We start from the raw sequence: 288,358 nt of genomic DNA on the forward strand, positions 1-288,358 counted from the left end.
TTTATAGTAAAAATGCATGGACAAGTAACAATCAGCAGTGTATTCTAATAAAATGAAATTTAATGACTGCATCATGGGAATCTTCTTTCCCTGTATTCTTGTAGAAAATAATGTTTCAATATAAATCATCCAATAGAATCGCACTGTCTATGGGAGGTCCTTTCCAAGCTGATGTTAATGCATGTGCCCATGTGTGCTGGCAATTTTTAAGGTACTTTTCTTATGGTACATGTACATGCAGGCTTGCTTCAACTACGTCAGAATACGTCACAATCTGCAATGATATGCATGCTCACTATTCACTGGAAATAAAAAAAATCTCTCGAAATCATTGCCCATTGCGTCTACGTGTAATGTACATTAGCTTTGAATTTTGAAGAAGAAAAAAATGTAAAATATTACCCTTAGATAAAATCAAGCATGTTTGCTCAGTGAATTTGTCCGGATAATCTTTCCCATTATATTAGGAGTGGGCTATACATGGGTCAAAAATATTTTTTTGTAATTTCAGTATGGGAACAGTTTTTTTTTATTCCTTGTAATGTATCTCAACATGAAATGACAATATTTTTTGTCTTGGGTCCGAGAAAAAAGTGTGCCGGGCCAAAATCCAAATGGCCGCCAAAACCACCCAAAATGACAGTTTTGGCCACAACTTCTTTATTTGGTGGTCTTTTTTCTTGGTTTTGGTGTCTATTCATATGTATTTTGGGTAAGGCAATTTGTTTTTCCTATATTTAGTACTTTTAAACCATTATTTGTAGAGTTAAAAGGTAATTATACCTAAATTTTTCAATTTTTATAGCCTTTTTTCAGCCAAAAAGTAGATTTTATCATCCTGGGGTTCTTGGATATTAGATGATACGAAGTCAACAATAGCAAGCAGCTTCATAGTGCTATATGGCTTTTATTCCTCTACTATGGGTTTTTGGGTATTTTTGCAATATATCTCAAATAAAAAAAATGTTAATTATCCATAGGGGCTATTCAGTATACAATGTACTGTACATACTGCACTGCATAAATGCATTGGCCACCATGACAAGCCATGTAAAAACTATAGTGTTATACATGTAGAAATGAGCTCTTAGGTTTAGAATTAGATGCCTCAGAAATTGAAGATATTTTTTGTCTCAAAATCTGAGGACATGTTTTGTCAAATATGCTAATTCAGGGGGCGGAGAAAGGTAATTAATCCCACATCATGGCATTTACACTGTAGATATTCTGGGCCCCATTGCATAAAAATTTACCATTATGTTAACTTAATGGTAACTTACATGGAATCCTTGGTTCTGATTGGCTGTTGATCAACGTTAACATGATTATATAGTTACCTGACCCCATAAACATAGGCCAGTTTAATAGACACCACAACCAGGTAAAAAAAGCCTCCAAATGAAGAAGATATGGCTACATGTAGATATGTGATGTACGCATATGATATGTGATATTTTATGTGCAATTTACGTTGCTAGTTTCATCATGTACATCAGTTGACAAGCAATCAAATTCACAATTCACAATCTAATTTTAAACCTTAGGAGCTTACATGTATTTCTATGACACTATAGTTTATACACAGGCCTTGTCATATGTCATGGTGGTCAATGCATGGAAATATGCAGTGTAGTATGTACAGTAACAGTACATTGTATACTGCATTGCCCCTATGGATAATGAACATTTTTTTTTATTTCATAAGATATATTTCACAAATATCCGTAAAACTCATAGTAGAGGAATAAAAGCAATATAGCTCTATGAAGCTGCTTGCTATTGTTGACCTCGTACCATCTAATATCCAAGAACTCCAGGACAATAAAACCTACATTTGGCTGAAAAAAGGCTATAAAAATTGGAAAATTTAGGTATAATTACCTTTTAAACTATACAAATAATGGTTTAAAAGTGCTCATTATAGGAAAAACAGATTGCCTGCCCCCTAAAACATATGAATAGACACCAAAACCAGAGAAAAAGACCACCAAATAAAGAAGTTGTGGCCAAAACTGTGATTTTGGGGGGTTTTGGCGGCCATTTTGGATTTTGGCCCGGCACACTTTTTTCTCGGACCCGAGACAAAAAATATTGTCATTTCATGTTGAGATAAGGTAAAAGGAACACAAAAAAACTGTTCCAACAGCAAAACCCCAAATCACCCATTTATAGCCCACTCCTAATTATATTTCAATTAATTTTCAAGCTCCGTAGCAGTCTAGCCAGATTGACGATCAAAATATTGAACAATTAACATTCATGTACACAAGAAGGTTTTAAAAAACTAATACTTTTATTAGGTTCAGTTAAAAAACATGTTTCACATTGAATCCCCCTCCCCCCAAAAAAAAAGAAGGGAAAGAAAAGAAAAAAGGAGCTCTTAATATCAGCATCACTTGGTTATTTCAACCGTGGTATTAGCGCTGTCAGCAATAATACAACTCTAACACCTGAAAACTGCCAACTTACAAACTTGATCCAAATCCCATCGAAAGCTTTACGCCTATGTCCTCTTCAGACCGGCTTATTCAATTGGGGTGGTGTGCTGATTTTGAAAATCAACCTAACACCAACCCCAAAAGGTGTCAACACTGAACTTTAAAGAACCAAATGATCAGAGAACGAATAAAACTTACAGGGTGCACTGATATGTGAATCCCAGTACCATTACCAACCTTGTTTAGAGTTAAGGTGCCCCCCCCTCACCCCCCCACACACCAGCTAGTGCTCAACACTGAAATTGATTGGAGATTTCCCTTCTGTCTATTGTTATTGTTCTGTTGATTGTTTTGATGTATTAAAATGAGCGTTATTGTTTCTTGCTCTGCATGTTTCATGTTCTTGTTCATTACAGTTTCTGCCACAGTCACTCCAATGAAACTTAAGTCCTGACTAATATTAAAAGCTATGGTGCTATTTCTAATGGCGTACCATTGTTGATTGGAGTTGTTTTTCATTGGGGTGACTTTAGTAGCACAAGCTTGTGTTTAATTGTGAGATTGGTTCCACGACATTTGCTCTGGCAACAATTACTCCATTGTAAATTCCACACACTAATAGAATGACCAACTTCAACCCAGGATTTAACACTATACCCTATCCTAAACCTAATTTAAAACCCTATTGCAACTCTAACCCTATATCTACAAAATAAAGCCCAGAGCAGTTGTTGTAGGAGCAAATGTCGTGTCACCGTGAGATTATATGACTGTGTGTTGCATGCTATGTTTGCTTGTCGCATTTCTTGCAACTTTTTTTCTTGTATTGTAGCTGAATAGTGTCAACTTTGTCCTGCTTCATGGTTGTTTGGGATGTTTTTATTTATTTTTTTTTCTTTTCTCAGTGAATAATTCTTGATTCTTTCATTCATTTTGTAATGTTTATAATTGTATAAATTGGCACATATATGTGATGTATGTATTTATATATATTTGTTTTTTGTCTGTTTTTCCTTTCAATATTTTGATATTCGATGTAGAAATTATTATGTATTTTTGTCATTGGTTTTATTATTTTTTTCTTGTACACAATTGTAAATCATCTGATGGACATGAAATCTGATAGAAATGTTTTCATATTGTTTGTATAGATAAAACATTTGAGAGTCAATATTACATTGCCCCACCCTTCTCTCCCCCTCCCTTCACACTTAAGCATCATGGTTTACACTGTTACAGCTGTTTGATCTGCAGTTTAAGTACTGAATTTTAAGTCTTGCAAGGTGTCATGGAACCAAATGGAACCTGTTCTAGGTGCTATAATGTCAGCTAAAAGGGATATGTCAATATAGAGTCAACAGCTTTTTGAACGAACAGCTTCATATGAAATCCATGACCACAATGCACTTGCAATTTTCATTGTACCCTCTATGACGTCTTGCAAAACAATTTCTTAAAACAAAATTCAGTTGTGTTCAGGAACGATCATCAAGTATTTTAGGAGATATTCATGAAGATGTTAATAATAGATGAATGAATCCACACATGTAGACTGTGCAGCCTTTTAAAATACCATTACATATACATGTAGTATGTTTAGTTATTCGGTGACATGACATTATTTCAGAGACAATTGCTTCTGGCTTTATTTCGTCTATATGGTTAACCGTTAGGTTTCAGGTTGCACAAGGGTTTTATGTTAGGTTTAGGCCCTAGGGTTTAGGGTAGGATAGGGTAATTGTTATAATAATAATGAAAATAATAATGATATATTTACCCAGGGTAGCCACATCAGTTCCGAAATCTGTTCTGCCAGCAGGCTCTGCTATTATCACCCAGCTAAGCTTGACTACTTATTCAGGTGCACACATCGTTTGGTATAGTGTTAAATCCAGGTTTGAAGTCGGTCATTCGATTAATGTATGGAATTTGCAGTGGAGCAATTGTCCCTGGAGCAAATGTCATAGACCATTTCTTCATTACTGAAAATATATGTGCTTGTTGTCCATGCAATACTGTCGTGGGATTTTTGAGGCTATCCTCTGCTTCTCTTCCCATTCTCATCATGAAGCATCTACCATTTCATGTTTTCCTTGATGTGATATTTTCATGGTGGTGGTGAAACACAAGTTTCCATAGACAGCATGGTTTTCAGGAATAGATATTCGGTAAAAAGGCATTCATAAGTGGGTGACCAGTCTGATCCTGAATCCATGGAAACCGTAATCAGGGCCTCGCAACACAATTGCTACATCGATTGCAGGCTTGACTTTCACCATTGATTGTACATTGCGGTCAATGGAATCAATCGAAAAGATATTTTTCTACGATGATTGCTGATCTTTGTGTTTGAGGGTCCCTGATTTCTTTTTAGAAAATGAGTATATTAATGATAATAATTGCAAATTGAATTGAAATAGTGTAGATTATTACTGCACACACCAATCAGATGCATTACTGGCCTTGATTGAGAAAGTACCTGTCTAAAATTTAATCTCTTTGGACCACAGAAATTTGTTGGACTTTGGCAAAATTTGACTCTACATGTATGTATATATTAAACACATGTTTGCATGTGCTAGGGGCCATTTCATAAAGTTGTTTGTAAGTTAAGAACGATTTAAAAAGCGACTGGTGATCCTTTCTTATGCTCTAGGCCATTGCCAATGAATATACCATTTACCACAATAAAGGATCACCAGTCGTTTTTAAAGTCGCTCTTATGAACAGCTTTATGGAACACCCACCGCGTCTGAAAAGACGTTTGACTTTAACAAGCAATTATTAGACCTAGGAAAAATTGACTTCAGCAGAGTTTCCTCTATTATAAGATGCTATGCCAATGTAGATCATAATTCTCTCTCTTTTCCTCTGAATTTTTCTGTAGGTCCAAGCACAAATGCAGAACATGAGGGTGGGCGGGGCTCCAGGAACAATGCCTCAGCAGCAGCAGCAGCCCGGTGGATGGGGCATGCCCAGCAATAACCCTCCCCAGCCAGCTACGGGAGGAATGCATGGTGGCTTCGCCGGTGCACAGCAACCCATGGTCGGAGCGGGCGGAGCGGGGCTGGATGGGGCGCCACCGGCATGTCATCAGGACAGACGCTGAGCAGTAACTTATGGAAATGATGATAGCGGGTGTGCGCTTGGTCAGCGACATAGTGTGTGTATGTATGTAGGTTTTACGATAGAGCTTGGATACGCCCCCTGCTGCTCTGTTGTATGAGCATGTTGAGAGTGGAAACTCTGTCTACCATCGCCCTTGTGACCATCAAATTAACCTTGCCCTATATGGATACAGTAGGCAGCAAAGAATGAGTTAAACCGTTTACTACTTTATCCTGCATTTTTATAAGCTTTGTAGAGGGACCATCCTGTTCTGGTAGAAGACAGGTTAACCTGTTGACTACTGATTCCTACATTTCCTGTAAGCTTTGTTCAGGTACCATCTGATTCCAGTAAAAAACTACTGAATCCTGTGTTTCCTATAAGCTTTGTAAAGGAACCATCTGGTTCCAGTTGAAAACAGGTTAACCTGGTAACTACTGATTCCTGCTTTTCCTAAAAGCTTTGTACAGGAACCACCTGGTCCAGTAGAAAACAGGTTGACTTGCTGACTACTGATTCCTGCCTTTCCTATAAGCTTTGTACAGGAACCACCTGGTTCCAGTTGAAAACAGGTTAACCTGGTAACTACTGAATCCTGCTTTTCCTAAAAGCTTTGTACAGGAACCACCTGGTCCAGTAGAAAACAGGTTGACTTGCTGACTACTGATTCCTGCCTTTCCTATAAGCTTTGTACAGGAACCACCTGGTTCCAGTTTAAAACAGGTTAACCTGGTAACTACTGAATCCTGTGTTTCATATAAGCTTTTTACAGGAACCGTCTGGTTCCAGTAGACCATAGGTGAACATATCCTCATAGTTGCATGTTCTTGGGCAGGTTTGATTGCGATGTCGTAGAGAACACATGTTTACACATTCCTTTGATAGTAAACTACTTTGAAATACCAAATGCCATGACAAACAGCATAATTCATTTTTATTCCTACTCAGAAGTCGGTCATACGCAGCTACCCAAAGCCAATTTAATGCGCTATCATTTTACTGCATAATCCTGATTTACAGTGTAGGGTAAAAATAAATTATTGGGGTTTACCATGACCTAGCTTTTTTAATGCAGTTTACCTCGTCATGATCGGGTAAGGCGGAAAGCTTTGCATGTTTGGATGAACACCAAGACACTTTTGAGGCCATTTTACGAATATTATATGAGTACTATAACTGCTGGAAAGAACAGTGTGACACAGTGTGTTCATAAAGTGCACATAAAGATGCACATACGGCCAGAAGGCGGGTTGACGTGTTTGCATATGCTCACAATTTTTTATTGTCAGACCGGATTGAGTAAAAAATGACAGCTTGACCACTGAACTAGAAATCGGTATAATAGCAAACAATAGCTATTGCTAAACAGACAATAGAAAATGTTGATTTGAAAAGACAGGCACACGTGTCTCTTAAAAAGTTGTCATGGATAAAGAATCTCAAAACGGGTTTCAGTTTACTTCTGGTGTGTGTGTATACGCACCAAATTGCAGGCTTGAGGCCGGTGTCGGAGGCGGTTTCCAACCCAACGCATATGTATCTTGGGCCTATGTGAAGATGTGATACACATGGGGCTCGGAAACGGGGCTGCCTGCACTTTTTCCCAAAACCGAGTACAAAAAACGTTAAAATGACCATCAGGGGACAGTTTCATCATCATTTTTGTCTGACAAGATGTCAGATCTGACATCTTTCCTTGATTCTGATTGGCTGAGAGGCACTGTTACTATAGAACTGTCGGATAAAATGGACTTGTCGGATAAAACGTCCTACAAGTCTTTTCATGAAACGCTCCCTTGATTATGATTATTTTTTGCGCGGTCAGCCCCTGTACTTTCGGCACAGCCCCACCCCCCACTTTCAAAACCATTCTGTGGCCCGTGATACACACTGTGGATACGCTGTGGGACACAGTGTTCTTTCCACCAAGGACGAGACCTGACAAACGCATGCCATTGGACATTGGGTGTGCAGAAGTGTGTATCTTGTCTCTCATGTAGTAAACTGTATGTAATAGCTCTACTCAATTTTCCAAAAGTGCAAAGCCTTCCACCTCTCCCCCCCCAATATTCATATTATGAGAGTCTATTATATATTGTACAGCATATCTAAGACAAGTGTGTCAGATAGAGTGTGAAAGAGGAGAGAGTGTCTTTTTGTGTGTGTGCGTGAGTGGAAGAGGGCAATGTTTTTGTGCATAGAGATGTTTATACAAAAAAATAGAGTACAGAGTCAACCTGTTGAATTTTGATTGTATCTGTGGATAGGCAATATGTTACATGTATCTATTTAAAAATTTGGTTGGTTAGATTACCATGTATGTCCTTTTTTAATAATAGATTGGACATCCGATTGCAAATTATACACGTTTCTTCATAGGTGTTAACTGACAGTTTCTATAGAAAGCAAGCTGATGTATTGAAACGAAAGCTTTTTTTAATAAATCATTAAAAGAGCTGGTGGGTTATGTAGATGAAATACAAAACAAACGCTTGTCAAGTGATTTTTATGTTCCTCAGCTACAGAGAGGCCAATTGGTCTTTCCATTTCCTCCCCCTCTATTCCGGGAAGTATTTCAGCCCTAACCCCCCCCCTCTAGAATATGATGATACAGGTGATGTACAGGCTTAATTAGATATACCCCCCCCCCCGAATATGATGAAACGGGTGATATACAGGCCTGAATAAGACATACTCACCCCCCCCCCCTCCCCCATCTGATGTATAACAGTAATGCTTTCAATATAATGTTCAGTAACATTCCAACATACTATGTATTAAATGTACATGCATATAATATGTAGATTAGACTGAGCAGAGTTTTGAGAATTCTTTCTGTTCCACAAATGTTCGGTATAGTGGTTCAGACCATCTAGTTTTATTCAGAGATTTATTGTCCGGATATAGGATATAGTTTCACAGAGCAGCTTGTTTGTGATGTACGCCAAGAAATGTGGGCCAATCTGACAGGGTTCCACACCAACACCTTTTTCCTACTGGTCCAACCTACTCGTGTCGGACCAGTAGATACCCAGGGGCCTGTTGCATAAAACTTTTTACCCGAGAAAACTCTGGTAAATACTTAAAACTAAGGTTAGTCTGATTTCTGCCATTGACTTTAACACGGGGCAATAACTCCGGTAAAAACAACCTGAGTTTTCTCAGGTAAAAAGTTACATGCAACAGGCCCCAGATTTTCAACTTTTTACTGGTCTGAACCTAAAATTTAACTGGTCCCCCAAAATAAATAAAAACATTAGAAATTATTATGCTGTTGTTTATTGATTTTATCCCCCCCCCCACCCCCGAATACAAATAAACAGTACACACAACATAATTCATGAGCGCAATTTCTCGATTTTGGAGAACCATTTTTATAATTTACAAAAAGAGGAGAAAAGATCAATTGTATCAGTTTGATATATTTTTACAGGTCATGTCGGACCAGTAAATCTGGGTATTTCTGAAAAGGTACTGGCCCAGCAGCAATTTTTACTGGTCTGGGACCGTCGGACCAGGGATGCATGAATTTCAGTAGTTAACAATAATTGGGGAAAATCATTGGCTTTGTTGTTTCATGAAATTTCCCCTCGGACCTTGAGTTGATAGCTAATATTGGTAAGATATAGATAAATGAATGAAGGAAGTACTTGTACTTTCAGACTCACATATTTGCTTAATAGTAAAAGTTATTGAATAAAGCATGAATCGCATACATGTTTGAAAAAAACTCATAGTGGCATGTCTTCCTTCGGATAAGAAGCATGTACATAGAAAAGGCTTGGGGTCATGTCACAAACAGTCTTGTCAGTGATTTCAGTTGCTAAATTACTCTCAGCCAATCACATGCAAGAACTTTCAGTAGCTTGTAAACAGTTGTCGGTGAAAAATCAAACAAGAAATTTCTTCATAAAATGATTTTCATCTGTTGTTGTATGTGGAAATAAGTTCCTACCAAGCATTTGCTACCAATCTACTAGCAAACATCTTGAATTATCTGTTCCAGCTGTCGCACTTTGCGTTATGAACAGACCCGTTGCTTGTTCACGTATTTTGGGTTTGTGCCTTTGTTTCTAAGCATGCACCAAATTCCATTTTTAACATACATGGAATGAATCTTGTTCATTTAGCTGTTGACAAACCACAGCTCTCAATTCCTTGGGATCATATGAAGGTCACAGGTATTGCTTTACTATTGAAGTTGTTCTCAAATCCGGCAAAAGAAATCTCCTAGATACATTTTGGCAATTGCTGTTACGACTCTCAAGTCTATATTACGTACTTCGGATTGTCAAAAGAAAATCATACATTTATTTACAATGTACTCTTGTTTTATGTTATATATTTTGTTTTGTTTTATTTCAAATTTTTATTCTAGTATATTTAGAGCAAGTTAACATCATATTTAACAAGATAAAGCATCTATTCATTTTCAAGCAGGGGGATGCCAATGCTTAAGAAAATAAAACTAGATGTAAAGGACCTATTTAGATCATTGATATATTCATTTCTTGTAAATTTCCTTATGCGTTTACCAAGAAAACAATCTGTAGTTTAGTTATAGTATTTTCCTTACTTACTTTTTTGTGTATATACGTACATGTATGCTAGAGATTTTAATATATATAATGCGATGGAATGTATCTCATCCCCTTACCCATTCTTTAAAACAGTGACGTATCCAGCAGGATTTTGCACAATACCATTTCACGGCCCAGTGCTATTTCACAGGGCGTATTTTCAACGAACAATGGCGAGTCCGACCACAGTATTGGGTGGAATTCGGCTGGATCCACCACTGCTATAATTATAAACACCACAAAACTTTTCATCCTTAAAGTCCTGTTCCTTTTGTTTTTCTTCTTTCTTTTTTTTGACTCGTTCAATTTCAACCTATGGGTAAGGCTCTTTCTTTCAAACCATGGGGGTGTTTCACAAAGATTTAAGTATGACTTAGAGTCGCACTTAAATGTCTAGTTGCGCGCAGTATAAAAGGCATGACAGCATTGGTCAGATCATGCCAAGAGGACGCGCACTACTGCGTATTGATCAATAAGATTGCGCGTTGCATATCATGTACGCGTCGACATTTAAGTGCGACCTAAGTCATACTTAAATCTTTGTGAAACACCCCCATATCACTTAAACTTGTTTTGAGTTTCAGGTATTTGGGGCTAGGCATTCACAAATGGGAGGTTGAACCAGTTTGTAGTGTGTACATGTTGCAGCAGTGTCCAAGCAACCGTATCTATTATATTTGTCTGAGGTTGATTTAAAGGTTTATTTCCATTTGGTCTAATGCCAATTTGTCCTATTACCAACTCGTCTACTTTCATTTGGTCTACCATCAGTTTTTCCACTATCCACATGGTCTCATTGCCATTTCGTCCACCCATCATTTTGTCTTATAACCAGTTGGTCCAATAGCCACTTAGTCCATATACCATGTGGATGAATGAATTAAGTGTTAATTGGGGGAAATAGAAAATGGTTGGGTATTAGACCAACTGGTTATGAGATAAATGGTCATAGATGAAGTGATTATTGAACCAAATGGTTATTTGACCAAATGGTTGTTAGACCAAATTTTATGGACGGAATGGCATTAGACTGAATGAAGTTGGACCATGTGAAGAGTTGGCAATAGACGAATCGGCAGTTAACTGATTTAAATGCCAGTATGGATATCTTGCATAAATCATGTTCCTGTATAATCATTTTTTTTTTATGAATAACATCTCAATGGTTCCTTAATTTTCTGAAGTACATCTGATTAATTTCATGTAAATGCATCTCAAATGTCATGTTTAATGTCATCTGTTTAAATACTCTTCTGTACATACGTACGTATTTACCTACAAATATTTTTAAAGTATTTAGAGGAAATATTATTAGAATATGTGAATAGATTAGAACGATGGATGTATTGTAAGCATCATAATATTTACCAAAATACGTAAACAATTATATCCAAAAAAACATATATATCCCAATAAATATTATGTTCATATTAAAAATTTTTTTTTATTAATTAAAGGAACTTGTTAAAAGAACTTTTGCTTGTACTTTATTTATTCTGTACATGTAGCTGTAACAAAATCCAAAGAGTTTCATTCATTTGGGGAATCATTTGGGGAAATGAAACAAATGTAACTGCTGCAAAAATACTTTCAGATAAATTTACTTGAAAATTATTGATATCAATTGGGTGGTCCAGTTTATTGTCACGTGTGTTTCTTTTCTTCAACTAAAAACTTATTAATAAATGACAAACTTATAATCGAGTTTGCGTATGATTATTTCTTGAGATATCTTAAAGATGCTCAACTTAGGTTGTGGATTAAATCTTTGTTCGAAAGTATTTGAATTAGATTTGAATACATGAAATAGGCTTTTGCTTTTAAATCTTCGGGTAGTGTGGGGATAGAGTGGTTATGATAGTAAAAGGGCCCTTCTGTGTTCTGTTCAGAAAGAGTTGCATTTGAACGCAAGCAGAGGATTAAGCTCTTTGATTGATTTAATATCATGTCGCATTTGCTTTTTTTGAGTTCCGTTTGATTGCAACTTTTTCTGTAAAAGGGTCCAGGTGGAGCGAGTATATGTTTTAAGGAAACAAAATAAAATTAATATTGAATATGAATTTGTTTTGATGTTTTAATTGCAAAATATTGTATGTATGCAGCACTTTGAACCATCAGGAAGAGAAGTGCATGCAGGTACCTTTGGAATTTTAGCTGTAGTTTTTTTTTTGGGGGGGGTCAGGGACATAATTTGCCAAATGTTATTTACGCTAAATTCCTTCACCAAAGTCTTTCTGTTACTTTCTCTTCCACATTTTGTGGTACTGATGGATTTTAATCACCCAAGTTTTGCTTCATTAGGGATGTGGTCTGTCTGAAATTGCAACCGACAATCTCAAATCGAAACATGACCACAAACGAATATATTTATATTGACACCGCTAGGCATGGGAAACTGGGGTCACATATTACTTTGACCAAAGAATTTGTCTAGTTCGACCTTTTGCATTTTTTCCTTTACTTGATTCTTAAATGTGGTAGGTCTGCCTAGTTTACCCTTCATATAATAAGGTTGTTCCGTATGCCTGTGTATGTGCATAAAGAAACCATAAAAGGGACTTGTACTAATGTTGATATTCTATACATTTAATATTTCACCCCTCTTGGATATGTTAAGATTTCTATATTATGTTAGATTACACACTGCTAAATTAGATTTAGTTTATATATTGGAGAACTAAAGAAAATCTGATGGATAAATTGGATATTGCCATGTTAGAGACTAACTCCCTGTTTACATTATTTTAAGTCTTTAATTGGGTATATGAATATTATAATTGTGCTTCATTTAAGTTGTAAATACAACAAATGTAAAGAAAAGAACTGAGTTGTATAGTATGTGTTCTTCCTTGTATTTATGTTATGCATTTCAGTTTATTTTCAATTGGTTTATGAATGCCAATTTGTCTCCTATCATTTGTTCTGCCATCAGTTTGTCCACTATCCACATTGTTTAATTACCATTTTGCTCACCATTTTTTTTCTCATATAACCAGTTGGTCTAAGAGCCACTTAGTCCATATACCATTTCTTTTAATTGGACTAAGGGTGCTAATTGGGCGAAATGAATAAAAATGAAATGGATATTAGACCAACTGGTTATGAGACAAAATGGTCATAAATGAACTTGTGATTAGAAAAAGTGATGATTGGATGAAATGGTTATTGGACCAAATGGTTGTAGGACGAAATGTGGAATGGCTTTAGACCAAATGAAGGTAGACATTGTGATGAGTGGACAAGCTGGCAATAGACGAATTGGCGTTTTACCTGCATGTCAAGGGTAGAATCAATGTTTCATAAGTGGGGCCGGTAGGGGTCAAATAGTTGATCTTTGCTTTGCAGAGTTGCTTGAAAAAAAGAAATGGGATCTCGCAATGGTTTCCTTGGCAAAACTGATAAGCAGAAAAGCATTTAAAAAATGCCTTGGCAATATAATTTTCCTAAATGAGGACCCTCAATGAAGGAGGAAATTTAAAACATTGAAGAATATCATACCCCCATGTATCACAGTCTTGATTGTTGGGTTCTCACATAATCACTATTTCATTCACTCTTATGCTAAAAAAAATGAATTGGATAAATTGTACAAGGCTAATGGTGGCATGAACATGTCTTTATAGCTTTTTTAAGTGCTATCATAATAATTTGCATATTGTAAAACTTATTTATCCATGGCAGGATCTAGATTAAAATCATTTTGATCTGAGAAATGGTGTAAAACTGCTTTCAAATGTATTTTATTTCCAAGATTTGAGAAATATTCACCGTCTGCATTATATTTTGCATAGATGAAGCTAAATGTGACATTTTTTAAAACGGAATCTGTAAATATCATTTAAGGTCAAGTCCACTTCCGACCTCCCCCCCCCAAAAAAAAAATAATAAAATGAAATAAAAAATAAACAAAAGTTGATAAATAGTGTAAGCATATATACTGAAAATTTGATCAATAGGATGTAAATAAGAAAGTTACACACCTTTTAACCATTGCTTACTTTACGCACTCGGTGATCTGCAAACAAGAGCTAGAGGTAATCACTCACTCTTTTTTCAATTGTTTTTATATACAGTATTTCAATTTTTACACATTTGTTCCAATAAAGACAAAGTGTGTTAAAAATAATTCCACATGTAAGTGGGAGGAATAAAACTTTATTTCACATGATAATGATCGCGGACAAAATCAAGATATTTCATATATTGCATATAATAGAAAAGAATTAATAGTGAGTGGGCAATTAAGGCCACCCCCTCCCCCCCCCCCCCCCCCCGCTCCATTTACATTACATGCATGCATGGTCTGAAATTGCATAATTCAAATTCAAATTTAAACAATTAACAGCCTGCAATCTGCTCAAAATGCTGAACTTTTTACAAGCAAGGCTATAGGTATAAGAAGTAGACCCTGAAAGGGCCGGAAACGAGCCTTTTTAGGGGGGACGAGGCCGCGCGTGCTCACACTCGATCAAATTTTGTTTGTTTTGTTATAACATGCTGTTGCAGTAACCATATCATATACCGGTATATATTTTGGGGGGGGGGGTCATAAAAGTATGTGATGAAGGAGAATTAAAAAGGTACACATGTAGCGCCCCCTTACCACCCCCCCCCTCCCCCCCAAAAAAAAAAATTAATAATCGTACGCAATCCGTTTTTTTGCGCGTGAGCGGCGGCGCGGCGCGGCCGCCGTCGAAAATAAACAATGACGACACTTGTACTTAGTTCAATTACATACAAGTATGCTAAGTGACTATATCGCGATATATCATCGATCTTCTTCTGGCTTCAGAATAATGTAACCGTAAGTTCAATTAACAGTTTGCATATCTATATGTTGAGTTTGTGTTGTACTTATTCATTTTATTTGGGTAACATGTCGTGTAATACGGTTCAGGTAAGATTAGACACTGCTAAAATTGGAGGTTTGTGTTTGCTTGACAACCTCGAAGACTGGAGACAATTTCGATAATTCAATGGCTTGTGCGAAATCGTTTTCATACATGTTTGTACAGGACCGACACATTTTTGTGATGTACGGTTGTAATTGTACGGGAGCCAAAACTCCCAGTTTGCCAATGGATGCGTTAGCCAGGGTGACCAGATTTCACAAAATGAAATACGGGACAATTGACAAACGAAGTGGAAGATCAACAAAGAAGCCCCACACAAAGTGTTAGACTTGTGAAAAAAATATAAAGAATTGGAAGAGAAGGTGTCGAAAGAATGAAGGAGAGAAAGAAAAGAGATGATTGAGAAGCAGGAAAGAAAATAAAGGAAAACAGAAAAAAAAAGTTAGAATAAAAGTAGGATGAAAGAAATAATAAAAGAGATAAAAAAAAGGTTTCCGTCATTCTTTGAAATGAATATAGAAAGATAGGAAAAAGAAGAAAGAAAGAAAGAGAAAGAAAATTAAGGGAAGATGAATAAATGTCTGAAAGACAAAAGAGAATTATAAGGGGAAAAAAGGTAAGAAAAAAAAGGAGGAAAGAAATAATGAAGGAAATAAACATGTTTCCTTCATTCTTTGAAAGGAAGAAAGCTGGAAGAAAGGAAAGAAAGAAAGAAAGAATAAGGGAAAAGAATGAGAAGGGGAAAAAATAAAGAAAAGAAGAAAGAGTGGAAGGGAAAAGGAAGCCAAGGTAATTATAAGGAAAGAAAGAATGAAGGAAATAAAAAGGATATTTAATAAAGAAGGAAAGTACATGTAAGAGAAAGAAGGAAAGAAAGAAAAATGAACAGAGAGAGAGAGAGAAAAGAAAATGTCTAGGAAAGGAATATAGGAAATAGATAAATGGTTTATTAATAAAAATCAAGACATCGCGGCTAAGGCCGAATTGCGATGTACTCACAAGGTAATAAAGTCACACAAAAATATTCAAACAATAACACAGATAATTACAAAATAAATAATACGGATAAAGTATGGTATTGGAAATAAAGATAGATGGAACAAAAAAGGGCAAGCAGAAAGGATAGGGTATACGTGTATAAATGAAAGAAAAAGGGAAAAGTTCAAATTTCAAGTAAACAAAAAAATCCAATCATCTAATACAGAGATGCCAAGTTCAAAGACCAGCTATACGTGAGATTTTTCTGTGAATCTGAGTGAGATCACAGACATTGTGTACAATGTATATGGGGATAGGCTGTGATAGTTGCATGAGACAGAGATTTGAGGGGATGAACAATAGTCCAAAATGCTTGAGTCTCATGCATAATGGGTGAGACTTGGTAGCTCTGCTAATAAAAATCATAATTTTATTTGGTGTTTTTTAAAATGTATTCTTAAAATTAAAAAAATAAAATGTTTTAGAAATGAATAAAATTTCAAAAGTGAAACATTGTCAAACTTAAAAATTAGATGAAACATCGCGGCATCGTGCACACCAAGACTCAAAACGAAAGTTGAAACAACTAGATCTATAAAAAGTCAATAACTTGTTCCTCCGATTACATATCCTATCATTAATTTGAGAATCCATAGTATAATTATAAGAATTTCCTGCCGATTTTGTGATGATTTTGGTGGAAAAACTGTTTATCATGTGAGATTGTTTTCACCATTGAGAATTTGCTTTGATCCTACATGCCTAGCTACATGTAGTAGCCTGCCACACACAGGCAGGAGGCCAGTTCGTTTGCAATGTATTGGGTTAGCAAGAAATCACCGCAGAACTTGCAAAAGTTTACAGTTATCGATTTAATTGTTGTCCCTGCTTCGTCAGCTGTTGGTTATTTAATGAAAATTCGTCACTTTTAAATGTATTAACTACATTTTGTTCAATATTCTGAAATACTGGACAAATAGACGTCCCAGTAAGGGTTTGTCGGGACGCCGGGACACAGGAGCAAAATACGGGACAATCCAGGGAAATACGGGACTTCTGGTCACCCTGGCGTTAGCTGTGCATGCCAAATTTAGGAATTGAGATGTCCATCAATATGTGTGCACTAGCCAGTATTCCTGGGAATCCTGCAGTGTTCAAGGTGTTGAAATCGTGGTTTCGGGAACCACTCCTCAATTTGTATACGTGCACTTGTGTACAAAGTGAAAGGAGGTGGAAACGGGGAACCATGCGTGTGACTGAATAAAGCACTACTGTATGAAGTGAACAGTGGTTCCCAATATCACGATAATGCCAAAATTTGTAAGGTATGGGATCAATCAAGAGGCATTTTGTAGAAAAAAAATCGAGAGCCATTTTCCATTTTTCCAAAAATTGAAACTTTTATGGTGCATGCATCACTTGCATGGGATTGCGAGAATAAAATCAAGTCCTTGCTTCTTCTTTTTTTTTTCTTCTGGCAACAGTACAGTCCACCGTCTGGTGTATTGTCGTACTGTCATACTGCTTACCGAACAATGTGAAGTCAATTCCCCCTAAAATTATGAATATCCCTCAAAATCGCGTCATATTTTAAGGCCTGATTTTTCTTCTCGTTAGCAAAATATGGAGCTTTCTTCCGTTTCGAATATTTTGTCTAAAGTAAAGAGGGCGCGCGATTTATCTTCATAACAAAGATACTACAAGGGAAAGACAAAGCACAAAAACTATTTTACACGTAAATTGATGCAAAGCGTTAAGCAAAGTCAGCAAAGTGTCCAATCTTTTCATTGTAAAGACTGGTGGAACGTTTGTTGACAAAAAAAAACATAGGCTCGCACTGTTGGCTTTGTTCAAGGCGCATAGAATTTTCTATCATTGTTTGTTTAATTTGTCAACGCTTTGAAGTTTGAATGTTTTTTCCTAAAAGTGTTATTGTCAGTAAAAATAATCTATAAAAAATGTTTTTTAAGTTATTGCATTTATTGGTGTCTATATTTTATCAAACAATGAAAGGAATTGTGCATACAATGAATCTAGAATCTAGTTTATACGGGCAAGTCCAAGAAAAGGTCACCCTAGATGGCAAAATTTCATCTTTAATTTAAGAAGTTATCTTTGATGGGGTAAGTAAGAAAGCCCAAATGTTGAATTTCAAATTTCTTTAAGAAAATAATTGATATGCATATTTATGCTAATTTGGGGTAACTTGCATAATTGGTAAAATGGGCGTTATGTATGAGACAATGATTTCAAGTACCTGTACGGTGTTGACCTTTCGGTGTTGGTGTTAGGTCAATTTTTACACAATTATAATGCCAAACATAAAATGAAGATGGTCCTGAAATGTAACTCACTAGTTGTTGAGGTGTTAATAATGTGATCTGGATCAGTTTTTTGTCTCACCTGCGAAGCAAAGTGAGACTATAGGCGCCGCTTTTCCGACGGCGGCGGCGGCGGCGTCAACATCAAATCTTAACCTGAGGTTAAGTTTTTGAAATGACATCATAACTTAGAAAGTATATGAACCTAGTTAATAAAACTTGGCCATAAGGTTAATCAAGTATTACTGAACATCCTATTAGAGTTTCATGTCACATGACCAAGGTCAAAGGTCATTTAGGGTCAATGAACTTAGACCATGTTGGAGGAATCAACATCGAAATCTTAACCTGAGGTTAAGTTTTTGAAATGTCATCATAACTTAGAAAATATATGGACCTAGTTCATGAAACTTGGACATAAGGTTAATCAAGTATCAATGAACATCCTGCACGAGTTTCACGTCACATGACCAAGGTCAAAGGTCATTTAGGGTCAATGAACTTTGGACGAATTGGGGATATCTGTTGAATTCCCATCATAACTTTGAAAGTTTATGGATCTGATTCATGAAACTTGGACATAATAGTAATCAAGCATCACCGAACATTTTGTGCAAGTTTCAGGTCACATGATCAAGGTCAAAGGTCATTTAGGGTCAATGAACTTTGGCCGAATTGGGGATATCTGTTGAATTCCCATCATAACTTTGAAAGTTTATGGATCTGATTCATGAAACTTGGACATAATAGTAATCAAGCATCACTGAACATTTTGTGCAAGTTTCAGGTCTCATGATTAAGGTCAAAGGTCATTTAGGGTCAATGAACTTTGGCCGAATCGGGGGTATCTGTTGAATTACCATCATAACTTTGAAAGTTTATTGGTCTAGTTCGTTAAACTTGGACATTAGAGTAACCAAGTATCACTGAACATCCTGTGCGTGTTTCAGGTCACATGTCCAAGGTCAAAGGTCAATGAACTTTAGCCGAATTGGGTGTATCTGTTGAATTACCATCATAACTTTGAAAGTTTATGGATCTGATTCATGAAACTTGTACATAAGAGTAATCAAGTATCACTGAACATCCTGTTCCAGTTTCAGGTCACATGATCAAGGTCAAAGGTCATGTAAGGTCAATGAACTTTGGCCATGTTGGGGTTTTTTGTTGAATAACCATCATATCTCTGTAAGTTTATTGGTCTAGTTCATAAAAAGAGGACATAAGAGTAACCATGTATCACTGAACATCTTGTGCGAGTTAGAGTAGTATGCAAAGTCAGCACTGCTGCTATATTGAACCGCGTGATGCAGGTGAGACGGCCAGAGGCATTCCACTTGTTAAACTATGAATAAGTTTTGAATTTGAAGCCAGGGGAAGCATTCAAAATTTCAACACCAAAGCCAACAACAGACTTGAAATCACCCAATTATAAAAGCTCAGAAAATAAAAACTTGTGAGATTTAGTCATAGGTGGGACATGAACCCCCTAAATTTTTTTGGGGGGAATAAGAGGTGTCATCTAATTAAATAAGCAAATAAGGTCTTGTCCAAGGATGGAATATCCCATATGTAACATTTTGAGGATGTTTTTTAAGTTATTTCTCATAATACCGGTGTGTTGGCTCAGTTGGTAGAGCGTCCGTCTCACAATCGGAAGGTCTGGGGTTCAAACCCCAGCAGCGTCAGACCAAACGACGTAAAAAAATGGGAGTTGCTGCTACCCTGTTTGGCGTTCAACGATTAAAGGGATAGAGCCTCGTCGATCTGGCGCTGCACAGCGGCCGCCGGGCCCACGATCAATTGGGCAAAGCAAATTTTTGGAGTATTTCATTTCATGTCTACTTCGAACAATGAATTATGGATTTATCAGGGTTTTTTTTAATGTACTTGTCACCATTCTTTTTTATTTATTTTTCTCCTTTTAAACCCAATATGTAACCACTTGAGGCTGGATTCACTTGTTCCTGAACATACAACAGAAACCAGTTCTGGAAAGTAAATGTGAACGGCTACATAAAGTTGTACATGTGTTTGTTTTTTTTTCCTTTTCCTTTTTATACAGAGGTATACTCCAACTCTCAATGTAGTTCTATGCAGACACCACAGATTCTCTTCTGTTGCTCTGCACTGTTTACACATTATTTTATAAAAGGATCATGTTTTTAATTTTCCATGTTATGTGTTATTGTTCCTTTTTCTTTTAGATATATCTGAATTCAAGATTTCAAATGACCATGGCTGTGTTTCTGTAACATCATTCATAGAGACTGTTAAGATGGCTGGAAAGGAAGCCTTCTGTATGTCAAATCCATTACAACCAGAAAGTAGTCCAGATGCCATCCGTCCATCTTTGACATCCCTTCAAACCCTATCTCTGGACGAGACTAAATCACCATGGGATCAAGGCTGCTGCAGTACCAGTACAACCTCAGACAACTCCTTTCCACAAGAGTCTCTTCCCTCGTCATCGTGGCGTACGCTGTCGTTGGACGAGAAGCTCCTAAGGGGGAGGGGAAGCGGGTCCTCCCACCGTCCGTCCAGTCACGAACAATGCTGTCGGAGGGTATCGTCGTGTCATACCATCAGCGGAAACCTCGCCCTTGACCCTATGATCGCCTGTAAGCTTTGCCTGTGTGAATGTAAACTACAAGAGATGCATCAAATGCACATGTGTTCCTGTCTTTACTGTAAAAAGGTAAGCGTTATCCACAAGGAAACCTGCAGATGAGAAGCTGCAAAATAGATAGAGGATGCTGCAGTTGTTTGGTGTCATGAATCTGATGATCAAGACTGAGATTTCATTTGTCTTGTCGGTTTGTTTCACTGTGTTGCGCTATAATTCAAACCATCCATGGTATTCTGATCGGAATATGATTTCTGTAAAATGTCAGCTCTGTTCAATATTTTTGCAAAAAAAATCATTAAAGTCAATAGGATCTTGGGCCCGTTGCAGAAAGAGCTGCATGTACAATGTACAATCAAACACAACTCCATGAATTACACGCAACTTTATTTTCATCCAATCAAGAGCGTGCATTCAGGGCTTGCCCTGAATTCTGTTGGCTTGTGTAAATGGCTACTCTTTTGCAACTGGCCCCAAGTGGCAAAATATATTTGGGCTCGACTATGTGTGCACTATTCAAATTCTTAAAAAGCTGTTCCAAAATCATCATTGTCCAAGTTTTGGGTCATTCCATGCCAATTCACCCAATGAAAGTGCAATTTTGCACTCACCCTCTCGGAATTCGTTGTAAATTGGTACACATAAAATTCACCATGGCCCACGCACAAAACCAAAAAATTAGTCAAATCGGTCCGTCGGTTCTTGCGCTATTTACAACGAATTCTGAGACGGTCGGGTGCAACCACTGGGTGAATCGAGATGGATTGACCCTTTGTGCAAATGAATTCAAGATACATGTACATGTATTACGATTATGACTTGCGGTGTTTGGTGATTATTACCAGGGCCCTGTATCAGAGATGTTTTACTCTACAAGTAGTAAGTTCAAACTGTTTTTTCTTTCTTTTTTTTAGTATGTACATGTACATGTAAGTGACATGATTTGCCTCTTTTTAGTACTGAATGCTACACTTACACATGTAAATGTACATTATATACCCGGTATAAGATCTGTGTCTGAATAAGGGGTTGTTTCTTCTTCTTTTTCATGTGATCTTTATTCCAATGCCTCACTTTTTACACTTTGCATTCATTATTAGTGTCTTCAACAGTACTTGGAAGTCTTAACAGAAGAGGGCGCTGTCTCTGTTGTAACATGTCCAGATGCTGCCTGCAAGGAGCATGGCAAGATATCTGATGAAGAGGTGAGATCAGAAACAAATAAAGCTTTGTAAGGGAATCCTTCTTGCAATTACAATATTAGCCAAATTGATAAAGAAGAAGCGGGATAGGCTTGACTGGAGGGTGGAGCAAACGCGACGTGCCGCGCGCGAGGCTACCCAGTCTTCCTGTATAAGCCAAATTATTCAACTTTTGATATACATGTGCATTTGTACAGTGTACTTTGTATTTGAACTGTAGGGGAAGGCGGGGTAAGTTGTGACACTTTTTGCATTTTGCATGTTAGAATTGATATGACTAGTACTATTGTAGAAATAAGTACCTTGCCTTTAAATTTGATTCTTGGGAAATGTTTTTCACCTACATATAACTTTCTTCCCCCACACTGAAAGTCATCGTGACCTTTGAAAAAACCGATGTCAAATGGCTCAACTTGCCCCTTATATGGGGTAAGTTGTGCCACCGTCTGGGGTAAGTTGAGCCACAAAAACTACGTACAAAATGTATGGGGGGAGAACCAGCGTGCCAATTTTTTGTTTAAAGTCTTTTCACTTGCTAATTCGCTATAGATACTAACATCCTTTTAAAGGAAAAGAGCGGTCATGTTAATTTGCTCCTTTCAACCTGCATTTCAATCGATTTTTATGGTTTGTTTGTTTTTTAAGATACATTACCATAAGAATTACCATGGCTCAACTTGCCCCATGCTGTTTGGCTCAACTTACCCCAGTCCGAACTTAGTGCGATAATTTTGTATCCATACATTTATTATGAATCCATCATATAAAAGACTATGACAAGAATGAAGATCCATACCTGGACTAACAATGTTGTTATCATGTCTTTACTATATTTAAAGACGTGTGTGTGAATAAAGTACTTATCTATTTCACTCTTTTTTACTTTTTTGGCTGAAATTCATACTTTTCCCTCTAAAAAACTACTTTTTGTTTCAAAGTGGAAAACAATGTGGTTGGGTTAGGGGTTATGCTATGTGTCATCAATACATGACACAACCACAATGTCTGACTCATTCATTATTGGCCTGGGGCTGGTAGCTCAACTTGCCCCTATGCTCAACTTACCTCGCCCTCCCCTATATACACATAGACTTGCTTGGAAAAATTATAAACATCAATTTCTCAAAATCTGTATTTGTTTTTTTGTTATGTGTTTAGAATGCCTTCCTTATTGTCAAATCCAGGAAGGTATCGAGCATACATCCATGTATTTCTATCACTTTTTTTTTTATTTTTCATCTGAAGGTTCAATTGCTGGTGGGTGATGCTTCCTTTGAAAAATTCAAGAAAGTCAAGTTCATGAAAGGTAAGACGACAAATTTTGTCTGAAAAGAAAAAAAATCTTTAAAAATAAAGATAACTAGGTAATAGGGTGATATGACTATTGTGTTATAATTCTGCTTCTATAAATTGAAACGTTGTGTGTAGTTTGTAGGCTTGTAGAGTTAGTAGGCGAGACTGCCAGGGTGTTCCTCTTGTTTGCGTTAGGTTTGGTTTGGTGTTTGTCTGATATATAGATCTTCATGCTGCAAATTAACCTTGTGATGAAGTTGTACAGTAGATATCTTGTGCTTACTCATTTACTTATATGTCACGTTCTACTTAAATGAAAGTAGTTAAAGTAGCACTGATTTCACGAGAAAGTTTGTAAAACCAGGCTTAATTGTCACTCATTGAGGATCTAGACCTGGTACAGTTATAAACTGAACTTTGTGAAATGTTGAAATCTATGCTGAAAATAGTTCACACTGAAGGTCACCAACACAGATAAGTGCATGTGGGATAGCGTATTATTATTGCTTTGAACGTCGGCCCGACGCTTGACCCGAACCCCATGCTTATTTGCTAATTTCTTCCAGAATTCTTTGGCACATATTTTTTATTTATACAAACAGACACTTTGGTGGTCATTTCATTGGATTCTGTATGAACTCATTATTTAATAAATCGTTACCACAACTGGCATTAATCTTCAACCTTGAGATGAAGTTGTACAATAGATGTTGTCACGTTCTACTTGTTTAACATCACTTTGCATTTTCTGTTATCTTCAGTCTTGAGATGAAGTCGTACAATACATGTACATGGACATGTAGGTATTTTGTGCGTGCTCAATGCTCATTTATGTCAAGGACTGTGTTTGCTAGTGATCTTGCTGTATATAGTATCATTTTATACATGTAATGGTGAGGTCCTGCTGCCGTTGTTTTCTGTTTGTGCATTTTCATTTCCTGTACATCACGGACAGTTTGGCCTGGTTTCTTCTTAACTGGATGAAGTCTTACAGTCGTTGCTTTGTGCATTTTATAACGGAGCGTGTTGGCCTTGTACTCTTGTTGCATATAAACTAGGTCTATGTTCATGAAGTTGCCCACCAAAAAAGGGTGGTGCTGTTACATTTTTGGTCAATTTGTAGAGTTATTCTTGAATATTTTCATTGCCAAAGAAGCTATGCCATCATATTTAAGTCATGTTCGTTACATGTAGCTTATAATCTAGAAAGCTTCGTTGCACTGGGATATACAGAACTTGAGTTGAACATCTTAAAGACAGGATACCAGGGGCCCTGTCTTACAAAGAGTTGCGATTGATCCATTTCAATCGCAATTATGGAAGTCCATCAGTGCCATAATTTTTTCTACAGGAAATTTGCAAAATGTCTGTTGTAGACAAAGGAGAACACACCAAATTGTCAATATCTAGAAATTTTTTTTAACACATATGCATTTTATATATGTTGACTTTGCTGGCTTTCCATAGTTGCAATGATCAGATCAATCACAACTCTTTGTGTGATGGGGGCTTCAGAGTTGGTGCCAGAAGTGATGGCGCTAGTACAAAGTCAATGGGAATTCTCAATATTTTGTGCTATTTTGGAAAAAAAACTTTAATATCTTTGTGAAAACTTGACTTCCAACTAAAAAATTAGTATCAATTTAAAGCTAGAACATTCTTCTTTATTATTTATTGATTGAAAAATAAGTTTGGCAATGGCATTGTCATGTAAACATGAAATACAAAGTTGAATAAAAAAAGAAACAGAAAAAATCATCATTTATTTTACTTTTCACAACAATTCTATATAATAGTTACGCTTCAGTTCAATGTAGCTGTGGTGTAAAAAAAAAAGGGTGTCATTTCTACTCATTCGATAGGATGAAAGTGATGCTTGGGTTTGCTGCGATCTTAAAGGTCAAGTGACAGAGGTCGGAGACAGTCAGACATCTTTAATAGAAGCAGTATTTGGTCAAATGCTTCTTTCAGATTGCATTATACCTGAAATCAGGTGTACAGTGTAAAGCAGATACATACACCCATCATGTAATAATACAATCAATAATAACACAAACAGTCAATAATGTATTTTTTCATATTTTTTCCCAAAACAATTGGCAATGAAATAGTACATTGTTAGAAAGGTCTGACTCTGTACCTGTAGTCTGTACTGTACAGAAATGTGATTATTTTGCTCATAGGGGAACTACATACATTGTATACAAACTATCATAAATATTAGATTAAAAATATATATTTTTCTATTCAACACAATTTAAGTAACACTTATATGCCTTATACACTTTGTGCAATTTCTGATTGCATATTTGGGTTCATTGAACAATTTTCTTTCAGAAAATATATGATAATAATAGAGTCTATACAGTGAGATAAAGACAAGCTGAAGTGGTATTCGCAAAGTTATGCAAAAATCACCAAGTAACGCAAAAGTAGGTGACCTCATGACCTTCTATGAAATCCAACAAAAGTTGTTTTGCACATGCAATGTACATTTATAGAAGGGCTTTTGTCAGCAAATAATCTTCCTGATAGAAGAAGTAATACAATCGTTGGTTTTGACAACGTTGTCACAAATCATCAATCGCTAAACTGTAAAATTCTAAGACCTTTGTTTCGTTGTCATCAGATTTTTCATGCAATTTTCATCAATTTGCTTGGTGAATTTTACTTTAAGATACAATTATCTTCAGCCCAGGGTACCCCTTAAAACGTACAATATCAACATTTTACAGCACAATTGATGCAATCTCTTTGTGATGAATGAGTGGCACATGCGTATCAATCTGAGGGCCTCTGCACACCTAATGACAGCTCTGGGACCAGATTTTGAAATAAAACAAAGTGAAATTTAATGTAAATATTGAGATATGGACATTCTCGCTGTTCATATCAGAATACCATCCTCGTCAAATTTGTTTGAAATTATTTCATTTATTGATTGAATAAAATATGTATTTTTGGTTGTATTCATTTTGTTTTATTCATTTATCTATTTCTTTATAATTTATCTTTTGTTTGTTTGTAGTTTAAGTGCCCTTTGCCACAGGTGCAATTTTATAATTCAACTTTCTCAGTAAGCTCCATTCTTTAATTAAACACAGGGTCTGCATAGCCAATCCTTCCTATCCATTCTGGGTTTACACGTGCTAAATCGGGGGAGCGTTTCATGAAAGGACTTGTCGGACGTTTTATCCGACAAGTCCCATTTTATCCGACAGTTACCATAGTAACAGTGCCTCACAGCCAATCAGAGTCAGAGAAAGATGTCAGATCTGACAACTTGTCGGACAAAAATGTTGATGAAACACTCCCCAGGTCTTTGGGTTATTTTTTTTTCTCCTCACATTTTATCAACCATTTTATGAGGTGCATTCTAGTGTCATTTGAATTTGGAGTGCTCATCCATTAATAAGTTGAGTTGATGACAACATGTACATGTATTCAATGGCCCTTTTCTCTTTTGTCTAACATGGTATTCTTGTTTGGGTTTTTTTTTAATAGAAGTGGAATTAGACCCAAACCGTGCATGGTGCCCGAGGGTAGGCTGTAACACAGTCTGTAAGCAGACAGAGGAGAAGAAGCAAGAAGTGGAACAAGGGAAGAGCAAAGGAAAGAAACTCCTACGCATCACTGGAAAGAAATTCAGCTGTTCGAAGGTAGCATGCAGGGGTGTAGTATTTACTAATAATGCAAATAAGCGTATGAAATTAGCCCTAATTTTGTTTTGTTTTTTGTAGGTGGTTTTGCTTTAACTCATTTTATATAGCTAGTAGAATGCTAAGTATTTTGTGAACATATAAAATTTTACACTTCTAACAAAAATCTACAAAAAATTTCCGGAAAAAAAACAATTTCCTACGTATCTTATTTTTTTTATTCTTATGTATTTCCTTTTTTCAAACTTTTTTTTTTCGATGAACTTTGTCAGGGACCCTTTTGACATCAAATAAATCCATCTAAACCAACCAAAGTAAACTTATATATCTATGATTTTTGGTTGAAAAACTGAATTTGCATCGACTGTGTTAGTCACGTAATTGAGCAAATTGACCCCCCCCCCACTAAGTTTAATAAGGGTTAAAATGTCAAAACGTTCTTATTTTACATCCGATTATGAAGAAATTTTCAGCGTTAAGCTTGTTTGATGTTTCTCTATTCAAATCAACATTTCTCTGGGGTGGGCTGTCATCATTTATTCATTAACAGAGACATAAACCATATCTATCACAATACCTTCCAATATTCATCATTTTGTTCTATCTCTTCTGCAGTGTGGGCTTACATTTTGTTCAATCTGCAAAGCACCCTGGCATGGAGCAAGACCGTGTAGTAAACTAGCCAAAGGAACTGGAAGCGTTTCAGGGAAGTCCAGAGGAACCTCCCATATTCTTGATATGTTAGGGTGAGTTTAAATTTACATTATGTCGTGTACGTCATTCCACTGCCCTGTAACATTATGGGTTATAGTGAGAGGTCGTTAGGCTTATTTTTATAATTGATCTCGGCCGACGATCACGCCCAAAAGTGGCACACAGGTTTCGGGGACATAATCTAAAAATATATTAATTTGTTTCATGCGAGTCCCCCCCCCCACCCCACCCGGCCATATGATCTCCCAAAATCCCCTGATGACCTGGAGAAGGTTAAAGCAACTCTTGAAGAATGCACATTTAGCTTTGCAGCTCCTAAACCATGGAACCAAATTCTCATTGCAATATTAAAGAAAGGCCCAGTTCCTTTTTTGTTAAGTGTTTTAGACTCACCTGTGTAGGTAAGCAATTTATAGATTTGTTTGGTTTAATATATTAAGGCTTGACATTTTCTCATCAAAACGTGGTGGAGTATTATCTGTTTAGTGGTTACACTAGATGTAAATTCATCTTTATTTATTTTTAATAATTATAATGATCCTCTTATTAGCTACCACTGTACAATTTCATGTTTAATTATTCTTGTTGATATTGGGATATACATATGTATCAATATTAGCTACCACTGTACAATTTCATATTTAATTATTCTTGTTGATATTGGGATATACATGTATCAATATTTATTTAGTGGTTACACTATTTAAATTCATCGTTATTTATTTTTGATAATTAGTATGATCCTCTTATTAGCTACCACTGTACAATTTCATATTTAATTATTCTTGTTGATATTGGGATATATCAATATTTATTTAGTGGTTACACTTATTTAAATTCATCGTTATTTATTTTTGATAATTAGTATGATCCTCTTATTAGCTACGACTGTACAATTTCATATTTAATTATTCTTGTTGATAATGGGATATATCAATATTTATTTAGTGGTTACACTTATTTAAATTCATCGTTATTTATTTTTGATAATTATTATAATAATAATAATAGTGTATATTTGTAGAGCGCACACACCGTCAGCAGACGCTCATGGCGCTAGCCGAGCAACAGTTCTCTTTTACAATTATGATCCTCTTATTACCTACATGTAGCTTTACTATACAAGTTTATCTTTACTTATTGTTATCAATAGTTCTCATGATACATAATCACCATTTGTCTTGTTATGCTTCTGTTTTAGTATTCAGAAAGATGATTCAGATGAAGTGGCCATCAAACGTTGTCCATTCTGTCACATACCCATTGAAAGGGATGCTGGTTGTGCTCAGATGATGTGCAAGAACTGTCAGCATGTCTTCTGCTGGTACTGTCTCGCCAACCTTGATGTGAGTATAGATCGGGGGCCTGTCTTACAAAGAGTTGGGATTGATCCGATCAATCACAACTATGTAAAGCCAGCATGTAAAGTCAACATATAAAATGCATGTTTGTTCAAAGAAAATTCTAGTTATGAATGTATATCCATAAATTCATTGATATCTTGACAATTTGGTGTGTTCTCCTTTGTTTAAAAAGGCTGTTTTGCAAATTTCCTGCAGAAAAAATTGCGACACTGATGGATTTCCATAGAGTTACGATTGATTAAATCAGTCGTTAATCTTTGTAAGATGGGGCTCGGGTATGTCGATGGTTGCAGCGAAATGAGCCATAGTGCGAGAGATTCATGAGGATAATCTGAAGGGATTTTTGCAAGCTGCTGAGAAGGAAGCCTGCAAGATTGAAAAAAAAAAATATTCATAGAAGGGAGAAAAGAGATGTTAATTGAATCAATTGATCTATGTTACTTGCTGTACCACAATCTCATAATTCATGGGGGGATCGATCATTTCAACATGCTGGGCCATTCTTATGAAATAAACTTCCAAAAGAAATCCGCAATGTTTCCTGTCTTGCCACTTTCAAGAGATCTCTAAAACCTGGCTATGCACACAAGCTTTTTTGGTAATTGTTATTTTCCTCCCTCTTTTTAGTAGGATTTCTATCTTCCTTCTTTTCTTTATTGCTCCACGAGCATCTTTTTATGATTGATACCGGCGCATTAGGTGGGGGGTGGAGATGGTGTTGGGGGTAGGGGTGGTAGAATGACCAGGTAACTAAAGCATTAGCTGATTTACAAATTAAAAAAAAAAAGATGAATCGATTAGGGAACATTGAAGTGAAGTTTGAGGGAATATCATGAATAACAAAATGCCCCAAGCAATTAAGGCAATAATTGAATAAAAGAGATACAACGGTGGTATGAAGAGCCCCAAAAAATGTTTCAGAATGTATGAACGTTTTTTCCTCTTTCCTTGCTTTTCATTTGAAATAACGTGATAGATATGCTACGAAAAGAAAGTTTCCACAAAGTAGAAACTTTTAATCATTCTGATACTTAAAAGTTTTTTATTCATTCATTTTTTTTTTCTCCCTTTTTTCCAGAATGACTTTCTCCTGCGTCATTATGACAAAGGTCCGTGCAAGAATAAGTTAGGGCATTCCAGGACAACGGTCATCTTTCATCGAGCTCAGGTAATTTGTCTACATTAGACTCCCTTAATACATGCTCATGAAAAATGCAATATTAGGGTCAATGAAATGTAAATTGCCTCCTTGTCAATACCTGCTTTATCTATTGGGCAATCCCATAAAATATGTAGTCCGACCTCCTATATTTAGGACCTTTATGAAATTTTCTGTCTTTGATTTCCAGCTGTTATGACAGTCTGTCATGCTATCAAATGACCATGACTAAGTCAGATTATGAAGTGGGGTAAAACTTGAGAAAAATGGGGGTCGGACTAACAAAAAATTTGATCATTTATGGTATTGCCCTGCTTTCCATTTGGTCTATAATTCCTCTTAAGGTTGTATATTAGTAGCCACAGTTTAATGAAAACCAGGTTAGCTGAGACCACACTTTTATGGAGTGCCAATCGCCAACTTCTTCACCAATTGAAAATTATTCTTATCCTGTTGCACAAAAGCTTTTTTTTTTGAGCTATGAAATGGGAAGAATAGGAAAATGTAAAATTATAATGAATTTTAATGAATTCATTGATACATTATGATTGCTACGAATATGAAAAAAATATATTGTTAAGCTCAGCATTTCACAGAAATGTGGTTTTAAATTCCAGCTTAGACTGGGTTCAATTAAACCTACGTTTGATTATCAGAATATCGCCCTTAGGGTTCAACTATTTGTCTAATACTTCTTTGTTTATTTTCACTTAGCTAATGTGGTTAGGTGAACTTTTTATCAAGCCAAATGTTCATTTGACAAAGTAAAATGTAACGGTAAATGAATTGGAACATTAGCCCAACTTGATATCAGACTAAGTGAGTATTGGACTAAGTGGATATAAGACCAAGTATAGAGCAAATAGCAATTAGATCAGATCGAGAGTAGACTAAATGGTACTCTGCTAGCCACGGTTTAGCTAAATTTGGGTTAACTTGGACCATACTTTTATTATTGGAGTCCCAGTTGCCAACTTATTCACCAATTACAAATTGTTCTAATTATGCTGCAGAAAATTGTAAAAGATATTGTGCAAAGAGGAACAATAAAATATAATGAAATTTAAAGAATGAATAGGTACATTACAGATACCACGATTATGGAAAAATATGATGCCCAGCATTTTATAGAAGTGTGTTTTAAAATTCCAGCTTAGACTAGGGTTGAACCCATGTTTAAATATCAGAATATCACCGAATAAGTGTAGGACAAGTGGCATTAGAAAAATCAGACTATTCTCGAAGTACATGTGAACTAACAGACTGTGTGAATGTGAACCAAGTGAAAGTCCAAGTTGAATGGTAAGTGAATGGGAAGTGAAAGGAACATAAATAACACTTAAAAGTTTATCAAATACAGTTCTCGGAATTACCAACCAGCTCCTCAAAGTAAATACTTTGTATCTTTCCTACAGATTGTGTGTGTGTTTGCTGGTTTCGGATTCCTCCTCCTCATCGCATCGCCATTCCTCCTCCTCATCGCCCCGTGCATCCTCTGCTGCAAGAGTAAATGGGGCCATATGTGCGATGACATGGACGAAGTACCCGAATGATAGATGCATTGTGTTTCATTAAGATGTTCATAGGTTGCAAATGACTTCATGTTGTAAATGATACATCTCTGTTACATGAATAATGAATCTATTGTGTTTCATAAAACAGTTGGTACATGTAAGTAACGAATGGCTTCACCCGCCACTGGTGATCCTCTTTTGTGCTAAAATCCTTTAGCTGACGTGTACCAGTTGTGCGTGATATTGTGCATTACTGTACAGACACCCTTGCCTATAAACGCTTACCAGGGCACCGTTGCATAAAAGTTCCTGTTATGGTTATGGTAACTTTGCATTGCAATGGTATCTTACACAGAATCCTTGATTCTGATTGGCTGATGAGCACTGTTACCATGGTAGTTACCGTTGGATGGCAAAGTTACCATAATATTAACGGGGCCCAGGCATTGTTTTGTTTTTATTTTCTCCCTTTCTTTTTTTGTCAGTACTTCCTTCACAGACAGAATAGGACACATTGGACCGTATTCTGAAGACGGGTTTAACTTAAACTCAGGTTTAAAGTCGTGGTTTAAGTGTGGACAGCCAATTGTTACATAAATCACTAATGGTGGAGATATATTTCAGCTCATTTAGCTCTCAAATCATTCATAATTGTCTAGGAAGTATATATAGATTATTGTCTTCACCATAGATGAATCAGGACAGAGCACAGTAAACACAAGAAACGTACAACTTAATAAAAAAAATGATACTTTTGGCTTCCCATACTTAAACCACAACTTTAATCCTGAGTCTAAGTTAAACCTGACTTCAGAATACGGGCCATTGTCTAATGGCTGGTGCACATTTTAGTGACTAAACAAAGGGCATTATACCAGAGACAAAATTTTCATTGACAAGATAGATGCCCACATCACCAGATACTTAGGGAAAATAACAAGTGGAGTGCTTTGTAGATACATAACTAAATGTACACTGTTTATTTGATTCTGGCTTGGCCACACAGAATTCATGCACTTTCACCACTCCCTGGGGAGCATTCCAGGAAGAGCTTCCAAGCTTGTATGCTAGGCATACTATATTGGCATTTGCATTCTGTTAGATTACTCTGCACATGGATTTACGCACAGTTGGTCCCCTCGCTGCACATGAAAATTCATATCATAATTTCAGAAAAATGAAAGTAGTAAGGGAAACCGTGGATTGAATTAATCCGAGGTGCCCAATCGATGCAGTAGTGCGTATCCTCTTTGTGTGACTTGAGTTGACCAATGCGGTTATGCCTCTTATACCGCATGCAACTGGGAATTTAAAGGGGAACAGAGCCTCGGCAATAAAATGTTGTGTTTGGAAGGAAAAAAAATAAATTAAACAAAGATGTGAAAGTTTGAAAGAAATCGGACAAGCAATAAGAAAGTTATGGCTGTTTTAACATTGAGATCTCTAAGACTATGTAGATTTCAAATTAGCAACTGAGTAAGTTAATTATTACCAGGTGCAAGGACAACTTTCCAGTAGGCTATGTACTTTATTATCAGGGATATATGGTTTTCTCCTAAGTATGGCAGTAATTTAAATATAACCCAGGTAGTATATTGTTTCATGTCCTCATGAAAGAAAAGTATAATTTGAAATAAAACTTTTGGGAAAAATGATATTTTATCCATAATATGTATTGGAGTACATGGAAGAGTAGTCCTTGCCTTACATCGATATGATACCCATAGTCTCCATGGGTATAAATATTACCACTATTTACAACTTTTAACAATTCATAACTTGTTGTTTGTCCAATATTGTTCAAACTTTCGCCTATCAACTTGTCTGATTTTTATTTTCCTTATAAGAAACAAGTGTTTATTTGGGTTAGATCTTCCTTTAAGTGTGACTATAAAGTCACTCCTAAATACTTGTTTGACATCCGTAGGTTTGAAATCCGGACTACTTTAGAATGCGAAGCACCTACATGTAGGTTAACAAGGTCTTTGATAATACAGAATTGTTTAAATCCTTTATTGTGGAGAATTTAATACTAATTCATTTTATTCATCAGTGACGGGGCTTGTAAGTAGTTATTCTTATTGTACAATGCCTACTTCGCATGCGCAATGTTGCCCGAGGTCATGTGCACTTGTGGGATATGCTTTTTGCTTTCAATATTTTTGTTTCCTTTTCATAGATTACTGCAGGGAAAAACTTTTTGTTTTTCATATTTATGCTAAACTCTTAGGCTTTTTACAACACAAACAGCGAATATTCTTATTTGTGCAATGGTGCGAGATTTGGCTCATGCCTTATTGAATAGAGCATCTTTCTCTCACCGAATGCGAAATCTCGCACCATCGCACTCATGCCTATTTGTATACAGGTGTAAGGAAATGGTAGTATGTAGAAGTTATTATAATTATTATCTTTTGCAGCATTGCTGGAGTACTATTAAGCGCAAACAATAATGGAATGTTAAACAGTACGAAATGCAAATCATGTCATGTTTTATACCTTGAGCAAATATAAATTTTGTATATACGTTTTCTTTTGTCGGGTGTGGTTGATAATTAATATACATTGTCCCTATGTTTGTATTAGAGACATGGGACCTTTGCAAAGAGAGTTGAATATATTTTGATTTTTAGCGCAGCTGTTAGTTGCAAAATAATATGAATAGTCCCTAATCTCCATGGTGATTTGTGTATTAGTGTAGGAACTACTGTATGTTGGACTTTTACAAAGTGATGTTATAAAATGTTGTTTTGCAAAGGGCTGGCACCCTTGTTTTATGTTCAACAACAATTATGGTGATTGAATGCCTTTAACAGTTTAAAGACAGATGAAATCTGAAATGTTGTATGTTTATAGGGCTGAAGTCGTTAGCCTTGTTCCTTAAATTTAAGTCAACTGACCGTCGCTTTATTATGAACTTTCTTGATATACCGGGTAATACACATAATTCCCCCATATACATGTAGCAGTCAACAGGTTTTGAGTTCAGCCAATTGCCCTATACAATTCTACATGTAATCAAATTTCTTTTAAACAGCGAGGTGAATAAGTCATAAGACAACATTTACAAGTGGATAAACAAGGCTCTCTATATCCCTTTCTATTACCAGTAAATTGAAGCAATATTTACCTGGCAAAAATGTGGCTGTTACTGTAGAAAACTCAAAACTTATGGTAAAGTGGTATGCAAAAAGTTATTTCACATTAATTGTACATCGCTGTGTATTTCTTTGGGAATGTATGTATTCCTCCAATATTCATGAGGATTTTCATTTTTTTAACCCATTCATGATTATTCGTAAGGCTACAATTTATGGACCTGTCATGAATATTCATGATTCATATGCCTATTCATGACCTCATGATGAATAGGTTTGTATCTGAAGGCCTGTTCATGAATATTTATGAGGACTACCATTTGTAGTCCTATTGGAAAAAATGTGTGTTTCTTACTGTGGACTAGATGTTGAAGTATTTATTGAGTGCAACACTCAATATCCACTGATAAATAAATTTAATAAATATGTGTCAACCAATCTGTGTGTGTGTGTATGTTTGTGGTGTTTGAAAGCGTGTGTAAGGGTGTTTATCAATTATCTGTAATATTTCAATAAGTGTTCTTCGGAGTGAGTCCCACAGTGTATTATGTGCAGAACCAGTTTAAGTGTTTTGGCAGGCCTTTTTTTTCTTTTTATTTTATTTATGTATTTGTTTGCTTATTCACTTATGTATTTAATTTTAAATAGGTATTATCATTTTTTTTTTTGGGGGGGGTCTTTTTCTTTGCCTTTATGCTCGCGATTCGTCATTGAGCAATCAATGCCAGATGTGTTTATCTATTTAGAATTTGTTTTTCTTTGTGGTTTTTTTTTCATTTCACATTTTATTCCACTTCAAGTACATAGGTGTTTGGATTGATATAAATCTATGTAGCATTCATACTATACTTGTTTAGTAAGATACATATGTCATTTTTTATGCGTTAGTTTGTAATATTCTTTCTAAGCACTTGAGGGCACTCACTGAATAGTATTGCAACATGACATGTATACTCTTTTACAGATGTATCATACATTGATTTATATTTAATGAGATATGATAGTTTGATGTTTAATGGGATGTTTTTGTGGTTAAAAGCATGAAAGAGATGAATGGTTGATGATATGTAGTCAGTAACAAATAATTTCACAGCATGCGTGTACATGTTGAGCTGTACCTATTAAAGACTTTTGGTACTTGCACTTAATCGCCTGGGAAATTCCTAAGTTCATTACACAAAAAACAGAGCAGTTTCATGTAATTCATTGAATTTCATCATACACAGATTAGCATATGTTGGCCAATCGTCATCTATATACTGCATTGCATGTATAAAAACTTTAAAATGTTTTTGGTTTTTCTATTGGTGGTGGCATTGTTTTACCTGAATGCGATAGAGAAAGCCTGAATGCTTGAAAGCACGCAACAAGTGGACTGAAGGCTGAAGGTCCTCTCCGAGGGACTCAATTTTGGGGATGAATTTTAAAGCACCCTTTGAGCACCAAGTGGGTATCAAAACCAGGGGAGCGTTTCATGAAAGGACTTGTCAGACGTTTATCCGACAAGTCCTGTTTTATCCGACAGTTACTGTAGTAACAGTGCTTCACAACCAATCACAATCCAGGAAAGTTGTCAGATCTGACAACTTGTCGGACAAAAATATTGATGAAACGCCCCCCTGGCCACATGAATCCGAAACCCCCACTCTACCTGCTGAATGAGCTATCGCTATTTACAATTAGTGTGCAAGCACAGACCCATACATGTACTTGACGCTTTAACCAATAACGGGTCTAAGGTTAAGACTAGACGCCAAAGGCTTTGGCAGGTATTCTGTAGTCGGGTTTAAATTAACCCTGGTTTAAAGGTGTGGTTTAAGTATGGGGAGCCGATTGGAGCACAAATCCCTATTCAGTACACATTCAATTCATTTACTCATATGACACCCAAATTGTTGATAATCGTCAGGGAATGATAATTGAAGTATTTTTCTTCATTATGACAGCTAAAGGAAACAAAAAAGTACATGTAAGAAATATACAATATAAATAGAATTGTTGAAATTCTGGCTCCCGTAATTTTAGCATTATATATTAAACCCGACTTCGGAATACGGGCCTCTGTGTTCAGCAAATGAAAGCCAGCCACAGTACTAGTGCATCTAGTCTCACTACTTCAGACTCTGCATTATACACTATGCCAATTGTGAAAACCTAGGGTCTGTACCTACAGACTAATATACTGTGGCTTTATCATAATTGAATGCGTGTCATTGAAGAAGACAGAAGTTTGTGTTAAGGACTAGGTACTGTAGCTTATGGCAATATCAATTGAGTTTATTTATAGAGTCGTGCACTTTTCCAATGTATCTTGTTATCTGATGTATCCACTGTACTATACTTGTTATTAATCACCACTGCAACATGAATTGTATTCACAAAGCAAGTATCGTGTTACAAATTTGAATCTATAGTTACATGTAATTTGTGAATATTATTTGTGTTTTATGAATTCTTCTCTTGTTTTGCTAATTATAGTAATATATTCAAACTCATTATCCATGTATCAGCACTTTTGCATTGTCTTTATTTGCTCTATTTATTCTGTTGTGTGTATATATGGGTTTTATGTTCTTTGTTTAGCATTTCTGATTGAAAAAATATATAACTTGCCGCTATCACAGCAGTGTGTGTGTATCCCCCCCCCCAAAAAAAAAGAAATTAAAAGAGATAAATGTATAAATAAATGATAATAAATGAAAATAAACAAATAGAAACAAATACATTCAGTAATGAATAATAATAGAAATAATAATGAGTTAAAGACTAGAAATTCATCATGTTAAATGTTGTCATTTTGGTACAAACAAAATATTCCCAATTGTATTCTCTACGTACATGTATCAAGGTTTAGTTTCATGAAGCGTTTTTTTTTACTTTTCATATGACTCAGCAAATAAGTTTATGAAGTGCTATGGTGTGCGATCAAGTTTCAAATTATAATAATAAACTAGTTGTAGTTGTCTGCTTGAGTTGGGTAATTCCTGTACAAAGCCAATGGAAATAACATAATTCAGAAGTCAATGGGTTAACGGAGTAGGATTTTATCTAGAATAACTTAATCTGATTTATCGCAACTATGCTTTGCACAAAGATCTTTGTGAAAAGTTAAGGTTACCTTGCCCAGTTCGAACCTTCCCCGACCTCAGAAATCTGTTCAACTTGGGTAAAGTTTTATTTAGAAGAGAAATGCCAAGTTGTGCTTCCCCGTGTCTAAAAAAAAAAACATCTTTGACTTTGTAAAAAATTGATTTTCCACAGGCCAAATATTTGCCCTCTGGAAGATCAATTTTTGCAAATCTAACTGTATTTGTTCACAAATTTCCCCATTTTAAATTAGTTAAGTTTTTGCAAAATTACTAATTAATGCAATTGGCATGTCATAGTCCTGGCATTCATGAAGGTATCATGTTGTACATACAACATTTATGAAGCACCCTTTGAGTGGATAGAATATTCATGGTGTGTTGACTTACGATTTACTGCGTACCTGTATCATGTAAATAAACTAACCTGTGAAATGAATTAATACCACATGATCCGTAAATGTTTGTCTATTTCTTGTACTTTACAATCGTATTTGTTGCAGTGGCAGCTATAGCCAGGTTTAACACAATACCATTTCCAGGGGGGGGCAGCGGTAGATCCCCCCCCCCTTGAGAGCCATGATTAAAAATTATGTTAATGCTTTGTTTTTACACTTACATTTAATTTTTTTTGCTTGTCACATTTTCACTGGGAAAATTTGCTCCCCCCCCCCCCAGCCCTTATAAATCCTGGATCCGCCCCTTTATATTGATTTTGCACATCTGGGCGATTTCAAGTTTGGTGTTGATGTTGGGCTATGTTTTAACATCATGGACCTGGACTGGGATGACAGGGTGCTGAGCTATCAGTATGTGATTTTTATCCCAGTAAATATTGCATGTACTAGTATGTAACCTGTAGGTTTAGGGTTATAGGGAATGCACTCAGTATTGTTTTACTAACACCAATCCCGATATTGAATTTGAAATTGACCATTGTGAAGACATAAGCCCCCGGGCATAAGCCTTTGTTATGACCGAGTGTTGAACAGGTTTCATGGAAGTTGTCAGCATTGTTTAGTTGTCTTTCTCTGGCAGTTACCATAGTAACAGTCAGAGATCAGGGAACCATTTCATGAGAGTTGTCAGCACTGAAAAGTTGTCTTTCTCCGACAGTTACCATAGTAACAGAGACCAGTGTCTTTCAGCCAATCAAAACCAATGATTTCACTGAAATAGTCAGCACTGACAATTTAGTCAGTGCTGACAATTTTCATGAAACATCCACCAGAGCTTCTGAAATTGTCAATGCTGGCAATTTAATAGTCAGTGCTGACAACTTTCATGAAATGCCCCCGAGTGGATCAATGGGAATGTGGGTTTATTTTTTTCCGTAGATCTTTAATCTAAGTACCCTTGTGCAAGCCCACCCATATTCTAATGAATTCAGGATTTGCCTATGATACACAGGCCCATCAATGGCAAAATTAATAACATTTTATACTACGGTGCACTGCTATCTGATCATTATGATTTAAAGGACAAGTCCACCCCAACAAAAACTTGATTTGAATAAAAAGAGAAAAATTCAACAAGCATAACACTGAAAATTTCATCAAAATCGGACGTAAAAAAAGAAAGTTATGACAATTCAAAATATCGCTTCATTACAAAAACAGTTATATGAACGAGCCAGCTACATCCAAATGAGAGAGTCGATGATGTCATTCACTCACTATTTCTTTTTTTTATTGTGTGCAACATGAAATATTTTTATTTTCTCGTCATTGTCATGTGAAATGTTAATTCATTCCTCCCTGAACACGTGGAATTCCATTATTATAACATTTGTGCTTCAGACAAAGAGGTCCTAGCAAATCGGCAAATTCGTGAAAATTGAAATATTGTATAATAATTCAAACAATAAAAAACAAAAGAAATAGTGAGTGACATCATCAACTCTCTCATTTGGATGTAACTGGCTCGTAACTCGTTCATATAACTATTTTGTTGAAAATAAGCGAAACTTTGAAATGTCATAACTTTCTTATTTTACATCCGATTTTGATGAAATCTTCAGCATTGTGCTTGTCTGATTTTTCTCTATTGATTCAAATCAACTTTTTTCTGAGGTGGACTTGACCTTTAAGCTTCCTCAATTATTGTACTTTGAAATTCCATCTTTAAATGAATCGCAGTCAATACAGGAATCCGTCTTTAAATTAGTACTGCTGAAGACCACAGTATTCTTTTTATTGTTTCTTCGGTTTCTTTACATTCCATGAAAATCATGCAGGCAGAGTGATAAACAAAGTTTAAAGTTATCGTTGATAATCCATACTTGGTAGTAAATATTATTTCAGTGATTTTTACTTTGCCATTTCAAATCGGAATTATTTGGTATCATTTTTAGCATTTGCTATGAAATTTGACAAACGCAAATATGAAATCATTGATGTCTATTGCTACAGTTGCCAACCTGTGATTCCAACCTCTTAAAAAGCAATTACTTTGGGCAGTATCTATCTATTTTCCTTGTAGCATGATTTACCACCAGACCTGATTCAGAAGACTTATTCCTTCAGTGGTATTCTCGAGCCAATGAATGCATGATTGGTTTTCACTTTGACTTCTTTTTCTTTTGAATTCTTAAGAGTCTGTTATGAGTTGAATTATCAGTTGGCAGATCCAAATCCAATGAATGATTGTCTGTAGGACACGTGTACCATATTTGCAGTATACGAACAAGGAAAGGGTAAGGAGGGCAAGAAAGAATACAAAGTTATCCTCCTCGTCCACACCTTTGTCCAGATCAGCTGTATTGGGTGCAACTGACGTATTCCCCAGGTCTCCCTGTGTGTCGAATTTCAGCTCTTTTAGTCCTTGTGATGAGAGCAATTGATCAGTATGTCCCTGTGAGATATTCGGATGTACTGTACCATTGAAGATTCCTTGATCGCTAGCTCGGCAACCAAAGCCCGGAACGATTTCAAGGCTAGTGGTTGCATCCTCATAGTGTGATTCTTCTTTGACCTCAACAGATTTATCGAAGGAAAGGTACTTTTCGGAGGAATCGTCTGTCGCTGAGTTCTCAGGTGCAGTTTCTGCACTTGTCAATGAGCAGTATGAATCGATGCTGGCTGTTTCACAACAGAAGAACCCTTCGTCTTGTCCACTCCTGCTGCCAAGCAATTCCTTGCCTATCTCTGAAGACTGCTCACTATCCATGCTCTTAATTCTATCTCCGCAGTCTTCAATGCAGTCCAGTGACAACTTGCATGGTGGCCTGTGGTTGATAGAAATTTTCTCTCCTGGAGGAGGCCATTTTAGAGGAAATCGCTGAAGACTTTCCTCACAAATGTCAAAAAGACAGTCCAGAAGAGTAAGATCATTTTGAGGAAGTGGTGAAGGTGATCTGCTAAGCACATCTTCAAATTGAATGGGTTCAGGTGGCGAGGGGGACACGCCTGAATGGCATGATGCAGGGACGACATCGCCCATAGCAGATACTGTTGCAAAGTTGACGATGATGTCATCAGCTTCGAATTCTGGGGACATGAGTTCTTCATTGTACTCCTGTTGTGGAGGAGGAGGTATACAGATTGATGGTGAATAAGGAACCATTAGGAAGTCACCGTCTGTTACATCGTGATGGTCTAAGATCTCGAAGGAGCTACATGGTGAAGAAAGATATCCAGGGGACAGGGAGCTACTATCGCTAGGTGAGGAGCAATAGTCTGCTGGGCTTCTGGCTTCCTGTTGTTGTTCTCTTCCGAGGACATCCTGACAGGGATTACTATCTCCATGCTTCAATACTTCCGTTGCAGGATCATCTGCAGTATCCTGGCCAGGATGTGAATCCAGGTGACATTCAGCCGGCTCTACACTGAATTGATCGAGTTCAGTAATTCCACAATCCCTTAATTCCTGAGTGATAATTTCATCATGTGATGTGTCCCCATCAGCCTGTAATTGAACTGTTATGACCTCTTGACCAAGTTCTGAGCTTCCCACTCTTTCGTTGGGTTCACTTTTTACATCGCCAGGAACGTTTGTATCTATTCTCGCAGAATCTCCTTCCTCGTTCACTTGCATATCACCTGGACTTTGCTCGTGAATAACCTCATCTGGAAAAGGAGCTTCTACATCCAACCCTATGATTTTAATATCAAACAGGTTCATACGATTTGGATTTGGATTTTCTACATCTATTCCAATTAACTTGATCTTGTGACTTTCAAAGGATGTCTGTTCGCCTTCTTGAATGTTCATTTCTTCTGATGAGTTGGCCTTCCTACTCTGTGAATCTGGATGTAGGTCAACACCTATAAGCTTCACGACATGGGGTGATCCCAGATCAGAACTATTGTGGTCGCCTTCCTGCATCTGCTTATCATCAATGAGATCATAGCCAACTCTTTTCTCGACCGGCCACACCATATCTGTGCGTTGGGGCTCAAATTTGCCAGGGGTGTGTGTAGACGTCTCGTCTTTTTGAGAATCTGAGATATTGTGTTTACTTGTGTTTCTTGATAGATTGGTCGGATTTCTTTCAACATCTTTACCATGTCCAGTGATATCACAGTGATCATCACTGATGACAGTCTCCATCAATGTCTCCCTTTTAATATTGGAGTCCGGTGGTGAAATTGATTTGCGATGTTTATCTCTATCTCTGGCTCTATCTTCTAGATGCTCTGGTTGATTGAAACCTTCACAGGGACTTTTCAGAATTTCCGGTCCATTAGAATCTGGCTCTGATTGGTGAAGAAGTTCCCCGTTTCCATTACGATCACCCGGGGTAGATATCACTTCAATATCGATTGACCGCTCACTATTTTCGCCCTCGTCATTATCCCCAACTTCATGTATGTCAAATTCAGATGATGTTTCTGCAGAGAATGGCCCATTTTCTCTCCCATGAGCTCCAAAATCACCCATTTCTTCTGTTTTGATATCTGTTGCAGATCGATCACATCCCTCGCTGAATTCTGATTGTGGCATATCCTGTCTGTGGGCCACATCCTCCTTTGCTGAGGAATCGACCACAAACTCACATGCTGCCAAAGAAGCTGATGCGGACGTATCCCCAAAGTCCCCGTGTCCTGTAACGGGTTTGGCGTCGCTGCATCTTGATTGCATACAGACATCCAGTAACTCGGATATCAATTGCTTCACCTCATCAGCCATCCTCCGTCCCCTGGCAATGATCTCAGTCACGGCTTGATCTTGAGAGAAAACATTGCTTCTTTCTGGCGCATCGGCATTCGTACCGGTAACTGACTGCGGAGGTGTCGTTTGGACGTAGAGGGTTGTGTTGTGATCCACAGTATTGTCGACAGCAGAACAATCCTCGAGATCATTACCACTTTTCTGAGGAACATTATCAGATGCAGTACGATTGGAGTCATGGAATTCTACCGAGTATGTTCCTGAGACACATGAAGACGTGTCTCCGTTTACTGAATGGCAAGAGAGAATTGCGTCTTTGACAGTTTCCACACTGATGTTGCTATTGCTGTCGCAGTCTCCGTTGGTTGCAGTTACTTCCTCTTCCTGGAAAAGATTGTCATGACTTCGTTGACAGGAAAAAATGGCACACGAATTTTCCATGGATCGATGAGTGTCACTTATGCTGCCCGTCTCAGTAGTGCCAGACTCATCGTTTAGGTTTTGATTAAAGTTAAGTGTTTCATCTACTGCCTCTTTGAAACTTGTGACCTCTTCACTTTGTAGATCAACGTTTGGCGATGATTCGTTTTCATGGGCAAACCACGTGTCTGCTTCGGCGCTGTCCTCTTTGTTGTGTAGTTGGATTGCAATGTCTGAATGGTGGCGTGGTTCATCCCCCGTCTCGATATCGCTAAGCGTGCAGGACGCATTGGAGCCATAGTGGACATCGGCTTCAATGTCCTGTGTCAAGATGATGTCCGAAGCATCGGAATCTTCGCTGTCACTCGGCTGAGACAGAAGGCAGTCATCGGCTACTATCGTGTAGAATAGGCCAACGAGGTCGCAGGAGTTTGTTTGGGATGAACGGCGATTTGTTTGATTCCTTGCCTCCTGGGGAATGAATGAAAATCAACTTTTGTGTCAAAGTGTATGACTTTGTTCACCATTGACATGGTTGAAGACGTTTTGTCTCGTTATCTCCAGTATTCTAAGATTACATTTTTCTATCATGTCTATGTAACTCGGTTATCCCTGCCCCCTCATTATACTATATTCAATCAAAATAATTAATTTGATCATTCCGGTCATAATGTTTCATTTAACAGACCAAGGAAACTCGACAAAATATCAAATTAGTTAATCATCTTTTTTCGAGCAGGATTTCAATTTTGTGCACTTTGATCAGTGGCATGGTCATGTGGAAGGGGAGGGGGGGGGGGCGGGTCGGGGTTTGTAATTATTGCCCCACGCCCCTTGATCTGTTGATCGCGTTTTCTAAAACCCACCTTCTTTGTTCATACATAAAGCTAAACTCGATCTACCCCGCTGAGATAAAACATGATTAAACTAACTGTCCAAATGTCTTCTTTATTCTATTTTTTACTTATCGATGCATGTCACGGCGCATTGCAATTCATTTTTTTTTTGCTCATGCTATAAAGGCATGTTAACCTAATTCAATTTGTCCCCTTTTCATTTGATAAACTACTCTTCTTGTTGTTCTCTTTTAATATCATACCCTCGAGTATTCTTACAAACGTAATTATTCTCTGAGCATGTTCGTGTTAAAAACAACTCTACGAAGGATTCATTAATCACCTTTATCCAGCAGAATACTAATCATGTTCATTCTAGTCAGTGGCATAGCAGAAGGGGATGATTGCCCCCCCCCCTCACCAATTTCATGATTGAAATTCTAAACTAGTATGTTTTTTTTAGAAGTTCGTATACCTTTGAAATAGAATACTGGCAACAATTTCTTTCTTACCGATGTTGTGTTTTGAGAATTTGGATCTCTTCCCGTAGCGCCTGTTCCGGATGATCTTTTAGAATGAGGGATAAACAAAATGCAAAACAAAAATTTAGATGGGGGCGTTATGAACTTTGCAAAACAATAAAGTATGACATGTTAATTGTCATGGGGGTATGTAGATAGTTATCTACGGCTCTGTCACTGTCCTTACTGGGTCGCCCAGACAAAAGGCGCACGACGGATTCAAGAACATAGAAGATGTATTGTCAAATGCCCTTCGTGACGACGAATAAACAAAAAGTCTTTGTCAGGTTTGTGGGCCCTTAGTGGATCAAAACTTGACAGCAGGTTTATCCTGGATCTCTGGACAGGCGAGATCATTACGTGCACCAGCTCCGAAACTTAGGGCGAAATTCAGTGCTGCTCAGGTTAACCAATTTTTGACATAGTCCCTCTATCTATAGTCATTTTGACGGGCATTTTAATAGATTTACTGTGTTCCTAAATGTGTCGTGCGTCGCAAAGCGAAAATCCATTACGAGGCTTCACTTTCGCTCTCATTTAATGCTTCCTGCACTAACAATGAGAAAATAGGTTTATAATTATCTACCATGACAAACTGTCTCAAACCATTATAAACAGAGGCATGCAGTCATGGCAGGTGCGGCACAAGGATATTTCGAGGGTGTGGGGGGGAAGAACTAAAGTTGGCATACATTTTCATCAATTGTGGAGTGTTTGGGCCTCTATTGTTTATATTCCCTTTTTTCTCTTTGGGATTTTATATGTATATGTACTGGTAATTAAGGGCAAGGGACTGTGAGCTGTGGTAATAATCACTGACTTACATATAGATGACTTTGGGTCTATCCCCCCTCCCCCATGAAATGAAAAAAAAAATATCAAAAAAAATCACAACCAAATGAAAAAGTATACCATAATTTTATATTTTTAGATGAATCATGTGAAAATCTTTCACAAATCATATCACTTTCAAATGGCCAAAAGAATTATATTCGAGCGCTTTTTTTTCATTCTGCTGATAGTAATAATGATAGTGCACAATGAACGGATGTTATCATTATCGTCATGACACTTACAGCTCCGTTGAGTCTTGATGATTCCTCCTGCCGGCAACCATGGTAACGTCTGTTTGCAGAAACTCCTCTTCCGAGGTCCATTGTTTCATATACGCAGGTACTGGTCTAAAGATTAAAATTTTGGATTCCCAAAATGAAATGGGCGAAATACACAATTCAACAAAAAAGGAAGTCCCCTCTTAAACAAACATCAATAATTACCGAACCAATGCGAGTTTTTAATATATTTTATACATGAGCGTGTAGGTAATTTTACAAGCTTCTCTATGAGTAAATGTTATGGACGTATTTTACGTCATGCTTCAGTGAGCACCGTCAGAAGGCAAAAATGTCACTTTTCAAAAGTCACAAGCCAAATATCATGACTTTGATACCATTTTATTGGAACTAATTCCACATTCTCATCATGAAAAAAATAGTCAGATGGCTTGTAAAAGGTACTTTCTGAAAGACGATACAACTTTTTTTGGCTAAATTTCACGGTTGAATAAACATAAGTTCAAAGTTGCTATAATTGGATTTTTTAACAAATTTCTATCATTAAAAATGATACAATATGATGACAGTTATTTTGGGGTAGAGTATCTTCAACAATATTCATCGTTTCACGGTTCAATGAACATTTATTGAAAACAAAAAATACGATTTTCAAATGTCATGGGCAAGTATTGTTACATTTTGGTAACTGAAAATGATCTTTTCTCAACTTTTTCTTTATGTTCATGACCAATTAACATGTGGAATGTGATAAGCTCTTTTTTACTTTACTGGAAAAAATGCAATTTGTAACTCTGGATATCTGTCACAAACTTCCTTGCATAGTTCATTTGATTTGATTTTTATGAAAATCCCGGTGTTCAATGCATCAGTGAGCACACAATATTCGAAAGTTATTCAAATTAGAAGAAAGTCCAAGGCCTTGGCCCCACTCTGTGGCTTATCGAGTGGTTATTTTGGTGTGCGCGCCTTTTAGATAGTGTTACTCTGAAGCCATGTGCGAAGTTTCATGAAATAACTGTTGGTAGAAGTAACAAAAAACCGTCCATGAAACAAACCCTCACTTCATATTTGTTAAAATTTTGACTTTCTCTCTCATGGACTTGTGTACATTATGGGTGCATATGTTTAAGGATAAGTAACCCCTTATTCAATATGGAAGAACTTTTTTCAAGGCTGCCTTTGGCAATGTCATTTGGCAGAAATGTTTATCAAACTATGGCAGAATTCAGTGCAAAAATAAAATCGATTTGTTTATTTATGGATGAGTGAGCACGCATCAAAGTGGGAAAATTGGTGTTTTCAATGTCACAGACTCATTTCAAAGGGTAATAAAGTGAATATTGGGGGCAAAGTTGGTTTAAAATGTGACTAATTGCTGTTGTTTTTATCATCCATCATTATTATCACTACACACTTTCCGAACTTCAAACAATTTCATGGTTGAGCGAGCACATTCGAAACACCTCTTTATACTGCATAATTGTTTTCTTTTCCTAACAATTTATCATGATCAGTTTAATTTATGGACAAATCAGCGGTGGATCCAGAATTTTAATATGGGGAGGGACCTATAATCGGGGGAGCCACCAACATTTTCAAATTTTAACATGATCTAACAAGTTTTAGAAGATACTATCATATACCTCCATGAGGAAACGTCATAATAAAGGGGCCGCGGAACGGTTTTCAAAGGGGGGGGGGCCTGACCATGCAAAAAATCATAATCGTGGTCATTTTTACATGTTTGTACATGCTTTTTGAAAAAAAGTGCGGCCCCTGCAATACAGTGTGCTCACTCAACCATGAACATACAGTATCAAAATTACGTGTGGGGTGGCTAAATGATTGATAGTAAAATAGCATAACACCATAAAATTCAGCTAAAAACAACTTTTGCCCAAATTTGTATTTGCACAATCTGAGAAACGACTCTTGTGACTTTCAAAAATTGTCATTTTTAATTCAATCTTTATTATTATTATTATTATTTGTTTGGCGTCACCTGTGCCTGGGAGGCGAAAAGCGAACTGAATCACTGTGACCCGCAGGTCTCTTCTCCCGATATAACTGAGGGGGGGGGGGAATGCAGGTGGACCACTACACCGGGGTTTCCCCCTACTCTTATACGAATAGTGCAATGGGTTCTTAACGTGCAAAGGTTACACATTTACTCATGCATGACTAAACGGATCAATCTCATTTTTTTCCAAAGGAGTTGCTTAATGAGTGTAGAAAAATACCTACGAAATATCATCTCAAAATAATTCCGTTCAAAAATTACAGCAATTTGATTTAGGCTGTACTTGCTTTTTTGCTGTGTATAACAAATTTTATCAATGAAAGAATGAACCAAATTAAAGGTATGGGGATCAAAATGACATGGATAGATCAATTTTTGCAACGATGACATTAGTCCTTTTGTGTATGTAATGAGTAAATGGGGGAAAATTAATCTCACCCCTACGTCTGAGTGACGCAGATGCGACTAATTTGAAACATCTCTTTCGTGAATATATAGTTGTTTGCAACTTGAAATTTCACAGCTTCACATTTTTTAGTCCGATTTCATTAAAATTCTCTTCCTATGGTATTTGCTTTTCTAACTGTATTAAAAAAACCATACGTGATTTGGATTCTGTATTCAGGGGCAATTCCGTAAAATAATAACTTTTTTGGACGTCAGTAGTATAGGTGTACCTATAACGTCATAACTAATCCCTATTGTTCTAAACAATAGAAATATGAATTATGATATGATCCTATTGTTCTAAACAATAACATAAAATATTAATCCTCTTATAGAAATATGAAATCGATAAATATGAAATATGAAGTATGGATCATAGAAATATGAATTATGGAAATATGAAATATGATTATCAGAAACAATAGAATATGAATTATGGAAATATGGATGACGTCAACGAGAACAATGAAATATGGAAATATGAAAATATGGATTATGACTTAAAACAATAGAAATATGAATTATGGAAACATGGAAATATGGATGACGACACAGTGGAGAAAGATAGGAAATATGTAAATATGGATCATGACCTAAAACAATAGAAATATGAATTATGGAAATATGAAAATATGGATGACGACACAGTGGAGAAAGATATGAAATATGGAAATTTGAATGATGGAAATATGAAATATGACATCATAGCCCTACTACAGAACTAACAGAAGAAAAAAGAGAGCAATTCATAGACATTTTCATTAACGAACTTCAACGTTATAATATTGACTGGAAAATAAAAATGCTCAAAGATTTGAAAATTAAAATTACGCCATGAAATTTATTATCGATTCAAATTTACACCTCTTCTCCAGATCCACGTTTAAGACATATATATTATTTTCATTGCAGCCGGTTCAAATCAATAGTACCAATATAGCATAAGAAATGTATACACAGTTTCAAAATGATGTTGGATACACAAGAATATCGTGCATCTGACCAGTCAATTATAACGTTGAAGTTCGTTAATGAAAATGTCTATGAATTGCTCTCTTTTTTCTTCTGTTAGTTCTGTAGTAGGGCTACGTTGAAACAGCAACATCAGGTAGCAGATACCAACCAGGCAACGTCTGTAACTCTGCAGATTTTCTCTGTCCGTCAGCAGGCTATGTGAGATGATGAAGTCCGCTGCTTCTTGCAGGTTGGCTATGTCAATCACCTCCAAACGTTGAAAATCCGACCTGTTTAAAATGACTTCGCATTCTGCTGCAATCTTGTAATAATAAGCATTAGTTGACAGTCTGTTTAATATCGCCAACAAGACCCTTTTTTCTACACAGAGTCTGGACGTCTTCTTACAGCTTCCTCCGGTTGTCTCGCCTGCTCCTTCCGTCCGAATGCCTGGTGTACAATTTGGAGAGTCAACCCCATCCCGTCGATGCGGAGGAGGCTGCGAAGACGGGCTTTCATCGCCGCGACCGTCATCTCTGGAAGGCTGATTTTTAGGTATCCCACAAAACTCAAACAGTTCAGTGCCTCTGGTTTCAGCCACATGATTCGGGCTGTTTGGATGTAGAACAGTTCTATCAGCCCCATGTCCAGCTGACTGGTGGCATTCTCCACTTTCACCCTCTCCTGGTCGGTTAATTCGCCGTCCACTTCGATGAAGTTTGGCATAGTCTCTACCGCTCTCAGCATCTCCATCAAGATGATGTACTCTCAGAGGATCATCAGTTCGATTCTCTCGATGTCGTAAGCTGTTGCAGTGTAGATCATGATGGATCATAGAAGCGTAGTAGTTGTCGATGAAATTCAAAATGTAAATGAATAATATCAGTCCAAGGTCGATGTCTTTTATGCTGGGTGTTTCTACCTGGTCACTCGTCATTGAACCTGTCAAGTTTAACATGCCTTTTGACCTCTGTTCAAAACAGCCATGGTGTCATCCGATGTTGCAATGTGTCTTTTTGACCCGTACGTCGATCAAATCCGCTCGCCCATTCATCTCTCCATCGTGACGACCGGAGCACCCATTCTTGCAACGCGTCCTTTGACCGGAAAGTCGATTAAATCCACTCGCCCATTCATCCTTTCACCGACCCAGGCCCTTGCGAAGACAAACACTTCCTCCTTTTATTGTTTCCATTGTACCATAGAAACACCCGTCCTCGTTACGACTCCCTTGTTTCTTCGCATCCCATTGTACCCGTCTTATCGGGTTTGACAACCACGGGCCTGTCAATCTTGTCTCTCCCCTGAAATCTCGACCTGGCACCCTAATCCATATTTTCAAAATCCTGCTTTCGTCGTTCTTGATCCCCGTGCCCCCCTTCGTTTCCATCGTCGTACGGTGTCATAATTACTAATCCATATTTCATGTTTTCATGTTCCCTGGTTGTCGCGTCCACGGTGACGTCATCCATCTTGCATGTTTGCATATTTCTTATGATTCTATTGTTTACCAATGTCATATTTCATAGTTGCTCATACTTCGTCTTTTCATGTTTCTCCTTCACGGTGTCGTCATCCCTCATTCCATATCTTCATACTTTCTATTGTTTTATGATGTCATATTTCATATTTCCATCATTCAAATTTCCATATTTCATATCTTTCTCCACTGTGTCGTCATCCATATTTTCATATTCCCATAATTCATATTCCTATTGTTTTAGGTCATAATCCATATTTACATATTTCATATCTTTCTCCACTGGGTCGTCATCCATATTTCCATGTTTCCATAATTCATATTTCTATTGTTTGAAGTCATAATCCATATTTTCATATTTCCATATTTCATTGTTCTCGTTGACGTCATCCATATTTCCATATTTCCATAATTCATATTCTATTGTTTCTGATATCATATTTCATATTTCCATAATTCATATTTCTATGATCCATATTTCATATTTATCGATTTCATATTTCTATAAGAGGATTAATATTTTATGCTATTGTTTAGAACAATAGGATCATATCATAATTCATATTTCTATTGTTTAGAACAATAGGGATTAGTTATGACGTTATAGGTACACCTATACTACTGACGTCCGACCACCATTTTTCTCAATTCTTACAGACTGTCAAAAGAACCAAATTTCAGAGACAGAAAATTTCATGAAGCCCACACACAATATGGGGATAGGACTTATACGTATTTCATTAAATTGCAGCAGTTGAACTATTATGTTGGAATGATATCGTTGATGGCAAAAATAATCTCACCTTTATCAAACTTTGGCGCACCCTTCTACCCCCTCCCCCTCTCCCCCCCCCCTCCCCCCTCTCTCTCTCTCCCCACCCCTCTCTCACCCTCTCCCATCTCTTTAAACCTCCCCCCTTCACCAAGCTACTTATATCTTTGGGCACAACTTGTGCCTAAACGGTCTCTCTCCAGAAACCACATGTGCGCGTGCTCAAATAATCTCTCTCTCTCTTTCTCTCCCATCTCTTTAAACCTCCCCCCCCCCTTCACCAAGCTACTTACATCTTTGGGCACAACTTGTGCCCAAACGGTCTCTCTCCAGAAACCACATGTGCGCGTGCCCAAATAATATCCCTCTCTCTCTTTCTCTCCCATCTCTTTAACCTCCCCCCCCTCCCCCCTTCACCAAGCTACTTATATCTTTGGGCACAACTTGTGCCCAAACGGTCTCTCTCCAGAAACCACATGTGCGCGTGCCCAAATTATCTCTCTCTCTCTTTCTCTCCCATCTCTTTAAACCCCCCCCCCCCCTTCACCAAGCTACCTATATCATTTTAACTATAAGGGGCTTTCACAATTGCTCGTGCGATCGTTTGCAATCATTTGGTCACAATATTATGTTGCACACAATCGCAATGACTGTAGGCAGTCGCACCACCAATTGTAAAAGGGGCTTTTAAAAGATTGATTGTGATCGTTATACTTACAATTTGATTTGACTGGATTTTGCACTATTGATACGAGTTGCACTTTCAACGGGGATGTTCTCAAAGCTTGAGTCGGGACTCAGTTGCTGATCTGTTGAATGGATATGAATTTTATCTCTTAAATGATGAAATTTACAAACCATGATATGAGTAGGGCTATTATTAGACGGCTTTAATCTTCTAAACGTTTCCAATACCAGAAACCCAAGAAAGTAGGAACAGAGCCGGGGTTATGAATGACAGCATTTAGAAGGGTGTTTAGTTTTTATCCATTGGTCGGTGTTTCATTTTCTTATAGTTAAAATCTGATTGTATTGCCGATTTATCGTCTTTTGATTGGTCATGTTGGAAGTGTGTATAGGCCTACTATGCCTAAAATGGTTTGCTAATTCCAACTTGCATTGGAAAATGTAAGTTAATCCCAATAAAAACGGAATAAGGTTTGGTCTAACTTGTTAACCAAACGTGGATTCTAAGGGGGAGTGGACAGGTCGTGCACGGAGCATCACTTCCCCCCCCCCCCCCCCCGAACCTACCCAATTCGTGCACAGTTTTCCACGTAATGAACTTCCCCCTCCCTTTTCTGCACCCATCCCACCCCTCTTTTTTATTTTTTTGCAAGCTGCATGTAATAATTTGAAGACCTAAAATTGATTATTTTATCGTTAGGGGGAGAAGAGGGATTACATGGAATCATAAAAATTAGTGCCAAACATCATTAAATTAACTTACCAAAGCAAGAACACAATGTTGAGCCTTGGTGGTTTTGACGTTTCTTTGATAATTTCTTCGGCCGTTGTCCTTTCAAGTTTGACGCGGATTTCTGCTTTGAACTTGGTTTCTTCATTTTATTTTTAATTATTGAGTCTATCTATCTGGGATTGGTAACAAGGAGTATTATTTCTCTTAGTTCGTTACACATGATTCAATATAAAAAATAAGTTGAAATATAATAACATCATTCCCCTTGCTTTCAACTGTTACGTACTCGGCACTATTTCCCATGTTGACGAATCAAGTCTCTTGGGTAACGCGCTCTACTTGCGCGCATTCATTATGACGTAATTCTTATCTTTTGTAAGGCAGTTTTGTCTCCTCGACGGGTCCGCGGTCAAGATCATTTTCTTTCCTTTTCATCTACGTGGGTATAGAAAGGGCCGTGGAATGCCGAGGGCTCTTGGGGACATTGCCCACTTTTTAAGTAAATTAACGCGTGTACAAAAACGTGGAAATGATCATCGAATTCGAGTTTACATAATGCTAAGAGCCCCCCCCCCAAAAAAAAATAAATAAATAAATAAATAAACAAATAAATTGTTTAAAAAATCTTTGGTTCATGGGAGCGTCACATGAAAGGACTTGTCCGACTTTTCATTCAACAAATCCCAATTTATTCGACAGTTACTATAGTAACAGTGACTCTCAGCCAATCAGGTTCAAGGAAAATTGTCTGTCAGACAAAAATTTGATTTGCACTCCCAGGCCCCACCATCTTTCGCCCACGTTGAATATCGTGTAGCGTGTAAGGTTGGGGTGGGTCTATCTTTTTTTGTTTTTAATTCATTCTCTATTCAAAGGAATACATGCATTTCGACGGTAGGCGTAAAATTAAAGCTTTAGCATAAAAATAAAAGGTTTATTTTAGCTGCACGTTATGACAGGACAAAATCACTAATACCTTTTATTTTAAAGCAATATGGAAAGACGTTTTTTCAATCGTTTTTCTTTCAAATGAACGTTTTGGGCCTATATAGGTCTTCATAACAAAGTTGATAATGTCCTCGAAGATCCGTTCATAGAATTCTTTACCAAAAAGTATAAAATCGTATCCTTCAATTATATTCTGAAAAGATGATTATTATTTAAGTGATGGTGGTGATGGTCATGATTCTCGGTGCAGGTCAACGGCGGATCCGGGATTTTCCAAGGGAGAGGGGCATACCTGAAAAAACACAGCATTTTTACATTACTTTTTTAATTTTGGCTGTCAAAGGGCGGCACGTTCCGGATGTGCCCCCCCCCCCCGGATTCGCCACTTGTGCAAGTGATGGTGGCGGAGGAGGAGGAGGATGACGATGATATGGTGATGGTAATGATGATGATCAGGGGCGACGCCATAGACCAGGGTCAGGGGAACACCCCCCCCCCCTCCTAGAAATACAAAGATAGGGGATAGGAGAACAAGTGGAAAGAAGGAAAAGTGCCCTAGTTCCCTCATCAAAATACCATGATGTCACCCATGATGATGATGCTATGATGATATTGATCAGATGGTAATGACCTAATTTTGTAAGATGTAGTTGATGTTAAGGAGGAGGAGGATTGAGAAGTATAAAGCTTAAGTATTAAGTGGAACTCTCGATCTATTTGATTATAATTACTTTCTCTTCCAAAACTTCCAAAGTATTTGCCGTAGTGCTTAAATTATTTCAGATTGAATTGTTCAAACCCATCTCCCGGTAATAAGTAAGCATTCCACTTTTAAGAAGGTCTTTGTTTGTCCAAGCATGCTTGCAATAATAAAAGTAAATATGTTCACCTAATTGTCCTTTTAAGAAATTAACATATTCCAACTTTCATTGTGTCATACTGATGTCGATAAACAGGTCCCTGAAAAATAGTGTGCATAACGAAGAAAAAATGGCAGAGAGGGACTGAGAAACACGCACACACACACACACCCACACACGTGCACCCACACACAAAAAGTGACGAGATGGTTGAATAACTTGGCTTTATTTCCTTGAACGCAGACATAAATGCAATGCATCAGGGAAAAAAATAATTAATTACAGCTACACGAACAGAGGAATGAATGTCCTTCGCTTTCTAATGATTGACAGCTTACATCATAGTGAGGGATGAAGCCATTTTCATCATCATTATTTTATGCATTTCTTTGCTTGTTATTCGACGATTTACTGGTTTTTGATTAATTTTTCATTTATTTAGGCCTACAATTCTTATTTATCATTTATTGGTTGATTCATATTTTGAAAGGGTGGTTGATATGAGGGTGACTATATTTTTTGGTTTTGAATTCACCAATATCATAATTCGAAACATCTGACAGTCCACGTGGTTCACATGGGTTACGAAGGGACATGCAAACATACAAAATCATATTTCATGGCCCAAGGTCGCAAAAAAAGTAGTTTTAGCAAAATATAAATTGACCAAACTCGGGGTTTTCGTATATAGCGTTTAAAAGGTGTTCGGATTTAGCGAAATTTCATTTTAGCTTTATACAACGCTTACAAACAAACATTTGGCATTTCATAATTTTGCCTTTTCATAAACATAATATCTTACTTTCGAGAATTTATATGGAAACCTGAACGCGGCTTGTACTCGAAACGTAAAAAAGGGCCTATCAACATGTCAATGAACATCTACTTCGGAAAGCTTGGAGGCTGAGCCTGTTTTCTAAAACATCAAAGTGTGAACTCATCCGTTTGATGGTCAGCAAATAATGGACCTGACTGCTAAGTGCTCGGACTTATTATCTATTATTCATTACATAGATTACGAAACCTCGTTAATTAAGAATGCATGTGACATTGTGCGTGCGGATGCCTGTTGACGAGATGATCGAGATTTATTCTCAGGCGCCAGTACATATCTTCCATTTCTGGTTCAGAAGACGTGTTAAAACGCGGCAGTGAGGGTGTTCGGAAAAAAGGCTTCTTCCCCAATAAACGAAAAATAAGTGTCCGTTAAGATGGATTCCCAAAACATTGGAAATAATATCATTGAAAACGTAGAGACAGGCGAGGTAAGACTTTTTCTTTTTATGTCTTCTTTTGCTTTTATTTTGCTTGTGTGATTTTTTTATAATGAAAATATCTATTACAATCATCAAAATGGTATAAGCGTAAAATCATGACATTGAAATAATCGCAGTGCCGATCATAACCTATAAAGTGAGGAGGGGGGGGGGGGGGGGGGGTTGGGAGACCAACTATGGCAATAACAATCTTTTAATCTTTCAATTCTTTTACCATTTTGTTCTTTATAATTTAAAAAAAAATGAAAAATGTGGTACAAAAATACACAATTCAAATTTCATTATAAGATCAGTAAAAAAAAATCACTTTTTGCCAGAAATGGTGTACCAAATAAGAAAGATCGTACCAAACGACGTTTTTTAATACCTAAACTTAGTAATGGGCCATTTTTTTTTAATCATGCTCAGCTAAGCCTATATATTCATTATTTTAAAATTTTTAATGATTTGCTTTTTATTGGTGATGTACAAAATTAATCTCAAATGCCACAGTCACAAAACTGTGATATCTGCATTTTGTAGCAAATCGCAAAAAACCGAAACTTTTATTTCATTTTTCAATTATGAGATTTGATACGTTTGTGTATGTACATACAAAACCTTTTTATGTATTTGTTATTGATTGTTTGTATTGACTTTATTCATGTTATCTTCAGACGACGAAATTATCGTCCCTTTGGAGTGAGAGCGCATGCGTGATTCAGTTCCTGAGGCGTTTCGGTTGCCCGGTTGCGCGTTTCCGTTTTACACCCTGGCGAAGGCATTTTCCGGAAAAGTAGCCAAAAAGCGACTAGTGAAGAGTCTACACACGTCGCTGGTTGCATGCAGCGACACACAGGCGAGTCCACCACCGCATGCAATTTGCACAGTTACTGATCAGAGCACAGAGTTCCTCGGCACTTCATGTACAGAGAGAGCGGCAGTCAGGAGTTAAATCCGAACATATATTAGCAGTAGCGTTGTTTATGATAGTTTTTTTTTTCTAAAAATAAATTATTAACTAAATGAATAGAATGACAGACAAAATCAAAATAAACAGATACTTATAATGGAAAGACAAATTGAAGTTTGATGGATTGATACACTTATAGCTGCCGAAAGATAGATATAGAAGACTGATAAATAGATAGAGACAAGATAGACAGATAGATAGATAGAAATAGAGAGGGAGAGAGAGAGAGGTGGATAGATAGATAGAAAGAGGGAGAGATGGATGGATAGATAGATAAACAGAGAGAGGGGGAGAGACAGAGAGGTCGATATAGAGGGAGAGGGGGAGAGAGAGAAAGAGAGAAGGATAGATAAAGAGAGAAAAAAAACAGACAGATGCTAGAGAAGGAGAGAGATAGAGAATTTGAGAGACAGATAGATAGATGTTAGATAGATAGAAAGATAAAGAATGAGAGAGACAGGGAAGATAGAAAAATCAACAGATAGATAGATAGATATATAGATAGAGAGAAATAGAGAAAGACAGACAGATGGATACATAGAGATAGATGAGAGATAGATAGATGTTAGATAGATAAAGAGGGAGAGAGACAAAGAATATTAACAAATTAACAGATAGATAAATTAAAAAAAATAGATAGATAAATAGATAGAGAGAATAAGAGAAAGACAGACAGATGGATGGATAGATAGAGATATTAAATAGATAATTAAAGAATGAGAGAGACAGAGAAGATTATTAACAAATTAACAGATAGATAGATACTCTAGTTAAAAAATAGATAAATAGATAGAGAGAATTAGAGAAAGACAGACAGATTGATAGATAGATGGATAGAGAGATAGATAGAGAATTTGAGAGATAGATGTCAGATAGATCAAGAATGAAAGAGCGACAAATTAACAGATAGATACTGTAGTTACATAGGTAGGTAGAGAGAGAGAAATAGAGAAAGACAGACAGATGGATGGATAGATAGAGAGAGATAGAGAATTTGAGATAGATAGATGTTAGATAAAGAATGAGAGAGACAGAGAAGATTATTAGATAGATAGATACTGCAGTTACATAGATAGAGATAGAATCCCTTATAGAATTTGAGAGATAGATATATAGACAGATAGAGAGAAAGACAGACATCGGCGAGGCAAATGATCAAGGCAAACATTCGTATTGAACCTGGAAAGTATAAGCTCAGCTGCATTGCAAGTACGGTATGTTCTGCGGATATTAACTTCGGTGCGGACTTTGGATCGCGCGCCCAGCTGATAATGTAAACAAACGTAGACGTAGACTCTTCACTAGTCGCTTTTTGGCTACTTTTCCGGAAAATGCCTTCGCCAGGGTGTAAAACGGAAACGCGCTGCCCGGTTTGTCGGATGGGATCACGTGACCTGTCCCATTTGAAACCGAGGCTTGACGCCGCCAACGTTCGAATGGTAGCTATTGGAATGGAAGAGACTGGAGCGAAGGAATTCTTCGAATCGGGATTTTGGAAAGGAGGTAGGTGCGGATCGATAAAGAGAATATCCATCCCCCCCCCCTCCCCTCCGGTCCCGGATTGGGGCTGTATCATGCACCCCTCTCCTATGTGCTTTCAGTTTTTGAAATAACTTTTTTTTACCCGAGTCAAATATGTATTTGTTTATGATTCTTTGTTTTCAATTATCTTTTTATTTTTTTGTATTTATTCTTTCTACCAATTTAAATTCATTTCTTAAAAAGATTCTCTATATCATATAAGTTTTATTAATATTCATTATGTGAGATCTTGTGTGTGTTGTGGACATGGAGATAAATCCCTTTTAATTGTTTAGGGAAGGGAGAGGGGGTGCTTGCTTTTCGGGGAATTTGCATTTTGGACGGAAAATCTCAATAGTTTAAATTCATATTTGATACCCAATTTTCTGTTCTATTTTTTATGAACGTCTTTCCATTAATAATATCATTATTATCATTGATAACAGAATTATACATTGACCGACAAAAGAAGATATACGGAGTGCTGAACTTCAAGCGGTATACCTTCACGACAATAATTGCCTGCTTATTCACCAAGAGATCGAGGGAGGCAATTAGCAAGGTAATTACTCTCGATTTTTTTTTTTATCTCATTCTTTTTTTAAAATCATTCCAGGGAGTGTTTCACAAAGATTTAAGCATGACTTAAGTCGCACTTAAATGCCGACGCGTACATGATATCCAACGTTATATACGATCTAATGCGATCTTATACGATCTTATGCGATCTTATACGATCGTCTCATGAGGACGCGCGCGCACGACTACGCGTCCTTGGCCTTATGAGTCGATCTGACCAATGCGATCAAGCCTTTCATACCATACGCAACTCGGTACTTAAGCGCGGCTCTTAGTCATACTTATATCCTTGTGAAACACCCCCCCCCCCGCCCGGAGTCTATCCACAATTTTCAAGGGGGTGGGCATTTCTGCTCACATTTTTGTTCCTAAAAAATATAATAATTTGATATTAGTTATCATAAAACCATGACCATTATCATTCTTTTTAAAAAAATCATTTTTTAATTCAAACATCATCAATAAAATGCTGTAACGCACTTTGAGCTATTCTGGAAAAAGCGCTTTATAAAAATTTGCTTTGATTATTTTCTTTTTCTTGATACTACACATAAGCCGATTTCAGCCCATGTTAATATCATAATTGGCATGTACAATGTTTTATTTAAATCAAATACAATTCTATAGCTAATAAAAGCATCAGCATACAATCAAACAAAAAGAAGCATTAATATGTTTAATTATCACCATGATGTCAAACATTTTAAGTTTTCGTTACATTGATATCAGGCCTATCATCATTACCACCTTCCTCTTTTTCTCTCTATGCCCTCTCCCTCAATTTTTTAAATATATATTCTCGAAGGCAAAAAGTCAGGGTATCAGTGGTAACATGAGTGGCGATACTCTTCAGATGGGCGGTACTTTAGTCATTGATAAAGGTAAGCTGCTATATCTTTTTTTATCTTTCTTTTTTGAAATGCTTTATAGTGGACCCCTCCATTCTTCTCATCATATATATTGATACTGATTAAATTTGACATGCATGTTCATTAATATTTCAATCACTTGTTGAATATATATGTCATTTATTCAATGTTGAATTTTGTTCATGCTTTTATCTTAAATTGAATTAATTTATCTTGTGATTATTTGTATTATGTTGAAGAATGAAAAATAAATTGAATTGAAAAAAATAGTCCCTTGATATTTTGTAATGCTAGCACACATTGATACTAATGATGCATATATGATTTATCCATTTGAAATGAAGGATAAAGTAACATTGTTGCATAAAATGCCTTGGCCAAAGGGCATTTAGTGTTGCGGCCATGTATCGAACCCCGGACTTGTGCGTGTCCAGTGAAGCTCATTAGACTACTTTACCTAGAATATAGCAATTTTTCGCACTGCCACGCAGAAAGATTTATAGAGCACAGAAAATCTAGGAAAATGCCCGTCAAATGACAATGAACAGCTTGGAGGATCTTTGTCGAATTTGGTGAACCGAAACAGCAGTTCTTCCTAAGTTTTGGAGATGACGAAAAATTACAAGTATAATGTTTTCAATCACCGATTTTCGACAAAGGCTTCTTGGTTCCTCATTGTCATGAAGGGAATTTGGCAATACATTTTCTATGTTTTTGAAAGCAATCTGCGTGCCGATGCGAAAAATCGCTCATACAAAAAAAGAACAAACGATAACCAATTTAGGTTTTGAAAATCTATGAACCACTACGAAAGTATTCTACTGTAATCATCACTACAACTACTAACAGCATCAGTAGTAGTAGTAATAGTAGTAGTAGTAGTTGTAGTAGTAGTAGTTGTAGTAGTAGTAGTTGTAGTAGTAGTAGTTGTAGTAGTAGTAGTAGTAGTAGTAGTAGTAGTAGTAGTAGTAGTAGTAGTAGTAGTAGTAGTTGTTGTAGTAGTTGTAGTTGTAGTAGTAGTAGTAGTATTAGTTGTAGTAGTAGTAGTTGTTGTTGTCGTTGTAGTAGTAGTAGTTGCAGTAGTAGTAGTAGTAGTAGTAGTAGTAGTAGTAGTAGTAGTAGTAGTAGTAGTAGTAGTAGTAGTAGTAGTAGTAGTAGAGGTAGAAGTGGTGGTTGTACCACTACTACACTCCTACTACTCCTATTACTCCTCCTCCTCCTCCTCCTCGTCCTCCTACTACTACTATTACTACTAATAATACTACTACTGCTGCTGCTACTTCTACTGCTGCTACTACTACTACTACTACTACTACTATACTACTACTACAACTACTAATGCTGCTACTACATGTATACTACAACTATTCATTCTAATTATACTGCTACTACTACTGCTGCTGCTGCTGCTACTATAACACTACTACTCCTAACAACACTACCTCTAATACTAATTACTACTACTACTACTACTACTACTACTACTACAACTACTACTACTACTCCTTCTACTACTACTACTACTACTACTACTACTACTACTACTACTACTACTACTACTACTACTACAACTACTACTACTACTCCTTCTACTACTACTACTACTACTACTACTACTACTGCTGCTACTAATGCTACTACTACTACTACTACTACTCATGCTACTGCTACTACTACTTCTAATGCTGCTACTACTACAATTATTCATTCTAATTATACTACTACTGCTACTACTACTACTGCTGCTGCTGCTGCTGCTACTACCGCTACTCCTAACAACACTATCTCTAATACTAATTAGGGTAATAATCATGTTTTTTTCGTTAGGTGGCAAAGTTCTTTTAGAATTCAAGCAAGAAACACCCGCTGACTCGGTTCCACTGGATCGTATACTCCGCGTCCTTGGTATAGGACGTCAAGGCCGTACAATCAGTATGGAATCTCACACGAGTATCGACAGGGGCCATTGCGATGAATGTTGAACTTTTATATATTTATTTTTGTCTCTATTCAATGGTTTTGAGGGTCAGGCAGTATTTAGGACAAGTTACAAAATAGTTGGTGGTCAGTATGTCCAAGATGGCTTTAAAAAATATAGAGTCTAAAATGGCTGTTATTACTTAGAAATTGGCATAATTCATTTAATATCTGCCTGCATGGGACATATGATTTGGTGTCAAAACCATGGTTTTGAAGGGTCGAATAATACATAAGGACACGTTAAAAAGACAATTAGAAGTGCAGTATGTCAACAAAATCCAAGATGGCCTCTAAAATGGAGTCTAAAGGGCTGCTATTACTTACAAATTGACAAATTTCAATTAATATCCGCATGGGATGTAAGACTTTAGTTTCTAAACCATGGCTTAAAGCACTAGCGTACCTACAGGGGGGGGGCAGTCCCCCCCCCTGACGAGCCAAAACCCATGCAAAGGACATATCCCTGCCCCCTGACGAGCTTGAAATACCTTTTATGCCCCCCAGGCCTGACAAGCTTGAAGACCTTTATTGCCCCCCCCCCCCGACGAGCTTGTAGACCTTTTAGACTCCATCTATAGAAGCCATCTTCGATTTTTGGACATACCGGATCAATGTCCGTTATTTACATTTGTCCGTATGTATTATTTGACAATCTAAACAATAGTTTTAGACAACACAATCATATCTCTCAGGTTGATTTTTAATGAACTATGTCAATTTTTTTCAATAACAGCAGTCAATTTAGACTCAATTTTTTGAAGCTATCTTGGATTTTTTTACATACATCACTTACTCTCTTTGTAACTAGTTCGAATGTATACGTTGGCTCTTTAAACCATGGCTAAAATGCCAAATTCTTGATCGCATAGGCGAATATTAAATGAACTATGCCCATCTGTATGCGTCAGTAGTCATTTTAGACTCATTTTCTGGAAGCCATCTGAGATTATTGGACATGCTTGACCATTGACTGTCCTTGTAACTTGTCCCAATGTACTACTTGACCCTTGAAACCCCTGAATAGAAACAAAATTAAAGACATTCAATTTTAGTATATATACGAATTTTCGATTTTTAGGCTTTGCAGCCATTTTTGGACGCCATCTTGGATTTTTAGATAAACTGGTCTGCTTATTATCACTCTTATCTGTATTAATATATATTTTTACCTCTTTAAACCAGGAAATATGCACCGAAATTGGATGTCTAGGGTGGATAATGAGTAATGTCCATTTTTTGTGAATGGCGTCCATTTTGGACGCCATGTTAGATTACTGCAAACCCTCAAGGAGGATTTATGAGGACTTTAGTATGTTACTATAGACATACATTTAATTCCGGGCCTATACTGAAAAAAATGCTTGTTACCCCAGATTTCCATGTTCAACCTAATTTTCTTGGCCTATATGATTGTTGTTATAATTTGCTGAATACACGGTGAATGAGGTATTTACTCCGAGAAGTGCCCATAAATCAATGAAATACGTAGGAATTAACATTTGAAATTCACTACCTTTGAATATACGAGTTTGTGACAATATTTTATCATTCATGAAGAATATGAAGGATTTATTTAACTCCAAAATACTGTAAATGATGTTTTATTAAAGTACTCCTTATATGAGGTGCATGATGATGTTTTCTATTTTATGTAAGATGCAAACGATGTCTTTATTATTCTACTCTTTGTTTTATATGGAGTTAGTGTGTGTGCAGCGCTTTGTAACCGAAAGGAAAAGGCGCTATATCAAATGACTTTTGGATTGGATTGGATTTGTTTTCATCTATTTTTGTTCTGTTTTTTTTTCATGAATGCTTATTTCGAGTCATGTTTTAGTCAAACAAGTTACTTATACGTATACCTACAATGTTATTTTAAATATTTTTTTGTGTTTATGCTTAGTTCCTACTAGATGTATAATTATTATCAATGTAACATTATATTCTGTCAATTTCTTTTTTGTTATGCATAGTGAAAAATAAAACAAACAAATTTACTTTGAAAAAAAAACCCTTGTTTTTCTACAAACGTTTTGATTAATGTACATAAGTTATATTGATATCTTTGCTTGTATTATAGTCCTTCCATTTTCGATGAATGTCATTTTTGTCATTGATATATATGTATATATATATATATAGATATATATATATATATACTGCATATATATTACCTCGAAACACAGTTTTTGTTTGATTCATTCATTTTCATTTTTTGCAAAGAAAATGCTCCATTGCTACATAACTTTAGAACCGCGAGCTAAAATGTTGCAAGTTTTGTATCTATTAAAAAACTTCAGGCGAATCATTGAGGGCCTCACCCTTTAGGGAAAAAACGCTCCCTAATAATTATCAAGTAAGAAGGGCAATGCGAGTATTTTTTACATGTGTTTTATTCATATGACAGTAATTAACAGGGAAAATGAAAGCAAGCCTTTAAAATTTATAGAAATGTGGACTAACTACTCAAGGTTTTCACTCCCCCCCCCCTTCAAGGCAGAATGTTTTCTGTTTGAAGTGGGCCACTTGGCTTGATCAAAATAATAGTTTCTGTTTCATTTAGCATGTTTAGTTCTTTCAATAATGTCCGTGTCTTTTTTAAACAAGGAAACGGCGACCAAAATTGTACGATATACCTAACAAAATAATATGAAGAACTATTGCCTAAGAACAAGACAAACTGTAAACAGAAACAATATTGGATGATTCATTGAAATGGCAATAAAGCCTGTACTTTCTTTAGCAAGGATATTAACATAACATTAATGTACACAAGGTTAACGCTTTACAATTAGTAGTCATACAGAATTCTAGAATTCTAACATTTGCTTAATGACGTGCATATTATACCACATTCGTTTTGCTTAGGATTATAGGATATACATGTATATAGAAGTAGGCATAAAGTTAATGTAAAATTCACTGAAACACTATAACTGTCGACTTCAGTTCACCTCGTAGGCTTCTCGGTGGGGTTTAAACATAAATACACAAATTACTTCCAACAAATTAATAAAATCAGGGAATCATTTTTTTTAGTTCCGTCCATCATGTCCATGGAGGCTATTCATTACATTAACAAGTACACTATATCGTTCAGTCACTTCGCGAAAGCATCTTCTGATTTAGGATTTTTATCAACATTTAATATGTGTATCACTCATCCCTATCTCATAACCACTATTACACGTCCACAAAGTAAAAAAAGATGTTTCACAATTTTTGTGCACTTTATCCAAATGACAACAAAATTCTAAATAATCCTGGATAAAAATACATATATTCATCAAAATTTTTCACTGTTAACATCTTAAAAGGCGATCCGAGTTGTGCATTTTTTTGCATCTGAGATGTTTAAAAGCTGCATCGGTTTAGTGTGTTCAAAAACCAAACGTCGAGGATCCTTATGTAACAAGCTTCCACGTTGGTAAGCTTTCATCATAAATTGGGACCTTTCGCAATCATCACGGACGCTAGTATTAGGGTCCCCTAACACAAAAGTTAACGCTTAATCATACACTTGATTTTTAAGATTGATTGTGCATTACAGTCAATAGTATCAAACGTAGAAAACTGCTCTACGATCAATGCTAAGCTTTGTGTAACAGGGGGGTTACAGGCCCTACAAATCTGCTTTTCGTGTGCAAAATCCCTTTCCGCGACACCCGTAGCGCATACATGCATGTATATTACGACTGATGGCTGGAGATATTCAAAATGCAGGACCTAAAACAGTGTAAAATACATTTATGACATGGAGAATAAAGTGGTTTTTCAAACAAATCGAGAACATATTGAGTGAGGAAAAACTTACTGAATGAAGGCTTAAATATAGATCATTACAGTCCATCGAATCGATATTACATTTAATGTGGATTATTGGTGGATCACTGGCAATTGATTTCATGGATAAGATCAACCTCTCCAGCCGAACATTTCGCATGCGTTGATATGTACACATCATATGCGATACCTTTGAACTCGTTTCCTTTTGTTGCTTTTGTTTCTTTGTTTCTTTTGTTTACTCCTTATACACAAACGATATGCCTCTCGCACACGATGTGAGGGGCATTATGTTTTACATTCCCAAGAAATGGGGATTAGATTCAAATTCCGGGGGGACCACTTCCATTGATGAGTGGATACCAGGCACGACCATGGGGTTTCGAAAAGTACCCTAAACATGCTAAACAAGGGAAGCAATTCTTTTCCAGATTATGAAAATGCATCTCTTAACAAGTATTTGGCTTGTGAAACCCTACAAGTATTGAATATATTATATCCCTTATTTCAGCATTTTAAACATCGTTTTGACACCCTTATAACGTTACATAGGCCTATATACGTAACGTACCTGCCCACTCTGTCCCCTTTTACGGGTGGTCGCTACTGGTATCCACTAATCAATGGAAGTGGGCCCCCCGGGCGGCCTCTCGAGCTCTAGGAGGAGTCAAATGTGGCTTTGGAAAGTCGTCCTCAATCGGATAAATCGCTGTTACCATAGTAGCAACCAGAATTTTGCACACGAAACGCATATTGAATGTTTCCGTCGCAGATGCGAAACGAAAAAAAAATCTCATGTCACACAATTTGCATTGCAGGACTGAGTTTTACGACCATGATGACGGGCCCAAAAAGTCCCTTCCAAAGTCAACTACCGTTGTAAATAAGCGTCCGCGTCCTCAAACGAAAGGTCGGGAATGATAATTGTCAACAACGCAGTTTTATAGGACTTTCTACGATCTTGTAGGTTTCCCTTAAAATTCCCTTGAATCGATTTTGTTTATAATGGGCATGCATGGCATTGCATAGAACGGGAGGTCAGAAGCATCCACCTACCGCAGAGGCTTCTCCTTGTCCTATAATCATGCTGCATGTCTCTAACGGTTTCGTTGCATATCATGATTCCTTTTCAGGTCTGGCATAGGTGAGGATAGTACCCTCGCGACTCTTTTCCGCAGATGCTTCTGGAACATCCCTTGTGGGATTCGGTGGGGAACGTATGTCTAATGTGACTTCGGGTTTGGCATGTCATCATTCTGGCTCTTGTTCACTTTACCCCCTTCATCCCCTCTTGCTGATTCATAGTTCTTTAACTGGCGCCATCGAGTTTCTTTGCAGATCCGATCTTCATCATGGCAACACGATTAATGGCCCCTGTCTTGTCCGGTATGGTATACAGAGCCGTGTCAGGTTGGTCGTCCGATGGCATAGTCGGATTATGAATAAAACCATCACTGGACTGATACAAAACATTGTCGATTATTTCGTCGTGTTGGATTCCTGACGACCTACCAACATCATCAATTGTCGCATAATAATGGTCATCGGTTGCAGTTTCCTCACCTACTACTTCGCCTTCTGGATCATTGATATCACCATCGTTGCCTCGAACTCGTTTTCTGTTCCCTGTATGCCTGATCACAACAATGACCACAGCAAGAATAAATAATTAGGGTAGACCCGGAAATGATAATCATTAATATCGTTTTAAGGTTACTATCTTCTTTTTCTGTGTGTCCATTCCCCATCTTGTTAGGGATGGTAAGCTGATTCCTCTCTGTTTTAACCACTGCTGATACTGTCTGGGTATATGTTTCTGGATTGATTACAGGTGTCGTTGACGGGTTCACGGGAGAAGGTTCATGGAATTCAATCGTTGTTGCCATTGCTGTGTTCTTCTCTATCTTTGACGCCGCCGTTCTCACTTTTTCCTTCATGTTATTAGTTGTCGATGTTGCTTTCGATGAGCTGCTTCGGGAAAGGACAGCCGACGTGTGACTTTCTGTTGATGATACCCGGGCAGGTATGTAACATACGATGTTTGAATTGGTATCAGTAAACGGATTGAATTCAACCATGACTGGGTCAGCAATCGTGTCAATGTCAAAGGATAAAGTAGAATCATTGATTAAGGCTGCGATTTCTCTAGTCCCATTTATTGTAACATTTAGTCTTATTGGCCTTTCTGCATCAAAGTTGTTTAGGTGACAATTTACATTTATTCCCGACTGTTCAGAATCATCAGGGGAGGAAGGCACAAAGCAAATCGGGCATTCGATTACATGGATATCGAATTCACAAAGCGGTATATTTTTATACTGGCAGACACATTTTGCCGACCCTGCTTTCATTCCGTGAATATTTAGTTGAACCATTCTCGAATATATCACCAAGTTTTGCACTTTTAAAAAGTTATTGTTGTCATTATATAATCTTGGTTTCTGCTTACCCATTCTGGTCTCATTGACAGCCGCTAACAAATTTTTATTTGTTGTATCTACCCAATAGATTTGGGTCCTGTAATCAGTATTGCAACGCAAAGTTATATTTGCTCCGGCATTTACTGCAATAGTTTCACGGAGGAAGTCACCCTCTGCGTACGAAAGAAATCCAAAAGTATACATTGCAATAAAAAGAGCCATCTTTTTAAAGTGATTCAAAGCCATGTCGATCAAGTCAATGTGCCATGTGTCAGTAAATAAAGATATATATTAGATAGCCAAGACAGATAGCCAAGCGCGATTGGTCCATAGCGCGTCACGTGATATGATTGAAATCATTGTATTTTCCCAGCAGGTCCACCTTCGATGAATATATTGACCAACTGGTATATGAATATATTTTTCTACGTGTATGGCGCCCTCTTGTGGATTAGATGTTACCATGCATTATCGGTCTGCCTTGGGTCCTTGACCTGGACTGGGCTCTAACTTAGATATAGATATAGGGCTAGGCCTAAACAAAGTTGATTTGAATAGAAAAGGGTCATTCACTGCGTTAGACTAACGTTACTTAGATATCTATAGATCAAGATCTAACGTTAGATCTATACCAGTTCAATCAATCACTGTGAATATCATAAACATGCTGCACGCATCCTTAGGCCTAACTTTATCTTCATCATTAGAGGCTATCTAATATAACAGATATTGACTGATGGGATGTGTAAAAAAAGTTCTTTGGACCACCTAAAGGATTACTATTTTCCCTCGTGATCATATTTTCCCTCAGCGCTGCGCGCTTCGGGAAAATATAACCCCTTGGGAAAATATGAATCCGGCGGTCCAAATAATGTTTATATTACACACCCCATTAGTCAATATCTGTATAATATTTCCTGACTATATATATTTTTTCTTTATAAAACAGCTGTTCGTCGACTATCGTACAGTGAAATGTTCTCACTAATAACACCCTTATGCAACACACTCCTCAACTGTACAACTGTGTGTCAACTAGTTTACCAAACGTTTTCCGAAAGTGTGGATAATATGAACAGGAACTTGATCTTGAAAAACCATTGGCGCCTTTTTATACAGTGATATAGCCGTGGTGTTGGACAATAATTATCCTCCACCTCAATCTACAGTAACTTAAGTGGTAGGAATTAAGGAGCCCCTCCACCTCCCCAAAAGTCAATAATTATAAATAGATAAATAAATAAAATAAAAATAAACAAATAAATGAAAAAAATGAAATTAAAGAAAATTGTAAAAATAAATGCATGAATAAAATATTAAAATAAATTCAGATAGACAAATGAAAATAAAGAAATACACAAGTATACATATTGATTAACATAAAATAAAACAAAATTAATGAATATAAAAAACAAAAAATAAGTGGATAATGAAATAAAATAAAAACAAGCAACACCCCCCCCCCCCCTCCACAAAAACATCATAAAAACCGAAGCCAAAATTCTACTCACAGATGTTATTCCATTTAAAACATATTATTGCCACTTTCAACATCATGACTAGGTATTTATAAATATTCTATTATCATGATTAACTCAGTTGAGTAAAAAAAAAAAACCCAGTATAAACGAATGTGATCTTTGCAGCTTTAGCCACTCTATGTCTTTCTGCCCTATCACTGATATATAGAGGTTCTGTAATGGATGTTTACAGTCTTGGTATTGTGACATCACATGCAACCTATCCAGATCGTTCATGTGATCTATATATATTTTTAAAGCAAGTTTCTGACAAGAAAATGATGATAATGATAATGTTACTTGTGTATTTGATAAATAAATATTCGAAACAGGTCATCTTAAATAGGTTTCTATGAAAAAAAATATTATAAAAGTCGGAATTTATAGTGTCTACTCGTAACTCGTGTCTGCATTTGCTTTGATGTAGAAAATTCTGCCGCGTTATTTTTTAACGTAATTACCCCTAAACCTAAAACTTTCTATCCTTTTTATATTTGTATTACAAAATAAGCCTTTTAAGATCATGAAGATCATGACGAAGTTTCCCTCTAAACATTCTATCCATGTCTACCGCATAAAAACTCTTTTGCTCGTATAAGTATCAGAGAGGAAATTCATGTGCTTGAGATTAAGTTTCGCTGTGGAATTTAGTTTCATATCGTGTTTTTTTTTCTCTCCATTCCATTCCATTCCTTGTTTTTATTTGGCAATAAGTCATAATTGACTATTTTTGCCACTCACTGTATAAAGAGTGGGGTAACAATTTTATTGATTAATATTACTTTTATTTTTATTTTTTTCTCTTTTTTTCAATCATTTCTTGTATATTCATTCTTTTTTCTATGAAAAGACGAACAAAAAAAAACATTTAATACATATAAGAAGAAACGATATAAGGTCGTTGATCGACGATCTATATTATATGAAAGAAAATCATTCTAACAAGGGGGGGCTAACATTTCAACAAGTTTTTCTGTACTCTGAATTCTCAGTGTACCAAGCATCATTTGTTATTTATTTATTTTTTTTCTTTACAATTCAAATAATCTTAGTGGCCTAAGATAATTTTCTCTCTCTCGACATTCTATGTTTCTTCTATCAAGGAAGCTAGAAATAATTGCAAATATATTTGTATCAAGTACAGCCTTCAGGATCAATGTACAATAATACAACGTACATACACCATGTACACTGTTATTTGTTTAATAATGGCTAATTAAATGGTGCCATATCATATTCCCTTTGGAGATAAGACAGTAAACAAAAAATATACATACTCAAGTTACGTCGTATATACACTCGCGACTTCAATATTTCAATAATCATGATAATGTATTTACAAATTATACTGATCATATATCAAAGTTCTACCCTAAACTTCCGGTGATGTCGCACTGCAAGCCTATTGTAATTATGACCTTTGTATGATATTTCTGTTAAGCGATACGAATATTACAACCACAATTTCTTGTCATTTTGGCCAGCATTCGGAACAAAAAGGGTACGAATTCGCCTTGAAATAAACGCAGTGTTTCACATTCAAAGTTAAATTGAAGAGTAAAAAAAAGCACAACATAACTGCTCACTACGACAAAGAAAAGAAACGTTCAGAATTGAATTTGCATTTACTAAATTTTATAAATTGTACAAAAACTTGCTAAAATACCGAACGATCACACAACCATGGTTCAAAAGGTATTTATTCAATAAAGTTCAAGTTAAGTCAGGGTCGATCAATTCGCATCACTATTTAACCATTGCGCGCTGATATTGCAATATTGCACATTCGTACTATAAAATGCAACAAGCGTAATAATTAGTTTTCTCCCCTACCTTCAAATTAGATAAGCTAATAAAAGGCAATAGCTGTTGGATAACATCTTTATGATAATGATTACAAGCATCACTGGTGCAATATGGAAATCTTGAATCAAATAAAATAATATCGGAACAATGTCATTATCATCCCCCCCCAAAAAAAAAAATGATTCAACGGGCAACGAGTTGAGGAACTATCCAGTTGCCTGGCATTTAATGCTAACTTGGTATACATACATGTACAGTTGGTCCGCAGTCTTATGTAACGTAGGTCTGCTTAATTTAGATAAATTGCCGTTTGGTACTCCGTAATAACCACTAAGTGTAATTGTTAACTAGTCCTTGACCGGTGCAAATATGGTCTTATTTTTAATATGTCTTCTGTCATACAGCACTTTTTCAATTAGTGACTGCATGTACAAATTCTCTGATCAACATGTGAAGACATTTTTCTTTATTGAATTCATTTATAATAAGGTGTGGTCCTTTTTTATGTTGGCGAACTTTAGATAACGTCTTATCCTCGGCACACTCCGTTGCAAGCGTAAATGGGCGAAGATCTGGGCCCAAAAGTAGGGGGACCAGGGCCTGGAAAATTGGACAAGCAAAAAAAAAATGTTATCACCAAAATGGAAGGTAATTTAATTTAAATAAAAAACTTGACAAGCAAAAGAAAAAGTTATCACCTAAAATGTAAGGTCATTTAGTTCAAAATACATGTATTATTCCGATTGTGAAGTGATGTATTTTGCTCCTTCATAAAAGAACAAAAATAGTAGGGGGACATTTGATATTATGTCCCCCCCTACTATTTTGGTAGGGGAGCGCGTCCCCCTGTCCCCCCTGGGCAAGCGTATAGACTAGTCGGGGGATCTTTGGTAGACCATGGAATTTTTCGTCGCTCTTCATGAAATGGATTTCTCAGCATCATCTGCAGCAGTAATATAAAGCTCCCGTGATTATAGCTCTCTGTATACATCGTGTCCCTCGGTCACACGATGCAAAGAGTAAAGGGCCAACACTTTCTGGCCTGTGCATGCCATTGTCAGAGATAGAGAATTCTAAATTCATGATCATTCCTTTTGTCGAAACGTCATTATCCCCGACTGTTAAAGGGGAAGTTCACCCTGAAGAAAACTTTGTTGTGAAAATAGCAGAAAAAATAGTAAAAAATATTGGTGAAGGTTTGAGGAAAATCTGTTAAAGAGTAAGAAAGTTATTAGAGTTCAAAATTTTGGATTTGTGACGTCATAAACGAGCAGCTGCCCCATGTGTTATGTAATATAAAATGTATGAATTTCACATTTTGTATGGTTCCTGATGACTTAATTTTGTTTTCTTGTCATGATCGGGTGTGAAATGATTTGTCTATTGATATACAAAAGTTACAGTGAAAACCATTTTCAATTTTCTGAGAAAATGACATTTCATTAATTTTTTACCATTCGCTATGTAGGAATGCTGCTCGCATATGACGTCACAAATAAAAAAATGAAATTCTAATAACTTTTTAATTATTTGATGAATTTTTCTCAAACCTTCAGCAATATTTTTTATTATTTTTTCTGCTATTTTTACAATAAACTCTTTGTCAGGGTGAACTTCCCCTTTAAAGTCTACGTGTTTATTTTCGCACTTTCTTGTAGTAAAAATGGAGAAAGTACTCAGTGTGGAATAGTTATAAGACATGTAGTTATCCTCGACAGTCCAGCGTTTTCCACGACTTTCATATCGCCAAATATGGGTCACGCTCTGATTGTGAAAATGCTAAAAATGCGAGGCGTCTACCATGAATTACACAATATTTTTAAGTCTTTAAACCTATTTCCGATAAGTTTACTGATTCGAATGGTCGAATATCTCTTGATGATCTTATCTCTTGGTTGCCGTCATTCTACACTGAAAATGAAACAGTTTTAAGGACGCCTTTTAAGACGGTAACACCAAGAATTATATAGCATATTTATAAGAAGGTGCTGATATTTCTTTCCGTTTGGTAGTGAGCTGTGTGTACTGAAGTCGTCGTCGGAGACGAATTAGAATGTCGAATTCAACACATCTGTCCCTATCGTTGTAATTGATGCATTAGGCCTAATTGCCACCTTGATGTTGCCAGTTCGGTTGTCTTGACATTCTTTGAAGGAGCCAGAGAAGGCCCACTCTAAAAATGGAACAGTCTTTGAATTCTTAAAACCATATCGATCGATTGGGATAGGTGCCAGAGAAGCTTAGATTTACATTAGCCGACAGATATGTCTCTGTGACGTTCTTCCAGCATTGCGTGTGGGTATAAAAGGAGCACTTTTACCTTTTACCTAGTATGTACATACACCTTTAACCTCATAAGCATATTACTGAGGTTTGGCAATGCAGCATGGCACACTAGTTTTTCAGCACTGCACAAAGTACGAAAATACTCTACCCAGAGGTCTGTACTACACCCGGAAGAAGAAGAAGAAGAAGAAAAAGTTCGCAAGGGTGCTGACGTAAATTCATTGAGTCACAATATAGATATGGCATAATGATGTGTTACGTATACTGTTATTATTCTTATTATTTTATTCGGCATTTCAACAAAAAAAGTTTACAATCAATTTAGAAGAGAATGTACAATTTACAGAACAAGTCCAGGTTGCCTGGAAAGGGAAAAAGTTAGATTACTGTAGCCCGCAGGCTATTCTCCCCGACCTGGACTTGTAAACGCCCCAAGAATAAAAAAAACATGTATATAGATTATTATATTAATACAAACAATAATTCATATAGAAAAAGCATATTGAAATTGATATGTATAAGAACAATCAAATATAGTGTGATTAGAAACGTAATTACAGGACAACTTAAAGAAGTTGTAGTAAATTGGTATTTAGATATACATTTAAATTGGCCAGGTAAATATAAACTTTAAAATGAAGTACATTGTATTTGGAAAAGATGCATGAGCAGTAAAAAAAAGGAGAGAAAGAGAGAGAGACGCAGGCATGCAAATAATTATAGCGTATATGTGCTTCATGATACAAACATGATATTTAAAAAAAGAGAGCTGGGCAAACAAGAATACTGGATTTAATCGGGAAGACATGGTGATTGAATACTTTATTTGCTCGTCAGGACTCCAGCTATAAGAAGAAAAAATGGTTTTCCCCTTTTTTGTATATGCTGTTACGACAATGTAACTATTGGAGAGGCAGTTACAAAAGCGTTCCAAATTTCGAGCGAGTGCTGTTTGATTTTCCCTTGCGATGTATACCGAGTTATTAACGTTAAGAGCTCGCTTCTTTAAAGGTCAAGTCCACCCCAGAAAATGTTGATTTGAATGAATAGAGGAGAATCAAGCTAGCATAACGCTGAAAATGAATCAAAATCGGATGTAAAATGAGAAATTTATATTTCAAATTTTCGCTTTTTTTTACAAAACAGTGATATGCATAACTCAGTGGCATGCAAATGAGGCAGACGATGATGTCCCTCACTCACTTTTTCTGTTGTTTTTTATTGTTTGAATTACACAATATTTCATTTTTTACAGATGGCTGTAAGGACAAACTTGACTGAACCGTGTATTATCAAACAATGCTAATCTCATATATTCAGGGAGGAATTAATCGTTGAAGGCGATTTCTTTTCGTTTTCTATATCTTGTTATTAAAAGAGAATATTCTTTTCTCTCTGTTTCACTTGTTTTATTCTCTACAATTATTGCTGAATAAAATGGAGCATTTTGTTCAGTGTCCCCCTTCCTCATCATGAAATCCTTGTTTTAACATGTTTAAATACAGTATAAGAAGACCCTTCGAATATAATTTGATAGTTTTCATCTATTTGAGCATGAGGTTACACGGGCCTAATAACTGGCAGGAAAAAGATATTCATTCGACCCAACCCATTCTCAATTTTTTAATCTTATATTGCTGATTGACAAAAATGAATAAATATGATGGACAATCTAACACTGATTCTAGGGAGGGTACCTATTGATCTTCCTTTTTTCCAAATTAAAAAAGATATATCACCACTCTGGAACTATTTTTTTCTTTTAATGGCGGAAGAACTAGGGCCATTTCACTCTCTCAAGTGATGAATTTCCATTCCATTCCTTGTTTTTATTTGGCAATAAGTCATAATTGACTATTTTTACCACTCACTTTATAAAGAGTTGGGAAACGATTTAATTAAATAATATTATTTTCATTTTTTATTCAAATTTTTTTTTCTTCCCTTTTTCCAATCATTTTTTGTATATTCGTTCCTTTTTTTTCTATGAAAAAACGAACAAAACAAAACATTTAATACTATAAGGTCGTTGATCAATGATCTATGTGATATTATATGAAAGAAAATCATTCTAACAAGGGGGGGCTAACATTTTAACAGGTTTTCTGTATATACTTTGAATTCTCAGTGTACCAAGCATCAATTTTGATATATATTTTTTTTTCTTACAATTCAATTAATCTCAGTAGCCTTGGATAATTTTCTGGGGTTTATTGACCCATATACGTAAAGACAGAGGAAGAAAATATTTATGAGATCAAGAAGTGATAAGATATGGAAAATGAACTGATTTGGAATGACTGAAAGAGAGACAGGCAAAGAAAGAAGAGCCCCCTCCCACACCCGTACCAGAGTTACGGGGTTACGATCCTGTCAGCTGTAGTCTTCATAAATGCCGATTTATCTTTTAAAATGAGCCGGTTGAGGTACCCTTTCCTGTCAAGATATGGAATGTCAGACAATATATCCTATCCACTAGTAGTAAATTTCAACCTTCAAATTTCCTCCTTATTTTTATGGATTGTTTTAAGTGCTACTTTAACACACGAGTCTATAGGAAATTATTTAGGCCTGTGATACCATGAGTAAAATGATGATATTCCTACTAAACGGGGTTTATACCGTCTGCTGCCTCCTGTGGAGGGAACCGTATAAATTTGATGGCTTTCCCCCGCTTTTTTTGACACAATCATCACCTCTTGTAATGTACAAATGCTGAATAAAATGGCGCATACATTCGTAATTCCGAAGCTTCGATATTCCGAAGGTTCGTATTTCCGAAGGGTCGTATTTCCGAAGGTTCATGATTCCGAAGGTTCGTTAGTCCGAAAACGAAATGATTAAACGAACCTTATCTCGTTTTCGGAATAACGAACCTTCGGAACATCGAACCTTATTTCGTTTTCGGATAATCGAACCTTCGGAATAACGCCACAAATGTTCGGATTAACGAACACTTTTACGTTTTCGGATTAACGAACATCGAGGTATAGGCAATTTGCGTGTTTCGGAATTACGAACCTTCGGAATTACGAAGTTAAATCTCAAAAGAAGCATTATTTCTGTGTCTCCCATCCTCATTATGAAATCCCTCTTTTAAATACAGTAACAAGATCCTTCGAATATAATTCGATAGTTTTCATCTAGTGGAGCATGAGTAAAATGACAACATTCCTACCTAAAGGGGCCTATACCGCCTCTTTTAGAGGAAAGAGTATACATTTGATGGCTTTTCCCCGCTTTTTGTTGACACAATCATCACCTCTTGTAATGTACAAACATACTGCGAAATATATATTTAGACAAGAACTGAGAATGGCAATGGAATGCTAATTCAAAAACGCACTCAAAATTCAGAGTGAAGTCTCGAAGTTCATTTCGAAATTATTCAGGCAACAACTGCATATAACGCCATTCTGTTTTGTTAATGTTTCAATAACTCGTTATCGTTGTATTATGTTATATTTCTGGAAGGTTTGTTAGATATTCGGTTTAAGAGTGGAAGGATTTCTTCGAGTCATGTACAGTGTAAATGATGAGGTAAGAAAGTTAACTTCCTACACTCTTAAAAACACTGAGTAAAAATTTACCCAATATTGAGCAAAAAGGGAACATGCATGTTTGCTAGGTATTTCTTTTTTACCCCTTTTACCCATATTGGGCTATTTCAACGCAACATTGCGTAAAATTTACTAAATATTTGGTATCATTTTACCCAACAAACGTGCATGTTCCCATATTACCCAATATTGGGTAAACCTTTTTTTAGAGTGTACGTAGACTATAATGTGTCTAAAGGAATGTCTACTCTATATACTTGCATATCTCTATCCAATCTCTCCTGCTCATCTTCCCTATTTTGGAGCTCTTTTTTTCACTTCTCCTCTTTTCTTTCTTTTCTTATTTCTTTCCACATCTACCCCTTCTCTTATCTCTTCTCTTGTTTTGTACCCCCTTTCTTCTTCTTTTTTTTCTAAGCTTCCTGCTCCAACTATGTGTTCTCTTCTTTTATTAATAGCTAATTTTTCCTATTCAGGCTACCTTGCCTGCAGGCCTCTAGGCCTTTTTAGGTGTGCCTCACAAGCCTTTATTTTCTGAACACGTCCTTATATTTTGATAATTAGTCAACATGTATTGTATTTTACCACAATGCCTTATGGAACATTTATATATCCTGCGATGAGCTACTTTACATTGTTATATTTTTATCTTTGAACTGTTTATACTGTATGCATGTTGTTTTTAAAAAGAGCCTTTTTAATTGGCTTGTGAAATAAAGATGAATTGAATTGAATTGAATTGTTCGGTCTGTTGTGATAACAAAATACACTGATAAAAAAAGATTTTGCAGAAAGCAATAACAGAATCATTCCGTAAATTCATAAAACATGGATTTTTTCTGCAATTTGACAGAACACGTCTGCTTTAAAATGGGAAAAGGGTGTTTTATTTAAGGAAATTTGTAAGGTTCCATACACCAAATACCAATTTCCTGTAATTTTACAGTACATGATAAAAATGTAAGATTACGCAATCTGGTAAGATTGCAGGTGTTTTCGAAACTCTGCTGCAGGAAATTCTTTTATTTTAAGGATACATTTTCTAACAGTGTATATGATGCGTATTAATGTAGATGAACATGCAACTTTACGCGATAACTTCAAGAGGTACTGATTTGCGAGTAGTTAAAAAAGGGTGCAAAAATGCAACATTTGGAGATCCTATTTTGGCGTAAAAACGCCCCCCCGCTCCATCCCTTCCATGGTGCAGTTAGTCATTCGGTTTTCCACCGTTTTATAGTGAAGAGTTGTAACCTATATATACATTGCCAATTTGCGCCCTTTGAAATGGCAAAATGTGATAATGGAATCATTATGATACTTTTAGGGAGCCCTAAAATTGAAGTGAGATTGCATTCTTAAAATGTTGGGCAACATACTGTCCTCATCATCGGTTTTTAAAAAATCCAACTCTGAGTAACAACCAATACTGCGTAGTTTTCAACCAAAGCACACAATATTGATTCAAAACTACCCAACACTCTAAAAAATGAAGTGCTAATTTAGCTCTTAAAGAGCGTGTATAGTGACTGCACTTCGGAGTGCTGATTTTTCTCGTTCAAATTTGAACTAGACAAATTAGCACTCCGAAGTGCAGTCACTATACACGCTCTTTAAGAGCTGAATTAGCACTTCATTTTTTAGAGTGAAATTTGGATAAATTTTTAACCAATTGTGTGGACAGTATGTTGCCCAAACTTTTTAAGAGTGAATTGTTGTAATGTACAGCCAACGCAGAAGGAGATATTTCCCTATTACGTGCTTAATAAAATTGATCTTTATTATCATCGTCATCATCATCACCATAATCATCATCATCATCATCATCACTGAGGCGCGAAAGCTCAGTCGGAAGAGCGGGGATTTCGGATTTCGATGATCCTGGTTCGATTCCCACTTGGTGCCCTTTGGTGAGGCATTTGAATCCTCATTACCAGGTCCTTCGGATAGGACCTACAGCGGTCAGTCCTATGGCTGCTTGCTTACAGTCATTCATGCTTTCTTAACAATTAGGTAAAGAAAATAACGACCACCACCACCACCATCATCATCATCATTACATGCAAATTAGCGTCCACTTGCCCAACATTTTATTAATCGCAGCTTCCTGAGGGATTTCTTGACTATCATCAGAAGGACGCTCGGACGAAGAAGAACCGTGCCTCGTCGTCAAAGTCAGCCAGATCATCAAAACGGCAATACGTCATCAAAGAAGAGGACGATGACAACAACGATGACGAAGAACTTAGGAGAAGCCGACATCGATTGAGAATGAGGCTTGTCGCTGTCGCTTTGGTGTTTACTGTGGCTGCTTTCGTTGCCTTTGGTGTAGCGCTTTATTTTTCTTCGATGGGTAAATATAACTACATCAAATCATGTAGGATTGAATAATAAAATGAAATGGTTTTAGTCCAAGAAAAAGACATGGTTGAAAATAATTAAATCGATCATTTATTGATTAAGTCATAATATCTTTTCCACACAAAAGTCATCCCCAAATATTTACAAATACATTTTGTAAATATTTGCTGATATTTGCTGATAAGCAAGCAAAAGGAGGATATCAAAAGTATGCATGGGGTAGGCCTACACCTGCCCATCCCCCCCCCCCCCCGTCCCTCCCATCATTCCCTTTAGATAGTGATTTTGATGTTGTCCGATTTCGTTGCAGAGGAATCATCCGCTATTCTGGAACCAGTCGTTGATGAAGACTTAGCGGCACCGCCAAATTGAAATAATCAAAGGAAAAAAACAACATGGTCCATCCATATAAACGGACAACCATTAAAAAAAAATTGGAATTGTACCTTGGGAAATCACTGCATGCATAGAATGGAAGAAAAGACGTAGCAATATCCTTCAGCATTAGACCTATCATTTCTTATTTACTTTTCGATTTTAATATCCCCCTATTTTTCTATTTAACTGGTTTATGCTCAAGTTGTCATTTTGATTCTTATATGCTATGTTACACCAAGAATATTTATTAGGAGACTGCACTCTACAAGCTCCGCTTTTTAGCAGCCTCCTCCATTTCCAACCTGATATGTAATAATCTTGGATATAATTTTTGTACAGAGATATTTGAAATATGCTTTATTATTTGTATGTCAAAGTGTACAAAACAAATTTTAATTGGTTGAGATGGAAATAAACAAAATGAAACACGTGAATATTCATTAGAAATATTTATAAAAGGATAACAAAAATAGTTTTTAAAAAGGGAAAAGAAACGCTCTATACGCATGGTTATGGTTAATAGGTCCATGGTTATTTGGTCCAACTTTGTATTTCAAACCAACGTCTTATTACCAACGGTATGGCATTGTCGCCTCAATTGCATCCGAAGTTACATCATTGTTAGTGTGTAACAGCTTGGTCTCCATCAAACAATTTTCCAACGTTGCCAATGTCGTGAGCATGATGAATGTCATCATCAGTTGTCATCATCAGTATTGTCTATCAACTTTATTTAACCAGTTTGTAATATAAACGTTGCTTCAAGGCTGTACAAGTTTCGAGTATCCAGTTAAGAAGTTGACTTGCTACATGCAGGAGTTCTCTGTCCAAAGTCAGGACAGCGGGTAAAGCAAGGCACACTTCGTATCCTATAAATTCACATTTCATACTAATATCAAAAGAATTGGAAGCAAACTTGTTTTCCATGTAAAACTTTGAACATTACTTAAAGAACAAGTCCAGTCCAACAAAACCTTGATTTGAATAAAAAGAGAAAAATTCAACAAGCATAACACGGAAAATTTCATCAAAATTGGATGTGCAATAAGAAAGTTATGACATTTCAAAGTTTCGCTTATTTCTAACAAAATAGTTATATGAACGAGCCAGTTACATCCAAATGAGAGAGTCGATGACATCACTCACTCACTATTTCTTTTGTATTTTATTATATGAAATATGAAATATTTGTATTTTCTCGTCATTGTCATGTGAAATGAAGTTTCATTCCTCCCTGAACACATGGAATTCCATTATTTTAACATTTTGTGCTTCAGGCAGGGAGGTCCTAATCGTCAAATTCGTAAAAATTGAAATATTGAATAATTCAAACAATAAAAAACAAAAGAAATAGTGAGTGAGTGACATCATCAACTCTCTCATTTGGATGTAACTGGCTCATTTATATAACTATTTGTTAAAAATAAGCGAGAATTTTAAATGTCATAACTCTCTTATTTTACATCCGATTTTGATGAAGTTTTTAGCATTGCGCTTGTCTGATTTTTCTCTGATTGATTCAAATCAAAATTATTCTGAGGTGGACTTGACCTTTAATATTGCATCGCCTTTATTACAAAATACTATGAAAATATTCGTTTGAAAATAAACTTAATATAACTATTGCCAAGATTGTTATGCCCTTTTGTTTGTGTCCACTTTGTTAACTTCTAAGGTGTAATTCAAAATTATGAAGGAAAAAAGCACCCTGTCGGATTCAACATAGCTAGAAAGTTAGCACCTTCTTTGATTTTTTTTCTTAAATGGAAAATTACATTCTAAAAGCAGAACATTTTTAACAAAATTTCAGACAAAAGTTACTATCTTAAAAAAAAATCTAGCATTGTTTACTCTTAGTTCCACTATGTAATGTTATTGTAATATCTAGGCCACCATATTTTGTTGTTAGAAAGAAGAAAACTAAATGCATAATTGAAAAAAAAGTCAAGTCTTGCTTTGCAACGTAATTTATCGATTTTATGGATGTGACATCTGTATAGACCATATAGTCCTTCTGCATGCAGCTATAGCCACCCACAATGGGTATAGTATATTGCAACCAATCACCAGTTAGCACGCCATGTATCCACACTTAATTCTTAATTGAGGGGAGGGACATAGGGGTTCCAAAGCACCCCACCCTCCAAAAATGTAGATTTAAATGTGCTTTGAGTGTTATACCCCATAGGTAGTACCCCCTGGAAATGAGTGGTAAACGCTAAAAAAGTAGAAACATTGAGCAAAATAGCCTTCATTTTGTAGTATGATTTTTTTTGGCTTGCTTGTTTGTCAAGATTGTCTGACCAAATTAACAATCATTGTGAAAGCGAAAAACTTTATTTGTTTCCTTTTTTTGCAAACCAGGTGGGCGTTTCATGAAAGGACTTGTCAGACGTTTTATCCGACAAGTCAAATTTTATCCGACAGTTACCATAGGAACAGTGCCTCTCAGCCAATCAAAATCATGGAAAGATGTCAGATCCGACAACTTGTCGGATGAAAATATTGATAAAACGCTCCCCCGAATTACCTCTTTTAAATCATTCCCAGGGCGCTGATTGCGAAAGACAGTGGTTCCCTTTACATTTGCTCCTGTGAAAATCACCATCCGGATACTATCATCACTAATTGTGATAGCTTCTCGTTGTTTTGGCGTCAGCTTGTGCGGCAAATCGCACATTTTACTTTGTCCACAACGCAAATTCGATCTACAACTCCGCCAGTTATATTCAGACGCGACCTATCAGTGACGCCATTCAGACGCAATCGGGACTTCATCCATGTAGAAAATAAAAACATTGTCATAAACGGTAATGATCACGAGTGGCGGTCAGTCATCATGAGCAAGATAATAAAGTGGTATTCGCCCAGGGAGCCACTTGCATTGACGAGTGGATACCATGCGCGACCAAAAAACACGTATAAATGATGTCCTTTTCACGATAGGGCACGTTACGTACATAACGTGAAAAGGGTGTCAAAAACACATAAATGATGAAAAAAGGTTATCTATTTCGCTAGGAAGATTACGTGTTAAGGGTCATATTGGCGGGGATGATAAAATAAAATTAAAATGTTTTATAAAGGATGTCTTTTTTGCCCAAACACTTCGTGTTTAGAGTCCGATTTGCGGGAGGTGTCGAAGGTGGGGTCGTACTAAACCAAATAAGGTAAAGCCGACGACCGAAGGACCTGTAACAATAAAACATTCCTGAACTTGTTTAGGGGTTCATTTCAGGGAACACTTGCCGAGAGTATCGTTTTGTTTCCAATACTTGTTAAGGGTTGGGTTTCACACGCCAATACTTGTTAAGAGGTGCATTTTCATAATATGGAAATTACGTGTTAAGGGGGCTTTTCGAGACCTCATGGTCGCGCATGGTATCCACTCGTTAATGGAAGTGCCCCCCCCCCCCGGGGGGGGGGGGGGGCGGGGGTATTCGGTGATCACCACATTACATGAGGAAGCTACCTGGCTATCCATCGTCGTTGATATCGTATGAAGAGGGGGTTTTAACAACACTACGCAGACGCCTTCTGGAACGTAGAGAATCTCCTTTCAAAAACCCTTCATGACAAAGCAGTCTTGTCGAACAAAATCGGTAAATCAAAATAACAGTTTCCCCTGTGACTCTGTATGGCAGTGCATCCTATTGCCGGACACTTTTATTTCAGTGCTTTAAAAATGACAACTATAGGAAATACAATCAAGAAAAAATTATCACTTGCTATTCCAAATATTCTGAAAATTATGAATATGATGAAATAATTTTATATTTTCCAACCGTTTTCTTTGCACCGCACTTGCCGCATACCCCTTCGCGAAAAACAATTATTTTCTTGCGTGACAAATTACATCATATTTCCGGACGCGCGCCGCGTGCCTGGGTCAAAATATTCTTGATTATAATGATGTAAGAAAGAATTGCATGTGATTTTTTCATGATATATCATATATCATGAGAAAATTCTAAGTTTTTGTTTGCTTTCTTATATCGATTCTGAGCAGATCTTTGTAATAAATTTGTGTTTGCTATAAACTAATTTCATTTTTTTTTGCGCGTTCGATATGGCACTTTCCAGTATTAATGATCGTTCATACCCTCAGACATCAAGTTCTGTCGATGCGCTGTCGATCGTCGACGGCTCTCTATGCACGGTAAACCTCGCGCACGGCCGGGGTACCGGGTACCTTGTGACTATAGCCGCGGCCGTCGACGATCTGAGCGATGGAGCGGACGAGATTGAAATTCGGCAAAAAATTAGGTCCGTATTTCCATCAGAAAATAGATCAGTTGGAATCAATTGTTAATGCAAAACTATGTTATATGATATTTTAAGCATTTTCTGTCATTTTAGAGAAAAATAAGGTAAAAGTTTGATTTTCGCCTTGTTTTTGCAATCTTGTTCTTTTGAATTGATCTGTGAAATTGAACTGCGGAAGTCTTACGGAACGAAATTGATTTCGTACGCAGTAATATGCGCGTCCGGAAATATGATAGTGTCCGGTAATACAATACGTGCCTATTTGCAATTTTTACGCCAGCCCTGGCCGAGTCATAGGACGATCTGCTGTCCAGGTTCACCAATTTTCGACAAACTCCTCTCATCTGTTCATTTTGATTTGACGAGCATTTTTAATAGATTTCCTCTGCTCTTGAATCCGTCACCGCTGCAATAGACCAGGGGGCCGTTTCATGAAGCTGTTCGTAAGATAAGAGCGACTTTAAGAACGACTGGTGAACCTTTCTTACGCGCTTAACCATCGCCAATGTATATACCATTTACCACAAGAAAGGATCACCAGTCGTTCTTAAAGTCGCTCTTAACTTACAAACAGCTTTATGAAACACCCACCAGTTCGGACACGGACAATTTTGGTCAAATGACCTTTCATTTCTTTCATTATGATAGGCAGATTTCAAAGCAAGATATTACGTAAGCGTGCCTTACATAGCAGGATGAAGAAATTGAATAGACCAGGTGACTAGAATAGCACACAATTGAACACTTGATGAAGGCATTTGTTGCATCCCTTCTTTGAATGCATATCTTAGCATGTTGCACAACCAGGGTACTTTGCAAACTTTGAAATACCAGTCGTTCGTGGAAGCATTATTGTTTTTTTGTGGATGTAAATAAAAACGACAATTTATTAGAAAGAATATATGAATAATCAAGACATCTAAGTTGGTGCTTATGTCATTAGATTTTAAACCACCTTGTCACTTTAGTACAAATGACCTTCCTCTGATCATGCGTAGAATCTTTTGATCATGCGCAGAAAGGAAGTACGAACTAGCTAATTGAGAAAACTCTCTTATATCATGTATATAGTTGAAGGGGGGGGGGGGGATAAGGAACTTTGTGAAGCTGTATGAATAGAATTAAAATCGCCCCACAAACATTTGACATGTTTGACACCATCCGCCCTTCTTTACACGGTAAAAAAAATCGTAATTTGAATGATGATTCCAGTGGAAAATAATTAAGGCTAATGACGAATTTTTAGCACGTGTGAAACTAGAATCACGAACGCTAATCACATAATTCACATAACAATAACGAATTCAAATTAAACTCCTGAGGTGAATTCCAGTTAAGTTTCACTCAAATTACGGTAAGAATTTTCCGTGTGATAAATCCGATAATCTATAACGACGAACTGCAGTCATCTTTACAATGACGATTCAAGATTCGCGTGTGAAAAGGCCCTAAGTCTGGCAATTCTAAAGCTATAATAAGCTGCTCGAGATTTTTAATTCAATTTAGAATGCATTTCTTAATGGTAGATGCATACAATTTGAGTATGATTGAATTACGCTTACAAATGTAAATGAAGTCATTCAGGCAATCATAAAGGGGCAATAAAGAGAAAGAATTGAATACGTCAGATATGTCAAAGAATTGGTTGCCTGGGTATCTCTGGCATTTAAAGCATACATTCACTTTGTATTGTGATGCAAGAAAGTGTCCCATTCAAGGAATTTACATGACCATGAAACTGGGCCTATCCCGTGCGATGCCTTATTGCGACCCATAGCTGCTCACATGATCCCAACTGCAATTGATTGCAATTGATTTCGACAGCCATCAAAGAGAAACCTCAGATCAGATTCTCCATAGACCATTCAGCTTGTGTTGTAGATGCACCCTTGACTAAAGGTAAGCAAGAATATTACAAAATCTTTCTTAATGATGTTATAATTTCCAAGCTATACTTCTTGTTGGGGCGAACTGGGTCACTATTTAGCAATAAAAAGAAGAGCCGGGAGAACAATTTGTGATCATTGCAAGGCCTTCAAGTTTCTGGAATATAAAGATGCTTCGAATTATTTAAGCCGGGCATACGCTATTGACTTTTAAGTATTAGTACTATGTATGTTATAGATTAAAAACAATATTGCAGAGGCGAACAGCTAACTACATAAGCATCGTATTTCACTGTGGCATTCTCCCGAAGATGACAAGAACACAGTTTGTCGAAACGTCGAGATTGTGTGGTCCTTTTCAGGACCAATACTTGCCAAAGGAAGATACATGGTGTACCGTAAAACCTATACTACACCTTGAATCATAGCAATATAGTTGACAATCATCTTCGCAAAAACTATGCTGAATATGTGCAGGCTATTAACTTTGATAATGATGGATTTTATTATTGAAATCCACCATTAATTTTAGATCCAGAATGGCAGGCGGACGGGCACTTGTGCTATTATGCGTCTTGATGGTTATTAGAGTCAGAGAAAGCCTGAGTGTCTCGCAATTTCTGAGTGATTTCGGGCTATGTATCGTCGACAAAGACCTAAACTCTACCTTTTCTACAGGTGAGAATGAATGTATTATCATCACTATATTATCATTATTATTATAAGTAGTAGTAGTATCATCATTATTATTTTTATCATAATTATCATTATTATTATTATCATATTTGTGTGACTTAATGCCATAAGTTCATTGTCAACCAAATCAGAATTTATCCTTTTTTCATACAATACATTGCTTGATAAGTCAGAAAATGGTCTTTATATTCAATTCAATTTCATTTATTTTCAATTCCGATAGAAAGAAATGCACAGAGAAATGCATGTGGGCATAATAACAGATTGTCGATACAAAAAAGCGACATTATAAAGATAAACATGTAAACATGCTTATATTACATAAAGTGATACCGAGATTTCAAGAAAAGGATGGAATTAAGAAATACTGAAAAAAAACATTAAGTTTATGTTTAGGCAGTAATCCTATTAATGCCTACGAGATAAAATCATAGAATTGAAGAAATTAAAAACATTTTTTAGCAAGGAATATAAGAAAAGAATCGAATTACATTTAAAAAAATAATAAATACATTCAACTACATTGAAATACTTATAATTACATAAATACTAAGCAACAATTACGGTCAAATGATCAAAAATCCAAATCATGAGATAAAATATAGAATTTGGGTCTTCGTTTGAATACATTTAGAGAAGGGGTAACAAGAATGGGTGAGGTAAGGGAGTTCAAGAGAAAGATGGGCCTGAGTGCCTTATGGATTGCAACATGAACTCTTTATTGACTTTATACCAACATGGAATTTAGAAGAACTTCTTGCATTATAAGAGTGAATACTACTATATGACACCTACATAGATCATTGTTGTCATTTGATTGGTTGTTTGATATCGATCATTCAGCCTATTTTACAATGACGTCATCATTTTTTTTTCTTTATTACCATTATTATTATTCTTTATTTGTAGTTTATGGGGGTAGGGGGCTAAGTGTAGCTAAGGGTCTGGCTTTAAGTTGTGTGTATGTTTTTTTATTAATATAACTTCCTAATTAATCAGTTTGATTGAAGAGTATGGAGAATCTTAACTTGAGTTTTATATACAGATTATAAGTTTATTTCCGTAATTTAGATTTTTGCTGTTGTACCCGGATTCTTTTCTGTATTTATCCCTTCGTGATTATAAGTTGTTAAAGAAATGTGAGCAGATTAATTCTAAGTTTACATTTGAAATTCATATATATATTCCGTTTCTCACCATGTTAAAATGTTTATGTGTAAACTTGAAACAATTAAGTTTTAATGATGTCATGTTATATATATTTTTTTACATGTGCAATATTTTGGATCCATTCATCGTGCAATTTTCGATCAGATTTTGTCAATTGCATGCGCGCTGAAGAGTCCACCGGCAGTAAGCACAATCACTGCACTGTAAAAACTGCGGTGTTAAAACTGACACCAATCGGTGTTAATAGAGGACCACACCCTGAGGTGTTAAAATTACACCCTAGAGATTAAACGTAACACCAAAGAGTGTAAATGTAACAACAAAAGGTGTTGTAATAACACATATAGGTGTAAAACTAACACCACCGAATGAAGTACACAGAATATGAAATTATGCTAATTAATCGAATTATACCTATTCCTCTCCATTAAACCTCATGATTTGGAATTAATTTAACACCGGTGTAAAATACAGTTTTGCTGTGTGCGTTCGCACTGATATGAAGGCACTTTTGCATTCAAATTTATAAATGCTAAATGACAATGATCTATTTCTAAGTGTCATATACACCAAATAGTGAATGTTCTTTTCATTCGTGCAATAGACAGAATACTTCATGAGGTGAAAGATGAATGGATCCATTCAACTAGGCTACGCCTCGTTAAAAGGATCATTCATTAATTTTCATCTTTCACCGAATGAAGTTTTCTGTTCATTGCACTCATACACTCTTGTTGGGTAACATATACACAACAATTGTTTTTTTTTAATCCAACTCTTGGGTAGTTTTCAATCAATACTGTATAGCTTTCATCCAAAGCACACATTATTGGTTAAAACTACCAAGAATCGGATAAAGTTTTAACCAACTGTTTTTGCACAGTATGTTGCCCAACATTATTTTGTAAGAGTGTAAGCATTCATTATTCATCAGGTATTATTTCCATTGCGCATAAGCAATCATTATTTTTATAATATGTATTTCATACTGTAGAGGATAATTGTCATAATCCTCTGTTTTGTTTTCGTAGGGAAAACGGGGGAAATATTAATAAGGAGAAAAGGGGGAAAGGGAAGAAAACGGGAAACGAAACGAAAATAATGAGGACAGAAAAACAATACGTTTTTTTATTGTATTACGACGTTCGAAATGATACATTATCAAATGTATTTAAATTGTCTGCAATATACAATATTATCCATATTATATACAATACAATCATAATGGGCAATCATACAAAAACGATGTGAGCATATACTTCACTGTTTAATGATAATAGAAAGTTCCATTATTGATGAACGCAGGAGACCGCCATCGTGCGCGGTTATACGCTTGAAATTGGTAGCGGCCTCATCAAACTTGGAGCGTTTAAATCTGTATTGCACCTATTCATGAACTGAAAATAATAGTAAATAAAAGAGGATTACGTCACATTTGATTAATCTTGCCCCCCCAAAAAAAAATCCAAGTGCCGCCTCTTTCCACGTCACTCTATGAAATATAAAGCCCGAAGGTACTTCAACACGATTAAATGATACGTTACAATAAAATTGTAAAATTTATATTCGGTTAAAATGAGCTATATAGACTTACACACTGAACATGCCTGGTACACAGAATATGAAATTATGCTAATTAATCGAATTATACCTATTTCTCTCCATTAAACCTCATGATTTGGAAGGAATTCCTGCGTTTAGGAATGGTATACAACCGCCTCATCAAGACTTGATCTTCACAACCGATCCCGTGTTCGAGAGGGGTACGTCAGCAAGCTACAATGCAGCCCTCGGTGAGATCGAGGTCAATGATGACGGCACTTACGTGTTCATTATCCATCGGGCTGGGCTAGCGACCACGGTCTCATCTCGCCCACTTCTCTTGGAAGTTAAGAATGCGACCGACGATTACGTTACGGTTGCTGAACTAGTGGACAGCCGAGAAGGGTCGATTTTTACCGCACATGTGTTGGCCGAGTTGAAACGGAACGATAGCGTTTTCATTCATACCCAAGGAGAAAACGTCATCGGGAATGAAGATCAGCCTTTCATTTTCTCCATGTTTCTGCTATATCGTAAGTGCGAATTCAGTGTGTTTCTGTATAATTGTTATTATTCATTATTTTCCGCCCCCATTAATTGCAAAAGCTGGAGCCGCCCTTAACCCTATCTAGGCCGGGGGTGGGGGGCCTCCAAGCCCCCCCCCTCAACGAGTCACGCGATATTTTCGCCGCGCAAAATTTTTTGACCGCGCTGCTCGCTGACTTTTTACTTTCAAGTCTTGCGCAACTTTTGAGATCAATTTTGCCTCACTCGGGTACGTGGTTCCGAAATTACACAACATTATGTAAGTGCATGGCAAACCAAAAATTGCTCAAAAACGTGATTTCGTGTACAAAGTCAATGTAAATTGTGTTTTCAACCAAAAATTACTTAATGACAATTCGCATGAAGTAAATCACTATACAGTTTTGTAGATTATTTCCAGACAACGTGCGTGCAGCCCCCCCCCCTCCCCGGCCATGTGAACTTCCAAAATACCCCGGCCTAGATAGGGTCAATGGTCATACATGCGTTCGTTTATCCTGATTTTCAGGAGATCATAGGAAGGGTTTTTTTTGTCTTAAAGGATAGTTCCAGTTATTTGAATATTTTTAGGATTTACAATTACTGATAACTAGATAAAATGAATATAAATGTATTTAAAACCAGAGTGATCTAGGTCCCTTATGGCTTTATATGTATTTCAAGGCGTAAATAATCATAGGCCTATTTTTTTCTTTCGTTATTTCCTTTCCATTGTTTTTTATTTGTAATCTTTCTCTCTTCCTTCCTTTATTTTTTTAAATCTCATTCTTTTCTTTTTTCTTCCTTGATTTCTTTCTTCTTTTTTCGTTTTAGGGTGGCCAAATCATGTGCATTTGTGTAGGACATCTCGATTATCTCTTTTTATTTTGCGATGTTCATAATATTCAAAGAGTGTAACGCTTCTTCAAAAAAAATTATTTGATTTCTTGCGCAGACAAAACGCTCGTTTCGTTTCCACGCGCTCGCCAGGTCGCATTTTCTGTCACTGGGTCCGCCAACCTTTCGTTCGCCGATTCGATCATCGATGACTTGGGAGATCCTACAGTGAACATCGGAAATGGGTTCGACGAGCAGACGGGTGTTTTCACTGCCCCCTTTGAAGGTAATGCATAGACGACAATTGTTGATCCAGCCCCACCCCCCCCCCTGGATTAACCACTGATGTGACCCCCTCCCCCGGGGGATTATGGTAACCCCATCCGGAGAAAATTTTTATTTTGGTGATATGGACAAGATAATAGAAAGTCTTGGTGTGCATGCAGGTGGGGGGGGACTGAGAGATGTGGACATTAGCCCTTTCCGGCCCGAAAAGACTAACTTACTTGACACCCCCCCCTCCAAGATTAAAATAAAGATTAAGACAAAAGGAAGCAGGTTGAAATACAATATCTTTTTTCGGATCATTTGGCGAAATCTATCCCAAGCATCTATTTTGGTATTGTAAAGGTAACTAAAAAAAATTCTCGCTCTCTTCGCTCGCTCGAAACTTTTGTAAAATTGTGTCTCATTTTAATCATCATTCTTAATATAATACAGTAATTCATTTTTCTTTATAAAGGGAAGCGTAAAATACCCCATATAGGGTTACACATTCGACAAAATGGCGTCACATGGATTACGTCTAAAGCCAGTGTCCACCTTTTTTTTCTTTTACTTAAGTTTGTGGAATCGCTTGGAATATGCCCTCTAGGATCCATTATAAAAACGTTATTGGATGTCCTTGGGTAGTACATAATGTTGTGTGCATGGTGTGTGAACAGCGTTTGGTTTTCCTGACGCCATAAGATGAAGAAACATCCGTGCGGATAGTGCAACTCTATCCAAATAAAAAGGTCTCCTTTTCCTACCCCAGTTCTTTGACCGCCCCTATTTTGGGACCAGTGGCGTAACTACGGGAAGCACGTGCCCCCAATCAGCTGGCCAAAAAAGGGGAGGAGAAAAAGAGGGAGAAAGGAAAAGAAACGTAGTAGGAAAGAAGAAATTATTGTACATTTTAATATTTTATATCATATCATTATTCTTATTGCATACAATATTTTTAAATAGCATTTTTGGATCAGTGAGATACATACCCGTTTAATGGCGCAGTCCTTACAATGTCTCTGACTTACTGACAGACTTTATGTGCATAGGACGGTGTGTCCCTTCGCTCTCCTACGGGTGATCCTTTACCTTTCAGTTCTACCCTTGGCTAGGTCTTCAGCATCCAGTATAGGGAGACCCACATGTCTGATCTGACCTGGTCCCTTCATCTGGAAGGGGGACGTCCTGGTGTTCTCCCCTTGTCAAAGTCATTTCTGTATGCCTGAACTGGAAAGCGGTTTTGTGACATACGGCGCTTCTCGCGCCCACTAAATGACTCAATTCTTTTTTGGCTTGCCCCCCCCCCCCCCGGCCTCCATGCATGCCGTTTCCGACGGTACGCCACTGATTGGGGTACTGACTTGAAACGGCACATGTATTATTCAATTGTTATTCTTGGTTGGAATAATTACCTAGAAATTTTCTCTTTCTTCCAGGTCTCTACGTATTCCACCTGGCGGTCACGTTCACCCCTCTAGGTGGTGGAGGTGGGCGCGGTGTCGTCGCACTTCGAAGGAACGGAGATACCATAGCGCAGGTAACTGCCCGTGTTCCGGTCGGTCAAGTGCAGTTTCGATGGATCCCTTTTGTGCCGGCACAGAACGGCGCTATCACCATCGCCTATCCTCTGACTCAGGGTGACGAGATTTCTCTACTCAATGTAATTTCGATAGAATCGCTCAAAGGAGAGATGGTGTTCGTTGGTTACCTTTTAGCGTAATATGCGTACAAGCTTATATTTTAATTTTGGATGAAGTCGTCCTATTTTCATTTCGACAGGCCTAATTATTGTTTTATTACTATCCAAACATCTTTCGATGTTCTTAAATTGAAATCCTCTAAGAACTATTGGAAGTTGTCTTTACTTGATGTCGGGTCTATTGGTAAAGCCCCAAACGTATTCGTGATAATTCCTTAATATATGTCTATGGTAATGATTTTGAAGGATGTTATATAATGACGCATGTATACTTTTTGCGATCAGTAATACCTGTTACTATTTATAGGCCGAGTGTGTCTGGATATTATTTTTATCCGCCATTTTTTATATCTAATCACGACATTTTTTGTTTATGAATGCTACCAAAAAGCCAATGGCAGAGAGACTGTTTTAAGTAATGGCATTTTGAAATTTAAAAAAGTCTGCAAGATTTTGTTCAAACAGCTATATTCATGATATGAATAAGGCATGAGAGGACTGATGACGTCAAGTCCAAATCTTTGATATGTTTTATTTTACGTATTGCATTCCCTTTTTGTATTTTGTATTTTATGATTATGAAATTACTATTGCTTCATTCATTCGTTCATTCATGTTTGAATTAAAAGCACATTCCTTTAATTTCAACGACACATCAGCAAAGACCATTGACAGTAAATCAGCTGCAAATCTTCTTTTTACTAATCTTGGACAAGATAAAAATTGGAATAATCATAAATCCAAGTAATAAAATATAAAGGAATAAGTGGGGGTAAACACATCATCAGCTCACTCAATGCATATTTAAGAGGACAAGCATAGATTATGTTTCACCAAAATAATGCAGAATATTGAGATATAATTTTGTTATTCGTCATCCTAGTTATGATGAAATGTTCGTCATTTATTTGTTTGACTTTACTCTATCTGTCAGCCTCGAGAATCTTGTCAACGTGATGCTAATCGTGCCACATATTGGCGTTAAACCGCATAAGGAAGTATAACTGTCCATCGACATAAAGGATCTTTTTAATATAACGAGGATCATTACATTTTCGTTTATACACTTTTTTATGAATGATAGTATGAGTATTATCATTATTACTTTCGCCATCATTATTGATCAGTAATTTTATTTATTTTTAGTCAAGTATTCACTTGTATCTCATATTTACAGGTATCAAAATAATATTCTAATTTCATTAAAAAGATGTTCCAATAAGAATTAAGAAGCCGAGTTTGGTCATATACATCCGTGTGTAATATTTTGCTTATGTAGTCGTGTGCAGGGCCCTTGAAACGATTCTGTAAGCAGGAGGTGCTGGTTTAAATTTGACAAGCAAAAAAAGAGAGAGACGATTTCACTCCAAAAATGAGGGTAATTTTGGTTAGAGTTTCGCTATTTAAAAAAACAAGTCCACCCCAACAAAAGTTGATTTGAATAAAAAGAGAAAAATCTAACAAGCATATCATTGAAAATTTCATCAAAATCTGGTGTAAAATAAGAAGATTCTGATATTTTACAGTTTGATCACTTATTTTTTCACACAACAGTGATATGCCCAACTAAGTGAACTGCAAACACGGCAAATGAGACAGTCGAATCTGTCCTCACTATTTCTTTTTTTTAAATTATACAATATTTCATTTTGTACAGATTTGACAATAAGTACCAACTTGATTAAGCTATATAGTTTTAGACAATGCTAATCCCCCATGTTCAGGGAGGAATTAATCGTTGTTTCACGTAATAAAATACAAAAGAAATAGTGATGTCATCAGTCTCATAGTTTGCAAACCGACACTACGTGAATATAACTGTTATTTTTTTAAGCGAAAATTGAAAATGTCATGACTTTCTTATCTTACATCCGATTTTGATGAAATTTTCAGTGTTGTGCTTGCTTGATTTTTCTCTTTTTATTCAAATCAACTTTTTGTTGGGGTGGACTTATCCTTTAACATACCTACCAGATCCACCAGGTTTCAAGGGGGTGCTGCCTATGGTAAATAACACATTGCAGCATCCCCATAAAATCTTACCACACCTGCTTCCAGAGTATGAGGCGCCGATTGCACCAATATTATATAGAACAATTTTTTGTTATATAATCATTATTTATTAAGTAATAACAATTATTTTTATATAATTTACATTTTACTTGTAAATAATTACTATTATACAAAATGACTTTTCTAATTATTTATATATAATTCCAAGTCATACTTCGTTTTTTTGTAAATAATAAATTGTTCGACATTCCATTATTTATAAATAATGATTGTTTTTCATTATTTATAAATAGTGATAAAATTTATTATTTACAAATAACCAAGTATGACTTGGAATTATATATAAATAATTAGAAAAGTCATTTTGTAACAGATATTATTTATAAATAAAATGTAAAATAACAATTGTTATTTAATAAAAAAATGATTATATAACAAATTTTCGTTGTATATATTGGTACAAACAGCGCTCATACCAGAGTCCATGGTCGTCTGCCAATTTTTATTGGATTTTAAAGACGGCTTGACGATTTAAAATGATTTATTAGCGGGCTAGCAAAATACACATTTTAGTTTGTTTTGATTTTGAAAGGGGGCGTGGTTGCCCGAGAAAGGGCTCGTGACCCGACCCGTAAAGGGCGGGGCAGCGCTTTTTGGCGCCCGCGCCAAAGAATTTGGGCACAATGCCAGACATTTGCCGCGGTTGAGCTATGCGCGGATAAAAGTGCGGGGAATGCTTCATTTTCGTTTTGGCTTTCAATGAAGAGAGATGACGGTGCATGTGTAAAGCGTGCTTACAAAATTCGTTTTGGCTTTCAATGAAGAGAGATGACGGTGCATGTGTAAAGCGTGCTTACAAAATTTTTTGAAAATTTTCTTTCGGCACTGGCAACTAGAATTGGACACTAGGCCTAGGTGGCAGATATTTCGACATTTGTCTAGCTACCTATACCGGATATCTACACAAAGGATTCATACTTTTATTGGATTATACAGACGCTGATTTCAGTTTTTTACTGTCTTCAGACTTCAGCCTCAGGAATTGTTGCCGTAGAACTAAGACTAAGTTAGCTGTGCCGATTTGTGGACCTAAAAGATTCAGTTTGCAACTTCAGGATTGAATTTTTTCTTGGCGGTTCGCTTGATTGAACTTTGGAGGTGATTGCATCCAGGATTCATTGGACTTGGGCTGAGTGACGGAGCTTCGAGTCTAACTCTAGTTTCGCGAGTTGATCATGCCAAAGGTTAAGGCCAAGAAAATAACGACCGCAGGTGCGAGGAAGGGAGATGACACACCGAAGAGGAGGCCGGGTCGGCCGAGAGGTCCACGGGCGACGTCAACCCCCGCAAGTGTGGATCTGGGGCTGGGAGGCGGCAACAACGGGCCAGGAAGGAGCGGTGAGTTAAATCCCTCTCAGTCTCAAGTTGTCGATGTTGATGAAAAAAGTGGTAGGCCTAGGTCTAAAGTTAGTGATAAAATGGCAGAGCTAGATCTAGATCTAGTGGGGCGGGAAGGCCAGGCGCCCGTGGGCAGATCTATTGCTTGGCATGAGATAGTAGCACAGGAGTCGGATACCGGTAGCTCGGGGCAGGCTCAGCCAGCAGTTTCAGTGCCGGCGCGGTCGGCAGGGGTAGCCGAAGATCTAGGCCTAGATCTAGTGGAGGTCGGTGTTGAGAGATCTGAGCCCCAGGCGCCTAGGCTTTCTGCCGTGTTGGGGGCACCGGAACCATTTATTAGCGCATGCGACCCACTAGGTGTGGAAGTGGCTATCTCACTGAAGGAAAAAATTTGGGCAAGTGAATATATAGATTTGGGAGTGCTCCTTAAGCATAATAATGCACGTGATGAGTTTGGGGCCTTGAGTGTAGGTGACACCACTTTGAGTTTGTGTCAATCGGGATCTGGCCTTGGTTTGCAACTTCAACCTCAATCAAAGGCTAAGAAAATCATGTCGGTAGAGCAGTGGACTTCGGTGTTTCTAGTATTTGCCTCAATTTACGCTGAGAAGCACATGGAAAGGAGCAGGGAGCTCATGAAATATATGGATTTGATAAGGCATGCAGCCCGTGCGTTTGCAGGTTATGGCTGGCGTGACTATGACACTCAGTTTAGGAGCAAGCAGGCGCGTTTACCCGGGCGATCCTGGGCGAGCGTCGACGCCGAGTTGTGGTTGATGCTGGTGGCCTCTAATGGTCCGCGGCAGCGCCACAATTTACCCCATGCCCCTCGCCATCAGTTCTACAGAGGGGAGTACGGCGCGAAAAAATCTTTTCCCTTCGGAGGAAAGGGACCCGGAGCCAATGGCACACCCAGCCGAGGCGTGTGCTTTGCCTTTAATAGAGGCAAGTGCATGCGAGGCAAAGCTTGCATCTATGAGCACAAGTGTTCCCGCTGCCAGGCGACAGGTCATGGGGCTAAGCAGTGTAGCCAAGGGCGGGCCGGTTCCAGTCCCGCTGGCAGTAAATAGGTCTACGGCTAGTGCGGTGTCGTCTATTGCTCCGACCCCTATTAAGTTAGCACGTTTGGTGCCCATGTTAGCTACTTATCCTAATCAGGAGCATGCTCAGTGCTTGTATAATGGTTTTAAGTTTGGTTTTTCATTACATTTTGAAGGGGACAGGGTCCCATTGGTTGTTAAAAACCTGAAATCAGCATTCGAGCACATGGATGCGTTGAAAAAGAAATTGAGGGATGAAATAGACTTAGGTAGGATAGTTGGGCCTTTTGTTGTTCCTCCCTTCGAGAATATGAGGTGTTCACCAGTGGGGTTGGTGCCCAAAAAGGCCCCAGGGGAGTTCCGTATGATTCAACATTTATCGGCACCCAGGGGAAATTCAGTTAATGATGGCATACCGGAGGGGCAGTGTACAGTAACATATTCGTCCTTTGATTCGGCGGTAGATATTGTGACGCAATTGGGGCGGGGTGCCCTTATGGGAAAGACTGACATTAAGTCAGCTTTCAGGCTCTTGCCTGTTCACCCAAAAGATTTTGAGTTGCTTGGGATGTATATAGATGGTCGTTACTATTTTGATCGTTGTTTGCCGATGGGCTGCGCAGTTTCTTGTTCCACTTTTGAATGTTTTAGTACTTTTTTAGAGTTTTGCGCGAGAAAAGTTGCGAAGTCGCAAAATATTGTCCATTATTTGGATGATTTCTTTTTTGCAGGCGGCCCTGCCTCGGAGGATTGCAGGCGGGCAATGCATTGTTTTGAAGCAATTTGCGAACGATTTGGGGTGCCCATAGCGCGAGAAAAAACGGAAGGCCCGACCACACAGTTGTCATATCTTGGGCTGGTAATAGATAGCGTTTCTCAGCAGGTTCGGGTACCGGAGGACAAAATTGAGAAATTAGTAGGGAAATTAAATTGGGCGGTACAGAAACAAAAAATTTCCCTAAGAGACATTCAGTCGATTGTAGGTAGTCTAAACTTTGTATGTAAGGCAATTGCTCCAGGGCGAGCATTCATGAGACGGCTCATTGACTTAACTAAGAGCGTTAAGCGTCCTTTTCACATGGTTAGGTTGACGAGAGGGGCTAAGGCTGACTTGCGGGTTTGGTTGGAGTTCTTGGCACATTTTAATGGTCAAGTTTTCTTCCGGGCTCCAGGCTGGTTTGGAAGCGAGGAAATTCAGTTTTTCACTGATGCGGCGGCTGGCATTGGTTTTGGAATTTTCTTTGGAGGCAGGTGGGCTCAATCCAGGTGGCCTGCTGATTTCCAGGCCGATAGGAGGTCTATAGCTTTTTTAGAGCTATTCCCTATTTGGGTAGGCTTGGAGATTTGGGGCATGGAGCTAAAGGACAAGAATATATTGTTTAATTGTGATAATCAGGCCGTGGTGGCAGTACTTAACAAGCAGTCGGCGCTATGCCCTGATATTATGGTTTTGGTGAGGAAGGTGGTGATTATATGTTTAAGCAATAATATAGTGTTGAGGGCTAGGCATGTACATGGATGTGATAATGGTATAGCTGATGCACTATCTCGATTTCAGATGCCGAGGTTCCATGCGTTAGCACCGGGGGCCGCCCGGGAGGGCGTGGAGGTTCCAGTCCGTCTTTGGAAGAGCTGGCTATCGAGAGAAGTCGACTGCTGATGGCTTCTAGGGCAGCTCGAACACACACAACTTACTCTATTGCCTTGGGGGCATACGTGAAATTTTGTAAAGTGTACGGATACGACCCCCAGCTACCCCCTAATGTAGAATGGGTGGCGCAGTTCATTTCTTATTTATCCTTTATGGGATATGCAGGGTCTACTATTCAAACATACATATCTGGGTTGGCATTTTATATGAGTTCATCTGGGCTAAAGGATGTGACCAAAAGTTTTGTGATTACAAGGTTAATTGAAGGGTGTAGGCGAAGTACTTTGAGAAGAGATGCTAGGCATCCAATCACATTGTCTGTGTTAAATAGAATGCTCGCCTACTTGAGGCATGTTTGTGGTAGTCATTACGATGTTTTGATGTACTCTGCTGCTTTTTCAGTGGCATTTTATGGTTTGTTGAGAGTTAGTGAGTTGACAGTAGAGTCCAGGCATAGATGTGAGTCTATTCTGCAGCACACAGATGTTAGGGTAACTGGCGATGCACCGCATCGCAGGGTGGAATTATTCCTAAGGAAGTCAAAGACTGACCAGCGGGGAAATGGGTGCACCATTTCGATACCAGAGTTGGGGACAGTTAGCTGCCCTGTGATGGCGGTTATTCGTTATTTAGAAATCCGCCCAAAGAATGGTGGAGCCTTCTTTTGTTCATATGGTGCTCTCCCGCTAACTAGGCGTGAATTTGGAAACATGATAAAACGATGTTTGACATACGGGGATATGCCGGCGGCAATGTTTTCATCGCATTCCTTTCGTATTGGGGCGGCTACGACCGCTGCCATGGCCGGTTGCTCGGATGAAGAAATCCAACGCATGGGGCGTTGGGTTTCGAGTGCACATCGGAGATATATAAGACTCGACATGGTTAAGTAAAAAAAAAAAAAAAAAAAAAAGAACGAAAATATATATGAAATGATGATTTTAGGTTATTTGACATTTTGACCAAAATCAGGTGTAAGTTATCTTCCAATAATGTCACAACGCGTTTACTTTACACGAGGACATGTGCTTTAATCAAAGCCGTGGCCGATGGGTTGTTGGATATTTGGGTGTATAATTCTCAATATATCTGCTTACATGGTATTGTTTTATTTTATTCAGCCCTATTCAGAAGCAGGGTGGTATGTTCAGTGCCAAGAGGCCTGTTTACAAAGGAGCCCTTGTTACAGTATACATTATACATTATACATTATGCATCATATATTATACATTATACATTATACATTATTACATTCTTTATACAAAATGAAGAAAGAGATGGTACTATATTGATGGGAATGTGTTTATACGTTATACATTATACATTATACCTTATACATTTTACATTATACATTATACCTTATACATTTTACATTATACATTATACATTATTATAAATTGATTGGAATGTGCTCAGACATTATACATTATACATTATTATATATTGGTTGGAATGTGTTTATACATTATACATTATTACATTATACAAAAGGAAGAAAGGGATAGTACTATATTGATTGGAAGGTGTTTGGAACATCAGATTGATCATAACGACCCCCCCCCCCCCCCCCCCCTGTACATGTTGATATCAATATACATGTATCATCGAAATAACTCTGGGCTTAATATTGAATGAGTAAGTGAGGGTTTAATGATATCACACAATTACGAGCATTCTGCTTTTTAGAGAGAATGTTACAACGGTATAATGACGTGTTTAATATCAATGCTTTCAGGATTAAGGGGAGGGGTCAAAAATGTGATTACATACATTGTATCTTGGAGGGGAAAACCCCGTGATGAAGGGGTGGTGAAGGGTAGCAGACCTTTCAGGGGGAAATTTTCATACTTCAAAATTCTGCCCAGCCCTCTTTTCTTGTTTTCTATTACAGGACCTGTGGTGTGGATCATAGGGGACTCGATAGTGTTTTGGGCACATCGCAGGGCGAAGAACACCGGCGAGGCTGACCTTGGACTTGGAACGTCGGTCCGTTGGGTGGGAAAAAGGGGGCTACGAATTGAAGGGGTAAGCGATTGGTTAGATAAGATGGGTCGGAGTGAACCAAAGCCTTCAGTAGTAGTATTGCATGTAGGAACGAATGACATTGAGGCACTGTCCAAGAAGAAGCTGGCTAGTTTGACGTATAGACTTTTTGACGCCAATAAGGACAAATTTCAAATAGTGTGGTCGGACATTTTGGAGAGGGTTTGGTACCCCGCTGGCTGTACAGGAGATCAAGGTAAATTGGACTTAAAGAGAAGGGCGGCCAATAGGTACGCCAAGGCTTTAGCTGCAAGATTTCATGGTAAAGCCATACCGCATCCATCAATATCCCATAATGACATTTCGCTGTACAGAACTGATGGCCTACATCTGGCCGATGAAGGGTTGGACAGATTTATCAGTGAGTTAAAAGTTGGTCTTTCATATCTTCGTTGAGTATGTATTTATACATTTTACCTTAGTCGCTCCGGCGTGACCGACTCCAGACCGTCCGATCCGATAGTATGAATAAAGGTTTTGGCTGGTCTGGAGCCGGTTTCACCAGTGTGTCTATGTTTTCATAATGTATCATTTGTTGTTATTTAGCTGCTCATGCATTTACGTTCAATGTATGCATGCATTAAATCATGTTGGGGTCAGTTATGGATAACCTAGATATACATTGTAATGGAGGAATGAGCAATGTTCCCTGGTACCCCCCCCCCCCCCTGGTAAAAGCACTAGGGATAATAACGTTGGTGAATACTAGTAGAATGATCCTGTAATGGTTGCTAAGATTTATTGAATATCTTGGTAGATACGAGTAAAATTTTGACGTGTTTGTTGGCGGTCGATCATATATAAATGAATTATATATTCTCGTTTGGCGGTAATTTGGCAATTAGGCCACCTGAAACACGTATTTTCCAAGAATAATTGGGTATTTCTGGTCATGCCAGGGTAGGCATGTGGATTTTAATCAATTATGTTATGTTATTATGTAAGTTGCAGGTCCCCACTCGTTACCTAGGTGAGGGGGACCTATTTGTACATACAAATGTTTGAGAACGCTGTTAAACTGAAATAATTGTGTCATGCTTAAAGTTTAATCTTAGCCTGACCTGATCTTAAAGGCGGGCAGGCTGGTCTATAGTCATGGGCATTCATATATCTCTATATGCTATATTTATGTCATCTGTAATCCACCGATAGCTCATAATTAATAGCTGTGCTGGGATTCCGGTCCGGCTAGCAGGGAACCAGTGGGAAAACAGCCATGAATTTTAAACATTGAAGAACTTACGAGGGGGGCCTTCTAGCCGGGGGTTTAACCCCTCTCCGAGGAGCTTATTAAACAAGGGTATCGGTTGGTTACAGACATTATCGGTATATGTATATGTGATGATATTCATACACTGTACACAAAAAGCAGAATTGGTAAAGATGCACATTCATCTCTATTTTCATTAAAGCCACGACAAATCGCAATTCACTTGTTCTTGTTGTTTTGTTAGCCGTGAATAATGGATTTTAAAGACGGCTTGACGATTTAAAATGATTTATTAGCGGGCTAGCAAAATACACATTTTAGTTTGTTTTGATTTTGAAAGGGGGCGTGGTTGCCCGAGAAAGGGCTCGTGACCCGACCCGTAAAGGGCGGGGCAGCGCTTTTTGGCGCCCGCGCCAAAGAATTTGGGCACAATGCCAGACATTTGCCGCGGTTGAGCTATGCGCGGATAAAAGTGCGGGGAATGCTTCATTTTCGTTTTGGCTTTCAATGAAGAGAGATGACGGTGCATGTGTAAAGCGTGCTTACAAAATTCCCACCTCCTCCCCATTACCATCCTCTAGTTATAATTAAGGGGGATGTTGACATATATATCGTGGGGGGATTCTTGCATATTATGGATATTGGTTGTGTATTTATTGTACTTGTGCATTCTTAATGTTATTTTGTTTATTTAGTTTTTGTTTGCAAGGAAGAAGTCAATTCGAAATTACTATGAAGCAGGTTATGCCTCAAACGTTCATGTGAGTTGTCATAAAAATCCAAGTTATGGATGGTTATAGAAAAAATCTGGGGATTGAAATTATAATTTTCTCAGGTCATTTGAGAAGAAATGTTTATGAATTCATAATTTCTATGTATGTTTTATTTTCCTCTACCATGAGCATTATATATGAAGAAATGTTTGATAAGATTGCATAGGCTTCATTTCAGATAAAGTTATTTCTCGGGTCTGCATCGGACTCCTTAGGAATTAGACGGAAGTATTGTCCCAATTTTTAGTCTTCTTCATGTTCAGCCGCATGTTCAGGTCTTTAGGCGTAGTATGTTGGTATACTTATGTGAATTTGTATGGTAATTTTGTCATGGTGTATTTATTATTAATACTGCCCACCTTTGGTATAGGAAGCAGCTCACGCATCAGTCAGATTTGAGTTATGGTTTTTAAATATCTGTTGTGTGCTGCCCGTTCAGGCAGAAATTGTGAAGAAATGATCGTTTTGGGGAAAGATATTGAAAAAAATATTATTTAGTTTAATTGCATTGATGTATATGTTAATGACGAACACACATTGGTCATTTACAACGAGTGATACTTTCGTACCTTGCTTCCCTTTGCCAGAGTATGGCCATATTAGTGAATTTCGTTTGGTGAAACAAATTTCTTTCTGAATTCAATTTCCTTTATTAAAGTTCCTTTAAGGGGCTCAATATTTTCAGTGGGATGAAAATTGGATACCTATAGTTGGCTTGAATACCAGCAGTAGTTGATCTTGGCAAAGTGTGTTTAGGGGGGGGGGGGGGTACAAGTACTTTTGCATTTATATTTTCCAGGGAAGTTGTATTTGTTGAATCTATATGATACTCTATAATGAATGGTGTATGAAGTAGTTGGAGGGTGATGGTATACTTTTCATGGTTAATTTCAGAATCTAGGCAGAGCCTAGGCTGATAGAAGAGCGTAACACGAATCCAAATTCGAGGGTGTTTGACCTGGTCGCACACCAATCCTAACAACGATCGTCGTGCATAAGTGGGCCGTAAGGGAATTTTATCCTCCTGTCCTATTTTGGCCAGTGGGCAGGCGGGTTTTCGCCCTTACTCGTTTTTGGGAGGAGTGTTGACGCCTTGTGTGTTGTTGAAAAACAAGCAGTTGAAGTTCTGGGGGCATGATTTCAGTAAGAGGCGCATTATTAAAGTACCTCCTTTTTTCCTTTCCATGCCAGGGCAGGCATGTGGATTTTAATCAATTATGTTATGTTATTATGTAAGTTGCAGGTCCCCACTCGTTACCTAGGTGAGGGGGACCTATTTGTACATACAAATGTTTGAGAACGCTGTTAAACTGAAATAATTGTGTCATGCTTAAAGTTTAATCTTAGCCTGACCTGATCTTAAAGGCGGGCAGGCTGGTCTATAGTCATGGGCATTCATATATCTCTATATGCTATATTTATGTCATCTGTAATCCACCGATAGCTCATAATTAATAGCTGTGCTGGGATTCCGGTCCGGCTAGCAGGGAACCAGTGGGAAAACAGCCATGAATTTTAAACATTGAAGAACTTACGAGGGGGGCCTTCTAGCCGGGGGTTTAACCCCTCTCCGAGGAGCTTATTAAACAAGGGTATCGGTTGGTTACAGACATTATCGGTATATGTATATGTGATGATATTCATACACTGTACACAAAAAGCAGAATTGGTAAAGATGCACATTCATCTCTATTTTCATTAAAGCCACGACAAATCGCAATTCACTTGTTCTTGTTGTTTTGTTAGCCGTGAATAAACAAATATTATGAAAATCGTATGCCAATACACCATTAGAAAAAAATGGAAAGAATATGCCACTACTGAATATCAATGCAGAAGAAATCGATAAGAAAGGAAATCTATACAGCTTTACTATACAGTAGTATTACTTTAATCATGAATGGAGAACAGGGGGGTGTTTCACAAAGATTTAAGTATGACTTAGGTCGCACTTAGATGTCGACGCGTACATGATATGCAACGCGCAATCTTATTGATCAATACGCACTAGTGCGCGTCCTCTTGGCATGATTTGACCAATGCTGTCATGCCTTTTATACTGCGCGTAACTAGGCATTTAAGTGCGACTCTAAGTCATACTTAAATCTTTGTGAAACACCCCCCAGGACGTTTTAAGTTACCCTTTTCAAGGCCCTTCAATACTGATAACTGTTTAATATACCGCCACATGCATGCAATAAAGTAAATATCAGAAACAGTTAAGTTTATTTTACAAATAAGATTATTAAGTATATACATGATGAATAGTTATATCAAAAGGTATATTTTAAGACCTATCTATTTAATACAACACACATGTATGAGGGACCGCACACAGTATTTGTTCAAAGACCATTATGTACCATATAATGATAAAAAGAATATATATATAACAGATATATAGAGAGTGCAAAATATAATGGTATAAAGTATACTTCGCTATATATATATATATATATATATATATATATATATATATATATATATATATATATATATATATATTGTGTGTGTGTGTGTGTGTGTGTGTATACTGTATATGATTGATTGATTTGAGTGAGTGAGGGATTGATATGATTGATTTATTGATTGTCAAGAATATCACAGAATATAAGATACAATAAGTGAGAAGAATACCTTGGCAAGATAACCCATGAAAGCCGAGGGGCATATTTCCATTGGGGTCCTATGATAGTTAAAAAAAAACATTATTGTAACAACAAAATGTAATATGACTAAGTCAATTACAAGAGCATGGTAAAATGACCTAATTATCCATCAATCAAATACTTTGCGAAAACCTGAAGCAACAACAATTACTTTATCTACTTTATTTGTTAACGTACCCTATATTATCTCTGATACTGAAAACCAAATGTACAAAATGTGTGTTTTTCACTGGTAATGCTGTTCTCCAGTTATGTAGATTCCAGTTTCAGGTATAACATTTCTTCAGTCAACTCTTAAGTGAGGAAAATTGTTAACAGCTTTAACTTGATTAGGAAAATAATTCCTAAATCGGATGCCATTGTAATAAAAAGTATTCCCTATATGACCTTCACGTTTTGGTAATACAAAATTAAAATGATATTTTTTTCTAGTACCGTATACATAATAGATAATCGAGACAGGGGTGTTCTTGGGTCTTAAAGCTATGAATCTTACAACCTTATTCTGAATTCTTTTTACAATTTTCTTATCCATCACACCCAGACTACCGTACCAAGCCGCATTAGCATAGTCGAATAGACACTGAATCAAAGCCAATTAAGCACAAAATACGTCGAGACTTTAAATTCAAAGAAGTTTGGAATTTACAAAAAAAAATCTAAGCGCGAATTGGACTTTTTGGCGATTGAGTCTACCAGTCCCGTCCATGATAGGTCACTTGTTAAATTAATACCCACATATTTTACTAAATCTTTTTTCTCAATTATTTATTACTAGTATATGCAACTCTGAAATCGTGTGTATATTTTAACTTTGCTTTTGAACAAAATTAAATGTTTCTATTTTCCCAACATGTCATCCATTCGATGCAAATTGCCAGTTCTGCACTAGGTTTTTCTTCAATTTTCTTAGGATTTGTATCTGAATATAGCAAGACACTATCGTCAGCACACAAAAGGAATTTAGATTCGTTAACACACATACACGTGTCATTATTCTAACACATAAACACAATGGGGCATAAAATGCTTCCCTGTGGAACTCCGAATTTAACAGGGATTCAAATCAGATAGTACCGTCTGCATTGTAACTGATGACGATTTAATAAATAAGGACTAAACCTTGTCACGCCTGCAGAACCTTAACCCATCACCACTAGCGTACCTAAGATGGGGGGCAGACTGCCCCCTATAGAGTCATAACTCATGCAGGGGACGTATCCCTGACCCCCTGACGAGTTACAACTGATCCCCAAATTAACAATTTGTAATGTAAAAATACAATGAAAACAGACGTGTGCCCCCTCTTTTGAACCTGATGACTCTTTTTTTTGCTCGTCATATTTTTTCTTTTTTTTTTGCTTGTCAAATTCTTTCGCGGACGAAATATCACCCCCCCCCCAAAAAAAAAATTGCCCCCACCCCCTTTGGAAAATCTTAGGTACGCCATTGGCCATCACTTCTAATTTATTTAAAAGTATGTTATGATTTACAGTATCAAAGGCTCTTTGTAAGTCGAGGGGCCTGTTGCAGAAAGAGTTGCTATCAATTGCAACTCTAAAAGTCATGCGCAAGTTGATTTTCTTCCAATCAACAGCGCGCATGTGGGACTTGCGTTTAAAGCAACAGACCCTATAGAAGAACCAGTACAGCCATGATTATGCATAATTTATGTTCAGAACAGATTTATATTATATTTATATAGTTCAGAATGGGATGAGAAAATATTCTACCAGTTTGAATTGAGCTGAATCTATACCAAATCTCCCTGTGAAGTATATATACATAAAACAGTAAAATGTAATTTGAGTTAACATAAAAGCCAAATGGGTTATCCCAAAAAATTTCATACTATCTAAACATTGAAACTAAATCATAATATTTGTACATCAAATTTAGTATTCCTCTTATAGTGATTCGGATGATATTAAATTCATATTAAACCATGCAATCGGTGTTAAAGGGGTGGTCCAGGCTGAAAATATTTACAGCTTAATAAATAGAGAAGAATTCACTAAGCAAAATGCCGAAAATTTCGTCAAAATCGGACAACAAATAGCAAAGTTATATAATTTTAACGTTTAGTAATATTTTGTAAAAACAGTCGTCATGAATATTCGTTAGGTAGGCTGATGATGTCACATCTCCACTTGTTCTTTTGTATTTTATTATATGAAACTAGGTTTATTCAAATTGTTTCCTCCAAGAACTAGAAAAATTGGATTGACAACTGATTTAGTGCATTAGATATTTATTGCTGCAACTTATTTCATTATAAGGGAGACGTATTATTCACACAAGTATGAAATAATGAAAACATATGATTTTATGTAATAACACAAGAAAACGGAAAGTGAAGATGTGACATCATTAGCTCGCCTAATGAATATTCATGACGACTGTTTTCACAAAATATTGCTAAACTTTAAACTTCAATAACTTTATCATTTGTTCTGATTTTGATAAAATTTTCAGCGTTTTGCTCAGTGAATTCTACTCTGTGTATTAAGATAAAAATATTTTCAGCCTGGACCACCCCTTTAAAGATCAAATATTTCGCAGTGCAATATTGGCCCTATTAAAAAAGTCAAATATTCCTGGTACCCCGTGAATAAAAAGCCATCCAAGGTCTATCATGTTATTCTGTGATCATTTATGAGCCGATAGGACAGTATTACGCAGCAAGATTTGTACTATAGCCTCCGGGGTCATGGCGCATGACGGATACATGAACGAAGAAAATGTATCATCAAATGTTCTTCATGACAAAGAACAACCAACACGTCTTTGTCGAAAATTGGTGAATTAAGACGGCAGGTTCGTCCCGGACTCTGGACAAACGATATATTTGTTTGCAAATTTTTGTCAGCTACGAATTTTAATAGAACGAAACTGCTGATACAGTTTACCAATGTTCGACAAAGACTTCCGAGTTGTGCGCTGACAATTTAACGGTCATTTTCATTACATAAACCGTGTTCATGAATCCTTTGTGGAAGTGAATACTCCCTTATTCGTTAGGTTGTTCGTCGCTTCATGGGATCTGATCATGTAGTGCAAAATGCGCTAGATCCGAAAACAATGAATGCACTATGAAAAATATCGCCCTCACTAAATTGATACAACCCTAGTCTACGACACGGGCGATATGAATCATGTTTGGGCAATATAGGTCGCATCTCCCCGAGGCCAGTCAATATTGCTTTATTATAGCACTCTGTACAATGCACTTTGCAAACTGTGAAATACCAGTCGTTCGTGGACGCATTGTTGTTGTTCTTTGTGGATGTAAATGAAAAACACAATTTAAAAGAATATATAAATAATCATGACATCAAAGTTGGTACTAATCTCATTAAATTTTATTCCACCATGTCACTTTAGTGCCAGTGGCCTTCCTCTGATTATGCGCAAAATCTTCTGATCATGCACAGAGTGGAACAACGAACATCATTTACATGTGATTGGTGGATGTGCACGTGAAAATATCACGAACGTCAATCATCCGCCACCAGTAAATACACGCGTTTACGAGCGTGTTTACAGTGAGCGGAAGAAGTCGGCTGAACTGAATCCATAGCATCGTGTTGTAGGAAACTCCTATATAGTACACGATGACCATTATGACATCTGGAAGAGTATAGAGAATCAGACTAGCGAGCAGTATTAGACTGTAGATGCGCATGACTCGTTTGGTCTTCTTCTTTCGTTCCTGAAGCTGACTCCCGTCTGACGTAAGAGGCGTTTTTGCAATTGTTCTGTATACCAGGGCATAGCACACACCGGTGACAATTATGAAAAAATTGCATGAGCAAATTCGCACGAGGTCCATCCTGGTTTGTAGCATCTGATGACTTAAAACAGACAGCCCGATCATAGCTGCCCAAACTGAGAAAGATATGATGATACGTCGGGAGGTGGTGAGGATGTTCTTCGTGCCAAATGGATCGATTTTGAAGGCAATGAATTGATCCACGGCAACAAGAAGAACATTAGCAGTAGACACCAAATTAGAACTTTGGAAGAGGACAGGCATTAAGAACTCTACTGCACGAAACAAGCCATCCTGCAGTCAGAAAGCGAGAGGGGGGGGGCGAGGGTGGAGGGAGAAAGAGAGAGAGGGGGTATGAGTCGTGGTAGGAGGGGGAGGCACACAAATAGTGAGAATAAAATTATTATCATCAAATCAATTCCTCAGTTTAATGGAATGAGATGCTCCAAAACTCTTATCAAATTTCAAACTCTAAATTCGGTCCGTTATACTGAACTGAGATTCTACCCCTTTTTGAACACAGGATGGAGGCAATGTGCATTGTATCTAAGCTTGAGATAAGGGGGGTTGTGATTATACAGGGTATTTGGGATAAATAAAAAAAAAACTTTGTAAAACCCTTGAAGTCGGAAGCATTCCTGAAGGCTCTGCGACTGACAGACCTTTCATTGTTGCAAATATCATCATAATTTTGATGATGATACTTTAATTCCTTCTCAACAATATTTTCATACTTTTATATCTCCAAAGGTTTTCATGGTATATATAACGACTGAAAATTCACCTCTTTGAACGTACTTGCGATATAAACGATGAAATGCATTTTTACACTCTAAAATTCATTTCCAATATTAAAAAAATATATATAATTGGCGACCTACTCACAAATCAAAACTGTAAACAAAAATACATACAGCTTTGATATTCTTTAATGGATATTGTAGCCGAACAGTGATAAATTTCTTTGCTTCTCTCTTCTTTGTTTTGTCCGTTCAAGCATGGATCTAGAAAACACTTTTTATAGCTCCATGGTTCAAGCATCCCGACGACAGGGCCGGTTAACCTCTTATAATATAATACCCACTGCAGTTTCCGTTGCGAAAACAGACTTATTTACGGGAATGCGAATTTGCCCCCCCCCCAAAAAAAAAAAAAAAAAGACAATTAAGCAAGCCAGAAAGAAAAATCGATTTTTTTTTTACGGGATGCGCAACGATGGCATGCAACATCATGTTTACTTTTTTTCTTTAATACGGAGTGCGCTCGCACCTCCCCTCGCCGATGCCTATCTTCAGTAGATTAGCGCTATATTACGGAAAATTTGCAAAAATTACTGCTTTTCACAAAAACCCTTAAAAAAGTCCATAAAATTGACACCCAAAATTATCTTAATCCCCAATTTTTTTTTCATCCCCAAAGGATTCTCAAAAATCCTTCAATTTTGAAAATGTGAAGATGGAAATCCCCAAATGATAACGCTACTTTCTTATGTACCCCTTGATTTGCCCCTAGAGCATAATTATATGCCTATACTTTTGACTTACCGATCGCCCATCAGCAAGCCATTTGATAAATACATACTGGAGCGAGACGACGGTATCAACAAGAAAATCGGCCAGAATGATGTTGAAGGCAAAAATGAATCGTTTGTTTCGAATTCGACGATGACAGGCGATCATGAGAGAGGTGATGCTGGTCACAACAACGCCAACAATGGCCGTGATCCCGATCATATAGTTAAGAGCATTGTCATAGTTGAAGTTGTGCTCGCCGACAGGCGGGTTCCATTCATCGCCATGCTCATACTCGTATTGGGTAGGGTTGTTATCTTCAGCCCACGACGTCCATTTATACGAAGAAAATTTCAATGTATTCCATGAGGAAGTCCATTCGTAATACGAAGAGTAGTTCATGCCGGCATCCATTGCAATATCTGAATGTCCTACCACAATTGTGTACTGATTTTTTTTCAAATATACTTGATTCAGTTGCATACACTGAGGAGAGTAGTATTGATTTGGAAGGAAGTGGTTACCGGTATATTTTATTCCTCTTCGACCAGCAATAATAACGATATTGGGAGTTACTAAGAAGACAACGTTGCGTAACCTCTACCAATAACGTTGATAGTAATAACTTTTATATCATTTCATTTTAACCTTCTTATAACACCCAGCAAAATTCTTCAACACTCGGTTATGTCTTAAGATGCGAACTATATGAGCTAACCTTAACATGCTTAAAGCTTTGTTTTAAATGGTCAACCGACCGGGAATTTTCTTCATCATGATGTTTTTTTAATTAACTAGCCAGGATCCCTGGCGTACCGATTGGGGGATGACCCCTCCCCCCCAAAAAAAAAAAATCACGCCCAAGATCTTTAAAGAGGAGACAAAGAAAGAAAAGAAGGGAAATGAAAAGGGGGTAAAATATGACATCATTATCTGAGTAATGTATCAACATTTTTAATAAAATTATTTATTCAAATGGTCGAAGTTTTTGCTTGCTCGCTCGCGGCTTATTATAATTGTTGCCCCATTATGCGTCACGCTACTGCCCAAGATGCCGCTTCTGAAACTGTTACAGCGAAACATACCCATAGGCGAATCCAGTGGGGCCCAAGCCCCCCCCCCCTTTTTTTGCGGAACAAAACAAAAACAGGAGGAAAGAAAGAATAATAAAAAGAAAAAGAAGGGTAAAGAGAAGAGAAAATACAAGGGGAAACATAAAAGGAGATAAACGAGTGAATAAATTAAGATGAGGGGAAGACTTGAAAATCAATTTTAAAAATCTTTCAATATGGATCTTAAAATATCAAGATTTGAAGTCAATATACGAAATATATTTTAGCTCGGAAATCGAACTTTCATTATTTTGTTTGATTTACAAATTGATTTCTAAAAATTGCTCTTATTCTGAACTATTCTTTACTTTTTCTTATGCATCACACCCAGAATAGACACAGTATTAAAGCAAAGCTCAAAATACGTCGAGAATTTATATTCATACCCAAATATTTTATTAAATATTTTTTCTCAATGAAACCTTGAAATCATGTGTATATTCTAACTTTGCTATTGAACAAAATAAAATGCTTTCTGTTTTCCCAACATATAAACTGAGCTCGTTGTCTGTCATCCATGCGATGCAATTTGGCCGTTCTGCACTAGGTTTTTGCTTCAATTGTCTTAGGATTTGTATCAGAATATAGCAAGACACTATCGTCAGCACACAAAAGGAAGTAAGATTCGTTAACACAAGTACATGTACACGTATCATTATTATGACACATAAACACAATTGGGCCTAAAATGCTTCCTTGTGGAACTCCGAATTTAACAGGGAGTTGAATCAAATAGTACCGTCTGCATTAACTGATGAAGATTCGATGAATAAGGACTAAAGCATGACACACATGCAGAACCTAAACCAATCACTTTCGATATCTTCAAAAGTATGTTATGATTTACAGTATTAAAGGCTTTTTTTGTAGGTATAGAATAACCATTCCAGCCATGCACCCAAGTCATCATTATCATCATGATCATACATATGTTCAGAACAGACTTATATTAATATAATTCAGATTGGGATACGAAAATATTCCAGCAGTTTGAATTGAGCTGAATCTATACCAAATCTCCCTGTCAAGTATACCGTGCGTTTAAAAAAAGTTTACACTTTGAAAATGCCCTGGGAATTAATAAATATACAACATGTATGAGACGCCGTTTGTACCAATATGATATAGAACAATTATTTGTTATGTAATCATTATTTATTAAAAAAATAACAATTAATCATATATCATTTACACTTTATTTCTGAATAATTACTATCATATAAAATGACATTTCTAATTATTTATATACAATTCCAAGTCATGCTTCGTTATTTATGAATAATGATTATTTGTTTTTAGTTATTCATAAATAATGACACTACATACTGTATTACCTATAAATAATTGCAATTCGTTTTTCCATTATTTATGAATAATGGAAAAACGAATTGCAATTATTTATAGGTAATACAGTATGTAGTGTCATTATTTATGAATAACTAAAAACAAATAATCATTATTCATAAAATAATGAGAATAATGGCGCACTCGAAAAAATATTTATAAATAATGAAGTAGACGCGTTTTCATTATTTAAAAAAATAATCATTATTTATAAATAATGAAAAACTCAACAAATTATTCATAAATAAAGAAATGTGCACTGGCATTATTAATAAATTATTATTATTTACAAATAATAGAAAATTCGACAATTTTATCTATATATATCTAGTGGAAACCGAAAATCATTATTTATTAAAAAAAAATGAATCGAATTTTTTATAAAGAAGTATGCATTACAGTGTTGTAGTCAAGGCATAAACCTCCAAGGCCAAGGCTTCAATACCCAAGGCCGAGGCCAAGACATGGAAGCCCAAGGCCAAGGCCTGAAAACCTCAAGGCCAAGGCATTTCAAACTTCCGATAGTATAATAGGTGAGAGCGAGCGAACTGAGCGAGCCAAAATTTTGCCCTTTTACACGAAAAACAAGAATAATTTCATCGCAAATTTAGGCATTATATTAAGATAATAATATAGTAACCTTTGTACATATGATTATTATTATTTTTATTATTAAATTATTATTATAATTTATTATTTTTTATGCAATTTACATTGTAATAATTATTACCACGGTCATCTGATCCTGGCATGCCCATTCTCAATGTATTTCTTTCTCCACTCCCTAGGACAGTGGCGGCAGAACGTATTATTATTTCTTTTTTTTTTTGGGGGGGGGTCAAAGCCAAAAGGGGCACTTTCATGTCAAAATTGGCATTTGGTGCAAACAGATATTTTCTAAGTGAGATTATCAACTACGTGAAGTAGTTGTGTATTTTGTAGAAATTAAGTTGACTAAAGCCTTTTTTTAGTGATTTCTCATTGATAAGATAGATATTTTGAGTTAGTGGTTTGAAAAAAATCAATTCTGAAGTTGAAAGAGTCGATTTTTGGTAAATTACAGTGCTAATCACTTTTAAAAGGGCATCTTTGAGAGATGTTGCCAGCGCGAATCATAAGCAAGACATTTTGACATTGTGACATAAAAATTAAATATTCCGGGCTGTTTTTCTAATCGTGAAAAGGATGTGTATCTAACTAAAGAATTAAACGCGATCTGAAATTTTTAATATACTGACAGGTCTGCAAAGTAAGCTGTTAAGGACTGCATTTGGCATGTTTAGTGACTCATAAATATGATACATAACTCACCGATCAAATAATGCGAGCACAAAGCGCGAGCTCAAATATTTGTGATATTCCAACCTGAAAATTTGACATTCTAAACATATCTTTTTTTAAACAGGAACAGATTAAGCACCTTACATGTACCTAACAATAATTGATGCAAGTGCAGAACGCGAACCAAAAATTTGTGATATTCTAACCTCAAAATTCTAAACATTTTTGTAACCATGAACAGGATTAATATTGTACTAAACAATAAATGATGCAAGCGCGATCCGAACTTCCCGATTTTCGAACCTAAAATGTATTATAATTCACTATAAAAAAGGGTATTTCATTTTAAAAGGGCATATTTTCATTTAGAGGCAAGAGAGCACAAGTTGAAATTTTCAAATGCTGACCTGAAATGAGTCACTTTTAGGACTCAAGTCCATTTTCATGTTTTTTTTTCCTGCTCACAACCCCTTTTAAATTTCAATTCTTATTTCTTGTGCATGTATCTTCTACACTAATATTTTAGCTCGAAAACCGGAATAAAAAATACTAACAAAGTTATATTCCAACTTTCTCACCTCTTTACAAATATCAGAACCCCCCCCCCCAAAAAAAAAAAGAGAGAGAGAGAGAAGTTCCACCACCAAGAATAAACTTAGAAAAGGAAAAAAGGAAAGGTAAATGAGTAAGTGTGATATTATTTTCTTCACATATTGTCACAATCAATCACAAAATTAGCTTTTCATATAGTAAGATGGTGAAAAAACTTTGCTCACTCGCTCACTTCAATTGCTTTCAACTATTCGGCAGAAATTTTGCTCAAAACTCTTGGTTCATCATGCCATTGACATAGCCCATTTGGATGAAAAAATAAAGATTGTGTTCAAGTTTACCAAATCTTTTCAGAATATCATTAAGACTTAAAACATTCTTCTTGTCCAAAGAAAATAATACAAGGAAAATCCTTGTTATCATTCTTTTAGTAGACTTGTTAACTGCAAAAAGGGTGTGAACGCTGCATTTTTAAGTACAAATGTCCCACTTGGCACAAACGTTCCTTGAGTCAAAAGAAAAATAGATCCTGAAGGAAACTGGGTAATTTTGGATTTGGTAATGGTTTCACTGAAATTCACATTGATATCATTGTACGAACCAAACGAAGATAATCCTGATTTTTATGAAAAGATAGGGAAAATTGTAACTGATTTCGATAATCCACATATCATTATATGTGGTGACTGGATTAACACAGGATCAAAATATGGATAACTATAATTATGTAAACATAAACAACCCCAGAGCTAAGGGAGTGGTTGAAGGATTGAAAAATAAATTTCAATTAATTGATCTATGGAGACAACAAAATCCATATGCTAAACGTTTTACATGGAGGAGAACATCTCCAGTAAAACAATCCCGTTTGGATTTCTTTTTGTGTTCAAAAGAGCTTTTGTCTATTTTAAAAGAAACATATATATTGCCTGGTTATCGAACAGATCACTCAATGGTCACTTTAAATCTTAGATGCTCTGATTTTGCAAGAGGTAAGGGATACTGGAAATTTAACAACTCCCTCTTAGAAGATCAAGCGTATACAAACTTAGTAGTTGAAAAATTATTGATATTAAAAAACAATATGCTGTATCTCCATACATAAGAGAAAATTCAAGATATACCAAGTCAAGACCTGCAGCTGACTATAAATGACCAGTTGTTTTTTGAAGTCTTACTAATGGAAATAAGAGGTTCAACAATATCTTATTCTGTGAAGAAGAAAAAAGACATGATTGAAGAAGAGGTTTTGTTAGAAAAGAATATACAAAGATTAGAAAGTGAACTGAGCTTTAATCCCAACAGTGATCTAGAAAGACAAGTATTAGAAAAATGTATTCTACTTCAAGATATAAGAAATGTGAAATTGAAAGGTCAAATGATAAGAGCACGTATAAACGCCATTGCATATGAAGAAAAACCTTCCAAGTTCTTTTTAAATTTGGAGAAGAAAAGAAATGTTGAGAAAACTATGTCGTCTATAACTTTGAGCAATGGATCAGTTGTTGACAACCCAAAAGAAATAACAAATGAATGTAAACAATTTTATTCAAAATTATTTTGTAACAAAGATCATATTTTAGACACAGAAAGTTTTCATGACAGGTTAACGAATTTGGAGATAAACAAATTAAGAGACCATAACATGAAAAAGACTAGGTGGTCCTTCAACCTATGAAGAAGTGATTGAAAGTCTTTAAAAAATGAAGAATGGGAAGGCCCCTGGTTCGGACGGATTTACAGTAGAATTGTTCAAGTGTTTTTGGAAAGAATTGGGACATGTTTATGTCAGAGCAATTAACTATTCTTATAAGACAAAGAAGCTCTCAAATTCACAAAGATTGGGAATTATTTCTTTAATACCCAAAGGAGAGAAATCTAGACAATATTTACAAAACTGGAAACCTATAACTCTTTTAAACACGTCATATAAAATTGCATCTTCTGCTATAGCTAATAGAATCAAAAATATATTGCACGAAATTATCCATGAAGATCAAAAAGGGTTCATGAAGAATAGATATATTGGAGAAAATATTCGTATTATTTATGATACTCTCCATGAAAGTGAAGAATTAAATACTCCTGGGATGTTGTTATTACTTGACTTCGAGAAAGCTTTTGATTCAGTTTCACATAATTTTTTATACAAAGTCTTAGAAACATTTAATTTGGGGCCTTCTATTCATCAGTGGATTCAAACGTTTTATAATGAAAATATGTCTTCAGTATACATAAATGGTCATTTGTCTTTATAAATAGAGGCTGTAGGCAGGGTGATCCCCTTTCCTCATATTTATTTCTGTTATGTGCTGAAATTTTAGCAGTTATGCTTCGTCAAAATGATTGTATTAAAGGAATTGATATTAAAGGAAATATTCGGAAAATTACTCAGTATGCAGATGATACAACCCTCTTTTTAGATGGTTTGAATGAATCTCTGAACAGTGCCCTTTCTGTTATTGCGATTTTTTTATTCACTTTCAGGATTGAAAATTAAGGAAGGTAAAACTAAAATTGTTTGGATTGGATCGAAAAAATATAGCCCATACAGAATTAAAACAAAAATGAAACTCTCGTGGGTTGATGATGGCTGTTTCACTTGTTTAGGTATAAACTTTTCTTTAAATTTAGATAACATTGTATCTCTAAATTACATACCTGCATGCCCTAAACAGGGTGAAGCGCCTAATTCAAGTCTGGTCAAATAGAAACATAACCCCACTAGGTAAAGTAACTCTTGTTAAAACTCTTTTTCTTTCACAATTTAATTATTTAATTTTGTCTTTACCAAATCCATCGCCTGTGTTTATAAAAGATCTGGAAAGGGTTCTGTTCAGTTTTTTGTGGAATAAAAAACCTGATCGTATCAAAAGAATTCAGATTTGTAATTCCTATATGGAAGGTGGTGTGAAAATGGTAAATATTGAATGTTTCTTTATGTCGTTGAAATTAACCTGGATACGAAGAATGCATAATGGATTCATGGATAATATATGCTTCAATTCTTTTTTGCATGCCATTCCTTTTTCAGACCCCAATTTTTTAGTTTATAGTCATGGCTATTTAGAAAAGTTTGTTGATATAATAACAAACCCTTTTTGGAAAGATGTACTCTCTTCATGGTGTATTTTTCGGAAAGCAAATAGATGTTCCAGTAGAAGAGAATTCTTTTCTGAACTCCTATGTCATAATGAAGACATAGTTATTAACAGAAATCTAGCTAACTTTAGGCAGTGGAGTCAAAAGGGTTTAAGATTTGTCAACGACTTAATAGGAACAGATGGTCAGTTTTTAAGTAGACAAAGAATTATTGACGTGTACAATGTTTCCATTGATTACCTTACATATTTCATTATAAAACAAGAGATCAGTGAGAGTTTTTCGCAACCTGATAACGATTTTGTGAAGTTAACCACTCCATTGAGACCAAATGTCATTACTGTATTGATGAAGCAAAATAAAGGTTGTAAAAATATTTATGTTCCATTGGTGAAAGAAAAGGTATCTAATAACTTTCAAAGAAAAGAAAAATGGGAAGAGAGAATCGGAAAACAAGTCTCACTGGAGAAATGGCGTTGTTTTAATTCTATACCGTTTCATGTAATGACAGATGTTTCAATCAGGTGGTTTCAATATTGCTTAATTAACTGTATTATTCCAACGAATTTGTATTTGTGCAAAATCCAAGCTAAATCAAGTAGTACTTGTACTTTCTGTACCTTCCAAGTTGAAACTATTGAACATCTGTTCTTTGAATGCCACTTAGTTAAAACAGTATGGGCATACTTTGAAAGGAGACTGTTTGAAAGATGCAAATTAGTATCCCATTAAATATAATAGAGCCTTAAATACATTGATTATTTGGATAAAATGGATGATATATAAAATCAAATTAGCTGGAATTCATCTTATGCCACAGAAAATCCTCAACGAGTTAAAGAATTATTTTTTGTACGAAAAAGCTATTTCATGTGAAAATATGCAGCAAGCATCTTTTGAAAAGTGTTGGTCAAATTTTATTAATCTTTTCGACTAATTTCGAAAAGATTTTCAACAGTTTGCGAGATACAATTTTGCATCTTTATCTCTCGTTCTCTACATTAATTAAAGCTATGGTTTTTTTTTGCTTTTGGTACCGTAAAAAAAACTGTATTATCAGCTTTTGTTGTAATACTGTTAAACACTCACTATCTGATTATTTTTGTACATTGACTGAAAACAAATGTAAACTGAAGCCATATTGATTGTGAAAGCAGATGTACATGTAGACTGATTGTTTATAGAATAAAACACCCTACTGTGGGTGAAAAAGAAATTGGAAAAAAAAAGATTCATCTAAAGAGACACTCTGTATCTATGCAAATAAGCAAGTAATTTGCATAAATTTGCATATTATGTCGATATGTAAAAACAAGTAATTCAGAATATGTATTTCACCAGGGGCCTGTTGCATAAAACTTTTTACCTGAGAAAACTCTGGTAAAAACTGAAAACTAAGGTTAGTCTGATTTCTGCCATTGACTTTAACACAGGGCAAAAACTCCGGTAAAAACAACCTGAGTTTTCTCAGGTAAAAAGTTTTATGCAACGGGCCCCAGAACTGCCCTAAAATTGGAAATAAAGACTTAGGGTAAGACAGGGAAGAAAATTGTCATAAAATAATTGGGATATCCTTGTTTATTATTACCTAATTTACATAAATTATGCAAATTATAATTTAAAACAGAGTATTTTTAATAATCCTGAACCGTTTTATAAATAACAGCAATTAATACAAAATGTCAACATTCTACAAGACATGAAAGAGAATATATTAGCGAAAACATCGATATGCTTCATGACAGTATTAGTGTCTTAATTTGCTTAGAAAGAGGGCAAATATGTCAAAATGTATGAAGTGATATTGCGCTAAAACGAGACCAAAACAACATCTATGTCACAGTCACACTCACGAATCGGACAATAAAGCGACCAATGGTATGTCATTCGAGATAACACAATCTCAACACAATAGCTTCCATCGGCTTCTCGTATCGCTTTTGTTGGTGTGTCTGCCACACCGTAATCTGTGCTATATACGGGCAAAATGCATTTCGGTATCGGTAATACACTATTAAGTTTGTTTTATTTGTTTCTAATTTGTTTCTCTTGGAAAATTTACAGGAGACATTGCTTTGCTGGTTACTTCTTAAATGAAGCTCTGGCACATGAATCATGACGAATGTACCCCACCTCAATCCATATTTTAACTTTGTTAAAATATATGTCTTTTGGAGACCCCGAAGTGGCAAAACTGCATTCCCCCGCGGCATTCCCGCTACTTTACAAAACCAGTTTGACTTGTATTATCCACTTGGAAAAGACAGATGTATGAGACATCAGTTAACATGTTTCCTGAAGATAGTTTTTTTTATTTAAGCCTACGTCCACGGGAGCCCTCCGAATTTACTCCATCCCCTCTCTGTATTTCGACACTAAATAAAAAAAAATATCGTGTTTAAAAGCCACCGACAAGGCAAATTGCGTTTATGGTATAATAAAGCAACTTTTATATCTATATTTCATATTTATCTTTATTAATAGTATTATTAGTGTTATTATTGTTTTTATCATTATTATTATTATTATTGTTCTGCAGTTTGTAATAACGCTCTGGGACAGTAAAGGCTATAACCCAACAGTAGCATGCCTAGGATACCCTTTTCCCTTTTGGTTTTATGTATTCAAAAATAGTTTATTGTCTTTAGAACTCTTAAAAGATTACTTTTGTTTGTATTGATATCTTGGAATAGATTAAGTAGAAAATACTCTACAATTGACATGCAGAAGAGCTGTAGTACATTGAAATTTATTATTTACAAAAAACGAAGTATGACTTGGAATTATATATGAATAATTAGAAATGTCATTTTATATAATAGTAATTATTTACAAATAAAATTAAAATAATGTATATATAATGTTCATTATTTAATAACAAATAGTCGTTCTATATAATATTGGGACAAACGGTGCCTTATAATATGTGATGTAATTTTTTCACATATGTTCTTGGGTTTGGGTCTCATCGATCCAATAAAAGTAAAAGTTTTGACAAAATGTTACACTTGAGTTAGCAGCACTGTCCATTTTTTTGTAAAGCTCGCGGAAATCTGTTTGCACAGAAATGCTCATGTTTACGCTGTGTCAAGGAAAAGGGCGAAATCAATCATACCCTTCGAAACATTTCCCATATACACTTACCTTGCACTTATGATCAATTAAAATATAACGGATACATTCAAGCATTTTGTAACAATTTTGCCACCCAAATTTAAATTTCAACACTTGGTAAGCACAACCTTCACCCTTTTTGTGCCAGCTGGATCTGAGGATATAACTGGATCTTAACAAAAGTTTTATTCAGACATCTCCAGCATTTTTTCACAATTTTTTTTTCTTTTATTCTTTAAAAGTGCATGGGTTTTCATTTCATTTTCCATTTAATACTTTTTTTCTCCACACTTTTCCCAAGCTCGACAATGATTAACAAAATGAAAATCAACTCGGTGTAAAGCAAATATCGTCACGATCTGGCGTATTCACACTCGTTAATTTTAAACACTGGATGTACACGTGAATATGTCACGAAAGTCAATCATCCGCCACCAGTAAATAGACGCGTTTACGAGCGTGTTTACAGTGAGCGGAATAAGCCGGCTGAACTGAATCCATAGTATCGTGTTGTAGGAAACTCCTATATAGTACACGATGACCATTATGACATCTGGAAGAGTATAGAGAATCAGACTAGCGAGCAGTATTAGACTGTAGATGCGCATGACTCGTTTGGTCTTCTTCTTTCGTTCCTGAAGCTGACTCCCGTCTGACGTAAGAAGCGTTTTTGCAATTGTTCTGTATACCAGGGCATAGCACACACCGGTGACAGTTATGAAAAAAATGCATGAGTAAATTCGCACGAGATCCATCCTAGTTTGTAGCGTCTGATGACTTAAAACAGACAGCCCGATCATGGCTGCCCAAACTAAGAAAGATATGATGATACGTCGGGAGGTGGTGAGGAGGTTCTTCGTGCCAAATGGATCGATTTTGAAGGCGATGAATTGATCCACGGCCACAAGAAGAACATTAGCAGTAGACACCAAATTAGAACTTTGGAAGAGGACAGGCATTAAGAACTTTACTGCACGAAACAAGTCATCCTGCAGTCAGAAAGAGAGAGGGGGGCGAGGGTGGAGGGAGAGAGAGAGAGGGGGTATGAGTCGTGGTAGGAGGGGGAGGCACACAAATAGTGAGAATACAATTATTATTATTAAATCAATTCCCCAGTTTAATTAAATGAGATGCTCCAAAACTCACAATTGTCATTTACTCTTATCAAATTTCAAATTCTGAAATTGGTCTTTTATATGATACTGAACTGAGATTCTAACCCCTTTTTCGAACACAGTATGGAGGCAATGGGAAGTTGTATCTAAGTTTGATATTAAAGGGGCTGTGATTCTTATATACAGGGGGCTTGGGATAAATGGGGGAAAACACACAAAACTTTTAAAGCACAAAATCCTTTAAAGTCGGAAGCTTACCTGGATGCTCTTTGACTGCATGACAGACCCCATTCAATTGTTGCAAATATTATCATTATTTTGATGATCATACCGCTTTAAATCCCTCTCAACAAAATTTTCATACTTTATATCTCCTAAAAATTTAATGGTATATAACATATAACGACTGAAAAAAAAATTCACCTCTTTGAACGCACTTGTGATGAAATGCATTTAGTACACTCGTAAATTCATTTCCAATATGAAAAAATATATATAATTGGCGACCTGCTCACAAATTAAAACTGTAAAAAAAAAACATATAGCTCTGATATTCTATAATGGATTGAGGGCCAAACAGTGATGAATTTCTTTGCTTCTCTCATCTCTCTTTTGTCGGTTCAAGCATTAATCCTGAATACCCACTTCAGCTTCCGTCGCTGATCCATACACATTTATGGGGTGCGAATTTGCCACACGAAAATGACAATAAAGCAAGCCAGAAAAACAGTTTATTTTACGAGGTGCTCAATGATGGCATTCAACATCAAGTTCACTATTTTTGTTTTCTTTAATTTACTTACGGACAGGGGCAGAAATCTTTCCCTAAAGGTAAGGGGAAAGGGGCTGGAAAATTTGACAATGAAAAAAAAAGGAAAAAAGTTATCACCCCAAATCTAAGGTCATTTAGAGGAAAATAAATTCGACAAGCAAAAAAAAAGTTATCATCCCAAAAATAAGGTCATCTCGTCCCAAAATACATGTTTTATTACGATTTTGAATGATGTATTTCTTACCATCATAAAAGACCACAAATAGTACACTGTGAAAAAAAAGAGTAAATTTACGTTGGTCATTTTATTGTTTGGTAATATATACGTTGGTTATTGTTTTGTTGGGCATTATGTGCCCAATACTTAGGCAAATTTTTACTCTGCCGCTGCCAAAATACAGATGTCCAATTGTTGGGCTAGTAATTGCCCTGCTGAGTGGTAAATGTTGCGAAACTTTACGATCACGAGTTGCGCTTGCAGCATGCTACACACGGTCGATAAGATATGGAGGAGCTTCTAGATGACTGGGGCTGGGGAGCCTCGCTGAATCTTTCATAGATGAGTTGCTTAAACGTTTTTTTAATTTTTTTATTTTGGACTTTACGTTAAGCATAATTTGTAAGGAATTTGTCAGAATAGGCCTACATACATGACATATATCTGACGCTGTTTTGTTTTTGCTTCACTCACTTGAGATATGCACTTGCACTTGTATGCAGCGTTATTGTGCATGCAAAGCACTTTCGGATAAGGTCTCCGGATCGACACGGACCAGGTACACGAAGTGAGTGTAGGCCTTGCCCAGATGTTGGGTTAATAACTTTATTAAAAAGTTGGGCAAATTAATGTCCCCCAAAATGTAGTTCAAAATATTACCCAACAGTTGGGCACATTAATGCCCCAACAACGTTGGGTAAAATATTGCCCAGTAGTTGGTAGGGTTGACTATCGGCCCAACGTTGGGCAAAATATTGGGTAAAATATTGCCCAATTTTTTCACAGTGTAGGGGGATAATTAATATTATTTGTGCCCTACTATTTTGAGTAGGGGGGACACGTCCTCCCCCCCCCCCTGAGATTTCCGCCCATGCTTACGGAGTGCGCTCGCACCTTCCCTCACAGCTGTTGCCTATCTTCAGAAGATTAGCGCTATATTTCGGAAAATTTCGCCGAAAACCTTAAAAAAAAATCTCCAAAATGGACACCCAAATTTATCTTAATCCCCCCCCCCCATTTTTTTCATCCCGAAAGGATTCTAGACATCCTAAAATTTTGAAAATGTGAAGATTGAAATCCCCAAATGACAACGCTACCTTTCCTATATACCCCCCGGATTTGCCCCTATATCATAAGGATATGCCTACTTTTGACTTACTGAACGTCCATCAGCAAGCGCTTTGATGACTACATACTGGAGCGAAACGACGGTATCAACAAGAAAATCGGCCAGAATGATGTTGAAGGCAAAAATGAATCGTTTGTTTCGAATTCGACGGTGACAGGCGATCGTGAGAGCGGTGATGCTGGTCACGACAACGCCAACAATGGCCGTGATCCCGATCATATAGTTAAGAGCATTGTCATGGCTGAAGTCGTGCACGTCGACCGACAAGTCCCATTCATCGTGTTCATCGTCATCCTCATACTCGCGTTGGGGTGGATCGTCATGCTCATAATCGTGTTGGGGTGGATTATTACCTTCAGCCCACGACGTCCATTCATGCGCAGAAAATTTCCTAGAGGAAGTCCATTCGTAGTTCATGACGGTATCCATTGAAATATTTGAATATCTCACCACAATACGGACTTTTTTTAAATATATTTTTTTAATATAGTCACTTCACCTGCATACAGGATATCTTGTATTCCTCTTCGACCAATAATAACGATACTGGGAGTTAGTAAGAAGACAACGTCGCGTAACAGCAGCAAATAACGTTGATAGTATCATGTCATTTGAACCTTGCTCTAACAACCAGCAAAATACTTCAACACTCGGTTATGTCATAAGATGCGAACTAGATATTATGTGTGATAACCTAAAAGCTTTGTTTTAAATAGTCAACCGAACGAGAATTTGAGCAAGCTGTATTTTTAAAAACTTCATCACGATATCTTTTTTAATTAAAAAGAAAAAAAATCACGCCCAAGATCTTTAAAGAGGAGAAAAGAAAGAAGAGAAGGGAAGTGAAAAGGGGTGCGGTATTATATCTGAGTAATTTGTCAACATTTTTACTAAAATTATATATTTTTTTATTCAAAAGTTCGAAATTTTTGCTTGCTCGCTCGCGGCTTATGTTTACCCCATATACGTCACGCTACTGCCCAGAGTGCCGCTTATGAAACTGTTATTGCCAGCGATGCATACCCATATCAAGTGGGGCCCAGCCCCCCCACCCTCATTGGCGGAGCAAAACAAAAATAACGAAAAGAAAGAATAATAACAAGAAAAAGAAGGATGAAGAGAGGAATAAAATACAAGGGGGCAACATAAAAGGAGGGACACGATTGAATGAAACAAGATGACGGGAAGACTTGCAAAATAATTTTATAAATTCTTCATGTCACGACACCATATAAAATGTTCGCTCGCGATTCTCGCTTGCATCACTTTTTAGGTGATTTACATACCATGCTCAATATGGAGCTTAATATTCTTAAGTCAATATACAAAACATATTTCAGCTCGGAAATCGAACTTTAATTAATTGCTTTGATTACAAATTGATTATTAAGAAGTGCTCTTTAAAAATTTTTGTTTTTGGTCTAAATATTAACATTTTCGGATTGCACTGCGCGCTCGCAAAATTTGATTTGTTTGGTGCCTATTTTTTCCTGAATTTCATATAGTTCTCAAAATATCCCAATTAAGGTAGTAAGATTGTCAAACTTATCAGCTAGCGCTGCACGCTTGCATTTTCATTGGTGAATTATGTAATATCTCAATAATAATCCTTAAAAAAAACTACTTAATATCCCATTTCAGACAGTTTATCAAAAATTTCGGCCCGCGATTTGCGCCCACATTGATGTTGAAAATTTGTTAACTCAAAAGACATGCATCTTATAATTCATAATTACAAAAATGCTTTAAATGTCCATTTTCCAGGCCATAATATTAACAGATTCCACACTCAATAGGCTTATCAGATTAATAAATAAGATATCAGAATCAAACTCTACCTTTTTTTCAAAATAGAATATCGACAAGTTTCATCTCGCACTTAGGAAGAGAAACGAGAAGTAGTCATCATTTTCATATGATGACATAATGTTCTTAGAATGTCTGGGTCCTATGTCAAAACTAAAAGTAATACAAATGAAACATATCGGTTCTTTTTTTTAACTGTGATCCGCATCTACGTCACAGTTTTCCTAGTGCTTGAAAAAATACAGAGCTTAAATTGACCCTATTTCAGATCGGAATATCAAATATTTTACGTTTTCGCTTGTTTATTTGTTTTTTAATGATAATAAAGGTATTTAGAATCCCCAGATTCTAGGTCGAAATCTTTAACACGCGCGCGCATGTTTATCCCTGTTTTTAGGTTTTAATATCACACATTTTGGCTCGTGATTTACGCTTGCACCAATAATTTTGTATTAAGGTATAGTCATTTTGTTCCTGATTAATAAAACGCCTAGAATGTCCACTTTTCTGGTTAGAATATACAGGCAGATCCAGGGGGAGCGAGGACCTCGCATTATTAGTGTAGGAAGATCTTATATTACTCATCCGTTTCATGATTTATAAAACATGAATAGATTGTCCCGTTTTAAGGTATAAATCTCGAAAAAAAAATGTGCTCACGCTTTGCGCCCGCATCAATATAGCTATCCTGTTCACGATTACAAAAATTGAATCAAGTTCTCCATTCTTTATGTAAAAAAAAATAGAAAATGTTCAGATCGCGCTTCGCGCTCGCATTTTTTGATTATTTTAATATGTAACGTCTTGATTGCTTAATTTGATAGGCCTATGAAACGTCTTGAAGTAAAAGAAGTCCTTAACAGGTACCTTTTCGATTAGATTAAAACGTATATAAATACTTTCTGCTAGCGCTTTTCGCTTGCAATATCAATGTAAGGAAGATCCCCACTTATCCTTTTCATGATTTACAAAACATGAATGAAGTGTCGCGGTCGCATCAATGGTTCGGTTATATAGCTATCCTATTATGTTTAAGTTACAAAAAAATGTTTAGAGTTTTCTATTCATTAGGTAAAAATGTAAAAAAAAATTATCCTGCGCTTCGCGCTCTTTGATTGTCAAGATAACGTCTTCATGGCTAACTGCATGCAGTCTTTAACAATGTTACATGTACCTTTTTCTATCACTTCATTTCTGCTCGCGCTTCGCATTCGTAGTAATTATTTAGTTGCATAGGCCTACACATATTTTTTAGGATAACAAACATTGCCAAGAATGTTCAAATTTTAGGAAAAATACACAAGATTCCCAAAACAAAAATAGCAGATGCAGATGATATGACAGTTTTTGCTCGTAATGCAAAATAAGTTGATAGACTCAAAGTTTTATTTGCAGATTTTGAAAAACTTTCTGGAGTATAAACCAATTACATAAAAACTAATATACTATAAAGTTAGGTTCATGTCAACATTTGGATTATTATTTCTGCTAAGGCAAAATAGTTCATTTACTTAAGATTTTAGGAGAATTTTTCACCCTTGATGAACATAAGAAAAAAAGATGTAAGTTATAAAGAAATTTTAAGCAAAATTAAAATACTTTTGAACTTTTCAAAGCTAGGGGATTTAACACTTAGGTAAGATTCAAATAAAAGTGCACATCTATTCTAAGGTCCTTTATAGAGTGTCTTACTCCTGTAAATGGGTTTATGAATCATCGGGATGAATTAACTTTTGATTTCTTATGGAAAGGGCAGAAAGACAATATTAACAGGAATACAATGTATTTAGACTATAGAAACAAATGATATTGAAAAGGTCAAGCGTAGGTTTTTTTATATGCCTGTTCACCCGTATGTAGTTGGAAGAACTAAAATAAGATAAGATTTATTGACTCTATCGACCCCCTCTCAGGGTATGAGAGTACAAACATAGAAACATTTACAAAAGGGTTACACTTCGTAATTCCGAAGGTTCTTTATTCCGAAGGTTCGTAATTCCGAAACACGTAAATTGCCTATACCTCGATGTTCGTTAATCCGAAAACGAAAAAGGGTTCGTTAATCCGAACATTTGTGGCGTTATTCCGACGGTTCGTTATTCCGAAGGTTCGATAATCCGAAAACGAAATAAGGTGCGTTGTTCCGAAGGTTCGATAATCCGAAAACGAAATAAGGTTCGTTGTTCCGAAGGTTCGTTAATCCGAAAACGAAATAAGGTTCGTTGTTCCGAAGGTTCGTTAATCCGAAAACGAAATAAGGTTCGTTGTTCCGAAGGCTCGTTAATCCGAAAACGAAATAAGGTTCGTTTTTTCCGAAGGTTCGTTAATCCGAAAACGAAATAAGATTCGTTAATCCGAAAACGAAATAAGGTTCGTTAATCCGAAAACAAAATAAGGTTCGTTAATCCGAAAAATGAAAACCGGGAAAGCAGAGTCAGAGGCAAGGGGGGGCGGGGGACACTGTTGCCGTTCAATTGTTATGAGGATGGGAAGGCAAGGGCGGCCGAACGAATTTTCGTTTGGGGGGTAAAGCCAAAAAATGAAACTCATACGTCAAAATGGACACTTTGGTGATATTTTCCCCTTAAGATTATCATCTGCTTGCAGTCATTGTGTGTTTGATAGTGATTTAGTAGAGAAAAACCTTTTTTGAAGTGATTTCTTATTATGGCAAAACGTATATTTAGGCTTTATTTTTCGGGATAGAGTGTAATGAGCGAGCGGCTTGGTAAAACAAATTCAAAGGTGAAGTTGTAAAACGTTTTTGGGGTCAATTATTCTTAAAATGGCATAATTGCGAGGTGTTGCGAGCGTGAATCACAAGCTAAAACTTTAGAGTATTTCAATAAAAAATGAAAATAAGTTTTTAAAAATCCGAGCAGATTTCTGCTGTCATTAAAAAGATGAGCATCTAACTAAAAAATTAACACGAGCGCAAAACGCAGCTTAAACATACTGACCAGAAAAGGAACCTGTTAAAGAAAGCATTTAGTGACCTCTTTAGGATGCATATTTCACCAATCGAATGAGAGTGCGAAGCGCAAACTGAAAATTTGCAATATTCCAGCCTGAAAACTTAACTTGTATACTTTAAAAAGAGTATTTTATTTCGAAAAAACACGAAAAACGGCATATTTATTTTTGAAAAAGGAACTTTCCCATTTTGGAAAATATTCATTTCCCTGTTTTTTATTTCATTTTTGGGGTGCAAGTGCCCCCTGCTTCCCTCCCGGTGGATCCAACTTTCGTCAAACAGGGGGGGGGTGCAATATTTTTTTAGCCACATTTTCCTCGATCGGCAGCTGAAAGTTAATTTTTGATTGTTTCTTTGAAAGGGTATTCCTAACAGTCAATAATTAGCTTTATACTTATAAAATAAAGTAAATATGTAATAACAAAATAAACCCTTTTTAAATAATGCGAGCGCGAGCTATATATATTTTTTTTAATATGATGGGCAATATGTTTGTGATCTTCAAAACGAGATGCCTATGTAACTAAATTTAGATAATAACTGCGAGCAAGATCGCAAACAGAAATTTTAAATATATAAGCTCTGACCTGATCTAAAGGGGACATTTAAAGAACTTTTTGCAGTTAGCCATGAAGACGATGCGTGTTTCAACCAGTGGCGGCGGAATATATTTTCCTGGCGGGGGGGGGGGGGGCAAAGCCAAAAAAGGGGCCAATAGGGGCAATTTGGTGCAAACGTATATTTTCACCATGAGATTATCATCTGTGTAAAGAGGTTGTGTGTTTTGTAGTAATTGAATTGAGCAAAAAAATAAGTGATCACTGATTGATAAATTATATATTTACGTTTCATTTCTGCGAGCGTATATAGCGAGCAAGCGGTTTGGGGGGAAAGAAATCAAATCTGAAGATGTAAAATTCGCCTTTTTGGTCAATTACTGTTAAAAGGGCATCCTTTTGAGATGTTGCGAGCGAATCACGTGCTCAAACTTTTGGAAATTTCATGTAGGACTAGAATGATAATAATGATATAGATATTATTTACCCAGGGAAGCCACTTCAGTTCTGAAAACTGTTCTCCCAGCTATTATTTTTTTTACAAGAATGCTTAGAATGTCCAGTTTTCAGGTTGGAAAATCGGAAAATTTTGGCTCACGTTTCTCGCTCGCATCAAGTATTGTTTATTGAGGAACTCATTCTATTTCTGGTTACAAAAAATATAAAATGTCCAGTTTTCAGGTGGAATATCACAAATTTTAAGCTTGCGGTTCGCGCTCTCATTATATAGTTTGTGAGATATATATTCTATTCATGAGTCACTAAATGCAGTCCTTAAAAGATTACTTAGAAGCCTGTTCCATAAAACTTTTTACCAGAGAAAATTCTGGTAAAAACTGAAAACTAAGGTAAGTCTGATTTTCGCCATTGACTTTAGCATAGGGCAAAAACTCCGGTAAAAACAACCTGAGTTTTCTCAGGTAGAAAGTTTTATGCAACGGGCCCCAGGTCAGTATATAAACAAATTACAGCTCGCCCTCGAGTTAATTCTTTAGAAAGATACACATCTTTCTCACGATTGATAAAAATGCTCAGAATGTTTAAGTTCACGTCTTGTTACATGAAATGTCTACTAGTTTGAGCTTGTGATTCGGGCTTTCAACATCTCACAAGGATCATTATTATAGTATTATTTTTATTTTTATTACCAGCAGAAGCTGTTATTAAAAATGACATCCCCTCCAATACAAATCCTTTTATCTAGAGGTTACTCGCACGCGACCAACACACTTGATCCCCTGCATCTTTAAACCATTTGCTTAGGCAGCAATTGCTCAGATAAAATCGAAATTAGCCTATGCTTGATCAGGGCGCCTATTCTTAATGAAATACATGCTTTTGGCCACAACACATGCATGTATCATCGATCGTCATTGCATAATATCGTGTAATCTTGTAATGACAACACCGTTTTGTTACCAAAATGAATAATTTTTCATTTTCGGAAATACGAACCTTATTTAATTTTCGGATTAACGAACCTTATTTCGTTTTCGGATTAACGAACCTTCGGAATTACGAACCTTATTTAATTTTCGGATTAACGAACCTTCGGAATTACGAACCTTATTTCGTTTTCGGATTAACGAACCTTATTTCGTTTTCGGATTAACGAACCTTATTTCGTTTTCGGATTGACGAACCTTCGGAATTACGAACCTCATTTTGTTTTCGGATTAACGAACCTTCGGAATTACGAACCTTATTTCGTTTTCGGATTAACGAACCTTCGGAATTACGAACCTTATTTCGTTTCAACCACTGATCTCTATAAAAAAAATTTTTATAGAGATCAGTGGTTTCAACGGATTGACGAACCTTCGGAATTACGAACCTTCGGAATTACGAACCTTCGGAAATACGAACCTTCGGAATTACGAAGCTTCGGAATTACGAATGTATGCGTACAAGGTTATACAAACATAATAAATGTGAACATGATAGTATATAAACAAATATTCAGCCTATATAGAATACAGAGTAAATACAACATGTAATGTACATGAATGATATAACACAGAGCAAAGAGTTTAATATGGATTGTATACATTAAATAAACAAAAACTAGTATCATACTTGAGCTACATTATTTTTTAATTGTATATTTTTATTTCCTTTTGATCTTATTTTTTTTATTTTTCTTTGATTTTATTTTTGTTTGTATATTTTAAAACGTTTTACAAGACTAGCCTGTCTGGCCGTTTGATTATCCTACCGCTACGGGTGCGTATTACTTTTGTTATTAGGCACAGCGACCTCAATATTTGACTTGGGACTGGAGGCTGGTTGAATTGCAACATGATAGTTCTGGTCAATTTTGCTATTCTTTTTTCAAAGAGAAGAAAAGAAATTGGCAACAAAGAGAGGGACTCTTACAAAGCATCATTCGAAATGTTTCGTTTATCGTTCACCGGATATAGGGGCCGGATGGGGTGTCTTAAGGAGTGTCGGGGGGGGGGGTGGTATAGGGTCGGGCTGAAATTGAAATGAGGATATGAAATATCTGAATAAAGAGGCCGAGGTGATGGGGTTTTTATCTAAAAGGAAAAAATGTCTATGGCTTCAATTCGTTTATAATTAGGTTTTACTAATTATTTATTTTTGTGTTTTTGGAAAATCTCCTTTTTATGTTCTATTATAATAGAACATAAAAAGGAGATTGATACTCGAAAAAAATGAGAAAATGAGTAATGATAATTAGTTAATTGCAGAAGTTTACTATTAATTAAAGTTTTCGGTATCATAGGCCTATTCATAATTATGTATTGGATTAACTTGTGTTTTATTGCAACACTTCGGGAAATATGTATAGTTTTAAATTTACGAGTTGACAAGGTTAATTTGTAAAGAGATTCATTAATTTCATGACTTTCATGACTTCAGACTTTCATTAATTATGCATAATTTTGTAAACGAATAATATTGAAGTTCTGCATGGATATGGCCAAAGAGTTCTGTTGGAGCATGCGCCTTACTGAATTCAGAGCTACTGTTACGCAATCCTAGCCCCGCCCCCACTCTTTGATATCTTTCAAGATGGCAGGAATAGTCAGGAAAATTGTGAAAGTTTCAACTGCTCCTTCAGCTATTGGCCCTTATAGGTATTGTGTACATCTTCCCTTGGATTCAGTTAATAATTAATTAATGACCTGATTTGAAAATTAGCGCTTTTATAATTATTCGCATAATATAATATTATAATAAACGTGGACAGGTCTGAAGTCAGTGAAGACGGGGTTGCCGGCGTACGACTACGATCTGAGGGACTCGCTTGGCCTGGCCGGCCTGGTCTGGCCGCCTCGGTGGCGGCTGAGGTGAACTTTGGCTCTGCTGGACAGTGCCGCGCCGTCACGTCTAATCTAACTTCTTCGAAGTCTAACAAAGCATTCGTGCGTGTGCATCATCAAATTGAAGCAAATGAGCAACATCTTTTCTAGGCTAGATAGTTCTTAATTGATCTCATTGGGTTGCAGAAACAGCAATTTGTTACCTGAATCTGGCACCCAAAACGGTTGGGTAGGATAAGAAAAAAGACAAAACATCATTTCTATCGTTATTCTTAATCTTCAATATGGCAAGCCAAGTCTGCGCAGTCCCATTGTCTGCGCTCCCGCGTATCTGTGTGATTCTAGTAAAAGAAGATACGCAACGAGCACAATTTTTACACATGCAATACATAACATAGTCATAGACAAATCTAGCTGACTCAAAATGATGGGAAAATAACGAATTTTAGTGCATTCCGTGTGATGGCCTCAAAATGCAGCCTTTCTCATCAAAATCCCTGAATCGTGTGCAAAGTGAATGAGTGCGCAGGTTTGGGGTACCATTTTTTTTTCAATCTGGAAATGACATCCCAATGTTTTTTCAAGAAAATCTTATATTTTCTTTCATTTTTTTAATGAGAAATTTTGTAAGCTTACTCAAAATAATATAAGGAACATCATTAACTGACATGACTGAAAGATTTTGTGAAATAAGAAGAAATTCATGTTAAATCTTAACTCAAATTGTTAGGTGCGCAGACTTGGGGCCCACCATCATAACTATTTTTTATCGCAGGTCTGCCCATGCAGCCATGGCACACAACTGCGCGATTCTAGTAAAACTAGAAATACGTAAAGAACGCAGACTTTACTTTAGTTTTACACATGCAATACATAGATATTCTTTTAGAAAAACAGACTTAAAATGCATTATGGAAAAATATTTTTGGGGCATTTCATGTGATGGCCTCAGAATGCAGACTTTCTCATCAAAATCCCCGAATAACGTGCAAAGTGAATGGGTGGGCAGACATGCACCCTGGGGTACCATTTCATTTTTCAATCTTAGAAATACTGTCTGAGGTTTTATCCTATGTTTCTTTCATATTTTAATGTGATATTTGAGATGTGTACTAAAAATAAAATAAGGAACATTATTAATTGAAAGATTTTGTGAAAAAAAAAGGAAATTCATGTTAAATCTTCATGCATATCGTTAGGTGCGTAGACTTGGAGACCACCATCATACCGGTGCTAAGAAGAATTAATAATTCTTTCTCCAGACCACTCATTCAATGAACCAGGTTATGATATGCTTGATTTTCAGTTTTCATTACAGCTATTCATCATATAACTTGGCTCTATGTGAATTAAATTTTTTAATTTTTTTTTCCTAATTAAAAATAGAGATTGAAAAAGGAAAATTTTCTTGGCATACTTTCCACCAATAAAGATGGCGTACACAAAAAATATGCCAAAAATTCAAGTTTTTGAGTGCTCTGGTGAATACAAAAATTATTCCCAAGTTACTAATGAAAATTAAATTGGCATAGTGGCCCAACAATCCATTGTTCATTGATTGTTTCATCACAGAGTTGCCAATTTCAAAGACCGGTCATGCGGGAGATTTTTTTTTCTGTGACTTGCCGGAGATCGCAGGATTTGTGTATCAGTGGCTTTGCCTGGCTTTGGGATAGGCCTCGACATGCGTGAGAAAGATTCTAGATTTCAACCAGGGCAGACTCTGGTCTGCTGGGCAAACCCTTCACTCGAAATAAGGGTCTGAATGTGCAGCCTACTCATGCCTTTTGTACTGAAGGCTCTCTCTATGTGCTAGTCTTTGCGTGGAGGCACACTTGTTGATCAAAGTTCCAATGAGGGTCTGTGCCTGCAGACTAGGCAGGGTCAGGGATGAGCATGACCACAATCATAATGGCATGCATAATGCATGAGATTTGGCATGTCTGCATCTTCATGTCATCAATTATTCAAAACATTACCATTACTATCTGGTTGTGTGTTGTGTCACCCACTTGCAACATATCTTAACGAGGTATTCTGTACTTATCTCATAAAACAGCTACATGTATTTTTAAGCAGGGTGTCTGGCTCTACGTACTACTAAATGTACATGTGTGTTAGAGAGAGGGATAGGAAATTGACTAACTCGAAAAACAGTACATTCTGACTAACTTGTCTTGAATTATATCATCTGCTTCACTGAAGTGTGCAATTACTTCTGAGAGATTCCTTGTCTTTTCTTGTCAATATCTCGTAGGAACCTGCAATTTTAAGACAAGGTCAAGGAATAGGTTGGAACTGCTGGTTAGTGATCAGCATACTCGTTACCGTACTCAGAACTGGCCTTTCTATTATACCCTGATCTGAAATTATCTCTCGAGGGAGGCATTTACAATGAGTTCACTCAACGCAAATATGAAAATCCCTATCAGGTACTGCAGTACTTAATAGACCAGTTCGTAGTTACTTAAAGGACAATTTTGGTCAAATGACCTTTCATTTCTTCATTATGATAGGCAGATTTCAAAGCAAGATATTACGTAAGCTTGCCTTACATAGCAGGATGAAGAAATTGAATAGACCAGGTGACTAGAATAGCACACCAATGAACACTTTATCAAGGTATCTGTTGCGTTCCTAGTTCGGATGCATATCATACATGTAGCTTGTTGCACAATGTACTTGGCAAAGTGTGAAGTACCAGTCGTTCGTGGACGCATTTTTTTTTTTTGTGGATGTAAATGAAAACCACAATTAAAAAGAATATATGAATAATCAAGATATCAAAGTTGGTGCTTATCTCATTAGATTTTAAACCACCATGTCACTTTAGTACAAATGACCTTCCTCTGATCATGCGTAGAATCTTTTGATCATGCGCAGAAAGGAACTACGAACTGGCTTATTGGAATGCCTTAATGTATCATACTTGTAACCAGACACAATGCACATGTAAGACATTGTAAGTTAGCTATGATTGTCATCAAGTCTTTAGGGCAATGCATGTCATTTTTTAGGCATTTTTTCATCAGGGCTACGCTGATACTGCAATATGCATGTACCTGTATGGGGAGAAAAAGCCAATCAATTGCAGTGTTCTTGTTTGGTTGGTTGTTTTAATTGTTGTCTATTGTCGCAGTTTAGAAGCCATTGTATCTTTTTTACTTGAGGTTGAAATAATTGGGGAACATTTGAGTAATCACGAAGTCCTGGATAAATTGTCTAAGTACTGCATTCTATCAGTGATATTTTAATATTTCTTTCAAAGGGCTCAAGCACTTTCCGGTGCATGTATTTTGCAAATTTTGGGGTTTGCCTATCACAACTCTAGGCAAGGACTATATCCTGACATTTTCAGACTATTCCGTGCGTAAGAATACAGTAGGTTTTATATGTAAAAAACAAAAACATCAAGCTATATTATATATTTTACATGGATGCCCTGATCAAAAGACAATTTAATTTTGATCAGGCAACCATAGGATCACCAAAGTTTATCCTTTATCCCTAAAAGACCAGGGGCGACATTTTTCGCGATTAATCCGCTGCGCAAATTTTTTTGGCCGTGCTGCATGCTGATGTTTTACTTTCAAGTCTTTTGGCGGATTCCACCCCCCCCCCCCCCCCCCCCGCCTCGGCTGTGAGATTGGTCCAAATAACCCGGGTCTTTTAGGTTTACAAGTAGTGTACTATTTTCGGTCTGTATCCTTCACATCATTACTGTTTCAGGGCATGTTTACATTCATATCATTTTGGGCGATTTACCAGATCTAAAGATGGGCTTCATAATTCAATCAGAAATTGTATTTATGTTTCAAAGTTCATTTTTTTGTGTTCATCCAGTGGCAGTATGGGGGCATCTTGTTAAGCTAGGGCCCCTTATCTTCAAAATTATGGGGCAGTCTATCAGGAGCCTGCATTTCAAAGAGTTGCGATTGATCCAATCAATCGCAACTATGGAATGCCAGGAAAGTCAACATATATGAAATGCATGTTTGTTAAAAAAAATTCTTGATATGGATGTATAATATACATAAATTCATTTCTTGACAATTTTGTGTGTTCTCCTTTGTTTACAAAGGACATTTTGCGCATTTCCTGTAGAAAAATTATGTCACCGATGGATTATTATGATTGACTGGATTAATCGTAACTCTTTGTAAGATGGGGCCCAAAAAGGTGATAAGATATTTCTCTCTATTGAATGACACTAGCTCTCTTTTTTTATAATAGTTTAACCCTATCTAGGCCAGGGGGGGCCTTGGAGGCCCCCCCTCAACGAATCGCGCGATATTTTTGCCGTGCAAAATTTTTTGACCGCGCCGCTTGCTGACTTTTTACTTACGAGTCTTGCGCAACTTTTGAGACAAATTTTGCGTCACCCGGGTACGTGGTTCCGAAATTACGCAACATTATGGAAGTGCATGTCAGACCGAAAATTGCTCAAAAACATGATTTCGTGTACAAAGTCAATGCAAATTGTGTTTTCAACCAAAATTCATAAATGTATGATTATTTTTGCTAGTCTAAATGTATTAATTTTATGCTTTTTATGATCACAGAAGAGTCCCCAACAAATTTCATTGAAAAAACAATGAAAAACGAAAGGTCCAAAAAACAAAGAAATACATAAGAAATTGCAAAAAACAATAAAATACATAAGAAAATGATTTGATATCACAATTTTTTTCATGTACACTTGCTAAGGACACCACAAATAGTTTCTATACCAAAAATTGGTACATTTGGAGCTTTATTTAGGGAGTTAGAGGAAAAAGTATGATTTCGCATGCTAATTACGCATAAATTAGCATAAACACTTAATAGCGATTTGCATGAAATAAATTACTATACAATCTTGTAGATTATGTCCCAGGCAACCCGCGTGCCAAATTTCGGCACAATCGCGCGGTCGATGGCCGAGATCCCCCCCCCCCCCCCCCCCCCGGCTATAGGAACTCCCAAAATACCCCGGCCTACAATGTAGATAGAGTTAAGGGGTCTTCTACTTTTCTTTTTCCTCCCTTTGATTTCTTCCTTTTTTTCTTCATAATAAGATGCATTACCCTATGTAGCAGTGGGCATGGGCTCTCCCATGAACATGTTGCTCTCCCATGAACATGTTGCTCAGGGGAGTCAGTGCTTCAAGACTTTTTGAAGGGTTTTATAAGCGATTTTCACAGACAGGTGTTATAAGCTACTGTAAATCCTTGCATCTGATTGGCGGAGAGCAAATTAGACAGCGAAAATCACTGACAAATCTCATCATGAAATGCTCCTCATGTTTTATCAAATGACCACCAAGCTACCAATTGAATGCAGATACTTTTGTACACTTTGTCTTTTTTAGATTTTCTGTTTACCAAATTGATTTGTTTTTTTACATTCCAGCCAAGCAGTGATAGCTGGGAACACAATGTATCTATCTGGACAGATTGGTCTCATTCCAGACAGTAAGAAAATGATTGAAGGAGGAATCGAAGCAGAGACTGAACAGGTATTACGACTCTTGTTTTATTATTTATTTACCGTATTTATTTCTGTGGGGAAGAGGGCGGAAGAAGTTTTTTTTTTCATCTGCCCTCACATACTGTACATGTATATCCAAGGCAAATGGCATGAGAAGATTGTGACAAGACAGTGGGGACTAATGGTATGGGTAATGGTTTATTGAAAATTCATTTGCAACTAAAGGCTGAATTGCAGGATATCTTACAAAACATGTACAAGAATATATGATGATCAATTGCATAATTCACAAAGCTTCGTAAATTGAAATATTCAAAATCCCCCAATGTCTCCTGTATACTGTCATTGTTGAAGTGGTTTACGGTACACCATATGTGTGTTAAAAGTTCCTGAAGGGACTGAGATAAGAAAAGTTGATCAGGCAGGTTGACTCTGTCTTGGGGAGTGAAGGACAACCAACTTGCCTGAAGTGTCGAGTCTACTCTCCTGCAACTACTCCACTCGCCGACTCAAGCCAGCCTTCTCACCTACTCAATCCCTCAAGCCTGCGTAATACTCGGCTTTCGCTCCTTCTGGTTACAATCCTTTTGAGGACCACGCCCATTTCGAAGAGAATACTAAATTTTCCAACCTTCACTTTCTTGCCTTGCCATCTCGACTCCATTTCCATCCACTTATCTCGGTCCCTCCTGGACTGGGTACACATGGTGTACCACCATGCAAATCTTCAAACATCATCTGATACCAGAATTTGTTCCGCAATTAGCATGCCAATATGAGTTCTTGACTTGTTAATACAGTGTAGTTTTGTGCAAAATATTTGAAAACGATTGAGTTGTCCTTTTTTTGTATCGTAGTAAATGGAGGGGTAATTATTAGTATTGAACAGGATATTAAGCAGGATATTGAAATCCCTGTAAAAACATGTAGAGAAAACATGAAATATGTTCTCATTCTGCAGTGTACAATATGCTATAAATGTTTGTACATGCATTTAATATTGAGAGACTTTTTCCAGGATGTTATACATGTATGTTTCATATGTTCTTGATATTTTTTTATTGAAATTTGTTGAAAATACTACATGTATATCATAATATTCTGTGCACAAACCAGTTTTGATAGGGGTATATACAATAATACTATTTACTGTTTGTCTTTATTTTCAGGCTCTGAAGAATATGGGAGAAGTGCTCAAAAGCCAAGGACTCTCCTACAATAATGGTATGTATTTTCAAATTAAAGTTATTATTATAGAACCCCCTCTCCAAAATAAGATATGCGAGAGCAATGTTGTTATAGGATACAGTCAGTATGCTCGATAGATAAATCAGGATTTTGGAACCCAAAAAAAGTTTGCAGAAATATAGTAAAGTTTCATGATCTGTATTACAGCTTGGCCCATGATACATAAACTGAAATAAAAAAAACCCTTACATAATTCCCCACTCCCCCCCCGTCCATTTCGACAGGGCCCCAAGGTAAGGGTAATAAAATTGTCATCACTCTTTCATTTCCCCCATCTCTTTGTCGACATATGTTTTTCAATGTTTTTCTACAAGGCTACATATTGGTAAAACTTCATTTTTGTTTTTTCAGTTGTAAAGACGACAGTTCTTATGGCTGACCTGAATGATTTTCAGAAGATGAATGCCATTTATGCTAAATGTAAGTAATCGCAAATTATTATACATGCACATACCAGGCTCAAATTAACTTGAGGCTACCCAAGGCCATGGTCCCCGATGCCCCCAAAATGGCCTTGATGCCCTGACAAATAACTTTTTTACCCAAGGCCGTGGTGCCCGGTAGTAATCCAGTGCATGTGTACCAGTGAAAAGCACATTTTTCTATTCATGCCCTTTTTAGATACTTGGATGGTCCTAAGGTGAGCAGTACATTCCCTTTAAGTGCCCTATGAAAAGAAAAATTGTCCTTTTACAGCTTAATGCAACCCCTTTGCATAAGTGCTTGAAACAGCGCATGGCTAGTTGAAAGTTATATCTACAATTTCTTATTTATTGCACCATCAAGAAAATGTGAATTGTTAGTTTCATTGCAGTTAAAGTTCGTAAAGAGAGTTCGCATTTTGCCATTGATATTGATGTAGGTGTCTAGGTTTAGGACCCCTTATCATACATGTAAGTGACTCTCAGAATATTGCATTTGTTTTGGAGATGGTTTTTCCTATTTTCTTCCCTTGATAGATTTTCCAAAAAACTTTCCTGCCAGGGCCGCATATCAAGTAGCACGGATCCCATTGGTAAGTAATGACTAGTTAAACAGCCAATTGATCAAATTTTGTCATTTATTTGCAAATGATTTATTTAGTTTTAAAGGTCAAGTCCACCTCAGAAAAATGTTGATTTGAATCAATAGAGAAAATTCAGAAAAGCATAATGCAGAAAATTTCATCAAAATCGGATGTAAAATAAGAAAGTTACATGACATTTTAAAGTTTCGCTTACGGTATTTATCACATGATAGTTATATGCATAATTTAGTCACATGCAAATGAGAGAATTGATGATGTCCCTCACTATTTCTTTTGTTTTTTATTGTATTATTTGAATTATACAATATTTCAATTTTTACAGATTTGAAAATAAAGACCAACTTGAGTGAAACATAAAATGTTCAACAATGGTAATTCCATGTGCTCAGGGTGAAATAAAACTTTGTTTCACAAGACAATGAGGAGAAAATTAGAATATTTCCTATAATAAAATACAAAATAAATAGTGAGTGATGTCATCAGTTCCCTCATTTGCATACTGACCAGGATGTGAATATAACCATTTCGTGAAATTAAGCGAAACTTAAAATGTCATAACTTTCTTATTTTACATGTACATCCGATTTTGATGAAATTTTCTGTGTTATGCTAGTTGGATTTTTTCTCTTTTTATTCAAATCCACTTTTTGTTGGGGTGGACTTGTCCTGTAATAGATAGAGTTAGGTATTTGAAGGAGGTAAAGGTTATAGTAGTTCATATTCAATCAATTGTTTATTTTATTTTCACTGAAACATAATACAAAGTAATATGAACCAGATACAAATTAACAAGTTAGAAATGTAAAGACAAGCAGTATAAAATACAACTACAAATTGAATGGGGGGGGGGTCCACTAAAAGTGAAAGTATGGATCCCCCTTGAAAATATTTGCAGTCTTAGGTGACGCTGAATTTCTTGAGCATTTCTTGATTTCTCCAGTTTACCAGTCTCTGTCAAAATAATCAAACAACTGATTTTCCTTCTATAAACATACAATGAAATATTTTCTCAAAGTGAAATTAAGTTATCTTTTAATGAGTTTGTATTTGGCCTACCAGGTGGAAATTTTTAGTCTTTTAATTGTTATGCTTCATCTGCTAATTATTATATATTTTCAACTTGATGTGTAGAAGTTTATTTGTTATTTTCATCATTAAAAAAATATATCAGAACAGACTATGAAACGCAACACAATAAGTTTATTGTATTTCTTGATGGATCAAGGCACTTCAAGCTTATTCAAATTGTTGAATTTGTTACATGTATATGTAATTTATATATGTGCTTGATTATATACCTGCCAACCCAAAAGTAACAATACCGGCAAGTCGACCAAAATGAATATTGCGATTTATATTGAGTTAAAATTAATATGTTAAAATTGACCAACAATAAACATTACAAGTACTTGTTTGAATGCAGAGGAAATTCAGCAGGAGCTTAACAAATAAGGAGAAAGCAAGGTTTGAAGTTTGGGGTTCACTCAAGCATGAGAATGCATACTAATCTCGGTGAAACTTCCAAGCAGTCCGAAAAAGTAGTGTCCAAGAAACTCTTGTATCTTTCTTTTATCCAACTTCACGACTTCAAATTTTCACAGTATGAAGAAGAATTGCTCTTTCAGATTATATCTTAATTTTTGGAGCCTAAATGACGATTTTGTCTATTTACAGAGAACCTTGCCTGGCAACCTTTTTGGTAATTTTGGGGTGGTACATGTAGGTCACATATGTTATGTAGATAGATTTTTAATGAAGACCCTTTAAAAAAAAGATTCTCATTTGGAATTGCCCTTTGAATTTCCCCTTTCTTGTAGGATGGTCGAGTAGAGATTGAAGCAGTGGCAGTTCTTGGTCATATTGTGGATGATGTGAGTCACCTGTGAATTAACGTCACCTATAAAAATGCATTAAATTTGTTTTAATCACGCCGTATCATGCCTGTAAATTGTATCAAATCCTCCGCAGGGACATTATCTATATATTTTGAATGAAATATACATGTACACCACCAGATTGTATTAGATTGTTCTTTCTTTGAATATATCAGTATTTAATCAATCAATTATTATTGAATTATTATTATAAGTAATTAAGCATTCAATGTTTTTCAGGTCTACATGTACATACTGAAATATAATGGAGCTCCTGTGGATTTCATTAGTCAGGGATGCATTGCAAAAAACAGCATTCTTTATCATATTCATTTTATGCCCTTTGGTGTCCATCTTTAAAATGAAATACAACACATTTTTGTCATTGAATTCCTAGACTTATTTCTGGCTCTCTCTCCCATCTGGTTTAGGTTTTTGTGCAGGTTTTTATCCATGAATTAAAGTACAATATTTTCCACAAATTACAATAAGTAGTGCATGTGTAAACATTGTGAGTTTCAGAATGATATACATATATGTATCTGTAGTTTCTTTTATCGCTAGTCTTCCACTAATACATAGCGTTTTCACTGCCTTTATTTGTGTTATATGTGGGAGATGACGATGTGTGTGGGGTTAACACTTGCAAATTAGTTTCATAAGAAATATTTTGATCTGTGGGTAGTCAAAAAATTTGAGGAATTCCCCCCTCTTATCTTGATCTTTGTTTAACCGGGTGTTGCAAGAAAAAAAAAATTGCAATAAATCTCAAATTTTGTATGCAAATATACAACTGATAGATCAATGCAGTGCTTCCACTCTTCCCGAAATCCAGGAATTTCCGGGAAGTTTTGCCATTTTCCATGATCATTTTCAGGAAGTGAGAAATTCCGGGAAGTTATCATTTCTATGAATGATATTATTTTCTGAATATTTACGTCAATCTATCTCAAAATTGGATCTTTGTAATGAAAATGTCAAAATTTTTGCTCACTTGCTTTGCCCGCTCGCAAATTCTTTTACCTGATACGTCTTTGGTCACATTTCGCCCCTCAAAATTTTTGGCTCATCACAGGACTTGGCCCTATATTTCTTCTTTTTTTTTGTGTGTGTATAGAAGAGAAGTATAACATCTAATGTGAAAGACTGAGATAATTCTAGGATATTTTTTAAAATTCCAGGAACTTTCGGAGTAAACTCCAGGAGGTTTCGTTTTGAAAAGTGGAAGCACTGGATCAATGTTAACTAAAGCAAATAAATTCATACTTGTTGATGCTAAGAGTAGACCATCTATCACTTGGAAATTTCCAATGAAATACATGACTTACAATTGATGTTTGGAGCTAAACTTGATTTGCAATCAATTGCAAGTTCTTGCAACACCCCATTAGTGACAACTTCCTATGGTGCAAACAGTACTGAGCATCTGATGATAGGGCAGCTTGTACTCGGTCACATTTACTCTACGGTGGCCGTATTGCGAGTGGAAGACGGCTATGTTATTCATTTTTATTCAAACCACCTATATGAAGCTGGTACAAAAAAGTTAAAACGGCTGTTTTTTGACTCGCCGTACAGCAGCCGTAGAGCAAATGTGACCGAGTCACCGAGATACCAACGATGATTTTAGTATCTTCAAAATGTGCAAATAATCTAGTCAGCAATCACTGGGTTTTAATGTGTTCAGTTCATAATTTTTGTTTCTTTATTGAAACAAATTGAGACATTCACTTCCATGTAGTAATTTGATGGAATGAATGTGTAGTCATAGACTCGTATTAGATAATGACAGATTTCCATGGGAGATATTTGATAACAATGTTCATGTATTTTATGAGTCACATTTGGTCCTTTGCCCTTCTTGATTAATTTTCTATAGGCTTTGTTCATTGTAGACAAACATTTCCTGTAGTCAGTTTGTAAAAATAGCTATTACAATGACTAGCTATAAGGGTCAGTTGTATGCTTCTATAGATTCAGTCATATTTGAAAATTATTTTAATAGTCAGACTTGACTACTTAAACTAGTCATATCTGAGTTGAATGAAGGAGGTGTGCTACTAATTATTTAGTCATTTTCAAAAACTATTTTAGTCACATTTGGCTGCTAACCCATTTTTTTCTGACTAGAATATACATTTCAATCATGTTATGACTAGAATACAGAAGGATAGAACCTACACATTAACCTTATGTCTATCTCTTACACGAATTGGCCCTAAATCTAGTCATGCTAGATGGTTTGATTTTAGATGGAAGTTTCCTGTATGCTGCAAAATGATGTCAGTGTGAACAATTCTAATTTTATGGGCATTTTAGATCTCAACTAATTGATGGTTAAAACTACAGTATACTATGGATATGCTGAGATTGTTTTATTGGCATTTTATTCCGGGCTTTTTATACTTATTCTCTGACAAATAGCTATTTTTTTCAAATATATAAATTCATATTTGCGTCTGGATAATCGTTTCTTTTATTAAATCATGTATGAAATGTCGTTCATTCTACAAATTGTTATATTTGTTTATTCTTGAAGTTATCTATGGAATTTGAAGTGGAATGCAATTTTGTGTATATAGATATATATTATATATATATTATGTATATATATATATTATATATTATATATATATATATATATATATATATATATACCTATATATATATATATATATATACACACACTAAATTAGACTATGAGCTTTCTTGTATTCCTGAGGAAGACATGTATTTAAGGTCGAAAATTTGGACTTCAAAATAAACTCAGTTGGAACTAAGTACAATGCATTTCCACTTTGCCTCATTAATATATTTATATATATATATATTGTGTTTGTTGTGCTTGTTTTGCTCGTTTTTTATGCAAATTGTTGACTCACTAAGAGATGTTTTAAGTAGCATTAAGGGCCGACTTAAATCTCCCATCACACTTATTCCGAATCAAGCAGAATTGGCCGGATTGAAAGGAATATTGTTTGACCACCAGTTGGTCATTTAAATCTACTTCGAAAACTGTTCGAAATTACCCCTCGAATGTTTTGAACATGACCAAAACCTTCGAGACGGCCAAAAGAAATGACAAAAATATTTCGAATGCACTCAGAATGCAGTCAGAATATTTAGAATGCGCCGAGAATGTCCAAGAATGTAGCACGAATTATCAATCTGACTCCATTGCGGTTCATTTTGACTAGTGTATGATTCACCTGGTCAATTTACTGAATTTCAACTCCAGTTTGGTGAATAGATAAGTTCCTCAAAAAAATTCTAGATTTTTTTAATATTTGTTTCATTCCATCTTCTGCTTGATTCCTGCTGATTCCGAATAAGTGTGATCGGGGCTTTACAGAATCATTATATACATGTAAGTGTTGTAAGCCTTAAAATCCATTTTAGGATTGTACGTGCGTTTTGAACCCGGGGGGCCACTTACATTGACGAGTGGATACCATGCGCGGCCAAAAAAACACGTAAAAAGGATGTCCTTTTCACGATAGGGCACGTTACGTACGTAACGTGATAAGGGTGTCAAAAACACAAAAATAATGAAAAAAGGGTATCTATTTCGCTAGGAAAATTACGTGTTTAGGGTCGAATTTGCGGGGATGATAAAACAAAAAATGTTTTATAAAGGATGTCCTTTTTGCCCCAACACTACGTGTTTAGAGTCCTATTTGCGCGAGGTGTAGAAGGTGGGGTCTTACTAAACCAAATAAGGTAAAGCCGACGACCGAAGGACCCGTAACAATAAAACATTCCTGTACTTGTTTAGGGGTTCATTTCTGGGAATATTTGCCAAGAGTATCGTTTTGTTTCCAATACTTGTTAAGGGTAGGGTTTCACACGCCAATACTTGTTAAGGGGTGCATTTTCAGAATATGAAAATTACGTGTTTAGGGTGCTTTTCGAGACCCCATGGTCGCGCATGGTATCCACTCGTGAATGGAAGTGCCCCCCCCCCTGGGGTTTTGAACTGCTTGAGCCATCCCATCGAGTGGTAGCGTCGGGTCGGGCATTCGCGTATACACGACCATTCGAGAAATTCGCTAAAATTTTCACAAAACATTGGGTAAACCGAAACTGACGTTTTGGTAATTGACACGCCGCCATGAATATTCATTAGGTAGGCTGACGATGTCACACCCCCACTTTCCCTTTTATTTTTATACATGTGTATATAATACGTCTCCCTTTATAGTTGCAGCAGGAAATGCGTTCCGTCAGTTGTCAATCAATTTTTTGAATTTGAATAAACACAATATTTAAAAATGAGATTTAAAAGAACACGTGGGGATCTGACATCAGTTTGCTCATTAATTATTCATGAAAGCATGCATACAATATCGTTTCACCGAAGAAAAAATGCAAATTTTGCAAGCTTTGTCATTACTTGTCCGATTTTGATCAAGTTTTTTAGTGTTCTGTTCTGATTTTTCTTAACGATCTATTTCAATCATAGGCCCTATTATTTCTAAGGCTGGAGTATCCCTTTAACAGCTCGTGAAGACTAGACAGATAAGCTGGAGCAAATCAGATAAAATCCATACTTCATTAATAAAAACACATTTACCAATAATTGGGGTATACTTAAAAAAGTGTCAATGATATATTTTCAAATACAGACAACATGAACCACATTCAAATAAGAATGTATGCATCTTTGTGCCGTTCTGATTTTTTTTTTAAATTGATCATTTCGATGAAACATGTGCATAATCTGAATTACATACATCATACAAAATCACATGACAATTAGCAACAGAGCGAAAGCATACCAGACCATGAGTTAATTACAAAATTTACAGAATATAACATTCAAAGAATTTCAAACTTGGGCAAATACCGAGTCTAAAAAATACAGAAGATAACATAAAAAAGAGTATGCAAATAAGAGATCGAATCAAATAAAACTGAATGAGTATACCAAAAGAACCATGCACCTTCCAATGTATCTTGGATCTTCTTCCAACCGCTGCCTCTCTCTGAATTTCAAATATTAGATATCCTAGCGCCCTCTCCCGTCTATGCATCTTTAAAACAAATACTGCCATATTTTTCACACATTCCATGAAAAAGTATTTGGCCAGTAATTAAAGATCCCTCTACAAGAACTTATCGACAATCTGAACAATTTTTGTTCTTTTCATTTTCGTTTTACTTATATCAGAAGGGATGTAGGGGCTTCATGCGTCCTATTCAGAACGAATTTTTTTTTATGATTGTCTCATCTTCGAAATTTTCTTCTGGCCAAAGATTGAATAATTTCGTTCACGGACTCTATATCCAGAAAGTCGTTCAATTATACCTTCTATGTGACGAAGAATGAGTAACCTGGGGACCGTTTCATCAATATTTTTGTCTGACAAATTGGCAGATCTGACATCTTTCCTTGATTCTGATTGGCTGAGAGGCTCTGTTACTGAAGTAACTGTCGGATGAAATGGGACTTGTCGGATAAAACGTCCGACAAGTCCTTTCATGAAACGCTCCCCTGATTAAGAAACGGAAAATTCGTGAAAGTTTTATCAAATCTCGATCGAGATCATTTTGAATTTTATCTGGCTGTAACATTTGTTCTATTGTATATTAAGTTTGTTTGACTATTTATTTGAAAGAAATAGTTAGGCCTAAGTTTATTTGTTCACTGCTTTGAAATTTGTGTACGTTACAATTCCAAATTTTTGAAAACAGAACACTTGTGGAAAAGGTAAAACATATATGCGCGCGCGCGCGCACACACACACACATGCACAATCATTTTATCCGATATACATCACAGTTTTATCATACCAAATAATGCTTGGCTGAATAATTATATGCATACTTGTGATATGCAATGATGAATAAATGGTGCTTATTTATGTAATGAATAGAGAAAAGGGGAAACTTGGGTAATTGAAAAAAAAGATATACGATTGCAGAGACAAAGTGAGATGCATGTAAGAACAAATAGAAACGAGCATAAAAACAATAAAATACAATGAAATAAACTAAGATTGGTCCATCTCCTTCAGGTAAATGATTTAAAAATCAGTATAGTAAGGGTCTTTTGAAATATAATTGGCCATCATTAAAAAGTCTCTGCAATTCTCATTTATTTTCTTCCATTTCACAAATTTCTAGACCTTTCGTCAACATAAATTCATACAAACATAAAAACATTCACAATTTTATGAAGATCGGATACTACAAGTCAACATAATATGATTTGAATAAGATGGGGAAAATTGATTCAAATAAACATATTTTCTTCCATTTCTAAATTGTTTACACTTTCCTAAACATAAATTCAATAAAAATATAAACATTCACAAATTTATGAAAATCTGATGAAAAATAAAGAAGTTGCGGCATTTTGTAACGAGTACTGACTTTATGAGTAGGATAGAGTACGTCATCCTTGAAGGAACTCTTTTTTTTCTACAAGCGTGGCATTTTAAATACATTTTAATCAAAACGAAAATCAATTTCACATAATATCAATAAGTGAGAGTTGGGAACATAAATTTATTTCCTCATACGTTGAATGTATTCACATAACTTTGTCGTTTTGGGCAAAGTTCAACTGGTTTTCATTGATTTGCCGTTAGAAAATCTGAGCTGCAATTCGTCACCCTTTTTTGTGATCATCCAGAACTTTTGCATTTCCGAGGAGGAAATTCTACAAGCACAAATTCCTGTGAAAAAGCAAGTCAAATCACAATGGGGAGAGCTGAGAGGCTTTTGTTGAAAGTTGACGGACCAGGGCAGCATCGGAATATCTTGACTCTGGACAGCGACATAATTTGCAAAATTTTGTTCTTCCGCGGCAAATCTTCGGATGATCTGCTCTCCCAGTCCACCAAATCTCGACAAAAGCCTCATAATGATTTTAATTGCATTTTTAAAGGAATCGATGCGTTGTAGAGAGTTTCCTCGTAGTAAAAGCGAGCGAAAACTACCTATTGTCGTAAAGTGTAGCCCTGAAAAAATTGCACCCGAAAAGCATAACCTGCAACATTTCTCGAATTAATAAACCCAGGAGATTAATTAAATGATGACTTTTCAGTCACATATCTTGAAAACGTCTTTTTTTATGATGGGCAGTGGCGGACCGTGACATGGAGGAAACAAAGCATTGGAGGGGCATAGCATTCTTCACAAACAATACACTGCCCCTCCAATGCTTTGTCTCCTCCGGGTCACGGTCCGCCACTGATGATGGGTGTAGGGATTCTAACCTTCTGACTCTTGCCTTGTTATCAGAGGGTGGTAAATGTAGGTTCGAATCCCCCAGCGGACTATTTTGAGTCCTTTATCAAGGCTTCAATCCCCGTTTCCCACTCTTCACCCAAGTGTGAAACGTGAAACGAGTACCCGACTTGATGAGAAACCCTATGTAGCATGTCTTGCAACCATTGAATCTTGGGACTCTTGTTGGAATGCTCCCCATGCAGAGAGTGGAAAAAATACATACATTGTGGGCGACCTTGCCATGATCCGAGGACCCAGATAATAAGCTCATATTAAACGCTTAAATACGCAAAATATTTAGCGCTATATAAATGTCATTTTCCGATGAACGATATCACACATCATAATTCAGGATTTAATTTTTTAGATTAGACCTTTGAAATGTTGACTTGTACCTATGAATTTACTTTATTAATGTCATATTGTTTTCACTCTGGAGTATATCCCTAATAAAAAAAGAGAGGCCCCCATAAGAGCAACCCGCTAGAACGCCGAATAATATTTAAAGGGAATGATTTATTGCATGATTATTGTTTTAGAGTCGGATATGATACAGATATCAATTACCCAATATGCTACGTTCGTCTAGCATTTTCGTACATCGCTTTTGCAAGTGGGGTAAGATCGGGGAGTCTTTCTTGGACTTCGTTGTCTTCTACTTCTTTCTGTGCGTTCTTCTCCTTGTCATCATTCATCGCAACATAGAGATTGCTCTGTGCGCCCTTACACGACGGGTCATAAGCAACCGCTGGCCCACAATTCGACGAGGAGGTGAAACTTCTTGGTTTTCCATCATCCCGGATCATCGATCGTTCGTACCCAGCAGGGGCGCCACAACTTCCGGTTGACATACACGAGTCTTGACGGATCACGTTTGGCATGTAGGTGTGGCCTAGTCTGACCGATGATGCAGGAGACATATCGCCAGGACCTCGGGGCTTCTCGTACAGATCATCATCACCTCTGATCTCTTGGTAGATCTCGTCGTTTCCTGGGGGTAAGATGGTGGAATAAGGTGGCGGTGGGTCGAACGAAGTTCCTGTCGGTTGACGCTGCAAGGTGTCCGCGTATCTATCATCGCCAGTTGCATAAGGCATTGTCATGTCACGGGGGAGGGTGCACGAAGGCAAACTTGGTAGTGTTTCTCTGCCGTTGCGGAACAGAACCCCTCCGGGCATATGTTGTAAACGATCCTTTCGTTTGTTCCTTCGGCGGATAACTAGGATTATCACGATGACTATACCTAGTATTACAATGGAAGCCACGATGGCGATACTTATCACTAATGTCGAGTCATTTCCCCCCTGGCGAGATGCACTCTGATTTGTAGTGGCCGTTGATTGAACAGGCGAAACCGTTGTTAATATGCTGGGCATATTCCCTGTTCCTGAAACAGTAACTACGTTTCGGATGCTAAACGCTCCAGCGGCATTGCTTCCAGTACAGCTGTATGTTCCAGCGTCTTCCTTGGTTATTCGTATGATGGTCAAGGTGCATTCTGCGTCAACGCTAAAAGGGATCTGATTGGTGTTAGGAAGAAGCTCGACGTGATCCGGCGTTAACCAAAGAAGAGAAGGCAGAGGATCACCTGTGACGCCACATTCCATGACGAAATTTTGACCTTCATTAACCGTGTAGCTCATTGTCTCATTCAAGTCAGTGTAAGGCATGCATGCGTACTCAGTCTCCTGAATGTCTAAGAACTCTTGACCATTCAGACGGTCAGGACTTGCACACGCTGGTTGGCGGTCATCGGGTGTGCTTCCAGCATACGAAACACTTAACCAGTTAAGGATCCATCTCAGCTGGCAGTCACAATGCCAAGGATTGTTGTCGAGTTCTAAGTTGACAGTATTCGGAAGAGGGTCAAACACGTTATCTGGCAAGGTGGTTAGGTTATTCGAAGAGATGTACAGATCTTCCATTAGGCTTAGTCCTGTGAACGCGCCTTCCTCTACCTCAGACAAACTTGAATACTCTATCAACAAGTAGACAAGATTCGTATTACCTGCAAACATGTCTGTGGATAACTTCTTGAGGCCTGTGCGATCCAAGTGCAGCTCCTCCAGTTCCTGGAGGTAGTTTAGTACAGTGAGGTTATTGCTTGTTAGCGGGTTCATGGATAGTGTAAGGACTTTCAAAGTCTGGAGTACGGCAAGAGATCCAGGGAGGCAGTCCAATGAATTCTGACGAAGCTCCAGCCTTACAAGATTTGCAACAGAACTAAAGATGAAATCGCGTCCGAAGAGCTGATCTCCATTTTGCGTAACGTTATTCATTTTGAGAGTGGCAAGGTTTGTCAGTCCGTTAAAGAGAGTGGAAGGGAACGCTTCGAAAAGAATATTTGAAATATCAAGGAGCCCCAAGTTTGTAAGGCCATCGAAAATACCATCGGGTAAGGACTGCAATGGATTTCCATCAAGTTCCAACTCATTCAACTTTGGCAAACTGCTAAAAGTGTTGTTTTCCAGGGACTGTAAAAGGTTATTGTCCAAGCTGAGCTCGGTAAGCTTCTGAGTGTTTCTGAATGTGCGACCGTCAATGTAAGATATCCTGTTGTATTTGAGGTTGAGGACCTGCAGATCTCGTTGATTCTCAAATGCATTGATGTCGATGGAAGATATCAAGTTATTGTACAGAGTGAGTTGCTTCAGGTTCACTATGTGTGACAAATCTGTTGCCGAGATGGACGTGATGCAGTTGAGCTCAAGTCGGAGAATCTGTGTATCTGCCGGAATGTTGTTTGGAATTGCTGCAAGGTTACTCGAACCGCATCGGATCTCCTTACGACTGTCGTAGTTGGTGAAATCACAGTCCCCGGGACTATCTGCATTACCTGGACACTGTGCAAATGCCATGGAACCCATCCACACAATGGCAGCCACGGTCAGCATCCGTCTCTGGGCCATCGTTATTTCTTGAGTGGTGCGGGTAATAATTTCTGTTCAAAAAACAAAAAAGACATAATTGATGAGTATATCTAAATATTTCTGTCCATTCTTATCATTAGTGTCAAAATGTAGGAAAAGTTTGACAGTCGATGTTCGATTCATCAATTATAGGCATTATGTGACCAGCCCCCCCCCCCAAAACCAACAACAAGACGTCCAAAATTATATTTATTTAGTTTGAAAAGCTCATCCTTAGCTTTGAACATGTTGATATGATATATAATTTGTCAAAATTGATTAACAATATCCTATTCAAATAGAAAGCGAGTCCTTTAGAAAATAAATAGAAAACAACCGTACGTTAAAATTTCGGGTTCACTCAATCATGAGATGTGCACACTGTGAATTTCAATGAAACTTCCAGGCAGACCCCAAAAAGTTGTGTCAAAGAACCTATTGTATCTTGTTTTCGAATCAACTTGACAACTTGAACTTGAACCGTACATGATAAAGGGGAAGAAATACCCCTTCAGATAAGCTAAATGTTTATTCTTTGCTCTTTTAAGACCTATGTGGTCGCATGTCATAAGATGGTCCAATTTCGCAAAAATGGTCAATTTTTTTTTGATATGTTATAGCTATTACTATTCTCTAAATAATGAAAAAGTTTAAAGTCTCACATACCTTTATTTTTCCTTAAAATGACTGATTAACAGCTAATTATTACATAGACGTCAATGTAAGTGTGAAATTTGAAATGTGTTTTTCTCAAATTGGACCTATACTGCACATAAAATGGTGTCAAAAGTTAATGCAACATTTGATCACCCTAGTATTTTCCAGTTATAATCTTTAATCATCAATAATTAAATCTTACTAAAAATTGAATAATTATCCATTATTGTATGCATATTAATTATACTAATTCATTAACAGTATTTAATTTTAATTTTTTGCCCCCAAAATACCTGTCATTGTATTTATATGCTTGGCAAATGACAACATCATGGGTAGAAATGTTTGTTGCAATGATACACAACATTTGTACTAAAAAATTAGATTACAAATTAGATAATTAACCAAATTTCTCCAGTTTACTAATTGATTAGGTTGCAGATCAGAGCTGATCAGACATACACATGTATTTCATTGCTGCATATTTTCAAAATTGTCAAATTTTTATGACATTTAGTTGTTCCCTGCTTTAAAACGCCCAGAAATATGAAGATAACAGTCATATTACATATTATATTAAGTTGTTAATTAAGTTTAATTAATATTCTGTCATTCACCGCATCCACCGGCTCCCCACACCCCTATTACTTCGAACTTAATGTGCTATAGTTTTTGTTCCTGATATTGTATTGATCTAAGTCATAGAAATATATTTAGCCTGTTTTTCTAGCTTCAAAATGAGATCTTACTCAATAAATTTGGCCGAGATGCTGTGATTAAGCAACAATTTATCCATGGCACCGTGTGGAAAATTGTTCAACGCCACCCTTTTTGCATACACAACTTATGAAATGTGACCATATACTATTTTGACTATTAGAAATAACCTTTCCTGACTACTTATTGGTGGTTTTGGGGTGGCATGCGCGGGTGAGGGGGCAGTCAAATATATTGCTGTACACAATGCTTGGACGCGAACGCCGATTTAAAGGGTGGTTTTGAAAGGCTGGTACCATGGGTACTGGTCAATCGCGGGGTCAAACGTATTAAGAGTATTTTTTGCTAAAACTTTTTTAAGACTATATAGCTAAACGTGTTAAGGGTATCCCCCAAGCTTTTTTTTCCCCGGGGCCTTTCTTCCTCATTTCTGATAAGTATTCAGGTTTTTCCCGATCGTTCAAAACTTGTTTAGGGTCATATTATGGCGACAATTTGTTTAGGGGGCAAAATGTGTGCACGAATCCCGCGAAAAACTAGTTTTGGGGGTTATTTTGCACAGAGAGAAAAACGTTTTGAAAATAATTTGGTCACGCACGTGTACAGCAATACATTTGACTCCCCCCCCCAGCCGAGCTGGCTGGTCATATATATTGTAGGGAAATTAACGATGTCCTATAAACACTAATAATAAAATTGAAATACATAGTACAGCAAACATTATGAAACATTTGCTATAGAGTGCTTAACAATTATTCGATTTACAATGACTTAACATGGCGTAAGTTAAGTCAGAGTCTAGAATACGGGCCACATGGTTTAGAGAGGCACTCCATCAGCCACCGTGACATCAAGTTGATTTAGATAAAAGTGGGGGGGGGGGTAGAGAAAACTGTTCTTTGAAGATCAACGAAATCCAACAAATAACGAAAACAAAGTTATGGATGTTCAAAGTTATTATTATTAACATTATTACTATTATGTAATATAATATAAATACATGTAATTGGTTTACGGTGACCGAAAATATATTCGCCTCCGAAAAAGATTCTGCTAGGATCGAAAGCTTAGGCCCCTTTTACTCTCTTAAAATATATTCGTCTCAGAATTTTGTAGGAAATAATGAGCCTGATACAAAATACACAGGTTTATTTTTTATTGTTCTTGAAAAAAAACCTTGCGGAATGCATGTAACATGATGTAGTGTAAGCTGCTCGAATGTGATGTCATAGATTTTATATTTATATGAAAATATACAACTCTATATTTTACCATAAATTGCATGGTTTATGCCATGCTGTATTTAATCCTATTGTAATCTTTTCTTTTCAATGACCATATTGTATATTATTAGTTGAGATATTTAATTCATGTATATGTGAAGCGCATAGAGACTCCGTGTATCATGCGCTATAGAAATGTAGCTTTATTATTTGTTATATTATCATATTTCGGGACGGATTACCGTAAAAGAACGCAATACATTTATATTAGGATTTCATGAAATCTAACTATAAGAGTGAACCCCCTTTTTCAATATCCCATCAGGCATATCAAAGGAGAAGAATTCGGTTGCATTAAAATGTCCAGTTAAGTGTGACCGTCATGAATGCCATGGTTACAGATTTGCATAGCGATATCTCTCCCACGATCGGAGGTACCATTGTGACCAAAAAGTCAACGAATAGCATTCTCCATGTTTCAAAAGAATGATTTGATAAAATATTGATCCGGTGATCAAAGTACAACTAGGGCCCTATCTTACAAATAGTTATGATCGATCCAATCAATCTTAACTCTATGGAAATCAATCAGTGTCATAATTTCTTTTACAGGAAATTTGTAAAATATCCTTGGTAAACAAAGGAAAACATAACAAATTGTCAAAAAATCAATGGATTTACATTCATATCTAGCTTTTTTTGGAACAAACAAGCATTTTGTATGTTGACGTTGCTGGCCGTCCATAGTTGCGATTGATCGGATCAATCGCAATTCTTTGTAAGACGGGGTCCTGTTATGATTTGGGAGAGGTACGGGAGAGGTAACAATAATTATTAGCAAAATACCCGCTGAATGGATTTGAGAACATCATGAACTATTGGGGACAACCATGCGAAAATAAGGAAACAGAGCCTACTCTGCTTTCATACCCTTGACATGCTTGATATGAACTCAAATATTAAAGGGTGAAGGGGGTTAAATATTGTGTATTGTCGAAAAGGGCGATAATAAGTCAAACTTGGTAACTTGGGGAATTTTTGTAACAGAGACTGAATGTTTATGCGCAATTGGGATTGCAGACCTTCGTACCTATTTCTGAATGTCAGATTTTCTACATCGATATTATGGAGGGGGTTTTTTGGTGATATTTCGATCATGAGCCTGTTGATACCTCCCCCAATCGGGGATATCAGATATCGGCCTATCGATTACACAATTTACCTCATATAAGGGTCTTGGTCTTGGTATCTTATCTCGCCATGTGTATACTGTAAAATATTGGTTTTAAAATGTATTCACACAGTCACTCTATAGCACAGCGGCGCAATGAGCCTAAAACTTGAAGGGGCTTGATATGGTGCACTCGCGTAAAATTAATTAAAAGTTGCGAGCGAGCAAAAATTTCGATATTTTCATTACAAAAATCCAAGTTTGTAATAGATTTTGACATAATGTTAAAAAAATGATACCATATTTCACCCTTATCCTTTTATTCCGTTCCTATTTGTTTTCTTAGTCGTGATATTTTTCTTTTTTGAGGGGGGGGGGGGGGCTGGGTACGCCAGCACCATAACGAACCCGACTCCGAACCGACCGGTGATATATCATTCGGAACGATGAAATAATAATAATAATAATATCAATACTAATAATAGCTGTTTTTATAAAGCACTTTTTGCCCGAGGATACAAAGCGCTGCTACTATTACACCGCTTTATAGCTCGAGCTACCATCATCGTCGCTCAGTGCATGCAAGGAATTAATCCTGCCGGTTATACCCATTTGCCTCACCGGGTCGAGTGCAGCACGTACGGAGCGGATGCATTTCTTGGTGAAGGAAAACACGCCATTGCTAGGATTCGAACCCACGACCCTCTGATTGAAAGGCGAGAGTAAGAACCTCCAGACCACGACGCGCCCGCATCAAATAGTTTCGATCGGTAAGGAGTCGGTTTCGTTTGTGTGGCTGGCAGCAAAGGCTAATTAATCCCTGGCTGTTTTACTTGGCAACAGGTCAGGGGTATATTTCATAACACAAATAACCGGTGATTTTCACTGACAAATCTACTCTCGACCAATCAGGTGCAAGGATTTCCGGTGGCTTATAACGCCAGTCAGTGAAAGTCACTGATTATTTGTTTCATGAAACATTCTCTTCGTCAGGTAGAAAAGGAAATAGCTGACAATCATATAGACCCAGTATATACCACTTCAGACAATGATGCGGTGAGACACGGAAGGATATGATCGTTTTCCCTCTTTGTATAAGAGGTCACATGACACAGCCCTCAAAACAGCTGGTAAAAAGTGAAGAGGTAATATAACTTGCATCAAAGATTATCGAACTAGTAATACCGTTGGCCCTAATTTGATCGATGTTCCACAATGACAAAGGACTCGTGATTTTGACAGTTTTTATGACGTATTGGGTCTAAGCTTCCATGAAAATGGACCATGACTTCTTGACAGCTGACACTGACACCTACGTACACAGTTAAGGTCAAGGTCTCAACAATGATTAGATTAACATATTAAACATGACATTGTGTGAGTAATACTATACATAATATAGTCATGGTCAATGTCATCGATGATGTAACAGATATACCAAGAAATGAAATCCGCATCCAACCAAATGGAAGTGGAAGATTTGATAGGTCCGCATTAGCTTTTGCCAGTGTGACTTTAAGGTTAAGTCACTCTCAACAAGAAATTGGACGTGAATAGAAAAGTACACATACACGCAAAGACTGAATAAGAATGTATCAAATTTGATATTAAATAAGAAAACCATGACATTTTAAAATTAGGCAATACAATTTTAAAGACTTCTAGGCACAACGTGAATGTAACGCAAATTATAGAGAATTGAGATGACGACACACATTAATTTATTCCTTTGATATTTCCTGTATGATAATATCAAACATTTTCGATGGTTAAAGCTTGTAAGAACGAAAATGAAGTTTTCGCGTTACCATTGAGTTGTCAAACTGTCTTGTATGATTACAAATTTTCATAAAACATTCTAAACACGAATTTAGAATCACATCTCCTACCAAGGAACGATCTCTTTGCATCTAAAATTACCCCCGAGCTGAACTGAATGACACTGATAAGATTATGAGTCTGACAACATTACATAACCAGTGATCATGATGTAATATGGCCAAACAAATGAGCTGAACGTGGATACTATGATTCTTTTAAAAACTAATACAAGAGAGTGAAGCAAGTGAGCTCAAATTGGAGTGTGGGAAAGGGGTATTTTCCCTTTTCCCCCCTCAAATGCATTCTATCTAAGATTTTGCAATCCGGTTTATTCGATGGAAATCATAGGTTGATTTCATTTGAAGTTATCCTATTCCTGTTTTTATTCATTTTTATGTTTTCATATTTTTACTTATTATTTTAGTTGATGTTATTCAAATCATGTAATAGTTTGCTGATTTAGTTGACTTTGAAATCTTTGTTTCATGCAATCTAAAAAAAGTTGATTGCAAGATGTTCAGTAATCAATGTTAATCAGGAAGTAGCTTAGATAGGCCTATTGGCTTCTTGGCTTGTTAGCCCTTCACATGCCATTCATTACCTTATTAAAAATATGTTATTATTTGTTGTTATTTTGTCCAAATTTGATATGCATTGTTATTTTACTACATTATTATTTAATCATTTGATTGAATTGTTCTCGATGTACTGTATCTTAATTATTTGTGTTTAGAGATGTGAAAAATAAAACTCGAATTGTTCCACTAGTCAATTATTTCTAAATTAAGAAATACACCCATTCTGCTTCATAAAAAGCGTAAGTCATTTTAATGAGTTTTCGTTTGGGGTTGTTACTTTTCTAAAGAAATCTCCTTATGATGACAATTCGTATGCAGCTATACTAGAACATAAAGCGCCGTGGAAGCGCCGTGGTGTAGCAGTTCTGACTCTCGCCTTGTAATCAGAGGGTCGTGTGTTCGAATCCCACCATGGCCTAGCGCCCTTTGGCAAGGCGTCAATCCACACTTTGCCACTCTCACCCAGGTGCTAATTGGGTACCGGTAGGAAACAACCGTCATTGTGGTTGGTTTAGCAAGTTTGCGCCTAACAGGCTGCTTGGAATGCTATGAATCCAGTGACCGGGTAATAATAATTGTGAAGCGCTTTGAACAGTCGTAGATTGATAAAGCGCTATATAAATGTCAATTATTATTATTATCATTATAAACTCTAAAGAATATTAGGTAAAAATGCTCCATGAGGGTAATTGTGTGTCCAATCAATATTGGGCATTTAATTTGGGCATTTATATTTATCCAGTATGATGAATAATTTTGCCCATTCTAAAGTAATTGCTGCTTATTGTTTAACCTTACTGGACAATACGCTTCCCTCATTGGGTAAAATACTGCCCGAAATTGGTTGGACACATAATTAGGCTCTTGCTGGTCAAAATTTTACCCAATGTTTTTTTTTAGTGTATGAATATCATAATAATATGACTTTATATACTAGTAGATCATATTTGTTTGAAAATCTGTTTTTTCTGTATGATGATGTATGAAATATATTTACCGTATTAAGCTGTCATGTTATGTAAAATGTACATGATGAACTTCTAGTATACGAATGTGGAACAAAGAATTACAAATCATTTGTAAGCCAGTGGACACACAGAATTAGCGGACCAGGAACCAACTGAAATTAAAATATCAAATCACATTGACTGAATTCTGAGCGCAAATGTAAATTCATCCAGTCAACCTAAAATTCGCATCAAAATAATTCTTAAACGTTTTTTAAGGAATGTACAGTGTTGGTTACAAACAAGGAAAGGTGAACATTGAAGATTCCAAAGTAACTCCTTATGGTCTAAATTCCCACTGATCATGGACAGAATTAGCGGACCAGGTACCAACTGAAATTAAAATATCAAATTACATTGACTGAATTTCGAGCGCAAATATAAATACATCCAGCCAACCTAATATTCGCATAAAAAAAACATTAGAACGTTATTTTAAGGAATGTACAGTGTTGGTTACAAACAAGGAAAGGTGAACATTGAAGATTCCAAAGTAATTCCTTGTGGTCTAAATTCCAATAGTTTCCGGACATTGTATGTTAATTAAACACAACCCAGCAATGACATGTACGGGGGTTGGGGTTACAATTTCCCCTGATATATGAACATCCTTAGCCTTACACAAATAAAAGAAGACCTCCAATTAAAGACTATTTGATTTCGATAATCAGAGTAAATAAAATCTGAAGGTACCGACTGTTTGTTTGGTCTCCAAATGTTCATGTACATGGACAAATACATGTATAGGTTCTGAAACATGCACTGTTAAAATGACGTGCTAATTAAGCACTTACAGTGCTTGTATAGTGACTGCACTACGAGTGCTAATTTTCAATCTAGTTCAAATTTAAACTAGAAAATCAGCACTGGTCGTGCAGTCACTATACAAGCACGGTAAGTGCTAAATTAGCACTTCATTTTTTACAGTGTGCGTAGATATTATTTAGCCATTAGTCTTTTATTGATTTATTGCAGGAAAAATGAATAAATGATCAAGGAAATCGAAACGAATATTGAACAACAAAATGATAAAAATCATGAATGAAAATAATTGATGTGTAACCTGTCCGGTGCCATTAATGGCTTTGCAGAATTATCTTATGAAAAGACCTATCCAAAAGAGAATAAGAATAAGAATTATTTCAATTCATTAAACATGTTAAATGTAATGAGAACAAATGTGAAGTAATAAGTAAATTGGCAACCTTTGTCGTTTGGTGTATTAGCATTTAGTTGTTTAATATTCTCATCATTTTCATGGACAAATTACTCTAAACAAAGTAGCTTCGCATGTTTTACATAAAAATAACATTTACTGATTTTCACCATCTTTGGACATTATTATTTTCATTATACTTTTGATTTTATTTTGTATAGGCTTACATTTGTATTGTATTGTTTTTAACAATATGGATATGGAAAATAAATACCAATGTCACTTTCGTAACTGATCTTCATATTATTGTGAAGATGACCTTAGAGATTTTGAGAGCCAAGCATAATGCTCAAAATAGATTAGCTTAAGAGATTTATATTTAAGTTCGTAGCTATTCACTTCGTAAAGGAAGAAAATACAAATCCATTCCTCCTTAAGGCCTTATCTACAAATATGAAAAATAGATGAAAACCAATAAAGAATTCTATGTGGTTTGGATGTAAATGAGAAGGTAAACCACCTTAAATAAAAATCCATGATGAAAGGAAAATAATTAATAAGGATGCAAATTCAACGAAATAATCTCCAATACAACCCTAACCCGACGACTGTTGAATCTTCATATGTCTTCCATTGGGAAAAAATACTTTTCTAAGGAGGACGATATTCATCATCATCAATTTCTAACTTCTAATAATGAATTGTTACACAAGTTGGCAATCACATATACAGATTAAGCAGTGTCGTCTGCTACGTATCATCCGTTCAATTGTTAGCAAATAAAGAGCTACATTCCCACACGCACATACTCACCAGACTGTACTCTGTGCTGAGTAAACACAAAAGATAATTATTTATAGAGTTTTATAGAAACTCTGACAAGAAAAGAATGACAATTGACATAATTTCGAATCTTTCTCTAATTTTATTGGTTTCCTGTATTTGTTAAACTAAACTTTACTGATAACCGGGAAGAGGCCTATCGACATGTTTGGACTATTGAGAGTTCGGTTAGTTCAAATTAATCGAGCCATGAGTGAACTTTCAGACAGGAAACAGTCAAACAGAGTTAAAGTCCTTGAATCGAAACAAAATACTCAAATTCGACTATGCCTATTCATCATCAATCATACAGCCTATCATAATGGTCTATTTATACACTCTGATAATATCACTAAAAGGGCTGATCTAAAATGCCCCTGGCATGAACAGCATGATGAATTGTGTCCAAATGAAAAAAAAAAGTGTAAAAATCAAACGATAACTTGATTGAATTTGACATTCTTATTTTTTTGCGACTGGACACATACTGAACCAGACATTAATATGTTAACTACTCCTCTTTAGAGAAAACCACCCAATCTATCCAATCAGGAGATGAACATGTGCCCGAATGAAAACACATCAACAAAACAAATACGATACACAACATGATCCATACACACACACACACACACAAACGAGATCCGTGATTCACCTGAACTCCACTGAGAAGTTAAGTTGCTGTGGAAACAGAAAGCGAGAAAGGGGGTATCAGTTTTCAGGGAGTGTCAACAAGAAACGCAGAGAGTTGAGAAGTTTACTCTGGCGTTGAGATGATGGGGTCAAGAACACGACCCAACATCGCATTCTTCATCTGTGACGAAAACCTCTCGTGTTTTCAGAATTCAAACTCAGAAAGGCTACCCCCCAGTAGGTCCATGCACAAACTGAATATACATGAAACATGAAATCATTTTTTACATAATAATCTATATTTACTAATTTAATTATAAAGATCGGAAAGTGCAAGCTTTCAGAGCATTTAATGGTACATGTGTCGGTGAATTTATCCAGTCGTTTAAGAATTTAGTATCTGGTTTGAGTACCCAATCTCTTTGGGTTTTACCTTAAAAGTTAAAAAGTGAGGGGAACTAACTACCGACTCCCGTAATATTACACACTTATAATGTTGGGCACGTACTGTCCACTGTGTTTGGTAATGTACGTTGGTAAAATATATTCTGGGCAACTATTTTTTATTACCCAATTATTAGTTTTTATTATCCGATTTTCGCATATTTTAACCAATAGTTATGTGGACAGTATTTGTCCAGGGTTGGTTAATAGTTGAACATTTTTGTCCAACTATTATAAGTGTGTACCACTACAAGTAGTAATCCTATCGTTACTTATTATACTAGTAGTTTAGTACCAACACCACAATAAAAACATTACCATCACCATCATATTTTATCATCCCAATCCATTCATCAAGCCAATTACTACTACACTACAAGATCATCACCACCACCAGAGAAAACCGAATTGTTCTATCCACCACGTAACACCAAATTGACCACTCGATCACGCATCCCAGTGAGGTATAATATGGAGGTAGATTGGTAGATTATACTTCCATAATAGGAACCGCTATAAACTTTCCAAGGTATCCCCTTTATTACCGCAACATTTATCTCCGTAGATTCAAGTAGTGTTTCTGATTATATATACTTACAAGCAATGGTCGACGAAGTTGAAGATCAGATCGGCCTGTACACGTTCTGTCCGCCGAAGATCCAAAGTGCAGCTAAAAGAAGAATGACGAGATAACAATTGTCAAAAAGTTTAGGGATAGCCCCACTCGCTCCTGTTTGTTATGAACAGAACGAGCAGCACTCGCGTGGGAGCTTTTCTTTTTACATCTCGCGCGTTTCATGTTTATGTTGGATTGCCATTGACGAGGAAATTTGGGTAGGACCTACATGCCGACGGGTGATCGGGGATACGGGGGTGGGGGTATCAAATTACCTGAAGCAACAGCATTAAATTGCAGGTAAGGATCTAGCTTTTTCAAAGGATGGGGTTTGACCAAGAATTTCGACAACAAGAAAAGGGTTTGGGTTTCGCTGCAAAATGAAGGTCATTTTGATACCGAATACAAAAGATGAAACAAAGAAAAAAAAATTCTAAAAACAAAGAAATACATAAGGAAAAAATTGACTTTCGCAATATTTCTTTGTAGAAACCATCAAATCGGATTAAGATGACATCTGGATAAAAGGAAATATTTGAAGTTTAATTGGGTGTTAAATATGCAAACAATGCTTGTTACGAATAAACATGCATAATTTATAAAATTCATAATGATTAAAAAAGAATTATTTTCAGATTTTTGTTAACACTGCGTTTATGTCGTAAAGAATGTGCGTGCCAAATTTCGGCGCGATCGCGCGAACGGCTGCCGAGATCAGCCGGAGCATCATTCCCCCCACCACCCCCCCCCCCCCCCCCCCCCGTCCCCGTCTACATCTTGAGGTGCAGATATTGCATTTTGAACAGGTACCCGATCAGAAAGTGCTAAAAATTGACTTTAATCATGTTAATTTGATCTTTGGCATGAACTATTTTTAATGTAATTTTGACGCACGATGTGACTTTATTTATGATGGGAAATGACGTCTATATCATTAGGGAGAGTTTCGGAAAAGTCAAGTTTCTGTTTGTCACGGATATAGAGTGGTGATTTTAAGCATATCAAGCGTATTGCAGGGCGGCCACAGATGCAGGGTCTGCGAGCTTCGCCCCCCATCCCTTCCCATTTCTTTCTTAAATACACAAATTTAGTAAATTAGGTCTAGATCTGTCGCAATCGAGTCTGATTTGAATCTATCGGGGATTTTTTGCTTCATCTCCTTTTTTTTAATTCCAGAGAGCAAAGAGATCTTTTTTTCCTAACAAAAAAAAATAAATGGTCCAATGCTTTTACATAATGTTCTACTTACATTCTATTGTAAACTCTTTCAAGATGGGCCCGGAATGACACACAATCACGTGATTATTCACAGGGGCGGATCCAGAATTTTCAAAAAGGGGAGGGACATTATACCGGTGAAAATTTAAAAAAAGCAAAAAAAGTCCTCACTTTCAAGGGGGGGGGACAAACTTGGGTGAAAGCGGTATATTTACATCACAAATACATGGCTCTCAAAGATGGGGGCGACTGTGCCCCCCCCCCCCTGATCAGCCAGTGATTATACATTCAAGTGTAAACAGTTCCATGATTTAGCCTCTGGTATCAGTAAGTAAAGAGATTATGAAATTCATTTATGTTCCTTTACGAACTACTTTTTTCGCTTTGGTTCCCCTGAATAAATCCAAAACTAGCACATATACAACATGCAATCGCTTTTGAGCATGTTGAAACAGCAAACATATATTTTCCCTTTTATCTTATCTCCACGGTAACTTGATTTGAACAGTCAAAATACGGGACTTTTTGTCCGATATGTATAATAACATCCCTGGGCTGCTTTCCCTATTTTCAAGTGCTAAATTAACCTTTATTTTTTTTCTGCACTAGTTCCTCTTTGAAGGTGTTATCAAAAATGAGAGACTTTTGGCTTGCTCCCGCTCGTACGCACGCGCGTCCGTTGCTATAGAATCTTTACGAAAATATGCACCTTTTTCTCGATCACTATCGATCCCCTTCTTAAAAAGGGGAGGTGCCGTGGCCGAGTGGTCTAAGGTGCCTATAGCTATACATGAAAAGTGCGAGGTTCGATCCCTGGCCGCGGCACTATATGTCCGCGAGAAGGGCATTTAATCTACAATGTTCTTTATCCTGCATTCAAATAATTGAAAATGCTATATGCATTATTGGTAACGAGATGTGCACTTGTTTGTTTATAAATCATACACTATCGACTAAGCCTCCCGCTTTCAAAACAGCTCCACTGCTCCTGTGCATCAATAGAGAGGTGGGATGAAGGAAAAAGGAGGAGGATATCAACAGATATAGATGAACGGGTAGAGAGCCATATAGGGGGGTGCAGGAGACGGCAACCACGTACACAATTCTCCAAGCATGCCAAGTAGTGGAAAGGAATTAAGGATAGGAAGAAAATTGTACGAGAGGAGGTAGAGAATAACAAAAAAAATTAATCTAAGCTATATATTTTTCTTGATGAACACATAAATTTGATTATACATAATAAACTAGAGATAGCGGTTGCAATCATGAAAATATATTACCAACCAAAATATGAAAATTACATGTCCCCCATCGCTCTCAACCGATCAGACCTTCAACAGGGATCGAATGGTTACTACGCTGCAAAAATATAAATAAAAGATGATACTAATATGAAAATTATACCAAACCTTTAGAATGGTTTATATTTTTTGGAATGACCTGTGACCTTAATTGTGTCCCCGGCTACTCAAAATAGTAGGGGGACACAATATCAAATGTCCCCCTACTATTTTTGGTATTTTATGATGGTAAGACATCATTCAAAATCGAAATAAAACATTATTTTAGGACGAGATGACTTTAATTTTACTTTTTTTTTGCTTGTCAAATTTTACACCCCCTTGTCCCCCTACCTTTTGGGAGAGATTTCCGCCCCTGGCTGTATAGTCTGTTGTCATAGCCTGAGTTGTGCCCCGATCTCCACTTTCATTTTCTTCTCTAATAAAAGATTATAGCTTTCTAGTCTTCTACCTGTCATGCCTGTACATTGTAGTATAATGATGTATTATAATAAATGAATAAATTGATTAAAAAATCAAGCAGGACTTTCTTATTTCTATTATTACATTATAAATTATCAAATGGATTTGTGAATTAAGAACCAAATGTTATTGTTAAGCCTCTACCGTCATAAATTTATATTTGTTAATTTCATCATTTCGACAGTCATTTTTTCCCATTTCTCTTCCCTGAGTAATATTATTCAACCAGGCATGGTTCAAGGCCCTAGGAACGACTTTTTTTTTTTACAGAGGGTGCTGATTAAACTATGACCCGCGAAAAAAGGGGGGGGGAATCAGATTCAGGTTTATTTCAAACAGAAATAAATTAAATATTCATACAAACCATTTTTCATACATAATAACAAATATTTACGATACAAAAGATTAATGACATTGACATACAAAGATAATACAAAACATTTTGTAGACCAATTATAATATGTATTTTAGATAGAAGAAAGGTATCTGTGGAAAGGGTTTTCACTACAAAATGCATAATATCAAATGTACACAATGCAAAATGTAGCTCATTTTTGGTTGCATTTCTCCAGTATACCACACCTACTGGAGTTCCAGGGTGAGCTGCATATAGAAAATGACACATGCAGCACTATAGACTGCATAGCCCAGGAAAATCTTGGGGGTGCCTCAGCACTCCCGCTTGCCTTGGCCATGGCATGGTTGTTATGTGGTATAGCGCCAGCCGGTGTGGGCCTTTTGAAATGTCATCATAACTTAGAAAATATATGGACCTAGTTCATTAAACTTGGACATAAGATTAATCAAGTATCATCAAACATCCTGCATGAGTTTCACGTCACATGACCAAGGTCAAAGGTCATTTTGGGTCAATGAAATTTGGCCGACTTGGGGGTATCGGTTGAATTACCATCATAACTTTGCAAGTTTATTGGATCTGACTTTTGAAACTTGGACATAAGAGTAATCAAGTATCACTGAATATCCCGTGCCAGTTTCAGGTCACATGATCAAGGTCGAAGGTCATGTGAGGTCAATGAACTTTGGCCACATTGGGGGTATTTGTTGAATTACCATCCTATCTCTGTAAGTGTATTGGTCTAGTTCATAAAAGGTGGAAATTTAGAGTAACCAAGTATCACTGAACATCTTGTGCGAGTAGTAGTTTTCAAAGTCAGCACTGCTGCTATGTTGAATCGCGTGATGCAGGTGAGACGGCCAGAGGCATTCCACTTGTTTCTTTATCATCTTCTTGTTGTGCTTGTAAAAAGATACTTCGACGGATGATCGTCGGTGATTATAACTTTTTCAGTTAAAAGAAAGAGACCCCCCCCCTAAGTTCATTCTTGATATCTGCGGGCAAACATATAGGTTCGCAAGCTCTATCCGGTGTAATTCTACCAATTGCATTACAGTGCAGTCTTTTTCATTTCACTTCATGTCATAAATTGCTTTATTCATCAGATGTCCTTGAACAATGAGAAATTAGAACTAAATAAAGTTCCAAAAAATAGTCAAAACGAGTTTTCTTTCTGTTTGTGATCTTTTACTCAATGCATAAAGGAGATCACAACGTTATCATTTACACTAGTTGTAAACTTATGTATAGAAAGATCAGTTGAATATTATCGAAGTTATTATATTGGCCTGTGGGTCGATACGAGCTCTTGATTTTTTTAGTTACCTATACAATATTAGGCTTATAGCTTTGGAAGCAATTGGATGTGAAATATAAAGATACTAACTGGCAGTATAGTCGATGAAATTTAACTGTCAATATTTCATTTTATGTGCTTCTATCATGAATACATGCGCGGGGATTCACTTTTTGGGGCCCCGTCCGGTTAGACATGTTATAATTTATTGAGGTTGAGGGCACGTACCCCTTTCCTGCGGGATCGCCATGAATATAATTTCTTTTTTTACCCCCCCCCCCTTCAATTACAAAATCTGAATAATTAAGGCGTGTCTTCATTTTTTTCACAGGTTCATTTACTTTCTAATGCTGACATTAGTCAATGTATAGGCTTTGTCCCTTTAGGAAATTGGCAAAGCCGATCTCCTAATATTTATATAAAAGTTAGGTCCTACCTTAAATTCTTGCTCGCCAGAGGATCCAGCCGCTCAGGTAAATTTCACAAATCCAGTGACAAGAAATATATACACTTCACAATTTCAAATAGATTAGAAAAAGGGACAGACGTCACAAAATATCTCGCGAAGAAATGAGCTCATTAAGTATGCAGAGAATATAAACTTCGAAGGAGTGGAGGTGACGGTATGAAGTAAGAATTGAAAAAGATAGAGAAATGAGTATAAAATGATCCTCCACAAGATTTGGTTCGATCCTCACTAGCAGCTGGATGAGATGGTCAGCATGAGTGGTTAGGACGAAGGCAGAGAGTAGAGTGATGATGTGGTAGAGAAAACAAGTTGTTTTTACCAACATCAGAAAAGGTGAAACAAAGAAAATAAGCGCCAAAAAGGGGGGCAAAACACAGTTGAGAAGAACAAAGAAGAGAGAAGCAGACTGTGAGAAAAGTAAACATGCAAGCATCTCTGTAGTGATGAAGTATACCTGCAAGTTCATTGCAATAAACAAGGAACAATGAAAGGATGTTTGCTCCAAGTCTAGGACAAAAGAAAGGTTGTTTCTTAATATAAGAATGTGTTTGCCAAGTAGATTTGGGCAGGAAATGAGGTGCCTTGTTCTGTGCAAGTAAAGTTTAGTACATTGCACATGGCAGAAACAAGTTAGAATAAAAGAAAGAATTTATATACATGAACAGAATATTGAAAATATAAATGAAAATATACACAAGAAAAGAATATATAGATATATAAAAAGATATAGTCAAGTCACTACAGTAGCTCCCCCCTAGATTTGTACCGAATAGAAATGTTGTAACAAATCGACAAGGGAAAGTAAAAGGGAACTTGGCTATATAAAACAAGAAAATAAAAGGACTGGAAACATTAGTGAATCGTGAGACATGTTTCACTCGTCTCCGAAAAATTGAACGTACTTGGCAGGAAACCTCACATGGCGACCAGAACGGGTCTTACGAATTTCGGGAGGCGTATGCTTGTCATCAGAATCCCCTGCCAAGTCCGTGGAGTTGGATTGTTGATGAACTTGGTCAGGTGGATTTTGATGAGAATATGAAGGAGTGATAACATCCTGCTCGATAAAAGCCGGTTTCAGTCTGTCGACACTGACATTTTCACGTTTACCATTATAATCAATGGTGAAAAACTTGTCAGTACGACGAATGACTCGGAAGGGTCCTCTGTAAGGAGGCTGCAAGGGCTTTGTAACAGCATCATCTCGTAGAAAGATGTGAGATGAAGAATGGAGTTCAGGATGTACCTGTGTGCGAGTGTGCTGTTTTCGAGTAGGAGTGGGATGTAATTCCCGCATCATTCTCTTTAGTCTGTGGGCATAGTTAGATGGATCATCAGCAGCGTCGAATTGTGAAGGAGCTACAAATTGTGCAGGTAGAGTGACTGTAGTCCCAAACACAAGTTCTGCTGCAGAGCATCCAATGTCAGCCTTGATTGCTGTGCGTATACCCAGCAAGACTAAAGGGAGTGACTCAGTCCAACGGACCTTGTTATGAGCTTTGAGAGAAGCTTTTAGTTGGCGATGAAAACGCTCCACTAAACCATTTGCGGCAGGATGGTATGCTGTTGTGCGGATGCGTTTAGTGCCAAGGAGGTTGGTGAGTGCGAGAAAAAGTGCTGACTCAAATTGCCTACCTCTGTCTGTTGTGATGGTAGTAGGTGCGCCAAACACTGCTACCCACCTGGCCACAAATGCACGTACGTGCTACCGTCTCCGCAGTGATGTCTGGGATAGGGATAGCTTCTGGCCATCTAGTGTAGCGATCAACACATGTAAGGAGGTAATTGTTGCCCTCTGATGAAGGAAGCGGGCCAACGAGGTCAATGTGCACATGAGAGAAGCGTGCATCAGGTGAAGTGAAAGTACCAAGTGGTGCTTTGGTGTGTCGATGTACTTTACACTTTTGACACTCGAGACATGATTTGGCCCATTTCCTGACATCAGCGTTGATGCTAGGCCAAACAAAGCGCTCTGTAATGAGCTTTTGAGTAGCTCTGATTCCTGGATGAGAAAGTCCATGGAGGGAATCAAAGATAGCTCTTCTGTGTTTGACTGGAACTAGAGGCCTGGCAGTACCAGTTGATATATCGCACAGAACAGTAGTGGTAGAACCTGGGAGAGCAATGGACTTGAGTTGAAGTGAGGAGTCTTTCACCTCAGTTTCATCTTCCTGATCTCTTGCGATGGCCGCAAAGTCTATGATTGAGGAAGAGTCAACTCTGTCAATATACAGACGAGAGAGGGCGTCTGCTGCTGTGTTCGCCTTGCCTGATATGTGCTGAATATCTGAGGTAAACTGCGAAATGAAATCAAGTTGTCGGATTTCTCGTGGCGAATGCCTATCCGGTTTCGACTTGAGTGCATGGGTAAGAGGTTTGTGGTCAGTGTAGATAGTAAATGACCTACCTTCAAGGAGATGACGGAAGTGCTTGATGCCAAGATATGCTGCAAGCAACTCCCTACCAAAAGTGCTGTATTTGGTCTCAGCTGGTTGTAACCTCTTAGAGAAGAAAGCCAGAGGTTGCCAAACTCCATCCACTTGTTGTTGGATGGCTCCCCCAACTCCTACGTCAGATGCGTCGACTAGTAGGCATAAGGGAACATCAGTGCGAGGGTGCACAAGAACAGTAGAATTAGCCAACTGATCTTTAGCATGATTGAAAGCAAGAAGCTCTTTCTCTCCCAGATCAATTGGCATGTTCTTTTTTGTTCTGTTTTTCAACAGATCAGTCAGAGGTTGCAGCACTTCTGCACAATGAGGAATGAATCGCCTGTAGAAGTTGACCAATCCCAGGAATTCTCGAAGTTTGGTGAGTGAAGTAGGGGCGGGAAAATCACGGATGATTTTCACTTTGTCGCTAAGAGGTCGGATTCCGGTGTTGTCCACCATATGTCCGAGGAAAGATAGTGATGAAGCACCAAACTGACATTTCGAGGGATTGACAATGATGCCATACTCCTGCAGGCGATCGAATAGCAGACGGAGATGTGTCTCATGTTCATCCTTAGAGGAACTGGCTACCAGTATATCATCAAGATAAACATAGACAAATGGCAGGCCGCGAATGACGGTGTCCATCAATCGCTGGAATGTTTGGGCTGCATTCCGAAGGCCGAATGGCATTCGAACGAATTCGAATAAGCCGAATGGAGTGGTCACGGCAGTCTTGTGAATGTCACTAGGCTCGACTGGGATCTGATGATATGCCCTAACGAGATCAATTTTCGAAAAAATTGTCTTGCCTGCAAGAGTTGAAGAGAAATCTTGTAAGTGTGGGATAGGGTATCGATCCGGGACCGTGCGAGCGTTGAGCAAGCGATAATCACCACAAGGCCGCCAGTCCCCTGGCGTTTTCTTGGGAACCATGTGCAATGGACTTGACCAGTCGCTCTCAGATTGTCGGATAATGCCAAGTTCAAGCATGTGCTCGAACTCTGCCTGGGCAATTCTCTGACGATCTGGAGCAAGACGGCGAGGGCGCGCTGCCGCGGGCGGGCCTCGAGTTGGGATGTGATGCGTGGTAGTATGTTTCACTTCTGAGTGCTTGTAAACCGGTCGTGTGATATCCGGATACTGACGGAGAATGGAGTGAAACCGCTCCGATGAGTCATGTTGAACATACATCGGGCTAATAGTACCAGTATATGAACCACATCCCTGGACTGTAAGAGTGGTTGTGGTGTCTATCAATCGGCGGTGTTTGATATCCACCAACAGTCCAAACTGATCAAGAAAATCGGCACCCAAAATCGGCGTGGGTATATCAGTCACAACAAATATCCAGCGGAAAACACGCCGTAAACCAAGATCAAGTGTGAAAGACTTTTGTCCGAAAGTCTTGATTGGCGATCGATTTACAGCCTGCAGTTGGATATTTGTTGCGTCAACCCTAGCCGGTTTCCCCAATTTTGAATGAGGGAAAATGCTCACCTCAGCACCTGTGTCGACGAGAAATCGTGTACCAGTGTACTTGTCGTTGACAAAGAAAAGGCGACTGGGTTGGGTGCTGCCAAGGGGGTTAGTCGCCGCTATTCCTTGGCGGGACCGTTTCCCTGGGCTTGTTTTGAGAAAGTGCAAGGACTGATGCACTTTTGAGCACTCCTCCCATGTTTCCAGTGATACCAGCACTGAGCACCTGCATGCAGATCATTGTGATGCTGGCTGCGCGAAACTGACTTGCGCTGTCGACTGCAAGTCCCTCTCTGGTTTTCCAGCATGGAGCAGGTTAATGCTTGAATCTGCATTGTGAGCTGGTCAACCTGCGCAGAGAGTTGGTCGATTGGAGAAAGGAAAGATTCAGGAGTAGAGGAAACATTAGGGATAGTCATGTTGTAGGAGTAAGAAAAAAAATTGAGAAGTAGAAAGGAAACAGAAATAGCGAAGTGAGAAGCGAGAATAGCGAATTAAGTGAGAGCTGGAGAGGAAGCAAAAATGGCGAAATAAATAGAAGGCGATAAAAGAAAATTAAGGATTCAGGATCACGTCGGGGTCACCAGTTTAGGAAATTGGCAAAGCCGATCTCCTAATATTTATATAAAAGTTAGGTCCTACCTTAAATTCTTGCTCGCCAGAGGATCCAGCCGCTCAGGTAAATTTCACAAATCCAGTGACAAGAAATATATACACTTCACAATTTCAAATAGATTAGAAAAAGGGACAGACGTCACAAAATATCTCGCGAAGAAATGAGCTCATTAAGTATGCAGAGAATATAAACTTCGAAGGAGTGGAGGTGACGGTATGAAGTAAGAATTGAAAAAGATAGAGAAATGAGTATAAAATGATCCTCCACAAGATTTGGTTCGATCCTCACTAGCAGCTGGATGAGATGGTCAGCATGAGTGGTTAGGACGAAGGCAGAGAGTAGAGTGATGATGTGGTAGAGAAAACAAGTTGTTTTTACCAACATCAGAAAAGGTGAAACAAAGAAAATAAGCGCCAAAAAGGGGGGCAAAACACAGTTGAGAAGAACAAAGAAGAGAGAAGCAGACTGTGAGAAAAGTAAACATGCAAGCATCTCTGTAGTGATGAAGTATACCTGCAAGTTCATTGCAATAAACAAGGAACAATGAAAGGATGTTTGCTCCAAGTCTAGGACAAAAGAAAGGTTGTTTCTTAATATAAGAATGTGTTTGCCAAGTAGATTTGGGCAGGAAATGAGGTGCCTTGTTCTGTGCAAGTAAAGTTTAGTACATTGCACATGGCAGAAACAAGTTAGAATAAAAGAAAGAATTTATATACATGAACAGAATATTGAAAATATAAATGAAAATATACACAAGAAAAGAATATATAGATATATAAAAAGATATAGTCAAGTCACTACATCCCTATCCACGTTTACTACTTTGTCAGAGAGTCCCATTCCAGGCATTTTCAAGTCCAAAAAGTGAAAAAGAAGGAGAAATATGGGGGAAGAAGAGGAAGAAAACATATAAAGGAGAAAATAAATGCATAAGGGATCGTGCAGTTATGTTAAAGCACCTATATTTTCCAAAAGGGCGTCCCCTAAATTATTTTGTTCGTAGTCTACTAATTTCAGGGGGCCGTTTCTCAACACCGGGGGAGCATTTCATGAAAGGACTTGTCAGACGTTTTATCCGACAAGTCCCATTTCATCCGACGGTTACCATAGGAACAGTGCCTCCCAGCCAATCAACATCAGGGAAAAGATGTCAGATCTGACAACTTGTCGGACAAAAATGTTGATGAAACGCTCCCCTGGACAAGTTAGTCATATCTTTATCCACTCGTTTCACGAATTAACCGAGAATTCCTTGATATTTTTGCAGGAGTTTCTGCATTTTATTCAGAAATCAATGATAAATTAACATGTTCACATAATTGAATGAATACAAATTAAATGTGACAATTTAAAAAGATACAATGTAAATAATACAAACAAGACTGATAATTAAATCATACCTAAGTATGTGATATAGTTCGGTAAAATACAGGGGCCAGCTATTATACGCACAGAGGTGCTTGAAGCAATAGCAGCCAGGAGAGGGGGCTACATGAAAACCATCATAAATTATATTTGATAAATTGATCGTCACGAAATATAAGATTTAAAGATATATATATATATATATATATATATATACACACACACACATATACATATACTATCGGTAGAAAGAGCACCCGAGACATAGCCCTATTCACAGATAAGCATAATTTTCAAAAAGCAAAATTATGATAAAACTAGCTGCAATTATTGTAATGATTTGGGAAATACATCTGTAGCATCCCTTTAAAAACTTATTTAAAATTGTAGTGATAACATTTCACCACCCAGGAAATAACTTTTGTGAGAAAAGTTTTCTTTCCTGTTATCAACATCTCTAATCACACTCTCCTCTGTAACTCCAAACATGTTTTCAACTTTTCCTGCCTCAACCCATCTTTTGCCAACATGGCTCATTAACTCTGAACAATTACTGGGTTTCTTTCTCATAATACAAGCCTGTACTGCTGACTTGTGAAATCTTCTTTCTGGATGAAATCTTTATTTTTCAGACAGTGTGCTCCCAACTTCCATAACACTTGGATGTACCACACCGCCTCTCCTTATTTTTCAAGCATTTTATGATTATTCATTTGACTTCATCTTACTACTATTTTTACCTTCCGGACGTCGCTCAATAGTATTTCTACACATTTATTTCGCATTCGTGGACTTCGCGAATATCATTACTTTTGATTGGAGGACCATTTTTACAGAGCTCTGATATATTGTGATTATTGCAACAGGAAAACATTTCCTTTTGAACTTTTATACTGTGAATGACAATAAACCAGGATCAGCGCCCAGTTGTGAGTTGATGTAGCAACACAGGACAACGAGTAAGTGAACTTCTTTATTAATAGGTAAACCAAATTACCTATACATCTAATCAAAATAATAGCAGAGGCAAAATATGCTATACTTAAACCACGAAGACTGGAACATATAAAACAGAAAGGGAATGTATCTTTGTAAGATGATGAAAATTATATATATGTTTTTATGATTCAATTCAATTCAATTCTTTTATTTCATTTCCATTCAAAAATCATACAAAGTAATATAAAACAATACAAATCAAATACAATTTTACAGAAGGGCATTCTTACTTCGTAAAAAACAACAACAGTATAATATAGAGCATAAATGGATATGTATATGTTGAAATGATTTCAAACATCATCAAAATATAGTTGAACCTTATTTGTTTAAATCTTTAGATACCGAAACATACTATTTGACAAATTCTATGCAACAAATTATAGAGATAGAATTTATAAAATGTTGATAATGGTTTGAAAACAACGAGTACGAGCCCAGTTATGAATCGCATGACGTGGTGAAATCTTTATCGATTTAATTAATTAGTTTACTATTTCAAAACAAATGGTTTGTGGCGTTTTACCAGCATAGATATTTTCTGTGCATTACAATTATTATTGAATGATCTATATCCAACTGGTATAGTGCAATGTAATTTCAACTTCTATGATTAATAACGTAAGATTATAATTTTTAAATTTTAAGGCACTGTAAGTTTTGTATGTCATACCTACGTGATGCCACTATTACACGCCATTAAGAAAGAAGTTATGACAGGTTCGGAGGTGTCATATAAATAGTCAAGTTGTTGTCCCCGATCTTGACAATTAGGGCTTCGTGAAAGGGTTAGCGGAAAAGTAGCCGCACTATCTCCGATTTAGTCAAGAAGTCAGATTTATGACGGTGTCGAGAAACGGGCCCCAGGTCGATTACGTCGATATAGATATCTAAAAATTATTATCTTGGCGCCGCCATGTGGAGCATTGAAAGAATTAATGAATACATTTTTAAAGACATTTTAATATTCAATATGGGCTAATATGGGAGTGGCGTCAGCGGCTCCCTCATTTGCGTTCGTCTTTAGGTCACGGCATTGGGGGCAGCAAATATTTTGAGTCACTGAGCGAAGCGCGCTCAGTTGCCAGGTTTGGCAGACCTAATTGAAGCATTTTAAGGACTGTGCAATTAAACGGATATGTATCGATCAGATAATGCAACCGCGAAGCGCAAGCTGAAAATTTTTGATATTCAGACCAAAAAAGGGACATTAAGCATTACATCTAAACACATGAAGCACTTTTTAAAGTCATTGTAGTCACATGCGCATCACAATATTATGAGCGCGAAGCACGAGCTGAAAATTTAGGAAATTCAGAACCGGAAGAGGGGCATTCTATAGGCTTGTTTGTAGGAATTCACTAAGACCATACGTATTTCAATAACCAAATGATGGGAGCGCGAAATGCCAGCTTAAAATGTTTGATATTCAGATCAGAAAAGGGACATTTTTAGAACTGATCATAGGAATTCATGAAAAGCAGACACATCTCACTAATGCGAATGCACGGACAGCGGGAAATGTTTTACGTAAGAATGGGAAAATCACTACCATGAAAAAGAAGCTATGTCACTACATAAAGCCAATTAATTCGAAGTGCGAGAATTCACTTGAAAAAGGGAGGTTTTATTAGTACAACAGGATTATATATCTCATTAGACAGACAATGTGAGCACCAGCCACCAGGAACAATAAAGACATATGCCCTGAGCAAATATGAATATATAACCCAGTCTCAGTTTAAAGAAATTACCAAACAAATCTCCATAGATACGTTTTCTCTTTTACACTTTAACATTAGAAGCATAAGTAAGCATTTTGAGGAATTCCAATTGTTATTAGATAATCCTTCCAAACTTCCCTTTTCTATAATTGGACTTTCGGAAACTTGGTTATCCAGCGAGTCTAATCTTCCATTTGCCCTGGATGGCTATGACTTTATCGTTAACAACAGGCAAAATAGGTCTGGTGGAGGGGTTGCCCTCTACGTTTCTCAAAATTACGATTACATAACTCATAAAGAATTTATTAAATCAAACGAAATTGTAGAGTCTCTTTTTATAGAAATAAATATTCCCACTTCCAAAAATATAATCATAGGCATTATGTATAGGCCTCCAAATTCTAATTCAAATGATTTTCTCCTCTACCTTTCAGATTTGCTAAAAGATCCACTTTTTGTAAACAAAGACGTCTTTATAATGGGAGACTTTAATATTGATATTTTGAAACATGAAAATAATAACATATCCCATGAATTCCTTGATATATTCTTGACTGCCTCATTCTTGCCTTTGATATCGAAACCCACTCGTATGGCGACTCATTCCGCCACACTCATAGATAATATTTTTTGTAACGTTCTGCCTTCGCCGGACTCTTCTGTAGTCATATCCGATATAACCGATCATTTTCCAATTATGTCACATTTCACCCTTAGGCGCCCACTGAACAATCTACACCGGCCATCAAGGCGAAGACCAACTCATGAAAACATAGCCCGACTTGACGCTTCTTTAGAATCTTCAGACTGGTCGCGTGTTTACAACTCAGATGATGTTAATGCATCATTTGAGAACTTCCTTGACATATTTTGTAATAAATTAGATACTTACATTCCAAAAGTAAAAGACAAAGAAACGGCATACAAAAAAACACCAAGACTTCCATGGATTTCCAAATCAATTTTACGTTCAATTAACAGAAAAAATAATTTGTACTATAAATTTAAGACAAAAGGTTCCGAACGAGCCAAAATTAAGTATTCTAGATACAAAAATATTTTGACTAAAACAATACGACTAGCAAAGAAAAAATACTTCACGAAACAATTACATTTATATAAGAACGACATGCAAGGTACATGGAAGATTTTAAAACAAGCCATGAATTTATCAAATAACAAAACAAGCATAACTAAAATAAGGGATAATGATCATATTAGTAGAGCGGATTAGCCGAACAATTGTGCAAAATTTGACTAAAGCATGAAACTTTCACAAGTATTAGTATATGCCGTAAGATTTATTTTAAAGATGGGAGGTAAATTTAAAAATGCCATTTTCGGCCGTTGCCATGGCAACGGAATAATTTCTCAAAAATGACATACATTTCCATGTAAATGGTAAATAAACATGATATAGATGAATAAAATGATAATTTTCAAGCTTCTAATTAAATATATATAAAATTTAGAAACATTCAAAATCAACAAGATAGTTCCATTTGGTACGTTGCCATGGCAACGGCTTGTTTTTCCCCAGAAAAATAAAATTTTGATTAAAAAAACGTAGAATATGATTTATCTTTAATTTCCCCTAATTTTACAGTGTTAAACAAAGATATTTTGGTTGCTAGACGTATAAATTATATCTCAAGCCATTGCCATGGCAACCAAATAACAACTGATTTACAAAAATAACATGGTTGACAAGACAATGGGCAGGTGGAAAAATCAACTGGAATTGACTCAATCTGTATGCTTTAGTTTTGACCCCCTCATTTGAACCAAAACTACAGAAAGTGTTCTGCAGGAGTTCTTTATAAAGATAAAACTTTATGTTGCATTGGTAATGCTTGAATTAAATTAAAAAAAACAATGTTGCAAAGATCCCGTTGCCATGGCAACAGCTTATTTCCCTCTAGAAAAGTAAAAATATTGATAAAAATGTAGAATACATGTATGATCATCAGTCCATTTTCAATCATTTTTGAGGTACTAATCGGGATATGCTTGTGACTAAATTTATAAATATAACATCTTAAGTCATTGCCATGGCAACCAGATAACATCTAATTAAAAACAACAACAACAGGGATGACAAGGTTATGGAAAGGTGAAAAGTACAATGAAAATTAACTTATACATGTGTATGTACATGCATAAGGTTTGACCTACTCAATTAATTTAGGGGAAATAATACAGTGAGTGTTCTGCATGAACTAATTGGAATGATACAGATTGATGTTGCCTTGGTAATACTTGAATTAAATAAAAAGAAACAATGTTGCAAAGAACCCGTTGCCATGACAACAGCTTATTTCCCTCTAGAAAGGTAAAAATATTGATAAAAATGTAGAATACATGTATGATCATCATTCCATTTTCAATCATTTTTTAGGTACTAATCGGGATATGCTTGTGACTAAATTTATAAATATAACATCTTAAGTCATTGCCATGGCAACCAGATAACATCTAATTAAAAACAACAACAGTGATGACAAGGTTATGGAAAGGTGAAAAGTACAATAAAAATTAACTTATATGTACATGCATAAGGTTTGACCTACTCAATTAATTTAGGGGAAATAATACAGTGAGTGTTCTGCATGAACTAATTGGAATGATACAGATCGATGTTGCCTTGGTAATACTTGAATCAAATAAAAAGAAACAATGTTGCAAAGAACCCGTTGCCATGGCAACAGCTTATTTCCCTCTAAAAAGGAAAAAATGATAAAAATGTAGAATACATGTATGATCATCATTCCATTTTCAATAATTTTTTAAGTACTAATCGAGATATGTTTGTGACTAAATTTATAAATATAACATCTTAAGTCATTGCCATGGCAACCAGATAACATCTAATTTAAAAAAAGAAACAACAGGGATTACAAGGTTATGGATAGGTGAAAAGTACAATAAAAATTAACTTATATATACATGCGTAAGGTTTGACCTCATCAATTAATTTAGGGGAAATGATACAGTGAGTGTTCTGCATGAACTAATTGGAATGATTCAGATTGATGTTGCCTTGGTAATACTTGAATTCAAGGATAAAAATCAATGTTGCAAATGGCCTGTTGCCATAGCAACGGATCATTTAGTACCAATTTTTATTAAAAAAAGGACTATAGAATCTTATTTTTCTTGCATTTCCCCTAATCTTAGTGTGTTAAACATCGATATGTTTGGTGCAAAATGTTTAAATAACATCTAAAGCTATTGACATGACAACCAAATAATATCTAATTTACAAAAATATTAATTTGGATGACAATATCATGGACAGGAGGAAAATACAATATAACTCAATGTGTGAAAGGTTTGGCCAGTCATTCAATTTTGGACAAAAAATTTACTAAGTATTCTGCATGAGTTCATTAGAATAATAAATTGATGTTGCCTTGGCAATACTTGAATTTAATGATAAATATTAGTAATTCCAATTAATGTTAGTAATTCAAATGTTCCCCTCCTCCCAGAAAAGTATAAGCAACTTTGATAAACAAAAACATGGTAAAATTTGATTTTTCTTTCATTTCACCTAATTGTAGGGTACTAAGCATATATATGCTTGTTGTTAATATGTAGATAACATCTTCAGCCATTGAGATTAAGATGTAATTTATAAATACAAAAAAATACACTGTTGAAATGATAATGGTCAGGTGGAATGTAAAATAAAATTTTACTTAATCTACATGATGTTTGAACAGTCATTAAGTTTTGAACAAAAATTACAGTGAGTGTTCTGCATGAGTACAATAGCATGATAAAACTGATGCTGCCTGGTAACGGTTGAACTTAATGATATCAATGTTTGCAAATGTGTGTTCGGTTGCCATGGCAACGGATCATTTTTCCTCCAGAAAAGACCATCTTTGATTAAAAAAATACCTAGGAGAATCTTATATTTCATTTATTTTTACTAAAGTTAGGCGTAAAGATACGCGTACATTTTTGTTGTTTATAAATAACATATTGAGGCATTAATATTGCAATAACAACATTTAATTTACCCAAAAAAACTATAGCTGACAAAATAATGGACAGACGGAAAATACAATAAAATTAACTTAATATGCACAAGATTGGACCTGCTCTTTTACATGTAATTTTGAACAAGAGTTACATTAAGTGTTATGCATTGTTCCATTAGGTTGATAAAAATACTTGTGTTTTGGTAATGCTGAACATAAAGATGAATATCAATGTTGCAAATGGCTCCAGAAAAGTACAAATTTCGATAAAAATATGTTTATTTATTTATTCTTTCCCCTTTTAGGAGGGTGCTGAACATAAAAATGCTAAATGATAAGCACAATCTTGTTTCATTATACATGGCATCGAAATCAGACCTACAAAACTCGTATCAGAGTTTTGTGGGCTCAAATAAATGCCCGAAACTCGATGCTGGACAATTTCGTTCAAAGTATTCGCAGGCGGCCATTTTGAAGAAAGCGTCTTGGGGTGATATGTGTTTTAAAGCTGTTCAACATATCAATATATAAGGGGAATATAGGGGTTGATAACTCAAAATCTTAGGTCTATGTAAGGAGTCGACATGGTCTTGATATCCAAATCAAGGTAAATACAGTAAATCATCTTTTACATGGAGATAATTGAAATCATGCCTTGTCTGACTGTTTTAGCATACTTGGCTTGAAATATGATAGCAAAGCACTATTAAGCATCATCTGCCAGGATATGCCTATTTCCTGCATATAAATATCAGAAAATTGTTACTTTTTGAAAATTCCCATCATTTTTTTTTAATTCCTGAAAATTGCCAAAAATTTAAAAAATTCCCACAAAAGTCAAATTTATTCCCATGGAAAGTTTCCATCAAGAAAATTCCCAGTAATTTAGCAACCCTTCTCCCACCCCCCAAAAAATCATTACTAAAAAAAATAAAGAGAAAGTGAAAGAGAGATGGATGAAATATTATTTTACGAATAATGTACCCAAAATGAAAAACAAAATGAATTTTTTTGCTCTGTCGCTGGCTCGGTGAGAACATTTTAAAGTAAATTTTGCTCGATACGTCATATCTGGCCCACTCAAAATTACACTGCTGATTTTGACGAAGAAAATTTTGTAATACTGTGATAATTTTTAAAGTAACGTTTGAATCTATTCAACACGAAGTTTAATCTATTCACTGGTTATTTTACATGAAAAGTAGACTGGTCAAATACGATAAAAATACCCTTACTGGTTGAAAGGTTGAAAATAATTTAAGCACTCAAGGGTGTTCCAAGATGATGCCCTCACTGGCTGCCGTGAGCTAAAAATCCACAATTTATCCATTACTTGATAAAATGGCTTTAATTTGGTTTCTATTCATTGGTTTTAAGGATCAAGTAGTACATTTGGCCAAATACAAGGACAGCCAGTGGTTTGGAATGTCCAAAAATCCAAGATGGCTTCGAAAAATTGAATCTAGAATGGTTGCTGATACCTAAAGCGTACATAGCTCATTTCATATTGGCCTAGAGGATGATATATTGATGTCTAAATCATTGGTTTCAAGAGTCTAACAATATTAGGACAAGTTACAATGACAGGTGTGTTTGAAAATCCAATATGGCTTCCAAAAACTATTCTAAAACGGTTGCTGATACTTGAAAATGGAATAGCTCCTTTTATATTCACTTGTGAGATATGATTTTGGTGTTGAAACCATAGCTTCAAGAGTCAAATAATAGATTAGGATATAGTTTGCTCAATATCTGTCTGGGGAATATGATTTGTTATTTCAAGGGTCAATACATAAGGACAAGCTACATGGACAGTCAGTGGTCTAGTATGTCCACATTTCCAAGATGGCTTACAAAAAAAGTTTTGTAAAACCATATCTAATGTTACTTACAAATAAACATTGGTTGTTCAATATCTGTCTGGGGAATATTATGTTGCTGTCTAAACCATAGTTTAAAAGGTCGTGTAATGCATTAAGACAAGTTACAAGGACAGTCATTGGTCTGGTATGTAAAAAAACGCAAGGTGACTTACAAACATGGGGTCTAAAATTTACTGTTTTTAATCAAATCTGACGTAGATCATTCTATATCCGCCTGTGAAATGTGATTCTGGTGTCTAAACCATAGTTACAAGAGTCAAATAATAAATTAGGACATAGTTTGTTCAATATCTGTCTGGGGAATATGATCTTGATGTATCAACCATTATCATAAAACCATTTTTTAATGCATTAGAACAAGTTACAAGGACAATCAATGGAATGATATGTTAAAAATCCAAGATGGCCTCCAAAATGGGGTCTAAATTGACTGTTGTTACTTCAAAATGGACATATAGTTCATTACTAATACACATTGGGGATATGATTTTGGTGTCTACAGAAGTGTTTCAAGGGTCAACTAATACTGTACATTGTGTCCAGTTGAACAGACAGTCAGGCGTCAATATTGTGTCCAAAAATTCAAAGATTGTTTGAAAATGGGGGTTTTAATGTTACTTAAAAGTGGACATAGTACATTAAATACACATTGGGATGTTGTTTTGGTGTCTACACTAGGATTTCAAGGATCAAATGATACGTTGGGACTGGTTACAATGATGTATAATTGTCCATTTTGCCTGAAAATCCAAGATGGCTTCCATAAATAGATTCTAAAATGGCGACTGTTACTTTGAAGTGGATATGATATCCACTTGTGAGAATCTACCTTGGATTTTGGACAAAATTGAAAACTAACCATCCTTGTTACTTGTCCTAATGTAATAATGGACCCTTCATACCACAGTGTAGACACCAAAATTGTTTCTTACAGGTTTTATGAACTCTGATAATTTTTGAGTGATAGAAGTCATTTTGGATGCCATTTCGGAAAACCCTCTTGGATTTTTAGGCAAAATGGACAACTGGATATCATTGTAACAAGTCTAAACGTATCTTTTAAAACTTGAAACCAAAGTGTGAACACCAAAATCAGTTTTCCTTGGTGGATTTAAATGAACTATGTCAATTTTTAAGCAACAGGCTCCAATTCAATAGACTCCGATTGTTTGAAGTCATCTTGGATGTTGGAACATACTGGATTACTAACTGTCCTTGTGTCCTTGTAACTTGTTCCAATGTACATGATGTATTTACTGACTTTTAAAACCATGATTTAGATATCAAAATAATATGCACTTGGCAGATATTACACGAAATATGTCCATTTGTTAGTAACAGGGGCTATTCTATATTCCATTTTTGGAAGCCACCTTGGATTTTTGGACATACTTGAACACTAACTGTTCTTGTAACTTGTCCTTATGTATAATTTGACACATTTCACTATGGCATAAACTTATTCCAGGATATTAAAGAAACTACGTTTTTTAATGCAGTAAGAGCAATTTTAGACTCCATTTTCAAAGCCATCTTGGATTTCTTTTAATATACAGGACAACTGACTGTCCGTGTAACTTGTCATAATGTATTACTTGACCATTGAAACCATGGTCTAGACACGAAATCATATAATTATCCCAGACGGATATGAAGTGAGCTATGTCCATTTATATATCAACAGCCGTTTTAAACTCCATTTTTGGAAGCCGTCTCAAGGTCTTGGACACATCAGACCACTACAGTTTTTCTAATCAAAACTGGTACTTTTCTTGGGAAAATGAGCAGTTGCTATGACAACAGATCATTTGCAACGTTGATATTTATCATTGAATTCAAGTATTACCAAGGCATCATCAATGTTTATCATTCTAATTAGTTCATGCAGAACACTCATTGTATTGTTTCCCCTAGATTGAGGTCAAACCTTATGCATGCACATTAAGTGAATTTTTCACCTGTCCATAGTCTCCATACCCTTGTCATCCATGTTGTTTTTGAAAAAAATAGATGTTATCGGGTTGCCATGGCAATGGCTTAAGATGTTATATTTATAAATCTAGTCACAAACATATCTTGATCAGTACCTTAAAATAATTGAAAATGGAAAGATGATCATACATGTTTGTATTCTACATTTTTATCAATATATTTACCTTTCTACAGGGAAATAAGCTGTTGCCATGGCAACGAGCCCTTTGCAACATTTTAAAAAGAATTTAATTCAAGCATAACCAAGGCAACATAATTTTTTATCTTTCTAAAGAACTCCTGCAGAACTCATTCTATACTATATGTTCAAATGAGGGGTTCAAAACTTAAGCATATACAGAATAATTCTAATTGTATTTTCCACCTGTCCATTGCGTTGTCAACCATGTTTTTTTTTCAAATTAGATGTAATTTGGTTGCCATGACAATGGCTTCAGATATTATTTGTATGTTAACAGCAAACATATCAATTCTTATCACAAAATTAGGAGAAATGAAAGAAAAATCAGAGTCTATAGTCATTTTTTCTAATCAAAACTGGTACTTTTCTTGTGTAAATGAGCCGTTGCTATGGCAACAGGTCATTTGCAACATTGATATTTATTGTGGAATTCAAGTATTGCTAAGGCAACATCAATGTTGGACATTCTAATTAGTTCATGCAAAACACTCACTTTATTATTTCCCCTAAATTAATTGAGTAGGTCAAACCTTATGCATAAAAGTTATTTTCATTGTATTATTCACCTATCCATAACCTTGTCATCCCTGTTTTGTTGTTCTTTAAATTGAATGTTATCTGGTTGCCATGGTAATGACTTAAGATGTTTTATATATAGATATAAATTTAGTCACAAACATATCTCGATTAGTACCTTAAAATTATTGAAAATGGAATGATGATCATACATGTATTCTACATTTTTATCAATATTTTTACCTTTCTAGAGGGAAATAAGCTGTTGCCATGGCAACGAGTTCTTTGCAACATTGTTTCTTTTTATTTATTTCAAGTTTTACCAAGGCAACATCAATCTGTATCATTCCAATTAGTTCATGCAGAACACTCACTGTATTATTTCCCCTAAATTAATTAAGTAGGTCAAACCTTATGCATGTACATATAAGTTAATTTTCATTGTACTTTTCACCTTTCCATATCCTTGTCATCCCTGTTGTTGTTGTTTTTAATTAGATGTTATCTGGTTGCCATGGCAATGACTTAAGATTTTTTATATATAGATATAAATTTAGTCAAAAGCATATCCCGATTAGTACCTCAAAAATGATTGAAAATGGACTGATGATCATACATGTATTCTACATTTTTATCAATATTTTTACCTTTCTAGAGGGAAATAAGCTGTTGCCATGGCAACGGGTTCTTTGCAACATTGTTTCTTTTTATTTAATTTAAGCATTACCAATGCAACATAAAGTTTTATCTTTATAAAGAACTCCTGCAGAACACTTTCTGTATTTTTGGTTCAAATGAGGGGGTCAAAACTAAAGCATACATATAAAGTCAATTCCAGTTGATTTTTCCACCTGCCCATTGTCTTGTCAACCATGTTATTTTTGTAAATCAGTAGTTATTTGGTTGCCATGGCAATGGCTTGAGATATAATTTATACATCTAGCAACTAAAATATCTTTGTTTAACACTGTAAAATTAGGGAAAATTAAAGATAAATCATATTCTACTAAGTTTTTTTAATTAAAATTTTTATTTTTATGGGGAAAAACAAGCCGTTGCCATGGCAACGGACCAATTGGAACTATCTTGTTGATTTTGAATGTTTCTAAATTTTATATATATTCAATTGGAAGCTTGAAAGTTATCATTTTATTCATCTATATCATGTTTATTTACCATTTACATGGAAATGTATGTCATTTTTGAGAAATTATTCCGTTGCCATGGCAACGGCCAAAAATGGCATTTTTAAATTTACCTCCCATCTTTAAATTAAATCTTACGGCATATACTAATACTTGTGAAAGTTTCATGCTTTAGTCAAATTTTGCACAATTCTTGTGATTTTTGGAGCTTATCCGCTCTACTATATTATTGTTGAAGACTCTGAAATTATTGCCAATATTTTTAACAACTATTTTTCCTCTATAGGGGTAAACTTAGCTCATGAAGTCCCTCCTTCGAACAAGCATTTTTCTGATTATCTGGGCATACCTAATACAAATTCTATATTCTTTACACCTGTTGTTGAACAAGAAATTATCGATATTGTGTCTAGTTTGGATAACAAAAAAAGTCCTGGCTACGATGATATCAACAACTTTATTTTGAAGGGTGTAATTTCCTCTATTGTTAATCCTTTGGTGTATATTTTTAACCTTTCATTGCAAAATGGTCAAGTCCCCGACAACATGAAAATAGGTAAAATAATACCTCTTTTCAAAAAAGATGATAAGCTTAATGTCAATAATTACAGACCTATTTCCTTACTATCCTCCATTTCAAAAATTTTAGAAAAGGTCGTTTACAATAGAACTATTAACTTTTTGAAAGCACACAATATTTTCTCCGATTACCAGTTTGGTTTTAGAAAAAAACATAATACTGAACATGCCTTATTAAATTTCATTGACAAAGTGGCACATGCTCTCGACAACTCTTCACACATGGTTGGTATATTCCTGGACTTCTCCAAGGCCTTCGACACAATCAATCACAATATATTATTACATAAACTCGCTCACCATGGGGTGCGTGGGAAGGCCTTGGAGTGGTTCAGGAGTTACTTATCCAATAGACGTCAGTACGTAACATTAAATGGCTATACATCCAATATGCAAAATATAAATTGCGGAGTCCCACAGGGCAGTCTGTTAGGTCCTTTATTATTTATCATTTATATTAATGATTTTTGTAATTCATCCGATATTCTTTCGTTCATATTTTTTGCCGACGATTCAAATCTTTTTTATTCTCATAAAAATCCAAAAACACTTCTAGATATAGTAAATTCTGAGCTAGAAAAGGTTACTCAGTGGATAAGAGCTAACAAACTATCCCTTAATCTAAAAAAAACCAAATGCATGTTATTTAGTAATACTACAGACACACTGCCGGCAAACATTATGTTTGATGATACCCCTTTAGAAGTTGTTTCGTTCATAAAGTTCTTAGGCATAACTGTCGATAATAAACTTTCGTGGAAATATCACATTGAAAATATTTGCAAAGCGATTTCACGCAACATCGGCATAATAAATAAACTGAAATTTCATTTTCCTCCACAAACCTTATTAATGCTTTATTCTTCTTTAATCTTACCGTATTTGAACTACGGCATTCTTGTTTGGGGCAATACCCACCAAGTTTTATTAAACAGACTTCTTTTATTACAAAAGAAGTCTCTCCGTATAATTAACCATTCTTCATTTCTTTCACATACAGATCCATTGTTTGCCGAAAACAAGCTGCTAAAAATAAATGATCTATATCTGTTTCACTTAGGCCAATTTATGTATAAATACAATAACAATTCACTTCCTCGCGTATTTGATTCAATGTTCCCTCAAAATCGTTCAATTCATCATTACCCTACAAGACAGTCTAATGAGTTTCATTTACCTCTTTTAAGAACATTATTAGCTAAAAAAACATTTATATACGATGGCCCGAGATTCTGGAACTCCCTTAGTGAAGATATAATTAGAAGCCCATCCCTTTGTTCTTTTAAAATGAAACTTAAAAATAATTTTCTGAAATCATACAGGTCATCATTTACTCAGTTTTAAATAATTTTATCATTAAATTCACCATTTCATGCCTTCTTAACTTATATTTTTGGTATAATTATCCGCGCGTTGAAGTCCTGCTGTATTATCTCTGTTATCTTTCTTTATCTCTTTTCATTTTTATTTTCATATCCTTTGTGTGTGCTTCAATTGTTTGATTGTTTCTTGTTCTTTGTTCTGCTGTTCTCTGTTTTGTAAACTTTTCTGTCTTCGTAGGCAATTCTAAAATAATTATTTAGAGGGGTCCACACAATACAAGCACTGCTTTTTAGTGGATCCCTCCATTTTCACAGAATTTTTATTTTAAAATGGTTATGATATTTGCTTATATATATTCTGTTTTGCTTTACTTCGTTTTATAGATAAATATCAAATACTGTACATGCCTGAATTTATTTTATCTGTATAAGTTCATTGTAACTATTTTGATCACATTACTTTGTTCTTCTGTTGAAAATGAAAAATAATAAATTGAAAATTGAAATTGAAATGTTTCATAAAGTTATGGGGAAAAAATGTTTCTTATGCAATATTACAATATTATATTATATTATAATGAACAATAATTGTCCTTTCCCACTAACTTTTCTATTCCCTTTTCTCTCTTTTTCTCATTTTCCCGGGGTTTTTTCGCCACTGTGTGCATACAATTTTATAAAACTTTGAAAATGCTTAATTTCTGTGGAAAAGTTTTTTTTTTATTTACTTCATTAAAGATACCGTTTTGGTAATCTGTTTTTGAGAGCGAGCGATCGCGAGTGAGGATGTAAACTTCGTTTTCCTTGGCCATTTTTTCTGTAATTGAGTGACTATTTCGATCATGTCTAGTCGAATCACGCAGGTGAGATTTTTTGTTTAATTATTCTTAATCCGATCGGAAAGTGATGAAGGATATTTACTGCATGTATCTCCCTTTAACCGAGTAAGCAATGACTGAATGATGCTGATGTTAATTTTCTATTCTGGTCCCATTCGTCCGCTTTTGAGTACGGTAAGTGGTCGTATGCACTCTAGGCGACAACGCAATACTTACCCGTGTTAAGAAACTGGGACTCCACTCACGCGCATTTGGGCCGCCCTAGCTTAGAACTAAGCTTTGTTTCACGAAAAATTGAATATTCTTATAATTCAATATATGTAACTAATTAGATTAGTACTGTTAAATCGGTACTCACCGGTTCTTTTCTTGAATTTTCTTGAAAATTCCCACGCTTCTGGCTTCAATTCTGCGATAGATTCTGTCGCCATAGACAGCTACACGTGCAACTTTATTTATAAATGGAGCGCCCCTTACGAGAGTCGCTAATGCCGCAGAAAAATTGTTAGGCATTTTGGCCTGTGGTCAAGGCGTTCTTCTGTTCTATTTTTTTTATAGGTATGACTGAGATCGAAATCACAGCGACACTGTTCCATAATGATTCCGAAAGGAGGTGCAACACCCCCCACCCACATGGGCGCAAATCCCAGGGGGACACTTCCCCCTAACCCAAAATAGTAGGGGCACATTATCAAATGTCCCCCTACTATTTTTGTTCTTTTATATATGATGGAAAGAAATAGGCCTACATCATTTAAATCGAAGTAAAACATGTATTTTGGACGAGACGACCTTCTTTTGGGGGTGATAAACCTTCCTTTTTTTTTTTTGTTAGTTTGTTTTTGTTTTTTTTTTGCCTGTTTTCCAGCCCCTGGTCCCCTACCTTAGATTTCCACCCTTGCCTCCCACTACTCTTGATATTGTTTGTGAATCTGTTTTGTAAATTAAAGGGGAATTTCACCCTGATAAAAAGATGATGAAAATATGAGAAAAATCATTTCAAAATATCGATGAAGGTGTTATTTGACAAAAAATGGAGTTGATAGAATTTAGAATGCTTGATTTATTGTGACGTCTATAACGAGCAGTTGCTCTATCCTAAATATGAAATGCCCAAATTTCCCATTTTTAATGGTCCGTAACGACCCACTTTTCTTTTTGATAACAAGTATGAATTGATGTACTAAATGTACCATAAAAATCATTATCATGTATTTCTTGACATTTCATTTACTTTTTTACCATAAATTATAGCTGCTTGCAGAGGCCTACGCCGTCACAAAAAACCTGGGGGGGGCACTTACATTGACGAGTGGATACCATGCGCGACCAAAAAAAAAAGGAAAAAGGATGTCCTTTTCACGATAGGACACGTTACCTACGTAACGTGATAAGGGTGTCAAAAACACAAAAATAACGAAAAAAGGGTATCTATTAATTCGCTAGGAAAACCGTCGTGTTTAGGGTCTAATTTGCGGGGATGATAAAACAAAATCAAAATGTTTTATAAAGGATGTCCTTTTTGCTCCAACACTTCGTGTTTAGAGTCCGATTTGCGCGAGGTGTAGAAGGTGGGGTCGTACTAAACCAAATAAGGTAAAGCCGACGACCGAAGGACCCGTAACAAAACATTCCTGTACTTGTTTAGGGGTTCATTTCAGGGAATATTTGCCAAGAGTATCGTTTTGTTTCCAATACTTGTTAAGGGTAGGGTTTCACACGCCAATACTTGTTAAGGGGTGCATTTTCAGAATATGGAAATTACGTGTTTAGGGTGCTTTTCGAGACCCCATGGTCGCGCATGGTATCCACTCGTGAATGGAAGTGGCCCCCCCCGGGCAAAAAAAAATCTTACCTTTGAAAAAGATTGGTGGGGGATGGATTTTCCTCGAACGCATACCAATTTTTTTTCTGCTATTTTCATAATAAACTTTAAATGAATTCAACTTTGCACTACTTAATTTTTTTCAAAGACAAAATAACAAAATTACATCTCATCATCATCATCACCACTATCATTAGCATCACCATCATCATCACCACAACCGTCACCACAACCATCATCATCACCAAGATAATTTTCATCATCATCATTGCCATCATCATCTTTTTTTTTTCTTTATTTTTCCCCCATCCCTTCTTCTTTTTTTTTCTTCCAATATTCCTCCTTTTTTTTTAGAGCGGCACACCGTCATGCTCCCTCACTGATTATCCGCCTCTATATGCTTGGTGTTGTATAAATTGGCGGATACCTCATAAAATGAAATACTGAAGAGAAAATAAGGAAAGGGAAAAAGTAAGAAGAAAAAGAAGATGAGAAGAAGACAAAAAGAACGGCCAAACAAATGAAACAAAACAATGTCAAAATTTCGTAATAAAGTCTTCTACGTCAGTTTAATAATGATGTTTTCATTGAAATGAGAACAAAAAAGAATTGAAACCATAGGCGGCGGAAGCGGGGACGTTCCCCCCCTAAATTTGTTGTTGACCTTTTTTTTTTTTGCTTGTCAATTTATTTTCCTACGTCCCCCCCTAAAATGTTTGGGTTGAGAGCCTTTTATTTTTTTGCTTGTCAAAATTTTTTAGGTTGTCCCCTCCTAAAATTTGGGGCTTCCGCCGCCAATGATTGAAACAATGAGGTAAAAAGGACTACATTATATAGTGTAAAGAAATAGAGGGAAGCTCCGAGACAATAAAAAGGTTGAAAAAGAAAAAAATGTGAAAACACAAAGCTCTCACAACATGAGCATAATAACAAATAATAACAAATAAGCGAGGACAAGTAGCTGAGGGACCCCCCCCCCAACTCTCTCTCTCTAGTTATCTATCTATCTATCCGACTCGATTATATAAGAGAAGAATTTACTAATCAAAATATTATGAGCAAAAAGCACGAGCTGATATTTTGTATGAATATTCAAAACTGATAGAGAGACGCAATCGAATTATTCGATTGCGACAAAATTGATGATCTGAGAATTTATTGTTTTTAGGAATTCATTAAAAGCATAAAGTTGATCAGCATTAAAATATGGCAGGCGCAACCCATGAGCTAAAGCTTTATAGGCATACACCGATAAAAAATTTTAAGTATTTTTGGTAATCATGAAAAAATTGATATTTCATGAAAGAAAGCTCAAATCCCGAGGAGGAATATTCTTATGAATTGACTTTAAAAAAAACTGTGGTAAGCCCCATTTAATATTTGATTATAAGTCGAATAAAACAGTAAAAGCTGAAAAACGTTTGCGTGATATTTGGCAACCTCCCCCCCAAAAAAAAAAAATAAATAAAAAATAAAAAAAAGTTTTTAACTATAATAATGATCGAAGGTAATTTTGTCTCGCGTAGAACTGGACAAATGAAAAAAAGATTGTCACTAAAAAAATGAAGGTAATTTTGACCCACGTAAAATTTGGCGAGCCCCCCCCCCAAAAAAAAAAAGGAAAAAAGGTTTTAACAAGCAAAAAAAAGGCTAAAAAGAGAAAGAAGAGACAAGAATATGAACGAATTAAATATCCCCATTACAAATAATGCTGTGATCATCATAATTAGGGGTCGCATAACTAGTATGAACAACGTATTAATAATTCCAAAATATTTACTACAAATCTCAATAGGGGGATCGGGCAGAAATGCTCACAACCACCCCCCCCCCCCCCCCGATCCGCCACTGATTCCAATCAATAATGACATTTATCTGCAATACTGATACTTTGGAATCAAGATACTGAAGATTGATACGCTTTACATAAATTATGAACGTCTGACAAAAAGATAATCTACCGATCACCTGACCGATCAGCTGACCAGTTCGCGTATCACTTCGGAGTTGATCACTCGTCGCAGCTGTGTGGAACGCTCACCGAAAATCAACAAAAAGGGCCTGAAATGTAAGTTTATTGTAATTCATTTTAATTTCAACTCATTTTTGGAAGTATATTTAAAGGCTTCCCACCAAATGAAAGTCATATCGCATAACTCCAATTTGTATTAAGGCGTACATTTACCAAAGTCTTGGGTTTGAAATCAGAACTGAATTGTCTAACCCATAATTTTGGGTAATGTCGCCTATGAGGTCCATACATGTTAATGTTTGGACCTCATTGGTACTAGGAGTGGTCGTATGGTGGTGTGACCTATTTTATATTCGCGCGTTACCTAATTTTGCGCTTTATTTAATTATTATCTTGAAAACTGATACCACCAACATAAAAGCGACCCAAAATTACTTAGTGTGGTAATTTTCTTGAAGGTAAGGTCTCGAATTATGAAAATATTGGCAAAACATCGGCTCATATTCAGTCATAACTTTCATGACTTTCTCATTATTATTTGTCCGATGATCGCAAACTTTTGTTGATCTGTTTCTTTGATTTTTCTTCTTCTGGAAACAGTACAGTCCACCATCTGGTGTATTTTCGTACTGGTTTCTGATTTTTCTATTTTCACACAAGCTATCTTGATCTTGTTCCAACGGTTTCATTTTCCTTTAAAGCTTTTATGTAAACTGCACCCATTTTACTTGGCTAAAACTTTTGGGATGTATTCTGTCTGTAGCTTTTCTAGACAGCTGGCAGCCGTCTGTTTAGAGGAGTTTTTTAACATTTTTTTTTATTCTCCTCGTACACAGACGGCTCGCTATCGTGCAGCTACCCAGCTACCATTAGGGGACTTGCAATGCAAAATCCCCCGTCGGGGCTCTTCAATATTTGTCTTTAATGAATAAAAATTTTGAAAATTAACGCGACCAAAATGCAAATTTATATTCCCTCTTGGCATTAATTGCCAAAAAACTGAGAAAAATGAAGTTAAAAGGAACAAAAACAGTGACTTACCTCGGCTGTCGCGCAAATTCACTTCCCCGTTTTATCCGATCTTAAGTACATAAACATATGGCCATTGAGTCCCCTGTACAGATCGAGCTAGAACTCCGGTCTCTGTATTTGGTGATCGAAGCCAACGGAGTTCAGCTGAACAACCAACAAAACAGAGACCGAAGCTTTTGGTCTATAGCTTTTCATGCTTTTGAATATCTAGTCTAATCACTAATTTAGATTTTATAAGAGAAGTGCTCAAGCAGTAGAGGCACACAGCCAATATGGGAGACAATCTCCCATATTGGAGACTTGCTTTGCAAAAGAACAAAAGAAACAACACCAACAAAAGCATGATTTTTTCCACCCAAACTTTTGTCCCATTGAGGTCAGAAGCCCATTTGTTTTGTGTGTGGATGACAACAAGAATCCTTATATTTTTTATAAAAACAAAAGTAGACAGTGAATTTTTAAAGTAGACGGTGAAAAGGGGTAATATTTCATGAGGAATCTGCTTATCACATTTTCATTTGCCACCAAGGTAATCCTTTTTATTTTAAGCAAATGTAACTAAGAAAATTGGTCTCCCAAACTGGAGACTGTCTCTGAAATTGGATACCCAAATTCCTTATAAAAGTCTCTGATATTGGATATAATCTCTCTCATGGGAGAAAGTCTCCAATATTGGCCGTGCGCCACTGTCAAGGACCATTTAAAAAAAAGAAAAATGAACTTCAGCATCGCTGAGAGGGGGGTGCTAAAGTACTAGTATTTGAAATTTTCCCAGAGAAGTGGTGGTTGCAAGAGAAGATCAACCAGCCTCTATACTACTTAAAGGAGAATGAAACCTTTGGAACAAGATAGCTTGTTTCAAAACAGAAAAATCAAAGAAACAGATCAACGAAAGTTAGAGAAAAATCGGACAAATAATGAGAAAGTTATGAGCATTTGAATGTTGCGATCACTAATGCTATGGAGATCCTCAAATTGGCAATTAGACAAAGATATGTGATGTCACTGATGAACAACCCTCCCATTAATTTAGTATATATTTCACTTAAATTGCCTCTTTTATCACATCTATCAGTAGATCATGTGTTCTTTCTATAGGAGGGCATGTAATACAGATTTTTAAAGAATATATCATGGATAAAGAATTTGTATCACCACATGATAAAGAAGAAAGAGACATTTTGAGGGTATTTTATAGTCCACCAAAGGGAAAGTTGTTCACATGTGACATCACACATCCTTGTCGCATTGCCAATGGGAGGATCTCCACAGCATTAGTGATTGCAATATTCAAATGCTCATAACTTTCTTGTTATTTGTCCGATTTTTCTCAAACTTTCTTTGTTCTTGTTCGTTGATTTTTCTGTTTCGACACAAGTCTACTTATTCCAAAGGTTTCATTCCCCTTAAAGAAGATTGGTATGTTGGATGATACTCAATAGCAATTCATGTTACTGACCCTTTTTTACCAAAGTTTTAAGTTTTATAAATCATAAAAATCAGCCCAGTGATCGATCAGTGTAAAAGCAGATAATAGTCAAGTCCTCAATTACTCTTCCGTTGAGTACAATTCTCTTTACAGAGTATAGTCGTACTTGGCTGAGGCCATGCCTGGCCAGTTTCCTGATGCATAATGCTAATGTAGTCTAGTAATTTCTATAGACCCACTTGAATGATAACGTGTTAACTACTCAATACACTTGTACCGCAATAATTATGTTACCAAGTAGCAAAGCAATTACTTTTCCTCTCAAAATATTTTAGTTTCTCTATACAAATACATTATTCTCTGTAGTATTAGTAGATAGGCCTATCTGAAAACATATCTTTTAAGACTACATGTATACATTTATACCACAAGTCAGTGAGAGACCACACACAGTTCACTCCCCCTTTAAAGCTTTACGCTCATTGGCCTTCTTTTCTTTTACACGATCTTTCATTATTTTCCCCTCCCTTCCTCTAGCAATGGGCGACCTTTTCTCGCTTGTGGTACCTCATTGATGCGTATAGGCAGCCTCCTGGAAGGGTAGCAGTGGCCATCTCTAAAGTTCTCCAGGGCAAACACAAGCCAATATACCATCCGCTTAGTAAGTTCCTACAAAGAGGGGTTTATTTCAATTGGTCTAATGCCAATTCGTGCAATTACCAACTCGTCTACTATCATTTGGTCTACCATCAGTTCATCCACTAATTGCCACTTCGTCCATTTACCTTTTCGTCTAATAACCAGTTGGTCCAATTATCATATACATTTGGTCTAATTGGGCTAAATGAATGAGAATAAAATTGATTATTAGACCAACTGGTCATAAGACGAAATGGTCTTAGACAAACTGGTGATTAGACAAAGTGATGATTGGACCAAATGGTTGTTAGACGAAATGTTGATTGACAGAATCAGTAGAATAAATGAAGGTAGACCCTGTAGTGAGTGGACAAGTTGGCAGTAGACGAATTGGCAATTAACCCAAAGAGGTGGGAGCAAGAGCTATGTGATAAGGGGTTTGGGCACCACTCATTGCGCACAAATTTCAATAGCAAAATGCGCACTCTATGTATGGTGCAGTGCGCTGAAGTACTATTCAAAATTTTTACAGAGCCTGTGTATAAATCATAAATCATCAGAAAATGCCGGAAAAACCGGCAATTCTTTGCAGTTTTTGGAGATTTGAAATTTACTTTAGATATTTTCATATATTCCTACATTGTTATGAACACATTTTAAGAAATTGAGGCATAGGAAATACAATTTCTGTGCATTACAATTGAAGTACATACATGTAGCTTTCGGACACCTTCCTATTCCGGCGGCAATATCAAGAGGTGTGTTGGGGAAACACCTCAGAATTCTGGTTTGAGAGAGTATTCGTCGTCTTCTTTTAATTGAGTATTTGCCATTAATTAGAGTAAAACAATCTATTCAAATATTGAAATTGTCATAGTTTTTTTGTAAACAAATTTTGCAGCTTTAGGTTCCACCCCCCCCCCTCAAATTGAAAAACGGGCATTCATTCAGATGTCATGTATCAAAAGGTAGGGATCATGATCAGTCATCATTTTATCTACAATTATAGGTCTCAGACAAAACAACTTCTATGCAGCAGAACAAGTGATGGTGCCCGAGTCTATAATCTTGGTCTTTTTAGTTTTCTTGTAATATTGAGATTTAAAGCTCAATTTCATCACATCAGATACAGAATTGGAGGATTTCTCCTGTGGTCACTTCAGCCATTGAAAATATACCTGAAGTTTTACCCTCCCCCCCCCATACTTCTGCAACAATGCATAAGATATTTCTTCTGATTTAGCTTCGACTATTTCACTTGGCAGCTTGTTCTAGTCTGCTATTACCCTTTGACAGAAAATGATAATACTTCTAAGATATAATTGAGATTGATCACTTAGTAAATTGTATTGTTTCTCTTTGAAACACAGGTGATGTTGGAGATCATGTAGTGGTGATAAATGCAAGTCAAGTGGCATATTCCAAGGATAAATGGGAGGAGAAAATTTACTATCATCATACAGGGTAAGTACTCAATTTTTCTATCTTCTTATTCTGTAGTATTTAGTAGTCGGCATTGTAGTAATGCAAGTATCAGTAGAAGTAGTTGTAACAGCAGCAGCAGAAATAGTAGTAGTAACCAGGGGTGCTAAAATTATAGCATGATATGCCACACTAAAAACAAAAATAGGAGGCTCTTAAAATGGGGGTCTCTAGAGCTGCTCTTGGATCAACGATTGCTAAAAATACAATGCTCTGAGCGGCATAAATTCTGTGTTACGGAGCATTGCATGAAATTTGTCACATGACATTTTTTAACCAATCAATGGCCTCCGAATCATTGCGCAGAGCTTTAGCTTCCGTTGAACACAGTCGAATGGCAATTTGCCACTGTGCTGCACTGAGAATGGGTGGGCACTGGATTGAGAAACCACAAATTTGAGGGTCTCCAGAACGCAAAAACAGGAATCTGTATGGCTTTCTATAAAATAAGTAATATAGGATATGTATAGCGCATGTATCCGCCTTGCTAGGTGCTCAAGGCGATCCTATATTACCCCAGCTAAGCTAGTCTTCCGATTCTGGTGCGCACAGCTTTTTGAGATATTACTTCCTGCCGGACCCATTTGCCTCACCTGGGTCGAGTGCAGCATTGTGTGGATAAATTTCTAAAGTGATGACGCTCTGGAATGGAAATTTATAAGAGGAAAAACATGTAACGATTGCAAAAAGAGATTTATATTTTTAATTTAAAGCTTAAGGGATATTTCTCCAGATAATTATTTGTCATGAATGCTTTCTCTTTGTTTCCTCACCTTTTTAGATATCCTGGGGGCTTCAGTGCTACACCTGCCCAAGAACTGCATAAAAAGGATCCGACCAAGGTAACAGACATTGACATAACCCCTCTTGGGACTCAGGAGGGCGCTGTGGACACAGAGAGAAAAAAAAAATCCAACAGCACCCTCTGGAGTTCCTGGGAGGAATTACCTCTACATTTTCACTACATTTGAGTCCAACAGGGAGACAACTTTTCATGTTCCACTTACTAAAATAAGCTTTTAATAACATTTCAGTAGAAGGGACTTTTCAGGGGCTCTTTGATAATCTTCCAGGGCTCTTGACCATTTTGGGGATGAAATAGCTCTAGATAAGCCCTTGTGTGATTGTTTCCCCTGCATTGGAGGGGAGGGGCACATTCACCAATAGATTAGTCTGTAAATGTGCACTCTTAATCCCAGTTGCATGTCATGCATAACACATTGCCAAATTGGTCACACCTTAAGATCATGTCCCACCAAGGTAAAGGATGTTTACATCCCTCTCTGGACTTAAGAGGATGCTGTGGACACAAGGAAAACCATACAAGGGGTAAGGAAGACTTTTCCCTTTGCTGTGTACTTGATTTTCAGAAATAGCTGTAGCGAGAAGATTGAATTATGCTACAAATTATCTTTTCAATTTTGTATGATTCTTAGGTTATAAAGAAAGCTGTATACGGCATGCTTCCCAAAGACCTAAGAAGACGAGAGATGATGAGAAGGCTTCATCTGTATGCTGATGATGTAAGTTGATTTTGTACCAAGGTTGGAAATGAATTCATATTACGTTGAGAATTAAGGGTTTGTTGTGCGTGTAGGCAGGGATGACTAGAGGACAGACTGCAGGCAATGGCTTGCTGGCCTTGGTCTTGGTATATTGCCACCTCCGGGGGAGCGTTTCATCAACATTTTTGTCTGATAAGTTGTCAGATCCGACATCTTTCCTTGATTTTAATTGGCTGAGAGGCACTGTTACTATGGCAACTGTCAGATAAATGGGACTTGTCAGATTAAACTTGTGACAATTCCTTTCATGAAACGCTCCCCTGGGTCTCGTAACACATAGCTTAGCAATGATTGTAGAACATTTTTCTACCATGGATTCCATATGTACAATAAATCGTGAAAATCAAGCGTACGATTAATTGCTAACCTTTGTGTTCCGGGACCCTGGGAGATATTCTGACATTGTCTTTTCTCAGAGATATGGTATTCTGGTGGATGTCATAACTTTTGTCACAAAAATTGTCATAAATTTTGTCTCTTCTCTTTTATAGCGTGCACCAAAAAATGCAGCTTTAAATGCACATAATCCTTTTATACAAGCAAAAGTTATGGTAGGGGGTAGCAGTCATAAATTATGTCATATTTTTTAGTACCAAATATCCCGATACCCTGCCGACTGATTGTCAAGCGTATAATGATATTGTTTAGATTAGATTGTGGTATTAGTTTCACTCATCATCCATGACAATTTTCAAAATTACTTTTTAATGCTACAATGTTAGGCCCTACATCTTAATTCCTCTTTTTTTCTCTGTTTTCCTTTTTTTCTACTTCTCTAAAAAATCCTTCACAGCTCCCTGTCTCTCTTTGTAAGCGCATCAATATTCACGTAGTTGCGCGATGCCGGCAGCTATATTGGGGATACGCCCTACCTGCAACGGGGCCTTCCTATTGGCTAGAAGGGCTCCCTCTGGGAACTAACAATGATTTTGATTGGTTGGCTTCCGAAAAATGGGCGGGAACTTTGAGAGATATGACAGGGAAAAGACAATGTTCAGAATACCGTTTTGTGACAATCAAAGCGGTGTCACATCTCGGAGAGAAATGACAAAAGTTATGACAGTGTTCCAGAATACCACCCCAGGGGCCCGTTGCATGAGTTTTTACCTGAGAAAACTCAGGTTGTTTTTACCGGAGTTTTTGCCCTGTGTTAACATCAGTGGCAGAAATCAGACTTACCTTAGTTTTCAACTTTAACCTGAGTTTTCTCAGGTAAAAAGTTTTATGCAACGGGCCCCTGGTCTTCACTCTATTCGTCTACTTTCCGTTTGATCTCATCCCATGTGGTGTAATCCTAGTTCATCTTGATCTAATTTATCTAGCCATTTAGCTCATTTACCATTTCGTCTGATTTCCAGTTAGCTTTCCCATTTTGTCAAATATTCACTTTATCTAATACCACATTAAATTGTACATGTACATGATTCCAATAATTCATGAACCATATTTTCATTGATAACACAGTATGAAATAACAAGTAGATGAACTAGGTATTATACAAAGTGTATTGAAGACCGACATTGAAAGAGAATGAGCAACTGCTAATCGACCAAGTCGACCAATATTACATAGGTTATGAAGATGAGAATCCGCTCTCAGCATGTCATGACCTCTAATGTGGAACCATATTTTTGTTGTCTATTTTGCATTTGCTCTCTGTCCTGATGTATATGTACTCACAGCTTGTATATCATGTATATTGTGTTTCATGTGTTTGTAATGCTGGTGATAAGCAAATTTCCATACAAATGGACTGTAATAAATGAACTTATGAACTTAAGATTTAAATCAGTGATAGGTCAATACGCTATCACAGCTGCAAGGATCACATTTGTTATATCTATCTATCTATCTATCTGTCTAATCTATCTATCTATCTGCGGCATTATATTCACCAAGGCAATAAGGTAGTTTACTTTAATGATGGTGATAATGATGATGATTATAACATTTTCAAGGTGCTTAATACAGATGTTTCTCTCTCCCCACCTGTCACCTCTCAATCTGCCCCTCCAGGACGTACCGGAGGACATTATTGCCAATATCAGTGAGCAAATCAAACCCAGCAGAGAACTCCCCAAAGCTCTCACGGAATACACGCAGGAAGAACGGGACAGTTTCCCGAGGTTATGGCTACCGTAAGTTATCTCACTTGTAGTTTTGCAATGTATTTCTTGGCTCTGTTACCCAAAGCTTATAAATCAATCATAAATCACATTTATGTGACTGATTGCATTGGCCACAATGTACAATCAGTCCTAACAGATCAATTGTACAATTAGTTGCCAACCTTTGTGATACCAGGGTATTGTCTTACAAAGAGTTACATCCAATTAATTGCAATGATTGTGAAATCCATCAATGCCATAATATTTTTGTACAGGAAATTTGCACAATGTCCTTTGTAAGCAAAGAGAAGTCGACTTAATGTTCAAGAAAATGATGAATGCATGAATATACAACACATCTAAAAAAAACATGTGGAACTAACATGTTTTTTAGATGATGACGTTGCTGGCTTTCCATAGTTGTGATTGATTGGATCAGTCATTACTCTTTGTAAGATGGGGCCCTGGTAGGCCGTAAAGCTGTCCATAACTTAAGAGCGACTTTAGTATGACTGGTGAACCTTTCTTACACACTAAATAATCGCCAATGAACATTTAATGAGGAATATCATGTCTACCACAAGAAAGGATCACCAGTTGTTCTCAAGGTCACTCTTAACTTACAAACAGCTTTTTAAAATGGCCCCAGGGGTGTGAGAGTTCGGATTTTTATGTGATTTCAGATTTTTTTTATTTGATTTTCAGCTGAATTTCAGCTTATATTTGGCTTTCCTCTGTACAAAAAGTATGGGAGCTCTTTCTATTTCAGACTTTTTCAATACTCTTCAGCTTTTTACAGATCTTTTTATTTGTGACCACTCACACCCCTGAATGGCCCCCAGACCCTGAAATGAGGCAACAACCAAATCCAGGAGATCATGAGGGGCTTGGTACACATATCTCTAAAAGTTGGTCACATGGACAAAGAATATTGTCCCTTCTCTCAACTGTTCCCACATTTCCTTTGCTATGTATATTTTTTTTCTTTTCACTATGGAATATTTTGTTCTTAATTTTGTCATTAACAGGCAAGAACCAAAGTTCTGACAAGACAATCCAACCTTTACTTGAGCCAGGGCTGCCAAGAGACTCTATTTAAGAACTCCTGAGAAGCACCATGTATCACCATGATTGTTAGGCAAGATGGAATGCTATTGCAAAAGCTACTAGTACTTCTTACAAGACACACGTGTGCTGTCTGTTCTAAGCCACTGGGAGCAGAACGATAGCAATGGTGAGATCAAACTTCCTTGAAGAAACATCCTTTTGTATCGCAGCCATCATTCAGCATTCTCGAACGCAACTGTGGAAGCTGCTTTTTGAAGGCAGTGTGCTTTTCCTGTGTTAGCCAATGGAAGGAGAACAGTCGTTATGGTGAAATCGAACTTCATGGAAGTTAATCAGGATCAGGTGAGGGTTTCATAAACCAAATAGTCAATGATTTTCACTGACCTATATTATAAGCTATCAAAATCCTAGCATCTGATTGGCTTAGAGCAAATTGGTCTTTGAAAATCACTGAATTTCTGTTTCTGAAACACTCCTGTTTCCTGCTGGATGGAGGTGTAGCCTGTACAAGGCCTAAAGGAAATGCATTCAGAAGTCAGAGGGAACTACATGTTTGTGCAGAAGTCAGGAGTTCAGTGGATGATCTGGAGAACCATTGAATTGTTGATCAAGGAATCGTTTGGTGATTGCAATTTTGAGCATCTTTGGATGAAGTCCCAACAGGGGAGCATTTCGATTCAATACTTATTTGTCCGACAAGACAAGTTGTCAGATCTGACAACTTTCCTTGATTTTCATTGACTGAGAAACACTGTTTCTATGGTTATTGTCGGATAACACAGATTTTGTCTGATGGATGAAGACCTTTCATGAAACGCTCCCCAGAATGTTCATTTTGAACGCACCCATTTTCAGCTTCAACACCTCATCTTCCAATGTATTTGTACACCAACAAACGATGCTGAGCCTTGTAGCTGAGCGTTGTCATGCCATGTCTGAACTAACCTCCCTATCCCACTAGATTGTACACAGAAATGATGCAGAGCTGTGTTCTTTCCATGTGTGAAAGAGCCTGTATTATGTCTTGATATTTTTATTAAATAGGAAAAGTGAGAAGTATTTCTGGTTCCATGGCTTCATCTTTATTTTTGAGAACAGTTTGAGTGTTGGAATTTATAGATATGGAGAAGGGGGAAGGAAATTTAATAATAGAAAAGAATTGAGGATGATAAGAGAGAGGTCGAGGGATGGGGGGGGGGGGGGTGGCAAAGAGAAAGGGATTAAATGCTGTATGGCAGTAAGCCTCGTACATGTACAAAGAAGAATAAGGAATGAAGAACAAGAGGAAAGGTTGCTGGCTGAGGAGAAAAGACAAAGTTGAAGAAACAAGAATTATAAATGAGTGGGAAAGTTAAGAGAGTAAAGGGGAGATTAAAAGAGATGGGGGGGGGGGGGTGGAGTATAAAGTGAGATGATAAAGTGAGGAAAAGTTGGGGGGGGACAATGTGGGAAGGGTGGGTCACTGGGTTGAAATGAGGATTCAATACACAAGTTTGGAAAAAGCAGAAATTCATAGAGCAATGTTTTCCCAGCTTTAAAGGTATTGTTTAACTTTGTTAGCCAATTTAAAAAATTCTCAAACCAAGATGAAACATGTGTACAAGTGCATGTATTAGAACTAATAAACCCTGAAAACAACCATTATTGAGAAAGAAAAGCTAAAACTACAAGGCAAACCCTGATTTTGTAAATAGGCGTCTTATAGATGCCTTAAAAGTACACATAAGTGTATGGGATGAAATTAAGATGGTGTTTCCGGTCACTTTATATTTCAATTTTTGAAGCACTAAATAATTATTTTCGAACGCCATTTTTTCTGGGCTTCATTTTTGTAACATATCACAGACACAGGAGACAAGTGTGACCTTCTAGCTCAGATTTTTTTAAAGTCAAACCAATGTTAACCAATCACTTTAAGCCAGGAGTCCCGCATTCAGCATGGAGCAAATCTGGAATGAGTTTCATCGTAAATGAGGAAAGTATGTCATTGGTTATTTGGAAATATGAGTTCGTTGATTTTGAATCATCTTCATATCAGAAAGTTGGTTTTTGTGGTTCCATTTCCTTTAACATCATGTAGAGCATACGAAAATTATCTCAAAATAAAACCATGGGCAAATTAAAAAATATATATAGGCCTATATATCAGTTGCTTCTATTGTCATGGGAAGGCTGCATTCTCTAGAAGAATGAACACCAAGTACATGTAAAACATTGGGAAAACTTTGGTGCTGGCTTTTCCTACTAAAGAAATACAAGGTCTTGCATGAGATCAAAGACACAACTTTGTATTTGACTCCATTTTGGGTAAAAATCACGTTTTTTCATTCATAAAACAACTAAGGAACTAAAAGCCAAGAGGACAATATGATTAATTAGAACATAACGTGATTAAAACATGTTGAAAGTTGTATTGAACTAGTGCTGGTCGATACCTGATTTTAATGCTTAGTCGATGATCACCAGCAAGTCTGAAAATTCATAGTATATGTTCATAACGGCTGCAATTTCATGACATGAGTGCAGAGAAGGGGAAATGAAACCGAAATAGAGACTTTCATTGGTGCTTGTCCATGAAAAGCAAGCATATGATTACCAACTTACAAAGTTCAGAGTTGGTTTATAAAATCATTTAGTCAATAGATAGTGATGAAATCTTCATAATCAACAATATTTTGGGAATATGTTAATGCGATATATCAACACAATCATACCACAATAACCAAATTTTTTTTTCAATATTGCACAATTTCGTTTAAATATAACGCCCAGCACTATTTGTAACTTAATTGTGAACTTTGCTACAACATGTTAGTTTAGACCATCGGCCAATTTCAACACTTTTAAAAAGAGACCTGCCACTGCAGTCTCCTATTCTTTGGGTTTGCTGTTTGTTAATTATAAGAATTCAGGACCATCAACATGACTTTAATATAAATCTGAAATGAGTTTAGCACTCTCCATTTTTCTCATAGCATCTCACAATTTGTATAATTTCTGGCACATACAAACACAGATGCAGCAATGCAATTACTATTAGAGAATTTATTAAATTTCATGACATGTACAATTCAAACATGCTTTTACAAAGCTTTATTATTCTACACAACATATATATGTCACAAACTCAATCTTAATAGGGCCAGCATTACAAATAAACATAGATTCTGTAAGGCTTCACCTTTCAAAAAGTGACCCAAAGACAATCACCCTTCAAACCCAAAGGCCTTAAAATGACCAGGACCCTGTCTTACAAAAACTTATGATTGATCCAATTGATCATAACTCTATGGAAATCAACCAGGTTCATAATTTTTTCTACAGGAAATTAGCACAGTGTCCTTAGTAAACAAAGAGAAGCAGTGAATTTTCAAGAAAATAATGAATGCATGAATATAAATCGTAGTTGGAAAATATTTTGAAATAAACATGCATAATAGATGTTGCTGGCCATCCATAGTTGCTATTGATTGGATCAATCGCAACTTTCTGTAAGACAGGCCTTTGGTTTAAAAGCTATCACTGCATTGGTCAAATCATGCCAAGAAGATCTGTATTATTGTGTGCAAATAAGATAGCAGGATAAATATCATGTGCACATCAGCATTTAAGCATGACTATAAGTCGCACTCAAATCTTTGCGAAGCATCCCCAGGGGCCTTTTCCACAAAAATATCACATCTTGGGTCCATTGCAGAAAGAGTTGCGTTTCAACGCAACTCAAAAAATCAATCGCAAATCCCAAATGCGTGCTCTTGATTTGTTGAAAATCAAGTTACGCATACTTTGTAGAGTTGCGATTGATTGCAACTCTTTCTGCAATGGGCCCCTTAACTTCTTGCATCACCCATAGGAGGGGGAACCACGAGGGAATTGTCCCCTCCCCCCACCACAACAAAACAATTCTTTGAAGGCAGTTTTTGCATCATTAAACCCAAAAATGTTTTCTCCCTGCTCAACCCCCCCCCCAAAAAAAAATTATCTTTTGCCGCCCTCCCTCTGCCCCAATACTCACAAATTCTTGGTGCCACTGCAATAATTAGTTGAGAACCAATGGTACAAAACATGGTACAAGAGAAAAAGATGGTCTTGGTATTAGACCAAAATGTATAACAACGCCTGGCTATGAACCGTTAAATACCTAACTAAATCTTGGCTCCGTTATCATACTTCTAAAACCAATGTTTTGATATTAACTTTGGAATGGATATACATACATTTATTTTCAATGCAATATAAGACTAGCTATCCAGCAAAAATACATTGATTGTACCTGTCAGGTATTTGTAAAACGGGAACACGCATGACAGATAATCATTTTAAATAATACATTCTATGAGCCTTTGGAGTATTTCATGTAGCATCTTGTCAGTTATTTTCACTAACAAATATGCTATGAGCCAATCAGATGCTAAGATTTCAGTAGTCTATATTATAAACAAATAGTTAAAACTTTTTATAAATACCTGTTTCATGAAATACTCCCCTGGTGAAAACAATCCTTGAAAATATATAAACATGCATTTTCACCTCCCACAACAATAGTTCATACAAAAAGAGTTACTTTAAATTATGGAGCACAATTGCATGTTGGCTGTTCATTCTAAAAGTTTTTCTCACTTTGTTTTATTCATCCTGGAAAGAGATATGGATGGCCTGTATGACCCAAAGAAAAAAAATAATCTGCACAGAACATTTCATCAATGTAATTCAACAGCAGTGAATGCCTTTTATTTCCTTTCTCTCTTCTGTATGTAAACCTGATGTTCCATTGAATTCTATACAATATACATATTGCTCTGTGACACAAAGCAGTTTTCTTTTCAGTTAATGTTTCCTGTGAAGTAATTTAGTTTTATAATCGATATGTACAACATAGAATGATGTCTCTTGGTCATTATGAAGATGGGTACCTCTCCACAACCATTGCGTGTCCCTGTCAAAGGAAAAAAAAAAGAAAAAAAAGGTAATTAAAAAAAATTAATAATATCAGGATGCTTAGATTCTTTCATACAAAAATAAACATTAACGCATATTTATTATATATGGCCGGAGAGAGTATGTTCTCCCAAATAATTTGATACCATATTTATGTGGTATGACTACATGTATGTGTTAACGTTTGAATGAGCTGAAGGTATACTTTGCAGTGATGAAAAGTTTGGTTTGTGCCAAAGTAAGGCATGCCAGCAATGAAATGAATCCAGATGTCAATGATGTCATGATCCTACAACATTTGCATTAACGTCCATTTCAAAATACATTTTCAATAATTGACATAATAATTGTTAATGAACACTTTTTAGTATCAATTTTCAAGTCAAATTCATTGAAAACAGATTAGCAAATATGTTTACTAACTCATGTAGGATTATTGGCACCAATGGCATCTGGAATCTTTCATTGCCAATTTGTGTACTGCCAACTGGTCCACTAACCACATGATCCAATTTCATCTAGTCTACAAAAAAGTTGGTACAATAGCCATTTAGTCCATATAACATTTGGTCTAATTGGACTTGAGGCCACCGCACACCTTACGACCCGACTGGTCGCCGACTGGCTTGCAACTGAGTGAGGGGAGATGTGACGTCACAGCTCAAGTCAGCTTGAGTGTCGCAGACCGGTCAGAGACAAGTCGCAAGGAAAATCGGAAGGATTTGACATGTCGAATCCTTATGACTGGACCGCAAGCTCAGTCAAACTTCCAGCCAATCAGACAGTATAGTTGCACGACATGTATTGTGATCAACAACGCGCATACGCAGTGGTAAGTGGACTTTCTCAGTTGCTATGTCAAAAAGCAAAAAGCGCATGAGTGAGTCGCAGATCGGATCACAAGGTGTGTGGTGTCGAGGCTGTGCCGAGGCTTATGACCACCTTGCGATTCATCTCCCCTCATTCAGTCGCAAGCCAGTCGCAGACCAGTCGGGTCATGAGGTGTGCGGTGGCCTTAAAGGTCAAGTCCACCTCAGAAAAATGTTGATTTGAATCCATAGAGAAAAATCAGACAAGCACAATGCTGAAGATTTCATCAAAATCGGATGTAAATAAGAAAGTTATGACATTTCAAAGTTTCGCTTATTTTTAACAAAATAGTTATATGAACGAGCCAGTCACATCCAAATGAGAGAGTTGATGATGTCACTCACTCACTATTTCTTTTGTTTTTCATTATTTGAATTATACAATATTTCAATTTTTACGAATTTGAAGATTGGGACCTCCTTGCCTGAAGCACAAAATCTTAAAATAATTGAATGCCACGTGTTCAGGGAGGAATGAAACTTCATTTCACATGACAATGACGATAAAATCAAAATATTTCATATTTCAAACAACAAAAACAAAAGAAATAGTGAGTGAATGACATCATCGACTCTCTCATTTGGATTTAGCTGGCTCGTTCATATAACTGTTTTTTGTAAAATGAAGCGAAAATTTGAAATGTCATAACTTTCTTATTTTACATCCAATTTTGATGAAATTTTCAGTGTTATGCTTGTTGAATTTTTCTCTTTTTATTCAAATCAAGTTTTTGTTGGGGTGGACATGTCCTTTAAGTGTTAAATTGTGCAACATGACTATGAATGAAAATGAAATGGATATTAGACCAACTGGTTATGAGACAAAATGGTGAATAGATGAAGTGATGATTGGACCAAATGTTTGTTAGACGAAATGGACAGAATGGCATTAGACTAAATGAAAGTAGACCATGTGGTGAGTGGACGACCGAGTTGGCAGTAGACAAATTGGCAATTTACCGATAAAATTATGGGAAGCCTGATATTACATTTTTCCTTTTCTTGGCTCTTTCCTCATGTTTCAATGATGACGAGAACTATTTCAGTAATTATTCCCACTTGGTAATATGAATGATATGAATGTCAATTGAGCTAAAAAAATTGAATTTGTACGGTTAGATAGACCAGTCACGTTCCAAAGTTAGACTGCAACTTTGCACCAGAGTTTAAATTCAACCCAAGTTCAGAATACAGGGCTATAAGTCTAAAGGTAAAAGGGGAAGTTCACCCTGACAAAAGGTTTATTGTAAAAATAGCAACAAAAATAATAAAAAATCCCAAGGGTTTGAGTAAAATCCATCAAAGAATTAAAAAGCTATTAGAATTTTAATCATGTGATTTGTGACACAATAGTCAAGAAGCATTCCGACATTGCGAATGGTAAAAATCAATAAAATGCAATTTTCTCCAAAAACTGAAAATGGTTTTTACTGTACCTTTTGTATATCAATAGACAAATATTTTCCCACCCGATCATGAAAAGAGAACAAAAATAAGTCATCAGGAACTATTAAAAAATGAATTCATCCATTTTATATTACATTACATATGAGGCAGCTGCTCGTTTATGATGTCACTAATCCAAAACTTACAATTCTTATAACCTTCTCAATCTTTAGTGGATTTTCCTCAAATCTTCACCAAAACTTAAAAATGATTTTTCCTGCTATTTTTACAATATACATTTCTTTGGGGTGAACTTCCCTTGTTATACAAATTGTATGGTCAGTTTGAACTCACATGTCCACCGGCAGCACAAGCAGCAAGAACAGCAAACTGACCATCCTCCTTCTCCAGACGATTGGCCGACGTGGTGGCCAGCCTGACCCCCGTGGCTCCGAAAGGATGACCGATGGAAAGAGATCCGCCCCAGAGGTTCATCTTGTCCATCGGGATCGCTCCAACCTGTGGAGGAAAAAAAAGAGGGGAGATGATTCGGAAGGTCTGGGGTTCAAATCCCACCACAGCGCTCGTGTCCTTTTGAAAGACATTTTTCTACATTTATCTCTCCCCATCCAGGTGTAGTATACGTGATAATGTGGAGAAACACGTTACTGAGACATACAGATTTTTTTTCAAGAAAAGAATGGGAAAATTTAAATTTTCAATCACCCTTACCTTAGATTTGGCTCCTAGGAAATTCTGGCACCAGTAGTCAGAGCTGAGAGCGTTCAGGTTTGCAAGGATCTGACCAGCGAAGGCCTCGTGAATCTCAAACACATCGATATCATCGAGGGTCAGCCCAGAGCGGGCCAGGACCTTGGGGATAGAGTAGGCAGGCCTACAGGAGAAACAGAAGGTGAAGTTCTAAATTATGAGGTCATTTACTGGCAAATTTTATTTATTACCATTTCTGACAAAAATCTCTTTTTTGGGGGGGGGGTAGAGGGCAAATATCTGTTAGGGTCACTCCCACACCTGCAACAAATATTTTTTCATACAATTTACATTCAACAAATGGTTCCAGGTTATTATTCATTGACATTGGACCAATATAAAAACAATTGTTTGATATTGATATCAAAAAGCTATTTGATAACAAGAAGCTGTGCAATCATCGTCAAACATTTTCTTTAAACAATCTTTGCTATTCCATTACCATTTTTGCGAAGTATTTTGCTAAGTCTAAGTCCGGCCCTACCAGGCTTAATTGTACAGCTTACACATGTACATATTAAAGCACATTCAACTATGTTGCGCACATATAGATACATACATTGTATATTACGGCCGAGACTTAACGATGTCACAATGGTTATTTCATAAGCATATTGCTCAACATTGGCTTGATAAAGTAAAATAGTTAGAAGTGATCTGAATACGAGTAATGGCATTTTGTTCAGCCAAGTAAAATACTAAGACTGATTTGAACACCAGTCCAGATACCTACCCCAATAACAGTTGATCTTTGGGGTCCTGTGCCACGTACACATAGTCCCTGAGGTAAGCCTTTGGTTTGTAACCCATGGCTAGAGCCTTCTCTTCGGTCATAATCAAGCATGCTGAGGCACCATCACTCTGATAGAAAAAAAATTGCATAATCCTTGATTATATATGATCAGATGAGCCAAGTGTAGTGTTAAGCCCGGTGCACACTAAACAATCCAAATCCTACGCAATTTTTGAACGAATCACACTTTGTATTAAATTACAAGTTAGATGAAGTACAATCATTTATTTGAAGTTCGGCATAATGCCAGGAATACTAAATGATCCGACTCTGACACAATTTTTGAACAAATTGCAATTTGTATTAAATTTGAAAGCTCCAAGAAGTACAATCATTAATTTGAAGTTCGGCATAATGCCAGGAATTCTAAATGATCCGACTCTGACACTATTTTCGAACAAATTGCAATTTGTATTAAATTTGTAAGCTCCACGAAGTACAACCATTTATTTGAAGTTCGGCGTAATGCCAGAAATACAAAACGATCTAACTGCAACACAATTTTCAAACAAATCACACTTTGTATTGAATTTGAAAGTTCCATGAAGTAGAATCATTTATTTGAAGTTCAGCATAATGCCAAGAATATTAAATGATCCGACTCCAACACGATTTTTAAACAAACCGCACTTTGTATTAAATTTGAAAGTTCCAAGAAATAATGCAAGGAATACTAAAATCAGAATTCTGCTTTGTTTCAAGCTTGTGGTTAGAGTAAAATCCAAATCAGCTTCAAGTCGCAGCCAGTGTTGACACCATTTTGATTTGGATTTACATTTGCTTTTATTCCTACAAATAATAATAATAATAAACAGTTCTTGTATAGCGCATATCACAATTATGAATAATGTCTCTATGCGCTTCCAAAGGACTTGGATATTATTACACCAGCTGTAGCTTGGCTGCCGTAATTACGATTACAGCGCACACGCATTTCAAGGAATAAATTCCTGCCAAGTACCCATTCACCTCACCTGGGTTGAGTGCAGCACAATGTGGATAAATTTCTTGCTGAAGGAAATTACGCCATGGCTGGGATTCGAACCCACAACCCCCTGTTTTAAAGTCCGGAGACTAATCCACTGGGCCACAACGCTCCTTACAATGAGGCTTGGAATAGGCTGGAATTTCGATTTTGATATTCATCCACCTTTTCGGGACCTTGATCGTTAAGTTTTTTTAGGTTGATACGGTTATATCAAAGGCTATTATAATTTCTTTGAAAATAAGTTTGCAACGGAGCAGTAGTGTGCGCTGGGCATGGTGTGCACATTAATTACATCATATTAACAGTAGACCAAATGGCCCATATTCTGAACTCGGGTTTAAAGTTGAGGTTTAACCCTAAAAAGACTGGGGGGAGGCTGATTCAGCCCCCCCTCGACATTTTTCGCGATAAATCCGCTGCGCAAATTTTTTTGACCGCGTCGCTCACTGACTTTTTACTTTCAAGTAGACCAAAATTTTGACCCCCGGGTACGCGGTTCCAAAATTACGCAACATTTCGTTAGTGCATGCAGACCCAAAATTACTCAAAAACGTGAATTTGTGTACAAATCCAATGCAAATAGTGTTCTTAGCCAAAATTCATAAATGTATCATTATTTTTCCTTTTACTGTTCAAAATCAATTAATTTTATCTTGTTTATGGTCAAAATAAAGTCCCCGACAATTTCCATTGAAAAAACAATAAAAAACAAAAAGTCGAAAAACAAAGAAATACATAAGAAATTTAGAAAACAATAGAATACATAAGAAAATAAATTTGATTTTGAAATTTTTCAAAAATCAATTTGATCAGATGCCTATCTAGAGTATGTGAAACAAAAATTAGCATTTCAGGGGCATTATTTTATTAATTAGAGCAAACTTATGATTTTACACATAAATTAGCATAATTAATGAGACATGAGATTTTTTGCCGAATTGGATGTTATAGTTTTGTAGATAATGCCATGGGTAACGCGTGGGCCAATTATCGTCGCGATCGCGCGATCAACAGCCGAGATCATAAGGGGGGGACTGAATCAGCCCCCCCCCCCCCCAGTCTTTTTAGGCGTCGAAATAGCCCAGTCTATTTAGGGTTAACTATGGAGAGCCCATTGGAGCACAAATCCCTAAGAGCAAACATCCAATTCATTAACTCATATGACACCCAAATTGTCTGGGAATGATGACTGAAGTATTTTTCATCATTATGAAAGCAAGAGGAAAACAAAATAGTAAACATATGAAATATGCAATATAAACAGAATGTTAGAATTTTTGGCTTCCCATAATTTTAGTACAGACTTAGACCATGGTCTAAGTTAAACCTGACTTCAGAATACAGGGCAATGGGTTTAGCCCATGTGGTATACGACTATCTGAGAAGTAGGCCAACTGCTTGTAGACCAGGCCCCGTCCTACAAAGAGTCACGATTGATCCCATCAATCTCAAGTACATGTATATGGAAATCCAACTATGTCATAATTTTCTATTTCGGAAATTTGTTTGATGTCCTTTTAAAACAAAAAGAAGCATACTGAATTTTCAAGAAAACAGATAATGTATGGATATACATCATTTTTAGTAATTATTTTGAACAAAAATGCATTTTAGATGTTGACGTTGCTGGCTTTCCATAATTGCCCTTGGTGACTAGGAAACCCTTACCAAGAAGGAAGCATTTGCAGCAGTGATGGTTCCATGAGGTTTGATAAATGCTGGTTTTAGTCTTGCCATCTGGGCCTCACTGGACGGCCTGATGCCATTGTCAGCCTCGACGGCCTTGCCGGTCTTGGGAACGATGTAGGTCAATCGGTCGGTCAAGAGGCCTTCCTTGGTTGCCTTGTCCGCCAGGGTGTGGGAACGGATGCTGTAGTTGTCCTACGTGAATGAGACGATTAATATTCCCAAAAGTAATTAAAATTTGCATTATCATCAGGATAATAAAATAATATTTCAAATTTGTATAATTGTTTTTGTAATTTGATTCATTTGTAATGTTGCTTATTTGTTGATTTCATGTGTATTCTTTTATCTGTTTTGTAAAACATTTGCCAATTCAGCTATTACAAGCTGCAATCATTTGTTTTGACAAATCATGAATCATAAATCTTGAAATGTCCATCTTCATACGGCAATGTCATCCAAAATAATTGCCCAAAATTGTCAAGTAATTTCTACATATGCCTTTTTTTTCAGCTAAGACTATTAACAAGAATAGAGTTTTGAGAATAAAGTGGTTATAGTAGTTATAGATATGACACTTTCTTTACCTTTTCCCGTGCACCCTGTTATAAAGTTAGATTTAGGGTACTGGGAAGAGCTTCTATTTTATACAGCAGATCATGTAGTTTTCTGTCTTACAACACACTGAAATCTAAATTGTTCTCAATACTGCGATAAGTGATATATCATGGACACAACATTGTCTATTCACTGAGGTTACAAATTTCATGACATTTCAATATATATTACCGAATGTGACCAGCCATCCCAAAACAAACAGTAAGGTGCCAGGAAACGTTCATTGTGAATATCTACATGTAAAGTAATAATATGGTCTTTAATAAGATACCAAAATGAAGAAATTAGGACTGCTGGGAAATTCCACTGTGAATGCACAGGGCAGATCTCATGCCCAAGTCAACTTCGAACGTGAAACTGTTTTCTCCTTTATTCTTTGTAGGTCTCAGAGATTTTTCATTCATTCACTCATTATTATCATTATTTTTTTTTTTTTTGGGGGGGGGGGGTACATTCAGGCAAGTGGTTTATTGTCTGCCAATTATGACAAGTATATTGTGTGGAGCGTTGTGGCCCAGTGGATTAGTCTTCAGACTTTGAAACAGAGGGTCGTGGGCTCGAATCCCAGCCATGGCGTAATTTCCTTCAGCAAGAAATTCATCCACATTGTGCTGCACTCGACCCAGTTGAGGTAAATGGGTACCTGGCAGGAATTTATTCCTTGAAATGCCATCTCGCTGTAAAAGGCTGCGAGGCTAAAGCCAGGGTAATAATATCCAATTAAGCGCATAGGGACGCATTTGGCAGTGATATGCGCTATATAATCATGTTGGTATTATTATTATTATCCTTATAAAGCTCAAAATTGGCTATTCCAAGCTCAATAATTTTTGTTTTTTTAATCATTGTGGGTTTCATGGCCATACACAGCAGGGGGTAGAGGGGTGGGGGGGAATACCCAACCCTGCTTTGAAAACCTTCATTTATTTTCTTTACTTAAATTTTTTCATAAAATTCACCAAAAGTATACATCAAATCCTTTCATTTCACTTTTAAAAAACGCAGATGCACCCCCAAAAGAAGCTTGGTCGATTCGCTCCCTTGCTTTTAAGTTTCCACTAAAATTTTTACACTTCTTGCCCCCCCCCCCCCGGATAAAAATTCTGTGTACGGCTATGCTGAGTTTCAGATTGGCATGTCACAAAATGGTGCAACCCTAAAATAGATCAGCAGGCGAAAAGGTCTACAAACTGCATGAACGTTACCTGTTCTTGACGACTGACTCCAAAAGCAGCAGCCAGTCTGTCGGCGGAATGACCCATAGTCTCGTTGGAAGAGAATTCAGCTACCGCAGGGAGCTGTGCAAATAATATGATACAGTTAGCAGTTATTTTGACAATAGCTCAAGAAAATATATAAAATGTACATGTGGGGCTCTGTATTCACAACAGAATATTTAATAATGGACCAAGACCGAGATACAAGACCTATTTCTACAATGTAGTTTCTAAATACATTCTCAGTATGTTTTTTTTTTAAGGCATTTATCATTCAGATGAAAATATTAACACCTGTAATTGATTTGTTTGTAATTTGTGGCCACAAAATAACATAATTATGGGTTTGACAGTGCTGCTTTAAATGCAATACATAGGAGATTATGACAATATTTTAATGCAGTTTCATATCCAGTACAATGAATATTTTCTGTCACTCGTTTCAGCATTCATCACAACATTTGTTTTGCACAAAAAATATTTACAGTAAGCTTCCTATCACTCCTTGAATTTTTACCAATTGGAATAGTTTTCCTGGAATTGCATTGCAATTTTGCTCCATATTTGTTACAGAGTTAACACAAAAATCTTTCATGTAGCACATTTCACATAGGACGGTGCAGAAAAAAGCTCTCTCCTATATCCTGAAATGCTAACCAAACATGCCAAGCAAAATTGTTCCCTCCTAACGATCAAATTATTATCATGATATTCAAAGCAAGGCTTGCAATATATTTCATTGCGAAAAAAAAGTACCGGTACACGTACCAAGATTATCCTAAATGGATATATGCACTTGTATGACCATATTGTATAGAAAGATAGCTTCTTGGAGTTCACTTTCCCCCAATTTACCAAAAAAAATGGGTAAAATAAGAGTTATTTAGTTACATACCTCTGGGGCCAGGGCAGCCATACTGAGATGTCTGGAAGCAAGGCTCATCTTGGCTCCAGCTGTCTTTGCCTGAGGCAAAATAAAATTATAATAATTTACTTAGACTATTCCCCTTGTAATTACAGGTGTATGTAAAACTTTCCACATACCATGACTTATGCTATCTCAATCAAGCATAATAAACAATTTTGAAAAATAATTTCCAACTTCAATCCTAAATATGAGATTATTTATAAACAGAAAACTAAAAGTACCCTAACAGTTGGAAATGTTTTCTCATCTTTAATAATCACTGAACCTTGAGTACAGCTAGTTAAAATCAGGGTCTTGTCTTACAAAGAATTACTCTATGAAAATCCATCAATGTCATAATAGGCCGTGGGCCGAACGATCAAGAGTGCTTTAGTTTTTAACTTTTGCTTCAGTTGAACCTGAGGTATTTGTGATATATTGAAAAAACAAAGAAAAATACATTGATTGGGAAATTGCTTGTTCCCGCAGTCATATCGCTGCAGTTAGTGAAATATGTAATTCGGAACTCCGGTTTCATCATGCTGCCTAACAATTGTACGAGCCGCATTGCTCTCGGCCCACGGCCTATAAGTTTTTCCACAGAAAATTTGCACAATGTCCTTAGCAAACAAAGAGGTACACACTGAAGTTTCAAGAAAACAATGAACATTTGAGTATACATTATAGTTAAAAATATTCTTATTAAAAAAAAAAACATGCATATTAACAGATGTTGATGTTGCTGGCTTTCCATAGTTGCGATTGACTGGATCAATCGCAACTCTTGTAAGACGGGTCCCAGGGTGGCAGTTTACCATACAGAACCCTTACCTTGCCCAGGTTCAACATGAACTTCCTCATTTGACGGCTGTGTCTGATTGGTGCATCTGACATGAAGTCCACGCCCCCAGCGATGATGGTGTCTGCTTGGCCTGACGCTAACATACCCATACCTGTGGGAGGCAAGTATATGATGCATTCAAAATGTGGCTCTGCTTACATCACAATGGATAATTCAATCTAGAAATTTATGTTTAATGCAACGGCAACTCCTTGTTGGTTTGCACTTTTGAAAGTTTTGTTTACCTCCTATTTGGGTCATAATGAATAATCAAAGTATAATATCACTATTATCATAATTATTGTACGGCTACTGTAGCTAATATTTCAATCTTTATCATAAACAACACCAAGACTATCAATAAAATGATCATTCAGTCACCATCACAACCATTAGACATAAAATCACCGACATAATCACTATGATCATCATCATCCCCATCACCATCGTCATTATAATCATCATCATCTTCATCCTCATCATCATCATCACCATCATCATCACCATCATCATCATCATCAGCATCATCACCATCATCATCATCACCATCATCATCATCATCATCACCATCATCATCATCACCTTCATCATCCCCATCAGCATCATCATCATCACCATCTGCATCAGTATCATCACCATTATCATCTCCTTCTTCATCAGCATCACCATCATCACTATCATCATCCTCATCAACGCCGTCATCATCATCATCATCATCATTTACCACCCTAACACCGCCACCACCACCATCTCATCCAATCGTCATATACCCCAATAGCCATCCTCTTCATAATCATTATCATGATCATTATTATCATCATCATCATCATTAAAACCATTTAACTCATCACCATCATAACTATCACCACCATCATCATGTTCATCATCATTACCATCAATCATCAACATCATCACTGCTACATGTATCTTTTTAATCATCATCAACACTATCATCATCACTATCACTATCATCATCATCAGCAGCATCATAATTATCATCATCATCACCACCATTATCACCCCAACACAACCACCACCATCTCATCCAATCATATACCCCAATTGCCATCCTCTTCAAAATCATTATCATGATCATAATCATCATCATCATCATTAAAACCATTCAACTAATTACCATCATTATTACACCTGTACCATCATCACCATCATCATGTTCATCATCATTACCATCATTCATCAACATGACCACTGCTACATATTTATTTCATCATCATCATCACTAAAATGACCATCACCATCCTCCCTCTATTGCCTACCTGATGTGATGGCTTGGTTGGATGAGATGCATGCCATGGTTACCGTGTGGGCCGGGACGCGATCTGAAAACCCTGCTTCTAGAGCAGCCTATGTGTTATAAAACGCATAAAGAAGATGGATGGAACAGATCTATCAATCAATAAAGAAACATCATCTACATACCACAGTGCATACAACTTATATATACTCAAGTGTAAATAAAATAATTAAAAATTGGCATGCTAAAAATATATTCACACACAAATGTTTGTATACACACACATGGACGGGTGTAGGGGAGGTTCACCAACAAATTTAATCCTGATCTGTAATTTTAAAAAGTGACTTTCAAGATTTGCATATAACACTACAAATCAAACTAATACAACAAAATTATCATTGATATAATGTGTAGCTAAAATGTTCATTTTTTTACATTACCATGAAATAAAAAAAAATCTAACAAAAGAAATTGTAGACCAAGTAGGTTGTATTAAGTAAAGATCACAGGGAGGGGATCTAAACCACCCTGCCCCCTCCCCCAATTTCTCTGGAATACTAAAAAAAAATATATAAAAAAACAGAGCAGTAAAAGGCTTGCATTATTATAAAGTGTATGCATGTGCTAATAAATAACGGACAGCATGCATTTACACAGGTGATTTCAAGAAGAATGTTGTATTGTTCATAAAATTGGTCAATGATAATTTTAAAATATGTAAACGTCTAAAGTAAATATGCCATCACAGGGTATCAATCTATGCAGATTTCAAAGTTACATTACCTCTCGAGCAATGTTACTGGTTTTGACTTCTTGAATGACTGTACCAACTACAATGTGATCAACAGAATCTGTTGAAGAAAATGATATGATTATAAAGAATTAGTGATTGTTTTATTTTTAAATCTGATCATCAGCTAAAAAAACATAAATGCATAGAAGTACATGTACATTATATGCTATTGTAATGCTTATCTTTCTTTGGGAAAAAAATCTTACCTTTTGGAATTGAAGTTCTTTCTATAAGGCCTCTGTAATTAAAAAAAAATAGAAAGAATACATTTTAACCAGATTCAAAAGAAATACTACATTTCAAAGGATCATCTATGTCTACATGTACATATTTAGCAGCATTTGTGATATTTAGCTAAATGTACAGTGCAGCTATAGAGAAAGCTTCGTAGGAAATAATCTCAAAATCATAAAATGAATCATTAATTTTTTTTGTAGAATTGACATTGCAAGATAAAGTTTATTCAGACAAATTCAAGTACAGCTGTACATGAACTTTCTGAATTCTGAAAGTACTTTGAAGTTTACATATAAAGAGAAATAGAGAGAGGAGAGAGATAACAAACTACTTATACAATTACAAGTAATTCCTAACAGGAATTTACTAGTATGAACTTAGACCAAAATTATAAAAATTGACCATTTATTTATTTCATTAACTTACTTCATAGCTTCTCTTTGTAAATCATGTGGCATAAGATCTTTGTATCTGCAAGTGAAAAAAAGTACATATTAAAATTTGAGTCATATACATGTAGAAAGAATATTGAGCTTTCTAGTTGTGTGTATAAACTCTTTTTTGAAAAATAAAGTGAAACTTTAAGATGTCATAAATTTTTTTATTTTAAATCCGATTGTGATGAAATTTTCAGCATTGCGCTTTACTAGATTCTTCTCTATTGATTCAAATCAACATTTTCTGGATTGGACTTGACAGTTGACCTGTAAGGATTTCAAAGTTCTATAGGCCGTACTTTCAAATACCCCAGTACCTTTTCTTTTTCATTACAATTCATTTCAATGTCTTTATCCCTATATCCCTTTCTATTGATTTTTGCAAAAAAATAAAAAATAAAAATACCCCCCCCCAAAAAAAAAATCAGGTCTTTTTCTTCTTACAAGTACTGCTTATTACTGTTTTACAGTGTACGCTACATGAAGGGAGTGTAGCTCAGGCTGTGCACTTGTACATACTCATTTTGAAGGAATGGAGGAAAACTTACTCCGTCCCGGACATGAGAAATGGTGTTCTAACTCCCTCGACCAGAACAATGTTTTTAACATTCTGTTTGGCAAGGGATTTCTTGGTTTTGGCGGCTTCATGTCTGCAGCTTGTACTGAGGGCTCGGACACCATCTGCGCAAGAAGAAAGACAGAGAATGATACGAAAGCGTTGTCATGATAGTGATATTCATCATGAAAGTGATAGGCCAGTTTTCCATGCGATTGGTTTTCATTACAGCATACCTTCGCATCATACTCACGAGTGTACATGGGATGTTCCTCGGGGGTGGGGGGGGAATGCACAGGGGCTTGGCCCGTGGTGAATTTGCCTTTAAAATACCCCAAAGCTTTCTGGAAACTAAAAACAGTGCCCCTGATCAATGTTTGGCTGGTTAGCTAAAAAATGCTGCCTCAGAAAATCAACATGAGCCCAAAGGCATATATATTTACCAAGAATACAAAAAAACATCCCTATAAAGGAAGTACGACAAAAATCCGTTCATTGAAAAGTAGCTCTCACCCCCAAACAAATTTTATGAAAATTGTTCAAGACATCAAAGGGAAAAGGAAATATGAAACCACAGTTGATATGTACATGTACTTAAAAAGACAAAGAGAAAAATTGCAATTGTAGCCCCCCCCCCAATTTTTTTTTTCCCTGTTTTCACTTTTGGGCATTCAAAAATGTACTTCATCATGAAACATTCATTTATCAACAAAACCACATTCCCCCTCTAGTCACATCAAAAATCTGTCACATGACCAACTCCCTTTTTTTCCAAGCTAGAAACCGTAATACAAAAATGTGCATGTACCCTGTACATCTAGGGGAGTCAAGAGATACATTTGCCCCCTTCTGCTACATGTACATGTACACAGCGCTGCATGTACATGTATGTATGACACATCGCACAAGGCAGAAGAGTAATGGGGGCACTTCCTGAGTTCCTGTCATTACTGGTACTCATTAAAGTCGTAAACTAAATGTCAAAGGAATACAGGTACTCTCAAAGTGACCTTGAGGAAGAGTCTGATGAACTTGCTTGCCTGTAAGTCTGTGTTGGATGTCTACTGACCACATGTTAAATGTTGATTTGCATGCATAACAATTGGGAACAAATTTGGAAAATGCAGTAGACCCGCTATTGCAAAAATAGAACTTTAATAGCAAACATGTGTTGTGGGCAACAGAGTGCAGTAGATCATATTTTCTCATTCCTATATTAGTGACTAGTGCAAGATTTTAAAGCCCTCTCTTTTAGAAGTGATCAGCTACATGTCAAGTACAGTACATGTACAATGTACATGTAGGCTTACAAATCAACTGCATACATGTATTTTAATAGCCGATTGAATGAGTACCATTAGGTCTAATATCTTAAGATCACCTTGCACGACTATTGTTATAGTGAATGTCCAATTGTTTATTTCCAGTTCGTCTAATGCTAATACATCAATTGCCAACTCGTCATTTGGTCTAACATCAGTTCGTCCACTATCCACATGGTTTAATTGCCAATTTGTCCACTCACCATTTGGTCTAATAACCAGTTGATCTAATAGCCATTTTAGTCCATATACCATAAATGGTCTAATTGGACTTGTTGTTAATTGTGCAAAATGAATGAAAATTAAATGGATATTAGACCAACTGTTTACCAGACGAAATGGTCACAGACGACGTGATGATTGAACCAAGTGGTTATTTATAGACAAAATGTTGGACAGAATATGGCATTAGACCAAATGAAAGTAGACTACATGTACATGTATGTGGTGAGTAGACAAGTTGGCAGTAGATGAATTGGCAATTTACCCGGACTGGTGTCAACCAGGGCAGGGAATAACTTTCCTGGTATTGCAACACAATTTGCTCCACAATTTAAAAGGGGAAGTTCACCCTGACAAAAAGTTTATTGTAAAAATAATGAAAAAAAATTGCTGTTCAGGTTTGGGAAAAATCCATCAAAGAATTAAAAAGTTAGAATAGACAAATCATTTTCCACCCGATCATGGAAAGAAAACAAAAATAAGTCATCAGAAACCATTAAAAAAATGAATTCATGCATTTTATATTACATACATGTAACATATGGGGCAGCTGTTGCTCATCTTTCTTATAAAACCTCTCTCAAACTTTCTTAATCTGTAACAAATTCTCCTCAAACCTTCACATTTATTTTTTCCTGCTAGTTTTATAACAAACTTTTTTCAGGGTTAACCTCCCCTTTAAACACTACATGTTTGGCCTGTGTGTCTGATATAAAGGACTGTATAATACTCAACCAGATTAAAAGTTTGGCAGATGGAAATGAAATGATTATGAGAGTCTGATATGCATAGTGTACTTGCTCACCTATGAAAAAAAAATGGTAGAGCATAATGAAACACCTTGATGAATATATATTCTTAAAAATGACAATTGATCATTTGATTAACGTGCTTCAAGCATGTCCCTACAGTACATGTACTCGTAAATACATCAGTGCTCCTTGTTTACATAGTGTACAGACTTTATAATTACTTAAAAATTTACAAAGACTTGACCTTTGTAATAATTGAAAAGATACCGTACTAAATTAGAATCTCATTGAACTCCTGGGAATGAACTTTGCAATATTGCTTTCAAAACTGAAAATCAGGCATATGGTGTATAAAGGCCTGGGGAGCGTTTCATCAATATTTTCATCCGACAAGTTGTCAGATCTGACATCTTTCCATGATTTTGATTGGCTGAGAGGCACTGCTCCTATGGTAACTGTCGGATAAAATGGGACTTGTCGGATAAAATGTCTGACAAGTCCTTTCATGAAATGCCCCCCTGGTCACACCACCCGAGCGTTGTTGGAGCGGAGAGAAAAAAATCATCACCGCTCGCTACAGTTCACCATTTTCGATTTCGATTGTTTATTTTTTGTTTTCGATTTTTGTTTCAGATTTTTTCCCCAACTTTGTGAGCGATTTTCGACCCCCTCTCCCTACCGCTACACGACCACTCCAACAACGCTCGGGCGGTGTGACAAGGCCTTAATGGTCTGTAGAGGTAATTCATGTACATGTAGATAGGGGCTATTCCACGGTTACTCACGTTACATTTGGAGACACCTTGACTCATACTTGGACCTGTAACTCCATTATTATTGATAGGAACTTAACATCTTCTTATCACAACAAAGTACACAGTCTGACTATCCTTTGTATAAAAACAAAACTTGGGAAATTTTATTATGCTCCTGGCAAATCTTTTGAATGTGTCGGTTACTCACGTTACATGATTTGGACATGCATTAAATGAAAAGTCGACATAAGTGAAAAGTCTCCTCATGCAAGGCTTTTATCAAAGTTGATTATATCCATTTCAAAGAAGTATATTAGGGAGACAAACTTTGTATATAATTAAAAAAATAAAGAACACATGGTTTTTACTTGGGGTGCAGATAATGTGGTTACTCACGTTACGGTTACTCACGTTACATTTTGTCCATGTATGGTTAACAACACACATGTCATTAAAAATTCAATAATGTGTGTAAAATTCATTGCTAGGAACATCAAAAAGAGATTTTATACCAAAATTGGAACAATTGGAGCTTTATTAGGGTGTAGGAGGGAAAGTATGATTTCGCTTACTAATTATGCATAAATTAGCATAATTGCTTAGTACCAATTTGCATGAAATAAATGACTGTATAGTATTGTAGATTATGTCCAAGACAACCTGCACGCAAATTTTCGGCGTGATCGTGCGGCCAATGGCCGAGATCTCAAGAAGGGCCTGGGAGGCCCCCACCCCCCCCCCGGGCCATATCAACTCCCAAAATACCCCGGTCTAGATAGGGTTACAGGTATAAAGGGCATTCAATGTGTTGTTCGAACACTCGGAAGTTTGGTTAATCAAAACCAAGCCTTACTAATGCACTCTCGCATTGTGAATACTTCTACTAATATTCATTTTTTTGTGTGATTGTATGACTACTGATATTTTGATGAACAAAGAGTCACATCAAAGAGGTGTACCCTCATTTTGCTTTTAATTAATCAAAAATAACTTCACAACTCACCATGAGACTTAAAACTTGACATCCAACAGAAAATGTTACCTAACTGAATAATTTTTACTGGTTACTCACATTACCTGATGGTTACTCACGTTACAAAGTTACTCACGTTACAGTTTTTCTTCATCATTTTTATAAAAAAATTGTACTTTTTAATGATTTTGATAGTCATCACTGTGTCAAAGATTGTTTGAAGGAAGAGAATTTAAAATCCCACCAATTAACTGTGAAGAATTTTTCTCTCAGAAAACAAAGTCAGTTTTTTCGGTTACTCACGTTACATCACCTCAACAGGTTGCAATATTCAGTTTTGAATGAGTACTACAAATTTACTTGAAAAGCTGTTGTGTATCTTAAGTAATTTGACCCTTCTAAACTTCAGAAATATATAAAGTGGTATGTTGTTGCAATAACAAAATGGTAATAAGGCATATTTCATTTTTCACTATTTTTCTTGTATTTTGGTACAAAATGGAAGACAAAACTTTTGACCATTTTTTTCCAAAGTATACATATGAAAATAAACTTTTTATTTCTTGTTCCTGAAACTATCATGTATGAAGGACTTAAAGTATTAAAAAATTCAAGAAAATATTGAATTTGAATTTTTAAGCTCATGTCCACCAACCTGTGGAATTGCCCATAGGATGAGATGGGAGACAATAGAGCTGTCTTGACAGCCCTTTGATTTTCCCCCAATTTGTCTGATGATGACTAGACTAGTTTTAAAGCCAATCTATGCTGAACAGCACCAACTCAAGGTTTAAATGTAGACCCTGGATCTTCACCCAGGATGCATTTTTTTATAATGCAATTGTATTCAGACATCAATCACCAGAATAAAAGAACTGTCTTATTCAGGACTCAAAATACCAGATACATGTAATTACTTCCACATTCACACCGACCGAATTCAGACCCTTTCAGGGTAAGTACTTGAAGTTATAAACATGCACAGTATGTATGGTCTAATTAGCTGGTGAGGCAAACAGATCAGAACTGGATCTGGATGTAAGTTTTATTCACCGCTTGAGAGCTGAGTATTTTGCTTCTTGAAGGGTACTCCTGGGCTGGCTGAAATAATCTTATACCTATCAAGTTGTGTCATGTTTTAATCAAGTTAAAACAATATCAATTTGCACTGGGCAACTTAAAAGATCATGCATCAAATATGACACGTACAGTACATGTAAAGTATTAAAGGGGAATGAAACCTTTGGAACAAATAGGCTTGTGTACAAACAGATTAGACCTTCATCCATATACCGTAATCGTTCTAAGTGCATAATTTCTGTTTTCACAATTTATCTTGCTAAACAGAAAAATAAAAAATAAGAATAAAGAAAGTTTGAGAAAAATCGGACAAATAATTAGAAAGTTATGAGCATTTGAATATTGCAATCACTAATGCTATGGAGATCCTCCCATTGGCAATGCGACAAGGATGTGTGATGTCACTGATGAACAACTTTCCCTATGGTGGACTATAAAATACCCTCAAAATGTCTCTTTTTGCTTTTTCTTATGATGATACAAACTCTTTATCCATGATGTATTCTTAAAAAGTATGTATTACATGCCCTCATGGAGAAAGAACACATGATCTATGAATAGATGTCATAAAAGAGGCAATTCAAGTGAAATATATACATGTACTAAAGTAATGGGGAGAGTTGTTCACAAGTGACATCACACATCTTTGTCGCATTGCCAATTTGCTATCTCCATAGCATTAGTGATCGCAAAAATATTCAAATGCTCATAACTTTCTCATTATTTGTCCGATTTTTCTCAAACTTTTGTTGATCTGTTTCTTTGATTTTCTGTTTTCACACAAGCTATCTTGTTCCAATGGTTTCATTCTCCTTTAAGTAATTGCATACCTTGGATCGGAGTTATTGAAAAAAAATCCAATGGATGATTGAGAAATCTGTCATCTAAGACATTTTCTCCTGACCCGACGTTTTTTCTTGCAAGTTGCCTCTTGAATGACGTCATTATCGTTATTAACTTAATTAATGTCTCGATATATCGCGATTATAACTAGTATCATTTGTCTTCGTGTAGTGTATCGTATCGTATTATTGTATTCGTATATTGTCTTGTAGGTGTGCTAGTGGAATGCAATAGGCCTATCGATATCACATTCGTAAATTGTTGACGCCCTCTCCGTTCGTTTGTAAACATTTCATAGTTTAGCTGCCATTTTGATCGTTTTTGCTGTGTTCTTCCCAACTAAACATCGGTAAAGTATAATTTTCATGCATTTTCATCTATATCGTTTAAAGTATTTTAAAATTGAATAATGAAATATTTTTAGTTTGTAGTTTATAGATCTATATCCTTAGAGTGTAACTTCGATGTGTAAAAATATTACACCAAAGTTTGGACTCTGGAGTCTGGATTGACAAAAGTGCGGGTGTTATAACAAATGCGAGCCCACACGGACACTTTACCTGTTTACCGTCGGTGAATGGGGATTACATCATTACAGTAAAATGTCAGAAATTGTCGAATAAATCCCCAGAAACGACGGTTATTCCTGTCTAGTTTTTAACATGATCCCTAATAAAAGGCCTAAATTCACTGAGTCACGACAATATTGAAAAAAACAAACTCAACAACACTATTCACTAAACTACAGCACTCTGACTCTCACTCAGTCTCACAGTCACACTCACAGACACAGTCAGACAGTGAAATTTTGAAAGAAAGAGTCAAAGACACAAGCTGAGCCTGAATTGAACTTACTGAAAGTAAAATGATTTCCAGCATTGGATAAGAAACCTGTTACTCGAGCAGAATTCAGCATAAAGGACGCCATGGCTTTGATAAGTTATGCTTTTCCAAATTATGACTCGAGATCTTGTTGGTTGACGCAGTACACACGTACCGTATACGCTACACATGTACCGTATACTATACTACTAGTGTATCACCGGGGCCTGTTGCATGACGAGATGAGCGATACGTAGGAACGTCCTAGGACCATTCTTCCGAGATAGGAAGATTGGCGACAAATCAGCGCTTTCCGTTTCACGAAGGCAATGTTGTCTTTCAAGTCCGCGACATCGTTTAATATCGATAATATCGAACAAATATTTAGTCTTCATCGTCACCTGAACTTTTTATTTTGGAATGACGACTTTTCATAAATTCATTTATTTCAATAAAAGGAGATGAAATGATGTTTTATTTATTACTGATTGTTGAATTGATGTATGGAGCTTACTTTATGAGGTAAAAAGAGAAAAAAAATTGAAGATTCACAAACATAACTGAATAAAATCGAAATTGTAATTATTTCCCTTATTTATAACACAGTGTCCTTTTAGAGACACCTTTCATTGATATTTCAACGAAACAGACCCTTGTCCGAAATAAAAATTGATTTAACTAAGTAATTTCGACATTTTATTTGTTCAATATTCTGTATTTTTATAGCATACTTATATATAGTGATAATTTTGCAAATTACGTGTTAATATGTTATTTGTAGAGGTAAAAATAGGGTTTGAATGGAGTAAACAAAATCAACAGTGTCTGATTGTATGAGACTAAAAAGGAAAATATGAGAGGCTGCGTGTGAAAAATCTAATTTATTTATTTGTTAGATATAACGCAAGAATACAAATGTGAGTATTTAGAGTATAAACATACCTCAGTTGCATGATAACTAACCGAAGACAAGGAACATGAATATTGCTGCAAACATGTCCAAGTGAATAAAGTCCTGCTTTGCAATAATAATTAAAACATAGAAAAAGTTGTGCAATCCGCAATGGAATTCAAAAAATACTATTAACAGAAATAATGCTAAAAATTACAACGATCATAAACGTGGTAATATTTAAAGTTGATCACTTAATTTATGGAAGCTTATAATTATAATAATATAAGATTTAAGAATATACAAAATATGTTCAACATTTCAATTATTTTAACATGACATAATATATAGGAGCCGAAAGGGGCCTACCCTACGATTTGAAATGCGCCTATTCGCATGGACTTTCCATAATATTTCATTTGATAAACTTATCTTCATTTGTAATTATTGTAGTATGGATTCGTAAGCTATATGTCTAATCTGTATCTTAAATTAAATTAGCTATACTGCAGATTTTGTTTGTTTCACCGTATGACGTATCCCAATCATAATGAAAATGAAATAAAGATAAATAAATGATTTAGCATGTTTAACATCTTAGTTTTGTATTGTTCCTTTTTTTTTAGCTGAACGTTATAAATACTTTTTTCCTTACATAATTTCTTTTAAAGAAATTGTTTTCAAGTTGTTTAATTGTCTACAATGAGAAAGCATGAGCGGTCAGAGAGATAGTGCAGTGCTGCCCATTTCGATAGTTCAAGTTTATTTTTTTAATGGAATAGGGGTGGGGATAGGATGGAGGGAGAATAAAAGAAAACATACTAAAAATTGGGCCTACATTGCCCCCGGAGAAGTTAAAATGACATCCGTTTTGGTCGTCTTGTCGACCTGAAATTGATGACAACTAGCCCCCATATAAAAAATAACTTGGCGCCATCCCAGATAAAATGCATCATCAACCCCCTAAAAAATATGTTTAGAGGTGATATGTCAGTGTGGCTTGCCGTAAACGCATTTTCTCTCAATGCCGACGGTGGCGGGCGGTGTGCAAAGAAGATCATGCCTACGTAGGACATGTCTGGAGGTGTCTTTCCAAGGACCATTCTTCGTATCGCCCAAATCGGCTTTGTGAAACAGTTGAGCGATATCTCGTTCTTACGTAGAATGGTTCTACGAAAGACCATTTCATGCAACAGGCCCCAGGTATTATTACGTCAAAAATAGTCAATAAGATAGGCTCTATCAAGTCTGGTATTATTTGAAATTTAAAAAAAATATTCTTTTTTTGTTTAAATTTTAAGGCTTATGATAGTGGAAATTTAATTTTCAAAATACTTTCTAATGAAAGAGTGGATAAAAAACTTATTTGTTGAACCACATATTCTATAAAAACAAATAAATTAATGTAGAAATTCTTAATCAAGATTAACAAAAAGACTAAACAAAAAGCAACGTAAAATTGTAACCAATTTGGAAGCTATTTCATATATTTATAAAAATAATTACATAAAAAAAAGAGTACAAATCAATGAAATCATACAGTATCCTTAATTTAAACATTATTTGATAATTTCTTGATTAAAAATAATTTTTATGAACTAAAATATTAACATCAGTCATTTACTAATTAGGAGTTTCTTAAATTGGCAATTAGTTTCCGAAGAAAATTTGACAAGAGCACCTTGAGGGATATGGCCATGGCTTCTGTGAGATCTTTAGGCGCTCTCCGAGCGATTTCCTGGACAAAATACTCATCACTAAGAGGTAAAGGGAAACATATAACACTGAACTATATGTCTAATATCCCCCCATGTGATGCATCGATATATGAATATGTATTTTCAGTATTTTGACCATTTAATGTTGTGTCTGTGGACAGGCCGAGTGCCAGTTTGTGTGGGTGATGGTGGTGAGGATTGGCTCCTCCCCGGAGCTCCGGCGCAGCCCATGTCTCGGTGATGGGATTTACATGTGCATAGCATAGCAAAGCTAGCCTAAGGCTAAGCCGGCCGGCGCCGAGCACGAGCCGGGCCGGTAAGCTTAAGGGACCGGTCGTCGCGACACTGAGGCTAGCTAGCCTGGAGGCTCTAGATCTAGTCCTAGGCTAGAGAGTAAAAATTAAGTAAAAATCATAACTAAGGTATGCTTACCCTCCATGGAGCCTGGGGCTGGGGCCCGTTTCTCAACACCTGGACAAGTTAGTCATATCTTTATCCACCAACCACGGAGTTAGTTCCAATCTTACTAAACCCACTTGTTCACTGCTACCATCTGGCCTGTGGAGAATCTACAGGTAGGACTATGGTATGCCAATGCTGTATAGAGCACACACTTTAAAAAATCATTAAAATATCACTTTTGTGACAAAAATTACTAATTTCCATACAGTTTTAATTTATTTATCATTAGTATAATGTGGGAATAATTTTTGTATTCACCAGAGCGCTCAAAAACTTGAATTTTGGGCATATTTTGTGTACGCCCTCTATTGGTGGAAAGTAATATGGCAAGAAAATTTTCATTTTTTGATCTCTATTTTTAATTAAGAAAAAATGATATAAAGAATCAAATTAAAATAAGAGCCAAGCAGTATGAATTAACAGGTCTAATGGAAACTGTCTGTAAAAAAATCAAGCATTTGCCCCAAAGAAAAGGAGAAAATAAGCCAAACATTGCCACCCTTATTTTGTCACACATGGAGATATAACTGAGAACAAGGTTATATTATAACCTTGTTCATTGAATGAGTGACTAAACCCGTTTCTCGAAAGGCTTCCTAACTAAAATACCTTGATATCGATATTATCGGTAAAAAGAGCAGACGAGACGTAGCCTTAGTCACAAAATAGCATAATTTTCAAAAAGAAAAATTATAACAAAATTGCAAATATTGTGATGAATTGGAAATTTCATCTTTTAAGAATAATAGCACAGGTATATTATGCACCATACATACTTAGACCATGAAGACTTGAGCATTCAATTGCTGAGAAAATGGAATTATGAATAATTGATCTCGTGACTAAAAAATCACATGTGGACGTTGAGATGGGTACCCCCGGGATATCCAATTTTAATAGTTTACGAAAGTAAAACCATAACGGTTTTCGTTGTAAAATGATGATAATTATACGGTATTTTACGATTCCAAACATCAAAATATAGTTTAACAATTTTCTTTTAAATCTTAAGATACTGAAACTTACTATTTGACAAATTCTATGCATAAATTAGAGATAGAATTTATCAAAATGTTAATAGGGGTCTGAAAACGACAAATACGAGTCCATTTATGGATGGCCTGACGTGTAGAATCTTTATCAAATAAATTATTTTACTATTTCAAAATGAATGGTTTTGTGGAGTATTACCAACAGTTTTTGTAGATTCTTTGTATTACAATGATCATAGAATGCATTATCCAACTTGTTTTTTGATGTAATTTCAACATCTTTGATTGATTACGTAAGATTATAATTTTCTCATTTCTAGGCACTTTTGCATGTCATAGTCTACCCACGTGATGCCACTACGTCATTAAGAAAGAAGTTGTGACAGGTTCGGAGGTGTCATAAATATTTAGTGAGGTTGTTGTACCCGATCTTGGTAAAGAGGGCTTCGTGAAACGGTTAGCGGACAAGTAGCTCACTATCTCCGATTTAGTCAAGAAGTTAGACTTATGACGGTGTTGAGAAACGGGCCCCAGGACTCAGGAGTTCCTTCCCAGGCATTCATGCCATTCATCTTACTTAGCCAGGAGGCATGTTCTAGTTCTACTTCTATATAGAGTAGAAATCATTTACTAATGACAATGTCATGAAATGATGAATGATGAACATATGCTTAGCTTACTCTCAGTCTCAATGAAGTGGTCCCATTACACGTACCGCAAAAAAACCTCAAACTTTCGCCCCCCAGATTTCTACTTTCCTTCTAAAAGATCTAGCCCTATATCATGTACATGCCATGGGATATAACTTCATTTCCGACATTTCTAGGATATTGATTTCATTTTTAAACAAAAATTCATTCAAAAAACGAGAAAAACTTGCCACCGTGTTTACGTTGCCATCTTGATTTCGTTGTCTTTTAGATTGCGCGATTTGCATGCTGTCACCAAGAGAAATGCGCGATCTGGGCAATTTAAAATATATTAAAAAAAACAAATATCAGTAAGATTATTGTTAGTTGATTACATTTTTCTTTGTTTGCTTAAGTTTGAACTTTTTTCTGTCTTTCTTCCTTTCCTTTTTTTTCTTTTCTAATGTTCTTTCTTCATCCTTTCTTCTTTCCTTCCTTCTAGCCTTTTTTTGTTCCATCTATCTTTATTTCCAGTCTTTCCTAGGTTTCTTTCCTGATCCTTTCTCTGTTCATTTTTCTTTCTTTCTGGACTTCTTTCCTTTTCTTACTTTTCTTTTTTTTCTGTTCTTTCTTTCCTTGAAATTTTGTTTGCTCCCTTCCTCTCCTGTTTCTTTTCATTCTTTCTGTCATCACTTATTTTCTTCTTCCATTCCTTTCTTGCTTTCATCCTCTCTTCGCTTCATTCTTTCTTTCCCTTCCCCCTTACTTTGTTCTTTCTTACCTTCTTTTTTTCTCTTTCTTTTTCTCCATTCCTTCTTTCTTCATCATCTTTCCTGATTTTCTTATTCCATTCCATGTATCTTTATTTTTTTATCATTTCCTAGCATTCCTTTCTGTGTGATTTTTTTTCTTCATTTTTTCCTTCTTTAAGTCCCTTTCTGTGTTCATTAAGTTTCTTCATTCTTTCCTTAATTAAGTCCCTTATTGTTTTTTTCTTTCTCTTACTTTCATTTCTTTTTTAAATTTCCTTTTTTTATTTCCTTCATTCTTTCTTTCCTTCATTTTTTCTTTGCTTCCTTCTCTCGTCATCTCCCTTTTCTTTACATTCTTCCTCCCTCTCTTTCATCCTTTCTTTCATTCTTTATTTTCTTTTTTCCTCTTTTGCTATTCCATACTTCCTTTTTTCCTCCCTTCCTGTTTTTCTTCTTTCTTTCAAAGAATGGAGGAAACTTTTTTCATTCATTCTTTTATCCTTTTTTTCTTACTCTATTTTTAATTTTTTCTTCTTTCTCTTTATTTTTTTTCAAACATTCATCTTCCTTTCTTTTTCTTTCCTTTTTTTCTTTATTTATTTCAAAGAATGAAGTACTGTAAACCATTTTTCTCGAACACTTTTTGGCCTTTTTCCCTTCATGTTTTCACTTTCATTTTTTCTTTCTTCTTTTCTTTCTCCCCTTTATTCATTCACACTCCCTTCTTTTTTTCTATTTTTTTTCTATTTTTTTTCCTTTCTTTTATTTTCTTTTTAATTTTCAGTGATTCCCTTTTTTATTATGTTACCAATCTGGTCACAAAAGTACATGAAAATATATGAGAGGAAATCATTAAAAGGCATATCAACACAATAATTTCGGTCATGGCAGGCAAGATGAAATCACTTAAAATAAAAAATACAATTTTACATAGACAAGGTACATCTTTATGTTAAAGAGGCAAAGGGCAATGGTACATGTAAATAGAACAGCACTACTTTCTTTTGAAGTGGTAAAATCTTGTTTTGGGGGGCAAGTGAAGTATATAAACGGGCAAGTATTTTCCAACTATTTTGAAATTCACTCGCCCAACTGGGCAAGTTCTTCTAAAAAGTAGATATGTTTGTATGGCCCAGAAAGAAAAAAAAACAACACTTTGATTTCAGCTGATGACTATTCTAAATATGTTTTGATAAAATGATTATCAAAATCTGAAATGTTTGACTGAAAATTTAAAGTTCACTGAATTGTAAGAACTCTGCATTGTATGGAAAGCAATTGTGCATTAAAATGTATGCAAGCAAGTCACCGACAAACATACGGGCCCTGTCTTACAAAGAGTTATGATTGATCCACTCAATCGTAACTCTATGGAAATCCTTAAAGGGAAATGAAACCTTGGAACAAGTAGGCTTGGGTCAAAACAGAAAAATCAAAGAATAAGCACAAAGAAAGTTTGAGAAAAATCAGACAAATAATTAGAAAGTTATGGGCATTTGAACATTGCAATCACTAATACTATGGAGATCCTCCCTTTGGCAATGCGACAAGGATGTGTGATGTCACATGTGAACAACTTTCCCTTTGATGGACTATAAAATACCATCAAAGTGTCTCGTTTTGCTTTTTCTTATGTTGATACAAACGCTTTATCCATGATGTATTCTTTAAAAATCTATTACATGCCCTCCTATACATGTAGAAAGAACACATGATCTACTGATAGATGTAAAAAAAAAGCAGTTTATAAAGTGAAATATATACTAAAGTAATGGGGAGAGTTGTTCACAAGTGACATCACACATATTTGTCGCATTGCCAATTTGAGGATCTCCATAGCATTAGTGATAGCAATATTCAAATGCCCATAACTTTTTCATTATTTGTGTGATTTTTCTCAAACTTTTGTTGATCTGTTTCTTTGATTTTTTTTATTTATTCTGTTTTCACACAAGCTATCTTGTTCCAAAGGTTTCATTCTCCTTAAGTGTCATAGTTTTTTCTACAGGTAATTTATTTTTTGTCCTAATAGTAAACAAAGAGAAGCACATTGAGTTTTCAAGATTACATTGAATGCATGATTCTACATCATGGTGGTTAGAAAATGTTTTTTTGAACAGAACATGCATAACAGATGTTGACGTTGCTGGCGGTCCATAGTTGTGATTGATCGGATCAGTCGCAACTCTTTGTAAGACAGGGCCCTGACTGCATAGTTTCACTGATGATTTAGAATAATTAGTATTTACTATTAATAAACTTACTATTCAAAATCCTATGTAAAGGAAACAAAATGTAAGTTCTTTCAGTAAATGTTTAGTTATTTTATGATGTAAATTTCATTGTTACAACTGCAGGAAGCCTGGGAATGAACACAAAACGATATTTCTCGTCATCTGGTACACACCAAGGTAAGTTTAGTAGTATTTTTTTCCCTTTTTTTTGTACTATGTATTTTTTTTGGGGGGGGATGGGGCTGGGGATTTCAAACTTCAAAAGCCAGCTCTTTCATTATTTGTCATACATGTACATATGCAATAGTGTTCTTCCTTTCTTCTCTTTTTTTTGCCAGGAAGGAGATAAGGCACATTTCTCTTACAACGCAAACCCCCTCCAATAACTCTTCAGTTTTTATATCATCCAAATAGTTTAAGATTTTATTCTAAATGGTATCCAACCCCTTTTGTCTGAGATTTGTGTAATTTGTTTAGATCTAGCACAAAAATCATAATAAAGTTTTGAAATGACACTGAGCTATTTTAGTTTTTACCAACTTTTACCCCCCCCCCCTTTCCTGGGTACCGGTATTAGGATTTAAGGTTTTAAAGTTTTCAATGTTTCTTTTGTCTTTTATCCTTCTCTGGTTTTCAGCTCGTTCAGTAGTAAACTATGAAGTCAAAGGAGACGTCGCTGTTGTTCGTATGAATGACCCCAATGCCAAGGTAATTATAGGACTGATGAGAATGGTCTTTTTCAAGCTGTGCCATTCTAATTTTTCCATTGTATCAAATGTATCTACTTATTCAAATCAACGTTTTTCTGGGTTGAACTTGGCCTTTAAATTTTTGATCATATTACATGAAGGTGGACTTCTAACCAGTCCTTGCAAAGGATTTATCCTTTTTTCATGAGTGCTGTTGTATTATTTAATCTTCATTATTATTATTGTTTGTTTGCAGGTTAATACATTAAACAGACAATTCAATGCAGAAGTCGAGGAAGTCTTTCATGAACTATGGGCCAACGATGGGGTAAAAGCAGTGGTGCTCGTGTCAGCCAAGCCAGGAAACTTTATCGCAGGAGCAGACATAAAGTAAGTCTTTTTGACGAGGGACACATACTAATAAATACTAGCGACTGATCATGGGGCTGATATTTAAACCTATCTAGGCAGGGATATATTGGGAGATCATATGGCGAGGGGGGGTGGCCTCGAAGACCCCCCTTGAGATCTTGGTTGTCGGTCGCGCCAAAAATTGGGACAGGTCGCCCTACGACAGGTTGCTCTATTGAAATGTATGTGCGTGAGAGCGTCTCACAAGAAACAAGTCAAGTCACCCTCACCAACGTGACCTGTCCTAGGGTGACCTGTCTTCAGGGCGAATTGACCTGGCTCCTGGCATACATACCATCCCAATTAAGCGGTACTGGGCGTGCTCACAAATACTATATACATCTCTACAGTGCTCATGAAGAATATCACTATTTCACAACTCTGTCGTTCAAATTGACTGAATTGACATGTTCATTCATACTGTGTACAAATGTGTATTATGCATTTTTTCAGAAATCTGTTTATTTCTATGAACGAGTATGAAAATGTGTGCTCCCCACCCCAGATGTATTTTTTATTCAAATATCACAGCTTTACATAGATTTTGTGCACCCATTGAACTTCAAAGCCGATTAACTCTTATGTTACTGGTACCAGCAAATGCTCAGTATAGGATCTGTTTATACAGTATGCATCTATTCTGAACATTTTATTGATCAGGGATGTACATATACAGCTTTAACATGAAATCAGTATGATAGAATGAAAGTTTGATATAAAAAAGAGATATACATGTATGTAATACATTATTCATTTTAACAGTATCATTGAACATGAATTTATGCTAAAAATATTCTTTTGCAGAATAATTTTTTCTGGTTTTCTTTTATAATCACAAGAAAATTACATAGAATCATTGTATATCTTTTTCATTTAAATTTTCAAAATGGTGGTGATTTTTTACCTGATTTGCTGTTAAAAGTATGAATGCTTGTAAGCAAAGAATCAGAAGACCAATGGCTTAAGGTCATCTCTACGAGGGGCCTGCTAATGAGGATACAGTAAATGCCTTACCAAAGGGCACTACATGTAGCTCACCACGTGAACCCCGCTCTACCAATTGAACTATCGTGCCTCAGACACTTAAAAGAAATCCATGTAAAACAAACGAATGATTATGTCTTTTTAAGATAAATTTTATTCATTTTTCAATTTTATATTTCCACTTGTCTTTTAGTATTTTTTACTTCTCTTGTTTAATTTTTCAGTATGCTGGGCTCATGCAAAACAGCAGATGAGGTAAGGGCTTATTCAGAATTTCTTTATGTATTGCTGACTTCATAAAAGTGCATCTAGTACTTGGGGAAGTCAAGGATAGCTTTCAATGATGTATTTCTAGAGGATAATGGTAACAACTAAATTTTGGATTATGAGAATAATTTGGTGTACAGTATTTGAAGTTTTGTGTCTTTTTCAAAATTGCCTTAAAGCTCAAATAAATGTATGTGACACAAGAATAAAGACAGCATCCATTATGATACTGATATTATATGAATCAGTGGTCGACACTTTGGATCTCAAGGTCGGGGGTTTAATTCCCATTGCCAAGGTATGATCCTTTGGCATCAGTAGTCGAGTATCTAAACATCGGATCACAAGGTCAAGGGTTCAAATAGTAGTGATCCCTATTGTATTTTTCTTTTAGCATGAAAGAATATTTGTTAATATTTCCCTAGGTTACAGAGCTTTCAAGAAATGGATACGCATTATTAGATGCAGTAGAAAAGAGTAATAAGCCCGTGGTTGCTGCCATTAATGGAACATGCATGGGAGGAGGACTTGAGGTAAGAAAAATATGATCTTTGGACCATCCGTCTTTTCTTCATTGTTCGATATAATTCAAACCATTAATTTTCAATCAAAAATCTGTATACTCTACACTGTATGAAATTAGTTTGTTGCATGTAGTGCCATGTAGCTCAAGTAAATACAGAATTATCAGATTTGTCTGTCTTTGCTACATGCTTGCAGTGACAAAATGGCTCACTCAATCCGAAATATCTATAGTGACCACATATACTGTATATTAAACAAAACTCATATGAAAAATTATTCTTTGCTAAATTTTATTTTCAAACCTTTGCCCCATCCGACAGGCTCTGGTTAAAAAAGTCTTGGGTTACTTGGCTCGCATTTATGCCATTCTCACAATCCTTTTACATGTAGGTGGGGGGGGGTCCATGAAGCAAAAATTTGTATGTTTTCTTTGTCCTTTTTTTAATCTTCAGTCAGTCAACTTCAAGATCTTATCATTTTACCAATGATTATTTTGTTTCATAAAATTATCCCTAGTGCCTTATAACATAGGTCTTAGCAATTTATTGTGTAGTTAATTTCTATAATTGATTATATACTGTATTGTGTAGTTATACAAGCAGTTGTGCTTTCTTTGACCCCTCCACATGTAGAATATCTCTTCATGTCCATGATTTGTATATATTTATATATATATATGTATATTTTTAACCGTGGAAATAAAATTTGAATTAAAATGTGCAATTTGAATATTTCTGTTTATGTTAACTCCCGTAGGAATGACAGCTATTTACTGGTAAACACCAAGCTGGTTATACATGTACATGTATGACCCATTACATAGGAAACATGTTACGTCTTAAGTTAATTAGGAATCGTGGTTGACCTTACAGATGACAGATATTGCTCTCGGGTCTTTTTATCAAAGTGGAGAAGGTGGCAGAGCAGGGACTTGAACTCACAACTTTGCAATTATGAATCCAATGCTCTAACCACTAGACCACAAGACCCCTATATGTATGATCAATCGTTTAAAATTCAGCCTCAGGATCAATCACTAAGCTTTCTGTTCTGGGGCCTGTAACACAAATCTTAGCCATCAATCATAGAAAATTTTTCTACGATTGATTGCATTGACTTCAATGTACAATTAATCGTGAAAATCAAGCGTACTATAAATCACTATTAAAGCTTTGTGTTACGGGGCACAGGTTGCCCTGAGCTGTCATTACAGAATCGCCACCAAGGACCGTAAGACAGTGCTGAGCACGCCCGAGGTCATGCTCGGTCTCCTCCCCGGCGGAGGAGGCACCCAGAGACTGCCAAAGTTGATCGGTGTACCCAACGCTCTTGATATGATGCTCACCGGCAAGAATATACCGGCGGAGAAGGCCAAGAAGATGGGCCTGGTTGACATGCTGGTGTCTCCCTTGGGTGAGTTGATGAGGAGATGGTGGTGATGACGGTGATGTTGACTGATGAGGAGGATAGTGTTGGTAATGAAGAGGAGAGGGGTGGGCCGGTAGTGTTAAGAGTTACGGAGGGGGGAGAGAAGACAATGATGATGATGATGGTGGTGGTGATGATTGTGATGATGATGATGATGAATATGATGATGATCATCATCATTTTCATCGTCATGATCATCATGATCATCATGAACCTGATGATCATGATGATCGTGATGATGGTGATGATGGTGATAAAGTTGATGATGATGATCATGGTGGTGGCGGTGGCGTTGGTGGTGGTGGTGGTGGTGGTGATGATGATGATGATGGTGGTGGTGGTGGTGGTGGTGGTGGCGGCGGCGGCGGTGTTAGTGGTGGTGTTGATGATGAGGATGGTGTCTGCAATAATGATGATGATGATAGCAATGGTGATGGTAGTGATGATGAGAAAGTTCCTTAAAACAACCAATTAATGTATCCAACAATCTTGTTTTACATGTGCATCTTTAGTTCTTGAGTATATCTTTTCAGATTCTTTTTTGTTTATTTTCTTTATCAGGCCCTGGTACCAAACCTGTGGATGAGAGGAATATTGAATACCTGGAGGAGGTGGCAGTTCAAACAGCAAGGTAACAAAAAAAATAATAATTAAGACTCAAGACAGTTTAACTGTGAAAATAATTTCTGAAGGGAGTTTTCACAAGAATTTTTAACAAGCAAGGAGTAAAATATTGCCCCCACCTCCTGTGTCAAATCATGCTTTTGAGCCTCTCGCTAATGAACACTATTCAATAAACATGTCATAAACATGAATGAGTGAGACTGTCACCTGTTAGTATGTGTATTCATCAGAGATTTCAAGGTCAGGGGGAGGGAGGCAAATTGTCAGTGTAGTGCTACTTTTTTTTTTATAATTCTATTAAATTCAACTTTTATTTGGATAGACTTGCCATTCAATCATGGAATGCTGTTGTACAGGGTCTAATAAGCCTATTCACGGTTGTAAACTGCGCACAAGCAGAAAAAGGTCATTGGAGATAAACCATGAAGGTGGCTTTCAAATTCACTGACATAGGCAATTGTGATTTGATGATTATTCATGTATTTCCTTTCAAAATATTCATTTTATCACATCCAAGCTGAAGAGTAATAAATAGAGCCTTCATAATCACTGGTATTTGACAGTAGCCTAAACAATAGTCAAATGTGCCAAAGGCAGACAATAAAACAAGATTTCCAAACTTTATCCCTGATGTACTATTCTAGTCACCTGGTCTATACAATGCCTTTTGTTCATAGAATTTGAATACTCTATACCGGTAAAGCTTATGCAACATCTACATTTGAAAATGATAGTGCTTATCCTAATGAAAAGTCACAAAGGTCATTGGAGAAAAGTTGATCATGAGCTAACTGTGAACTGGCTTATTCATACCTTTTTTTTTCTCTCTGCCAGCCAGCTTGCCTCTGGGTTGTAGAATCAATGTGAATGGAGAGCATTTCATAAAACAGTTTGTCAGTGATTTCTCACTAACTAGTATTTGCTCTCGGCCAATTAGGTGCAATTATTTGCAGTAGCTTGTTGCATAATATCATTGGAAATCACTGTTAAACTGTTTATGAAATGCATCCTAATATTTTGGTGATGTTTCAGTGCTTTACGCCAACTAATGTTTGCTCTCGGCCAATTAGGTGCAATTATTTGCAGTAGCTTGTTGCATAATATCATTGGAAATCACCGTTAAACTGTTTATGAAATGCATCCTAATATTTTAGTGATGTTTCAGTGCTTTACGCCAACTAATGTTTGCTCTCGGCCAATTAGGTGCAATCATTTGCAGTAGCTTGTAGGATCTCTTCGCGGAAATCACTTTCAAAACTTTTCTTGTAACTCTCCCCAGGGGCCCATTTCATGAAAAAAACTTTGAAAAATTGCATTAACAGTTAAAAGCTACTGAAATCCTTCATTATGATTACGGTAGTGGATTGTAAATTTGTTTTAGACACTCTGTGCATTAACTATTATGATAAGTCTTTATTTTGTTATTGTTTTTTATTTGCAGAGACCTAGCAGCAGGGAAGATCAAGACAGACAAACCCAAGTCAATGATGCAGAGTAAGTTTTTCGTTGGCCAGGGGGCCTGTCTTACAAAGAGTTGTGATTGATCCGATCAATCGCAACTATGGACGGCCAGCTAAGTCAACATCTATTATGCATGTTTGTTCGAAATATTTTCTAACTATAATGCATATTCATGCATTCATTGTTTTCTTGAAAATTCACCGTGCTTCTCTTCGTTTACAGAGGACATTGTGCAAATTTCCTAGAGAAAAAATTATGACACTGATGGATTTTCATAGAGTTGCGATCGAGTGGATCAATCGTAAGACGGGGCCCAGGTGGATGTTTCATAAAGCTATTTGTGAGTTACAAGCGACTTTATGAATGACTGGTGATCCTATATTGTGCTAAATGATACACACCAGATATACGTTGGTGCTGAATTAGTACATAGAGGGTTAGTCATCCGATCATAGATTCACTAGTAACTTACAAACCACTTTATGAAAACACTCACCAGTGCCCCATCTTACAAAGATATACGATTGATCCAATCAATTGTAATTCTATGGATATCCATCAGTGTCAAAAAAAAATTCGACAGGAAATTTGCTCAATGTCCTTTAAAAAGCAAAGGGAAGCACAGTGTATCTTCAAGAGAATGATGAATGTATGAATACACATTGTATCTAGAGAATATTTTGAACAAATTGGCATGTTAGATGGTGGCATTGCTGGCCGTCCATAGTTGCGGTTGATCGGATCAATCATAACTCTTTGTAAGACGGGGCCAAAGATTAGTGCTTGATCACAGGGTTGACTTTCACACTTGATAACATTGGTCATTATGCACAATCAATAGTGCAAATCAACTGTACGATCAATCACTAAACTCTGTGTGACTAGCCTAGATCATGGTTTAGTTATCCTTCCTCCGTTATATCAACTGTGTATACATGGTCTCTCTCCCTCCCCCCCCCCCCCTCTCACTCTGACTATCAATGAAATATTTTTAAAGAAATAATGGACAACCTATTTTCTATGCTTTTTATATGGAATGTAAGTCATGTTAAATAGATTCTCCTTTATTTCAACTGTTTATATATTTTTTCAAGGGAAGTTCAGATGATGAGTTGGAATCAGACCTGTGCAGTTCAAATGATATTCTTTTCTCTCTCTTTCTCTCCTCTTTCTCTCATTCATGATGCTAGAACTCCAAGACTCAATAATGGGAACCCAGTTCGTTCAGGATCAGATGTATAAGAAAGTCAAAGGAATGGTGATGAAAAACACAAACGGACTCTACCCCGCCCCTTTCAAGATAATAGACGTAAGCATATCAGGGTTGTTTCCAGTGCGTCATTGTTGCTTAAATTGCTTTACAACATGACAGACTTATGCAATGACACCGAAACAGGGACACACTTTTGTCCAGAATCACCTGAGAGCAAGACGAGACATGAGACTCACAATCACTGTTTCAAGACAGGTCTCAAGATACCCGGCATCTACGTTGATATCGAGCAGTGAGACTAACTGCTAAAAAAAAATCAATTTCTTAGTGTTTTGTCAATCTTTTGGCCTCTAAAAGACTCTATATTTGCATCCAAGATGGAGAAGACACACATGACACATCCAGCTGAAAAGAGTACCATTTAAGCACACGATCAAAATAGTGATACTTCTGTATAAAAATATGAAATTCCTAATGGAAATAAGCCTATGATCTTTTGCTAGCTCTCTAATTTTCACACAACCTGCTGTTCATCGCTTTACAATTTAATTCAAAACTATGATGACATTGTGTTATATCCTGTACTAGATTGATGTATTACTATCACTTACAGTGCGTCAGGACAGGAGTCGATAAAGGAAGTGAAGCGGGGTACCTTTTAGAATCTCAGGAATTTGGCAATCTGGCGATGACACCGCACGCAAAGTCATTGATGGGACTATTCCATGGCCAGGTGAGTATTTGCTTCTTCAAACCCTGCGTGAGTGATTTTTATCGTGCCAGCAGGGGTGAAAAGTGGAAATATTCCTGTATTGGCTGTATCTAGGGTTTAATCACCTGTACTGACCGCACAGAAGCGTTGTCAGCGATAACAATGCGCTAACAGAGGCCCTGTTACAACTGGTAATGTAGCAGTGATGCCTAATGTTACAACAATGCATTGCTTACACATTGAAATAAAAGATTTGACTTCACAATCCAGAAGACATAACTGGGCTTACTGTAATTCTCTGTTAATAGGCTAACAATGTTTCTGTGCGGCCGGCACTGGTCTGTAAGTGTTGTTTCACTTCTCAGATGGTCTAATGCCACATGGGCTAAATTTCATTTGGTCAAATGCCATTAGGTCTACCTGTACTTGGTCTAATATCCAGATACATGTAGTCTAATTCTTATTTAACTCATTGAGTGCTTCGTGCACGCTACGTATCCTACTATAACATGCCACACTCGTGCTCGCACGCCTACTATTGATTGCTTTGTGCTTGCATTGTGTCCTACCCTCGCCTGCTTCATGCATGACTGCGCACATTCGGAATTACAATCATTGTTACGCCGTTTTACATTGTATTGCGCATCGCATGCACGCCGTAATTAGCACTATTGTGTGCAGTGCGAACTCTGCTTTCTGACAGATCAACTTACTCACGCGGTTTACATTAGACTTTTTTGAGTATTTCTACATTTTTTACAAGATATGGCTCCGCCTCTGACAGGGAAGAGACCTAGGTTTTTTGATCCTTACAAAACACTCCACAAAATGGAACTAATTGATACAACTCATTTTTTTAGCGGTAAAGATAATAACCAATCCATATAATGAGGACACCATTATAAGGGGTATGAAATTTCCTACAACTTTACTACACAATATTTTGTGGATAAACTAATCGTTAGAGAGTTACAAGCAGTTGTAATCATGACTATTGAAAGGAGTGAATACGACTCGCAATCCCAAAATCAATGTGGCACAGGGGGGTTTTGTGGCTGGCAAAGGGGATTAGCATCGGATTAGCACTGTGGCGTTGGGTTAGTAGTGTGCATGGCATGTTAAGAGTTAATGCAATGCCCAGTTGGTCTCAAATCTGGTGCTGAAACAGTTTATCCAATGATTTAGAAAATTGGGATTTAGACTAAGTGGATATTAGATCAAGGGGTATAGGTTAACTAGAATGGTAGTATTTCCGACTCTCGCCTTGTAATCAGAGGGTCGTGTGTTTGAATCCCACCATGGCATAGCGTCCTTTGGCAAGGCATCAATCCACACTTGCAATACTCTCCCAGGTGCTAATTGGGTACCGGTAGGAAACAACCATCATTGTGGTTGGTTTAGCAAGTTTTCGCCTAACAGGCTGTTTGAAATGCTATGAATCCAGTGACCGGGTAATAATAATTGTGATGCACTTTGAGCAGTCGTAGATTGATAAAGCGCTATATTAACACCAATTATTATTATTATTACTAGAATTTAGACAAAATGGTAAATAGATTAGTTATCCATTAGACCTAATGATTAAACTGTGTTGGATGAGATGAACAAAGGGTGTAGACGTACCGGCAACCTACCACATCTAGGGCATTCAGAGCAAAAAATATGTCGAAAATCCTGATTCAATTTTAAATACTAAATGTCCATGTGTGGAATGATGTGGGAAGCATTTCATGAAACAAATGTTGTTATACGCTACTAAAATCCTTGCATCTGATTGGCTCAGAGCAAATCAATCAGTATTTTTGTTTTTATGACACACTCCCATGGTGGTGTTCGCATGAATATGAATCCACAATCTGTAAAGACAGGTCAGAGCATTTGAGGAACTTTAGTAGTGGGGTCAGAGGTGATGGTAGGGTTAGGGGTGCAGTTAGCTGTCCCATAGATTTTGCAAGTGCTCTTTAAAACAAAGAATACAAAAAAAAGAAAATAAATATAAGTGGACAAGTAGAGCATTGGAAATAGGAGGATGTTTCTTAGAAGTATATGACATGTTTTCCTTCAAGTAATTTACCCAGATTGTGCTGCACCCAACCCAGGTGAGGTGACTCGATACCCAGCAGGATTAATTCCTTAAAGAAAGCTGCTTGAGCTAAAGCTGGGATAATTATTACAGTGCGCCTCCGAAGAGCATATTTCTAGATAAATGATCCATATTGCCTGTTATTGTCATTAGAATTAGGGAACTTAGGACAGCTATGCTGCATAGAGAGGTTTGGAAGTGCTTCTATGTTCATGGTACCGGAGATGGCATAGGCTAAAGCCAATCAAATGCCCTTGAAGTAGAAGTATTGTTATTATTATATTTGATTAGTGCTGCTCCTGTATACGTTCTGTTTCATAAATCAGTTCATCTCTCATTTGTGATTTTCAGGTGGCATGCAAGAAGAACAATTACGGTAAACCAGAGAGGAAGGTAGAGACCCTAGGGATTCTTGGTGCCGGTCTGATGGGGGCAGGCGTGGCCCAGGTCAGCGTAGATAAGGGCATGCATGTCCTCCTCAAGGATATGTCGCTTCAGGGCCTTGCCAGAGGAGAGCAACAGATCTTTGGCGGGTTAGTGAACATTCCTTGATTCTCCCAGACAAGGGGTAATGATGGTGGTGGAAGTATTGATGATGATGGTGGTGGTAGTATTGATGATAATGATGATGATGATGATGATTATGATGATGGTTGTGACTTTCATGATGACAATGACATTGGAGATGATAAATAAATATGATGAATATTACAAAATGTGTCCATAAACCTAACTTTAGTCATACTGCATTCTGAACATGACAGTTTTCCACAACTATACCTGAGTTGAGATAATAATGTATAATAATAATATATTCTCTCTTCCATTGCAGAATGGACAAAAAGGTGAAGAGGAAGAAACTGACAAGGTAATATTTAATTTCAAATTATTTTATAAAACCTTTTTAATCTTTTTTCTATTATAAGTTTTATTGTCTCACCTGCATAGCAGAGTGAGACTATAGGCGCCGCTTTTCCGACGGCGGCGGCGGCGTCAACATCAACTCTTAACCTGAGGTTAAGTTTTTGAAATGACAGTATAACTTAGAAAGTATATGGACCTAGTTCATGAAACTTGGCCATAAGGTTAATCAAGTATTACTGAACATCCTATTAGAGTTTCATGTCACATGACCAAGGTCAAAGGTCATTTCGGGTCAATGAACTTAGACCATGTTGGAGGAATCAACATTGAAATCTTAACGTGAGGTTAAGTTTTTGAAATGTCATCATAACTTAGAAAATATGGGGACCTAGTTCATGAAACTTGGAACATAAAGTTAATCAATTATAACTGAACATCCTGCGTTGAATTGAATTATGAATTCCCATCATAACTTTGACAGTTTATGGATCTGATTCATGAAACATGGACATAATAGTAATCAAGCATCACTGAACATTTTGTTTAAGTTTCAGCTCTCATGATTAAGGCCAAAGGTCATTTAGGGTCAATGAACTTTGGCCGAACTGGGGGTATCTGTTGAATTACCATCATAACTTGGAAAGTTTATTGGTCTAGTTTGTTAAACTTGGACATTAGAGTAATCAAGTATCACTGAACATCCTATGCAAGTTTCAAGTCACATGATCAAGGTCAAAGGTCATGTAAGATCAATGATCTTTGGCCATGTTGGGTTTTTTTGTTGAATAACCATCATATCTCTGTAAGTGTATTGGTCTAGTTCATAAAAAGTGGACATAAGAGTAACCATGTATCACTGAACATCTTGTGCGAGTTAGAGTAGTTTTCAAAGTCAGCACTGCTGCTATTTTGAACCGCGTGATGCAGGTGAGACGGCCAGAGGCATTCCACTTGTTTATTTATTTTTTTTGGGGGGGGTTGGATTTAATGTGATAGGAGTGTAAAGGCAATGTTGATGGTGGTCATTTCAATTGATTCTGTAGGAACTGTTGGAATGGTTGCCACAACTGGCATTTATCTGTATCTGGGGAGTGTTTCATGAAAGGACTAATAGGACGTTGTCAAACAATGAAAGTAATAAAGGTTTTTCAGCCAATCGAAATCAAGGAGAGTTGTTAGGTCTTACAAACGTTGATGGAACGTTCCCCTAGGCTCTGTTTGATTTGTTTCATGTAATATGCTTTTATCTCCCAGTTTTGAGAGGGACACCATAATGTCCAATCTTACTGGTCAGATCGACTACGCCAACTTTGACAAGTGTGACATGGTGATTGAAGCAGTCTTTGAAGATTTATCCATCAAGCATCGGGTCATCAAGGAAGTTGAAGCTGTAAGTATGGTGGCCAAGAGCCGTATACAAGTTTCGTGCAAGATGAAACGGCTTAGTCCCTTTCAGAATAAGACCCCACTCTCATTACCGCCCTAAACTAGTTTACTGGAAACTAGTTTAACTCGCTCGTAATGAAAACAGTCGAAGCAGTCTTGGGAGTGATCTTCCAGACCAGGTCAGAAAACCACCTCGCGATGTAGTTTTCAAGATAGCTTTGCCTCGTTAATCTGGTTTTAGGGTAGTGAGGACACAACCGTTCTTCAGGAAATGAACTTCGCACATTTTGAGCGCACTACTCCACACACTCTGTGTAGAATGTCTACGCTGCTATTTTGAATGTCGCGCGAAACATGCTACCCCACTGAGAGCATTTCCATAGCAATACGACCACTTTATGTGAAGTGGTTTTGAAAACCGCTTAGGACTAGCAAAGTGATCTTTCAAACTGGTTTCTGAACCGGTTTCCACTTCACTAGTTTTAGAAAGTATAATGAGAATGGTGTGTAACACTCTCTTTACCAAATGTAATATCTTAAACATTTCACACTTCATTTCTTTTGCCTTTTCTCGTAAATTCTACTTTGAATATTCACTTAAGGCAGTTTATACTTTGTACTTGTAAGTTTTGAAAAATGTGGGTTAGAGAAAGAAGTTTTATACCCCTACGAATAATTCAAATGATCTTGTCAATTTTTTTTAATGATGATACACGGCAGTTTACATAGACAAAAATGGCATACCCACATTTGATTGAACTTTCCTTAAAATGTTACTAAACACAAAAATAAAATCTTTAAGAAAAGTTGCAGAGTGTTATTGTATTTGATTTTTTTTTTCATTTGCAGGTCATTCCAGAGCACTGTATATTTGCATCCAATACATCTGCCTTACCAATCACACATATCGCTGAAGCCAGCAAGAGACCGGAAAAGGTGAGGTCAAACGGCCAAGTCCCTATGTTATCTCACTTGCTCATACCCTCTCTTAACTCTGACTAGGTTGCCTCACAAACAATGAATGTTTGATGAGTCCAGGGCCCTGTCTTACAAAGAGTTACGATTGATCCATTATAATCATAACTCTATGGAAATCCATCAGCGTCATAATTTTTTCTACAGGAAATTTGCACAATGTCCTTTGTAAACAAAGAGAAGCACAGTGAATTTTCAAGAAAACAATGAATGCGTGAATATACATCATAGCTGGAAAATATTTTGAACCAACATGCATGATAGATGTTGACGTTGCTGGCCGTCCATAGTTGAGGTAGATTGGATCAATGACAACTCTTTGTGAGACAGGGTACTGGATTCTCCTGTATACAATGCATATCAATCTGATGTGCAAGAAATGTAACGAGAAAGATCAAATATCACTAACCTTGGTCTTTGGCTATTGTACTCAAATTCACTCAAACCAGGGTGCCGTTTCATAAAGCCGTTCGTAAGTTAAGAGTGACTTTAAGAACGACTGGTGATCCTTTCTTGTGGTAAATGATATTCACCATTAAATATTCATTGGTGATTATTTACCGCGTAAGAAGGGCTCACCGGGCGTTCTTAAAGTTGCTCTTAACTTACGAACAGCTTTATGAAACACCCACCAGGATCTATAAGGAAAAAAATTATCAACCAAATCGGCTACTGGGAAATTGAGGTCATCTTGCTTTGCAAACCCCTCGCTCGAGTTAAATTGCCTGAATGCCCAGCCTACAATGACCTGTGTACTGAAGGCCAGTATTGAAAGAGCTTTTTTTTTGTATGTACTAGTCTTGTGTGAAGACCCACTTGTTGATCAGTTTCAATCAGGGTCTGTGCCAGAAGACTAGCCGGAAAGTCAGCGTCTCTGTAAATAACTTGTCCGTCTCTCTCACAGGTTGTCGGCATGCACTACTTCTCACCCGTCGACAAAATGCAACTCCTGGAGATCATCACAACACCCAAGACTTCCAAAGACACCACAGCCTCTGCTGTTGAGGTTGGCCTCAGGCAAGGCAAGGTCATCATCGTGGTAGGAGATGGACCGGGGTTCTATACCACGAGGATTCTCGGTCCTTTCCTCTCAGAAGCCATCAGGATTCTACAGGTATGAATTGGTGTTAACCAATATCGACCGTAAATCACTTTAAGGATGTAACACCCCCCTCCCCCATTCCGAAATAAACAAAGTATATGGACATAAAAAGAAGTAGGAATGGGGTTCTACACATTCTGTGCTTAATATATACGATCTAAATCTTTGGTAATGGGTCAATTATGTGACTCATACTTGATTTTTGCCTAATATTTTGGTCTTTTAAATGTAACTGCAGTGGCCTTTGAATATTTTTTTATGATCTTGTACCCTTTTTTGTTAATAAATTTATTTTTCACTATAAAAGTAGCTCATTCATCAGAATGCTACCTAAAGGTTATTTCCTGATATTTCTAAAACATTCCATTCTTTAAAAGTGGTTTATTCCCCCCCCCCCCCAAAAAAAAAACCTTCCTATATCTTTTGATCAGGCACTCAGTCAAAATAGATTTTCATTCTTGTTTTTATGCTCTGTAGGAAGGATGCAGCCCCAAGGATCTTGACAAAGCCAGCATTGCCTTTGGTTTCCCTGTCGGTACAGCCACTCTGGCCGACGAGGTCGGTCTGGACGTCGCCTCACACATTGCCAAGGATCTGGGTGAGAAGTTTGGTGAGAGGTTTGCTGGCGGTGATCCAGTGGTCCTTCATGACATGGTGCAAGCAGGGTATATGGGTGAGTTATTAATCCTAATTACTCGGGGGGGGGGCTGATTCAGCCAACTCCCCCCTCCACATTTTGCACGAAAAAATCCACCACGCAAATTTTTTTTACCGATTCGTTCGCTGACTGTTTACTTTCAAATTTCGCGCAACTTTTGATAACAAAATTGCAACCCTGGGTTGGCGATTCCAAAACTAATCAACATGTCATAAGTGCATACAGAATGAAAATTGCCGAAAATGTGAATTTGTCTACAAATCCAATGCAAATGGTGAACCAAAAATTAGCATTTTATGGACATTATTTATTTGTTTAGAGGAAACTTATGATTTTATGCATAAATTGGCATAATCGATGAGCAAATGAGATTTTGATCTTTTTGTTCTATAGATTATGGCATGGGTAATGCGCATGCCATTTTTCAGCGCAATCAACGGCCAAGATCATGGGGGGGGGGGGCTGAAACAGCTCCCCCCCATCTTTTTAGCTGTCTAAATAGCCCAGTCTATGTACATGTAGGGTAAAGCATGTTCACTGTCTCTTTCTCTCAAGGAAGTACCAGTAGATGAGAACGTACATCAATGACAGAATAAGAATGCCGTTGGTATTATTGGTGCCATTGTGTGAATGTGCTTGTCTAATCCTTAAATGTTTCTTGTCTTCTTGGTGATTATTAACAGGCCGTAAGAGTGGAAAGGGATGCTTTGTGTATTCAGGCTCGTCCAAGAACCGCGAGGTGAATGAGGGTGCAGAAGCCATCATCAAGAAGCACGCCCTCCCGAGGCAAGGTGTAGACAGTGTGGAGGATATCCAGATGAGGATGGTGACGAGGTTCGTCAATGAAGCAGTCCTTTGCCTACAGGAAGGCATCCTCAGGAACCCTGTAAGTCCATTATGGTGATGATGATGGTGATGATGATGATGATGGTGATGATGATGATGGTGATGATGATGATGATGATGGTGGTGGTGGTGGTGGTGATCTTGATGGTGATGATGATGGTGCTGCTGTTGATGATAATGATAATAAAGATGGTGATGTTAATAGCGATGATGATGACGATGATGATGTTGATTGTGGTGGTGTTGCTGGTGATGATATTGATGGTGACGATGATGACGATGATGATGATGATGATGATGGTGGTGATGATGATGATGATGATGGTGATTGTGGTGGTGGTAGTGGTGGTGGTGGTGATGATGATGATGACGATGGTGGTGGTGGTTGTGATCTTGATTGTGATAGTGATGATAATTACGATGAGAATGATGATGACTACTATGATATTTGCGTTGATAAAAATGAGGATGATGATATTGATACGAGTGATATAGGTGACGGGGATAATTTTTAGGTGATGCAAAACATGATGATGATACCAATGATAAATGTGTTGGCGGCAGTACTGATAATAGTATTCTTTCGGTTAGGAGTGTTTGTACAATCAAACTGAGCACCAACTGTAATTATTTTTTCTTTCCTTACTTGTTTCTGCAGGTTGAAGGAGATATCGGTGCTGTCTTTGGTCTTGGATTCCCTCCCTTCCTTGGGGGTAAGTTGTAATTTTTGTTGGCCGCGTTTTTATGATATTGCTGATGTTGTCATCAAAATTATCATCATCAGTCATCCGCACCTCATCCATTATCCAATTTTATTGGCAACTGATTAGAGAATATGAATATATTCTTTCTTTTTAATCAAAACATATTGGCAATGAGATGTAATTTCTAAAATACTTTCATCATTTGCTGTAGAAATGCATAATGAAAACAATTTCTTTGCATGCTTTTGTTTAGATTCACAAAAATTTAGTTCATGTAATATATCTTTTTTTTTACTATCCAACATTTACTCATCATTTTCTTTTCTTATGTTTAATTTTGTTTGCAACTTTAGCTGGAAATTATGTATAGATGATTAATGTTAAATAATAATAATAATGACACTTGATTAATAGTCAATTCATGTTTTATTTTATAATTTTCCTTTTTAACCATATTTCTTTGTAATTGATTTGGGGAATTTAGGTTTGTACATCATGCTGCCTATTGGCTGCCAATGAAAACCTAACAAAATGTTAAACCCTTTGCTCACAACACACAAAGAAATCTTTAAGAGTTATAATAGAAATATAAAAGGCAAGTCGATACAGATTTATTCATGTATACATTTTGTTCATATACAGGTCCATTCAGATGGGTTGATAGCTTTGGAGCCGACAAGATCATAGCTGCGATGGAAAAGTATGGTGCCGTCTACGGCGCCGCCTACGAGCCATGCCAACTTTTGCGAGATCATGCGGCCGACCCATCAAAGAAATTCCATTCAAATTAAATCATTCAATATTTCTAGCCTCACCAATTCTAATATGACAGAATTTATAACATAGAGGACAAAGATATGTGGTATTGAACTCACTGTTGTCAGTTTCCCAAGGAAATGTATTTTTTTGTTATACTTCTTGCAATGTTCTAGTTTGTACAGAGTTTATTATGAATATATGCATTGCAATGCCATTTTAATTTAAGGTCATCTTGAAGATGATGAAGATGTTTCTTACATTTGAAAAAGCTATCAAAAACAAAGTTCTGGAGATCCTCATATGCCTATTCCTAGAATGTTTGTTTGACGTATGAGCTGGAAATTTAATTGAAAAGAGTAAAACTAAAACTTGATTCTAAATCTGCAAGAAGATTTATGATATGAAAGCAGTGGAAATGTTCGATATTTCAGTTGACTTCAACTGTAGCATTATTTGTTTAGAGAATATGTGTTTTATTAACTGAAATATTCCTCTAAATTAAAAGTAATGGGGAGTATTTCACAAAGAAAATCGTTCGTGATTTTCATTTCCAAACGTTATAAGCTACTGATATCCCGTCATCCTATTGGTTGAGAGAGAATTTGTCAGTGAAAAGCACAAGGATCTCTGTGATATTCTCTTTATCGCATTTGTGAAATGTGATTGAAGTCGATGACCAAACATACTTTCCAGATTATTTATTTCCCTTGAATATCCCTTTCCACAACTAATTTGTTTACCATTATTGTGCTTGTGTTGTAGGAATCCTGATTTCTAAGCCTTCACTCATTGAGATGAGGGGGTCTTTCACAATGAATTTTGTGTGACTTTCATGCTTACATGCTGACACGCACATGAAATATAGCACTCGAACTTATTGACTGGTACGCAATAGCGTGCGTCCTCTTGGCAAGAATTGACAGATGCAGTGATGCGTCTTACACCGCATGCAACCTGGAATTTAAATGCATACACTTTGTGAAACAGCCACAGGTTTCCATTTTATTGTCTCTACCTTAAAAAGTATGAGTTTGGCTCTTTCATAAGAATTCTTCAATACACCGATTTCAATCGTCATGTTTTGATGAGAGCCAAGCTCTATTTGAAAGTTTATTAGTATGTGTGTGAAATTGAGGAAATTGAATTAAAAAGTGAAATTCAGCTATGAAAGAGGGGATGAAAAGAAAGAAATATACATCCAAGGATTGGTATTTCAACATCTGTTCAAAGATTAATGGAGAAAATGGTTGCCCTGCATTGTGAATTATTTTCAGCTTGCAATAAAGAAATAAAGAATAAAAGAAATAATGAAGTATTTAAAAAAATTGTGTGGATTGTTCTTTTCTACTTGTTTGATGACTTTTCTTTTGGTATGCAACAAGAAAGTCCTTAGAGTCATTGATGCCTCGGTCACAACAGTGAAACAGACCCCAAGACTGAGCAAATCTTTATTTTCATGATACCATTGGTTGGTTGGTATTGGGGTGTGACTGTAGCGTTGCATATGAGATGATGATTAGAAAGTTGAAGTAAACAGGATATGTGTAGAACTGCAGAAAATCTTGCTTTGTCATCAAAATATAAAGGGGAGGACGAGGGGTGATTTTAAAGGTCAAGTCCACCTCAGAACAATGTTGATTTGAATCAATAGAGAAAAATCAGACTAGCACAATGCTGAAAATTCATCAAAATCGCATGTAAAATAAGAAAGTTATGACATTTCAAAGTTTCGCTTATTTTCAATAAAATACTTACATGAACGAGCCAGTTACATCCAAATGAGAGAGTCGATGATGTCACTCACTATTTCTTATGTTTTTTATTGTTTGAATCATACAATATTTCAATTTTTATGAATTTGACGATTAGGACCTTGCCTGAAGCACAAAATGTTAAAATAATGGAATTCCACGTGTTCAGGGAGGAATGAAACTTCATTTCACATGACAATGATGAGAAAATAAAAATATTTCATATTTCAAATAATAAAATACAAAAGAAATAGTTATGTCATCAACTCTCTCATTTGGATGTAACTGGCTCGTTCATATAACTATTTTGTTGAAAATAAGCGAAACTTTAAAATGCCATAACTTTCTTATTTTACATCCAATTTTGATGAAATTTTCAGCGTTATGCTTGTTGAATTTTTTTCTTTTTATTCAAATCAAGTTTTTGTTGGGATGGACTTGTCCTTTAATGGACAGTCAACAGAAGAGCATTTTCAAACGGGTTACTTTCATTTGGTCCAATTTCGTCAAATTGCCAACTCGTCTACTATCATTTGCTCTACCATCAGTTCGTCCAATATCCACATGATCTAATTGCCATTTTGTCCATTTGCCATTTTGTTTAATAACCAGTTGGCCCTATAGCCATTTATTCCATATACAATTTGGTCTAATTAGACTAACAAAAGTTAATTTGGCAAAATAAATAAATGCTTGCATAATGAAGAAAAATACTTATGTTGTCATTCCCAGCAGTTATGAATGATTTGAGTGCCGTGCGAGTTAATAAATTGAAATTGTACTCCTAGAGATTTATGCCACAATTGGGTATCCATAGTTAAACCACAAATTTAAACCAGGGTTTAATTTAAACCAGAGTTCAGAATACGGCCAATGAAGCTAGACCATGTGGTGAGTGGACTAGTTTGCAGTGGAGGAAATTGGTAATTACTTTTTTCAAACTACTTCTGACCCCCCTGCATGTACAGTAGTCGAACTTTCCTGAAATCATTTATCCCTGCTTTTTCTGTTTGAATGTTGTTTTTTTTTTTTTGGGGGGGGGTGTTTTGTTGGCTTTTGGGGGATGTTTGTTTTTAGTTCATTTGAAAGGTTATAAGTTTTGATTATTTTCATGTAGTCCATTAAAATCTACAAAATGTGGTCAGGCATACTAAAATGTTGATTACTTCACAGCATTGCCCTTAAATTCTTAGATAAGGAGAGAGAAGTGTGCAAAATAATAGAGCGCGGTGCTCATAAAGGAGTCCACCGATGGCGAATCCACAAAGACTATATAATATAACAGTATTGCCTGGTCTACCTTTTTAATAAATAAACATTTCAACTCCCCCCTCTCTCCCTCTCCTTCCCTCTCTCCCTCACTCTCTCTCTCACACACACACACATAAAGAGCATCACAATCAAACATTTTTAAACAGCAACACAAATTCATATTTACATGCACTGCCTACTGGGTAATTCTAATAAAGGCATTACTGCATCTTTTTAATTCAAATAGATAATGCACAATCACATTCAAAATGGCAAAAACTGTTGCATAGCAATATGCAATATAATTTCAAGCAATAGAAATTTAAAAGTAGACTAGTAGAGTATACTCCAAAATGTTCATACACATGTGAAAAATGCGGAATTCAGAGATACTGGTCAATGGAAATGGTATAAAACATTGAATGAAATCAAATATCTTACACACCATCAATAAATTATGAACAAAGAATTTCATATTAAAAATACAGATCCCACTTCTACCCATAATGTCCAGACAGGGTGGAGAATTTGTATATTCAAATGTGATTCCCCCTTTTACAAAGGGAAACATATATTCATTACAAAAAATATATATATACATCTCACTGGAAGGTCACTGAAAGAAACGTAGTTCGAACCGAAAGCAATCTAATGACCATCCAAGTGAAAAGATAAAATAATATCCAAAATGGTTGTGGTAGAAAAAAGAATAACTGCCGAGAAATTTACAAAATAAGCATGGCATTAAAGCTGAGTGTTTGGTCTTTTGTTGAAGCAATAATGAGATACTGTCTAACAAGTACATATATGTATCAGTGTTGGGATCTTCAGTATGATTCTTTTTTTTTTTTTTTTGAAGCTCAGATTGCATTATTTGATAGAGTTATGTTCATACACTAAATGAATTGGGGCCATTGTTGGTCATGTATGTACACTGGTGTAAATCCTTGTATCACACCTCTTGTCCGGGGGGGGGATGGTCTATTGTTCCATCCTCCTGAACAATAGGCATGACGCAAAGATTTACAAATCTCAACAAATCTCCACATTTAATAAGTTATAAATCTAACAGTTTTAGAGATTTATAACTAATCATGACTGATGATTTCGAAAGTTTAATTTCGTTTTGAAATGCACAGGAATTTTAAGATGAAATTGAACTTTCAACATCATGCCTTTGTGTGAGGTCACACACATGACCCACTTCTTTTGACCTCTGACCTTGAACCTACATATTAGAGACACGTAGTCTATACATTTTTTTTAGATTTATAACTAATTTAAGTCAAGATCTGTCATATATTTGGTCACACATGTGCCCAAGAATGGCACATTAAGATCTACATCCTACGATGATACCATTTTACATTGATTTGAATCATTATTTGCTTCAAGTGCTTGTACTTAACTGCATGTCACACGATCCCTCTTCAAACAGCTCAATCTTTTGGAAATACATTTCAATTTGACTCTAGCTAGCAAACAGCCATTACCCAAAATACACATGAGAGCAATACAAGGATCAATTCCTTTACAATAAATAATCTTGATTTTTTTTTAATAATAATATGCTATCTTTCATGTTCCATTGGTATCAATGAAATCATTGATTTTCCAACAGCTGTTGTGACCAAGATAAAACCAGCATTTGTGAAACTGGGCCCTTCAACTAAGTACCAATAAGCTAAAATAGAGAATATTGCAACATAAATGATATTTCATTGTTTAGTATTAATGAAAAGAACCGGGGAAAAATATGTCTCCAAAATCCATGAATGGCAACATTACAAATTGACAAATATTTCTGTACTCTGAATTCAGAAGTACTTGTATTTTTATGAACTACAACTGTACAGCACTCTTGGGTGGTTGTTTCACAAAAGATTTTACTGTGACTTTGTCATGCTTGAATGCTCACGCACCCATGATATATAACACACAATCTTATTGATTAATACACAGTCACGCACGTCCTGATAATAAGATCGATGAGGTGACGCCTTATATAAATTGAAACATATAATACAACGCAAACGGAAATTAATATGGATCTCTAAGGCGGTGATGCAAGAAAATATTTGCAATCAATCACAAATATTCTGTTGCAATTTTACCATTGATTGATCACTTTTAACTTTAGCAAATCAGATTACACTCCTTGTTTCTTGGAGCAAATTTGCAATTAATTACAAAGCATATGCTTGCTTGATTTTGGAACGAATATAGGCTTGAAATTGATTGCAAGTTTCTTGCAACGCCCTATATGTCACACTTAAATCTTTGTGAAACAACCCCCTGGAATGTGGGATGCATTTCATGAAAAAAAATAATTTTATTATTTTCTTATCATATTTTGCTCTGAGCAAATTGTACGCAAGGTTTCAATAGCATGTAACAAATAGTCACTTTAAAGACTCACCATTTGCTTCATGAAATAGCCTTCCAAAATGTATGCCATATAATTTCAGAAAGCTGTTCATAAAGCCTGGCTCACACCACTGTGTTATGGGCTTGTGTTCAGCAGCGAGCCCCCATGTAACATTTCCACTGGTTCCATAACATTCACTCCTGAGACAATCACTCTCACTGAAAATGCACACATTTAGCCCAAGCATCAAACCTCGTACCTTTTCCTAAAAAAATCTTCACAGGACTCTGAAACCCAAACCAAGTGAGCTCTTTACCATCTCCTTATATGTGCAATGAAATTAGCGGAGGGGCATTTGTCATAGAAGCAATTGTTGCGATACCATTATTGGGGTGGAAATTACTTTTCAAAGCATCCTCAGACAGTTAATTTCATCCAGAGAACGGTGAAGATGCCGCCGTAGACCCAGAGCTGCCAGTACGCCCTCTGCTGTCCCTTGATCATGACGAATGGAACCATACACGCCGCAGTAAGAGCGATGGCCGGTAGTGTAGTCATCAGCCCCAGTCTTGACCTTCGACCTTCGCCCTCCAGACGACCCCTCTTCGCCGGATCCTCCGAGTAAAAGTCTGCTAGCATCCTGGAGGAGTGGGGAAAGCAGGAATAACATCCGAGTGAAAAAAAACAGTTTTGACCTGTGGCCTGTTTCACAGAGTTACAATTATACTAAATTTGCCATTATTGTAACTAGTGCTGTAGCTCGTTTCCTTCAACTCGGTTCGAACCCGGCTCGTAAATCTTATCAGAATCATAGCTCGACCCGGAGAGGCCCGGTAACCCGGTCCGGCTAAAATTGATTTATGTCCATGCAAAAGTACAAAGTTTTGACCTACTTGACTCTTATCTGTGACCGACATCACCTTCTGACCTTGTTCTCAAAAGACGATACAAACCCCCAAAATATTTAATTCACTGTTTATATCATCCAGTAGTAATGTAGAGAGGGGATGGAGACGATACAAGGCCAAATTCGTCACATGCTTATCACCAGTGCAGTGGTCAACAGCACAGTCTGTGCACCGCTAGTGATTTACTACGAAACATGTGCTTTGAGATGATTTTTTTTGTGTGTGTGTGAAATCAAGAGGCAGACTACAAACCACATTGTTTATTATGTTATCATTCTGGTGACCCAATTTTCAAACAGGCTCTCACAGTTTCTGTCTATCATAGAGCAGATTTTTTTCGGAGGGGTGGAGGTGGCAGAAAGAGTTAATTTCTGAGCGTATTTCATTCTTCATATTTGCTTTGAAGCAATAGAATATTTTACTCAAACTATTTTTTGTGTATGATTTATTTTTATCTGTCTTATTCTTGCCTTCAGCTACCAGTAATAATATTTTCAATAAAAATATTTTTAATAAAAAAATGAATCAAAATACATTTTTATTTCATATTAAACTTTGACAATCGGTCCAATACCATCCTACCCCTCCAATATCATCCTACCCCCATATCATCCATTTAGTCATCTCTCACGTTTTTTTGTTTTTGTTTTTTTGCTCTTGTACACATACCCCCCCCCCTTCTCTCTCTCTCCTGGTAACGGCACCCTCCTCTACTCGTTCGTCTCGTCCACCCTCTTTAATGTATCCTTTAAATGGGAATTAAATTGTTTTGCACCCACTCCCAGCTGAGCTATTATTTTCGGATCACCGACTTTGTGGAAAATGTCAACACAACAGGGTTTGGGGGGGAGGGCTTTTATGGTTAGCAGAAAAAATCTGGTATAAAAGATATCTCAATAAACCGGACAGATTATTTTACCAAAAAAGAGAGAAATATTCTGCATGTCATCACAGTCATAAATATCAAAAGGAAAACTTCTTGAGTTATGACCATGCCTAATGGACCAACTGGCCTTTACTTGTAAACAAATTGGACATTCTCACCCAGTGAAACCATTACTCTTAGCCAATCACATGACCAGTCAGACGATATCACCAGAGATGCCAAGTTCAAATATCAGCTATGCGTGAGATTTTCTGTGAATCTGAGTGAGATCACAGACATTGTGTACAAATGTATGGGGATAGGCTGTGATAAGTTGCGTGAGACAGAGATTTGAGGGGGTGACAAAGAGTCCAAAATGCTTGAGTCTCACGCATAATGCATGAGGCTTGGTAGCTCTGTATCACATGGCAGGTACTGTACATGTGCGCCATTAGCCGGCTAGCTATATCATCTCGATCCCTCACACACAAGGCCATAACTCAGACAGGAGGTCCGATCATGATGGGGAAAAAATGAAATAATGTTGGGATGGTTGGCCTTTGACCTGTCCCCTCGACCATCACACTAGGTGGATGGATTGCTTGTTAAAAATAGTTTCACTACTTTTATTGCGTTGACAAATGACACCTCAAATATTATCAAACAATCCGGGTTTATTTTCTGGGTTCGAGGGATTCAAAGTGAAACCCGACCCGTAAAGCTCCGAGCCGGTCAATGCCAACTCGGCGGGATTCAGCCCGGTAAACAATCCGAGCTACAGCACTAATTGTAACCTCCATTGAAACCTTGATTGTGATTGGCTGCTGATTTAATAATAATAATAATAATGGATATTTAGAGGCGCTAAAAACAAAAAGTACCATAGCGCGTACAATGTATGAATAATAATTAAACATTTGCAATAATTACTACAGTATTCAAGATAACAAGGGAAATTAATCATCGAGGAAAAATGTATGTCTTAAGGGAAGATTTTTGTTACCACGGTAACTGCCATAATAGCAAAGTTACAATGGTAGTAACTCTTTATTAAACAGGATCCTGGAATGGTCAATATAATTGATGCCCACTTTTGTAGTAATTTGCAGCAACTGTATACATTTTTACAGGTACATGTAGGCAAAATGTTTCAAAAGTGATTACCATGAAAGCTCCACGAACAAAAAAGTAAATGAAATATGACTCTGATGAATGGATACTGGCATTGTACACACACTTTTAAAACGGACTCACAGTGATGTCCTCCAGCAGAAAATTATCAAAAATACACACTATGAAATGTTTTCTACAAAAAAATCAAATGAACTATTCATAAGGCGACTAGTCTGCAATTTTCAACACCAAATTTAATTTCAGCCAAGGAATACAAGCATTTCAGTAGCTTATAATAATAGTTGGCGAAATTCACCAAATGGCTTCAAAAAGTTTCAGAGACCTCAAATACATACCTATCCTTAGTTTCAAAGACCCCATGTAACCATCTGTGGAATTCAACAATGTCTGACGGGGCAGTTTCCATGGCGATGCGACGCATGTGGATGTGGATCTGAGGACATTTCCCCATGAGAAAATCTGATATGAGAAAATAAAATGTGTGAAAATGGTGAAGGCCACAGTCTGCTTTTTACCAATCATCTTCAATATCCCAGCCATGGCTTAATTTCCCTCGGCCTTATCCACATTGTGCTGCACTCGACCCAGGTGAGGTGAATGGGTATCTGGTAGGATTTATTCCTTGAACGCTTCAGCTACAGCCGGGGTAATAATGTGATACCAAGTATCAAAGTGCAGTTGAGTATGCATATAGTAACTGCGCTATATAAATGGACATATTATTATCATTATTACTATTATTATCATCATCATTATTATTAATTATTATCATTATTATTATAGTAGTAAATGGGTACCCGGTAGGAATAAATTTCTTGAATGCTTGTTGCGCCCGATCAGGGTAGCCGTGCTAAGGCCGGGGTAGAAGTATGCAGCGCTTAGAAACATTTGTATTAAGCGCTATATAAAAAATTGCATATTATTATTATTATCATTATCATTATCGTTATCATTATTATTATAATTATTATTACTATTTTTATTATTATTACATGTACTATTATTATTATTATCATTATGATGATTAATATTATTATCATTATGACAGAGGAATTATGAGTTTGAAGTGGTTGCTGCAAACCTGGCATTGAAGGCGCTTCTTTCCTTACAACAGTACGCTCTCCACGTTCGCCAGTGTTGGAGTAGGCTATCGTAACATCGTAGATAGCATCTGCGTAGTCGCGGAACCCCTCCACGCAGAGATGGGTGGCTCGGATCCGTGGCGAAAGGACGTGGTGTAACACTGGGAGACCTAAGGGTTGACATTGACAGAAATAGCGAGAAATCCTCAACCGGATGTTTCATAGGTTTATGTGCTAGATCACAAGCCCTGATAAATAATAGTAACAGTGTAAATCTTTTATCAAATACAAATACTCAGAAGCATTCTGCTATATTACCTCCGTTCTTTATCATTCATATGGTGTATGAAAATTGAACACTGCTGAAGATTAAGATCATGGACATATTACAAGATTTTGTCTTTTGATTTTCATAAGGAACCAGTGGTGGTGTTTAAAGAAGGTATTTAAAAGTTACCCATGATCTTATGTACACTGGCCTGGTGCTGCTAAAAGCAGCGTCAAAATTGCCCGCGCCATTCATTAACTCAGAATTTTATGACAAAGGCCGGATCAGTGAGTTACTGTGAGCTGTGAGTGGGGGGCATTCAAATATATTGTTGTACACACGCGTGACCAAGTAATTTCCAAGCACCCCCAAAACAAGTTTTTCGCAGGTTTTATTTACACATTTTGGCCCCTAAACAAGCTGTCACCAAAATATTACCTCAGGAAAAAAGCTTGGGAAAAAAAAACATACCCTAAACACGTTTGGCTAGTTTACAAAAAAAAAGCTTTTGGGAAATAACATATACCCTAAATACGTCTGACCCCGCAGTTGAAAAAAAACCTTCTTGAAAATCATGTTTTTGATTCCCTTAACGAGTCCACGCGCAGAACGCGTCCAAATCTGAAGAAACACCCCTTTAACACACGTTTTTTGGTCACACGTGTGTACAGCAATATAGTTGGCTGGGGGGTGAACATGTCCTCTAAAGACATACTTCTTACCTTGCTTAAATGCAAATGCTTGACTGGTTTTGATGGCCTCGTCTTTTTCTGGCCTAAACCTGGTGCCTTCCGGGAAAACCACTAGCCATGACTGGAAAAAAAGAAACAATTTGAGTGCAATTAATGAGTCATAAATCCGAACTGTACTGAAAAGCACTGCTGCTACACAATAAATTGAATTGAAAATCACTGCAGCTGCACAACAGAATTCAATCAAATCTTAAAACTATTAAATGCATAAAAGTATCACTAAAAAAACAATTTTTTTCAATTTAGGTTATGAAATGAGAGACTAGATTGAAAGCTAGAAGCAAATTGGTTCCAGCAGAAATGGGACTGATAACATTTTTCACAAAAGTTAATAGAAATCAAATGAGCTTTTATCAAACCTGAACACTAAAACCATTTTACAAATTCAGAATCAGAAAGAAAGTTTATTTATAGGGGAAATACACAAGGTTGGAATTTCCTACAAGCTGTTTGTAGTTACATCTAACGTAATCCATGACCAGTGGCCTGTCTTCGTGCTATTTTGTGACTGAATTACCTACAGCCCTAATGACATTTCACAAGACAAATCATGGTCCACAAGATCAGGTGTCAATGTTATTGTTAGCTGATAGGAATCAAAATGATTAAAAAGATGATTAACCCAAGAACTGATCACCAGGGCCTGTCTTACATTATACAAAGATATATGATTGATGCGATCGACCTCAAGTATATGGAAATCCATCAATGTCATAATCTTTTGTTCAGGAAATGTGCACAATGTCTTTGGAAAACAAAGAGAAGCACACTGAATTGTCAAGAAAACAGTGAATGTATGAATACACATCATTGCTAGAGAATCAAACAAACAAGCATTTCAGATGTTGATGGCTTTCCATATTTGCGATCGATCAGATCAATCATAACTTTTTTGTAAGACAGGGCTAAGTTGTGAAAGAAGTCAGGGGCCCGTCTTACAAAGAGTTGTGATTGATCCAATCACCACAACTATGGAAAGCCAGCAAAGTCAACAGATAAAATGCATGTTTGTTGTAAAAAGAAATGTAGATATGATATCCATGAATTCATTGATTTCTTGACAAATTGGTGTGTTCTTCTTTGTTTACAATTGACATTTTGCAAATTTCCTGCAGACAAAAATTATGACACTGATGGATTTCCATAGTTATGTCTGATTGGATCGATCGTAACTCTTTGTAAGACGGGGCCCTGGTGTACATGTAGCTTACCAGGAGCTTTATGAAACACCACCCTAAGCCATACTTACTGGAATTTTATTATCACGGTGATGCTTCAACTTTTTGACAACTTTGGTAAAACTTGGAGGTGCAGCTAATCGACTTTTGGCCCTGTTCACAAATATACAGCCGTGCTTTTGGAAAATAAAACAAAATTTGTTTCAATGTTATTCCAATTGCATTGTACCAAATTCATGTACTTTCCAAAGGTAATCAGTGTCATTTATACATCATGTATTTTAAAAAGGTACATAACAGACACTGGAAAATGAAATAAGCATAAAACTGAGAAGTTCATCAAAATAGTTAAGAATGGTAAAAAAAATTATGTTCTATTCAGGAAAAAAAAGTCGTACATAGAATAAGTATCCAACCGAAATGGGTACAACGATGACAAAAACATTAGATTACAGTTCTTGAATATTTTTTTTCTTGAAATCACACACTGGATATTGAACATTTATTGGTAAGTACAGAGTATGTAGGAAATCAATGACTTCACACATCCACATTTCTTTGTAGACCACTTTATCTTATTTAAATCTGAATAAATTCAACTTTATGATAAACAGCTCAACTCCTCTGATACATACATAATGAAAAAAATAAACCCTTACCAAACCAAAGACATATCCGTAGAGCGGAAGATACTTGAGGCCATCTTTGAGGACGTAGCGAATCCTTCCTAAGCACCCAGCCCTGGATGCCACCATGTCCGTCACCACCCAGTCTAAGGTCGTCTGGTGGTTGGAGAGGTAGACCACATTCTCCTTTTTGGATAAACATTCCTCAGCATCGCCATACAGAATCACCTAGATAGCAAGATCGACAAGAAAGAGAGAGAGAAAGCAAGAGATCATTATAAAAAGGGAAGTCCACACCAACAAAATGTTGAATTTTATAAGAGAAAATTCACACAAGCATGATAAAAGCACAGAAAAAGCACAAAAATTGGACCAAAAATATGAGTTATAATATAGAAAAAAATACATGTACCTAGATCTAACATTTTTTTTAAGATCACGTTTTGATGATTGCTGTGAATGTGATGAAAAAAAATTGGAAATTGTCTCATAGATCTATATGTAGATCTACATAAGCTTGTAACCGATTTTGCAATCGGCAACCGATTCCATTCGATTTCACAACAATCGGCGATCACCTGCCGATCTTCGATCATGCCCCTTGAAGGAAAAAATCGGATATAAAAAATCGGCATAGATCTAGTTACAGTGCAGTCAGAACATATTTCAAGATTGTTCTATTTAGAGTTTTAACAATGGAATAGTTTGAACAATCAGATTCCTGGACACGTACGTGCAATGCGCCAACTTAATGGAGTCTGCCATCTTGATAACGCGAACTTCGCGAAATGGCCTTATTCAAATTTTTTGTACGCTTATATCATTTTTTTCCTTGTACAGGTTTTAAGCCCCTTTTACACCTTCACGGATGCAACACGGATCTCAGTCCGTGATGATCCGGGGTGCCAAATTTGTATTTTCCTAGCATTCCCGGAGTGAGTACGGAGTTAATTGGTTATTAGCACGGATATGTACGGAAAAGTACGGAGTCTACAAGGATAGGCAAGGTAGCAATAGGGATCCTGTTTGATATGCTCCCGGAGCCAACACGGAATACCCGGATGATCACGGATGTTACTAGGTCTTTACATGGACCTTAACGGTTGCTCACATTCTGTACTGGCTAGAATGAAGTTTCGTCCCTTTTTGCAGCATCTGGAGCATGCTCGTGCTTGGTTATGAATACGGACTATTGTTCATGTACGCAAACAATACAAACATTTGACCCCGGATAAAGCCGGAATCAACAAGGATCACCCGGTTCTTACAAGGAGCCTCCCGGGTGCATTCGGTAGCTACACGGATGTACAAGGAGGCTACAAGGATGAACACGGATGATTATCAGTCCGTGTGCTCCGGGATGAAAAATTGAACATGTTCAATTTTTCTCCCGGACATGCCGGTACATCAAGGATGGCGCCGGATGAGTAGCAGGAGTGTACACGGTAGTCCCGGACTGTACACGGATGACCCCGGATTGACAATCCGGGATGATCCGTGTTGCTTCCGTGAAGGTGTAAAAGGGGCTTTACACTTCAACCAATCAAAAAGTAAATCTCCCCGTGAAACATGAATATTTATATATGTGTCGGTACGTCACTACGGTTCATTTGAATACAAAAAATATAATTTCTGAAAAACAAAACAGCTAAAATTTGTTCATTCAAAATACCCTTGTAAAACTAAAAAGTAATAAAAAAGGAAGGGTTCGGGTCAGTTGCCATGGTAACTCGAACGGAATTTTCACATTCTAGGTAAAGAAGTTTTTCATCGATCGAGGATATGCTTATTCGTAATCTGTGGTTATTTTAGTTATAACATTTTTTTCTGAATCGTGGGACGGTGTCAAAAAAGAGTGATTTTGGGTAAGTTTCTATAGATTTTTAGCCATTTTTTATATATCAAACTAAATGACGTAATATTATCAGTTATCTCAAGTTAATTATTCAAACTCGTATAGAATAATCACAATTGGGGCTTGTAAATTGGAAAAATAAGAACAATTTTTCATGTGGTTGGCGACATCTTTCTTATTGTCGAACTTTAATGACAATACTGAGCAGCCAAAATGACATTTGAGCGGCGCGAAGTGGTAGATTCCGCCGAATGGGTCGGGGCGAAATTTGCCACCGCGCCGTTCAACCGCCCAGTCCCAGTCGCTGCCTTCGATGTGTGGTCGGGATTTTAGTGGATATAATTTTGTAAAACATCTATTATTTAATTATTGTATCTTTTATGACAATCGTATGATGCGGATGTGATTGGGAAAATGATATTAAATGTATTTTATGATAAGTCAAGTGATATTTCCACAAATTTAAAGAGAAAATTAAAGCCAGAACTACGCTACGCTGGTCAGTATGGAGCTAAGTTGCTCACAAAAATACTGCACTGCGGTATCGGTTAAGTTCGATACTAGTGTATGGGGCCGGGCACTATAAAGTGAGGGGGTCAATTACATTAAGTTTAGGTCTGAAGCTAAACTGTTGAAATTCCAGTATATTCTGAGGGAGAAGGAAGCACCAGCCACAGGGTGAGCAGAATGTAAGGCCAGGAGGGGGGGGGGCTCAGAAAAAAAATGGGGGTGATTTTGCATTTTTGGGGCATGCTCGAAATCAGAGGTGGATCTTGGATTTCGTCCATGGAGGTCTTCACATTTTTATTTATAAAAGGGGGCACACTTGCGTTTGAGCTGCATTTTTGCATGACAAATTAACATTCTGCCTCTCAAGGGGAGGGGGCTTTGACCCCTCCCCCCCCCATTTGCCAGTGCCCGAAATATTCTAGAAAATCCCATTCATTGAAATGCTATACCTTGTCCAATAGTAGCAGAGCTGAGTAAGCTACAGTGGGCCAGTGCAGTATCTTGATGAGTCAATATCTGGGGTGGGGGTGGACTTTCACACACAAAAAATGCTATTCTTTCATTCTCTACTTTCCGGTGCCCCTAAACATGCTTTAGCCAACTTTAAGTGTCTAAAAATAGTATAGATCTATGTGGTATGCCTAGTTTGTTGGTTCTCTCTATGCAATTGTTAATACTTTTTCAATTCATGCATACAATATGAAAAACAATTTTTGTTAAACATGAATAAAGTCCCATTAATATTACCTGCCAATTTGCAGATAAGGAAATCCAAAAAGTCACAAAATACATTCCAGTCCCAAAATGTGCAGTTCTGAGTTTGATATTTAAGTTCTGTTAATTTTTAGTGTCCTTTCTGCAAACAGGCATGGAAATATTTTCAGCTATCCCATCCCCACTCTCTTTCTTACTCATTGAAGTGCCCAATTTAAAGTATCTGCCCCCTCTCACGCTATTTTCTTCCCATCTTTTATATATCCTTGCCCTAGATAAGAAAAAAAAATCACATTTTACATATTTTTTTTTACATAATCAAATTATCACAAATATATATAAAAAAAGATATAACTGTATGATGACAGTTCATGACCATTGCTATGATTCACTTTGGCAACTTTATTCTGAAGTGACAAAATTTTTACCATATTTTTTTCTAGAATATGAATATGAAGAAGATTAATATTCCTCATATAAATGCACAGTGTGTATTTGTTACCATATACTTATGATAATCTTGGAGCAAATTATCAAACATTTTAAAACTTTCTACAGTTTTGGCACATACACTGTGTACAATCATGAAAAAAATCATGCAAAATGATACTATATGAATAAGAAGAGAACTTTGGAGGGCAAGTCTGGCGTATAAATGTTATTCTTGATACATCTGAATAATTACGGAATGTCACGAGAGCCATCCCCAAGTTAATAAGATACTTGTATGCTATTATGATAACATTTGAATCATACTGTATTTCAACTTAAAGCCACAATCCCAAGACTACCTCTTTTTATAGTTCTTGTATCCTGACATATATTTATATATTTGTTTCCTAATTTTCTTACAGAGTAATGCTACCTTCATTTATTTCTATCTTCTGAATGAGAAGCTGACATGTTCTTGAGCAAACCTCTTGATAAACCTGCTGTTTTAAAGGGCAAGATCAAGGCTATTGGTAAAAAAAATCATTATTTATTTTATTAAAATAAGTAGCCTTCTAGGCAACTATAATTCTGTAGCCTTCATATTGATAAGCTGCAAATGAGTCCATGAAAGTATTATGCATGAATGTAGTAAAAATATCCACTATTCAGCACAGATTCATCTCCTTTTCAGCATAACAATATATTTAGAAGCATATAATAATTGATAATGATAACAATTCTGATAATAATAATCTTAACTGATAATGATATGCAATATTTTAAGCACTCAATTAAATGTTTTAAAATGCTAAATACCATTACCCGTAGATCAGGCGCTTGAACCTTGAAATATTTTTTCTACCAGGTACCCATTATCTACACCTGGATGGAGAGTGGCAAATGTAGATAATCGCCTTCTACAATCAAACTAAGAATAAATCTATTCCTTTAATCACAGGTCGTGTTGTCCAGTGGTTAGAGCATTGGACTCATAATCGCATGGTTGTGAGTTTGAATCCCAACTCTGCCATGGTCTCCACTTTGATAAAAAGGCCAGAGTGATATCTGTCTGCTATAATGTCAGCCAATATGACTGATTAACTTATACGTAAAATGTTTCATAGGTAACTGGTTATATACCGGCTTGGCGTTTACCAGCAAAATGCTGTCCTGCCGAGTTCCTACAGGAGTTACCACAAGAGAAACAAACAGAATACCAAATGCTCTCATTTTTAGGAGAAATTATTTTAGCTAATTTGAGATATGGTGCTGTTAATGATATGTGTCCATACAAATTTTAGTATCATTCAGCTGTTTTTGATTTTGGTACAGATTAAACATTTACAGAGTTTAAATAAATTTTAAGAAATGACTAATTACTTGGAACTGAACTGATTCTCTGTTTAGTTTGCATGACAATGAGGGTTAGTTTGCACCCAGTGTGTTTTCACTGCATTTATTAAAATGTCTAAATCGTTGGAAAATCCTCGAAGATCGGATTGAATGGTGTTGAGCTGTGAATGTAGGCTTTCTACCCCCTGCTCGCCCATGAGTCCCAGGGGGGCTTTCCATGTTTGCAACCAAGGGACCACATGGTCCTCCAGTAGATGAAGTTTTGGTGGGTTTGTCTCCTTAGGCCAGTTTTCTCTGAAGAACTTCAGATATGATTTGATGTCCTTATCTGTATACAAGAAAGTGGATGTAAAGGGTTTGGATATGAGGATTCCTAGAGACAGGGAATTAGTGCAATAAATAATAGTAATGTAACCAGCCAAATTTATTTTTCATTATTTATATTCTTCTAGTAACACCATGAACTGGGAGTCAGCTACGAGAGTCAATTATGGAATATGGAATACCAAACGATTACATGACCATGAAATAGCATCAACATTTGCCAAATATTATGAGTAAGTAAACATACATCTCACCTAGTTCAAGGATATCTGATTCTTCCATGAAACCAATGCTATTGAACTGTCTATGGCACTTGCCATAAAGGCTGAAAAGCTTGTTGTATGAGTCTCTGATATGCTTAGCTTCCTCATTTAGGGATGAAGATTCAGGGCAGAGCTTCTCTGTAGTGTCTACAATGGCAGAAGTAATGATGGCAATGTTCTTCTCCTGTTATGGTATGGTACAAAGACAGATAAAAAGTTCAATCATCAGTTTGCTGGAATATAAGATTTGCTTTATTCAATAGGCACTAATTTTTTTTTCGATGATTATCTGTATGACACTTGCAAACTCTTATCTTTATTGAGGAGTAAAATTAAAACAAAGATTTATTTACCATCAAGCACTTATGAACATGATTGCCATTGAAAGTCTTTCCAAAGAATGCCTGTCTTCTTACTCTGATGGATTGCAGAGCTGTGTCGAGGGAGGAGGCAATTGGTCCACTGCCCTGGGATACTTTTGGTAGTTTAGAGATTTCTCTTTCCTGTATGGGTAAAATGATAATCAGGAGGAGGGGATGATTATCATTCGGGGATGATTATTATTCAGTACTTTACATTTCTGTGTACTTACAGGATGGTTTTTCATAATGCACACAATATTTACCAATTTCTTCCTTTCTTTTTCTTTCTCAGATGCTTCCTCTTGCAACAATCTGATCAGGAAAGAGCGTAACAAAACAAAAAATTTGCTCCAGCAAGTCCTTCTGTTCATTTGCCACGTCTGTCATTTTCCTTTGCAAGGAATGTAATTTCACGAGTGACTCGAGGCCTGGTGATTCTACTGTTGCTGAATCTCTATGCGACAGCATCTCTGCAACTTTGACATCCAGTTCATGGCACTCCTGTTCCATACTTGTGGAGTGCTTGTAGAAGAGGCCAAGGCTGATGTGAAGTCCTGGAGGACAGACCTGTAAAAAGGATGAAAAAGGTAGATGGGAATCCAACATCATTTCAAACTCTATCAGAAAGTGTCAAATTTGCATACTGTGTTTCTTTCCCTTTATGTAGAATATTGCATGTTTACTGATATAATCAGATCTCTTACCTGATCTATAGGTATCTTGAATAGCGGCTCTTTAATCACATTGTTGTGATTTTTTGCTACTTTATCTTCTTTGTACTCTTGCAGGTTGGTAGAAAGAGTCTCAAGTGTTCTGGATGGACTGGGTCCCCTATCCTCAAGAGGTACAGCCATTTGAGCCTCGCTGATGCTGCAGTATAGACAGCAGTGACGACCTGGGTATGTGCACACACATATTCAAGTAAATTAGCACAAGCATTAGTAGAAAGAATGACATCAGTAGTTGTGCATCAGTGTGTTTTTTGTGATATTATATTGTCTATGTAGATAAATAAAACTTAGGTTTTATTTGTACATTGACAAGCAGTATTATGTGTAATAACGAAAAAAATTTGCACTTACCATTTGGTCCAGTCAACCCATAGAACTTTGTGAGAAACTCATAATCTCCACAGAGGAATAGCCTGATTCTCTTTCCCCTAAAAGTTACAAAAGAAAGAAGGAAATGAATAAGATCACATAATATCAATTCAGTAATTTAAAAGCAGGTCTGTTGGGGTAAAAAAAATTCCATGAATTATTTTGGGGGGATGGGAGCATCTTAACAGAGAGAAGAGATAACCTAGAGAAATTACCTCCATGTAGTTCTCATTAGCAGTTCCACATCACTTGCAAAGTCCTTGAGAGCAAGGTCCAGATTGAATGTGCTATCCGAAGCTTGAAACACTGCCACCATAACTGTATTTCTTGGGCTGTTTGGATGGATCAAATTTGCGACTTGAATGGCCAGTTTGAAGCTTTTGCCCCCTTTGTCGCCACCCAATTTTAGCCAAATCTCGTCTGTGGGTATTCCTGTCCATGTTAGCTGGTTTAGCCTTTAAATAAAGAGAGTTATTGATATAATAAAAATCAAAAGACATGAGCAAAATACATAGTCTACATAAAAACATTTCATTTTGCCAAAAAGATACAACCATATTTTGTCAATCAAACTGATAATTGAGTCATGCCAATAGGGCTTTCACATTTCAAATAGTATGATATAGTAGAAACCTACTTGTCATATTCATCTAAGAGACTGAAAACCTTTCTCTGAAGGCTGCACACCATGACCATAGGCGCCTTAAGGAATTCTGTGCATCTCAATTCATCGTTGTAAAATTGAAATGGGAGCCACTTTGCTGTAAGGTTGTCTCCTACTATCTCCTTCATTTGGTCTCTCATTGCCTTCTCGCCTTCGGAAAACACTTTCCTTTTCTTCAGCCATCTTGAAAAGATAAAGAAATACATATTTGAATAAATATTGTTATATTGTATCAGTGTCCTTGTGTAAATTCTTTCAGTTATAACAAAGTCCAAACAGTTACTATCTTTTTTTATTAATACACAAACTGTATTTACCTTTTCAGTTTTCGATGTCTTGTCCAGCTGAGTCCAAGAGCAACCTTCAAATCCAGCATCTCTCCGTCTTGTATGCGGATGGATCCCTCAGCCATCAGTTCATCTAGCTCAGCTGAAAGGTTACTGCACTTCACTTCATGAGCCAATTGTTGTTTTGTTGCCCCACCACTTGTTACTTCTCGAGATCGCATCATTTTGTCAAAACGCTGCCTTAGTGTTGATGATGCACATTTGTCTGAAGAGACCTGGGCCTGAGGCAGCACCATTGTGACTAATGGCTTGTTTTAAAGAGATAAAGAGATAATTAATATTCTTTCAAATTAAAATGATATTAATTCATGACTAGTGGCATATCGAGACAAGGAGGGGGGGGGGTGGGGTATGAAGTAAACAAATTTATCTTGGCTGACAAATTAAATCCTGGACCTAGCACATTTAATATACATTTAGGTAACTTGAATTGAAGGAGTATTAGATGAATTTGATATTTGAATTTTTTTACATACATTAAAGTTTTTGCATGTGAACACACGTGCCCCCCCCCCCACCATTTCCCTAGCTATTAATTTATACTCCATATATTCTGTTTAAGAGATTGCAAAAGAGATTTAAGAGATTGCAAAACATTCACAGCTCTAATAATAATGTTTTCTTCTTTAAAAAAATGAATTATTCTTAGATAGATTTACAATTTATATATACTCCTTAAACTCATTGTGGTATTTATCATTATATATTTTAGAACCAGATTTTTATATCATTTAATTATAATTCAATAATGTTTATACAACAGAGATACATTGGAATGCTGATCCTTTATTGAAAATTAATTAAAGAAAAATATATTGATATATATTTATTTATGTATGTATTTGATATTTACCTTTCCCTTGGAAGTTTGGTAGGTTATGGTGACATCCTTTGACTGGCTGAGCTTTTCTTTTATTATTTGCTTGCCGAGTGTTTCTTTTTGATTCGGGGAGAGATCCTGTATTGATATTGAAGGTTGTTTGGTGTAGGTGTGATCGTTGTGAGTGCATATATGATTGATTGCTTGAGAGTATGAGATGTTTGACTGACATAGTGTACAGGTGATGGTGGTGGATTGTATTGTTGCTAAATGGTATTGCGGTACGTGTGTTACTGATGAATAATGAACAGAATTACCACATACAACACAAGGAACACTTACACTATCACTGACAAACAACGATTTTACACAACTTAAACAAAAAACATGATCACAACTGGTCACACAAGGGTTAACAAGAACATTACCACAGAGTTTACACAACATGAATTCTTTACTAGACATAAACTTTGACGACACATTACCAGAACAATCATAACTTGGACAATCAGCAGAGTATACCAAAATAAATCTGTACTGGATTAGCTGGGGGAGGGGTGGGAGCAGGGGGTGGGGAAGGGGGAGGGGTGGGAGCAGGGGGAGGGGTGGGAGCAGGGGGAGGGGTAGGAGCAGGGGGTCGGCCACTTCTTCTCTTTTTGACTGGCCTACCACCTTTCGACAATGATTTAGCCAAACTACAAGTTTCACATGATTCATTCCTCTTATGCCTTGCCCAGTCATTTTTTACAAGAAATGCTTTTGATTTGGGACGGAGAGTGACATTGCGGAGTTTGGCATAACAGTTAATACAAAATTGCTTGGGATAAATAAGAGGGTCATCGTTTGAGAAATCATACTCAGAAGGCCAAACGTGTTCATTATTTGACACAGAAAAAATTGTTTAACAATCCTACATCCACAAAATCTACATAAATCAAGTAAATATTCTTGATGTCGATCCAGACCACTCATGATTATGCACACAAGAAACGAGTACAACAAAACAACACACACATTACTACTACACACGACACGCCATGCACGTGTAAACGTAAAATGTAAACAAAACTGACCCCGGATTGACCCTACATACGATGACAATTTGCAATGAAGAAAAAAATGTTATAAATAAGCAAAAAATATGGCAGATATCTTTAATACTTTGATAATGTAAAAACACCAACAGACAGCACAGAATAATTCCGACACACAAATAACAGAGGTTTATGATGGTTAGAATAAATGAACGTGTAATTATATACTTAAAATCGGTGTAAGATCTCTCCCCTCGTACGTGAACGGGACATTCGACGTACGAAGGGATTCGGGATCTTGTCAGTTAAAGTGAGCCCCGGGGATTGACCTGGGAGGAATCAGAGATATGCATATTCATCGCTTGGGCTAAACTTTCAGCCAATCATGTCTTTCCTCTTCACTTTTCTTTGCTGATGTCAGAACGTCATAGCGTCCCTAGCAACTTCAAATGTATTTTTACGCCCCACCGAAGAGCGCCCCCTCGCGTCTATAATACCGACAATTCGATGAATGGCGTCGCCCATTAAGCTGAAGTTGGGTCTATGGCTCGTGCACGTACGTGTGGAATGTCAGAAAAGAGTCGCAACAAGTTGACCTACTTATGACCTACCGGTAGCTGCGCTGACTGGTATGGTGGGAGTGGAACTTTAGATGAATGTATTGTATAATACAAAAAAGGAACATTGTACTGGGATTGTCATTTATCCCGTCCATGAGTGCACACAAAGGCCAATAGCAATGAAGTTTGAGAGCTGTGTGTGACCGCATGGGTGTATGACTGCATGAAAGTGTTGTACGCATTATGTATGCTAGTGCTGATAAATCCCGCCCATGAGTGTATACAATGGACGAATAGCAAGGGAGTTTGAGAGCTGTGTGTGACCGCATGGGTGCAAGAATAAACATGCATTATGTATGCTAGTGCTTATGCTGATAAATACCGCCCAGGAGTGCACACAATGGCCAATAGCAATGGAGTTTGAGAGCTGTGTGTGACCGCATGGGTCATGGTGCATGAATATTACATGCATTATACATGCTAGTGCTTATGCTGATAAATCCCGCCCATGAGTGCACACAATGGCCAATAGCAACGGAGTTTGAGAGCTGTATGTGACTGCATGGGTGTATGACTGCATGAATGTGTTGTAGGCATTATGTATGCTAGTGCTTACGCAAATCCCGCCCATGATGAGTGTATACGATGGACAAATAGCAAGGGGGTTTGAGAGCTGTGTGTGACCACGTGGGTGCATGAATGTGTTGTATGTATAATGTACGCTAGTGCTTTCGCTGATAAATCCCACCCATGAGTGTATACAATGGATGAATAGCAAGGGAGTTTGAGAAAAGTGTATGATTGAATGCTGTGTTGTATATATGCTAATAGGTCCATGATGCTAGTGATTGCCCTGCTTAAATCCCGCCCATAGGTGCACACACAACCAAGGGACGAATAATTGCAAGGGAATTTGAGAGCTGTGTGTGTGCATGGATGAGTTGCGTGTTGTACGTGCCAAAAGGTATAAAGTAAAGAATTTTGCGCTAGCCCGTTCATGTCTGGGCGGTACCAGTACCAGTTTTCGGCTCTGCCCCAAAATTATCTTGTATTGTGTGCTTGCGCGCATTTGGTAATTCACTGATATTGTTGAGGGGGTGGGTATACAGAAAGATCGATACTGAGGCGTGACTTAACTTTTTCGAGGACTGATTCGGAGAAACGATATACAAGTAAGCTACATGTATTTTCACAAAATGGGTGTACTTTGGAATGGATTTTCGGCGTGGCTGTAATCACATATTATAATGAGCGAACTGAGCTGAGCTCAGCTTAAAAATACTTTAAAAAGATGTCCCGCCGATCGTTCATTGAACTGTGATCTATGAGAATTATTTTCCTTTGCTCAGAAGATGCGTCATTCGGTTTTCTTTCTAATAACAATCACTTATTTTGTGTAAAGCAGTAACACCTCAAAACCCTTTTAAAACATGTTCCAAAGGATCGCGCATGTCGGCGACTACCATTCATAAACATTCGTCTTTGTGACTTTGTCAAGAAGATGCGCGCGACCGAGAACAAAAGTTTTATGTATTCCTTTATTTTTAAACATCGCCGATTCGATTTTCGATTCGATTTCGATTTTAGAAGCTTAACTGCCGATCCGATTTTCGATCCGATTTTTGATCCGATTTACAACATTAGATCTACATCTAATGTAGTTGGTTTTTTATTCATTATTTCTCAAGTATTATCACTTTCTGACTGAAAGTTAAAATCATAAGAATTACAGAAATCTGGAAAAAATATATTTCTCAGAATATTGTGTCTAGACCCATACGTATTAGTAACTTACCTTGCACTAGTGTGAGTGGTCTAGACTCTAAAAGTAAATGAAGGAGTTTAAACAATATTTAGACTAAAAGTTCCCTTCCAGATCTAGTAACAACTCTAAAGTCGAGTCTAATTAAGTTAAAGTTCCATGAAAAGTTCCATCACATCATTATTCCAAAAATCTTCTCTTTTTTGGGGGGTGCTGCAGCGTAGCTTTGCTCAGTGTGTGTTCAGGACTCTGGTGGTGATGTTTATAAAACAATTTCATAACATTCAACAATAACATGGTCAACCATGCATGACAACAGAAAACAGAATCAGAAAACAGGACTCAGGATTCATGCATAATTCATAAAAATCTGCGCCATGCCTGCGCCTGGTTCTAAAAATTCTCAATGATTCTTAGTAAGGTTGACTTATTTAGTCATACTGACATGACTGAAATAGACATACCTCTACGCCTGTATAATGCTCAAAGAAGAATTCTACCACTCTTTGATAAGTGGCCCAAACAGTGTCTTCAATCGCTTGGTACCAACGCACTGGCAGCACGTAGTTCAGCGCATGACAGCCGAGGTAAGCCCGAAGATACACGGGGGCGCAGCCCATCATCATCCCGGCTGGAACAAGGTACCGCAGAGAGTTGAGGTGTAAAATCGCAGTGAACATGATTTTGCTCTCGAATTTGCCGAAGACTCCACCAACATTAATACCGCCACAATGGAGAACAGGAAGGGAATATCCTGTTTAACATTTATCACCGTCACCTTCAATCTGTTGTTTTTTTTTCAATAATTGCACACAAAAAAAATCGCCAAATCCGTGTTTTTGTCCAAATGACTATCGCTCAATGCTAGCTAAAGTGCACGTGCAAATCTTTGCCTAAGGCTAAGCAGACGATTTCTTTTCTAAAATCGTATATACGGTTGCTGATAACAGACAAATATTTTTCGGAAAGGTAGTAACAATAAAACGGAGAATCATATATTGAAAAAAAATACACTTTTTATTTTCTCATAAACACTTAAAGATTATTCAATGGAACCTTCATTAAAAGCTATACTTTCACAGGGAATTACAGGAGTGGATCCATGATGGATTTCGCCAACGGGGGGGGGGGGTATTTTAATTTTCCCCGATCGGCCACTAAAAGCTGTTTTTTTATGGAGGGGGTTATCCTAACTAAAGACTTAGCCAATGGTGCAATTTACCGTTGATTTTAAGGGGGCCTGCTAGGCCTATCGGACAATATATATAAAAACTTGAATGCGAGCGAGCAAAAAATAACATTTTATTTCAAAAATCAAATTGATTTTGTGATAGATTTTAAACATATCATATTTTACACTGTTTCTTTCTTTTTTTTCTTGGACGTGAAAAATCTCGGTAGGGGTCAAGCGCCCCTAATGCCTCCTCCCTCCCTTTAATGTACGCCACCGATCTTAACTTTATGTGAGGTATCTCATGACTGAGGCCTAGCTGATACGAGCATGAAGCATGTTAAATTATTGGAATTTTCATAATGACCTGAAATTTGAACATTCTGAGTAATCTTGAATCGTATTTATCTCATTAAATGCAGCAATCACAAAGCGCGAGCTGATTTTTTTTTTTTACTGATGGTTCCCTGAAAACGGACCTTATGATTTAGTGACTCATGAAGGTCGAGGGTACAAAAATGAAAGTTTATAAGAGCCCGAAGTGCGTGATTTTCTTTTCGGTATTTTGATCTGAAAAGTAGATATACAAAGCAATACAGGGTAATTGGTTTTAATCAATCATTCCATGCGAGCGTAAACTTAGTGCGAGCTGAAATATAAATTGGTCGGGAAGAGTATAGCAAAAAAAATTACATGCATGTAGCAAAAAAGCAGAGTGGATATAATTATGGATGTCACTAAAAGAAATGATGCGAGCGCGAAGCGCAAGCTAAACTTCACACGAAATCCTATGTATCTATCTAACAATGTAAGTAATTGATGATCTAAAGTCTTATGAAAAAAAAACATGTGAAACATTAAGCTAGGCCTATGTCAGTTAATGAACAAGATAAATCATACAACATATACTAAAGAATGCACACAAATGGCATGCGATTCATTTTTTACACGTGTATTAAATAACAATGATTAAACAGTTACTGCAAAAACAAAAACATATAAGTAACCAACACACCATTAAAAATGATAGTAATTTCCGTGTTTTGTTGTATCATTTTGTTATGTTTTTATTGTTAAATCATTTTATTTTTTTTTATTTTTGTTTTGTTTTGAACAAATTGATGCGTTGAACTAATAAGGTGTCGGCCTTGAAATGCATTTGGCATAATATATTCTACATTCAGTACTTATTGGTTGTCATAGGCCTCCATTGATTTTCTATATATAATTATATTTGTGATATTTTTTCTAGTTGTAGGACTATGTATTCTCTTTTCCTCTTTAATGGAAATTAATAAAACGAATTTGCATTTTCATATAGGCCTAAGTATGCCTTTGAAATAAATGGCACAAAAAGATGATTTGAATTTAAAAAAATATTTGAAGGATAACACAGAAAATTTCATCAAAATCGGATGTGAAATAAGAAATTAAGTTATGACATTTTTAAAGTTTAGCTTAATTTCACAAAACAGTTATATGCACATCCTTGCGTGCACTAGGCGAGACTATATACGTCATCCAGTCAATAATTTTTCTTTTATCATGAAATATGAAATATTTTGATTTTCTCCTCATTGTCAAGAAAACAACGATTAATTCTCCCTGAATATCTGGAATTAGCCTCTTTTTTAATACTAGGCCTACATGGTTCAGCAAGGTTGATCCTAATTGTCAAATATGTAAAAATGAAATATATTATAATTCAATCAAAACAAAACAAAAGAAATAGTGAGTGGAGGACATCATCGACTGTCTCATTTGCATATCATTAGATTGTGCATATCACTGTTTTGTGAAAATGAGCGAAACTTTAAAATGTCATAACTTTCTTATTTTACATTCGATTTTGATAAAAAAAATTTCATCGTTATGCTAGTTTTATTTCAAATCAACTGTTATTTGATTATTAGATTTTTATTTAATTTAATATAAGTGCAAGACTTCACAAATTGTATCCTATTTATAACTAATTATTTAACATATGATAAGCACAAAATCATTAGGAAAATTACGACCATACATAGTAATAAGATTACAGTAAAGACCGTGATTTTGACATAAAGCATATATACAGCACCCCCTGATAAAGTACCCAGTTTTTTTTTTCTCGTGGCAAAGTGGGGCAAAGGTGCATAGGGCCATTTTAAGAAACTCTAAAGAGAAGGGGGAGCGGACGAGATTATCATTAAATGTAGAACTGAAAGATTTCCTGCACATTTATTTTGTGAATTTTTGAAGTTTTCAAATTAAGGAGAGGATCGAGTGCTATCGAGGGCTATATGCTGCCCGGACATGATAATTGCTTATCACTAAATGTGCATGCATTCGCCAGGGGATTTGGTTCAAGTACAATTTGTTTGTGATCGACATTCAAGGACCGTTTGTTACCCGTGACAAGTTGACAGATGATGGGACTCAATCACAGTTATCTGACTGCTACTCTGCCATTTCTATTACTTAATAGTTTTGTCCGGGCCAGTCAATGGTCAGTCGCAGGGTCAAACGTACATTAAGGCATGTTTTTTCCAAAGATTTTTTTAAAAGACTAGCCAGACGTGTTTAGGGTAAGTTTTTCTCCAAAGCCTTTTCGATCCCCGCGCTCGATCGGGTCATATTCCGATAACAACTTGGTTATAGGGGCCAAAATGTGTAAATTCAATCATTCATTTATTTATGTAAATTGATTAACAAATTAATCCCAACTATATTCATTTAGCAACTAAATATATATCCTGTAGATCTATCTACCGTATGTATAGATATATATTTAGCAGTGTATTTTTCATTATTATTGATATATTTATTATTCATTCATTTATTTATCATTAATTAATTAATTAATTAATTTATTTATTCATTCATTCAGTCATTTATATTTATTTATTTACTTACTTATTTATTTTTTCATCTAAGATACAAATTTCTTTTTCATTCTTGGAGGCTGGGGCCCTTATGGGGGACGCAGTGAGACTCTCTAAAATCCACCCTTTTTATTTGCTATCTCGTGAATACCTTTAGCCATTGCATTGTGAAATTAATTGGCCCGATTAGTTCCGGTAATTGTTTACAATTTACCACAATTTGTTGCATTGTAATAGGATTTGGACGATAATTTGCATAGCAAATGTCATCATGGAAAGTCTGTCCGCGGGTCTATCTGTTATCGTGTGGGGATGCACAGGTGGGATCCTTTTGGTAAGTTCATCATGAAAAGTTAGTTACATTTTCTAACGTAAAGTCTCAGCTCAGACGGGCTCTCGACTCGAGCTCTCGGAGGCGGAGGAGCTCGCGGCCAGCCGCAGACTGAGGTCGGCGAAGGGCGCAGCAGCCACACAGCACAGCTACAGCGACACGCCCGGCTTGGCCTTGCCCTTGGGCTTCGCACGGGCTCGGGGCCTGTTGTTGGTTGCATGACGAGATGAGCGTACGTAGAAACGTCCTAGGACCATTCTTCCGAGATAGGAAGATTGGCGACAAATAAGCGCTTTCCTTTTCACGAAGGCAATTTTGTCTTCCAAGTCTGCGACATCGTTAACGATAGTATCGGAAAAATATATAATTTAGTCTTCATCGTCACCTGTAGATCTACCTTTTATTTCGGAATGACAAGGTTTACTTTATCATGAAGTAAGCTACAAACATCAATTCTACAATCAGTAATAAATAAAACATTATTTTATCTCCTTTTATTGAAATATATGATTTTATGAAACCTCGTCATTCCGAAATAATTCATGATTGATTGCTTATATCTGCTCCTTGAAACAAGGACTGTAATCTGATGTGCTAGGGTTAAGATCAATCTATCAGTTGTAAAAGTGCAACAAAATATTTTCAACTCATAGCAAATATTTCCTTGCAACAACACTCCCTGAGATGAATCGTGAAGCTCTGTACCATTAATCATGAAATCATTGAGAATAATCCAACTAGATTTATACTGTATTACTATTGAAAAGTGGCCATAATTTTTTTTGTATTTATGTGAAATAGTGGCCATAATTTTGGAATGATCTCCAACCTAACCGTAACAATTCCATTTTCCATTTACATTTACAAGCAAATTGAAAATCCTAAATTCATACATAATGGTAATCCCATGTCTCCCTAATAAGCCTGAGTCATATCGATTATTTTGAAAACCGGTGTTCGACAGCTCTAATTCGATCGAACATCGATGCATCGAATATTGAAGGCGGGGAAAATTTAGTCTTGTTTTTGCGTTCGATGCGATGCGCTTTATATTGCACTGCACTATACGCACTGACGATATGCGCTGGCGTTGGCCGGGTGAGCGTTGCACAAGCAGATGACAGAGCAAAGTTCGTTTGTATTTTCCATGATCACAAAACACACAAAAAAGGCCGGGGACCAAAGCAGAATTCTTCCCAAAATATCTTCAACAATGATATTTGCAGATGACAACATATAAGTTTAAAATGAAACAATAATAAAGACATGAATCACGCAGAGTCGATCCGAATGATTTTTGGTCGACTAGCATTCGCAGTCCATTCACCAGCCCCGTCCGCAGCGCCGTACACTCACTCTTCCGAAACGACAGGCGTCAGGGCGTGCTTGACGTCAGCGCCAGCAAACAATTGCAATCAACGGAGTGCGCTGTAACTTGCCTGAGATTGTGTAGTTGGATCCAAAATGAGCTCCAAATAAATTTATGGGAATAAATACGTAATTTTCTCTGGATGGTCATTTGAATTGCTATTCAATGCTGATATAACGATTGTGAGGAAAGATTGTGGAATATGAGTTATGACGATGTTCGAGAATTAATCCTGATAATGACAATCCAGTTTTTTAGACGCAATTGAGCATGCGATCAAAATAAATACGAATGTTTCGAATCGAGCCCTAAATTCATCTAAATTATTACGATTTAACAAGATTTTATGGTCATACTAAGAATATTGACGATGTCAGCAAAGTATGTTATGTTCATATGGAAGAAATAATACTGGGATTATTTCTATTGTTATTCCATCTCTGGACGTCTCCTCCACCAAGCTCCGAGAAAATAAGCACAATGCGCATGCGTGTTTGATGACGTATGACATATTTTCCCATTCATGAAATCAGAGCCCAAAATTGATGGGAAAAAATATCAAACGCAATTTTCTCTGTTTTGTCATGTAAAATGTTAATATATGGTGATATTACGAACTTGAACAGAGTTTTTGCATGTAGACAATGTTCGAGAATCAATCCTGACGTGATGATTATTTTTTTTAGACAAGTGCACTAGCTCGACTCAAGAAGTCAAGTCGATCGTCATGAGATGTCCGCCATTGAAAATTGAAACGAAATACAAACGTTTCACATCAAGCTCTAAATTCATATTAATGATTATCATATGCAAATTATTGTTAAATATTACGATTAAATAATGTTCTATGGTCATGATTTTAATATTGTTCATGAAAGCAAGATTTATTTTACGTTGATCGCGTAAATTTCCGGCCATTTTCTGGTTTGATTAAAGAACAGTACTGCGCATGCACGATCGATGGCCATGACTTCCATTCATGAATTCATCGTGCATAAATTATCTCGGCACGAGCAGACGAGTAAGACTCGAACTATGATCGAAATAAACTTCAAATTAATGGTGAATAGCATCATAATTACTCATTCGGTTTCATTTTGGGGGCAATAGAAATCAAGTAAGTAGTAGTAAAGTTGGACATTACTGATATTTTGATGATTGATTGTGTAAACCAAACGAATCGGCCGGCTGACGTATTTTTTTTTTCGATGCACCGATTTTGCAAAATCTGCACCGGTGTTCGATGACATCGATCGAACACCGATTTTAAAATCGATTCGACTCAGGCTTACTCCCTATTGTGCTTGTTAGTGTTAATATACATTGTTAGTCCACCCCATCTTTTTCTTCTCTCTGTGGAGGAGCGCGCTCGAAATGTGTGAAGATCGGTTCCCAAAGAACGGTTCTGTCCTCACTAACTAAAACCAGTTTAACGAGGCAAAGCAATCTTGAAAACTCCATTGCGAGGTGCTTAAATTATGAACTGATTTGGAAGATTGCTTTGACCGTTCTCATTACACGTTAAACTAGTTTCCACTAAACTAGTATCCAGTAAACTAGTTTTAAGAAGGTAGTGAGAGCGGTGTCTGAAATTGAATACCAAAATATGAATATTGTCTATAAAATTCTCTGATACTGGTACCCGGTAGGATGCGAAAGATATTGTTGTTTGATTTTGCCAGCACCATAATGAGGCTGCGATGAATGCAAGGAATGCTCCCCAGGGAGTGGAAATTGTGCACTTTTCGTGCGGGATTGAAATGAATCCAATGACCGGGGTAATAATATGCTGTAACACGCTTTGGGCCATTCTGGGAAAAGCGCTTTATAAAAATTGGGTATTATTATTATTACTGAGAAACTAATTCATTGAACTGTCCTTTAATTTCACTGTCTAGCTGCTCCTCTGTGCTGTATTTTACTACATCTTCAGCTTGAAGAGTGTACTTCATAGTGAATGCAGCTCAACCGCTACAGGTACGTACATGTATGAATAAGCTCAAGTAATAATAATAATAATATATGTAATTTGTAATGTGCCAAATCCACTCGGCAGAATGCCCAAGGCGCAGTGAAAGAAGAAAGAAAGAACGAAAGAGAACAGGTACAAATATAATAGTAATCGATCCAGGAACAATTTTGGATAACAAACACATCCTAAACAATGTAGAAAGGTTTGATAAAGGCATATTTATTGATATTTTGAAAAAATTTCAGGGGCTATTTTTTTACTATCTATCCCCCAAATCTGCAACATTGGATAAGCTTTGACTTTGCAGTGAATGGGTAATTTTTTTGTGGCTCTTTTTTTTTCTTCATTTTCCAGGAAGTTTCTTTTCAGGCATGAAATCGCCTTTAGGCCCTGTGATATTTTTTCCCTGATTCGATTTATAGCAGAATCTCACCAGATGTTGGGTTTTGTTTAATTGAATTTTGCCTTGATTGTCATGATTACGCTCGATTATCTTAGTTTGGTTAATTTCATTTTCTATGAAGGTCTGTGTATTTTTCGGATTTCTGTGTCACAAAAAGGGAGACTTGTTAATGTACTTTCCAATGCTCCAAGTGCAGGGAAACAGTAGCTTGGGCGAAATTCTGGGTAATTTTCTATCATTTTTTTTAATGGTTTCTTGGTTCTCGTGTTGTAACGTGATGTGAAATATAGCTTTTTCGCTGTATATTCTGTTTCATGCTCAATGTCTCATTCAACATTAGCAGTTCTGCCCTGTAAAAATATTGAGACCTATGTCGTACAGACACTGATCAGACTCTGACTGGGCATTTTCTGGATAGACATCCACAAATATATATTACAAATATATGATAATTGGCTCATTATGCTAATTAGGCCAACTATGGTAATTGCATCTACATGTATTAGCCTAAATATATGAATTATTGTTATGAATCGATTCCTTGTCACAGGACCTCTCAGAAAAAGGATATTATTTACAATGTATGTTTTCAGTCTTTCTGGTTTAAGGGAAATAGCATATTACATAATGTACATGCTAATTAAGATGATATTGCTAATTAGGCTAATTAAAAAAGTGCTCCAGGTTGCCAAGGTGGCGACCAAGCTGAAATTACTTCAATCCCCATCAAGAACACAAATCAACAACAAAAAAACTTGTACTTAACAACTTATCCAGGTATGAAATTCTACTGGACTATTTATGTGGTATGTGTTAATGCACGGATGATCAGGAGGTATTCTTTGCAGTGATGTAAATTATGACTTGCGCCAAAGTAAAGCATGACTGCCCCATGAATAAATCTAGAGGTCATAGATGTCATAATCCTACAACAGTTGCATTAAAGTCTATTTTAAAACACCTTTTCAATAATAAAACACTTTTTTTTTTCTCAAGTTAATTTCATTGAAATGGGATTCGTAAGTATGATACTATATAGCTTATGTAGGATTATGACATTATTCGCATCTGGATTCATTCATTGTACTTTACCTACTGATTATCCAAGCGTTCACACACACCATATAAATATGGTATTTATTTAATTTGGAGAAGATATTCTTTCCAGCCTTAAGCAACGATTATGCGTTCATGACTTATTTTTTTCTCCTCAAAATAGGGATGAATTCGTGAGGTGTCAAATTTTGTTTTGACTCACACGGTATACCGCCGTATTTATTGCTATTTTTATTTTCAGCTATCTTGAGCCTGTGTGCCTCTGTTTTGACAGTCACTTTGATACCAGTGGACATCTTTTTAGTTTCTTCCTTCAAAGATACAAATGGAACATTTGAGGTAAGGTGGCTGGGGGGAGGGGGAGTTGTCGAGTTGTCTTGACATTGCGACCTTTTCTTGAGCTAAAAAAATTAGACAAATCTATTCTGATTTTTCTCACCCACTTTATATGATTTTTAAATTTTGTTTTGATACTTTTTTGGGCTTTGTCTAATATTCTCATCAAATCTTGATAAATGATTTCATTCAGGTACTCGTTAACAAGAATTCTAATCCTAAAGAGGAAAGATTTCAAATGGTTGAATATCTAATATGGCAAAGGAAAGGGTCACCGCTTATGCGTAAAAATCTTTGAAAACTTGGTGCCAACGAAATAGCCCAGGGGCCCATCGCAGAAAGACTTGCGATTAAACGCAACTCAAAAAATCTTGTGCAACTTGATTTTCAGCCAATGAAGCACCCGTATTTGGGACTTGCGTTTGATACTTTGACTTGCGTTAAACACAACTCTTTCTGCAACAGGCCCCAGTTATAGTAAGGTTAAAAGTTTTCTCTTGAAATCATTGTTCCTACAACTACAGACACATTTTGTTAACCTTTTTTTTAATAGGATTGGGCCGCTGATAACGTTACCAGGGACGAGATTCAACAAGACATCCAGTATTGTTATTATGGTAGGTGTGCTAATGAATTAAAACATATCCCCATCTGCAATGGGCATCCAGGATTTTCATTGCAGGTTTCTTGGAACCCTGTCTTACAAAAGATTTTTCTGATTGAACCACTATTAACTACTGTAGCTATGGAAAGCCAGCAACATC

The 288,358-nt window shown here is 36.5% G+C and overlaps 14 protein-coding genes, 1 long non-coding RNA gene and 1 other non-coding gene across 25 annotated transcripts in view; 11 read left to right on the plus strand and 5 right to left on the minus strand.

The window, feature by feature from the left end:
* Nucleotides 1–14,822: 14,822 nt before the first annotated feature.
* Nucleotides 14,823–32,417, plus strand: LOC121431116 (probable E3 ubiquitin-protein ligase RNF144A-A). Of its 2 annotated transcripts, none has more exons than XM_041628616.1 (9): nucleotides 14,823–14,930; nucleotides 20,486–20,976; nucleotides 22,005–22,109; nucleotides 23,352–23,412; nucleotides 26,904–27,058; nucleotides 27,674–27,804; nucleotides 28,974–29,118; nucleotides 30,215–30,304; nucleotides 31,711–32,417. In XM_041628616.1, the coding sequence occupies exons 2-9, from the start codon at nucleotides 20,557–20,559 to the stop codon at nucleotides 31,846–31,848; spliced, it is 1,245 nt and encodes a 414-aa protein (XP_041484550.1). In that variant the 5' UTR covers nucleotides 14,823–14,930; nucleotides 20,486–20,556; the 3' UTR covers nucleotides 31,849–32,417. The 2 variants fall into 2 exon arrangements, with proteins under 2 accessions (XP_041484550.1, XP_041484551.1); XM_041628617.1 differs by having other exon boundaries at nucleotides 14,824–14,930; nucleotides 20,546–20,976.
* TRNAV-CAC lies at nucleotides 19,894–19,966 on the plus strand. Its single transcript has one exon. It is a non-coding gene; the product is annotated as a tRNA-Val (tRNA).
* Nucleotides 32,418–40,149: 7,732 nt separating the features above from the next.
* On the minus strand, nucleotides 40,150–49,823 carry LOC121430516. The gene is made up of 4 exons (XM_041627798.1): nucleotides 49,549–49,823; nucleotides 45,959–46,063; nucleotides 44,874–44,928; nucleotides 40,150–43,996 (listed from the first exon to the last, which is right to left on the minus strand). Exons 2-4 carry the CDS (start codon nucleotides 46,045–46,047, stop codon nucleotides 40,583–40,585), a joined length of 3,558 nt encoding a protein of 1,185 aa, XP_041483732.1. The 5' UTR covers nucleotides 46,048–46,063; nucleotides 49,549–49,823; the 3' UTR covers nucleotides 40,150–40,582.
* A 6,049-nt stretch (nucleotides 49,824–55,872) lies between these two features.
* LOC121430932 (prostamide/prostaglandin F synthase-like) lies at nucleotides 55,873–62,063 on the plus strand. The gene is made up of 6 exons (XM_041628364.1): nucleotides 55,873–56,124; nucleotides 56,793–56,858; nucleotides 58,453–58,591; nucleotides 59,056–59,171; nucleotides 59,994–60,069; nucleotides 61,885–62,063. Exons 1-6 carry the CDS (start codon nucleotides 56,071–56,073, stop codon nucleotides 62,037–62,039), a joined length of 606 nt encoding a protein of 201 aa, XP_041484298.1. The 5' UTR covers nucleotides 55,873–56,070; the 3' UTR covers nucleotides 62,040–62,063.
* A 15,308-nt stretch (nucleotides 62,064–77,371) lies between these two features.
* LOC121431183 lies at nucleotides 77,372–80,314 on the plus strand. The gene is made up of 3 exons (XM_041628692.1): nucleotides 77,372–77,392; nucleotides 79,516–79,765; nucleotides 80,084–80,314. The coding sequence occupies exons 1-3, from the start codon at nucleotides 77,372–77,374 to the stop codon at nucleotides 80,143–80,145; spliced, it is 333 nt and encodes a 110-aa protein (XP_041484626.1). The 3' UTR covers nucleotides 80,146–80,314.
* A 5,846-nt stretch (nucleotides 80,315–86,160) lies between these two features.
* LOC121431102 lies at nucleotides 86,161–93,542 on the plus strand. Its single transcript, XM_041628599.1, has 5 exons — nucleotides 86,161–86,316; nucleotides 86,836–86,981; nucleotides 89,855–90,244; nucleotides 91,192–91,359; nucleotides 92,777–93,542. The coding sequence occupies exons 2-5, from the start codon at nucleotides 86,843–86,845 to the stop codon at nucleotides 93,058–93,060; spliced, it is 981 nt and encodes a 326-aa protein (XP_041484533.1). The 5' UTR covers nucleotides 86,161–86,316; nucleotides 86,836–86,842; the 3' UTR covers nucleotides 93,061–93,542.
* Nucleotides 93,543–95,860: 2,318 nt separating this feature from the next.
* On the plus strand, nucleotides 95,861–97,229 carry LOC121430879 (the record flags this gene model as incomplete). The annotated part of the gene is made up of 1 exon (XM_041628304.1): nucleotides 95,861–97,229. A coding segment is annotated over exon 1 (942 nt), but the record flags the coding sequence as incomplete, so codon positions are not given.
* An 11,097-nt stretch (nucleotides 97,230–108,326) lies between these two features.
* Nucleotides 108,327–125,428, minus strand: LOC121431383 (prokineticin receptor 2-like). 5 transcript variants are annotated; one of them, XR_005972117.1, is made up of 2 exons: nucleotides 124,877–125,428; nucleotides 108,327–109,902 (listed from the first exon to the last, which is right to left on the minus strand). XR_005972117.1 is itself a non-coding variant. In XM_041628934.1 (2 exons), the coding sequence occupies exons 1-2, from the start codon at nucleotides 125,284–125,286 to the stop codon at nucleotides 109,291–109,293; spliced, it is 1,011 nt and encodes a 336-aa protein (XP_041484868.1). In that variant the 5' UTR covers nucleotides 125,287–125,428; the 3' UTR covers nucleotides 108,327–109,290. The 5 variants fall into 5 exon arrangements, 4 of the variants coding, with proteins under 4 accessions (XP_041484868.1, XP_041484867.1, XP_041484869.1 ...); XM_041628934.1 differs by having other exon boundaries at nucleotides 124,888–125,428; XM_041628933.1 differs by lacking the exon at nucleotides 124,877–125,428 and adding an exon at nucleotides 111,153–111,667.
* Nucleotides 125,429–133,202: 7,774 nt separating this feature from the next.
* Nucleotides 133,203–143,116, plus strand: LOC121430839 (2-iminobutanoate/2-iminopropanoate deaminase-like). 2 transcript variants are annotated; one of them, XM_041628259.1, is made up of 7 exons: nucleotides 133,214–133,295; nucleotides 135,739–135,913; nucleotides 138,873–138,978; nucleotides 140,120–140,174; nucleotides 140,550–140,618; nucleotides 141,158–141,213; nucleotides 143,043–143,116. In XM_041628259.1, the coding sequence occupies exons 2-7, from the start codon at nucleotides 135,876–135,878 to the stop codon at nucleotides 143,109–143,111; spliced, it is 393 nt and encodes a 130-aa protein (XP_041484193.1). In that variant the 5' UTR covers nucleotides 133,214–133,295; nucleotides 135,739–135,875; the 3' UTR covers nucleotides 143,112–143,116. The 2 variants fall into 2 exon arrangements, with proteins under 2 accessions (XP_041484191.1, XP_041484193.1); XM_041628257.1 differs by lacking the exon at nucleotides 135,739–135,913 and having other exon boundaries at nucleotides 133,203–133,295.
* A 7,335-nt stretch (nucleotides 143,117–150,451) lies between these two features.
* Nucleotides 150,452–164,209, minus strand: LOC121430901 (leucine-rich repeat and immunoglobulin-like domain-containing nogo receptor-interacting protein 1). The gene is made up of 2 exons (XM_041628329.1): nucleotides 164,072–164,209; nucleotides 150,452–153,276 (listed from the first exon to the last, which is right to left on the minus strand). The coding sequence occupies exon 2, from the start codon at nucleotides 153,242–153,244 to the stop codon at nucleotides 150,911–150,913; it is 2,334 nt and encodes a 777-aa protein (XP_041484263.1). The 5' UTR covers nucleotides 153,245–153,276; nucleotides 164,072–164,209; the 3' UTR covers nucleotides 150,452–150,910.
* Nucleotides 164,210–190,169: 25,960 nt separating this feature from the next.
* Nucleotides 190,170–204,434, plus strand: LOC121431306 (39S ribosomal protein L13, mitochondrial-like). Its single transcript, XM_041628815.1, has 7 exons — nucleotides 190,170–190,279; nucleotides 197,051–197,174; nucleotides 198,523–198,616; nucleotides 199,416–199,476; nucleotides 200,071–200,157; nucleotides 202,216–202,337; nucleotides 203,336–204,434. Exons 1-7 carry the CDS (start codon nucleotides 190,259–190,261, stop codon nucleotides 203,352–203,354), a joined length of 528 nt encoding a protein of 175 aa, XP_041484749.1. The 5' UTR covers nucleotides 190,170–190,258; the 3' UTR covers nucleotides 203,355–204,434.
* A 2,939-nt stretch (nucleotides 204,435–207,373) lies between these two features.
* LOC121430787 (trifunctional enzyme subunit beta, mitochondrial-like) lies at nucleotides 207,374–228,628 on the minus strand. Its single transcript, XM_041628185.1, has 14 exons — nucleotides 228,473–228,628; nucleotides 221,663–221,795; nucleotides 221,104–221,148; nucleotides 220,647–220,678; nucleotides 220,431–220,498; nucleotides 219,667–219,754; nucleotides 218,380–218,501; nucleotides 217,537–217,605; nucleotides 216,630–216,722; nucleotides 214,789–215,001; nucleotides 212,073–212,200; nucleotides 211,301–211,463; nucleotides 210,923–211,087; nucleotides 207,374–208,311 (listed from the first exon to the last, which is right to left on the minus strand). Exons 1-14 carry the CDS (start codon nucleotides 228,543–228,545, stop codon nucleotides 208,273–208,275), a joined length of 1,431 nt encoding a protein of 476 aa, XP_041484119.1. The 5' UTR covers nucleotides 228,546–228,628; the 3' UTR covers nucleotides 207,374–208,272.
* Nucleotides 228,629–230,989: 2,361 nt separating this feature from the next.
* Nucleotides 230,990–255,118, plus strand: LOC121430716 (trifunctional enzyme subunit alpha, mitochondrial-like). Its single transcript, XM_041628080.1, has 20 exons — nucleotides 230,990–231,095; nucleotides 236,242–236,295; nucleotides 236,756–236,826; nucleotides 237,064–237,197; nucleotides 238,427–238,457; nucleotides 238,895–239,002; nucleotides 240,185–240,407; nucleotides 240,984–241,053; nucleotides 242,488–242,540; nucleotides 243,698–243,816; nucleotides 244,334–244,453; nucleotides 246,867–247,048; nucleotides 247,348–247,383; nucleotides 248,634–248,769; nucleotides 249,615–249,701; nucleotides 250,645–250,854; nucleotides 251,320–251,515; nucleotides 252,184–252,386; nucleotides 253,005–253,059; nucleotides 253,693–255,118. Exons 1-20 carry the CDS (start codon nucleotides 231,023–231,025, stop codon nucleotides 253,839–253,841), a joined length of 2,310 nt encoding a protein of 769 aa, XP_041484014.1. The 5' UTR covers nucleotides 230,990–231,022; the 3' UTR covers nucleotides 253,842–255,118.
* A 1,890-nt stretch (nucleotides 255,119–257,008) lies between these two features.
* Nucleotides 257,009–278,965, minus strand: LOC121430665 (1-acyl-sn-glycerol-3-phosphate acyltransferase epsilon-like). Of its 4 annotated transcripts, none has more exons than XM_041627997.1 (8): nucleotides 278,557–278,965; nucleotides 273,887–274,164; nucleotides 273,543–273,752; nucleotides 273,121–273,360; nucleotides 272,888–272,964; nucleotides 272,510–272,700; nucleotides 272,069–272,372; nucleotides 271,855–271,946 (listed from the first exon to the last, which is right to left on the minus strand). In XM_041627997.1, exons 1-7 carry the CDS (start codon nucleotides 278,770–278,772, stop codon nucleotides 272,094–272,096), a joined length of 1,491 nt encoding a protein of 496 aa, XP_041483931.1. In that variant the 5' UTR covers nucleotides 278,773–278,965; the 3' UTR covers nucleotides 271,855–271,946; nucleotides 272,069–272,093. The 4 variants fall into 4 exon arrangements, with proteins under 4 accessions (XP_041483932.1, XP_041483933.1, XP_041483931.1 ...); XM_041627996.1 differs by lacking the exon at nucleotides 278,557–278,965 and adding an exon at nucleotides 274,770–275,298; XM_041627998.1 differs by lacking the exons at nucleotides 271,855–271,946; nucleotides 272,069–272,372; nucleotides 272,510–272,700; ... (2 more) ...; nucleotides 273,543–273,752; nucleotides 273,887–274,164 and adding exons at nucleotides 257,009–259,819; nucleotides 262,422–262,545; nucleotides 263,168–263,338; ... (1 more) ...; nucleotides 265,438–265,542; nucleotides 266,026–266,220.
* LOC121430666 lies at nucleotides 267,526–271,425 on the plus strand. The gene is made up of 3 exons (XR_005972053.1): nucleotides 267,526–267,857; nucleotides 269,926–270,033; nucleotides 271,309–271,425. It is a non-coding gene; the product is annotated as an uncharacterized LOC121430666 (long non-coding RNA).
* A 3,327-nt stretch (nucleotides 278,966–282,292) lies between the features above and the next one.
* LOC121430865 (probable lysosomal cobalamin transporter) overlaps nucleotides 282,293–288,358 on the plus strand; it is a 21,916-nt gene continuing 15,850 nt past the window's right edge. The window contains exons 1-4 of the mRNA XM_041628288.1: nucleotides 282,293–282,461; nucleotides 285,726–285,804; nucleotides 287,500–287,597; nucleotides 288,148–288,211. Of these exons, the coding sequence (XP_041484222.1) occupies nucleotides 282,399–282,461; nucleotides 285,726–285,804; nucleotides 287,500–287,597; nucleotides 288,148–288,211 (304 nt within the window). The 5' untranslated portion in view covers nucleotides 282,293–282,398. The remainder of the gene's footprint in view (nucleotides 282,462–285,725; nucleotides 285,805–287,499; nucleotides 287,598–288,147; nucleotides 288,212–288,358) is intronic.

This window comes from Lytechinus variegatus, chromosome 17, assembly GCF_018143015.1.
Source record: "Lytechinus variegatus isolate NC3 chromosome 17, Lvar_3.0, whole genome shotgun sequence".
NCBI classification, from domain to species: domain Eukaryota; kingdom Metazoa; phylum Echinodermata; class Echinoidea; order Temnopleuroida; family Toxopneustidae; genus Lytechinus; species Lytechinus variegatus.

Coding starts and splice junctions, on each gene's coding strand:
- LOC121431306 (XM_041628815.1), top strand. CDS start 190,259: ATGTCTAGTCGAATCACGCAG. Junction 190,280..197,050: donor TGTCTAGTCGAATCACGCAG/GTGAGATTTTTT, acceptor CCCTTCCTCTAG/CAATGGGCGACCTTTTCTCG. Junction 198,617..199,415: donor ATTTACTATCATCATACAGG/GTAAGTACTCAA, acceptor TCACCTTTTTAG/ATATCCTGGGGGCTTCAGTG.
- LOC121430932 (XM_041628364.1), top strand. CDS start 56,071: ATGGATTCCCAAAACATTGGAAATAATATCATTGAAAACGTAGAGACA. Junction 56,125..56,792: donor AAAACGTAGAGACAGGCGAG/GTAAGACTTTTT, acceptor TGTTATCTTCAG/ACGACGAAATTATCGTCCCT. Junction 59,172..59,993: donor CGAGGGAGGCAATTAGCAAG/GTAATTACTCTC, acceptor ATATTCTCGAAG/GCAAAAAGTCAGGGTATCAG.
- LOC121431102 (XM_041628599.1), top strand. CDS start 86,843: ATGGCAGGCGGACGGGCACTTGTGCTATTATGCGTCTTGATGGTTATT. Junction 90,245..91,191: donor CTCCATGTTTCTGCTATATC/GTAAGTGCGAAT, acceptor TTTCTTGCGCAG/ACAAAACGCTCGTTTCGTTT. Junction 91,360..92,776: donor TTTCACTGCCCCCTTTGAAG/GTAATGCATAGA, acceptor TCTTTCTTCCAG/GTCTCTACGTATTCCACCTG.
- LOC121431116 (XM_041628616.1), top strand. CDS start 20,557: ATGGCTGGAAAGGAAGCCTTCTGTATGTCAAATCCATTACAACCAGAA. Junction 20,977..22,004: donor CCTGTCTTTACTGTAAAAAG/GTAAGCGTTATC, acceptor ATTCATTATTAG/TGTCTTCAACAGTACTTGGA. Junction 29,119..30,214: donor ACTGTCTCGCCAACCTTGAT/GTGAGTATAGAT, acceptor CCTTTTTTCCAG/AATGACTTTCTCCTGCGTCA.
- LOC121430716 (XM_041628080.1), top strand. CDS start 231,023: ATGGCCATGGCTTCTGTGAGATCTTTAGGCGCTCTCCGAGCGATTTCC. Junction 236,827..237,063: donor TGAATGACCCCAATGCCAAG/GTAATTATAGGA, acceptor GTTTGTTTGCAG/GTTAATACATTAAACAGACA. Junction 241,054..242,487: donor GTGGCAGTTCAAACAGCAAG/GTAACAAAAAAA, acceptor TTTTATTTGCAG/AGACCTAGCAGCAGGGAAGA.
- LOC121430787 (XM_041628185.1), bottom strand. CDS start 228,545: ATGGCGTCCTTTATGCTGAATTCTGCTCGAGTAACAGGTTTCTTATCC. Junction 211,464..212,072: donor AAAGATCAACTGTTATTGGG/GTAGGTATCTGG, acceptor TTTCTCCTGTAG/GCCTGCCTACTCTATCCCCA. Junction 208,312..210,922: donor CTTGTGCTGCCGGTGGACAT/GTGAGTTCAAAC, acceptor TTCCTTTGACAG/GGACACGCAATGGTTGTGGA.
- LOC121430839 (XM_041628257.1), top strand. CDS start 133,231: ATGGCAGGAATAGTCAGGAAAATTGTGAAAGTTTCAACTGCTCCTTCA. Junction 138,979..140,119: donor TCGAAGCAGAGACTGAACAG/GTATTACGACTC, acceptor CTTTATTTTCAG/GCTCTGAAGAATATGGGAGA. Junction 140,175..140,549: donor AGGACTCTCCTACAATAATG/GTATGTATTTTC, acceptor TTGTTTTTTCAG/TTGTAAAGACGACAGTTCTT.
- LOC121430901 (XM_041628329.1), bottom strand. CDS start 153,244: ATGGCCCAGAGACGGATGCTGACCGTGGCTGCCATTGTGTGGATGGGT.
- LOC121430516 (XM_041627798.1), bottom strand. CDS start 46,047: ATGAAACAATGGACCTCGGAAGAGGAGTTTCTGCAAACAGACGTTACC. Junction 44,929..45,958: donor CATCAAGACTCAACGGAGCT/GTAAGTGTCATG, acceptor TCATTCTAAAAG/ATCATCCGGAACAGGCGCTA. Junction 43,997..44,873: donor ATTCTCAAAACACAACATCG/GTAAGAAAGAAA, acceptor TTCATTCCCCAG/GAGGCAAGGAATCAAACAAA.
- LOC121430665 (XM_041627996.1), bottom strand. CDS start 275,201: ATGTCTAGTAAAGAATTCATGTTGTGTAAACTCTGTGGTAATGTTCTT. Junction 273,753..273,886: donor AGACATCGAAAACTGAAAAG/GTAAATACAGTT, acceptor TATCTTTTCAAG/ATGGCTGAAGAAAAGGAAAG. Junction 272,373..272,509: donor TCAAGATACCTATAGATCAG/GTAAGAGATCTG, acceptor TCCTTTTTACAG/GTCTGTCCTCCAGGACTTCA.
- LOC121431383 (XM_041628933.1), bottom strand. CDS start 111,602: ATGCAACTGAATCAAGTATATTTGAAAAAAAATCAGTACACAATTGTG. Junction 109,903..111,152: donor GGCTTGCTGATGGGCGATCG/GTAAGTCAAAAG, acceptor TTCTGACTGCAG/GATGGCTTGTTTCGTGCAGT.
- LOC121431183 (XM_041628692.1), top strand. CDS start 77,372: ATGTACAGTGTAAATGATGAG. Junction 77,393..79,515: donor TGTACAGTGTAAATGATGAG/GTAAGAAAGTTA, acceptor TATTAATCGCAG/CTTCCTGAGGGATTTCTTGA. Junction 79,766..80,083: donor GCTTTATTTTTCTTCGATGG/GTAAATATAACT, acceptor ATTTCGTTGCAG/AGGAATCATCCGCTATTCTG.